Source organism: Anomaloglossus baeobatrachus, chromosome 1 (assembly GCF_048569485.1).
Source record: "Anomaloglossus baeobatrachus isolate aAnoBae1 chromosome 1, aAnoBae1.hap1, whole genome shotgun sequence".
In the NCBI taxonomy this organism is placed as follows: Eukaryota; Metazoa; Chordata; class Amphibia; order Anura; family Aromobatidae; genus Anomaloglossus; species Anomaloglossus baeobatrachus.
In genome coordinates, this window is record NC_134353.1 from 214955850 (window position 1) to 215244207 (window position 288358).

The 288358-nt window shown below is 45.3% G+C and overlaps 2 protein-coding genes across 4 annotated transcripts; both read right to left on the reverse strand.

Moving 5' to 3' along the window:
• Positions 1 to 78231: 78231 nt before the first annotated feature.
• On the reverse strand, positions 78232 to 221500 carry REELD1 (reeler domain containing 1). The gene is made up of 7 exons (XM_075335680.1): positions 221431 to 221500; positions 124295 to 124514; positions 107772 to 107994; positions 102564 to 102697; positions 100396 to 100690; positions 90436 to 90484; positions 78232 to 79224 (listed from the first exon to the last, which is right to left on the reverse strand). Exons 1-7 carry the CDS (start codon positions 221476 to 221478, stop codon positions 78622 to 78624), a joined length of 1572 nt encoding a protein of 523 aa, XP_075191795.1. The 5' UTR covers positions 221479 to 221500; the 3' UTR covers positions 78232 to 78621.
• Positions 221501 to 227751: 6251 nt separating this feature from the next.
• Positions 227752 to 235286, reverse strand: LSM6 (LSM6 homolog, U6 small nuclear RNA and mRNA degradation associated). Of its 3 annotated transcripts, none has more exons than XM_075335710.1 (4): positions 235183 to 235286; positions 233660 to 233766; positions 232244 to 232357; positions 227752 to 227992 (listed from the first exon to the last, which is right to left on the reverse strand). In XM_075335710.1, exons 2-4 carry the CDS (start codon positions 233751 to 233753, stop codon positions 227958 to 227960), a joined length of 243 nt encoding a protein of 80 aa, XP_075191825.1. In that variant the 5' UTR covers positions 233754 to 233766; positions 235183 to 235286; the 3' UTR covers positions 227752 to 227957. The 3 variants fall into 3 exon arrangements, with proteins under 3 accessions (XP_075191825.1, XP_075191817.1, XP_075191808.1); XM_075335702.1 differs by having other exon boundaries at positions 235145 to 235245; XM_075335693.1 differs by having other exon boundaries at positions 235126 to 235231.
• Positions 235287 to 288358: the final 53072 nt, after the last annotated feature.

Sequence of the window (288358 nt, forward strand, 5' to 3'; positions counted from 1 at the left end):
ACCAACCATGGATAACAGAGATGGGATCAATATCTTTTTCATCTTCTGAGTTTTTTGCTCCCATCACCTCTTCCTCCTCCATTTGTTCCTTGGCTCCTGCACCTTAACTACCAGTTTGTCTGTTATCATGAGCCCACCTCGATCGATTGACTCCACCCTCCAGTGACACCCGCCTGTGTGACGACTGTGCAGACCTTACAGAAAATTGTATCCCTTCATCATCCTCCTCTGCTTCCTCCTCTGCTTCCTCCTCTTCCTCTGGGACCACCACTTCCTCCCGCAGACTATTCAAAGTGTGCTTCAAAATGTAAATGACCGGAATAATGAGGCTGATGACTGCATCGTCAACGCTAAACATCTTTGTAGCCATTTTGAGACTTTGCAGGAGGGTGCAGAAGTCCTTCAACTGTACCCACTCTGCAATCGTGATTTGCCCCACATCCGGGCTGTGGTATCCCAGGCTATGCATCATGACATAGTGCACCAGGGCTCGCTGCTACTGCCACAGTCGCTGCAACATGTGCAGAGTGGAACTCCACATTGCATATCAATCGGTTAACCGGTAGACCAAAAGACCTTTGTAGGGATGCAAGTCAATTAGCCATGGAACTAATTTTCTGAGATAATGATTTTTGGGTTTTTATTGGCTGTAAGCCATAATCCTTAACATTAACAGAAATAAATGCCCCTCCTTATGTATAAGTCTCCATGCTGGGGTATATGTTTCCTGTTCTGCAATAAAAAAAAAAAGAAGAATGAAAAACCTCCTATACTCACCTAATCCTGGATCCAGGGTCCTGATGGCTCCAGCGTGGGCAGATCATAGTGCTGTCATCACACACATCATCGGACATCAGAGTCCCGGAACTGTGCAATGACGTCACTGTGCTGGAACTCCAACATCCTGTGTGTGTGCTGGCTGTTTGGCCACTGCATTTCCTGCTATTCTGTAGACTGCAGGTGACGCACCCCAGGGCTTTGGGGTACTCGGTCCCGAACAGTATATTTACTGGGCCAGTTCACTGGGTAGCTGTTGCCAGGTTCTGTGACCCTGGGGATCGCTTAAAAGGGGAATTTGTAACAAGGGATAAATAAAATAAAAATAGTTTTTCGTGACGCCACTTGCAGTATGCAGCTATATGGGGAAAATCTGCCGCTGCAAAGTCTCTCACTGCTGGGGCTGGTGGTATTGGGCAGCTTAGATGTGATGGCTCTCCACAAATAGAGCTAGGCCCCAGGAATGATGGTGGTTGTAGTCTATGAGTGCAGAGGCGTAGCAAGAATTCAGATAACACAGTGGCTGTGGTTTAACTTGTGCTTTACTCACTGGTTTGGAGTTGCTGCCACCCGGTTTGTGCTGTTCTTTACCAATCTGGTATTCCCTTTGTTCCAGTGCCGGTGTAGTGAACTGGTGAGCCTTGCTTCCATGCACCTGTAGCAGTCGGTGGGTTCCCGTTGCTTGGAGCATTTTGGGGTCCCCTCCTGGTGTCTCCGTCTTGGCCCGATCGGCAGGCAGCTTGAATCTCTCTTGTGTCGGACCTCTGTCCCCGTTCCCAGGTTCCATCTCTGCTGCGGTGCCCCGGACACTAACGTCGGTAAGGTCCTTGATGGTCCCCTTACCGGGCAGATTGTTATCAGGTGAGTCTAAAGTGTCTTCCTGAACTCGGGCTCTGTGGTGGAGGAAGGTTGAACTAGATGGACCTAGGTCTTTTTTCAACCTAAGTAACTATGTAACTATGTAACCCCGTCGGTGCTCAGCCCAGTGAGTACTTCACCGTACTCTCCCATGCAACCGTACTTCTTTTTTACTCAGTCATTTCATACTTCCCTGTCAGCACGTCAACTTCTGACTGACTTGGTGTTTGGTTACTATCCAACTGACAAGATGTCTGTCGTCCGTCCACTTCACTGACTAGCCCCTCCTCCTCCCAGGTTTCTGACTAGTGGATTGGATGCGACCCAGCCTATAGGTGACCACCCATCAAGTCCATCTCTAGTCTAATACCCAGTCTGGGGAAAAGGGAGTGGTTTTGTGTGTGTGTTGTGGTGTTTTACCAGCACTGGTCTTCCAGGAATCCGGGGTTAGATGTAGTACCCTGTGGCACCTGACAGTCAGGGGTGCCACGCAGGCTTAAAGAACCCAGCAGTCTGCAGAACGGAGAGCGGCAGTGCAGGAAGGTTATATCTTGCGGCACTACTGCACAGATAAATATGTCGGCGCCGTGCACACCAATAGAGTTAACAATAACACTAGCTCTGAGTGGGTCCCTGCTGCTATATAGTATGATGGTCCACTTCACAGCCCCTTATACAGTATGATGGTCCACTTCATAACCCTATATAAAAAAGATTGAATAAAGGAGGGTTTTTTTCTGTATTCAAACAATTTATTTTTTTTTCTCAATGGTATTTTTTTGGATTTTTTTTATATTTAAATACGTATAGTGTGAAAATACAGAAACAGATGAGAACATACACATCTAAAAAACATAAGTGAGTGAAAGAATGTGAATAGGGGGTACCAAAGGGTATGGAAAGTTATAATGAGACTCAGCATATTAAGGTGGCTATAAACAGAGAAATTATGACATTTTTTGCTTTTTCCTGCACAGCAATGCATATAACCAAAAATTGCTATGTGCAAACAAGGTAGTAGCAATTCCCAGTGTAAGGTGTCAAAATGCAAACATAGCAGCAATGTTAATAAAGTGTTATGTGCAAACAATGGGTAACATAAGGAAGGCTAATTATGCAAATCACTGGAAATAGTTTCCACATGAAAAGCCATATAAACAGCAGCAGCCTCCCTATGTAAAGTGCTATGGTGCAGCCATAGCAGCATTGAGGAGAGAAAGTGCATGTAATCAATGTATAGATTTCATACCAAAGAAAGGTTAGGTAAAGGCTGACTCAGGACCTTATATGGTATCCCTGGAAGGCAGAAGTTCCCCCTGCACCCACCAACGTACGTTTCACCTAGGGGAGAGGAGTGTCCCCATGTGCAGCTTCTTCAGGGAGAGTGGTGTCTCCCCTTTCCAGCAGCGACTTTAAATCACCGCCATCGTGAATACTTCCACAAACTTCACCACAAGTAGGGCGAATGCGCAGGCCACCAGCCATGACGCAGCGGGCGGACCAACCGTCAGACGCCACAGCGCATGCACGGAAGAAGGGACACGTCATCTGTCTCCCGCGCATACACCGCGGCCACATTGATGGCGGCCAGCACCAAGGTAGATGTCAAATAATATCAGATACCAATCACCGTGTCAAATCTGCTTTTTATCGATATTTCGCAATTTACGCCAGTTGATCGGACCTCCAGTTGGCCTCATTCGATTTAATTATGAGTCTGATAATGATTCTATGTATATTGTTGTTATTATGATATCCCCTGTTTGGAAACATGAAATGACCTATTATATATTTTGAATGAAGTTACCTTCTACTACCCTATATGTTATGATGGACATTTAACTATCGCTTTACCTTACTGTTCTGATTAATGGTTTTGCACCGAGACTTCTATCTTACAGGACCTGCCGCGTTATAGTTACCTGTGACATCTCCCTTGGTGCGCGTGCGCGATCCGCATTGTGTCGCTGCTGTCTGGCCGCCATCAATATGGCCGCGGCACATGCACGGGAGCCGGATAACGCATCCCTGCTCCCGCGCAGGGAAAAAACAAAAATGTCATAATTTCTCTGTATATAGCCACCATAATATGCTGAGTCTCATTATAACTTTCCATACCCTTTGGTACACCTATTCACATTCTTTTACTCACTCATGTTTTTTTAATGTATACCCTGTTTCCCCGAAAATAAGACACTATCATATTTTTTTTTGCTCTGAAAAAAGCACTAGGTCTTTTTTGCAGGGGGTGTCTCGAGGAGACACGGTTGGGAGTACCCCCGCCAAGTTTACCCCCCACAAGAAGCAGACTTCCCCCCCCCCCCCCCTTCCCAGGATCGTCATACTTACCAGCCCCGGGTGTCTGTATGGCTCCCAGATCCCCCTGTGATCTCCCAGCAGGATGCTGCCATGCCTCCCCTGCGTCTGGCTGACACTCGCATAGATCACATCACACACACACACACACACACACACACACACACACACACACACACTACAGATCACATTCCATATAATGTCTCCCTGTGATCTCCCAGCAGCTGTCCTCCCCTGCGTCTGGGCAACATTCACACATCAGAACACAGTCACACATCAGACAACATACATACATACATACGCACACACACACACACAAAAACACACACAGCTTTCACATCATTCCTCCCTGTGCTCTCCGGTGGGCGCTCCCAGCAGCTGTGCTACACGCCGTCCTCCTCTGCCTCCTGCCGACACTCACAGATCCGATCGCATACACTCACACACACTCACACATCAGACAGCATACACGCATACATCCGATCGCATACACTCACACACACTCACAATATTGCACATACCGTTATAATCGCGTGCACACACTCACAACATCCAGAGATACCGATGCTTCTGGCCATATGATCCTCCGGCAGGTCCTGGAAGGTCACTGTACTGCACAGTATTGCCGCCGAGAAGCAAGCGATATCGCTGGTGTGCTGAGTGTGTGGATGCGATCTGTAGTGTGTGTGTGTGTGTGTATATATGATCTGATGTGTGTGCGTGTGTGTTCCGCCGCAGGACATTGATGTGCTCACCTACTCCGGTATCTGATGAGTATGATCGGGGGTCTTCTCGCTTCTTTCTTCTTCTCTTCTTTCTTTAGGGGACACCCGCTGTCTATAATGAAGTGTCCTGCAGGATTCTTTAACTTTTTCACCGCTGCATGACACTTCATTATTGACCGCGGCTAGGTCTTATTTTCAGGGGATGTCTTATATTTAAGCATCCCTGAAAACTCCTGCTAGGTCTTATTTTCGGGGGAGGTCTTATTTTCGGGGAAACACAGTATGTTCTCATCTGTTTCTGTATTTTGTCACTATACGTATTTAAATATAAAAAAAATCCCCCAAAATACCATTGAGAAATGAAAACAATTGTTTGATTGCGCAAAAAAACCCAACAACTCCTCTGTTCTCCTGTTTTTTTCCATTTTCTATGGAGTTTGTGTGGGTAGGGTGATTTACTATCACCCAACCTCTTGACGTATTCTGATATGGTTAGTTGGAAATTTGTGTTGTTAATAGCCCCTAAATAGTATGATGGTCCTCCTGACAGCTCTTATATATTTTGATGGTCCACTGCACTGTCCCTATATACTATGAGGGTCCACCTCACAGTGCTCTTTATAGTATGTTAGTCCACCTCACAGACCCCCTCAAAAAAAAAAATCCTTATACTCATCTAATCCAGACTTCTCGTCTTCCACAGCGTCCATCTCTTATTTTATCAAGTTTCGCAGTGGATGCTGGTGGTGTGATGCAATGACATCATCGCACAGCTGACGTCCCCTGCACGGTGCTGACCTGTAACAGGCTGCAGACAGAAGGGAAGCTAATGGGTCTGCTGGAGTAAGTGGTGGAGCCTGTGGCTCCAAGCTCCATTGCACCTGTTAATCGTATCGGCATCTTGAGGACATCAATACTTTTAACAGCACAGCAGACAAGGAGGCCCACTGTTTGACTGGCTTTTCTGGCATTGGCCAGAATTGCCAAATGGCTAGTCTGGCCCCTACTGACTGGGCTACTGTTGCTGACCCTACGCTGCTACACATCTTGCCTGCCTCTTTTCTCATCCTAATTCTTTACCAGACAGAAATCTCATTGTTGCACAGTGTTTTATAGTAATAGACAAGAGGTTTCAAACTCAGCTGGGTATATGGGCTGCACATAGAGAAAAAATGAGTTGGGGGGCCGCATTCTTTTCAGGACAAAATGACATTTTTATTGCTGCCATAATTTTTTTTTCTATAGACCTTTGGATCACTGTTTTTGATTATTTTTTGCTCATTTATTATAACAAATGTGCACTTTTTCTTTAAATGTACAAAAAAAAATAATTTTTGATGGTAAAAAAAATGCATGCTGAATTTTGATTTTTTTTACATTCTATCCCCTTTTTGTAAGTAATATACTTTTACAATTAGCAGCATATAGTAATTTTTGCCAACATCTTTTAGTAATGTCCCCATTGATTTTTACCTTGTAGTAATGTGAACATCCTTGTCTCCATCCTGTAGTAATGTCCTAATCCTTGTCCTCATTTTGTAGTAATGTGCCCATCCTTGTGCCCATGTTGTAGTAATGTTCCCATCCTATAGTAATGTGCAGATCCCTGTCCCCTTCCTGTAGTTATGTGTCCATTCTTGTCCCTATCCTGTTGTAATATGCCCATCCTTGTCCCCATTCTGTTGTAATATGCCCATCCTTGTCCCCATCCTGTTGTAATATGCCCATCCTTGTCCCTATCCTGTAGTAATATGCCCATCATTGTCCCCATCCTGTAGTAATGTGTCCATCCTATAGTAATGTGCTCATACTTTAATACTTGTCTCCATCCTGTAGTAATGTGCACATCCTGTAGTAATGTGCCCATTCTTGTCCTCATCCTATAGTAATGTGCCCACCCTTGTCCCCATCCTGTAGTTGTGTCCATCCTTTTCCCTGTCCCATAGTAATGTGCCCAACCTTGTGTCCATTCTTTAGTAATGTGCCCAACCTTGTGCCCATTCTTTAGTAATTTGCCCCACCTTGTCTCCATCCTGTAGTAAGGCCGCTGCTGTCAGCGCTTCATCTGAAATTCAGATAAATGTTTTGCTGGCGCTTCACAGAGTCAAGCTCTTTCTGCACAACTATTTCACTGGAAGCCACCGGCCAATCAAGGCAAGCAGCTGCTGGCGGCTGCCATTGGAATAGTTGTCCAGTAAAACATTTATCTGAATTTCAGATGAAGTGCTGACAGCGGTGGCCCCTGTATCGGCTGCGATCATTACCAGGTCCACTTGCCTGCGGGCTGCAAGAAGCAGCCTGAGGGTCCGCATGTTTGAGACCTCTGTGATAAACTGTACTCCTGATGTGAATTGAAATCTCTTGAGAGGACACAAACATTAAAAATCTCATGCTCGTAAAATAGGGATCATTTTTGAAAGGCTTGTTGACAATTAGTAGTTAGTTACTTCTTCACTTTGAAAACAGCTAGCCTGTTCCGGACACCTTAAAATGGGTCAATTTTTGGAAGACTCGGGAAAAAAACTTTTTTTTAACTGTTTACTCATTATGAGAATAGCAAACCTGTTGCATCATTTTTCACTACTAGTTGATAACTCATTGTTTCTTTACTTTCAAAAGTGCTGAGCACACCTGATTTTGCTCCTTGAACAGAGGTATAATTTTGATACAGCTGTGAATTAGCTATCAATTCTTTATTTAGCAAAGAACAAATCTTTTGATATTCCCCAAATCTGGAACATTTTTACATCCTCATTGCCCAACGTTGAAGACAAAGAGCTCAGAAGGGGTTCAATACAACATGAGACTCCCAAGTTAAACACCTTTTTTCAGTGAAATTAGCGGTTTTCTAGTATTACAATTTTCTTCAAATTTACTCACCGCAAATCACAATTTTTGATTAATTGAATTGCAATTGGCTACAACATCTGTAAGGGAATGTGCTCAGAATAAGGTTTTTAATACATTTTTGATACTGTGAATTTTCTCTGCTTCAAAAATGCAGTGTTTTACAGTTCCAGCAAAGTGGATAGGATTTTTAGAAGTCTCATGTCCACTGTGCTTTTTTTTATGCTGCATAGTAATGACCAGTGGTGCGTTTTTCCAATCTGCAGCTTGTTAATTTATCTTGCGGGTCAGCTGAGTTTTCTGTGCGGAATTTCCTGATAGATTTGCATTAGACGCAGAAAATTCATATAAGTAAAAGACAAATGTGATTTTTTTTTACTGTGTTTCAACTAAATAAATGCATAAGAAATGCATGTAATCCAAACCTCAGAATGTCGATAAGGAAGTTTCAAAAACTAAGAGGCTTTATTTAAAACATGACATACCACCAGAGACAGAAAAAAACTGTAGTGTCAAAAATGCAATAAACTCAGCATGAAAAATGCAATAAAAACGCATGTTAAAAACAAACAAAATGCACAATGAAAAAACACAAGTAAACTAAGGTGCAGAAATTCAACAAATACTGATTGTGGGAATGTAGCCTAATACTGAAACTTTCTGAACTGCAGGTTTCAGGTACTAGCCATGAACAGAAGTGATAAAATCAATCAACCATCAACAAAATACAGGAGCGAATTACATGAAAGTGACAAAAACACTTGCAATAATTCACAACAGCCCCTATCCCACATTTCCAGTCAATTCCTGGATTTTGGTAAGGATTTTGCTCATGGACCATAGCTTTGTATAGCCGTATACCAAGGCTGTATACATTCTTCTCTAGTGTGGAACCCTATGTTTCAAGTATTTATATATGTACAGATACATTTTTCAGTGAAAGCAATGCTTCTGGAAATAAATGTGTGCACAGAGTGTAATTAAGCATGCACCGATATGTTTAGAATGCAACAGGCAAAACTTTGGTTTCCATTTTCAAACTCTGTATTATTATTATATTGCGGGCATATGGAGGTATAGTAGATTAGTCAATATGTTCATGTGCAAAATGGAAATAATTGGGAATTGCTATAAAATGTAGTCACCAACTCTTAAGATTCACTAAAGAAGAACACTAAATAATTTATAAGTTTAACTTAATTACATCAAATTAGACTTTTTCTAGAATAATATTTACCAAACAAAATAATGCATAGATGTGTTTTGGATTTTAGCATCAGGGTGTACTTAAAAAAAAAAAAAAAAAAAAGAAGGAAAACATTAAAATAGGAAAGGTTTAATTTAAAAACTAATATATTTAACAATACTGCCCTCGTGTGGTCAATATGTGGATTTGCATGTGGTTTATTACTTTATTGGATTTATTGACGATTTGAAAGAGAAGAGTAAACTGCAGACAATGAAAGTGAAAATCTTATATCCTGAAATTTATATAGCAGTTTTTTTTATTATTCAGACATAAAAAAAATATTGGTGTTTTAAAACTAAAAAAAATGTCAGTAATGCTTTGACTAGGTAATGTTCATATACATTATACTTAAGGACAAATAATATTAAGGACAAACAATACATAAAAGGTTGTGTTTTTATTCTCCTTTACAGTTAATTGCTTGTAAAGTATTAACATTTATTGATAAAAATAAGGCGAACCAAAGCCTCATGATGTCAGATGAAGCAGAATTTAGTGAATGTTATTCTTAGATATTAGACTCCCAATGTTTCATATGCCTAACAGAGGTATTAAAAGCTTTTTAGAAATTTGACGTCTTGTATGGCCAATCTGAATACAAACCTGTTATAGATTCTGCCTGGTGATGTGACCTCAGAAGCTAGATATAGAGTATGGTATCTTATAAGGCAATAATAGAAACATTGACATCAAGATTATCACAATGATGAAATGGGAATTGGGGCAGAAAGGAAAAGTGACATGAATAATTAAAAAGTAACTTTTATAAATGAAAAAAAGTGATATACTGTATATAGTAAAACAAATAACATAATCAGATGTATAGTTTGTGATACATAAAGTTACTCCTTATACCACTATGGTCAAAAAATTGCACATATTAAGAATTTGCTGATATTGTACGATGATATTAAATTGCCCAAATCCTTGATGTGGCAGTGAGATATGCTGCAAAGAAGTCTAAATTGTTAGCTAATATTCTTTCCTCTAGTATGTATTCCAACATAGCTCTTTCTAAGTATACGCAGCAATCCATCATTGGTTGCTTTAAATGTGGTATGGCACGGTGTGGGTTATGTAAATATGTGCATAAATCTACTAGCTTTATATCCATTGTAACTGTTAGTTTTACAGATCACATTCAGGTGAAGTGTATTGTGTTTCAGAGATTTACTAAAATCAGGGGACATTATAATAGGAATGGGTCCAGGAGAGGGGACATTTCTTACAGGATGGGTCCAGGATGGAGACATAAATATAGGAAAGGGCTGATGATGGAAGACATTTCTTACAGATGCTAGCCAGAGTGGGGGCATTATTATAGAAAGGGGCCCTGGATGGGGGGCAGCATTATTATAGGAAGGGAACCAGAATGGAAGGAAATTCTTACAGGATAGAGGCCAGGACGGAGAACATTAGTACAAGAAGGAGTCTATGATAGGGGACATGATTACAAGAAGGAGCCAGGAGGGAGGTCATTATGCCAGGATGGGGCTAATTATGGGTGATATGATTACAGGAAGGGGCCAGGACAGAGGACATTATTGTTACATCTGTCTGAGGCCACAGGCTCAAAAAAGGTTACCGTGGATAGATTTGGCACGCGCCACTCTGGCAGATTCCAGAGAAACTCCAACTCCCTTTAACTCCTATACTGGGAACTTTCTTTTTACAAAGGGGTTCAGTGGATTACTACCACAGAAGAGCTACAATTCGGAAATACAAACCAGAGGCAGGAATGGTCACCAAGCAGGGTCAAAGCCGAGAAGTCGAATAAAAGACAAAATCAGGAGGCAAGCGAGAAGTCAGAATTCAAGCTGGAGTCAGAACACCGGAAAAACAAAACAGACCACAAGAGCTAAGTCAAAGTGAGGGCAAGGAGCCTAGTATAAGCTTAAACTCACTAAGAAGTGGCAGCTAGAGTCAGCCTGCTGGGGTTTATATAGAAAGAAGCCAAGAGCTAATTACCTGTGAGCTCTGAGGAGCAAAATACAAGTGATTATCAAGGGGGAAAGTGGTCTTAGCAATCTCACACTGCCACCATCCACCAGTAACTGTAGTGTTACTGCGGTACCTCCTAATGACCAGGGCAGGGGTTATAACCACCACACATATGGAAAGACAGGCAGTTGCGCTGTAGTGCTTCCCTATGTACACAAGTGCTGCTATTTAATCCAGAAAGTAATCTGACATTTGTTTTGAGGACACATTTGAGATAAAATATGTCAGATAAACAATGTAAGAGACTGATAAAGGAGCATCTGTTAGGAGACTGCTGTGGTTAAAAAATAAAAGTATCGTCATATTAAATTTTGGAGTTCAAAGAAGGTTCATTTACCCTGTAGATTTATTCTAGAAAACCTTGTTTCCTGATAATCGTGCAGTATAAACAGGCTGTAATAACACAATGAATAGCAAAATGCTCATACGTTGGGTGAAATGATCTTTTCATTTGCCCCCCCCAAAATATCATCATTCTGAGCAGTACATCGACATGAATAAACAGGACCTGCGCTGCCGAGAACACTGGCCGATGTATGGCAGAGCTACTACTGGGCATTCTGTGCGCTTAGTGAATGCAGTCGGCCTGGGTACACAGGCTAATAAATGACTGCCGAACAGAAGACAAGTAGCTGAATGGTGATTGTTTATGCCTGCAAGTTGGGTGGTATAAACACACCTTTACCCTTACAAGTCTGTTTTATATACTTCTATACCCACCTACTAATTCACAATATCTGATAATCTAATATCTATTAATGTACCTCCCACGAATATCAGACTCTCCCCAGCTTTCAAACCCTTAAATGTATTTTGAAAACTCCCCTCTTCAATTTAGCCCACAATCTACAAAAATTCAGCTACCACCACCCTGTCATATGAGCAGCTTCTACTCTCACCTTTTGTCTCCCTACCCTGTAGATTGTAAGCCTCTCCCCATATGTGCTAGTCTGTCACCGATTTACTTATATGTACTGTACTTGTTTTGTTTTTTGAACCTTTCGGTACATGTGGTGATACTTATGTGCCTTAAATCCTGTGGGCACCTGTGTAGAATGAAAGGGATTATCGTGGAATATTTATTGTTTTTATAAGCCTAAGAACTTACAGGCAGGTAGGTGCTAACTATCTTTCCTCATAGACTGTAAGCTTACGAGCAGGGCCCTCACTCCTCCTGGTATCTTAATTTTTTTATTTTGTATTGTCTCATATTGTCTGTACATGTCCCCTCTGAATTGTAAAGCGCTGCGAAATATGTTGGCGCTATAGAAATAAAAATTATTATTATTATTAACTGTTCTGCTCAGCTACAATGTCTGCGATTCTGCGACTTCCGCTGGCATCATATTGACAGAGTAGCTTCTAATCCACTCTGCTCTGTGGACGGGGCATTAGTGTTAATGTTAGGCAGCGGGCATCTGACAGTCAATCGACTAACTGTCGAGAGCCAACTGTCAATCAACCTGATGTTGGCAGTCACGCCCTGTCAACAGAGCAGAAGAGCAAGAACGTCTCTATTGATGTTACATCAAATGAGTCATAGTGGGCAGAACAGGTAGGTAGTTAGCAACTACCTGCCTATCAGTTCTTAGCCCTGGATAATCACTATAAATACTGAATCAATTCTTGTAACAATTTCAAGATGCTAGAATTTAAATATTACTTTTATTACTCTTATTATTTTATTATTATTATTACTACTAGCTGTAGTACCCAGCATTACCCACAATAGTAACTAACTAGTCTTAACTATAACAAAATAAAATGAGTTAACAAAAGATTATTTTGCAGATAAAAGTCACAAACTAAACAGACAAAAATGTTATTAATAAAACTAAAAAAAGTTAAGTAATAGAAGTATTTCACATCATATATTCATCAACACAGATATGCAACACAAAAAAACTAAATGATTACCAAAGTAAAGTACTTTATCTTGAACTCCTTATTCGAGAGCCTTTGATAAATAACATTCTTTGTTTTTCCTTCCGGTGCAAAGATGAACAAAATATTTGGCAGTTCCAACTCTTGAACAGGCCACATAAAGTTGAGCATGAGAAAAGCATGGAGATTGATTCCTGCTACTTTTCATGACTGTCCTTGAGCCTTGTTAATGGACAGTGCAAATGCCAGTCGAACAGGACACTGGAAGCGTTTAAAATCAAAAGGCAAATCAAATGGAATAGTGTTGGAATGAAAACGTCCTCTCCTTTGGCGCATCCTGTCAAAATGGTTGCTTCAATTACATGTGGAAACAGGTTTTTAATCAAGAGTCTTGCCATTACACTGCTTTGGTGGATCTAAATTTCTCAACAGCAGAATAGGTTCTCCAGGTTTAAGAAAGAGGTTAAGCGGAGGAAGTCCTCGTGGTTCCAAGGAGTTGAGGAACTCTGTTGGATAAAATAATGCTTGAGCAGGGTCTGTCACTGTATCCACTGACTTGCAGGTCCTGCACACACCTGGAAGGAGATTTAGAATTTGAAGATTGATCTTGTTGACGCTATCATTCTTGGGAGCTGGAATGGCCCTTTCACACAGCCAGCCAGACTTTCTGAAGTTGCATTAAATGTTTGGAAAAACGTTTGCTTTTAGCTCCTCAATGGATGTCACGATGTTGCAAAAGTTGCTTGGAAACATGATCTGTCCAGTGGTTGAGTTTACTGGTGCCTTGCCATATCCAATAGTCAGCAGCTGGCTCAAGAACAGTCCAGCAGAATCATTGGCTGTTTTTTGAACTCTCATGTTTGTGTGTAGGGACATTTTCTTCACATGTCTGCAAAGGTATGATGCTTTGAGTCAGTCGTTGAGTTCATCTGCATGCGTTGACCTTGGAATAACAGGTAGTGTTTGACAAAAGTCACCAGCCAAAAGAACAACTACACATCCCAAGATAGAATTGTTTCCACGCAAGCATTGGAGCAGTCTGTCCACTGCTTCCAGAGCCCTCTTGTGTGACATGGTGCATTCATCCCAAATGATGGCACTGCACTTTTGAAACAGTTTGGCCTGTCCTGAACCCTTAGCAATGTTACACACTGGGCTGTCACTGTGAGACAGGTTAAGTGGTAGCTTGAAAGTCAAATGTGCTGTCCTACCACCAGTTAAAAGTGTAGCTGCAATTCCAGAAGAAGCAAGTTGATTAAAAATGGTCTTTCCTGTTCCTCCTGGAGCATCTAGGAAGACAATCCCTTTTTTGTTGGTTACCATAAATCTTAAAATTTGATTGTAGGCGTTCTTTTTGGTCTGGAACCAATAGTGGTTCTTTGTAACAGACAAATGCTGTGAGTTTATCAGTGTTGTAGTTTGTATCTATGAAAATCTCCCTGCACATTTGGTTAACTTCCTGATTTCTTATTAGAGTAGGCAAGCCAAGAGCTGTAATGCTTTTCCATACATTGCAATCCTCTGGTTTTAAAGGAAAATTAAGGCTTTGTTGAAAATGTCTTAAGTAAAGTTAAGTTGAAAATTTCCTGAGGATTTTCCTTTTAACCTGCAGGAGGATTTCCTCACTGAGTTCATTTTTGTACTTTGTCCAGATCTGAAGGGGATTTGAAATGTTGAGATGTATTAATCGATTTGGGGTTTGTGTGGCTTGTTACTTCATTGAGAGTCATGTCCCAGTGTCCATCATTTTCCAGAGTCCATGTCTTTGGCAAGCTTCCCTAAATGTTTCACAGTCATGGCCTCCGACAGTCATCAGGTCAGAAAATGATGTTGGATCCTTGACATGAAGTAATATATGCCAGTAAAAGCACTCTGCATTTGGTGGATGAACATTGTAGACGCAACCAAGAATATCATTTGCTTTGATGCCTGGATGGCCTTCAACATCAAGCCCCTGTTTCCTCCGTTCCAGTGTTCTTCTGGATGCGTTCCAAGTGTAGTACTTCGGTACATCACAGTAGAGAATTGTTTTTGCAAATGGATCTTCTTGACACAGTTCAAAAAATGCCAAGAGGGTGGTTTTACGTGTAGTTAGAAGCTGCTGGCGCAGTTTGCTTGGTCAAAGTAAATTCTCTGACCATTTTCCAAGTGAACACTGAGATGCACAACTGGTGGGTAGCGCCAGAACCCTAGTATTCACAAACAGCTTCATTGCTGCTGATGTATCTGCCCATCTGGAATGCCTACACTTCATCAATAATAGGTCCATTTTTCTGGAGTTCAAAAACTGCTTGATCACAACCTTTGTGGACATATTTACTTACGTACTTGATTGATTTCACGGAGTGGCAAGATTCAGCGTTGATGTGGGCCTGAAAAATTTTACAGAGCAGAGGGTTGTAAGGCACCACGCACTTTCTATCTCTTAGAGTGATATTCTAACCCGCATTTTGAGCTTTGCTGTGAAACCACCATCTCTTGGTTTTCGTCTTCGGTAAACTTGATATCCATCTTGTCCTGTTTGTGTTTCTTGGATAAGGTTTCATGGGTAATTCTTTGAACACCTGCCATCAACCATGCAGGGACAATTTTTGTTGAGGTTCCCACAGGGACCATGGATCATGTTCTTTGCAATGGTGTCAAACAGTAATGGGTCATTCTTAGGGTCTGGCAATTCTGCACTGATTATATTGTCAATTTTGGTGGGCTGTATTTTTAGTTTCAGCCAGACCAAGATATGGGCATGAGGAAGGCCTCTTTTTTTTGCCATTCGATTGAATATATCAAGCACTGTGTCTCACTATAAATGTGTGCTTTTGTGATGAAATGAATCAATTTTGCAACTTTTCTTTTGAAAACTCGAGCAATGATGTCATGGCGATTCATAGTTTTCTGACCTGGTAACAGGTACCCTCTGATTTCCTCCTAATCAGGATTGCAAGTGAAGGTATCTCTAAGGTGAATGTGTTCCTCTGAGGTTCTTTTGATTTAGTTGGATATACAGATGACGTTCACTCGCGATCTTTGCATACATGTCAACGATGAATTGGGGGAAGAGCTGTCTGCATTTGAGGATGTCATTTTCCTCAGCAACCCTTGTCATGATAGGCATAGAAGACCATGGCTGACACATTTTTCCCTGAAGGGTTGCCTGTTGCAGGATCTGCAGCATCTGAAGTATTTCAAAGTTATAGCCATCCTGTCCCTGCCAAAAGATAATTTGATATTGCAGTGCATCATAGGACCTGTGAGTTTCTGCCACCCATTGCAAATTGTTGTTCCTTTTTTGAAGCACAATGTCACGGCTTTGAAACTCATTTCCCACATTCAAGATAGCTACCTCATCAAATGTGGAGGCATTGAAACATCGCTGATGCTCACCTTGTGGTGTTTTGTCAGCTCTAACTAGAACTTTATAATCGTCACTTGGTATGCATTCAAGTGCACTTTTGAAAAGTTGAACATATGGATCATTTAAGTGACAGAACTGCTGCAAGTTAGTGACAATATGAAGTCGAGTCTTTGGAATTGAAAATTAAAAACATCCGCCAAGAGATCAGCTCCCAGCCACCAAGCCCTGTGAATCCCATCCCTCCCCATATCCCATCCAGCTCACTTTCCACATTTGACCCAGTCACAGAGGAGGAAGTCTCCAGGCTCCTATCCTCCTCTCGTCCTACCACTTGCCCTACTGATCCCTTCCCCACACCTCTACTCCAGTCCCTCTCTCCGGTTGTCGCCACTCACCTAACTAAAATCTTCAATCTCTCTCTCTCTTCTGGTATCTTCCCTTCCTCCCTCAAACACTCTATCATTACTCCATTATTAAAAAAACCTTCTCTCGATCCGTCCTGCACAAGCAACTACAGACCAGTCTCTAATCTCCCCTTCATCTCCAAACTCTTGGAGCGCCTGGTCTACTCTCGTCTCACCCGCTACCTCTCCACTCACTCTCTTCTAGATCCTTTACAGTCTGGCTTCCGCCCTTTACACTCAACAGAAACTGCCCTTGTCAAAGTGACCAATGACCTATTGACAGCAAAACGTAATGGTGACCACTCTCTGCTTATTCTTCTTGACCTTTCTGCTGCCTTTGACACTGTTGACCACCATCTCCTTCTCTCTATGCTCCATTCTATCGGCCTAAAGGACACTGTTCTTTCCTGGTTCTAATCCTATCTTTCTGGACGCTCATTCAGTGTATCATTTGCTGGCTCCACATCTTCTCCTCTTCCTCTCACTGTTGGGGTCCCTCAAGGTTCAGTCCTTGGCCCTCTTCTTTTCTCCCTCTACACTGCCCCAATTGGTCAGACCATCAGCAGATTTGGCTTTCAGTACCATCTTTATGCTGATGACACACAGCTATACACCTCCTCCCCTGAGCTCACCCCCGCTGTACTACAGAACACCAGTGACTGCCTGACTGCAGTTTGCAATGTCATGTCTGCTCTCTATCTGAAACTTAACCTTTCCAAAACTGAACTTCTTCTTTTCCCTCCATCTTCCAACTTTCCTCAACCTGACATCTCCCTCTCTGTGTGTGGCACAACGATAAGTCCTAGGCCGCAAGCCCGCTGCCTGGGGGTTATACTTGACACTGATCTCTCCTTCACCTCCCACATACAATCTCTTGCCCGCACCTGCCGCTTGCACCTCAAGAACATCTCTAGAATCCGCCCCTTTCTCACTATGGAAACGACAAAAACCCTCACCGTGGCCCTGATCCACTCTCGCTTGGACTACTGTAACTCTCTATTAATTGCTCTCCCCCTAACTAGACTCTCTCCTCTACAGTCTATCCTTAATGCAGCAGCCAGGGTCACCTATCTGGCTAACCGCTACTCGGATGCCTCTGCTCTGTGCCAGTCATTGCACTGGCTGCCCATATATCATAGGATCCAATTCAAACTGCTTGTTCTCACCCACAAATCTCTCCACAGTGCAGCACCCCCCTACATCTCCACCCTCCTCTCTGTCTATCAGTCCACCCGTTCTCTACGCTCTGCAAGCGACTTTCGACTAACATCCACACTAATTCGAACCTCCCACTCCCGGATCCAAGACTTCTTCCGAGCTGCACCAACCCTCTGGAACGCTCTACCCCAAGACGTTAGGACAAATCACAACTTACTCAGCTTCAGACGCACCCTAAAGACGCATCTTTTTAGGGCGGCCTATCACACTCCCTAATCAGATTCGATTCACATAGTCCCTCTACAACCTCTCACAACATAGCTCCACATCAAACTCCATGGCACCCAAAGGCATCTCAAGGCTCGGGCCCACTGGTCCAGGAAACCATTATCCAGCCCCATTTCCGTGAGGTGGTTGGATTGTCATTGTAAATAAGCACTTGAACCTTGCCTCTCCCCCCATCTCATTGTAGATTGTAAGCTCTCACGAGCAGGGTTGTATTTTTTTTCCCTCTAAATATTGTATTTCTATAACTGTTACTTGTTTGTATATGATCCTCCTGAATTGTAAAGCGCTACGGAATATGTTGGCGCTATAGAAATAAAGATTATTATTATTATTATTATTATTATTTGGAATTAAAGAGCATCTCTGCTGAGCCTCTGCTTCTACATTTCCCATGAAGTAAAGTTGAAGAAATTTCTTTTCCTTGTATTGGAAGCAATGAGCCAATTGAGTGGTAAATTGGTCCTTGAACTTTGAACGTGGCCATAAAAACTTCTTTTGTTGCACCAAATGAAGTCATTTGGAAGCAGGAGTTGTATTTCCTAATGTTGTCCAAGAAATGTTTTGATGTTGCAGTGGTGCCTGTCATCAGAAACTTAAGGGGATCAGGTGGTGACAGGAGAGGTGGAGGTTTACCTTGCCATTTGCACAGCATAAACCATGTGGTTCATCTTTCCACCTCAGGGCATTGCAGTAGATATAGAGCACATCCATTTTTCCTATATTGACTATTGGATTATCCTGATAGTTGATGTCTGGGTGGTAACAAAAGGCAGAGTGTTTCTAATTTCCAACCTTTTCCTGTGTCCTAGTGGAAGCAATTCCGATTCTCATACTGGTAAGTCGTTCTTCTCTCTGCTGAGATGTTTCAGTGGCCCTTTAGGAAGCAGCTCTTGTTCTCATGTCTGTCAGCCTTGCTTCCCTTTCTTCAGGTTGGTCATTGAGCCATAATACACCTTTTCTTTTAGCATCTGACGGCAATTGTCCAATCAATTTTCTTTTCGTACGGGGCATTATTGTCTGTAATTGACAGTATATAAAACCTCACACAATTAGTATACAGGTATGGTCATGTGACTTACATCAGCCTCTACAAAAACATTACCTAACGTCCCCACAGAAATCATATTACCTCACACATAAGCTGTCTACTAAAAATTTCCTTCATTGCCTATAACTACCAATGAGAGCTCCTATTAACGACCTGTCGCAAAATAGAAGCAGAGCTGTGATTGGTTGCTGTAGGCCATTTGATACATATAAAGGCTAACTTTCAAAACATCCAATATATTACCTCACACATACAAATAATTTCTAAGCATTTTTTTGGGCAAATTACTGTAAAGCGCCGGGAGAAAATTTCCCCTCAAAACTTAGTGATGTCTGTCAACATTGCTTCCCTTCCTTTAGATTGGTCATTAAACCATAATACAGCTTGTCTCTTAGGGGTACTTTGCACACTACGACATCGCAGCTGCGATGTCGGTGGGGTCAAATCAAAAGTGACGCACATCCGGCGTCGCTGTTGACATTGGAGTGTGTAAATCGTTTTTGATACGATTAACGAGCGCCAAAGCGTCGAAATCGTATCATCAGTGTAGTGTCGGTCATTTCCATAATGTCGCGGTAGCGACAGGTACGATGTTCCTCGTTCCTGCGGCAGCACACATCGCTGTGTATGAAGCCGCAGGAGCGACGAACATCTCCTTACCTGCTTCCCACGGCTCACGCCAGCTATGCTGAAGGACGGAGGTGGGCGGGATGTTTATGTCCCGCTCATCTCCACCCCTCTGCTTCTATTGGCCGCATGCTGTGTGACGTCACTGTGACGCCGCATGACCCCCTTAGGAACAAGGCAGTTTGCCGGCCAGAGCGACGTCGCAGGGCAGGTAAGTGCATGGGAAGCTGCTGTAGCAATAATGTTCGCTGCGGCAGCTATCACAAGATATCGCAGCTGTGACGGGGGTGGGGACTATCGCGCTCGTCATCACTACCATCGGCTTGCGATGTCGTAGTGTGCAAATTACCCCTAAGGCGGGCTTTGCACGTTGCAACATCGGTAACAATGTGTTACCGATGCTGCAGCGATAGTCCCGCCCCCGTCGCACGTTCGATATATAGTGAAAGCTGCCGTAGCGATTATTATCGCTACGGCAGCTTTACACGCACATACCTGCCGTGCGACGTCCCTCTGGCCGGCGACCCGCCTCCTTCCTTAGGGGGCGGGTCGTGCGGCGTCACAGTGACGTCACACGGCAGGCGGCCAATTGAAGTGGAGGGGCGGAGATGAGCAGGATGTAAACATCCCGCCCACCTCCGTCCTTCTCATTGCAGCCGGGAGGCAGGTAAGGTGAAGTTCCTCGCTCCTGCGGCTTCACACACAGCGATGTGTGCTGCCGCAGGAGCGAGGAACTACATCGTACCTGTCGCTCCCCCGGCATTATGGAAATGTCGGAGGCTGCAGCGATGATACGATGACGACGATTTTGCGCTCGTTCATCGTATCATCTAGGATTTACACACTACGACATCGCAAGTGACGCCGGATGTGCGTCACTTTCGATTTGACCCCACCGACATCGCACCTGCGATGTCGTAGTGTGCAAAGCCCGCCTTAGTGTCTGATAAGAATTGTCCAATCAAATTGTATATAAAACCCATCACAATTAGTATACAGGAAAGGTCATGTGACTTACATCAGCCTGGTCATAATAGGAGTCTATAATAACAGAACTGTTCCCAGCTCCATTGACTTTAATGTAAGCATGTTTTTTGCCAAATAGCTGTAAAGCGCGGCGTTAAAATTTCCCCTCAAAACATAGTTTATGACGCATCCCTAAAGCCTGCTTTACACGAGACGATAGATCGTACCCGCCCCCGTCGTTTTTGCATCACGGGCAATTAGTTGCCCATGGCGCACAAACTCGTTTACCCCCCCGTCACACATACTTACCTTCCGGACGACATCGCTATGGGCGACGAACGTCCACTTCCTGGAGTGGGCGGGACGTTCGGCGTCACAGCGACGTCACACGGCAGGCGGCCAATAGAAGCGGAGGGGCGGAGATGAGCGGGATGTAAACATCCCGCCCACCTCCTTCCTTCTATTAAGCCGTCGGGTGCCGCGGAAGGCAGGTAAAGCTGCTGTTCATCGTTCCTGTGGTGACACACGGAGCAACGTGTGATGCCACGTCAACGATGAACAACCTCCGCCATTTTAATTAAACAATTTTATGAAACCTAGCGACGAGTACAAAACTCACGATTTGTGAGCGTTACTGCGTTGCTAGGAGGTGTCACACGAGACGACGTCGTGCGGTATGCCGGATGTGCGTCACGAAAACCGTGACCCCGACGACATATCGCACAATCTATCACCTCGTGTAAAGCCCGCTTAAGTCAAATGCGGTGTCTGTGCAAAAGTTCGTGTTCGTAAATGCAACGGTGCGGATTCCTTTAGCGGATATACATACACACACACAGATACACATACACATACAGACATACACTCAGCTTTATATATTAGATTACTATTATTTGCTCTAAGAATTTACTATAAATTCATACAGTTTGTAATGCTTTTTCTTTAGGTTTTTTAGGCATACATTGACTCTTTACCTGGATTATTTTTCTTTGGCACATTGTCCTGGTTTTTTCTCTTTATTGCTTTGGTTACTGACTTTTTAAGCCCCACTAAACAGCTTTTTACCAGCAGCAGTAGCTGGTCAAGATCTCTGACATTGTAATGTTTGTTTGTATTATAGGTAATTGCACATTAAAAATTGGAGGTGTACCCTGTACAAGGCAGCACAATTTACAACTGCACGCAGGCACTTGTGACCTCTCCGCCCTGTAGAACAATCTGGGGTCGCTGCTTACCAACCCTGTGATTAGAGGCACATCACCTTAAGATGTTCTAATGAATCATGGCTGACATCCTCATTTGTTTCTGCACAGCAGTAAAAGAGTCCTGTCTGCTGCATCAGAGTATTAGGACATTACAGGGACTTGTAAGCAATCTATCAAGCTGTCTATAGGGGAACACTAGTATAATTCATTACGCTATGAATGATTATTCTTTCTCAGCAGTTGCAGAATATTTTGTAGCTGAGAAGTCTCTGCCATCCTGTGATCAGACAGCTAATGAGAACTATACGAGCCTGGCTGACAGCCTAGGGCAGAGATCAAACAAGTACGATGAAGGGTTAAATCAGGTGATGGGACATCAGTGTATATTGGCTTCTCTGGGTGGACTACAATAGCAAATGGCTAAAGTTTACAGTGTCTGAAAGTAATTCTACCCTGAGATATTAGCATACAATCAGCATCCCAGTAAAAAAGTTCAAAGGAGAGAGACTCACTTCAATATAATACCATACAATACAATATAACCATTCTATATGGTACCGTGGTCTTTATGTGGAACTGCTACCCCCGAAGTAAAATATGTGAAAAGATCCAAAAATGGAAAGAGGTATGAGGAAACCACTTGTATAAAATGTAAATCTTTTATTGGAGAAACGTTAAAAGCTGCCTGACCAACACGTGAATTCCATCTCTACGCGTTATTAGCGCCTCTTGCCCCCTTAGTCCTAGATATGCCCTTAGTCATAGTATCTATGACTAGGGGGGCAAGAGGTGCCGGAAATGCGTTTCTCCCTAGAAGCAATATCTTTAGACTAATATATTTGTAATATGTTACCATATCACATGTATGATCTGTACACATGGGAATGATGATTTACTGTGATTATGAGTCCAGTGGGCGGAGAAACTGAATAACTGACTACCTGCGATGAATGAGTATACAGAGTCTGAGACAATTACTAAGTAGGAACGCCCACTGGACTGACAAACCCAGTGGCAATTTATTTCTAATTTGTCAATTAAATTAATTCATTTATTCTTCAAGCCACACATCCAAGCCCTCTTCCCCTCCTGCCAACTACAACTCGAAAATATCTCCTGGATTCGTGCATTCCTTAACTAAGAATCATCATCTCCCGCCTCGACTACTGCAATCTCCTGCTCTGTGGCCTCCCTTCCAACACTCTTGCACCCCTCAAATCTATCCTAAATTCTGTGACCGAATTTGGCCACCTCCCCCTTGCTATTCCCTTGCCTCACCACTCTGCTAATCCCTTCACTGGCTTCCCATTGCCCAAAGATTCCAGTTCAAAACCCTAACCATGACCTACAAAGCCATCCACAACTGGTCTCCCCCATACATCTGTGACCTAGTCTCCCAGTACCTACTTGGACGCAACCTCAGCTCCTCACAAGACCTCCTGCTCTACTCCTCTCTTATTTCCTTTTCCACCAATCGCATACAAGATTTCTCCCGCACCTCCGCCATGCTCTGGAATGCTCTACCCCAGCTTATCAGACTCTCACCTACCATGGAAAGCTTGAAAAAGAACCTGAAGAGCCACCTTTTCTGACAAGCCTACAATAACCGTCAGACCAGTACACCACTGCACAATCAGCTCTGTCTTCATCTTCTGTACCCTCCCATCCCCTGTAGACTGTGAGCCCTCATGGGCAGGGTCCTTTCTCCTCCTGTACCAGTCTGTTTTGCAATGTTCATGATTGTTGCTCTTGTTTTTAATGTATACCCTTTTCACTTGTAAAGTGCCATGGAGTAAATGGCGCTATAAAAGTAAATTATAATAATGATAAAAATAATTAATTACAATTACACGGAGGCTACTTTCTGACCATATAGAACCTTATTTAAAATTTTACCAAATCATCAGACTCACCCAATGTTGATATGTCTATGATCTAGTTAGTCTCAAGTACTAAAAGCGAAACTGTCACTAAGTTTTTCCTATGTAATCTGAGCGCAGCATAATGTAGGACACAGACCCTGATTCCAGCTATGTGTCACAAACTGAGCTGCTTGGTGTATTTTTTTTTTTTTAAGAAATCACTGTTCTCTCTGCTGCAGATCTAGCAGGTGTCAGAATGCTAAGCTCTGTATAGCCTCACCCACACCACAGCTTGGCAGCGTTCTGTGTATATTGGAAGAAAGCAGCTAATCAGTGGTGGGTTAGACAGAGCAGGAGGACTAGTGTGCCGCCCCCATGCCAGCAGCCGAGCTGCTCGGATTCGGGTTATTAGTGGCTCGAGGGTCTCCGGACCCGGGGGTCATGCGGCCACTCAAATAAAGGGGGGTATTTACAAGGGATTTTTTAGAGTTTGTGATGCCACCTGTGGTATGTGGTAATTAGGAGTACCACCGTTGCATTTGGGATTACCCGGGGATGATGGAATGGGGCAGCCAGGTGTTAGAACCCTCCATGGGTAGGGGAAATACCCCGGGTCTCAATGAGGGGATGCAGGGGGTCACCTTGGTACTCACTCAGTCCATTATGCAGACACCGACAACAGGTAAAACAAGTCTCTGGACACCGCTGCCGCTGATGGGTGCTAGTTCAGGTCCCGTCCCCAGTGGTGCTGCCTGGTGATCCGTGACCTGCCTCCTGGCACTAAATTTACTTCTTTGGTGGTCCCGGTAGTGTGAAACTTGCTGGGTCCCACTCCCCACTATGGCTAAGTGTGGAAGCTTGATCTCAGGGCTCACGCTTGGGATTTTCTGGACCATTTTGGATTGGAAAGTCCTATCCCCCTAGTTGCGCTAGTGCCCAAATTTTGGAGCCGATGGAGGGCGAATCTTGAAGGCTCCGTTCTCCGTGGGTAAATTATCGGGTTGCCTGAAGCAACTCCCTGACCTAGGGTCCACGTACCCCGTCGTGCCTTGGTCCCAGCCCGGTGATGGTGCAAGGCTGCTGGCTGTCCTCCTCAACAGATCCGTGCCCCTTTGCCATGATCCCCTGTGACTGAGAGTCCAACTCCTCTAGGCCCAGACCACCGTCTGCCACCTAGATGGTTTCCCAGGAGCCCCGCTCCCGACCTCCTCTCACTTTCACTACTAGACTTCTCTTGACACTCCTCATCTCCCCTCTCCAACCCCCCAGGTGGGCAACTCTATTCCACTCAAGCCGTCCACTGGTGTGTTTGGTGGCTGTGGTGCAGGGTGTATCTAGGATTTGATTAGCTGATGTAGGCAACACCATATGGTTAGGGACCCAAAACCAAGAAGGAGGTGGATACTGCACGGGAGGGCAGATTGTGCAATACCCTGTGATGACTCGATAGTCCAGGGGCGTCACATTCCCCCTTGGTTAAACGTAGCTCGTCCTCAAGCTACAGGACATCACAGGTTTATTTATTTATTTTTTTTTAAAACTGCAAAATAGAAAAAGAAGAAGATTTTTATTTACAGGTTTCATCCCACATTAGGGAGGCTTCTCACTTAAACGTTACGGTAACTTTTGAGTTCATCATATCAACAATGGAATGCTACCGGTTATGTTAGTAGCGGAGGCTCAACCTGCTCCGTTGCAGCATCTTCCTACGACAGTCCGGTCCCAACTTCCCGGATCCCATCAACCCGCCACCCAAATAACCTGACCCGCTGCATACCTATTTGTGGGTCCGTGACCAGGTTAAGGTCCCGGGTGTTGCAAAAGACGACTCTAGTAGGCAGAGGTGCAACTATTTACAATAACACAAGTCTGTGTTGGTCACAACCAGTCCCGTGACCATGGTCCATTTTTTTTTACTGCTAAACACAGGTGCAAAATACGAATAAAAGGGTCCATTCACCTGGTATACACACCATATTAACTTTTCTTAATCAGGTGACTTTCTCTATTGATTAAAACCTGGTTGATTAAAATTCTTCTTTTTATGACTTTACTTTATATGAAAAATAATTAACTTAGTAAATCCGTGTTTTTTTTATTGTTTTTCAAACAGTTGATACGTCTACATTGCATAATACTACTCACTTGGAGGCTGGTAATGAACGGTGGCAGCTGGTAGAACCTGCTCGCTAACCATAGCGAGCCTCTTCACATACATACAGGGCATACCAACCCCGCTCACTCCAATGCCGAGTATAGGTGACCACCTCTCCCGGCTCCAGGTTACGGCCCGGGTTTGCCCTCGGGAGATGTTGCTCTATATCTCTCCGGGCAACAAACACTTCTTCCGGAAGGCTCGCTTGCCACAGGAACTCCCATCCTTTGTCAGGGTCAAAATGCCTCACACGGCCCTTGGACCGTGGCCTTCTGACACGGAAGGTGGCCTTCCTCAAATGCAATCTCCCGTTGTCGCTGGCCTTGGGTTGTCATCTCTGGTTGCAGCTTTTGCTGGTGTCATTCCCAGTAGGGGGCGTCAGCGTCTGCTTCGGCTCCCTAGCTGGCATAGGTTTTAGCTGTGCTTTCGCGGCCCCAACAGCCATTGGGATGCCGCGCGGTGGCGGAACCGGCAGCTCTTCAGGTTCCACCTCCGTCATTGTGGGCAAAGAAACCGACTGCTCCGCAGCCGAGGTTGCAGAGTCCGGGTGCTCCGCCTCTAAGGACGGGCCCGGTGATGTGGTAGGGTCTGGTCGGGCCAGTGTCATGGTGACTGCTGTCGTGACCTGGTCGGGTGATGAAACCGGGGGTGCTGCAGCTGATTCTTCACAAACGGGGGCTGAAGGTTCCGCTGCCATGGTGGAGACAGGTAGCTCGGCGTCCGCCGAGGACAGGGTTGGTGGCGGCGAAGTGCTTGCCGGGAGCGGGGGCGGTCCGGATCCCACAGCCGCACTGGCCAGATTAGGATAATCAACTGGGATTGGGTAACCACTTACCCTCTCTTCACGTGGGATTTCGATCTCACGGGCTTGCATCGCCACCGCCAGGCTCCTCATCTCTTCCCTCCAGTGATCTAGGATGAATAGGAACTGCAGCCGCATCCTTCTGCAGAGCTGCTCCATCTCTTCCTCGATCAAGGTCGCGGTCCCGGAAACAGCACGCTCCGGTGACCAGCTCCGTTCAGCCGCCATCATTCCTCTGCGGAGTCCCGGAACGTCATGGCAGAGTCCTGGCGTTCCTGCTTCTCTTCCGCTGCTACATGCCGTCAGGACCCTCGGTTTTTGCCCACCATTCACTTTTGTGCTGTGGCCCTCTGGGAACTTCCAGGCTCAGTTTCAAGACGCAGGGCTTCTGCTTCGCGCGCTTTGGCGGAGAAGATGGCGTTTTGGTGGCGGAAGATTGCGGAAGATGGCGGGAAATGAGACTTTTGACTCACGGTTTTGACTTCTAAGGCGCACGTCACCCAGGTAAGTGGGTCCTGTTCGAATCCTGTTCATGACGCCACGAATTTGAAGGTGTGCCGCCCCGTGCCAGCAGCTGAGCTGCTCGGATCCGGGTTCTTAGTGGCTCAAGGGTCTCCGGACCCGGGGGTCGTGTGGCCACTCAAATAAAGGGGGGTATTTACAAGGAATTTTATAGAGTTCGTGATGCCACCCGTTGTATGTGGTAATTAGGAGTACCACCGCTGCAGTTGGGAGTACCCCGGGGATGATGGAATGGGGCAGCCAGGTGTTAGAACCCTCCATGAGTAGGAGAAATACCGTGGGACTCAATGAGGGGATGCCATGGGATGCAGGGGGTCACAAGTCTCATGACACCGCTGCCGCTGAGGGGAGCTAGTTCGGGTCCCGTCCCCAATGGTGCTGCCTGGTGATCCATGACCTGCTTCCTGGCACTAAGATTACTCCTTTGGTGGTCCTGGTAGTGTGAAGCTTGCCGGGTCCCGCTCCACACTATGGCAAAGTGTGGGAGCTTGCTCTCAGGGCTCACCCTTGGGATTTTCTGGACCGTTTTGCATTGGAAAGCCCTATCCCCCTTGTTGCGCTAGTTCCCTGATTTTGGAGTGGGTGGAGGGCGAATCTTGAAGGCTCCATTCTCTACGGGTAAATTATCGGGTTCCCTGAAGCAACTCCCCGACCTAGGGTCCACGTACCCCGTCGTGCCTTGGTCCCAACCCGGTGATGGTGCAAGGCCGCCGGCTGTTGTCCTCGACAGATCCGTGCCCTTTACCACGATCCCCTGCGACCGAAGATCCAACTCCTCTAGGCCCAGACCACCGTCTGCTACCTAGATGGTTTCCCAGGAGCCCCGCACCTGACCTTCTCTCACTTTCACTACTAGACTTCTCTCGACACTCCTCACCTCCCCTCTCCAAGCCCCCAGGTGGGCGACTCTATTCCACTCAAGCCGTCCACTGGTGTGTTTGGTGGGTGTGGTGCAGGGTGTATCTAGTATTTGATTAGCTGATGTAGGTAACACCATATGGTTAGGGACCCAAAACCAAGAAGGAGGTGAATACTGCATGGGAGGGCAGATTGTGCAATACCCTGTGATGACCCGATAGTCCAGGGGCATCACACTAGTCAATATGAAAAATCTAGACCAATAGTGATAATCTCCTGCTGATACAACACTATCAAAACTACAACACACAGCCCAGTAAGTGATACATTGCTGGAATCAGGGTGTCAGCTCCAAGATTATGCCATTCTCTGATTAGGTGGCAAAAACCTGCTGAAAGATTACATTTAAAGAGCCTTGTGTGAAACTGCAGGTCAAATAAAGTACTTATAGCGATATACAGTACAGATCGATGGCCAGGATCAATGGTGGTCTCAATGATGAGCTATATGTGTACTCCGTACACTCATGTACTATGGGTATGAAAAGTACAACATAGTGTTCCAGCCGAACAACGACCCGAAGCACATATTGAGATAGGTGAAGAAATGGTTCTATAACAATGAAGTAGTAGAGGTATTGGATTGGCCCCCATAGTCCACAGATCTCAACCCAATCGAACATTTGTTAGTATAGTTGAAGAAAATGCTGTATACATATTCACGTGAGTCGACTGGTATGCACCAACATTTGCAATGTGTAGAAGAGAGCTGCGATCAGATTTTGGTCAAGACATGCTTGAATCTGATAGCATGCCTAGAAGGATTGAGACAGTGTTGAAAGCCAAAGGTGGATTTACAAAATAGTACAAAAAAAATAAAAATCTAAATTTAGATTTTAAGGAGCAAAACAGTAACTATGCTAAATAGTCAAATTTATGTATGAGATCACCAAGTTGATTGTCTATAAAATTAGGGTAGTCTCATGCTCAAAACCATAGTGGATGGTAAAATATGGAGCCTGAAATTCAAAAGTTCAAAACTTTGTTACTCTTTTGTTTTTCATTGTATCTGCTACTCCTGGCCTTCTCATGCCATTCTCGCCCCAGCTTTGATAAAGTGGGTTGAGAGTGATGGGGTGTGGTAGCCCCCCCTCGCCAAATTTATGACGAGCAGCGGCGTTAGTTACGCCACAAATCTTTCTCCAGCCGAGGTTGGAGTAAGAATTGTGGCGAGGTACACATAGCAGTGCACGCCATTATGCAACTAGTCTGATTCTTTAAGAGGCGTGTGCCTCTTAATGAATCAGAAGAGTCCGATCCAACGTGCCCCCTTATCAACACGTGTAAGATAATTGCTAGTATTGATGAATCAGTCTCATACAGTGTAAACTTAAGAATCAATATATATATATACACATATATATATATTGTGAGGCAGTGACAGGGGTAATATTTGAAGACCGTTATGTGTCCCCCAGAATGTGTCTGGAAACCCTTTGAGTTTGCTATAGCTATTACTGGGAGTATAGCACAAAGGGTTACAGGGAGACAGATCCCTCCTCCCAGTCCAGGTTTTGTAGCAATCCTCATGTCCGGCATTTTCGTTTAAAATCATGCAGAGCACAGCAGGGTGTGTCTCAGTTGAGAGCCAGGCTTGGTGAAGCTAACACACGCCGTGTGAGCTGGGCTGGCTCTGTGTGGAGTGAACACAGGCCAAGAGTGTGAGCCTAGGAGAACCTTACACAGATCCCTGCAGTTAACGGGGTCCTAAGGTAACAAGACTTTTTGATGCAAAGAATTTGTCTATATGCTCCGGCTGTGATCTGGAAGAGACTTTGACAGTGGGAAATTGGATCTATTTGTGCTGCAACAATAAATAGACTGTTGGTGTGAACACGCTGCTGCCTCACTGCCTCACGTTTTTGCCCAAGCAACGCTGCTACCTCACAATATATACACATACAGTACAGACCTAAAGTTTGGACACACCTTCTCATTCAAAGAGTTTTCTATATATATGTTTCATGACTAATAATTGTAGATTCACATTGAAGGCATCAAAACTATGAATTAAAAACATGTGGAATGAAATTCTTAAAAACGTGTGAAACAACTGAAAATATGTCTTATATTCTAGGTTCTTCAAAGTAGCCACCTTTTGCTTTGATTACTGCTTTGCACACTCTTGGCTTTCTTTTGATGAGCTTCAAGAAGTAGTCATCAGAAATGGTCTTCCAACAGTCTTGAAGGAGTTCCCGAAGATGCTTAGCACTTGTTGGCCCTTTTGCCTTCACTCTGCGGTCCAGCTCACCCCAAACCATCTTGATTGGGTTCAGGTCTGGTGACTGTGGAGACCAGGTCATCTGCCGTAGCACCCCATCACTCTACTTCTTAGTCAAATCGCCCTTACACAGCCTGGAGGTGTGTTTGGGGTCATTGTCTTGTTGAAAAATAAATGATGGTCCAACTAAACGCAAACCGGATGGAATAGCATTCCGCTGCAAGATGCTGTGGTAGCCATGCTGGCTCAGTATGCCTTCAATTTTGAATAAATCCCCAACAGTGTCACCAGCATATATATACAGTATAGATATATATACAGTCATATGAAAAAGTTTGGGCACCTCTATTAATGTTAACCTTTTTTCTTTATAATAATTTGGGTTTTTGCAACAGTTATTTCAGTTTCAGATATCTAATAAATGATGGACTCAGTAATATTTCTGGATTGAAATGAGGTTTATTGTACTAACAGAAAATGTGCAATCCGCATTTAAACAAAATTTGACCGGTGCAAAAGTATGGGCACCTCAACATAAAAGTGACATTAATATTTTGTAGATCCTCCTTTTGCAAAAATAACAGCCTCTAGTCGCTTCCTGTAGCTTATAATGAGTTCCTGGATCCTGGATGAAGGTATATTTGACCATTCCTGTTTACAAAACAATTCCAGTTCAGTTAAGTTTGATGGTCGCCGAGCATGGACAGCACGCTTCAAATCATCCCACAGATTTTCATTGATATTCAGGTCTGGGGACTGGGATGGCCATTCCAGAACATTGTAATTGTTCCTCTGCATTAATGCCTGAGTAGATTTGGAGCGGTGTTTTGGATCATTGTCTTGCTGAAATATCCATCCCCTGCGTAACTTCAACTTTGTCACTGATTCTTGTACATTATTGTCAAGAATCTGCTGATACTGAGTTGAATCCATGCGACCCTCAACTTTAAGAAGATTCCCGGTGCCGGCATTGGCCACACATCCCCAAAGCATGATGGAACCTCCACCAAATTTTACTGTGGGTAGCAAGTGCTTTTCTTGGAATGCCATGTTTTTTTGCCTCCATGCATAACGCCTTTCTGTATGACCAAACAACTCAATGTTTGTTTCATCAGTCCACAGGACCTTCTTCCATAATGTAACTGGCTTGTCCAAATGTGCTTTTGCATACCTCAGGCGACTCTGTTTGTGGCGTGCTTGCAGAAATGGCTTCTTTCACATCAATCTCCCATACAGCTTCTCCTTGTGCAACGTGCGCTGTATTGTTGACCAATGCACATTGACACCATCTGCAGCAAGATGATGCTGCAGGTCTTTGGAGGTGGTCTGTGGATTGTCCTTGACTGTTCTCACCATTCTTCTTTTCTGCCTTTCTGATATTTTTCTTGGCCTGCCACTTCTGGGCTTAACAAGAACTGTACCTGTGTTCTTCCATTTCCTTATTATGTTCCTCACAGTGGAAACTGACAGTTTAAATCTCTGAGACAACTTTTTGTATCCTTCCCCTGAACAACTACGTTGAATAATCTTTGTTTTCAGATCATTTGAGAGTTGTTTTGAGGAGCCCATGATGCCACTCTTCATAGGAGATTCAAATAGGAGAACAACTTGCAAGTGGCCACCTTAAATACCTTTTCTCATGATTGGATACACCTGCCTATGAAGTTCAAAGCTCAATGAGGTTACAAAACCAATTTAGTGCTTTAGTAAGTCAGTAAAAAGTAGTTAGGAGTATTCAAATCAAGAAATTGATAAGGGTGCCCATACTTTTGCACCGGTCAAATTTTGTTTAAATGCAGATTGCACATTTTCTGTTAGTACAATAAACCTCCTTTTCAATCCAGAAACATTACTGAGTCCATCAGTTATTAGATATATGAAACTGAAATAGCTGTGGCAAAAACCCAAATTGTTATAAAGAAAAAAGGTTAACATTAATAGGGGTGCCCAAACTTTTTCATATGACTGTATATATATATATATATATATATATATATATACATACACATATATATATATATACAGTATATAAATGGTATATGTGCCTGTGTGTGTGTGTATATATATATATATATATATATATATATATATATTGTAGCGGTGTGGGTATCCCCCAGGCCGACAAAGAGGCAGTGACCCGAAAAAGTCCGATCCAAAAAGCTTTATTGTCATCGCTGAACAGGTAAATGTCATCCGGGTTTCTCACAGTCCATACGGTTCCCCGTCACACAGGCACTGCTTGCCGTAGGAGACGGTCTTACTATACCCCGTTTTGCTATTCTCGGGGGTCCACACAGGCCTGAACTCTCCTCAGCTTCCTGCTCTGCAGCTTACAAAGCAACTCTGCCACACCCAGGCCTTTACAAAGACCTTTTAAATGAGAACTGTGGCCATGAGCCACCTGCATAACCCGGCCTGGAGATTAGTGGACTGACCACTATGTAGGGCTCTAATATGTTTCTGTACGCATTCTGGGAGATACATACCGTCCGTCACATATGAATGGCCCCACTATCTTACAATATATATATACTCTGTTTCATTTTTTCTAGTGCCCTTAGTCTTGTGCTAGGGAAAAACAATAAATTCAGGGTTAATTATCCTCCTCAGGACCAGCAATTCCTATTTGCTGCTGCTCTGGTCTATGTTTGCAGCCGTGATGTCATGACTAAAACACATGACTGCTGGAGCCAATCACTGAGCTCAGCCATCATGCCAAGGTAGATGGCATCAGATGTGGAGCCCTATGATTAGCTAAAGTGGTCACGTGTGACATTATTACTGCAGCCTGTAAATATAGATAGAGCAGCAGAAGACAGACATCACTGGACCAGGTGAAAATGAGTAACTCTGATTTTATTATTTTTTTTACCTGCATAAGATGATGAGCACAATAAAACTTAAAATGGTAAAATAGAAGACCCCAAGAGGCAGAGGCGGGGTGGGAGGGGTTTGGAGGGGGAGGCATGGTCATTTCTTGCACAGCTGGATGATGTTTTTCTTTTCTTGGAAAATTTTCTTCATGTCTAATCAAATGTATATAGAGAGTCCATCACCAAAGACCATATCTAGCAGCATTCTGTAAATATACCTACGAACCTCTAGTAGGGATATCACCTTACATTGGCACTCACCAAATAACTTTAAAACAACTTCTTTATTTTATCTGTAAAAGAAAGTTAGTGGCGAGGGTGATGCGGGGTATTGTATGGATGGCTGCAGCCGTTTCTTTCATTTCATCTCATCATTTTTTCTGTTGTCTTTGCCTGTCATTTTTTGTATCTTTTCTTTTCTATTGATTTTCTCTTTCTCTCCTTTGTATTGTTACCCTATATCTATATGCATCCTCCTTTGTATCTTAATTCTTTCTTTTGTCTTCTACAGCTGTGCACTTGTTCTTCTTTGTACACTCAATCCTTCCTCTCTTTTTCTCATCTTTTCTCTTTTGTTAGTGTAATGTTTTTTTCTCTTTACTTCTGCATATTTGTCTTATTTTATTATATATGTATTTGTGTTGTTGATACACTAGAGAACAAAACTGCATAATGTGGATGTGGAAGGGAATAGCGATACAGTAAGACTTTATTAATTTATTTTCTATTCATACGCAGCATATTTGTTGAAAAAAAATTCTATGACTGTCCAATATTTATAAATGGAGCTCAGAGAAAATCATTTTTTTTTACTGTGAAGGAAAGTGTAGTAAAATATGCCATCCTATTAAAGGGAACCTGTCACATCCATTTTCGATATCAGAAGAAAAAGGAAAAACCTCAGCACACTAGTCCAAGAAATGAAGAATAGATGCTTTTCTTAATGCTTGGGACTGTTATCGTAGTGAAAATAAATAACCAATCCACATTAGAGGAGTCCAACGTTTTAGCTCAGAATAGAGCCTTCATCAGGGATATTAACGCTATGAGTAATTAATCATAAAAGGACAAAAGTCTATAACAGATACAATAGAATATAGTACCATATTTTCTGGATTATAAGATGCACGGAGGAGGGGGGTGTCACAGCTCTGTTGGTCGACAATACTGTGGGCTTGTGGGGTGTCGCGCCAGTGGGTGCCATTAATCTGCCTTCGAGCTGCTTTGAATTACTGGTGGTTGACGTGATGGACTTCAAGAAAATGGCCACTGATGCCAATCTGTGCACGCACCGTGGCCATTTTCTTGAAGTCCATTGAGTAAACCGCTGGCGAGTCAATAGAGCCCGCAGTCCACCGGCGCAACATCCCAGGAGCCCACAGTATCACTGATCCTCCGTCCATCTACCCTCCTGTGCCGTGACGCCCCTTCCTCCAGGCCCGCAGCATCGCCAACCCAGCCTCCTGTGACCCTCCTCAGCCGCTCCACCACCGCCGCTCCCCCCTGGTGAGCTAATATAAGACGCACTAGGATTATAAGACGGACCCTAATTTTAACAGTAAAAATTATTTGTAGAAAAACACTGGAGACATAATAATGATCTCAAAAATAACAAGGATCGCATACCCCCAAGGATGGTAAGACAGTTTGATATTTTCAACAAAAGGAAAAGCATTGCAATGTGTGCATAATGAAATTAAATAAAAAATAACCACAATGAAACCATGGATAACATGATGATCAGGTAAGTGACAGGTAAGTGGTAATACCTGCTAAAATAGAGAGGGCCATAATGGATGATAGTAATTTAGATATACAGTAGGGCATACCTGTTTATTTTATGTACATGTGAAAAATGCAGCTAACGTTTAGTCAGAATATTGAAAATGGATCGCTGAAGATAAGTGCCACAATATCTGCAGAATGGAAATGAAGTAGAAATAGACCACATTGAAGCCATGGATAACAAGATAGCATGTTCAGTACAGAAAAATAATAGTACATGCTAAAATTGAATGACAGTATATAACAAATTGGTTAAACGGGAAGACAAATCTGTGTATTGTATGTACAGGGGAAAAAATACGGCTGATGTTAGCATGGTGAAAGTAGTTTACCTGAAGACAGGGAGAGATATACAGTGTGATGAAATGAAAGAAGATAGGGAAATATTATATTGTCTGCATTATAAGACCAAAACTGGGGTAAAATGGGGGTGCGTCTTACAATACAGATATAGCTTACCGGGGCAGCGGTGGTGGATCGGGGTCATAGGAGGCAGGGTCGGCAATACTGAGGGCTCAGAGGAGCAGTGGAGTGGCTCAGGAGGGTCACAGGATGGGTTGTTTTGGCGGCGGGTGCATTGATCTGACTGCGGGCTCTATTGCATCGCCTGCGGTTGGACTTTAAGAAAATGGCCACGGAGGCGGCACGTGTGCAGATTGATGCAATGGACTTCTAGAAAATGGCCACAGAGTCCTCGACCACCGCCGCTCCCCCCTTTGAAACATTAGGATTAAGACGCACTAGGACTACTAAGACAGACCCTCATTGTAACATTAAAAATTATTTTTTCCTATTTTCCTCCTTTAAATGTGGCTGCGTCTTATAATCCAGTGTGCCTTATAAAACAAAAAATACGGTGTATATACATTATATACAGTATATATATATATATATATATATATATACTGTATATACACCGTATTTTTTTTTTTATAAGGCGCACTGGATTAAAAGACGCAGCCACATTTAAAGGAGGAAAATAGGAAAAAATTATTTTTAATGTTACAATGAGGGTCTGTCTTAGTAGTCCTAGTGCGTCTTAATCCTAATGTTTCAAAGGGGGGAGCGGCGGTGGTCGAGGACTCTGTGGCCACATTATACAGTATATATACATATATATTATGTTCATTCATTCATTCAGTTTACTTTTGTTTAAAAAAAGCAGATCACAGACATGGCACAAAACTAAAGTACCGTATTTTTTTTCTTTATAAGACGCACTTTTGTTCCCCCAAATTTTGGGGGAAAGTAGGGGGTGAGTCTTATAAACCGAATATACGGGGGGTGTACATATATATATACTGCAGTGTCCGTTCTTGAGCGGTGCTGGGGGCAGGTGACAGCTGCGGGCAGCAGCGTTAGATCTTCTGCTCCCGCTCATATAATATGCACAGCCGCTGTCCAGCAGTGTGGTGCTGAAACTGCATCACGCTGAGGGGCTGGGGCAGCGGGGCATATTATATCTGCCTGTGCCCTCCTTTGATCGCACATGATCCCCCCTGTGTTAGATATGGCCCCCGTGCTGCTGCCCATAGTAAAATAAAAAAAGCTTTACTCACCTCCTCCAGCGCTGATCTCCAGTCTCCTGCTGCTGTTGTCTGTGATAAGGCACGCAGAGATGATATCACTCTGCCGTGCCGATCACATGACCGGCAGCAAGAACCAGGAAGTGGAGGAGGGAGGACTCGGAGCTCAACTGCGAGGAGGGAGACACAGTGATTACAGCGCTGAGAAGGTAAGGAAAGTGTTTTATTTTATTATGGGCAGCAGTATGGGGGCATATCTAACACAGGGGAGATGTGCCATCTATAGTGGCCATGGGCAACACACATGGGGGGCATATCTAACACAGGGGAGATGTGCCATCTATGGTGGCCATGGGCAGCACACATGGGGGCCATATCTAACACAGGGGAGGTGTGACATCTATAGTGGCCATGGGCAGCACACATGGGGGCCATATCAAACACAGGGGAGGTGTGCCATCTATAGGGGCCATGGGCAGCACAGGGGGACGTGTCCCAGCACAAGGGGGCTATATTCAATATAAGGGGGCCATATCCAGATTAAGGGGGGCTAATTTTAGGATGGGGGGGCTACAAGGGACATATACCCTATATGATTTGTTAGACGGACACTGGCATTATAAGATGGACCCCATTTAACATTAAAAAAAAAATTCTCTTTTCCTTCACTAAATTTGGGGGTGCGTCTTATAATCAGGTGCGTCTTATAAAGTGGAAAAATACGGTAATTTCAAATGTCAACTTTCTGGCTTTAAGAAACACTAAAAAAAAATCATGAAAACATAATGTACCAACCAGTAACGGTTAGTTTTCAAGACCAAAAAGGGGAAAAATTATGGAATCACTCAATTATGAGGAAACAATTCTGGAATCACCCTGTAAATTTTCATTCCCAAAACTAACACCTGCATCAAATAAGATCTACTTGTTAGTCTGCATATAAAAAGGAGTGATCACACCTTGGAGAGCTGTTGCACCAAGTGGACTGACATGAATCATGGCTCCAACATGAGAGATGTCAATTGAAACAAAAGGTAGGATTATAAAACTCTTCAAAGAGGGTAAATCATCATGCAATGTTGCAAAAGATGTTGGTTGTTCACAGTCAGCTGTGTCTTAAATCTGGACCAAATACAAGCAACATGGGAAGGTTGTTAAAGGCAAACATACAGGTAGACCAAGGAAGACATCAAAGTGTCAAGACAGGAAACTTAAAGCAATATGTCTCCAAATCAAGAAATGCACAAGAAAACAAATGAGGAACCAATGGGAGGAAACTGGAGTTAATGTCTGTGACCGAACTGTAAGAAATCGACTAAAGGAAATTGAGATTTACATACAGAAAAGCTAGTCAAAAGCTATCATTAACACCTAAACAGAAAAAAACAAGGTTACAATGGACTAAGGAAAAGCAATTGTGGACTATGCATGACTGGATGAAAGTCATATTCAGTGATTAATCGCGAATCTGCATTGGGCAAGGTGATGATGCTGGAACTTTTGTTTGGTGTCGTTCCAATGAGGTTTATAAAGATGACTGCCTGAAGTGAACATGCAAATTTTCACAGTCATTGATGGTATGGGGCTGCATGTCAGGTAAAGGCACTGGGGAGATGACTGTCATTACATCTTCAATAAATGCCCAAGTTTACATTGAAATTTTGGACACTTTTCTTATCCCATCAATTGAAAGGATGTTTGGGGACGATGAAATCATTTATCAAGATGATAGTGCATCCTGCCATAGAGCAAAAACTGGGAAAACATTCCTTGAAAGAAGACACATTAACCCCTTCACCCCCGGCCACTAAAACACCCTAATGACCGGGCCATTTTTTGCAATTCTGACCAGTGTCACTTTGACAGGTTATAACTCTGGAACGCTTCAACGGATCCTGGCGATTCTGAGATTGTTTTTTCGTGACATATTGTACTTCATGTCAGTGGTAAATTTAGGCCAATACTTTTTGCGTTTATTTGTGAAAATGTAGGAAATTTTGCGTAAATTTTGAAAATTTCGCAATTTTCAAACTTTGAAAATTTATGCCCATAAATCTGAGAGATATGTCACACAAAATAGTTACGAAATAACATTTTCCACTTGTCTACTTTACATCAGCGCAATTTTCGAAAGAAATTTTTTTTTCGTTAGGAAGTTAGAAGGGGTCAAAGTTCATCAGCAATTTCTAATTTTTCCAACAAAATTTACAAAATAATTTTTTTAGGGACCACATCACATTTGAAGTGACTTTGAGAGGCCGAGGTGACAGAAAATATCCAAAAGTGACCCCATTCTAAAAACTGCACCCCTCACACTGCTCAAAACCACATCCAAGAAGTTTATTAACCCTTTAGGTGCTTTACAGGAACCAAAGCAATGTGGAAGGAAAAAATAAAAATTTTACTTTTTAACACAAAAATGTTACTTTAGCCATAAAATTTTCATTTTTACAAGGGAGAAAAGAGAAAGTGCACCCTACAATTTATTGTGCATTTTCTCCTGAGTACGCTGATACCCCATATGGGGTAAAAATCAATTGTTTGGGTGCACGGCAGAGGTCGAAAGGCAAGGAGCGCCATTTGAATTTTTGAACGCAAAATTAGCTGCACTCATTAGCGGACGCCATGTCAGGTTTGAAGACCCCCTGAGGTGCCTAAACAATGGAGCTCCCCCACAAGTGACCCCATTTTGGAAACTAGAGCCCTCAAATAATTTTTCTAGATGTTTGGTGAGCACTTTGAACACCTGGGGGCTTCACAGAAGTTTATAACGTTGAGCCGTGAAAAGAAAAAAAGAATTTTTTTACCACAAAACTGTTGCTTCAACTAGGTAGCTTTTTTTTTCACAAGGGTATCGGGAAAAAATGCAACATAAAATGTATTGTCCATTTTCTCCTGAGTACGCAGATACCTAATATGTGGTGGAAATCAAATGTTTGGGCACACGGCAGAGCTCGAAAGGGAAGGAGCGCCATTTGAATTTTTGAACGCAAAATTAGCTGCACTCATTAGCGGACGCCATGTCAGGTTTGAAGACCCCCTGAGGTGCCTAAACAATGGAGCTCCCCCACAAGTGACCCCATTTTGGAAACTAGAGCCCTCAAATAATTTTTCTAGATGTTTGGTGAGCACTTTGAACACCTGGGGGCTTCACAGAAGTTTATAAAGTTGAGCTGTGAAAAGAATTTTTTTTTTTTTACCACAAAACTGTTGCTTCAACTAAGTAGCTTTTTTTTCCACAAGGGTATCAGGAAAAAATACACCATGAAATTTATAGTGCATTTTTTCCTGAGTACGACGATACCTCATATGTGGTGGAAAGTAATTGTTTGGGCGCATGGCGGGGCTCAGAAGAGAAGGAGCACCATTTGACAGCAAAATTTGTTTGAATCATTAGTGGATACCATGTCACGTTTGGAGACCCCCTGAGGTGCCTAAACAGTGGAACTCCCCCACAAGTGACCCCATTTTGGAAACTAGACCCCTCAAGGAGTTTATCTAGATGTTTAGTGAGCCCCATGGGGCTCCACAGAAGTTGATAATGTTGAGCCATGAATACAATTTTCTTTTGTTTTACCACAGAACTGTTATTTGAACCAGGTAGCTTTTTTTTCACAAGGGTATCAGGAAAAAAATGCACCATAAAACGTATTGTGCAATTTCTCCTGAGTACGCAGATACCTCACATGTGGTGGAAAGTAATTGTTGGGCGCATGGCGTGGCTTAGAAGAGAAGGGCACCATTTGACAGCAAAATTGGTTGGAATCATTAGCGGACGCCATGTCACGTTTTTAGACCCCCCCCCTATGGTGCCTAAACAGTGGAGCTCCCCCACAAATTACCCCATTTTGGAACTAGACCCCTCAAGGAATTTATCTAGATGTTTAGTGAGCCCCTTGTACCCCCAGGGGCTCCACTGAAAGTTGATAACGTTGAACCGTGAAAATTATTATTTTTTTTTTATTTTTTTTTTAAATTTTTGCAGCAACAAGGTAGCTTTTTTTTTTTCTTTTTACAACGGTATCAGGAAAAAATGCACCATAAAACGTATTGTGCAATTTTTCCCGAGTACGCAGATACCTCATATGTGGTGTAAATCAATTGTTTGGGCGCATGGCGGGGCTCAGAAGACAAGGAACGCCATTTGACTTTTCAAACGCACAGACGCAGTGCACTGATCGGCCACTGCAGGAGGCACGGTCGGATGAGATACAAAAAGCGCTGGGGATACGGAAAAAAAAAATCACGCCAAAAATTGAGCAGGTATGCTGATCCGCGCTCAGCGGGATGAACGGACAGATGCGATACTTTTTTTTCCGTATCCCCGACGCTTTTTGTATCGCATCAGTCCGTGCGTCCCGCCGAGCGCTGATCAGGGATGCACATAACGGATCGGCATCCCTGCTCAATTTTTGGCGTGACTTTTTTTTTCCGTATCCCCGATGCTTTTTGTCACGCCAAAAATTGAGCAGGGATGCCGATCCGTTATGTGCATCCCTGATCAGCGCTCGGCGGGACGCACGGACTGATGCGATACAAAAAGCGTTGGGGATACGGGAAAAAAAAAGTCCCGCCGAAAACTGACCACGGATGCAGATACGTTATCTGCATCCCTGATCAGCGCTCGGCGGGACGCATGGACGCATGAGGTGTAAAAATGGACAGGGGATAGAGGAAAAAAAAGAAAAAAAAAAAAAAAAGTTATACTCACAGTACCCAGAGGATTAGCAGGAGGAACAGCTTTACAGGAGCAGCAGGCAGGAAGTTGGACAGCTCAGCAGAAGACCCAGGAAGAAGGACCCAGTGATGGAGGCAGATGTGATCAGCCGGTGAAGTCAGGTAAGAGGACGTCGGGGGACAGCAGAGGGGGAGGGGGACAGCAGAGGGGGAGAGCAGAGGAGGAGGGAGATACCGGAGGAGCTGCAGAATAGAGATCACGAGGGAGGCCGGCAGATTGGGATGGCGAGGGGCAGATCGGGATGTCGGGGGGCAGATCGGGATGTCGGGGGGCAGATCGGGATGTCGGGGGGGCAGATCGGGATGTCGGGGGGGCAGATTGGGATGTCGGGGGGCAGATCGCAGGGGGGCACGGGCAGGGGCCATTACGTGAGCGCGCAGGAGCAATCACAGGAGCGCGCAGGGGCTGCAAGGTGAGCACAATACTCACCGCTCCTGCTCCGTGACGTGACAGCAGCGGCAGCAGCAGTGGTGGCGTGGTACCACTAGTACCAGCCAGTGCTGCACGCTGCAGACATGTTGGGGGAGGGTCCCCAGACCAGCACAGGCCTGGGGAGGCGGCCACCAGCAAATCAAACCGCCCCACTGCACACTGATTGGAGCGATTGCGCGTCATAGCACGATCGCTCCAATCAGTGCTGCAGGGGCTGGGGGCGGCATGTTTGAGATCCACCTATGATCTGCTGTACCTGCTACGGCATCGCATAGCCGGATCTCACAGTATCGCACTATTTCCGGCATTATTTTTACCGAAATCAGTGCGAAAGATGTGGTTGGCGGTTCAGATTTGAACAGCCCATCACATCGATCATCGATGGGGGGTGGCGATGCCACCCCCCCTGGGGTGAAGCAAAGGTCCCCTGCTGTAAGAAACAGCAGGGGACATCATTTGAAAGCCGTTGCTATGGCCATGGCAATCAAATGAACTTTAGACAGTAAAATTACGTCACTGGTCGTTAAGTCACGTTAAAATAGGACGTAATTTTACTGCCCGCAGTCGTGAAGGGGTTAATGGCCTGCAAATAGTCCGGATCTCAGTCCAATTAAAAATCTTTGGTGGAAATTGAAGAAAATGGTCCATGACAAGGCTCCAACCTAAAAAGCTGATCTGGCAACAGCAATCAGAGAAAGTTGGAGCCAGATTGATGAAGACTACTGTTTGTCACTCATTAAGTCCATGCCTCAGAGACTGCAAGCTGTTTTAAAAGTTTAATAAAAACAAGTCTTTGGTCACTTTTTAAGGAGGATATTAATATACACCACCTTATAGGTCCCATATACACACACACACACACACACACACACACGCACGCACGCACGCACATATATATCTAATATATAAAGCTGAATGTGTGTATGTGTGTGTGTGTGTGTATGTCCGTGATTGGCATCTACACCGTCGCAGCTACAGCCACAAAATTTTGCACACTCACACTTCTGGACCCCAAGAGCGTCATAGGCTCTGTTTTGAGGGGGAATTTTAACCCCGCTCTTTACAGTTATTCACCAAAAAACCTGCCTCCATTAAAGCGAATGGAGCTGGGAGCCACAGTGCAGCCAGAACTTCAGAAGAATGCGCAGCCACGCCCTTATATGGAATGTTGGTGTGTCACAATGCAGCCAGGGAAAGAGACAGACACAGACAGGGAAAGAGGCAGACACAGACAGGCTAAGAAACAGACACAGACAGGGTAAGAGACAGACACAAAGAGACAGACACAGACAAAGAAACAGACTGACAGGGAAAGAGACAGACAGGGAAAGAGAGGGAAAGAAACAGACAGGGAAAGTGACAGAGATAGATAGACAGACAGGGAAAGAGACAGACAGACAAAGAGATAGAGAAAGAGATAGAGAGATATATACAGAGGGGGAGACAAACAGAGAATGGGAGAGAAACAGAGAGACAGTTACTATCCCGAGCAGCGCTGGGTGCTATGTTGTGAGGCAAAATTTTAACCCCGCGCGTTCCAATTTACCAATCAATTTTGCCCCTATCTACATAATGGGGAAAAAGTGAAACGAAAAGTGTTGGGGGCAAATTGACAGCTGCCAGATGTGAACAAGGAGGACTTAAAGAATGAGAGCGATGGCGCCAAAGAGTATATACCGTACAGTTGCTAAGGTGGGGCCCCAACATGGGATACTCGCCACACTCGGGGATATGAACACACACACAAAATGCGCCACACACTACCACGTACTTGAACACATATACCACCCTCAGCACACATCTCACCACACATACACCAACCTCGCCACATAATCGACCTAAAACACACGCAAGTCTGGTATTATCCTTCAAAAATAAAAATCTGATTAATAAGCAGCCAAACTACAAGAACAACAAATGTACCACATAGGAAATACGGCAGCTGTCAGTCACATGACCTGTCTATTTTGTGTATGTGTGAGCTAATATATACTGTCAGGGGGGAGGGCTTTTTGTTGCCTGGAGATTTATCAGGCTGCCAATAGCAACCAATCACAGCTTAGCTTCTATTTTGCTGCAGTTAATTAATCTGAGCTCTGATTGGTTAATATAGGCAACAATTTAATAACTACATTTCTATCTATTTGTTTTGTTGTTTTTGTGTGCAGAATACATTTTTGTTAATACATTCTATCTTGTTAACAGCAGCTATTAACCCCGGCGAAGCCGGGTAGTACAGCTAATTTTATATATATATATATATATATATATATATATATATACGCACACACACGCACACACACACACTCTAATCACTGGCAGGCAGAAACGTTTTGTATGGTTCACTCTGTGTTTTCCCCAATGTCTTGTTAGTGTTGCAATGTGCATCACTACCATAGTTTTGTCAAATAAAAGTTCTGGGTATTTATTTTTAAGAAACGCTTTTTACGATCAGTTGAATGCATTAAAGACCTATTGTTTTTAGTCTTAGGGGTGGCACTTGCCTTCGGTTTAGTTTGGCAGCAGAGCGCCGGAAGCACAGAGCCATGTTTAGCGTACGCAATCCCAACGAGACGTGATTAAGCCCAGAGCATGTGCACATATGAAATGATTCTGGGGACATATGTGGCGCCCTGGACAAGCCAGGGGCCACAGTTAACTACACCAACACACCCCACACTCCCGGTCAGGCACACCTAAGTCAGACAAAAACCCTTGTTGCCTTCCTCCAGGGGCTGATGTTCACACCAGGGGGTGGGCCAGGTGGTTGGTCCCGCCCACCAAGGAGTTCACAGTCTTGGAGGCGGGAAAAGCAGGCAGATCAGTTTGGAAGTGGAGAAGTGAGGTGGTAAAAGAGCAGCCTGAAGTTGGTCCGGGTGTGTGGCCCGGACGGATCAGCAAGGTTGGCAGACGGTGGTGACCATCTGCAGGAGTGGCCTATTGGAGCTAATCGTAAGGACCGTGGACGGGCGGTGGCCCGGCGGTACCGGACCGGTACGCAAAGAGAAGCCAGCACCATCCGGCAGGGGCTTACGGACACCGGCAAGGCTAGGAGTCGCCGTGAATTTGCCAAATCCGTTAGTGAAGGGAACCTCCTGGGCTTCCCAGCAGTTAAGTCCCGACAGAAGGCAACTGTCCAACCGTTAGAGGGAAACACAGTCACCGCCAAGGCTAAAGTTCCCAGGGCCAGAGCCTGCGGGCAAAATGGGCTCCTTCAGCCCATATCCAAGCTGGGGGAGCGGGTTACCGGTGGGAACCCATTGGAACTGTACACACTTTACACAGGTGCAGGGAAAGGCCGTCACCATCAACCTGCCGGGAGGAGAAACAGCGCAGCCGTCTGTGGGACCCGTCCATCCAGCCGTGTGTTTTACCGAGAACTGTGTCTTCATCATTGGCTGAGTGAGTACCACCGTGCCGTGCGGCACAGCGCTGCCCCCGCGACCCTGCACCTCACCAGGCCCCGTAACCCGACTGCCATCCATCCCTACCCCATCACCGGGCCCCGGGACAACCAACCCTCTACCCACGGAGAGGAGAACTAACATCCAGGCTGCTCCCTGTCATCGCTCCCGGGATCCCCGTCCAGAGCAGCGGTGGTGTCACCAATCTCACCACAACCGTGGGTGGTGTCACGGACAATACCAAATCCCCACAATCAACAATCAACTCCCCCCTTTCACTCACGGGCGAGGAGCGCCGCTCGAGTCCCCGGGATCCGGCCCACCGCTCGAGCCACCACCGAGCAGTAGCAACAGCAGCAGCAGCCGGACCCGAGCAGTGGGAGAGCGCAGCGTCCCCTCCTCCACCCGCGACACATACACCGAGATTCATTGCTCCAGGCTTTAGGCCGGGGCCACACAGGGATCTACTGCGATCCTTGCATGACACTCGACTCACACTTGCAGCACAGCAGGAGACGAGCGTCATGCGAGTGTCACTGTGACTGAGGTCCGATCATGCGATCGGACCTCAGCTGCCGGTGGCGGGCCTGCTCTGAGGAGGGGCGGGCAGGCGCTGCGGAGGGGAGGTATTTATCTCCTTCTCTCCTCCGTTGCCGGATATTGCCATTCTCACCCTGCACTTGCGGTACACCGGTGTACTGCGAGTACAGTGCGATTTTTCTCTTGCCCCATACACTTGAATGGGTGCGAGAGAAACAAGACTCGCATTACAATTTCAGCATGCTGTGATTATTTTCTCGGTCCGATTAGGGCTGAGAAAATAATCGCTCATGGGTGCTGGGACATAGGCTAATATTGGCCTGAGTGAAATGCGATAAAACATCGCATTCCACTCGCTCCGATTTTCATGCCGTGTGGCTTAGGCCTTATCATGTCTCCCTGCGAGTGCGAATGCTAAGCGCGTCTCCGTGCTCCTGCCGATTTGCTGCTGTAGCTGCTGCCAGGAGGAGAAGAAAGAAGAGGGACGTGCACAGCGCATGCCAGGGCAGCTAAGGGAAACTGTGCAAGCACTGGATTTAATAAGAGATTGCTGTGATGTTGGGCCAATCAACCCTATGACTGAAACAGAAGGTTTTTTATGCATTCACCTGGTTATAGAATGGGTTTTTTAAGATAAATATGGGGAGCTTTTGTTTGACAAAACCATGTTAGTGATGCAGATTGCATCACTAACGAGACATTGGGTGCAGTTTAATATCGAAAAATGTCATGACAGGTTCCCTTTAAGTAAAAAATAAAAGTGTAAATACATACTGGCCTAGAAGGAAACTATTTTGGCATATGCTGGGTGCATAGAAACATCAGAAGTATACATCAAGGAATACACCACTCAGTACATAAAATATGACACAAAAGAGAATACACCACTCACATTTTTGTAAATATTTTATTACGGTATATCTTTTCATGGGACAATACTGAAAATACGACACTGATCTATATATATATATATATATATATATCTATATATATAATTGCCTTATTCTGTCTGTCTGTCTGTCTGTCTGTCTGTCTGTCTGTCTGTCATGCTCCAAAATTGTGTCCTTACGGTGACACAAAGCTGATTGGCCGCTGGGCTCGCCATGGCCCCGCCCCCCACACGGATTGGCCGCTCGCCCAGGCTGCGCCCCCACACGGATTGGCCAGCCGCTCGCCCAGGCTCCGCCCCCCCACAGATTGGCCTCTCGCCCCGGCACCCTGCAGGCATTGGCAATTCGGCCACGCCCCGCCCCCCTCACGCAATGCACGCTAGCTCTGGCCCCGCCCCCTCCCTCCCCCCGCGCATTCCCCGAACTGACACGGCTGTCACGGAGGTGAGTACTGTACTCCCCCCCCCCTCCCCCACCCCACCCCCCGCGCATTCCCCGAACTGACACGGCTGTCACGGAGGTGAGTACTGTACTCCCCCCCCACCCCCCCCCCCCGGCCCCCGCTCGCACGGGAGTGGTGTGGATACGTTGGTAACCATGCTCGCATGGTTACAAGCGCATCAAGGTCCTGCTGCGGCGGAAGATCCACACGCACACACATAACAGCACACACACAAACATACACACACATCAGATCACACTCACTCTCACACACACCTCACACACACCTCACATCGCATCCACACACTCACAGCATCCGGCGATATCGCTTGCTTCTCGGCCTCGATACTGTGCTGTTGTGACCTTCCAGGACCTGACGGAGGATCACATGGCCAGAGGCATGTGGTATCTCCGGATGTTGTGAGTGTGAGCGCGTATGTGCGATATCGTCAGTGTCTGTGTGTGTGAGTGTATGCGATCGGGTGTGTGTGAGTGGATGCGATCGGGTGTGTGTGAGTGGATGCGATCGGGTGTGTGTGAGTGGATGCGATCGGGTGTGTGAGTGTCGGCAGAGGAGCACGGCGTGCTGGAGGAGGCTGGGAGCAGAGAGGCTGATCATGGGGAAGGCTGGGAGGGGGAAGCTGATGCTGGGGGAGACTGGGAGGGGGAGGCTGGGAGGAAGGAGGCTGGGAGGAGAGAGGCTGATCCTGGGGAAGGCTGGGAAGGGGAGGCTGATGCTGAGGGAGGCTGGAAGGAGAGAGGCTGATGCTGGGGTAGGCTGAAAGGAGAGAGGCTGAGGCTGGGAGGAGAGAGGCTGATGCTGGGGAAGGCTGATGCTGAGGGAGGCTGGGAGGGGAAAGCTGATGCTGGGGAAGGCTGGGAGGACGGAGGCTGGGAGGAGAGAGGCTGATCCTGGGGAAGGCTGGGAGAGGGAGGCTGATGCTGGGGGAGGCTGGAAGGAGAGAGGCTGATGCTGGGGGAGGCTGGAAGAAGAGAGGCTGATGCTGGGGGAGGCTGATGCTGGGGGAGGCTGGGAGGAGAGAGGCTGATGCTGGGGAAGGCTGGGAGGAGAGAGGCTGATGCTGGGGACAGAGAGGAGAGGCTGATGCTGGGAGGAGAGAGGCTGATGCTGGGATGAGAGAGGCTGATGCTGGGAGGAGAGAGGCTGATGCTGGGGGAGGCTGGGAGGGGGAGGCTGATGCTGGGGGAGGCTGGGATGAGGGAGGCTGATGCTGGTGGAGGCTGATGCTTGGGGAGGCTGATGCTGGGGGAGGCTGGAAGGAGAGAGGCTGATGCTGGTGGAGGCTGATGCTTGGGGAGGCTGATGCTGGGGGAGACTGGGAGGGGAAGGCTGATGCTGAGGGAGGCTGGGAGGGGGAGGCTGGGAGGAAGGAGGCTGGGAGGAGAGAGGCTGATCCTGGGGAAGGCTGGGAACGGGAGGCTGATGCTGAGGGAGGCTGGAAGGAGAGAGGCTGATGCTGGGGGAGGCTGGAAGGAGAGAGGCTGATGCTGGTGGAGGCTGATGCTTGTGGAGGTTGATGCTGGGGGAGACTGGGAGCGGAAGGCTGATGCTGAGGGAGGCTGGGAGGGGGAGGCTGGGAGGAAGGAGGCTGGGAGGAGAGAGGCTGATCCTGGGGAAGGCTGGGAAGGGGAGGCTGATGCTGAGGGAGGCTGGAAGGAGAGAGGCTGATGTTGGGGGAGGCTGGAAGGAGAGAGGCTGAGGCTGGGAGGAGAGAGGCTGATGCTGGGGAAGGCTGATGCTGAGGGAGGCTGGGAGGGGAAAGCTGATGCTGGGGAAGGCTGGGAGGACGGAGGCTGGGAGGAGAGAGGCTGATCCTGGGGAAGGCTGGGAGAGGGAGGCTGATGCTGGAGGAGGCTGGAAGGAGAGAGGCTGATGCTGGCGGAGGCTGATGCTGGGGGAGGCTGGAAGGAGAGAGGCTGATGCTGGTGGAGGCTGATGCTTGGGGAGGCTGGGAGAGGGAGGCTGATGCTGAGGGAGGCTGGGAGGAGGGAGGCTGGGAGAGGTAGACTGAGTGAAGAGAGGCTGATGCTGGGGGAGGCTGATGCTGGGGGAGGCTGGGAGAGGGAGGCTGATGCTGGGGGAGGGTGGGAGGAGGGAGGCTGGGAGGAGAGAGGCTGATGCTGGGGAAGGCTGGGAGGAGAGAGGCTGATGCTGGGGACAGAGAGGAGAGGCTGATGCTGGGAGGAGAGAGGCTGATGCTAGGATGAGAGAGGCTGATGCTGGGAGGAGAGAGGCTGATGCTGGGAGGAGAGAGGCTGATGCTGGGGGCAGAGAAGCTGATGCTGGGGGCAGAGAGGCTGATGCTGGTGCAGCATGGGGGATGGAGCACGATGGGGGGGTGCGCAGCATCGGGGATGGAGCATGATGGGGGGGTGCGCAGCATCGGGGATGGAGCACGATGGGGAGTGCGGAGTATGGCGGATGGAGCACGTTTGGGAGTGCGCAGCATGGCGGATGGAGCACGTTTGGGAGTGCGCAGCATGGCGGATGGAGCACGTTTGGGAGTGCGCAGCATGGGAGATGGAGCACGATGGGGGGTGCGCAGCATAGGGGATGGAGCACGATGGGGAGTGCGCTGCATGGGGGATGGAGCACGATGGGGAGTGCGCTGCATGGGGGATGGAGCACGTTTGGGAGTGCGCACCTCCCCCCAACACACACACACACACACGCGCGCGCGCACTGCACAACACACCACACACACACACACTGGGAACCACAAACAACTGCCCTACACAGACACCCACACACACAGACAACGCTGCACACACACAACACCCAACACACAAACACCGCGGCACACACAAATATACGCACATACCGCACAACACACACATTGCACAAAACATACCTCCCCCCAAAACACACCACACACACACAAACCGCTCAACACACACACAACGCTACAGACACACAGCGCTCCACAAACAACGCAACACACGCAACACACATACAACACCGCTCTCACCCCCCGTCACACCCAGACAACACCCAGAACATGTACAGCCCCTACACAAACACTTGGTAACTACACACAACAACATCTATATATATATATATATATATATATATAACAAAAATCATACATGAACTACACAATACGTAAATTCTAGAATACCCGATGCATAGAATCGGGCCACCTTCTAGTATATATATATAATTGCCCTATTCTGTCTCTCTGTCAGTCTGTGACGCCCTGGACTAGCCAGGTATTCACAGATAGACCTCCGCACTACACCTGTCCCCCAAAAAGGTGTCATCGCCAACCAGTAAACCCTAGTCACCTCCCTCAGTGCTTGATGAACTCACCAGGGGGCGGAGCCAGGTGGTTGGTCACGCCCACCAAGGAGTTCAGAGGGCCTGAGGGAGGAAACACAGATGAGATGAGTTTTAGTGTTGAGCAGTGGAGGAGGTCAGGCCTGTAGGACAGTCTGACAGGTGCCGGGGTTGGAGGCAAACGGTGGCCTTAGCCTGCAGGATCCGGGAAGACAGCTCGGTGGAACCGTCGTGGACCGGGACAGGGTAGTGGCCCGCCGGTACCGACCCGGGGAACCGACTCGTAAACCGGAGCACACAGGGGGATACTTAGACCCTGAAGCGAGGTCCAGAATCCACTGAACTGAGTTAATTAACTGATTGCAGTCCGGACTATAGGTCCTTTCCCACCCAAGTCCTGACTGAAGACAACAGCCCACCGAGGTGGATAGAAAGCCACCGCACAGGCAGAGAGATCCCACAGGCCAGCGTCTGCAGGCAAAAGGGCTCTCCCGACATTCACAAAGCAGGAGAGCGGACTCCTGTCGCTGAAGCGCAGGCAGCCCAAAATACACAACACGGTGCAGGAGAAAGGCCAAGACCACCGAACCAGGTGGGGGACCAGACGCAGCCGGCTGCGGGCACCGACCACCATCAACTTGGTTTACCAGAGACTTGTGTGTGTCAATAACAGTGAGTGCAACAGTGCCATCCAGCCGCGCACCGCCCTGCACTGCCCAGCTACCCCCAACGGGCCCCGGGGCCACCATCCCTGCCCACGGAGGGGTTAACATCTTGCTGCACTACCATTTCCCCTGGGTGCCCCGTAACTGCAGCGGTGGTGTCTACCTTCACCACATCCCGTGGGTGGCGTCACGAACTCAAGCGCGGCTCCGGCCGTGCACCTACCTAACCCCCACCAAAAGCGCCAGCATCCCCTTTCAGAGTGAAGTGACCCCGGAGGCGCTCGAGCCACCCACCAACGAGCCCGGATCTGAACGGCTTGGCTGCAGCCGAGCGCGGGGCGGTACAAGTCCAAGAAATGACATCATACGCTGAAACCGCCTAAACCACGTCCACACAGCTCCAACAGGCCGAACACCCCCCCCATACACCCACCCCTCACTCCACCCTCACCCAATCAGCAGCAGCCCTGCATCACACCCCCGACACACCCACACCTTACTTTACCCACACCCAATCAGCAGCGACGACCGCTCAATTAGGACACGCCCACTCGCTGAAACCCTCACAACGCCATGATGTAGCCGGTGGACAGGTACAAGGGACACTGCCATGGAAGCTCCCTACACCCGATTCGACGGAGCACAGTAAGGGCGCTTTCCCACTTGCGTTGTGCGGCATCCGTCACAATGCGTTGTGGGACACATGTGACGGATGCCTTGCAAATAGTGTGATAATAAAGGCAACGGATTCCTGTGAAATAGCGCGTTGCGTTAAGTTTTCTAGCCGGGAGAGAGAGAGCCCCCATCATCACCGCACATGCAGGCACTACCGCATCATGCTTTTGTTGATGTTACTGGTCCTAAGGAAGAGGTTTCGACATCAAATCACGTAGACCGATGAAATAAAGAAAGATATCATTCATCAACATCTCTAAAATTTCATTTGGCTGATGTGTGGCGTTTAACCCCTTCTCTACTCCATTTTCAATGCTCATCCACGTGGGGCTGAAGCAGATGCCATTATCTTATACTTAGCAGTGGTTGTGACTTTCACAACCAAAATACTGTAGGTGAGTGTATATCTCCTGTATATACTGCACTTATCATCTGGTGTTACACTATCAGCGCTTCTTATTTTAGATGCAACCAATCATAGGCGCTGGTGGGCGGGGGAAGCAGGGAATACAAGATGGAATAATGAGTGGCCGGCATTTTCAAAAGCAGGAGAAGCCGCCAGAGCAGTGTGACAGCTGTGCAGTGCCGCACCCGTGATCGGTGAATATGAGAGAGGGGGAAGAGAGACCAGGAGTGATTTTAAACGATTTAGATCGTTCTGCTGGACATGCTGAGCCTGCACAGTAGAACGTGATGGAATCCGTCAGCGGATTTCGCCGCTTAGTGCATTGCGGCGGAATCCACCCCCATAGACAATCATTAGACACCTTGGCGGATTCTAACGGAATCCATCAAGGTGCGTTATTTTAACGACCCAAAAAATGCTACATGCAGCGTTCCCTCCGCCCAACGCTGCTTCAAAACAACGACTCAACGTCGTTCAGCGGATGGAACGCAGACACTTGCGTTACGGTGCGTTGTCAATACAAGTCTGTGGAGAATAGCACAGTGCGTTAATGGACTGCACTATTCTCCATAGCGGCGGATTGCGCTGAACGCAAGTGTGAAAGTGCCCTAAGCCCCAACCCACAGGAGGCCCCAAAGCGCAGGTCAGTGACCCAACTACGCCATAGAGGGACGGGGACTGGAGGAGACACAGCTGCGGCATCGCAGGGCTTTCCCGCGCCACAGAGACACAGAGGATGGACGGGGACCGGAGGAGACGCAGCTGAGGCATCGCAGGGCTTCCCCACAACACAGAGACACATAGAGGGACGGGGACAGGAGGAGACGTAGCTGCGGCACACTAGGAACCCAGCTCTCCCACTAACCAACGATAAATGCAGGAGAAGCACATGGATACTTAAATATTAACATTGCTGTGAATGTTAAGGAGCCGCTTATTCCTGAGTGGCTACTTAACATTCACTACAGTGTTAATATATTTAAGTAGCCAGCATTCATCGGTGGTTAGTGAGAGACCTGCGTCCCGCAGTGCTCATGAGCCAATCATTACTATTCATGGCCAGCGGGAAATGAAGCCACACACACACACACCACGACTCCCACACAGCCCAACACAAACACACACACACACACACCGACACACACAAACCACCACGCACACACACCGCCGCGCACACACACACACACACACAACAACCCCGCTCATATCAAACACGCCCCCCACACACACACAACAACCCACACACGGGCGCACACACACACACACACACACACACACACACAGCAATACACAAACACCCCCGCGCACTCACATCGCCCCACAATCACATGCCCCCACTCACACACCCCGGCACACAGACAAATACACATACACCGCACAAGACACACACCCCCACAACACACACATCGCCCCACATACGCACTGCAATACACACAACACAATACACACACACACCGTGCAATACAAACACTACCCTACACAGACATCCATATACCAGGATGGGGGCCATACAAGGATGGAGACTATACTAGGATGGGACACAGACCAGGATGCTGCATACACAAGGATCCTACCTATACCACGATGGGGGCACATACCAGGATGGTGACAATCACAACATGGGGGCCACATACCAGGATGGGGCTACATTACAGCATCAGCCCACATACCAGGATGGGACCATACCAGGATGGAGACTACACCAGGATGGGACACAGACCAGGATGCTGCCTGCCTACACCAGATTGCGCACATAGACCAGGATGGGGGCACATGTCAGGATGGTGGCTACACCACGATGGGGGCACATGCCAGCATGGGCCACATCACAGCAGCAGCCCACATACCAGGCCAACCCACACCTCCCAACACCACAGCCTGCAACTCACCGCCGGCCACAGTGGAAAAGCAGAGCGGACGCCGCACAGGAGCGAGCAGCCGGCGGACAGGTACAAGGGATATCTTAGGAAACATTCTGGATGGTGCCTATACCGGGAGGCTGCCTACACCAGATTGTGCACACAGACCAGGATGGTGGCACATGTCAGGATGGTGGCTGCACCTCGATGGGGGCACATACCAGCATGGTGTCACAATAAAGCATCAGCCCACATACAAGGATGAGGGCCATACAAGGATGGAGACTATACCAGGATGGGACACAGACCAGGATGCTGCATACACAAGGATCCTGCCTATACCACGATGAGGGAACATACCAGGATGGCGGCAATCACAGGATGGGGCCACATACTCCGTGACATTGCCCTAACCTGACTTCTTTCCTTGACTCTACTTGATCATTCGCTACCACTGTCTATGTGGGTATCTTTCACAGGTTACGACAAACAACATTTAACCTTTCGGCCTTACAAGGGCTCCTGAAAGAAAAAGCGCAACCCAGCAACACAACAAACCAGCAGCAGGAAGAAGCCAACAACAACGTCACAAGAAGCACAATGCTACAAAGGAAGACCAGACAACCACACGAGCACGAACATCACACACAACCTCAAGAAGAAGCCACACTACAATACAAGAACGCCTTACTAACTACATTCATGGTTCCCTCAATGAGCTGTAGCTTCTCACAGCCGGCAGTACTCGAGCAGCCCCAAACCATCACACTTCCATCACCATGTTTGACTGTAGGTAAGACACACTTGTCTTTGTACTCACTTGGTTACTGCAGACTTGACACCTTATGAACCAAATAGGTTTATCTTGGTCTCTTCAGACAATAATGTATGGTGCCATCAATCCATGTCTTTAGTCTGCTTGTCTTCAGCAAACTGATGTTTTTCTTGTACATTATCTTTAAAAGAGGCTTCCTTCTGGGATGACAGCCGTTTGATGCAGTGTGCGATGTTTTGCCTGAGCACTGACAGACTGACACCCCCCCCCCACTTTAACCTCTGCAGCAATGCTGGCACCACTCATATGTCTATTTTGAAAAGACAACCTCTGGATGACACTGAACACATACTGTATATGCAACGTCTTTGATCAACCATGGTGTGGCCGGTTTTGTGTGGGACCTGTCTTATTAAACCTCTGTATGGTCTTGACTACCATGTTGCAGCTCAGTTTCAGGATGTTGTCAATCTTCTTATAGCATAGGTCATTTTTATGTAGAGCAACAATTTTTTTTTCAGACTCTCAGAGAATTCTTTGCCTAAGGTGCCATGTTCAACTTCCAGTGACCAATGTAAGACAGTGTGTGAGCGATAACACCAAATTTATCGCACCTCCTCCTCATTCACACCTGAGACCCTGTAACAATAATGAGTGAAATGAGGGAAAATGGCAAATTGGGCACAATTTTGATGCTAGCAGTTTAAACATTAATGGCTGTGTGTTGAGATATTTAGAGGGCACACTAAATTTACACTTTTATACAAGTTGAATATTGACTACGTTACATTGCATCAAAGTGTCATATCTTTAGTGTTGTTCTCTGAAAACATATAATAAAATATTTACAAAAAAGTTAGGAGTAATTTCACTTTTGTGATATACTGTATATCTGTGACATGTAGAAAAAGAGATTTATGTTCACAAAAGAAAAATATATTTAAATGACCATCTATATTTTAGCTTAATGACCATATGGTTTATTGAGTTTCAAAAGTTTCAAGTTGAAATACATCAAAAATCCATAGTAGGAAATGTGTGGCGCCCCTGAGGCTTCAGTCGCCACAGAGTATTGAACCCAAATTGGGTGTAATGCTAAACCCAGATGCTGAAGAGGTCAGTCCCGGTTTCACCACATTAGACACTCAAATACACACCAGGTTGCCCTGTTCCCACTGGGGACTGGGCTAGGGTAGGATAATAAAGGGGTCGCCGACAGAGTGGCATTTACAGGATGCCCTCAACAGGGGCCCCACTAGCTTAAGACCTGGGGGGGGTGAGGTGCAGCCAGCGGTGGTCAGGAGCCAACACAATAGTTAAGAGAGTTCTCCAGCAGGAGAGGAAGGGAGCAGTCGCATCTACAGGTGCTCCGGTGGGAAGGAGGAGAAGTTCACACAATTGCCATGGTGGAAGTGAACCTGCTCCCCACGGAATTGACACCACACAGGGCGGCAGGACCCTAGGGAAGATAATAGTTCACGTTGGTTTTCCAGAATCTGCCTGGATGGGGAAAGTTTCAAGCTTTCCTGACCATATAGCACCCAACAGCACAGTGCCAGAGAGGATCCAGGGTCTCGCATCAAGCCGGACCCCATATCGGAACCGCGGCACCTGCATATAGGGACAAGAGTACATCTCGTGAAAACCTGGGTCCCCATGTAGCTTCAAGCCAGAGGATCCACAGACAGGAGTTGCAAGGAGGAAACCCACTGAACACCTAAACCGGACTGATCTCTAATGGGTTTGGGTTCGACAGAGCCCATCATAGCAAATGATTGGTATTACCTGGGTCAGCGGCACAGCACTAAAAGGGAGTAAACAACCTGGAACTGCAGCCGTAGACTCTGACTCTTTATTACCGGTACTGCGGCTCCGCGCCGCCATTACTACTCCCCTCATCATCCTCCCCGGGGACCGCTCCATCTGTGGGGAGTGATACCATCCATAGCTGCTACTACGATCTGCCCCGGAGGACAGTTACAGCAGCGGCGGCAGCCCATTCCCTGGCCGCATACCACAGGTGGCGTCCCGACATTCACCTCCCTACTACCCCCAACATCTTTCCCCTGCCATCTTCTGTACGCCTCGGTGCAACGGAGCCGGGCTAGGCTGCCCGTGACAATGACAATCGATGGCCTGACGACAAGTAGGTTAACCGCCTGCCCCGTGGGGCGCTACAAATGCTTTACGGTAAATGGGGTTTACAGTTATAGGTAAATAAAGTTTAATCACTGTCTAATTATGAATAAATTCCTTAGTATCTTTACAGGTATTGTGCCAAATAGTTATCACCTAAGATAGGGAATAGATTCTCAATTGTTGAGGGTTCGACTGCAGGCTCGTCTCCAGCACTCCCATTAAAAATAAATGGAGCACGTGAGTATAGACTTGACCTCTGCTCCATTCACATGGAGCTCTTAAGAGCTTTGTTCTTGGAACCAAAGGGGGTCCTAGTGGTCCGACTCCTAGCAGTCGCAGATGTCCCCATCCAAATGCTAGTTTGACTAAAAGATAATCTACAGTACAGACCAAAAGTTTGGACATACCTTCTCATCTCTAGAACAACTATTAAGAGGAGACTTTGTGCAGCAGGCCTTCATGGTAAAATAGCTGCTAGGAAACCACTGCTAAGGACAGGCAACAAGCAGAAGAGACTTGTTTGGGCTAAAGAACACAAGGAATGGACATTAGACCAGTGGAAATCTGTGGTTTGGTCTGATGAATCCAAATTTGAGATCTTTGGATCCAACCAACGTGTCTTTGTAGAAAAAGTGAACGGATGGACTCTACATGCTTGGTTCCCACCGTGAAGCATGGAGGAGGAGGTGTGACGGTGTGGGGGTGCTTTGCTGGTGACACTGTTGGGGATTTATTAAAAATTGAAGGTATACTGAACCAGCATGCCTACCACAGCATCTTGCAGTGGCATGCTATTCCATTCGGTTTGCGTTTAGTTGGACCATCATTTATTTTTCAACAGGACATTGACCCCAAACACACCTCCAGGCTGTGTAAGGGCTATTTGACTAAGAAGGAGAGTGATGGGATGCTATGCCAGATGACCTAGCCTCCACAATCACCAGACCTGAACCCAATCGAGATGGTTTGGGGTGAGCTGGACCGCAGAGTAAAGGCAAAAGGGCCAACAAGTGCTAAGCATCTCTGGAAACTCCTTCAAGACTGTTAGAAGACCATTTCTGGTGACTACCTCTTGAAACTCATCAAGAGAATGCCAAGAGTGTGCAAGGCAGTAATCAAAGCAAAAGGTGTCTGCTTTGAAGAACCTAGTATTTCATTCCACATGTTTTCATTCATAGTTTTGATGTCTTCAATGTGAATCTACAATTTTTAGAGTCATGAAAATAAAGAAAACTCTTTGAATGAGAAGGTGTGTCCAAACTTTTGGTCTGTACTGTATATCATATACAGTTAAGGTCTCAAGTTCACAGCAGCCACTCACCATTCAGAAAGACAGGGTGGACAGCATTGTGAATGGCCTCTTCTGACCTTAGCACTCCTAGTATCTCCAATATTAAATCAAATATCAAATATAAATGTTGGACAGCAGTGTGAGCAGTCTCTTCTTTCCTCAACATCCCTGATCTCTCAAGAATTGGATTACAAAAACAGGGTGGACAGCAGTGTGAGCTGCCTCTTCATACCTCAGCATTCCTGGTATCTCAATTATTAGATCATATAGACAGAGCGGAAAGCAATGTGATTAGCCTCTTCTTATGTCAGCAAGCCTGGTATCTCTATTATAAGATCAGAAATACAGGTTGAAAAGCAATGTGGGCTGCTCCTTCTTATCCTAGTATCTCCAGCATTAGAGCAGAAAGACAGGGTTGACAGCAGTGTGATCAGCCTCTTTTTACCTGAGCACTCTTTGTATATCAATTATTAGATCAGATAGATAAGGTGGACAGAAATTTTAGCAGCCTCTTCTTCCTTAAGCACAACTGGTATCTCCAAGTATTAGGTTAGAATGACAAGGAACAGCAGTGTGAACAACCTCCTATTACCTCAACACTCCTTGTATCTCTAGTAATAGATAAGAAATATTTAGTGGACAGCATTGTGAGAAGTCTGTTCTTACCTCAGCACCCCTCTTATCTCCAGTATTGTATCAGATAGATGTGGTGGAAAGCAGTGTGAGCAGCTTCTTACTTCAGCACCCCTGTTATCATCAGTATGAAATCATATAGACATGGTGGACAACAGTGTGAACAGCCTCTTCTTAGCTTCGCACTCCTGGTATCTCCAGTATTGGATTAGATAGGTATGATGGACAGCAGTGTGAGCTGCCCCTTTTAACCTCAACACTCATGCTATTTCCAGATAATTTAAATAAATAATTTAAAAATATGGTGTGGGATCTCCTCCAGTTTTGAGAACCAGCCAAAGCAAAGCAGAAAGCTGAGGGCTGCAGTCCACAGTTATCTGCTTTACCTGCGCTGGTCATCAAAAATTGGGGGGACCCCACCCATTTTTTTATTTTATTTTGTTCACAGGAGCATCCAGGCATTTTCCCCATGCCAAAATGCTTCTTGATTGATTGCGCTATAGCCTTTCAACAAATTTAATTCAACATCCGAACAGCATCCTGTCTCGAACACGGACTTCTGTGAAAAGTTTGAGTTTGAGCCCCCAGACACTAGGTGTCCAGCATGAACCCCAATCTTTACAATTCAGGTTCTCTCATCCCTAGCTACGATCACATGCAGACCTGTCTGTATACTTTTTTTAATTCCTCCCCGGCCCAGGAGATGTGATATGATCAGACATACCCCTGTATGGTCAGACACGGCCATTACACAGTACATAGCAGGGGAACATATATAAGATTATCTCAGCACAGGAACATTTTTTGTAACACATTCAATTGTGGAATTTATTATTATTATAAGATCTAGTCATTAAGATGTACTTTGTTTGTGGGACACCACCTTTAAGTAGGCTAAGTATTTAGAAATATATTTCTCAAGTCATAACTTTTTTATTTTATTTTGTTCTCATTCTGGAGAACCTCTTTAATCATACAGTGTGTCCACCCATATCCTGTCCACCGCCATTAACTTGAGAATGGCGGCAACTATAGGCATAGAAGTGGTGTCTAGGTATAATAAAATATCCATGCGCTACGCAATTAAACCACCTATAGTGCCACCTGGTGGAAAACAACAGCGTTGGCATTTTTATCTCGAAAACGGAACGAGATAGAGAAAAAAAGTGAATTACAAAGTTGTAGGGCATCATCAATTCAATACGAATCGACACCTTGCATACAGAAATGCTATGATTAGAACATGTAAAACTCACAAGGCTGTGGACGTGAAGCGATACCTCATGGAGACCTTTCTACAAGTCATTGGGTATGGTAGCTGCGTGGAGTGGACTCCACGCTCACCTGACCTGACCCCATTGGACTTCTTTCTGTGAGGTCACATCAAACAGCAGGTGTATGCGATCCCTCCACCAACATTGCAGGACCTACGATGACATATTACAGATGCTTGTGCAAATGTGTCACCTACCATATTGCTTAACGTGCAGCAAGATACAGCATGATGTCGAGAGTCCAAATGTGCATTGCAGCTGACGGTGGCCACTTTGAGTATCAAAGTTAAATGAACGCCATATGCGTGACCAGCATTCAATGTTTTGGGGGGGTCATGGATTTCATATCACAGCATTTCTGTATGCAAGGTGTCGATTCATATTGAATTGATAATGCCCTACAACTTTGTAATTCACTGTTTTTCTCTAAGGCTGCTTTCACACTACGTTTTTTTAACATGCGTCATGAACGTTTTTTTGCTGTAAAAGCGGATCCTGCTTTTACAGCAAAAAAACGCATGCAAGCGCATGTGTTATTTTGCAGGATCCTGTCACTTTATGGGCGGGCATTGGAGTCATGTGATCGGGAGTCAGTGGAACTGAACGTGATAGACTGGGAGCCGGCTCGTAACCAGGTAAACATCAGATAACTTGCTTGGATACCCGATATTTATCTTTGTTACGAGCGTCTGCAGATGCTAGGAGCCGGGCTCCCTGCACACGTAACCAACGTAAACATCAGGTAACTAAGAGAAGCGCTTTCCTTGGTTACCCGATATTTATCTTGGTTACGAGTGTCTGCAGCTCTCAGGCGGGGGAGAGGGAGGTGGGGAGAGACAGAGAGGGAGAGAGAGAGAGGGACTGATCACCCGAGGCTGGTTTATGGGCATGCTTAGTAGAGCAAGCAGGATCCTGTCTATCAGAATGCCAGCATTCACATGCGTTTGCGTGCAGTATAGTCAAGATCCAGCAATTTGCAGTATTTGGACGCAGCTCAAAAACGCTACAAGTAGCGTTTTTGAAAAATGTTAAAAAACTGCAAACGCATGTGAACGCATGTTGACGCGAGTCCATTGCAAATGCATTGAAATGAAAACGCATTTGCACTGGATCCGCTTTTGCGTTAAAAAAACGTTCATGACGGATGTTAAAAAAACGTAGTGTGAAAGCAGCCTAACTCGTTCCGTTTTCGAGATAAAAATGCTAACTCCGTTGTTTTCCACCAGGTGGCGCAATAGGTGGTTTCATTGCGTAGCGCAGGGGTCTAAAACACGCGGCCCGCGGGCCGCATGCAGCCCCTCAGGGTAGTTCGTGCGGCCCCCAGGCCCGTGCCCCTGTTCACTATCGCGGCAGGTGCAGGGGCCGCAGCCACTGTCTGCACTTTATGTCAGATGAATGTGTTGCAGGCTCTGCGCTCTCGCGCCGGCAATACAATCATCTCACATAAATCACTGACAGTGACACTGCACCTGCCGCTATAGTGAACAGGGACATGGGCCTGGGGGCTGTACGAAGCAGAGATGAGGCAGCGGAGGGAGCGCGGGACAGGTGAGAAGAATGGTATGTGTGTGTGTGTGTGTATTGGACGGTAACCCCTTAGCGACCTATGACGTACGTTATGGCTCCCTAGTACTTAACCCCTTCACGACCATGGACGGAAAGATCCGTCCTTGTGCCCTGGGCCTTAACGACCAAGGACGGATCTTTCCGTCATGGCGTAATCGCGGCACCGGAGCCTCCGGTGACTGCGAAAAGTTAGGATAAACTGCAGATTCGGGGAGGAGGGGACCTGTACCTGACCTCAGGAGGGGTGGTGCCTCCTCCCCGGACCTACGGAGGCTGTGATTGGCTGACGAACGTCGCTAAACCAATCACAGCCACTGTAATGTTCCAGCCACTTAAAGTGACTGAAACATGGAAATCCAGCCCTGGCCAGTGCAGCTATAGCACTGGCCATTGGCTGGAGCTGGGTGACCTCACTGGATCACCCTCCCCCAGCTCCAGTAGCTCTGATTGGAGAGATCGGCCTTGTGACCGATTTCTCCAATCACAGTGGACCTGTTGCCGGTGACCGCCCCCGTCATCGTCCCTGCAGCACGCCAGCACAGTGAGTGTACACAGTGCAATGGCAGGGCGACAAGCTCCGGTCCCATGCTGTTATGAGACCGGAGCATGGGACCCGGAAGTTGCCGCGCTGCCATTGCACTGCATGAAACCGGCCTCCCGATCCGCCGCCGCGATCTGCCACCCGCACCCCCACCCCTCGTATCTGCTGCCCGCACCCTCACCCCCACACCTCCCGATCCGCCGCCGCTGCTGCCCTCTGCCGCGATCTGCCATCCGCACCCCCACCCCTCGTATCTGCTGCCCGCACACTCACCTCCACACCTCCCGATCCGCCGCCGCTGCCCTCCGCCGCGATCTGACACCCGCACCCCCACCCCTTGTATCTGCTGCCCGCACACTCACCCCCACACCTCCCGATCCGCCACCGCTGCTGCCCTCCGCCACGATCTGCCACCCGCACCCCCACCCCTCGTATCTGCTGCCCGCACACTCACCCCCACACCTCCCGATCCGCCGCCGCCGCTGCCCTCCGCCGCGATCTGCCACCCGCACCCCCACCCCTCGTATCTGCTGCCCGCACACTCACCCCCACACCTCCCGATCCGCCATCGCTGCTGCCCTCCGCCGCGATCTGCCACCCGCACACCCACCCCTCGTATCTGCTGCCCGCACCCTCACCCCCACACCTCCCAATCCGCCGCCCTCCATCTGCCACAGTGCCACCGGTCCCCCCCGATCTGCTGCCCGGCCCCTTTCCCTCGTGATCGGCTGCTCGTCCCCTCACCGCCGTGATGTGCGCTCCCTCCCCTGTCACCGCCGTGATGTGCGCTCCCTCCCCTGTCACCGCCGTGATGTGCGCTCCCTCCCCTGTCACCGCCGTGATGTGCGCTCCCTCCTCTGTCACCGCCGTGATGTGCGCTCCCTCCCCTGTCACCGCCGTGATGTGCGCTCCCTCCCCTGTCACCCCCGTGATCTGCGCTCCCTCCCTTGTCACCCCGTGATCTGTGCTCCCTCACCTGTCACCCCCGTGATCTGCTGTCCGCTCTCCCTCACCTCTCACCCCCGTGATCTGTGCTCTGCTCACCTGTCTCCTCCGTGATCTGCGCTGCGCTCCCTCCCCCACCTCTCACCCTCCCCGATCTGCTGCCTCCTTCATCTCCTGTAATCCAGCTGACTAGATCCATCCTGTAGGGTAACTATCCCCAATCTCACCTCCCACTCCCCTTCCCACCCATCCCCCCCTCCCCCCATCCTCTGCCGCTCCTGCATCCACTGCGCCCTCTCCCATCCACCCCCACCCTATCCCAGCCGCCGTCTCACAATCACAGATGCTCCCTTTATGTGCCGCTGCCCCCCCATCTGCTGCCGCCCCATCTGCCGCCTCCCCATCTGCCGCTGTTTTTTTTTTCTATGCCATGGGGGTCTAGTTTCCAAAATGGGGTCACATGTGGGGGAGCTCCACTGTTTCAGCACCTCAGGGGGTCTCCAAACAGCATGAAATACGCTAATTATCCCAGACAATTTTGCGTTTGAAACGTCAAATGACGCTCCTTGCCTTCCGAGCCCTGCTGTGCGCCCAAACATTTGAGTTCCACCACATATGAGGTATCTGCGTACTCAGGAGAAATTGCACAATACATTTTATAGTGCAATTTTTCCTGATACCCTTGTGAAAAAAAAAAGCTACCTGGTTGAAGTAACAATTTTATGGTAAAAAAAATTTTTTTTATTTTCACGGCTCAACTCTATTAACTTTTGTGAAGCCCCCAGAGGCTCAAAGTGCTCAATAAACATCTAGATAAATTCCATGAGGGGTCTAGTTTCCAAAATGGGGTCACATGTGGGGGAGCTCCACTGTTTCGGCACCTCAGGGGGTCTCCAAACGCAACATGGAATACGCTAATTATCCCAGACAATTTTGCGTTTGAAACGTCAAATGACGCTCCTTGCCTTCCGAGCCCTGCTGTGCGCCCAAACATTTTATTTCCACCACATATGAGGTGTCTGTGTACTCAGGAGAAATTGCACAATACATTTTATGGTGCAATTTTTCCTGATACCCTTGTGAAAAAAAAAGCTACCTGGTTGAAGTAACAATTTTGTGGTAAAAAAATTTTTTTTTATTTTCACAGCTCAACTCTATTAACTTTTGTGAAGCCCCCAGAGGCTCAAAGTGCTCAATAAACATCTAGATAAATTCCATGAGGGGTCTAGTTTCCAAAATGGGGTCATATGTGGGGGAGCTCCACCGTTTCGGCACCTCAGGGGCTCTCCAAACGCAACATGGTGCGGCTAACGATTCCAGCTAATTTTCTGTTCAAAAAAGTCAAATGGCGCTCCTTCCCTTCCGAGTCCTGCTGTGCGCCCAAACAGTGGTTTTTCGCCACAAATGAGGTATCTGCGTGTTCAGTAGAAATTGTCCAACAAATTTTGGGGGTTCATTTAATCCTGCTACCCTTGTGAATATGCAATATTTGAGACTAAATTACCATTTTTGTTGCAAAAAGTAAAATGTTCATTTTTTCCTTCCACATTGCTTTAGTTGCTGTGAAGCACCTGAAGGGTTAATAACCTTCTTGAATGTGGTTTTGAGTAGCCTGAGGGGTGCCGTTTTTGGAATGGTGTCACTTTTGGGTGTTCTGTGTCATGTAGACCTTTCAAAATCGCTTCAAATGTGATGTGGTCCCTAAAAAAAGTGGCTTTGTAAATTTTGTTGTAAAAATGAGAAATTGCTCATAAACTTTGAACCCCTATAACTTCCTTAAATTTTTTTTTTTTTCCCCAAAATTGTTCTGATGTAAAGTAGACATGTGGGAAATGTTATTTATTAATTATTTTGTGTCATATCTCTCGTTGGTTTTAGAGCATAAAAATTCAAAGTTTGAAAATTACAAAATTTTCAAAATTTTCGCGAAATTTCCGTTTTTTTTCACAAAGAAATGCAAAAAATATCGGCCTAAATTTACCACTAACATGAAGCCCAATATGTCACGAAAAAACATTCTCAGAATCACCGGGATCCGCTGAAGCGTTCCAGAGTTATAACCTCATAAAGTGACAATGGTCAGAATTGCAAAAAATGGCCTGGTCTTTAGGGTCAAAATAGGCTTGGGGCTGAAGGGGTTAAGGACCCATGACGTACCCAGTATGTCATAGAGAAATCGCAGCCCCGGTGGCTACGATCGCTGCAAATACCTTAGATTCGGGGAGGAGGGGACCTCAGGAGGGGTGGTGTCTCCTCCCTGGACCTACGGAGGCTGTGATTGGCTGACGAACGCCACTCAGCCAATCAAAGCCACTAATGTTTCAGCCATTGAAAATCGCTGAAACATTGAAATCCAGCCGTGGTCAGTGCAGCTGTAGCCCTGTTCATTAGCTGGAGCTGGGTGACCTCTGTTTCACCCACCCCCAGCTCTGATTGGAGAGACCGGCCTTGTGACCGATCTCTCCAATCACTGTGGATCTGGGGCCGGAGACCGCCCCCTCAGCTTCACTCCGGCGTCTGTGGAAGGTGAGGGCAGCTGCTGACCCATTACTACAGGATGGGGACAAAGTGCGCACATTACTATGAGATGGGGATAAGGCTGGGGACATTACTATAGGATTGGGACATTACAAGGATGGGCACAATACTATTGGATGGGGACGTTATTACTATAGTATGGGGACATTACTATAGGATAGGGACTAGGATGGGCACATGACTATAGAATGGGGACAAGGCTGGGGACATTACTATAGGATGGGGACAAGGTGGGCACAGTACTATAGGATGGGGACAAGGTGGGCACAGTACTATAGGATGGGGACAAAGCTGGGGATATTACTATAGGATGGGGACAAGGTGGGCACAGTACTATAGGATGGGGACTAGGATGGGCACAGTACTATAGGATGGGGACATTACTACAGGATGGGGACAAGGTGGGCACATTACTGTAGGATAGGGACATTACTACAAGGGGACAATGATGGGAAACATTACTATAGAATAGGGATAATGCTGGGGACATTACTATAGGGTGGGGACAAGGTTGGCACATTACTAAAGGATGGGGACATTGCTACAAGGGGACAAGGATGGGGAACATTACTATAAGATGGGGACAAGGATGGACGCATTACTATAGATTGGGGACATTACTATAGGATGGGGACAAGGATGAACACATTACTATAACATGGGGACAAGGATGAACACATTACTACAAAATGGGGACAAGGATGGGGAACATTACTTTAGGATGGAGACAAGGATGAGCACATTACTGTGGGATGGGGACTAGGATGGGGTACAATACTACAAGGGGACAAGGATGGGCACGTTACAAAAAGATGGGGAACATTACTAAAAGATGTTGGTCAAAATTTCTATATAGTGCTAATTGTAAGACTATTAGTTACAAGAAAGGAATAAAATATATATAAAAAAGTTTATATTTAAACAAAGAATGTGCACGTTTGCTATAACGAACAAGTGAAAATGTTCAAAATCAGTGATCCCAAGGTGTGTAAAAAACAATAAAATATATTATATATGGTACCAATAAAAATGTCACTTTGTCCTGCAAAGAATGCGGCCCCCCAAATTATTTTTTTTCCTCTGTGCGGCCCGTACACCCAGCCGAGTTTCAGAACCCTGGCGTCGCGCATGGCTACTTTGCTATACTTAGACACCACTTCTATGCCTATAGCTTCTGTCGTTCTCAAATTAATGGCGGTGGACAGGATATGGGTGGACACAGTGTATATATTTCATCCTTTACTAAAAGAAGAATAATGTACTGGCATGATGGTTTCAACAGCTGACTAGAAATTATGTATTTTTACAAGACAGGGTGAAGACATTCAGAAGCCAAGAACTATGATGAGTCTCACAGTAAAGGGTGAACCTGTCCGTTACGTGAAAAGTGAACAATTTTTGCTCTTATTTCACTCCCGCTTCTTCCCTGAGTATGCCACTTTTTAAATCCAACATAAGGTTTCTGAGATATGGGTCTTTTTATTTAGTGATAATTTTTATGGTCTTTACCAAGAGGGCGTCGCTCACAGGGTTATAATGCAGAGCAGCATGACACGGCCTCTTAGTGAAGACAATAAAAAATATCCATGGAACTGTGTGGTGGATTTGTAAAAAAAAAAGAAAAACAAAAAGGATTATTCAAGGAAGCAACGGGAAAATTAAGAGCAAAGACTGGAAACTTTTGATCTAGTGACAGGTGCTCTTTACATAACTGTTGCCTTAAATGATCATTCCACTTTCTTCCATTGAAAGATAGCGCATTGTAAGAATTCTCCATGTAAAGTGGACTCTTGTAAATACGCACCAACTTTTAAAGAGCAATTTATGTCACATGTAAGAAATTCAAGCAACATCTGAAAAATTTCCAAACGATGTCCTGCTGATCAGTGAGGATATAATCTGAATTCAGGATCTGAAGTGGAATTTAAAATTCTGCTCATATATCTCGTACGTTTACTTGCAACATAATTACATCAAAGTTGAATCTTTAAATGGTTGTCTTTTCTGAGCACCAACTTCTAATCATCTAACTGTTAAACACTGTAAATCCTCATTGGGATAATTTATATTACATGATACTGACTTGTATAAAAGTAAAATATTAGAATAAAGTCGGTAGGGATTAAATGAGAGCATTTTACTAATGCAGTAAATGGCCCTGTATGCTTACACTTTAAATAATGCAAATGAGCTCTCCTACAGAAGGATGAAAAGTGTCTCTCTAGTGCCACCTACAGATAGCTGTCTTATGAGCCAAGGTCTGACCAATAAATGAGCCTTGAAACACATTTAGGAATATCACCGTGCATTTAATCTACTAGAGACCTGACGTTGGTAGAGGAAAACATTTTTTGTCGAATTCTTCACTAATCTGAGACAAAAATCACACTAAATCTAGGGTTTACGCCTAGCACTGTAAAACATATGGCCATGTAAAGCATGTGTGGAATCATCACCCACATTGTCTGCTTCGTTATATTGCTTTCACAGAAGTCATTGTCTACTAAGGTCAGAGTTTCAGTTTTGTGTGCTTATAAAAAAAACAACTTTTTCTACCATTTTAAAGTATTCTGTCACTTCTTTTGCTAACTCTGTATATTATGCACTTAGATTTCTTGCTTTTTGTGACTTTGCATGCCAACATTGGTGATAGGGCATGTGATCACAATCTATTTTATTTAGTCAAGTAATTTTTATTGATAAAAATGTAAACAACAAACAACAAAACCACTTCCCCCTTTAAGTCCTTTCAGTTATCCATTAATATAACTGTTAGAGTAAGGAAAGGGTTAATGTGTTCAGGCCTGCCAAAATCTCATAGGGTGTGGTAGTTCTCACAAGAACTTATTGAAACAAAGACTTGTTGAGGGCTGTGACGAAGCCTGGATGCAGGGAGTGTCTTACTTATTAGGCTACTTTCACACATCAGTTTTTTGCCATCAGGCACAATCCGGTTTGTGCCTGATGCAACGTATGCATCGCAGATTGTGGCAAAACTGATAGGACGGATCCGTTAAAAAAACTGATCCGTTGTAGCAGTGGCCATGGGTAACCTGAATGATGTCACCGTTGACAGCGCAACTCACTTCAGTTGCTCCGTGGAGCTCACAGCGTGCGGTGGTGTTGTACGGCCGCTCCTGTCAGCTTCCGATTTAGCAGAGCTGAAAGCGTCGTGGGACCTCGTGTGGATTATGCCGGACCTGGAGGGGTATTTGGGGATTAATAAAGTGGTGAAAGAGGGTGTTTTTTTCTCTTTTATTTCAAATAAAGGATTATTCGATGTTTGTGTTTATTTACTTTCACTACAGTTTAGTGAAGGGGGGTGTTTTGTCCTCCATTTTCATTGTGTGTGCTGGGGATATATAGATATATTCAGCAACTTTTTTCCCTTCAAGCACCAGTACTAGCAGTGAGCCTGAAATTCCCTTTTTTCTTTAGGCAGTTATGTAGTCTACTATTTGCTATTATGTAAGAAACTCCTAAATTTATGCAAGATACGCCTCCATTTCTGAAGAGTATAATAGATCTGATGTTCATTAAATTCAGTGGAGAGCTTTGGAAATCATATGCCGATGTATTTCTTTAATTCTCACCGAAACTGTAGAATAGGTCCCAAAAACTTTTTTATTGTAGTTAGAACATTATCTCTATAGGTTTATATAAGTTTTCAGAATGCACTATTTTTGAAAAATGCGTTTTGCTACTTGTCAGCATGCCAAGTAGTCCTCCAATGATAATCTACTGCTGATTAAACCGTGATTTTATCAAAACTACACTAAGCAGACCAGTAAGTGACACATCGCTGGAATCAGGGTCTCTGTACCTATGTTATGCTACATAAGGTGGCAAAAACCTGGTGACAGATTCCCTTTAAGAATACCCTATGGCTAATTTGATTAATACTTATCTGCTCCTAATATTCTGTGTCATCTAGGGACTACAGCTCAGGAAGCAATGGAGTATACTACTATATATTTACTGCATGTATTTGGAATTTCCTTTTCTTTACTTCTATTTCTGTCCTGTCTTTCTAAAGGTGTTTGCAGCTGTAGGGAGCTGATTGGCATGAAGGTGATGGCAAGGTGCTGCAAGGACTGAATAGTACTTGATCTGTAGTAGTTTTGTGGAAAAAAGTTCTTTCTGTCTAATGTAGCGCAAAAAGGACACTTGCTGGTATTATTTGTTGTACTTTAATGAGTATATGCTCCTATTAATACAACGCGTTTCAGCAGATATGTTTTCATCAGGTATCATGAAAAATTAATCGGAATGGAAGGTTTCTCCAGACTGATAAGCTTTCACTGGAGTTGTGCGGGGGCGCACAACCTGCAAAGGTGAGCAATTCTAAATATTTAAATACCTAAATTCATCCACGGATGCTTCTCATATTGCGCTTGTCTCCTTATTTATTTATTTATGTAGTACTTTTGTGGCACATACAAAGAAGGCAAAGAGACACTATGTAGCTCTCCTCTAGGTGCAAAGGGGCTGGGCAGTGGCAGTATAGTAAGCACAGGCATCAGTCTCATTATGTGACGCCCTAGACTAGTCAGGTTGTCCCAGGTAGTCCCATGCACACACACCACCTCCCTGAAAAGCTGACAGCAGCCAACCAAGAAACCCTTGTCACCACCCTTCAGGTTTGATGTCCACACCAGGGGGGCGAAGCAAGGCGGTTGGCTCCACCCACCGAGGAGTTCACAGGCCTGTAGGCGGGAAAAGACAGAAATTCTAGAGCAGAGTAGTCTTGACAGTGAAGGAGAGAGGTTGAGTTCAAGGGTAGACCCGTGACCAGGCCTGCCAACAGTCTACTCAGGTGGCTGGGTCTGAACCCAGTAACCTTTGGCAAGGAAGCAGATGGTGGTGGACGCCTGCAGGAGCTGGGATTACAGCCGGTGGAACCGTAGGGACCGGGGTCGGGCAGTGGCCCGCAGGTACCAAACCGGGGAACCGATTGGAAACCAGAGCACCAGGAGGGGTACTCAGACCCAGTACAAAGCCCCGAACCGACAAGGCCGAGTCAAATCAACTGATTGAGGACTGGACTTAAGGACCTATCCCACACAAGACCCGTTAGAAGACAACAGCCCAACCATACAGGGTAAAGCCACCGCCAAAGCATAGAGACCCAAAGGGCCAGCATCTGCGGGCAAACAGGGCTCCTCCGACAGCCAGCAAGCCTGGGAGCGGACTACCGTTGCTTAGGCATAGGAGTCAAACATTCATATAACAGGTGCAGGAGAAAGGCGGAAACCACCAACCCGCTCAGGGAGAAGCTGCAGCCGTCTGCAGCACAGCAGGAGCCGAGGGTCATGCTAGTATCCCTGTGACTGAGGTCTGATTCTGCGAGCGGACCTCAGCTGCAGGGGGCGGTCCGGCTCTGAGGAGGGGAGGGCCGGCGCTGCGGAGGGGCGGGCTGGCATGGAGGAGGAGAGGGAGGGATTTATCTCCCTCTTTCCTCCGTTGCCGGCTATTGCAATTCTCGCTCTGAACGAGCGGTACACCGGTGTACCGCAAAGTGCAGTGCAATTTTTCTCTCGCCCCATTCACTTGAATGGGTGTGAGAGAAAAGAGTCTAGCATTACAATCGCAGCATGCTGCGATTGTTTTCTCGGTCCGATTAGGGCTGAGAAAATAATCGCTCATGTGCGCTGACACACAGGCTAGAAATGGTCCGAGTGGAGTGCGATGTTTTATCGCACTCCACTCACACCGATTTTCTCGCTGTGTGGCTTAGACCTAAGTGAGGTGCTCATTAGTCAGCCTTTCTCCTCCTGTATGGCACATCCTGTTACTGATGAACACAGCTGGCACCATGGCTTGAGCAAATGTATTACATATTGCATTTCAGTGGGCTGTCTGGCCAGAACTAATTTCCGACTAGTCTCCTACAGCAGATAAGCATTTCTTTTAAGCAAATTGCCCACTCCTCTCCGCCATATTTTCCTGGTTCTGGTCTCTCAGGATGTTATAGTAGACCACTACATTTTCACAGTAAAGATCGAATGTTTCCAAGGATATGTTTAGCCCTTTACTTCTAGTTTGCCATATATCAAATAATGCACTAAATTCAGAGCTAAAATGAATATGTCAGCAGGATTTTGCTACATCATCTGAGAGCAGCATGATGTAGGCAAAGAGATCCTGAATCCAGTGACGTTTCACTTAGTATACTGAGTGCAGTCGTTCTGACACTCAGAATATTTCACCTGTAGCAATATGTTATATGCTGTATGGCCTCTAGGGGCCTCTAGGGGTCTCACTACTTGTATGTGTGCACCAAAAGCAAGTGGGAACTCGTTGGTACTGCAGACAGTGTGACGGCAGCAGAGAGAGAGATGTAATGGCGACAACACCACCTAATAAAGATCCTGAAGATCTCCACAGAGTGTGATTCATGAGAGAAACAGCAAACAGAACATCCCCCACCCATACCGGATTCTCTGTATACAGTGAGCTGCTAATCCCAGCACGGCGTTTCCTGGGCTAACTGACTTTTAGCTGACCTAGTCCAACAAATATAATCTCCTGAAACTAAAATAAACATGGCAGGTAAACAAGAGCACACAGTGTGTTAACAATTACAGCATGCTGGCTTCAGATTACATAGCAAAAACCTGCTGACAGATTCCCTTTAATTCTTTACAAAAGGAGCAAAAGGAAAAGGAGGGTGTAGGTAGGAAAAGAGAAGAAAGCATGGCGAACAGAGCTGATCACAGCCAAAGGGGCGCAACGCTCTTCTTGGTGCTTCTGCCTCTTTGTGTCAATGGCCAACATAGGATTCAACACCGGGGCTCCCACAAATCAAAACCTTACTATATCATGTCAAAAGTTTTATAAAATGGCAGACTGTTCTGTGATAAAGGTTGCAAACTACAGAAAAGATAAATCATCCTTTGCATGAATATATTTTGTTTGTACACAAATTGTATATCCCCAAATGGTGCCTTGTGAGGATTCTGCATGGTCTGTAATCATCTTAGAGATCAGTATTGATAGCATTCAGATGCCTCCAGGTTTTATGGACAGTAAATCTAGATTCCTATGCACTGATTAGGGTAAAATTATGATTAGGGAAGTACACTTCCAAAAAACAGTAACATTTTTACCCAAAACATGAAATGCATTTTTCACTTTGATTTTTAAAAGACTCACGGATACAAATACAGTCTTCATTGTTCTCTAGAGCTCAGAAAACATGTGAAAACTGTGACAATGAAAGTATTGAACTGACCTGAGGTAATACTGCAGAGTCTTCTTGCTGTTAGAATTAAACATGTCTCCTTATCAGGTGTGAATGGATGCAAAAAAATCTCTATCCATTTGCACCTGATGAAAAGTCATGTTTGGACCTATAAGCTGACATTTATTTTTTTACTATTTTGGTATGATGTGTTATCTAATGACACTTTCCTTCTGTGATTGTATTATCATTATTGCAATCAATACTTTCATGACACTTCCAATACCCGTGACAAGTGACCTCCGATTTTGTTGTCAACAGTCGCTGAAGGGTAATATTACGTAGGAAGAAAAGAAGTTACATGGTTGGATCGAGCAAAAAAAATGAACCTCTATAGACTCATATAAAGTACATTTATTTTCAATGTAATATTTAAGAACTAAATAGTAATCAGAATGTAATGTTATGTAATAATGTTACACAGTTTCACTTACTCTAGAAAAATAAATAGGACTTACAGGCATACAATACTAAAGCACAATGCATATAATTTAGTATGTGAAGTGTCCACAAATAAAAAGAAAGCTAATTCTACATAAAGTCAAGTAAAATCTGTTATGCATTAGTATTAGTAAAACTTACTATTACACTGCTCTACATCAATTTTGCTGATTACAAGATAACATGGGATCTTTATGAATTTTGGAGTGCTGAATCCAAAAATCACATCTGTTTCCTCCAGTCACGTCCAGTTTTTCAGCAAAATGCTTTTTACGAAGGAACTCTTACAGTAATAACGAAACATTATATAGAATTTTAATTATATTATTTAGATATGCTGAATACACAAAAATAAATGCAATTGGTATAACTAATAGGAAGACTGCTTAATAAGCAGTTAACACTACCAACATCAGAATTTTTTGGCTAAATAAGCAGCATGAAAACCACGTCAGCATTCAGTCAATCAAGAGGCTTACAAGTTGCAGCAATTTTAACTCTGTTAAAAAGGTTTTTGCTTCACCAAGACATAGATTTCAAGGCAGATGTAACATATGGCAGACTACTACTGGTGTTTAACACTAGAAGTCCCAGAAATTTCGAGCTCCCCCCTGAAGTCCCGAAAGAGGGTCAAATGACCCTTAATCCAAACTGAATAGAACTAACTAGAAACTAAATGGCTAAACTCAATGGAAAACAACAACCTCCTGTGGTGCGACAGTAATGGCCTTAATTACAGAACAAAAGATGGTGATTATAGGATGTTAACTAAAATTCTTCAGGTCATTCGACCTGTCTCTGGGTTCCAAAGGTAGAAATATTAAATGACCCCTCTCTGGGACTTCTAGTGTTAAAGTGTGACAACCCTGATCAAACTAATCCAGAGCATTAACAAAAAGAACATTTTTCCCCAACAATTAAAAAATTTACACAACTATTTTTCTCTTGGTTAGACGATAAACTAGTTTTTTGCATGAAATAAACATATCATGTGCTATAATTTCTTCAGAATTTCTTATTACTAATTAGGAAAAAACTCCTTAAAGCCATACAATTCATTTCACCGGGGGTCCACATTTAGTAAAACCCCACAGATAGCACCAACTCCATATAGATTAAACAGTGCAAAGAGACCTGAGTTTTTATAGTGCAACCATTACAAAAAGCATTTTATTAAATAGACATGGGGACATAAAGTATGTGAAAATGTATGCATAAAATCAGGGAACAGTCAGAGATTAAATAACTAATATGGTTATGATTATACCATATAATATGAAGTGTCAAAAATATATTTGTTCTCTAGATAAGCAGTCAGCAAACAACCAGAGTTTTCAAAACAGCATACTCATTGGTTAGTTACAATAGCAGTACATATCTCAATTAGGGTCTGTGGCAGTTATTTAGCTCTGTTTGCTGTAGCTATAGCATATGGACAGCGTGTGGACTAAGCCACACTTACATAGATGACAATCACCTATTCCCGATGTGATAATCTCAGCAAGCCCACGTACGTTTCGCAGATGCGATATTCTTACCTTCGTCAGTGAAAAGAGGCTCTGTCCATTTGATATAGCTACAACAAACAGAGCTAAATAACTGCCACAGACCCTAATTGAGATATTTACTTCTATTGTAACTAACCAATGGGTATGCTGTTTTGAAAACTCTGGTTGTTTGCTGACTGCTTATCTAGTGAACAAATATGTGTTTGACACTTCATATTAAATTGCTATAATCATGTTATTTAATCTCTGACTGTTCCCTGATTTTATGCATACAATTTAACATACTTTATGTCACCATGTCTATTTAATAAAATGCTTTTTGTAATGGTTGCACTATAAAAAGTCAGGTCTGTTTGCATTGTAGAATTTCTTATACCCCTGATATTTGACTTTAAAACCTTATTCAAACTTTTTTTTTAATAATTTGATGTATTGCCAATTTTTTAACTTCATATCTGAAATCAGCAACTTTGATTTGGGTAAAATCAGCAATGACAAAAAAAGACATTTGCCCTGTGAAATGCTAAAGTCTTAAAACCATGAATTTAAGAGTATAGACATACAGTATTGCTAAAGCAAATCTAGGAAAAAAAATTAGATATTTAGAAAATGGCCATTTTCATATCTGCCCAATAGCCACATCAAGGCATACCTCATATACTGGTTGACTACTCTATATTGAAGCTTCGCTCTGGGTTTAAAAAACCTCCAGTGTATAGGCAAGTAAGAACCTGCTATAGAGAATGAAATCACCTGGAGCAGGGCTGCACAGTCAGAAAGCATGACCCTCAATAATCTAGTCAAAAAAGACTGACGGCACTCCCAAAATTGCAATGTGAACCAGTACGTAACTGAACATGACACAAAATGACAAAAAAAGACAGTTGCACTCTGAAATGCTAAAGTATGAAAACCATGAATGTAAGAGTATAGAAATGCATTACTGCTAAAGGAAATCTAGGAAAAAAAATTGAGATATTTAGCATACAACAATGCCAATTTTCATATCTGCCCAGTAGCCACATTAACGTACCCAGTATACCTTGACATGGCTACTGGGCAAATATAAAAATGGCCATTTTTGTATGCTAAATATTACAATTTTTTTCCTAGATTTTCCTTAGCAGTAATGCGTGTCTATACTTATACATTCATGGTTTTCATGCTTTAGCATTTCAGAGTGCAACTATCTTTTTTGTCATGTTCAGTTATACACGTGTTCCATAGCAATTTTAGGAGTGCCGTCAGTCTTTTTTATCTAAAATCAGCAATGAGACATTGGTCAGCAGAATTTTTTTTTTAAAATGTAGAAAGTGTAATACATAATTATATTTGCATAAATCTGTAGCAGACGCGAATACATGTAGTAGGTGTTTACCCTTTCTCTGACAACAATCTTATGTAAATGTTCATAATCCTCCTCAGTCTTCAAAAATTTACCTACTGTAAAACAGTAAAGATTCAACGATCCAATAAAATAGATTTATTTGCAATATAATATTTATAGCTAAATAGCAATCATGTTATAAGGTTAAGGAGGATTGATCAACATACTTTATTGTCAATTGGTGGTTGTGCTATTTTCATTTCCTTTTGCAGGAAACATCTACGTGTGTAAACATTATGGGAATGAATGGTCGTTACTACCATCTTTTGTCCCCATACAGTTGGCATATTCTTACAACTGCTGCTGACAAGGTCCACATCAAATATTAAATCAGCCTGATCGCTTGATTATTTATATTAGGCAATGATCAGAAATAAACCTTTTTATGAACATTTGTTCAGTGGATTATTAACCGATGCAAAATGGCCTTAAATGGAATCTGTCTGCAATATTTTACTATTTAATCAGCAAGCAGTTTAATATAGAGGAAGAGAGCCTGTTTCAAAGGAAGTGTTACATATTAAACTTTGTTTTAGTTTCAACACAATCAGTGTTTTATCAGCAGGAGTTTATCACTGCCGGACTAGATCTCATCTGTAAGACAGCTAAACTAATCTGTGTAATCCCACAACCACCACTGATTGACAGCTTTGTACAGTGTACATAGAAAGCTGCCAATCAGGTGAGTAGGTGGGGTTATACTCATCTCAGCATTCTAACAACTGCTATATGTACAGCAGAAAAAAACACCTCGAGAATTCGGGTCTCCTCCATAACATCATGCTGTTCTCAGATAACATACCAAAAACCTGCTGGCAAATATCCTTTAAACAATAGTCTGGGGGAGCCTGAAGGAGGGGTATGCAGCTGCAGCTGTAAAAGATATACAATATGAAGGGTACACACTACATACTGCCCAAACTACATCTAATATACATTTCAGCTGCCTTTAGGCTTACTGTAATTTTTTTCATAACAATGAGGTTCTCCCATAAATTGTAGGTGATACATGATAAGTATCGGTCGCCCTTTGACTGCTGGATCCAACCCGACTGACTAAATATGTATTACTAGAGTTGGACGAATTTGAGTGGAATTTAATTTTGCTTGAATTTCACAAAAATTTGTATTCTCCAGGATACTATTTTTTTTGTAATTACATCTGCTCAAATTCACCAAAATTGCACTTGATTGGCCACCATTTTGCTGAACTAGAGGGACTCCCAGCCACTTCCACTGCATGCTTTCCCTTTTATGGTTCTTGTCGTTTTTTCTTATTCCTACCATTTGACCATGCACAGAATCCCCAAACCTCTGCATGCTGCATCAACGACCTCAGACATAAAGACTTGCACGTCAACCTACCGACACATAGTGTTAGGGAGGTTTTAGGCAATAATGAGGTTTAGGACCTGCGCATGACGATGCCAAGGGTTTCAGTGTGTGGAACAGCAGAGGTGAGCAGCGAGGTGAGTACTGTTGTATTTTTTTCTACATCTTATATTTATTATGCTCTGAGGTCTCTCTAGACCCCTGGGGGCATAACAAGGGACATTCAATTTGTGGAAAATAAATTCACTTCAAAATGAATTTCAATGTAAAATCTGGTGTATTTGGTGAATTTTAATTTTTATTTACTGTAGTCAGATTTGCTCATTTCTAATTATTACCTGTCCTGTCGATGGGTGATACATTTTGATCACAGGAACCCTCATTAATTTGCCATCACTTTTCACCAGTAGTGTAAGGGGTACTTTACACGCTGCGACATCGCTAGCGATTGCTAGCAATGTCGAGCGCGATAGCACCCGCCCCCGTCGCCCGTGCGGCATTTGGTGATTGCTGCCGTAGCGAACATTATCACTACGGCAGCGTCACACGCACATACCTTGACAGCGACGTCGCTATGACTGACGAACAATCCCTCCTTCAAGGGGGGGGGGGATTCGGCGTCATAGCGACGTCACTGTGGCGTCACTAAGCGGCCGGCCAATAGAAGCGGAGGGGCGGAGATGAGCAGGACGTAACATCCTGCCCACCTACTTCCTTCCGCATTGCCGGTGGACGCAGGTAAGTAGATGTTCGTCGCTCCCACGGTGTCACACATAGCGATGTGTGATGCCGCAGGAACGACGAACAACATCATACCGGTGGCAGCAGCGATATTAAGGAACATGAACGACATGTCAATGATCACCGTTTTGGAATGTTTTTGAGATCGTTGATCGTCGCTCATTAGTGTTACACGCTGCGATGTCGCTACCGGCGCCGGATGTGGGTCACTAACAACATGACCCCGACGATATATCCGCAGCGATGTCGCAGCGCGTACAGTACCCCTTATACTTTAGCTCCTCTACGTATGTACCTGCTATGTCATGACACATTTTCCATGAAAACAGGGCTTTTGCACAAAACATTAGACAATATACATACCAATGTGAACGCTGTGGGCTACATATTTTTTTCCTATGTGTAGATATATATAGACATTACTGTGATTTTCCAGTTAAAAGAAAAAGGTTTTGGTACCATGTTAGCCAGTTGAAAAGTGATTGATTGTTCTCAGTGAAAAAGGTATCACAACTACAAAGTTTTAATTTTGTTTCTCTCACTGAGAGCAATCAATCATGTGATTTTCCAGTAACAGCTGGAGTGATCCAGTTATATTCTGCTTGGACCAGCACAAAACTGTTCTCCCTAAATTTCTTAAAGTGCATCATTTCTCCATTTTCCCTCAGTGTAATAACATTGTTGTCTGGTTCACTAAAGGAAACTTCTGTCCTCTTTTGGCAGTATTGGGCATGAATGCATCGTAGACCAGCCGCAAGGGCCATCCCAAGGACCACAGAGCAACCAAGTAGGATACCTAGCTGAGTCATGGCAAGCTGCATCCCTCTACCATTATTTTCTTTTCCATTAGTTGGGACACGAAACTCGTTGACAGGCCTGGTCACCCACGAAGAAGTACTGATCTCGGTGTTTCGTTCCAGAGCTGGAGATTGCGGCTGATGTAAAAAGTTGGCAGAAAGTTCTTTGGTGGCCTTGAGCTCATTAAATTGTGTGTTAGGAGGAGAGGAAACAAGAATCTGAGAATCCTTGAAGGTCAAGTTTATGGGCTTTTTCATCATTTTTTGAGTTTCTAAAAGCTGAATAGTATACTGAGCCAAGGAAGCAGGAGGAGGGGTTGATACTGATGAAGTCAATTTTCGTCCTTGATAAACCGGCTGTAAATAAAATTTGAAATATTTTCATACAGTGTTCTTGATATTGTTTGGAAGTATAGTGTCTGTAACAATTAATAATATAGATATAACAGTCATGCATTTCTCAATTCATTAATTTTGTCTACAATGCGTTCACAACAGTCATTGGGCTTTCTTTGGTTCTCACCAAAAAAGGCAGAAATACAGCTTGCTATTTTTATTATATTATAGCTATACGTACGGCAAGAAAAACCTCAAATATGTAAATATGTATATATATTTTTTATGTATATTCAGTTAGGACCTACATACACCCTAATGGAAACTAGAGAAGAGCAGTATGTACTGGTTGCTTGTCGGTCCAAACTGCAGGAGGTGATGGCAGGAAATTGTACACGTAGAGTGTGTGGTTTGATTTATGATTAATTTGCAGCCTGAGTGAAAGGTGCAGATTGAATGACTGGAAGTAGATTCACCCCTTACAGTGTTACTCACATTATATGCTGTGAAGGTATGTATATTGTAACCTAAATATAATAGTGCTGCAATGTGGGGAAGTGCTGTAAAAGCGAGGAGCTGAAGAGATCTTTAAGGCAAACTTTAGACAGATGAGTTGTAGCTGCAAAGGGTTATCATGAAGATCTGGTTTGAATCCAGAGAAAAAGTCATTATCAGTTAGGGGTGGACACTGAGAGCAAAGAGCCCCAGTGCATGAATTGTGTATGCCATCACATTCTTAAAGGGGTCTCCCATTTTCATTTTTTGTGCTCATCATTTTGTATTAGGGAAAAAGTAATGAAATATTCACCTGGTCTACTGAGGTCTCCTTGCTATTGCTCTGTCTATGTTTACAGGCTGCAGTGGTAATGTCACACATGACCACTTTATCACAGGTCTCAGCAACTTGTGCCATCTACTTTGGCATGTGGTGAACTCAGTGATTGACTCCAGCCTGAAAACAAAGACCAGAGCCGTACAAAAGAGGAATTGTTGGCCCCGAAGGGAATGAGTAGCTTTGATTTTATTGTTTTTTAGTGGCACAAGCATAACAATATTAAAAGAGGTAAAATGGAGAATTCCTTCAATTAACCTTATTTCATACAACAAAAATATGCTGGACAGAAATCAGAAAATCACACAGCACATGTGTGGCGCCCTGGACAAGCCAGGTCGTCACAGGTACTACACCAACACACCCCACACCCCGGCTAGGCACATCGCAGTCAAACACAAATCCTTGCTGCCTTCCTCCAGGGGCTGATGTCCACACCAGGGGGTGGGCCAGGCGGTTGGTCCCGCCCACCGAGGAGTTCACAGTCCTGGAGGCGGGAAAAGGGATCAGTTTCGAGTGGAGTTTAGAGAGTGAAGTGGTAGGAGAGGAGACTGACCGTGTCCGGGTGTGTGGCCCGGGCACCCAGCAAGGTTGGCAGACGGTGGTGACCGTCTGCAGGAGAGGCTGATTGGAGTGAACCGTACGGACCGGGGACGGGCGGTGGCTCGCCGGTACCGGATCGGGGAGTGAAGAGAAGCCAGCACCATTCGGCAGGGCCTACGGACCCCGACCAGGCTAGGAGTCGCCGTAAAACCGGTCAAATCCGTCAGCGAAGGGAACCTCCGGGGTTTCCCAGCAGCCAAGACCCGATTGAAGGCAACAGCTCACACCGTAGAGGGAAACACAGTCACCGCCAAGGCTACAGTTCCCAGGGCCAGAGCCTGCGGGCAAAAGGGGCTCCCTCAGCATCCATCCAAGCTGGGGAGCGGGTTACCGGTGGGAAGCCATTGGAACCGTAAACACAACACAGGTGCAGGGAAAGGCAGTCACCATCAACCTGCCGGGAGGAAAACAACCACAGCCACCTGTGGGACCCGTCCATCCAGTCGTTTGTTTGACCAGAGACTCTGTGTGGATTACTGGCTGAGTGAGTACCACCGTGCCGTGCGGCACAGCGCTGCCCCCGCGACCCTGCACCTCACCAGGCCCCTTAACCCGCCTGTCATCCCTACCTCCCTCACCGGGCCCCGGGACAACCAATCCCCCTACCCACGGAGGGGAGAACCAACATCCAAGCTGCTCCCTCTCATCGCTCCCGGGATACCCGTTCAGAGCAGCTGTGGTGTCACAACCTCACCAAAACTGTGGGTGGCGTCACGGACAATATCCCCAAACCACACACTAACCTCCCTTTCACTCACGGGCGAGGAACGCCACTCGAGTCCCCGGGATCCGGCCCACCGCTCGAGCCACCACCGAGCAGTAGCAGCAGCAGTAGCCGGACCCGAGCAGTGGGTGAGCGCAGCGTCCCCTCCTCCGCCCACGACAACTTGGCGTCACGAACAGGATCTTACCGCTCTGCCGTCTGGTAGAGGTGCGCCTTGTGACCGCCGGAGGTGTCCGGCTGAAAATTTGGAGAAGCCGCCATTTTGGGCGCGAAAAGTCCCCGCTCGAGCGTCTTAATAATAATAATAATAATAATAATTTTTATTTCTATAGCGCCAACATATTCCGCAGCGCTTTACAATTCAGGAGTAGTGGAGGCCCGAAAACCAAAACCCCGCCCCTGTAGAGGAGGAGCCAGAAAAAGACTAAGGGGGACGGATGGCGTCTGGCCGCATGTAGCCCGAGGCTATAAAAGCGGGGACGCCAGGACCCTGCGGCCATCTTTTTGTTTCTGGAAGAGGCCGCTGCAGCGATGCATCATCCGTCCCGCAGCACCGTAGCCCCGACGCCCGGGACCGCGGCGTGGGTGGAGGTCCGGACCGCCCAGCTACAACAAAGGCTGCAGATCCGCATGCAGCTCCTCCTGGAGGAGTGGGAGGCCGACATGGCGGAGGTGGTGGCGGCTGTAAGGAGACGCGAGGAGGAGGATTTGGAGGAGCGATTAAGAGACCCACGTCCCTGTATTCCGGAAGGATCGGCCACTGCGGCTGAGGGGCCCGGCCCGCGCCCGCTCACCCTGCTGCCTTCCTCGATATCCACGTTAGTCATTACCGCCCCGCCACTAGGCCTGCTACCCGCCCAACCGGTAGCGGTACCCCGCCTGTCCGCCCAAGCGGACCGATCTGCAGCCGAGGCCCGTGACCGTGCAGCACCGCTCCCGTGGAAGACGCCGAAGGCCGAGCCCGTTGGTGAAATTGTACCGGAGGCACCGCTGATCGTGCCTGACCCCGCAAGGGCCCCGGCAGTCCGCCTCGTACAGGAAGAGGCGGAGGTTCAGCAGGAGAGGATCCCTGTGCCCGTTCCCCACACCTTGGCTGAGGTTGCGCCGGGTCGCCGCTGCAAGGCAGCACCTCAGGCCAAGTCACTGCGGGACCTTCCACCCAGATTGCCAGTAGTGGGCAGCGTCCAGGAGGTCTCGCGGGGCCCGACCCGTGTGCAGGGGCTCGCAGCAGCCCCGTATTGGGACAGGGAGCCGACACCGCTGGGCCTGGAGATTGCTGAGAGGGAAAGAAGGAAGGCGGAGCTGTTGGCCCGCACCATTGAAGAAAAGGAGCGCCTCCGAAGAGCCACCTTCCGGGTGCGGGGCCCGAGATACGAGGGACAGGTCCGTCGATTTGATACCCGAAGGGGGTATGGCTTCATTTATGAACCGGGCCTGGAGGCCAAAGTTTTTGTGGCCCGGAGAGATGTGAATGATCACCTACCGGAAGACCATTCCAGCCGCAATCTGCTCCCCGGTGACCTCGTCAATTACACCCGACATTGTGGGGATAGGGGATGGTATGCCCTGGGTGTCCGGCTGAGAGTAGGCCAGGGGCTTCAAGCGCCCGCTCAGCCCTCTACCCCGGTCGGTGAGCTGGATCTGAAGTGAAGTCGGCGGTTCCCCCGCCAAAAAGTTGTCCCCGTTGGGACCATCAGCACCGTTGTTGTTAACAAGTTGAAAGTTTTTGAATGATAAGTGAAGATTAATCAACCGAAGAAGTTTACCTGATTGAACCGTGATTGAACCGGCCGTTGCCAGCAACTGTTGTCCCCGTAGGGACTGTCTGCAACCGTTGCATAAGGAACTGCTTACGGACAAGCCCGAGAACTTGCAGGGCAACCACAAACTTAGTGGAATGTAAATAAAAATGTGTTTTGGCTTGACACCGTTACCGCTTCTGGAGAGGCTGATTTGGGAGGATGGGCCTGGAGGAAAGGGATGGCCCAGGCCCGCCACTACCGTAACCGGTGGCGATCCTCCGGGGGTTCAGGGGTCCCCTTGGACGCGGGTCCCCTGAAAGAGACAGAACCCGCTCGGGCAACTTGGTGCTGGACTGGGGTCAAGGGGTGCTGCCCGCTTCTTAGGGGCAGCATCAGGGCCAGGCTGTTTGGGTGGGAGAAGAGCGGAAGCCGTACCGGTGAAACTGTTTATAATGTTTTTACATGTTTTACCGTTTTTTACTCTTTTTCAGTTGTGAAAATAAAACCGGTGATGGACGGGCAGCCTGCGGACTGTCTGCATTTTACTAAGGGGGAATGTGGCGCCCTGGACAAGCCAGGTCGTCACAGGTACTACACCAACACACCCCACACCCCGGCTAGGCACACCAAAGTCAAACACAAATCCTTGTTGCCTTCTTCCAGGGGCTGTTGTCCACACCAGGGGGTGGGCCAGGCAGTTGGTCCTGCCCACCAAGGAGTTCACAGTCCTGGAGGCGGGAAAAGGGATCAGTTTCGAGTGGAGTTTAGAGAGTGAAGTGGTAGGAGAGGAGACTGACCATGTCCGGGTGTGTGGCCTGGGCACCCAGCAAGGTTGGCAGACGGTGGTGACCGTCTGCAGGAGAGGCTGATTGGAGTGAACTGTACGGACCGGGGATGGGCGGTGGCCCGCCGGTACCGGATCGGGGATTGAAGAGAAGCCAGCACCATTCGGCAGGGCCTACGGACCCCGACCAGGCTAGGAGTCGCTGTAAAACCGGTCAAATCCGTCAGTGAAGGGAATCTCCAGGGTTTCCCAGCAGCCAAGACCCGATTGAAGGCAACAGCTCACACCGTAGAGGGAAACACAGTCACCGCCAAGGCTACAGTTCCCAGGCCCAGAGCCTGCGGGCAAAAGGGGCTCCCTCAGCATCCATCCAAGCTGGGGAGTGGGTTACCGGTGGGAAGCCATTGGAACCGTAAACACAACACAGGTGCAGGGAAAGGCAGTCACCATCAACCTGCCGGGAGGAGAACAACTGCAGCTGCCTGTGGGACCCGTCCATCCAGCCGTTTGTTTGACCAGAGACTCTGTGTGGATTACTGGCTGAGTGAGTACCACCGTGCCGTGCAGCACAGCGCTGCCCCCGCGACCCTGCACCTCACCAGGCCCCGTAACCCGCCTGTCATCCCTACCTCCCTCACCGGGCCCCGGGATAACCAATCCCCCTACCCACGGAGGGGAGAACCAACATCCAAGCTGCTCCCTCTCATCGCTCCCGGGATACCCGTCCAGAGCAGCAGTGGTATCACAACCTCACCACAACCGTGGGTGGCGTCATGGACAATATCCCCAAACCACACACCAACCTCCCTTTCACTCACGGGCGAGGAACGCCGCTCGAGTCCCCGGGATCCGGCCCACCGCTCGAGCCACCACCGAGCAGTAGCAGCAGCAGCCGGACCCAAGCAGTGGGTGAGCGCAGCGTCCCCTCCTCTGCCCGCGACACATGTTCTACAAGTACACAGCACACTACACACACATCAGTATAGCACACACATCAGACACATCACATAAGCACAGCGCACACATTCTACACATCACGTAAGCGCATTGCACATATTTTGCATGTCACACAAGTACAGGGAACACATTTTATGCATCATAGACGCATAGCACACACATTCTACATGTCACACAAGCACAGCTCATACTTTCAACACATCACACAAGCACAGCACAAACGTGATGTCACACAAGCACAGAGTTACAAGTGAAAAGGTTTTGGTACCGTGTTAGCCAGTTGAAAAGTTATTGAATGTTCTCAGTGAGAGGAACAAAATTATAATCTTGTGATACCTTTTAATTGCTAACTAAAATAAAATAAAGTGATGTTACAAAGCAAGCTTTCGCGACATCTCAGGTCCCTTCATCAGGCATGGTATGACAAAATATCTGAAGAAACACAAATATATGCACAAACACACAGCATGTGCCCAATTATTACTGCACAGACTACATTCTAAACACAGATACACGTATACTGTGTATAAATATATATATATATATATATATATATATATATATATATATATATATATATAGACAGGCATATACCAGATATAGAGACATAAACACATACCACATTTTCAGGCACATACCAGATATACAGGCACATACATACCATGTAGTAATACCTTGGCTAACATTTTTAATTTGTTCTGTGACCGAGCTCTTCACTTAATTTGGTCTTGTGTCAAATTAAATTTCCCAATTAAAAATTAAATGAAATGCTATTAATCCATTCCACCCACTACTAATAGCCCCCCATCCTGGCCTATGGCACCCATCCTGGTATTGTATATATGAACTCTCAACCTGGTACATGGTCCCCATCCTAGTATATATGATCCCATCCTGGTATATCGCCCCCATCCTGGCTTATATGATCCCCCATCCCGGTACATAGCCCGCCATCCTGGTACATGAGCCCTCATCTTAGTACATGGTCCCCCATCCTGGTACCCTAGTATATGGCCATCCCATCCTGGTACATATGGTCCCCCATCCTAGTACATGGCTCCATTACATCTCACACTTAAAAAAACCATTATATTCACCCTCCTTCCGATCTCCCGCAGCGCAGCATCCTCATCTCGTCCAGTCAGCTAATCAGTGTGTCAGAGCACAGCACTCACACGCTGATCAGCTGACCGAATGAGATGAAGTCGGCGCTCTGCAGGAAATGGAGGGAAGGTGAGTATAATAATTTTTGTCTGTGGCGTGATGCAGACAGCTGATCAGCTGCCTGCATGAGGACGCCACACTTTGAGAAATTGGAGGGAGGGTAAATATAAGCCGCTTGTACCTTATATTTCTGCTCACATCATGAAGCAAAAAAGATACAGAGCAACGGCTCATACCTTGAAAAATTCATAACTTGGTGCACTTGGTTAATTGAAGGTTTTACTGTACACACATATACAGGCACATACACACATAGCATAAATAAAAGCACAAACATACCAGATATACAGGGAAATGCTTGTGAGCAAGGCCCTCACTCCTCCTTTAACTGTTTAACTGTGTGTTACTTTGCTTTTGTTTTTATTTCCTGGACATGTGCCTGCTTAATTCTAAAGTATTGCGTAATATGTTGGCACTATGTAAATAAAATTAATTATTATATTATTATTATTACAGGCACATACACACATAGTATATACACATATACAAACTAGAGTATACTCCAGTGCCATAACCTAGAAACTGATGGGCTCTAAACCAAAGTTTGGACCTGCCCCCCTCATGTTCATCAGATGTATGGTCCCTTATATCATTCTAAATTCTTTAAAGACAAACGAGTTGCCCTCTCCCCCTTCATTATGGAATAATGTCCCGCAACCTGTAATTATGTCACTTCCTGGGGAGATATGTCCCCCATCCGTGTATATGTCTCCCATCCTGGTATATATGTTCCCTATCCTGGTCTATATGTCGTCTTCCTGGGCCCATCCTGGAATGTATGACCCCCATTCTGGTATGTATGGCGCCCATCGTGATAAATGTGTCCCCCATCCTGGGCCTATCCTCATACATATGTCCTCAACCTTGTATATATATTCCCCTTTAGGTAAATATGTCCCATATCCTGTTATATATGTCTCCCAACCTGGTAAATATGTCCCCCATCCTCGTATATATGTCCCCCATCCTGGGCCACATCCTTGTATTTATCTCCCTCATCCTAGTAAATATGTCCCCCAATCAAGTATATGTCCCCCATCCTGGTATACTGTATATGTCCTCATCCTGTGCCCATCCTGGTATTTATGTCCACTATTCTGCTTTGTATGTCCCCACTTTGATATATATGCCCCCATCCTCATATGCTGTATATGTTCCCCATCCTAGGCTTATCCTGGTATATATGTCCTCATCCTGAGCCCATCCAGGTATGTACAGTGGCATGCAAAGTTTTGGGCACCACTAGTCAAAATTACTATTATTGTAAACAGTTAAGCAAGATGAAATTATATTTAAAAGGCATAAAGTTAAAGATGACATATTTCCTTTGTATTTTAGCCCCCCCAATTGTTTTTTCATATCCTAAGAAAGGTGGATATTCCTCATCTTAGGACATAGATGTGTTTGACTCATGCCTCCTGATGAACCTGAAATGCAGGAGAAATGCATTGAGGCCGCACCATGGAAATTAACTTCTAAAGGGAAGGTCTCCTTTTTGTTATTTGTACTTGCTTGACCTTTATTTCATGTTCATTTGAGCATTGATGTATATTCAATATTATATCCTCACTTTTTGCTCTTTCTGAGCATGCTGCATCTGTAAGTGGATATATGAAATTCCATTATCATTTTGGTTTTCGGTAGTATGGTTATTTAACCTAGTTTTGATCGAGCTTGTGGTTTGTGGATAATTTGGTACATGCAGTTTTGAGCTTATGGACTCTATCAGGGATTCCGAGGGTGTGTCAACGCTGAGCAAGCGCGCTATGTGCATTATTTAGGGTGCCAACCTCCGTGGACAGGCAGAGTCAGCACTTAGAGGCAGCATTAGGGCCTTGTAGGTGCTGTTGACTTAAGGCCGCTTTACACACTGCGACATCGCTAAAGCGATGTCGTTGGGGGTCACGGAATTTGTGACGCACATCCGGCCGCGTTAGCGATGTCGTTGCGTGTGACATCTGCGTGCGATCGAAAATCGTCGCAAACACGTGCAAAATCGCTAATCGTTGACATTCTCCCCTATTCCCAATTATCGTTGCTGCTGCAGGTACGATGTTGTTCGTATTTCCTGCGGCAGCACACATCACTATGTGTGACACCGCAGGAACGAGGAACCTCACCTTACCTGCGGCCACCGGTAATGAGGAGGGAAGGAGGTGGGCGGGATGTTCGTCCCGCTCATATCCGCCCCTCCGCTTCGATTGGGTGGCCGCTTAGTGACGTTGCTGTGTCGCCGAAGAACGAACCGCTCCCTTAGAAAGGAGGCGGTTTGCTGGTCACAGCGACGTCGCTAGGCAGGTAAGTGGTGTGACAGGTCTGCGCGATTTTGTGCGCCACGAGCAGCGATTTGCCCGTGACGCACAAATGATGGGGCGGGTATGCACGCTAGCGATCTCGCTAGCGAGATCACAGCGTGTAAAGCGGCCTTAAGGCTCATAGCGGGCCAATCTATTGATTAACATCTCCTTTTGCTCTCTGCATCAGTACTATTGTGTTTTTTGGAAGGTTATTAAGGTACATCTGCTTATTGTGTTTTAATGCATATCTAAATAATAGCATATTTTAGGAATTTTAATTTGTTAATTTATTCTTTGGGATTCCTCCTGTTGTTGCAATATTGGTTAAGTCATAGTCACCTACAATTTTTAGGACAATCTCAACCTACACAGAAACACATACTGTGCGGTAGACTTTTCTTATTTCAATAGGAACCTATGGGTAACTTATACATATATGGCAGATGGTTAAAGAGGTTTTCCCATGAACAAAGTTAATTTTAATCAATAGATTTTAGTATAATAATAATTTCCAAAGCCGATGTGTTTAAAAAAAAAATGTGTATACAGATGTGACGTCCAGGCAAAACCAGGTAGTCACACAGTACAGGCCCCCGCATAACACCTCTCTCACACAGGGTTAAATCAGCCGACAAAATCCTAGTCACCCCCTCAGAGAAGGACAGGCACACCAGTTGGCGGGACCAAGCGGAAGGAAAACACCCACCTAGGGGTCTGGAGAGCTCGGGGCGGGAAAACAGTCAGAGTCTAGTTTTAAAAGTTGAAGTGAGGAGTTCAAGTTGACAGGCGTCGGGGTTGGAGCCCCGGCATATTGGCTAGATGGCAGACAGTGGTCAGTGCCTGCATTAGACGGGAAGATGGCTGCCGGAGATCCGAGGTGGACCGGGGCAGGGTTGTAGCCCGCCGGTACCGACACCGGAAAACCGACCTGGAAACCGTGCACAAAGGGGGTACTTGGACCCTGAAGCCAGGACCGGCACCAACGGCCTAGCTAATTAACCAATTGAGGGCAGGACTTTAGGTCCTGTCCCAACCTAAGTCCCGAAAAGTAGACAACCACCCACCGAGAGGGATAGGGCATCCGCCAGGGCCTGGTAGATCCCACGGGTCAGCGTCAGACGGGCACGGCTCCCAACCAAAGGATCGGGAGCGGACTCCCGCGTTACACACCGGGAAGTCCATCACAGAAAATACAAAGTGCAGAGGAAAGGGGCATTGACCACCGGCCCGGGTATGGGACTTGTGTGATTTATTCAACCGTGAGTAACATCCCCAGCCTGACCGGGTGCGCCGGCCCCTGCCGTTACCATCCCCTGCACAGAGACATTGGGCTCCGGGGCATCCATCCCTGCCCACGGAGGGGTTAACATCCAGCAGCCAGCCCATCGCCCCCGGGAGTCCCACAACAGCAGCGGTGGTGCTACATCTCACCACACACCGTGGGTGGCGTCACAGACAGTTTTCAACAACCTCCGTACAAATACGTCCCCCTTTTATTCAAAGTGTCCGAGCGACCCCCGGGTCCGGTAGAGACCCTCGAGCCATACCGCAGATCCGGATCCGAGCAGCACGGCTGATGGCACGGGGGCGGCACACAGACATTACAGAATGGGATCACAGCTGATTCTTTTGTGAGGTAAAACATTTCCCTTATTGTTTTTAAAAAATGCTGTAATGTTTGTATATATTTTTACTTCCTCCCCTGCCCAGGAGATGTGGTATGATCAGACCATGTTCCTGTACTGTTACACAGTACATAGCAGGGACACATATATAAGATTATCTCAGCATTGGAACCTTTTTTGTTTAAACACATTCAATTGTGGAAATTATTATTATTCCATCTAGTGAATAAAATTACCTTTGCTTGTGGGAAAACCCCTTTAAGGTATACCTTTGTATATGTTGGAGGTTTACATTCTGCACCTGCCAAATAGCATGAAACCAAGACAGAATCCTGGTAATTATCTGTATCCGTTATTGTGGAAAGCGCTGTTGAACAATTTTGAAACAAGTATTGAGTAAATTACATTCTTTAGTGTAAAAACATTTTTTTACTGGTCACTTACCTTGCTTTCTTGTCCACATTCGCTGCAAGGAGTTGTGAAGTGGTGAGTCCTAAAACAATAAATATAAAATATAACATACAACTTTTGGCTGTACAATGAAAAACTACAACACTTTACCATCAAAAATGAACTTTCTTAGATCATACTGTATATAACAATTTTTCTCAAATTTGTCCTCAAGTACATTAAGTCTTAAAGTGAAAGTGATGCTTTGGTGTGGACAAGAGTATGGAAAATTGGGAGCTATCCCAAAAAACAAAAACTCAAATATGGTATATATTAATTACAAAGAAAAGGATAATCTATAAATATTGTACGCATAAAATGCATAAAACAATTGACATATCAATACAACATGACCGCATGTTCACAACTGTGTGTAAAAGAAGAACTAAATCATGTGTTAGAAATGGATTTTGATTGGTGGAATTCACCAAATGCATTTCAAAATTACAGACTAGAGATGAACAAGCCCAAGGTTCGGGGTTCGTACCAAACACAGACTTTACAAAAAAAAAACCAGAGTTCGGATTCGGAGTTCGGATGTTTTATGTATTTACATATGCAAACGACTCTCACGAGCATCTCTGTGCTCAGGTACACTCAGTGCGAGCCACTTGCAGTGTGTGATTGGCTCACACTGGGGTAAAAACAGAATTATCGGATGTAGTGTGCACCAAACAAAAAGAATAGAAATATCCTGCCCAACCTCCCCTGGAAGTGTTCTGTTCATGGCTTCATGTGGGCTGAGACCCGAACTGCTCAATTAGTGACTTCCACTGAGGTTCAGGTCAAGTCCAGATCCCAAACTGAACTTTATCTAAAGTGTGGATGAACCTGCCGAACTGAACTTCAATGGGTTCACTCATCTCTATTAAAGACTAGAATTCATACTATAAACTGACTTACTGTAAACTTAAAATCCACAGCATAGGACAATATCTACTACATAGTTTCTTGCAGAATGTGGATGAGATTTGGTACTACTGGTACTGTGACATGCTATGGATTTTCTGCCAGCATATCTGCCACATGTGTACTATACCCTATGGTTACTGCAGTAAGAAAGGGGATTATTATCAAACCAGGACAGGACAAACAAAACACAATAGGAACTATCTTGCTCAGCTGTCTGTTGCTTTATATGGAGATCACACTCACACTCTGTCACCTGCTTCAGTTTCCCGACACTTACCATGAGTCGCGCTCTCTAAAGGTGGCTTTACACGCTACGATATTGTTAATGTTTTATCATCGGGGTCACGTTGTTAGTGACGCACATCCGGCGTCATTAACGGTATCGCAGCGTGTGACACTTACCAGCGACCTTAAGCGACCTCAAAAATGGTGAAAATCGTTCACCACTGTGTGTGACACCGCAGGAGCGAGGAGCGTCTCCTTACCTGCCGCAATGCGGAAGGAAGGAGGTGGGCGGGATGTTACGTCCCACTCATCTCAGCCCCTCCACTTTGATTGGCCGGCCGCTTAGTGACGTCATGGTGATGTCGCTGTGATACCAAACGTCCCTCCCCCTTGAGGGAGGGATTGTTCGGCAGTCACAGCGACGCCGCCGACCAGGTAAGTACATGTGACGCTGCTGTAGCGATAATGTTCGCTGCGGCAGCGATCACACGAAATATCATGCACGACGGGGGCGGGTGCTTTTGCGTACGATATCGATAGCAATTGCTAGCAATATTGTGGCACCCCAGGGTTCAGTTGCCACAAATATACCTGTACCTGGGCAGGGAAGGATCTCCACATTAGGTAATCCCACATACAACATTTCCACTTCAAGCCTGGAGGGGGAGCTTTACAAGTCGAGTTCAGGTGAGGTCCCCTTTAAAGCCAGGTTTGGAGGCGGAGTCAGAGAGACAGTTGACAGTTGGAGAAAAGGAGACTGTGCAAGCAGAGAGTGAGGGAAGACATCAAAATGGAGAGGGCAGTGCTTAGCCCGCACAAGTAACTGTGTGATCGCCTGAGGGATCAAGAGTGAGGCAAAAGAGGAGAGACCGGGGAGGTGGAGCCTGACCGGTTCATCCCCAAGGAACAGCGCTGATTATCAGACACCGGCGTCTGAGATTGTGAGGGATCTAATCTGCCCAGCAATAAAGACTGGGGGCCAGGGAGACTGCAGATCGCCAGGGAGACTGCAGATCTCCTGGCCGCAGCAGCACCTGAAGGCAAAGCCGCTACACAGAGCTTAGGGACCGCAGTGAGTACAGCAGTGCCCCTTAGAGAAGCTCCCACCGCCTGCCATACAGGTGAAGACAGTGAGAGAGGGACAAGGTATAGCTACAGGCAGCCTAGTACGAAGGAGAGACACAGCGCAGCAGGGAGGCCACACAACTGACCTGGTGCAGAGATCCTGAACTGTTCCCAGATTACCCAAAAAAAACTGTAACATCAGAAACTGAACCCCTTTTTAACACTTGCAAGTAAAATCTGGTCAGAGTTAATGAATTGATGTGACGCACTTTATTTCTTCATCTGAGGAGCCATAGGCTGCTGCACTGAAGTGACAGTTGAAAAGGCTGTGAGGAAAAACGGCCGCCATATCTGTGTACTACTAAAACTGCCCTGGGGACCCCGCTTCACCTACAGGAAGCGTAAACAACTGGCTGCCTAACCATCACCCCAGAGGTCTGACCTGCAGCCTCAGTAACCATACTGGAACCGTAGGTGGCGTCACGAAATACTTTTATTTATTTATTTATTTATTTTTTTCTTTATTATTTTTTTTATTTTTATTATTTATTGACTTTCAGCGGCCACCAGGGCCACGGAACCGGGCACAGGCCCCCGTGACATAATCCCATTAACCAACACCCGGAACCGAGTACCCCACGGCCCTGGGGCAGGTCAGCTTTTGGCGTCACGAACAGGATCTGGACAAGGCCCAGTAACCCTGGGTAACGTGTGCCTTGAAAACTGTTTAATAATAACTGAACTTTGCCGCCATTTTAGGCATTTGAAAAACTAACTGCGCCACAGTGAGGATGGAGATGCAAGGCGATGCTGATGCCGCTGGAGCAGCTGCAGCACCTGAAGCTGTAGCCCCGATCATGCCGCTTGCTCTGCCATATGTCCCAGGGGCGGCATGGTTACCGCAATATGCTGGGGAGCCCAATACCCTAGCTGAATTTAGAGAAAAGATGTGCAATTTCCTGGATATATACTCTATGACTGACAAGCAAAAAGTGTCTGTTTTGCTGGGGCAACTGACGGGTGCAGCAGAGCGAGAGGTTAAATCCTGGCTGAATACAGATAAAAGGACAATAACCCAGATATTTGCTAATTTAAAAGCTGCTTTTGAAACTCGTACTGTAGCTGAGCTAAGAATGAGGTTTTACAACTGAAAACAAAGACCGCAGGATAGCATACGGGATTATGCATTGAACCTTCAGGAGGCGCTGCAGGCTGTAAAGCAGCTAGACCCTGAAAGTCCACGAGAGGAAGATAAAATGTTAATTGAACAGTTTCTTGAGGGGCTACATTCACCAATTCATCAAACACAGCTGCGCCTATGGGTCATGGAGCATCCGAGTCTAAACTTTGTAACTCTGAAGAACCGGGCCATTAGAGCACTGCGAGTCCCTGTGACTACAGACCCCGCACCTCAACCGCAGCAAGCCATCACCTCTCCCTCAGAGGTGGCGTCCCTTTCCTTAACTCCAGCAGAAATCAATGGACAGACTGTAATACCTGGTGCCTCTGATGGCTTGCGTTCCCAGGTACAGCAGCTGACAAAAGATGTGGCCATGCTCCTAAAGGCCATACAACTCCAGCAGAAACCACAGTCGTCGGAGAGGATCCAGTTGGCTGACAGCCCTGAGGAAATCCCATGGATGCGAGGAAGGAGGAACCCACCGCCCAGAGGAAGACCCAACGACCGCTACGACTCGTCAGGACAAAATATCTGCCGCCGTTGTAACGAGGCGGGCCACTTTGCCAGGTCATATCCTTTAAACCAGCGACTCCTGGGGCAGCGGGCCGGCCACCAGGAATAAAACAACCAGGCCCATCGAACTGGCGCGATAGATATGTGGGAGGACGACCATTCCTATCTATCGTGCTAGATGGCATTCCCACACTTGCTCTATTGGACACTGGCTCACAGGTGACGACGATCCCGCATATCCTTTACAAAAGATTTTGGGCCGATTCTGAGCTCATTCACCCAGACCCAGACCCAGACCTTACTATATATGCTGCTAATGGACAGCCGGTATCACAAGTAGGGTACAAGGAGGTGACGATAAAGGTGGGGAGGGAGGAGCTAAAGGGCCAAGGACTTATTGTGGTGGATACTGATTGTCGTGAAAGAAATCCAACAATGATATTAGGTACTAATGTTGTTGAAAATTGTCTAGGAGAAGTTCTTTTCTTGCTCCAGCAGGTTGCAGAAACTGCCAGCATCGGGCAGCAGAGGGTCCTACAGAAAGAAATCAAAGCCCTTCTGCAGAGACAACAGGTAAAGTTGTCTGGTGGAGAAATCGGCAGTGTACGGGTAAGCGACCCATTCCCCATTGTGTTACCCCCAAGAAGTGAAGTGATGATTTGGTGTCGGGCAGCTATAGGCCTCAGAGGGCGGGATTACCAGGCAATGGTAGAGCCCATGTACTCAGATAGTAGGCCCACAGTCCTGACAGCCAGGGGGATAGTTGATGTACGCAAAGGGAGGGTACCTGTACGAGTTTTAAACTGTGGAGAGGAAGAGGTCAAGCTACCCAGATATGCTACTGTTGCCAAGTTGTTCACTGTCAACAACAACTCAATTCAGGCAGTGGAACCCTTGACCCCGTCCGACCAGGCGGAGGACAACAGCTCCAAGGGACAGCTGGAGGACTGGTGTCAGAAGCTGCATGTCGGCACTGATTCCACCCCTTATTACCAAAGGCACGGAGTTTATCGGGTGGTGAAGGAATATGAACGGGTATTTAGTAAGCATCCATTAGACTTTGGGCGGATAAAAGGGGTACACCATCGCATACCCACGGGAGACCATCCACCTATAAAAGAGAGATACAGGCCTATACCACCAGCTCACTATCAGTGTGCTAAAGATATGTTACGGGAAATGAAGGAAGCTGGGGTTATTAGAGATAGTTGTAGCCCCTGGTCAGCTCCACTTGTCCTGGTAAGAAAGAAAGATGGCACAATGAGGATGTGCGTTGACTATAGGCAGATAAACCGCATAACACACAAGGATGCTTACCCGTTGCCCCGCATTGAGGAATCACTTGCTGCACTGAAACCTGCTAATTTATTTTCCACCTTAGATCTTACCAGTGGGTATTGGCAGGTTTCCATGGCAGAAGAAGATCGAGAGAAGACCGCATTCACGACGCCGATGGGTCTGTGTGAGTTCAACAGCATGCCGTTTGGACTCTGCAATGCACCCGGCACGTTACAAAGGCTGATGGAGTGTTGCCTGGGGCACCGAAACTTCGAGACTGTACTGATATATCTTGATGACGTCATCGTGTATTCCAAGACGTATGAGGAACATCTGGAGCACCTGGCCGAGGTGTTTGAAGCATTGTCAAAGTTTGGTATGAAACTAAAGCCTTCAAAATCCCATTTGCTGAAGCCGAAGGTTCAGTATCTTGGGCATGTGGTCAGTGCGGATGGTGTGGCACCAGACCCTGAAAAGGTCACTGCTATCAGAGACTGGCCAAAGCCAACAACCGTCAAAGAGGTGCGTCAGTTTTTGGGGCTGGTAGGATACTACAAGAGGTTCATAAAGGACTTCACGAAAATAGCGGCGCCTTTGCAAGATCTCCTGGTAGGCCAGACCAAAAAGGGCAAGACTTCCGGTCCTCCATTTGAATGGGGTGAGAAAGAAGAAGACTCCTTCAAGCACATGAAGTGGGCCCTGACCGGTGAGGAAATCCTGGCCTACCCTGATTATAATCTGCCATTCGTGCTGTACACAGATGCCAGTAATGTGGGATTGGGAGCTGTGCTGTCGCAGGTGCAGAATGGCAAAGAACGTGTAATTGCCTTTGCAAGCAGGAAGCTCCGTCCTACTGAGAGAAACCCAGAAAACTACAGTTCGTTCAAGCTGGAATTCCTGGCCTTAGTCTGGGCCATCACTGAACGATTCAAGCACTACCTGGCATCTGCGAAGTTTACCATATTTACGGATAAGAACCCGCTTACTCACTTGGACTCCGCAAAGCTAGGTGCACTAGAGCAGCGATGGATGGCTCGGTTGTCAAAATATGACTTCACCATCAAATATCGGGCAGGCCGTAAAAACGCTAACGCTGATGCATGGTCGAGAATGCCCCATTTACCAGATGGAGGAGAAGACTCGGATGAGCTAGAAGAGATAGAGCTGCCGGCTTTTCACCGCAACAGTGCATCCCAGTGTAACCAAGGTGTTAAAGGCAAACGCCAAGAGGCCACGCTGAACCCGTTACCTTACCACGGGTGGGAGGAAACGCAAGACAGCGATCTGGCTGTTCGCCTAGTTAAAGAGCTAATAATCCAACCAGACTCAAGTCTTAGACCAGATGCCCCACCGGAAGCACAGCAAATGTGGAAGGAAAAGAGCAGATTGTTCATCTACAGGGGTAGGCTATGCAGACATTACATCAACCCCCGAACCTATGAGAGGGTGTGGCAAATAGTGGTACCGAAGAGAGATGTTCAGATGATGCTGGAGGCGTACCATGACGGAGCAGGACACTTCGGGTGGAAGAAGCTTGAGGTACTGTTACGCCACAGATTCTATTGGGTTGGCATGAGAACTACCATTGATAACTGGTGGCGAAACTGTGGCCCATGCAACCTGAGAAGAAAGGATCGTGACAGTCAAAGAGCTCCACTACAACCAATTGTCACCAAGCAGCCGCTGGAACTTGTAGCCTTGGACCATGTGAAATTAACACCCAGTAGATCCGGTTATACGTATGCCCTCACTATGGTGGACCACTATTCCCAGTTCCTGGTGGTAGTACCTGTAAAGGACTTGACAGCAAGAACTGCAGCGAGAACCTTTCAAGCCTACTTCTGCAGACCACATGGCTACCCGGAACAGGTGTTGACGGATCAAGGTTCTGCGTTCGAAGCTGAAGTGTTTCAGGAGTTTTGCAACCTGTATGGATGTAAGAAAATCCGAACCACACTGAATCACCCACAGACAAACGGCATGTGTGAGAAAATGAACCAGGTGGTTATAGTCCTGTTGAAAACCTTGCCCTTGGAAGAAAGAATCATGTGGCCAGAGAAGTTGCCTGATTTAGTGGACATGTACAACAACAGCCCTGTGAGTTCCACCAATTGCACGCCAGCATACTTGATGAGAGCAAGACCCGGGAAGTTACCAGTTGACTTAGAAATGGGAATTGTTGTTCCTGAAACCAGTTCACCTGAAGCTGATTGGGACACTAAGCGCCAAGAGCAGTACAAAAAGGTACAGGAGTGCGTAGAAAGAAGCCTAGACCAAATTAGAGAAAGGCAAGAGAAAGATTATAACAAGAATGCACCAGCTGCTCCTTTAATACCTGGAGAGATGGTTCTAAAAAGAAAAAGAAAGACCCATAAGCTTGATGACCAGTGGGAAGCAGAACCATACACAGTATTGCCCTCTAAATTTGACAAGAAAATCTGCTTAATCAGCAAGGATAAGGGAAAAACGTCAGCGGCAGTTTCTAGAGACCACCTTAAAAAATGTCCTGAACAGTTGAAGCAAAAAGAAGTAATCCCCTGTATACCTCAACCTAAAGAGGAAAAGAAAGAGAAGACGATAAGAACAGTGCTTGGTGATTTTCCTGAAAGTTGGCCTCAGTACAATGGAGCCATAATTATACCATTATTGACTGGCGCTCAACCAGTAGAAGTCCCAGAAAGACTGGAAGAACCGGTCAACGTTTCAGAAGAACTACCTGTCGCAGTAGAACCAGAGAACCCTGCTATTGGGGATCCTGCCAGTCCTATGGTAAGACTAAGACAACATTCACGCATACCAATATTGCGTAGATCCTCATGCAGACTAGTAGATAGTGCACGCATAGCACCAGCACTAGGTACCAGTACACTGCACCGACCAGTTGTGACACAGGCATTACGTAGGTCTAGCCGTAGCAACTTTGGTCAGCCCCCGTCCCGTTATATAGAAGAATATTAAATAGAAAGTGTAGTAGTTAGTAAAATGTAAAAATATTTTATTTATTTGTTTATTGCAACTAAGTAAATCCATAACCGTCAAGCGTGTTGAGCCTGCAGGACTTTTTGCATGAACTTTTGCATCTTCTTGAACTTTTATGGACCAATAGACCACAGAACTGGTAGTGGTCAAAAACTTTCTTAGATTTACCATACTCACATTTTGCAGCGGAAGGACTGCATTTTTCTGTTTTATTGGTTTTTGTAATTTTTATTTTTTAAGACTTTGTACTACTCTTTATTGTTCCTAATGTTTTATAAGTTTGTGTTTCCAGTCCAGGAGTACTGAATTTAACTAAGGGGGAATGTGGCACCCCAGGGTTCAATTGCCACAAATATACCTGTACCTGGGCATCGGAAGGATCTCCACATTAGGTAATCCCACATACAACATTTCCACTTCAAGCCTGGAGGGGGAGCTCTACAAGTCGAGTTCAGGTGAGGTCCCCTTTAAAGCCAGGTTTGGAGGTGGAGTCAGAGAGACAGTTGACAGTTGGAGAAAAGGAGACCAGCGGAGAGTGAGGGAAGACATCAAAATGGAGAGGGCAGTGCTTAGCCCGCACAAGTAACTGTGTGATCGCCTGAGGGATCAAGAGTGAGGCAAAAGAGGAGAGACCGGGGAGGTGGAGCCTGACCGGTTCATCCCCAAGGAACAGCGCTGATTACCGGACACCGGTGTCTGAGATTGTGAGGGATCTAATCTGCCCAGCAATAAAGACCGGGGTCAGGGAGACTGCAGATCTCCTGGCCGCAGCAGCACCTGAAGGCAAAGCCGCTACACAGAGCTTAGGGACCACAGTGAGTACAGCAGTGCCCCTTAGAGAAGCTCCCACCGCCTGCCATACAGGTGAAGACAGTGAGAGAGGGACAAGGTATAGCTATAGGCAGCCTAGTACGAAGGAGAGACACAGCGCAGCAGGGAGGCCACACAACTGACCTGGTGCAGAGATCCTGAACTGTTCCCAGATTACCCAAAAAAACTGTAACATCAGAAACTGAACCCCTTTTTAACACCTGCAAGTAAAATCTGGTCAGAGTTAATGAATTGGTGTGACTCACTTTATTTCTTCATCTGAGGAGCCATAGGCTGCTGCACTAAAGTGACAGTTGAAAAGGCTGTGAGGAAAAACGGCCGCCATATCTGTGTACTACTAAAACTGCCCTGGGGACCCCGCTTCACCTACGGGAAGCGTAAACAACTGGCTGCCTAACCATCACCCCAGAGGTCTGACCTGCAGCCTCAGTAACCATACTGGAACCGTAGGTGGCGTCACGAAATACTTTTATTTATTTATTTATTTATTTTTCTTTATTATTTTTTTTATTTTTATTATTTATTGACTTTCAGCGACCACCAGGGCCACGGAACCGGGCACAGGCCCCCGTGACATAATCCCATTAACCAACACCCGGAACCGAGTACCTCACGGCCCTGGGGCGGGTCAATATCGTAGCGTGTAAAGCCCGCTTTAGAATCAGTACCCTAAGGGCAATGCCTATTCACTTTCTGTTTTGTAGAGACTTGTTCCTCCCTACTCCCTACAGCACTATCCTTAGGCTAGGTCATCACATTCATGTGTATAGGAGCCTGACACCTGGCAACCCCACCGATCAGCTGTTAGCAGCATCGGGGGCGGCCTGATGTAAACAGTCTATAAAGTCAGAACAGCACTGTGTAGTGGTATTTCTAGGGTACTGCAGATCAGCTTCTAATCTAAAAGAGTTAAAGTTATGGGGTCAACTTTTCTTTCTTAAATTGTTAAACAAATATTTCATAAACAATACCTGATATTTATGCCTTGAGATGAGTTTGGATACTGGGATTTGATGTCTTGTAGTGTGACAGATTGGGCAGTTGACTCATGATACTGGAGAGATCGTTCTGTTTCTATGTGACCATGAGCACTGCTGGGACTGATGGTCACATACTGTGGAGACGTTTTCATAGCTGGGACATTAGGAAAGACATGCTTTGTTTCCTCCATAACATTGTCAATGAGAATTTCTGGTGGCTTTGTTCTGGCAAATCTAACTATAGAAGTTCTGTGTGTATCAGCTGAAGTACTGGGGTATTCAGGACCTATTAAAAGAATAAAATATAAAAAAAATTACAGATCCTCAATTGCTGATATCTTAGTAAAATTTTGATGAATGAAGTAGAGCATCTTATTGCATCTATGTGGTAACTGTGTGCTGTATTTACCTTTAAAGTTTAGCCATAAGTTCTCCAGCCTCCCTTAAAAATTAACTAGATTTTTTCATTTATCAGCCAATGCAAAGTTATGTTTTTTTATTTTTTTGCAATATACCTTATTTTGCCATCTACTATCCCAAACACAATTCTGCAATGCTGTTTAAACTGCCTAATTGAAGCTCCCAAAGAATTTGCTTTCAACTTCTTAGCAATAATTCCTACTCTATTTATAAACAATTTGTGTAAGGCTGGTTTCAGACGTCAGTGTTTAATCAGGTACCAGTCACACACATGGTTATGGACATACGTGTGTCACACGTGTGACATCCTTTTTTGCATACGTGTGACAGGTACCGGAGAAAACACGGGTAAATAAAAAGATTTTTCATATTTACCTGCTGTCTTCGGCTCTGCTGCCTCCCGCTCCTGACCGACGCTCATTATATTCATCGATTATTCACCGCACTCAGGACCTGGAAGCCGGAGCATCGCTGGGGTCAGAGCTGGGTGAAGCACCACCGAGGACAGCACCACGGGGACAGGTGGGTATTCTGCAAGCACAGTGACATCCAGTTGGTCATCGGAGTTCCCAATGAACTCTGATGACATCCTGATGACCCCCGCGACACCCGCGCTACAGCTTCACAAGTTCATCAGAGTTCATTGGGAATTAATATGAGTCCCCAATGCTGTCCCTGCGATACTCCGGCTTCCAGGTTCTCACCACACACACACACACACACACGTGTATACACTGAGCACATATACACACATATGTATACACACATAGCTGACACATATGGATACACCGAACACATACACACATATAGCGCACATGCATGTATACACTGAACACACACACATACGTGTATACACTGAGCACATATACACACATATGTATACACACATAGCTGACACATATGGATACACCGAGCACATACACACACACACACAGACACACACTCTGCTGTATACTCACTCAGCGATGTGGTCCCCGGCACTGAAGTCCCCAGCACTGCTCCTGCTTCCAGCTCCTCACTGCAGTGAATATTCATTGAGTATAATAAGTAGGGGTCAGGAGCGGGAGGCAGCAGAGGCGGAGACAGTATCGCTGGATACAGGTAAATATAGAAAATATTTTTTATTAAAAAGACGCATGTTTTCTCCGGTATGTGTCACACTGATGTCACACGGTTCACATCAGTGTGCGATCCGTGTGACACCCGTGCTGCCGGAGAAAAAATGGACATGTCTGCATATGTGCGTGCGGGGTCATGAGAGGTCACATGGTATGTGTGAAAACACGACCGTGTGAGTACAGCGTAGAATAACATGGGTACGTGTAACATCCATTTTAAAAACCAGCCTAAGGGACTTTCCTTCCTGAGTATGCAGTAAGGGAGCAGAGAGGCTCAGACAGGGAAAGTCCCAAACTCTGACTGCAAATAGAGTGTGGGATTCTTGTTCAGCAGCAGCTGAAAGCAGATTTTTAGGAAGCTGGAAGTAGGCAGTTAAAACAGAATTAAAGCATGAAGCTTAGGAGAGAGGAAATCAAAATACGTTAATCAAGCATATTACAAAAACTCTAGATATACAGCGCTAAAGCTCTAGCTCATATGTATCAATCCAACACAAATAGAACCAACATGAAATCTGCAGATTGTTAATGTGAGAGAATTTAAAGGCTAATAACGTCTAAATAATAAATAGAAAATACCGGCTTTATTAGTAAATAATACATCATATGTAATACATGTACTTGTTAAAGACGTTGTCTCCATGTCTGATGCTTTTATTTCTTGGTTCTCTGATGTCCGGTTGTGTATGTTGCTTGAGATCACAGTGGACTCAATTTGTGCCCAATAAACAAAGTATGACTGAACTACAGATACACTGTAAAGAAAAAAAAAAAAAAAAGAAAAAGTTAAAAAAAAATGTCATAATACAGCATAATACTAGGTCTCACTCTGGTCAGCTTATGTGCCTATATGCTTCTTTGAAGTCATAGAGGCAAAGTTGACTTGTATGAAATGAGAAAAGGTGCAGTCACATGATCATAAAGCACATGACAATACTACAGGGTGGACCATAAGTATGGATACACCCTGGGTGGGCCATAAGTATGGATACACCCTGGGTGGGCCATAAGTATGGATACACCCTGATAAAAAAAGAGTAAAGTTGAATTCAAAATAGCGGCTTTGCAGATGGCTACTATGGGCATCACCCGGCCACAAATGTTTTGCCCCTCCCATGTACTAATATTCCACAAACAGTAAGGTGATATCAGCAACCACTTCCATTTTATCAGGGTGTATCCATATTTATGGTCCACCCTGTACATGATATTTTACTGCAAATTCACCACATTTTTTTAATGTGTTTTTTTGTACCAATCAGTTCTGCTACCAGTAGGCATACATTATGTAGATTCTGACAGTAAACATCAGGACTTATTATTATTGGTGATTAATGAATGAATGAACAAACAAAAACAAACGAATGAACAAACGAATGAATGAACTAATTAAATAAATGTATGAACAATAAATATTTTTGGACAATAATTGTGTTGTCCTGTTATTTTCTGCTTTAATTAAGAGTTGAAAAAGGCTTTTAGCTGACCATCATGGACAGGGGAATTAATTTTGCCTTAATGTTTATTGCATGCTTAATAAAAATGCTTGTTAGTTTTCGTAAAATTGTTATTTTTAATCTTTTTGTTGACTGTAAGAGAAGCAATAAAATTAAACCCCAACATTAAGTAATATTGTGTATTCTAAAGTGAGGGTACACAATATACAATATGTGCACGATTATTAGACAATTTGTATTTTTGATGATTAGTTTTATTATTGAACAAGTACACTGCTGTAGGTCAATTGAAAAGGTTAATAAAAAAAGAAACTTGAATATTTAAAAAAGAAAAAGTGAATATTTTCCTCTCTTTGGAGAATATATATGTGTGTTTAAATATTGAACAACAATTAGTGACCAGAATTATTAGGCAAATAACTGGAAAACATAAATTTTCCCATCTCAATTGTTTATTTTTATCTGTTAAAGTGAGATGAGAAGAATAATAACCAAACAACTCAATAGCCCTGATTCATCCAGACTGGCGATTTTCTCACTGGTCTTGATGGGGGAGTTAGCATGGTGGAGTTAGATGCTCCTGATTCTTGAAGAGTTTACACCTATCACTGACTGGTGTAAGATTTCTGGCATAAGTAATGCCACACCTAAGACATCCCCCCACTCTGCCCCAGCTACATCCATCTCCACTTCTGGCATAGTTAGGAGACACAGTCAATTTCTTTTAACAACTCAAATTTTGCGACTTTTCAAATCAATTTATGCCATAATTCTGGTTAAATTGCCTTGATGTACTTGGGCCAGAATGGGCAAAAGTACTTTTCTTACATTTAAAAAAAAATAATCAGTGACCAATGTAGCCCCCCTTCTTTTCAATAGCAATCATAAGTAGCCAAGCCATGGAGATGTGATGTACTGTTTTCCTTCACCGTAATCCTCCCATTTAAGAAGGGCCCACAAATTTTCTATAGCGTTTAGGTCAGGTGAGGAAGGGGCCAGGTCATTATTCTTTCATCTTTATGGCCTCTAGCTAAGCAGTGGAGAACTTTGATATATGTGATGGAGAATTGTCCTACTAAAAAAAAATCATAGTTTTCTTGAAAGATACAGACTTTTTCCTGTACCACTGCTTTAAGAAAGTGTTTCCTAAAAACTGGCAGTCGGTTTGGGAGATGATTTTGATTCCATCTTCAATCCAAAAAGGTCCAATTAGCTCATGTTTAATAATACCAGCCCACAGCAATACCTCAAACCTATACATTACGATAGTTTAATCATTTTATTACCAATTTGCCCTATTAAACGTCTTATAGAATACATGGTGTGTTGTATATACAGTATATATATATATATATATATATATATATATATATATTTGTTTTTAAATTATTACAGTGAATCATGATGGAGGATAATTGCAAGCTTGGAGCTGGATTTCAGCAAATGGAGTTGTCGATTTGGTCAAGATTAATGGTGTTCTCGGTGCTAAGAAACACAAGCATGTACTTATCTATCATGCAATACCATCAAGGAGGCATTTGATTTGCTCCTAATTTTTTTTGCAGTAAGATAATGACTAGGGATGGGTGGAGACAGACTGTAAAAGACCGTCTGACTGCAACCAATCACAAACTGTGTGTAGGTAAGTATCGCAGTGCAAAAATAAATAAAACAATTGGCATAGGGCCCCCCAAATTATGATACCCAGCACAGCTAAAGAATAAGGCTGCAGCCTTCAGCCCTGCGCCTATCTTGACAGTGTATCAAAATAAGAGGAACGGCATGCGTCTTTTTTTTCTAAATATTTAAATAAATGATTTTTAAAAAATGGCATGCGGTCCCCCCCAATTTTGATACCCAGCCATCATAAAGCCCTACAGCTGGGGGCTTGTATTCTCAGCCTGGGGAGTCCCATAATTTTTGGGCCCCCCCAGGCTTAGAATAGCAGCCTACAGCCACCCCGGAATTGTCGCATCCATTAGATGCGACAAGCCTGGCACTCTTCCCGATTGCCCTGGTGCGGTGGCAATCAGAGTAATAGGGGTTAATGACAGTGCACAGCTGTCATCAAGCCCAGAATTAGCAATGGGTAGGGGTCTATGAGACCCCCCCATCACTAATCCTATAAGTAAAAAGAAATAAACACAAACAGAGAAAAATCCTGTATTTGAAATAAAATACATCTCTCTCTTTCCCCTCTCTATAAACACCAAAAAGACCCTTGAAGTTCTGCCGTAATCCACATAACGTCCCACGACGGTCATGGCTCTGCTACATCTGAGCCTGGAGAAACCGAAAACATGTCCAAAATATACAAGCTACGGGAAACACTGACAAGGGGGAACTGGGGGAACAAGGTTGGCAGCAGTGATGTAACTCAGTTCATCACAGGTCATACCCGGGTCCCCACAGTATGACCTCTGGTGACCTGAAGCACTCTGGCTTAAAGTGTGGGGCCATGCCCAACACCCTGCCAGCTCTTTAATAGTGACAGTGCCGGCCTGGGTCAGGGAGTGCGGGGCATCCCATCACCCCCCTGCTGGCACTGTCAATGTTAAAGTGCAGCGCTGTGCCCTGCACCCTTCCAGCCCTTTAACACTAACAGTTCTGGCCAGGGGGGAGGGGAGGGTGGTCACAGGTGGAGGACTCCAGCTGTGACCACGACTAACCTGAGTTATTACAACTAACCTCATTCATTCTCTGGAGCTCACAGCAGGCAATCATGTTTCATGATCGTGCGGTGTGAGGTTCAGATGTAGCAGAGCTGAATTGTCTTGGGATCTCCTATGGATTATGTTGGACCTGCAGGGGTGTTTTGAGGGTTAATAAAGTGGTTACAGAGGGTGTTTTCTGTCTTTTATTTCAAATGAAGGATTTTATCTGTGCTTGTGTTTATTTACTTTCACTTACAGATTAGTGATGGGGGTGTCTCATTGACACCTGCTATTACTAAGCTACAGCTTAGTGACAGCTGTGGGCTGTTATTAACCTCTTATATTACCCTGATTGCCACTGCACCAGGAGGGGAAAGAGGGTGCTGTATTTTATTACAAATAAAGGATTTTTCTCAATGTTTGTGTTTATATCTTTTCACTTATAGGATTAGTGATCACCCCACATCTCATAGACCTCTACCCATCACTAATTCTTGGCTTAGTGACAGCTGTGCGCTGTTATTAACCTCTATTACCCTGATTGCCACTGCACCAGGGAAATTAGGAAGAGTCGGGTAAAGCGCCAGGCTTGTCACATCTAATGGATGCGACAATTCTAGGGTGGCTGCAGGCTGCTATTCTTTGCCTGGGGGTCCTAACCCCCAGCTGTTGGGCTTTATCATAGCTGGGTATCAAAATTGAGAGGGACTGCACTCTGTTTTTTTAAATTTTTTTATCTAAATATTTTTTTTAGCCGCATGCAGTTTGTCTTATTTTGATACATGGCCAAGATAAGCGCAGGGCTGGGGGGTGCAGCCTGTATCCGTGGGCTTTATCTGTGCTGGGTATCATAATATGGGGGCATCTTATGCCAATTGTGTTATTTATTTTTATACCACGATACAGACAGTTGCACTGACTGGTTGCAGTCAGCTAACATGCTGCCACTCAGAGTTGGGACGCGTCTGACTGCAACCAATCACAGGCGCCGGTGGGCAGAGAAAGCAGTGCATATGAAATGAGCCTAATGCGTGGTACCGGAAGTAAATGCGTGGCCTGGGAGCAGCGTACAGCCTTGCTGGTGTCTCGGTAAGTACAGCCCACTTGCTCCCATCACCCTATCCTTTCTACCACCATTCTTAATCGGCAGATTCTAGTCCCCATAGACTTATATGGGGACCGGAATCCAGCCCGGAACTGGATCTTAGAAACCAGATCCCCAGGATCAGCCGGTCCCGCTTATCTCCGAGTCCGCTCATCAATAATAATGACCCCAAACATACAGACAATGTCATTAAGAACCAACCTTCTTTATCATAGAGAATGATAAGACTCCCACAAATCTCTCTGGAATTACATAAATATAAAGTATGATTTCCAGAAACCTATATTCAGAGATGATTTGTAGTCAGTTCCCCAAGATGTTTGAACAACCTCCCTGCTGAGTTCCTTCAAACTGTGTGTAAATTTACTGATTTGATTTTCATTTTTCTTTTGTTTATTGACTTAAGAAAAATTATTAACATTTCTATCTTTGAAAGAATTCTTACTTCATTCATTTTTCCACATCTGCCTAAGACTTTTGCACAGTACTGTATATAAATTCATGCATATTCAAAAATACTGTATATACATCGATCTCCGTGATTGTTCTCTTTAGAGGCTATTTTTGACAAACATGAAGACATTAAAGCTGACTATGTCTAGTACACACTCACAAGAATTTAATATCTCCCACGGGCTGATCTGGTGACTTCCACACAAAGGACAGATTTCTTCTCAAGGACTTATCTGAATGGGTCACAGTGTCTCCATCTTCAAAGCAGCGCAGCAGTTTGGAGCCAGGTGGAATGAGCACAAAAGACCCAGCTACTTGGTCATTTGATACTCTACGAGCTTGAAGGAAAAAACCCATGAAATCTCTTGTACTTCTTAAAGTAACTGTAGGGAAAATGGCAAGGAATTAAATCCCTCAATATTTTAGTTTATAATCCCCAACAATTTCAGAAAACCATGATCCAGTGAACAGTAAATTGGGGGTCACATACTTTCCCATGAATATGTTTTTACTATAAGTCATTTTCGGTATTACTGAAGTCTATGAGATTTCTAGCCAAAAACCTTAAATTTGGTGAAAATAATATTTGGTTATATGTATTCTGTGATTATCTCGCTAACAGCCATTTCTACTTCCTTATGAAATAACAGAATGCCTTTGCTCTTACAATGAAAAACACTCAGAAATTGCTATTATTCTGTTCATGCACTTTTTGAAACATTTTATATTGTTGTCTTAGGCCGGTTTCACACATCCGGCTTTTCTCCACTTTGTCGGATCCGGCGCGCTCCCGTACAGTGCATACAGTACAATGGCCACGCAACAAGCTCCGGTCATGTGCTGTCATGTGACCAGAGCATGTGACCAGGAAGTTGCAGCGCGGCGATTGCAATGAATACACTGTACAGGAGCGCACCGGATCCGACAAAGTGGAGAAAAGCCGGATGTGTGAAACTGGCCTTAGCCTATCAAAATTACAGATCTGCTGCTGCCTGCCCTGTCCACCTACTTTTGGACGGACCACCCCTGTAGTATTCTACACTCTGCCTGTTTGTCATTTAGGTATTCTATACAATGACTAGGAAATGTATGAACATCTGATGTATTTCATACTTTGACGACCCATTTCCAGCATTGTATACATTGCCTAGGTATTCTATAGAATGCCTGTTTTTACACATTGCCGGTAACATATATATCTAATATATAAAGCTGAATGTGTGTGTGTGTATGTGTGTATGTGGGTGTGTATGTCCGGGATTGGCATCCGCACCGTCGCAGCTACAGCCACAAAATTTTGCACACTCACACTTCTGGACCCCGAGAGCGTCATAGGCTATGTTTCGAGGGGAAATTTTAACCCTGCTCTTTACAGTTATTCACCAAAAAACCTGCCTCCATTAAAGGGAATGGAGCTGGGAGCCACAGTGCAGCCAGAACTTCAGAAGAATGTGCAGCCACGCCCTTATATGGAATGTTGGCGTGTCACAATGCAGCCAGCGAAAGAGACAGACACAGGGAAAGAGGAAGACACAGACAGGGTAAGAAACAGACATAGACAGGGTAAGAGACAGCCACAAAGAGACAGACACAGACAAAGAGACAGACTGACAGGGAAAGATACAGACAGGGAAAGAGAGGGAAAGAGACAGACAGGGAAAGTGACAGAGATAGATAGACAGGGAAAGAGATAGATAGACAGACAGGGAAAGAGATTGAGACAGACGGAGAAAGAGACAGACAGGGAAAGAGACAGACAAAGAGATAGAGATAGAGAGACAGAGAGATATATACAGAGGGGGAGACAGAAAGAGAATGGGAGAGAAACCGAGAGACAATTACTATCCCGGGCAGCGCCGGGTGCTATGTTGTGAGGGGAAAATTTAACCCCGCGCGTTCCAATTTACCAATCAATTTTGCCCCTATCTACATAATGGGGAAAAAGTGAAACGAAAAGTGTTGGGGGCAAATTGACAGCTGCCAGATGTGAACAAGGGGGACTTAAAGAATGAGAGCGATGGCGCCAAAGAGTATATACCGTACAGTTGCTAAGGTGGGGCCCCGACATGGGATACTCACCACACTCGGGAATATGAACACACACACAAAATGCGCCACACACTACCACGTGCTTGAACACAAATACCACCCTCAGCACACATCTCACCACACAAACACCAACCTCGCCACATAATCGCCCTAAACACACACAAATCTGGTATTATCCTTGTGTCGCCCGGGGACCAGGGGGTACTCAGATCCGGGCCACAGAGTCACTTCTGTGGGTATCACGGTGGCGTGACCCGGTCTGTGATCCCAGACTCCACAGTAAAAGGGGATTTGGTAAGGGAGATTGTCCGTGACGCCACCCACGGTTGTGGTGAGGTTGGAACACCACCGCTGCTCTGGACGGGGATTCCGGGAACGATGGTATGGAGCAGCTAGATGTTATTTCTCCCCTCCGTGGGTAGGGGGTTGGTTGTCCCGGGGCCCGGTGATGGGGTAAGCAGGGAGCAGGGCGCAGTGCTGCAGTGCGGTGCCCGAGGGCACGGGTGTACTCACAAGTAAGTCACACGGAGTCACTGGTAAACTAGGAATTGCCGGTGTCCGCAGCCTTCGGTACGGGGGTGTTAGTGTCCCACACACGGTGCAGCAGCCCTTGTTGTTCTTTCCCTGCAGCCAGGTGCCTTTCTCTCCACTCTCTTCCTCTTTCTCCTCAGCCGGGAACGGGGAATCCACTCCCCTGTAGTGATCCGGGTACCCAGGTACCGAGGGGCCACCGCCCTGCTCCGGCTACCTCTGGCCCCTTCCTCACTACAGCCTGTCCCGGCCCTCTCGGAGCACGCTTTGCTTTCAGCCTGGGAGCTACAACTCCAGGCTCCTCTTCTGTCTCCTCTCCAAACACTCTCTGCCCAGCCCCTCCCCTCTGCTCTGCTTTTCTCTTACCCTGGGGGAGGTGGTTTGTCTTGCTGCACCGGTGTGAGATCAGATTACCAAGGAGGATTAACTCTTTCTGTGACAACCTGGCTGTGCCAGGGCGTCACATCCTTCACAAATAAAAATCTGATTAATAAGCAGCCAAACTACAAGAACAACAAATGTACCATAAAGGAAATACGGCAGCTGTCAGTCACATGAACTGTCTATATGTGTATGTATGAGCTAATATATACTGTCAGGGGGAGGGCTTTCTGTTGCCTGGAGATTTATCAGGCTGCCAATAGCAACCAATCACAGCTCAGCTTCTATTTTGCTACAGTTAATTAATCTGAGCTCTGATTGGTTAATATAGGCAACAAAGGACATTCTCAGTATGTGTGAGGTCATAGGATGTTAAATCTGTGTGGAATATCTGTGGTGTTGAAATATATGTTGTGAAATGCTTCTATTAGCTTAGTTTTTGCCTTTTAATAATTACATTTCTATCTATTTGTTTTGTGGTTTTTGTGTGCAGAATACATTTTTGTTAATCCATTCTATTTTGTTAACAGCAGTTATTAACCCGGGCGAAGCCGGGTAGTACAGCTAGTATATGTATATATATATATATATATATATATATATATATATATATATATATAAATAATTGGAAGTAAAATGCAGTGCAGTTTGTGCTTTCCCCAAAGGTTTTATTTGTGATCTGTTCTGACAGCTTACCTTTTTTTCTTGTAAATTGATTGAGCTAAATCATCGGCTTGCGATGTCGTAGTGTGCAAAGTACCCCTTAGAGTTGAAAGCAGAAGTTTACATAGACTAAATGGTGCTTTACACGCTGCAACATCTCTAGCGATTGCTAGCAATGTCAAGCGCGATAGCACCCGCCCCAGTCGTTCGTGCGACATTTGGTGCTCGCTGCCGTAGCGAACATTATCGCTACGGCAGTGTCACACGCACATACCTTGTCTGCGACGTCGCTGTGACCGCCGAACAATCCCTCCCTCAAGGGGGAGGTGTGTTCGGCATCATAGCGAGGTCACTGCAGCGTCACTAAGCGGCCGGCCAATAGAAGCGGAGGGGCGGAGATGAGCGGGACGCAACATCCCGCCCACCTCCTTCCTTCCGCATTGCCGGTGGATGCAGGTAAGAAGATGTTCGTTGTTCCTGCGGTGTCACACATAGCGATGTGTGATGCCGCAGGAACAACGAACAACATCGTACCTGTGGCAGCAGTGATATGAAGGAAAGGAGCGACGTGTCAACGATCACCGTTTTTGAACGATTTTACGATCGTTGATCGTCACTCCTTGGTGTCACACTCTGCGATGTTGCTACCGATGCCGGATGTGCGTCACTAATGACGTGACCCCGACGATATATCGGTAGCGATGTCGCAGCGTGTAAAGCACCCTTATCTAAAAAGACACATCTGCATGTTTTTCCTCACTATTTGACATGAAATCATAATAAACCTTATCCATTTTGGGTCAATTAGGAACCAAAATAATTTATATTTGCCAAATGTCAGAATAGAGTGAGAAAGTATGTATTAAGGTATTTTTATTACTTTCTGCAAAGTCAAAAGTTTACATACATTTCATTAGTATTTGGTACCATTGCTCTTTAACTGTATGACGGGTGAAATGCTTTGGATATCCTTCCACAAGTGTCTCACAATAGTTGGTAGAAATTTGGGCAACATAAACAACTGAGATTTCAATGGAACTGCTTTATTAGGTGTGATGGTGTGATATTGTGGGTTATGTACCATTTTGTGTGGATTAATGTTTAGGCATGATTCACTGTCCATTATTTGTATTGCTTGTGTGTACATTGTATTGTTTGCAGGGTTATAACTCCTTGAAGCGCTTCTGTCCCTAAGTGTGGGGGAGGGGACCTACAATCCACCTAACTTCTTTGCTTACCTGGGGGGATGAGGCAGTCTGTTTGAGAACTTGAAGAGAAAAGGATTGATCCTCTGGGAAAAACTGGCTTCTCAGAGAGACCTGGACATTTATCATTTACCGAACTATATTTGTGTTACTGGACTAATTTTACCCTCTGATTTGTGGATTATCTTATGGACCATTTTGATTTGCTTGGAGTAAATGCTCTTTGGATTATACAGCCACCTCTCGCTCTGTTGATTGTGTGATATGGGAGAAGGACCCCATCACCACTGGTTACAGCGGTGCGATCAACAGAGCACAGCCTAATGGAGATCCATCCACAGAGTGAGTACAGAAACTGGACATCCAGTCTACAGGAGAGAACCAGAGATCTGGGCCTGAGCTACCAAGGACTGAGTAAAGAAGCCTTAATTCATCTACTGGTGGGTGCAAGTCAGTCCACCTCCTCCCAGATGTCCGACAGACAAGCACTGGGGTCGGGAATCCCTGCCCCAAAAAGCCAGTGGTTGGTGTGGTTTGAAGAAGAGATGGCAGCTCTTGGCCCCGGTGTATCTCAGTAGTATAAGGAGGAGGCTGCTTGCCGAGCACAGAGAAGAGAAGAAGCAATAGAGTCCGGCATAGGGAGTAATATGTGTTGGAGTGTAAACCCAGCGATCTGTGAGCCTGTACGGATCACCCAGGCAGATTTCAAACCATTTGATGAGGCTTCCGGAGATGTGGAAGGGTTCTTCAAGGACTTTGAGCAGCAGTGTGCGGTGATGGAGGTTCCCTACTCTGGCTGGATGCGTTTGTTAGTGGGACTCCTGAACGGAAGCCTGGCAGGGGCTTATCGCACCATTGACTCATAGCAGAACCGGGATTACAACATTGTAAAGAGGACTATCCTGGATTACCATGCCATCACCCCAGACTCACATAGGGCATAGTTCCAAGACCTCCCAGGCACACAGTGGGATCGTTTAGGATGTATGCCCATAAGATGTCCCAGGCATGTCGGAGATGGCTGGAAGGGGAAGATGCCTTCACTGTGGAAGACGTTATACAAGTATATCTTATAGAACAATTTCTTTACAAGTGTCCCTCAGAAATACGGGAATGGGTCAGAGAGCGCACGTTGCACACCTTGGATAGAGCTGCAGCCCTGCCTGATGAGGCCCTTACTATCCGACCACAATGGAGGGGGCTTCTGGACAATAAGCCACAGCCTGCTCCTGCTCCCCGACCCTCTCCAGTTATATCCGCCCCTCCTCGCAGCTGCAAGCCGATGACATCCACATCTCACAATTCTGGGCCCCAACAGTTACGACCACGCACTGGGGGAATTACAGTGAGGAGATGTTATGGGTGTGGGCAACCTGAGCACCTGCAATCCATTTGTCCCACAAGGACTTGGAGAGAGCCCCACTCACCTCCACCTTGTCCGGTGCAGTTTGTGTACTTCATCCCACCCGAGGAAGAGTTACCACCACCTCCATCAGAGTGTACCACTGACCCCTGCACCATAGATGCCCCTGTTGGAGTGTATGGCCTCCAGCCTTTGTCACAAGATTCTCCTACTGCCTTCTCCAGAATGCACATTGGAAGGAGTACAACACAGCGTAGATGTTATCGATGTGGGCAGCCTGGGCATTTGTAGAACACTTGCCCTGCTGGTTGATTGAGGAATAACATTGCACCAAATCGACCTGTTCATTCTCTACAGCCAAACACAATGGTGGAAGAGTTCTCCCCCCTTCAAGTTGACTTGCCTAATGACGCAGACACTCGTGGTCGACCACTTACCATCAAAGTAAGCATTTACAGGAGGTTGTGCTGGATGGACAGAGAGTTATTGGATTTTGTGACTCCGGGGCATTTCTCACAATAGCTGATCCCCGAGTGGTTCAGCCAGAGGCACTACATCATGGACCATGGATTGTTATTGAATTAGCTGGAGGACAAAGGAGGAATATCCCAAAGGCGACTGTAGATCTCGACTTTGACTTTGGGGTCAAGCAATGTCTGATTGGGGGGATGAGCAGCCTGCCGGCAGATATTCTCCTAGGAAATGATGTGGGAGATCTACAATGTCGATTTGTGAGTGCAGAAAGCACAGTGTGAGTGAAGGAGGACACAAAGGGAAGCTTGTCCTTCCAACCCTACCACTGTACAAGGGACTATCTACAGCTTCTCCATCCAATACAAGCGTGGAAGCCAACACCAGAATGCTGATGGACTGTCCTGGCAAGAAGAACCTTAGACTATACACAGCTGAGCATCATGGACTTAAGTGAGATGGCCAGAGGTCTGTGTAGACCTCATGGCTTACTCACTTATTCAGAAGGAGGGAGAGGTTGTGATGGTGTGATATTGTGGGTTATGTACCATTTTGTGTGGGTTAATGTTTAGGCATGGTTCACTGTCCATTATTTGTATTGCTTGTGTGTACATTGTATTGTCTGCAGGGTTATAACTCCTTAAAGCGCTTCTGACCCTAAAGGCTGCTTTACATGGTACGACCGATTGTGCGATTTCCCAATCGATCATACCCGCCCCCGTCCTTTTTGCGTCACGGGCAAATCGCTGCCGTTGGCGCACAAAGTCGGTAACCCCCGTCACACATACTTACCTCTTGTGTCACCACGCTGTGGGCGGCGAACGTCCACTTCCTGGAGTGGGAGGGACGTTCGGCGTCACAGCGACGTCACATGGCCGCCGGCCAATAGAAGCGGAGGGGCGGAGATGAGCAGGATGTAAACATCCCGCCCATCTCCTTCCTTCCACATAGAGCCGGCGGCTGACGCGGGAGGCAGGTACGCGATGTTCATTGCTCCCGTGGTGTCACACGGAGCGACGTGTGATGCCACGGGAACGATGAACAACCGGCGCACGATTTCAGAACTGATATTATGGAACCTAGCGACCAGTACACGACTCACGATTTGTGAGCGATACTGCGTCGCTAGGAGGTGTCACACAGGCCGGCATCGTCAGCGATGCCGGATGTGCGTCACAAAAACCGTGACCCCGACGATCTATCGCACGATAGATTGTCTGGTGTAAAGCAGCCTTAAGTGTGGGGGAGTGGGCCTACAATCCACCTAACTTCTTTGCTTACCTGGGGGGATGACGCAGTCTGTTTGAGAACTTGAAGAGAAAAGGATTGATCCTCTGGGAGAAACTGGCTTCTCAGAGAGACCTGGACATATATCGCTTACCGGACTATATTTGTGTAACTGGACTAATTTTACCCTCTGATTTGTGGATTATGTTATGGACCGTTTTGATTTGCTTGGAATAAATGCTCTTTGGATTGTACAGCCATCTCTCGCTCTGTTGATTGTGTGATATGGGAGAAGGACCCCGTCACACTAGGGCACAAGTTTATAAAATATAGTTATTTTCTTCATTGAAGGTGTGTTTTAGTGGATATAAAGTCCGCTTAAAAGTTACAGATCTATGATGATAATGTCTCTGGTTTTATAATTTCTCTTCACCTTTATTTGTTTTACTTTATATTACCAACTCTCTTGTCAATACTGAACCAAAATAACATTAAAATTCTTGAAATTAAAACTCAATGCTCTTATTAAATTGGTGTAATATAACTAGCTATAGGCTGTGCTGCAATTTGTAGAGTGGTCACTGGCCAAGTTTAAGTGTTGCCTAGTCTTTAGTGCTATCTGAGTTTATGACCTGTCACTGACACAAGGATAATTTATTGATTTGGGACATTCAGAACAATGATGTGTCATCTATTTATTTAACAGAATAAATAGGAAAGGTTATTTTTGCCAACGCGAACTGAGAAAATACTGTCAGATGTTAATTAGCAGTTGGCAGCAATGCTGAGTGAGGAGGTGCAGGACATCGTCCATCATTGTAAAGGATGCCAACAATGTAAGCTCGTTCAACAACAGAGTACACAACTTTGTGATGAGCAGCAATCCTCCCAATATATACATGGCATCGGGAAAGTAAGGTTAACATTTCTTTAGGTGGTCAAAAGCATCTTCCAAACAGTAGTGGTTTAGTATTATAAGCTAACATTAAATGCATTTCAACAATCATGTACTATTACCCTACTACAATGGCTCCCTGAGTTAGGAGTGGCATTATTCTAGGTACATCAGATTCAGAACAATCACAATGATATTCTTTGCTTGGTTTTGGCAGCAAGATGAATACAATGCACAGACAATAATCTAGTGTGACAACTTCAAGAGCCAAGTTTTCCGACCCAGCCAATCATCTTTTCAACGAATATGGTAAATTTTTCTATTTTATCAACAAAATGAAATCCATGTTGTCTCACTGTTGTGTTGCTATGGCAAAGGCTAGTAAACATTTAGACAAAACATAAAAGCATGTTTCTAATTCTTTGAGATTTTTTTCTCTTACTATTGTGTATGTACAGTATATAGCCTCACTTTTTCGCTATGTTGGATGTGCTGCCTCCTTTTTTGTATTTTTATATCTATGATAGGGAGCTATCCATTTAGGCAGTGCTGCTGTAATATATATATAATTGCCTTATTCTGTCTGTTTGTCTTGCTCCAAAATGACATCATTACAATGACAACCGTCGCATTGACCGCTCTGCTCGGCCCCGAACCCCGCACGCATTGGCCGCTCAGCTCGGCCCGCCCCGCCCCCCACACGCATTGGCCGCTCGGCTCAGCCCGGCCCCGCCCCCCGCACACATTGGCCTCTCGGCCCCGCCCCCCGCACACGTTGGCCGCTCAGCCCCACCCCCCGCACACATTGCCTGCTCGGCCCCTCCCCCGCACACATTGGGCACCTATACACCTTCCCCCAGGACTACTCCACCTATTAGACACCTCCCCCAGAACTAATCCACTTATTAGACACCTCCCCCAGGACTACTCCACCTATTAAACACCTCCCCCCAGGACTACTACACCTATTAGACACCTCCCCCAGGACTACTCCACCTATTAGACACCTCCCCCAGGACTACTCCATCTATTAGACACCTCCCCCCAGGACTACTCCTCCTATTAGACACCTTCCCCCAGGACTACTCCTCCGGTTATCCTCCTCACCCCCCAGGACTACTCCTCCTATTATACTCCTCTCTCCCCAGGACTACTCCTCCTATTATACTCCTCTATCCCTCCCCAGGACTACTCCTCCTATTATACTTCTCTTTCCCTAGGACTACTCCACCTATTATACTCCTCACCTCCAGGACTACTCCTCCTATTATACTCCCTACCTCCAGGACTACTCCTCCTATTATACCCCTCATCTCCAGGACTACTCCTCCTATTATACTCCGCTCTCCCTCACCAGGACTACTCCTCCTATTATACTCCTCTCCTCCAGGAATACTCCTCCTATTATACTCCTCTTTCCCCAGGACTACTCCTCCGATTATACTCCTCACCTCCAGGACTGCTCCTCCTATTATACTCCTCTCCCCCCATGAATACTCCTCCTATTATACTCCCCTCCCCCAGGACTACTCCTCCTATTATACTCCTTTCTCCCCAGCACTACTCCTCCTATTATAGTCCTCCTATTATAGTCCTCCTATTATACTCCTCTCTGAGGGGTGTGCAGCATGGGGAATGGAGCACGATGGGGGGTGTGCAGCATGAGGGGATGAAGCACGATGGGGGGTGCGCAGCATGGGGGGGATGAAGCACGATGGGGGTGCGCAGCATAGGGGGATGAAGCATGATGGGGGCTGCACATCATGGGGGGGATGAAGCATAATGGGGGTGTGCAGCATGGGGGATGGAGCATGATGGGGGTGCGCAGCATGGAGGATGGAGCACGATGGGGGTTTGCAGCATGGGGGGTGGAGCATGATGGGGGTGCGCAGCATGAGGGATGGAGCACGATGGGGGTGTGCAGCATGGGGGATGGAGCACGATGGGGGGTGCACAGCATGGGGGATGGAGCACAATGGGGGTGTGCAGCATGGGGGATAGAGCACGATGGGGGTGCACACCTCCCCCCAAAACACACACCACCACACATGCACCGCACAACACACCACACACACACTGGGAACCACAAACACCACCCCACACAGATACCCACACACACAGACAACGCCGCACATACACAACACCCAATACACAAACATCGCGGCACACACAAATATACGCACACACTGCGCAACACACACACACACTACACAAAACATACCTCCCCCAAAACGCACACCCGCACCCCACACACACACACCCACACAAACCGCGCAACACACAGCACCACACATACAGAACGCTGCAGACACACAGCGCTCCACAAACAACGCTACACGCACACAATGCAACACACACAACGCAACACACAAACAACACCGCTCTCACCCACCCCCACACCCAGACAACACCCAGAACATTTACAGCGCCCTACACAAACACTTGGCAACTACACACAACATCATCTATATATATAACAAAAATCATACATTAACTACACATTAAATTCTAGAATACCCGATGCGTTAGAATCGGGCCACCTTCTAGTATATATATTAATATACCGTATTTTTCGGACTATAAGACGCACCGGACCATAAGATGCACCCTGGTTTTAGAGGAGGAAAATAGGAAAATAAAATTTTAAGCAAAAAATGTGGTCATGACACAAAGTTATGGGGCGAGGATCTGCTGCTGACACTGTTATGGGGGTAATGTCCCCAAATTCTCTGCTAAGGTATCCCATCCTGGTATATGCTCTCATCCTGCTATATATCCACATCCTGCTATATACTGCCATCCTGGAATATGCCCTCATCCTGCTATATACCCCCATCCTGCTATATACTGCCATCCTGGAATATGCCCTCATCCTGCTATATACTCCCACCTTGCTATATACTGCCATCCTGCTATATTGCCCCATCCTCCTATATACCCCCATGCTGCTATATACCCTCATCCTGCTGTATGGCCCCATCCTGCTATATACCCCCATCCTGCTATATACTGCCATCCTGGAATATGCCCTCATCCTGCTATATACCCCCATCCTGCTATATACTGCCATCCTGCTATATTGCCCCATTCTGCTATATACAACCATGCTGCTATATACCCTCATCCTGCTATATGGCCCCATCCTGCTATATAACCCTATCGTGCTATATGGCCCCATGCTGATAGTTACCCTCATCCTGCTATATGGCATGTATCCTGTATCACACAAAAAACAATAAAAGTTTATACTCACCTTTCCTCGCTCCATGCAGCATCGCTCCTGCACCTGTCTGTGGCGACAGCAGCGCCGCTGATCTGTGTGGAGCCGTCACTGGTCACTGCTCTGCAGCATCGCGATGTCCTCCTGTCTGCCGGTCAGCTGACTTGCGTCATCATCGCTGTGCTCACCGCTCTCTACACCGATCAGCTGACCGGCAGACTGGAGGAGATCGCGATGCTGCACGGAAGTGGCCAGTGAGTGTACCGTACTTATTCACTGCCCCCCGCGCTGATAATGATGCACGGGGGCAGTGAATACAGCAGCACATGATCACTCCAGGCTGTAGTTGCCAGGGGTGATCACGGCCGGCTGTTAATTATACGCGCACCCCCCACCCATCATCCCGCCCACCTGTCAGCGCCGGCTTCAGCCCTGAGGGATGATGGGCAGAAGGATGGGCATGCATATGTAATGAGCGGGCCCACATTGTCACGGCAGGAGCTGCTACAGCCTGCTTGTGCCCCCGATGGCCCGCTCCACCGCAGCACCCTCATTCCCGGCCGCAGCCCTATATTCAGACCATAAGACACACCCCTAACTTTCCCCCAACATTTGGGGGGAAAAAAGTGCGTCTTATAGTCCGAAAAATACGGTACTGTATATATAATGTGTGTGTGTGTATCTCTATACATACAGTGGGGAAAATAAGTATTTAATACACTGCCTGTTTTGCAAGTTTTTGACACTTACAAAGAATGGAGAGGTCTGTAATTTTCTTCAACTGTGACTTACTGAGTCCCCACAAAAGTTCAGAAAATTACATTGTATGATTTCTAATAATTAATTAGCATTTTATTGCATGGAATAAGTATTTGATCCCCTACCAACCAGTGAGAATTCTAGCTCTCACAGACGTGTTATTTTTTCTTTAAGAAGCCCTCCTACTCTGCACTCATTACCTGTATTAATTGCACCTGTTTGAACTTGTTACCTGTATAAAAGACACCTGTCCACACACTCAATCACACTCCAACCTCTCCACCATGGCCAAGACCAAAGAGCTGTCTAAGGACACCAGGACAAAATTGTAGACCTGCACAAGGCTGGGATGGGCTATAGCACAATAGGCAAGCAGCTTGGTGAGAAGGCAACAACTGTTGGTGCAATTATTAGAAAATGGAAGAAATACAAGATGACTGTGAAAATTATTAAGCCTGGGGCTGCATGCATAATCTTGCCTCCTAGGGAAAGGATGATTCTGAGAATGGTCAGGATTCAGCCAAGAACTACATGAGAGAATCTGATCAATGACCTGAAGATAGTTGGGACCTCAGTCTCAAAGACAGTTAAGGCCCCGTTACACGCAGCGACGTATCTAACTCCGGGGTCACGGATTCCGTGACACACATCCGGCATCGTTAGCGACGTCGTTGCGTGTGACACCAACGAGCGGCTGTTAATAATGGAAAATACTCACCAAATCGTCCATCATTGACACGTCGTTCATTTTCAAAAAATTGTTGATTGTTGAGGACGCAGGTTGTTTGTCGTTCCCGAGGCAGCACACATTGCTATGTGTGACACCTCGGGAACGACGAACTACAGCTTACCTGTGGCTGCCGGCAATGAGGAAGGAAGGAGGTGGGCAGGATGTTACGGCCGCTTATCACTGCCTCTCCGCTTCTATTGGGCGTTTAGTGATGCTGCTGTGAGGCCGCACAAACCGTCCCTTTAGAAAGGAGGAGGTTCGCTGTCCACAGCGACGTCGCTAGGCAGGTATGTCCGTGTGACGGCTCCTAATGATATTGTGCGCCACAGGCAGCGATTTGCCCGTGACGCACAAACGACGGGGGCGGGTACGCTCGCTAGCGATATCACTGCGTGTAAAGCCCCCTTTAGGAACACACTACGTCTTAATGGATTAAAATCCTGCAAGGCACGCAAGGTCCCTCTGCTCATGCCAGCACATGTCCAGACCTGTTTGAAGTTCACCAATAACCATCTGGATGATCCAAAAGAGGCATAAAAGAAAGTCAGATGAGACCAATATAGAACTTTTTCTATCAACTCCACTCGCTGTATTTGGAGAAAGGAGACGGATGAGTACAACCTCAAGAACACCGTCCAAACCATGAAGCATGGAGATGGAAACATCATACTTTGGGGGTGCTTACAGGATCATGTATTGTGAGATTTTAGCCAACAACCTCCTTCCTTCAGTAGGAGCATTGAAAATTGGTCAACAAAGGAGTGGCTCCGTAAGAAGCATTGCAGGGTCCTGGTGTGGCCTAGCCAGTCTCTAGACTCAGTGTTGCCTAGCAACAGCCCCAAAACCTGAAAGATCTGGAGAATATCTATATTGAGGAGTGGGCTAAAATCCCTGCTGCAGGGTGTGCAAACTTGGTCAAGAACTACAGGAAATGTCTGATCTCTGTAATTGTAAACAAAGGTTTCTGTAACAAATATTAAGTTCTGTTTTTCTATTGTACCAAATACTTATTTCATGCAAAAAATACAAATTTATTATTTAAAGATCATAAAATGTGATTTTGTGGATTTTTGGGGGGATTTTGTCTGTCACAGTTGAAGTGTACCTATGATAAAAATTAAAGACCTCTTTACTCTTTGTAGGTGAAAAAACGTACAAAATTGGCAGTGTATCAAATACTTATGTTCTCCACTGTATATATATATATAGGAAAAATTGTGACGTTACAGAAATTGATGGACATGTTTATGATTTCCAAATGATGAAAAAGTGCAAACAAAATTTTCAAATCATCTCGATTTATTCAGGATTGGCTATGTGTGCCACATCCAGAAATATCCACACTTATAAACTTTGGCATTTTATCAATGAGGCTCTCAATGGCTGATTAAGGAATTATCTGCCATATTGAATGCACTTGGACATGCAAATCCTCAATATGTGCTGCTGACAGCTGCCATTGCAATTGGCCACCAATGACTTCCTGGATGGGAGACAAGACCGGAGATGACACAGGCCATGGAGACAAATGTGGAGACTATTTAGGATATGGTAGCACATTTAGACCATGTACTATGCTCGCAGTAGCATGCGCAAAATGCATTCTGTTCCTGCTGTGTTAAAAAATGGCTCCTAGAACACGTTCAAATTCCCTCATGAAGGTCTATTTTTGGTGTTGCCCATGTCAGCCATATCAGGCTATCACTGTGTCCAATACAAAAGGTGGACTCATCACTGAAGAGAACAGATCTTCATTTCAAACCCAATTGCTGTCTTGCTCTGCATCATGATAGTCATTGAGAGTGATGGAAAGAGGTCAATGGAATGCCTGAAGCTGGGCATCTGGCTCATAGCTCTTATCATCCAAATGCTATCTGATGGTTTGTGTAGAGATTGTTTGATACCTAAAGGGTACTTTACATGCTGCGACATTGCTAGCGATCTCATTAGCGATGTGACACGCCAGAACGCAGATGCGATCTGCCGAGATCGCACATAGGTTGTTTTTATAGTGCCGGTCACATGTGCGATCTCGGCAGATTGCATCTGCGTTCTGGCGTGTCACATCGCTAACGAGATCGCTAGCAATGTCGTAGAGTGTAAACCACCTTTAAGGCTTGGTATGTGCTGTTTAACTTCCCTTGTAATACTAAGTGAGCTATGCTTCAATTCTGAAAAGACAACATGAGCAATGATATAAAGTGGCCTTCCCAAAGGAACGTTAAACTGGTCCTACTCCAGGCATTATGGAACTAGGCGGCATAATTTATGTAGCCAGATCTCTTAAGTTTTCATATTAGGTACACTGACAGCTCATCTTTAAATTGATTTGGTCGTATAACCAGTGGTGTGGCCATTTCCCCAAAGTATCCCAGGAGACATTTTTCAACATGACAATGCTAGGCCGCATGTTAGTCATGATACTGTCAGCAGCCAAAAGGTGCTACCATGACAAATGCAAAGGGATATTGCAGCAGAGAATTCTCATGATTTGTGTGACAAGTAAATTCAGTAGGGCAAAACATCTTCAGCCAACCATTAATACCTCATTGATTGCATGCCAAGACGTGTAAGTGCATGTATTCTGCGCATGACGCTTATACTCAATACTGAATAAATCAAGATGTGTTGAAGATGTAATTCCCATTTTTTTCAGTATTTGCATATCATTAACATGTCTTTTGATGTTGTAATCTCTATGACTCCATGACTTTTCCTTCTTCGTGTTGCAATTTCATATTTGAGGAAAAATGTATAATTTGATTAAAATAACCTTAACATTGCAGTTGAAAAAAAATATTCATTTGCAGGATATGTAGAAAACACTGTTTAATTCTTGGGGCCCAACTGCTGGATCTCTACCAATCACAATATTGCAGTGAAGAAACGTGTCAATGGTGCTCCAGCTGACTATGTACAATGCCATTCTGTTAAATGTCTATGTGGCTGATAGAAATATTCAACTACAGAGCTCAGCTGTTTAAGTCTGGCCACTAGACACTAAATGGAGCAGTATGATGCACGCTTAACCATGTCTGATACCGACAGCTCCGAAAACATTAAATGAATCAGCAGGGTGCATGTCCAACTGCCACATCATCAAATTTTTCTGTGGATAGGTGATAAACATTTATTGTAACCCAACCATTTTATTTATAAGAAAAATCAACTGCGCCATTGACTAGTTACCAGGGACTTTTTCTCCCGGCATGTAAAAAGACCGGTTGGTATGTATGCTGACAAAATTCTTCTTGGGGTTCTGTGGCAGGGCTCGAATGTGTTTTGGCTTCATGTCTAAGCAGGCAGCAAGGCTTCCACCATGAGAGAATGCTGAAGAGTATGTATTAAAACCAAGGCTGATGTAGATCCACACGAGTCCCCACAATGTACACTTCGTGAAATCTTTCACCTTGAAAAAGCAGAGAACATTCATTATTATATCAAAAATTATGGTTTTGTTTATTGAATATGATCAATATAGGCTACTTGACTATCATCCAGCAACATATTTCAAACTATAAGAACATAAGAACACATTTACTTTACAATTGAAGTTTAACCACCCAATTTTCATTTTTTGCATTTACATTTATTCCTCACTTTTTTCAAAGAGTCATTATTTTTTTATGCTTCTGTTGACATGCCCAAATGAGGCTTTGTTCTTTCCGAGACAAGTCATAGCTTTCATAGACACCATTAACTTTAAAATACAGTATACAAAAAAATGGAGTTAATTTTATGTTAACTTTAACCTGGTAAAATGATTTTCCAGGTCAGTATGATTATGGTGATACCAAACATGCATAGTTTTTTTTTACTATTACAGATGCATAAAATAAATTTTCAACTTTGTAAAAAAATAGAAAGTTTTACATTTTTTGGTCAATTCAGCTACAGTATATGAGGACTTGTATTTTGGTTACCGTGCTGTAGCAGCAATGATACCATATTGCGGTACATACTATATTTTGATTACTATTTTGGTCAGTGCTACAGTGACCAAAAGCAACAATTTTTGCATTTCAGTTTTTCTTCTCTACGTTGTTTAGCGGAGAGGATAAACAATTTTATACATGGTATTTAACATAAAAAAAAAAAATTCTTACCCAAAATAATAAAGGGACTTTCCCCTTAATAGACTAGGTCCACACAAAAAAATCATGAGAGATAACAAAAAAAGAAGATAAACCATTCAAATATTTATTATAAGCATATTAAAGGAATTGTATTAAAATACTAGGAAGTGCACAAACATCAAGTATGAAATAACAAAAGTAAATCTGGATTAGGGTATAGTGTTGCAAATTATGTCAGATATATAAATAATGGTGCCATAACATTTTAATATCAAATTAATAAAATATATACTAGCCAAATACAATAATAAATAGGATTCAGATCATAAAAACGTATCACATACCATATAAAGCAAAGACTTCTACCAATTGAAAGCCCACAGACCTCCGACGTATGTTTCACACAGAGCTTTTTCACAGGAGTGACTAAGGTATCCAGACAAGAAGAATATAAAGGCTGTCCCAACCAATAGAATTAGATTGATCAAGAAATAAAGTACAGCTGTTATATATTTGATAGATTGAACTTTTAACTACTGCTGTATATAGCCCTATTCACAGTATCCAAAACACAGGCTGGCCTTCACAAGGGTAATAACATGGTACTGTTGCAAGGGTGCCAGGAATGGATGCCTGGTCACGATTTTGCTGCTTACATGCCACTCTAAGTGATTGAAAGATGTATTTAATTGGTTAACAGAGGCAATTAGAGCTAACTCTGATCACTGCTGTTAGAGGCAAATGCCATCACCACACACTCCGACCGGCTCCATGCTGGAAATATTGCTATTGATCATTAAGGGGCTAGTTTCATCATAATTACTCTTTATGAAGTTAAACAAAACTGGACTGCTATTTTAATTGCACCTTTATATCTGCTCATCTAAATTCCATCTTCTATTTGAAGCACAGGTCTACCACATTTAGCCCTGAATTGATAACCATCTTCCATAATTTATTTATGGCATTATGGGTGAAGCCGTCAAGCCTTGTTGTACTAGGTGACTATTTGAATCAATGCTAGTTACCACAATGGTTATGGGGGGGTCCTTTAGTAATCAATATCAGTATAGTAAGGATCTGACACCTAAGAGCTATTCATTTGAATAATAGCTGATGTGCAATGTCTAAGAGAGAACACTGAACAGTCACTGCCAGATCTGGAAACAGCTGAACAATGGGGGTGTCAGACCCCCGCCATTCCGAAGGATAGGTCCTCAATATCTTTGAAGTAGAAATTTCCTCTATATAAGTTAGGAAACAATGAGGCAGGAGATGCTGCTACTTGATTACTAGATATAGACAGAAGACAATCATTTGGATCAGATGGCAGGAAATAACTAATAAAATATAAACTGTTACTTTCCATGTTGTATCATCTAACATAAGTTAAAGTTTTATTACTGAACCCTATTCACTCTTGAACTAATAATTATGTAGATACTAGAAAGAGGCCCGATGCTATCGCATCGGGAGTCCAGTGAAATAAACATCTGTCTATGCTTAGTGGTGCTGACAGGAGCAGTGGTGAGTAGGGCTGCGGGCATACAGATTTGGTGGGGGTCTGTAGGCATACAGATCTGCTGAGGGGGGCTGGAGGCATACAGTTCTGGTGGGAGGTGGGCTGTAGGCATACAGATCTGGTGGGGGGGCTGGGGGCATACAGATCTGGTGGGGGGCTGGGGGCATACAGATCTGGTGGGGGGGCTGGGGGCATACAGATCTGGAGGGGGGCTGGGGGCATACAGATCTGGTGGGGGGCTGGGGACATACAAATCTGGTGGGGGGGCTGGGGGCATACAGAGCTGGTGGGGGGAACTGGGGGTATACAGAGCTGGTGGGGGGGGCTGGGGCATACAGATATGGTGGGGGGGCTGGGGGCATACAGATATGGTGGGGGGGCTGGGGGCATACAGATCTGGTGGGAGGTAGGCTGTAGGCATACAGATCTGGTGGGGGGGCTGGGGACATACAGATCTGGTGGGGGGCTGGGGGCATACAGATCTGGTGGGGAGCTGGGGGCATACAGATCTGGTGGGGGGCTGGGGGCATACAGATCTGGTGGGAGGTGGGCTGTGGGCATACAGATCTGGTGGGGGGCTGGGGGCATACAGATCTGGTGGGGGGGGGGCTGGGGGCATACAGATCTGGTGGGAACTGGGGGCATACAGATCTGGTGGGGGGGCTGGGGGCATACAGATCTGGTGGGGGGGCTGTGGGCATACAGATCTGGTGGGGGGTGGCTGGAGGCATACAGATCTGGTGGGGGGGATGGAGGCATACAGATCTGGTGGGGCGACTGGAGGCATACAGATATGGTGGGGGGGCTGTGAGTATACAGATCTGGTGGGGGGGCTGGAGGCATACAGATCTGGTGGGGGGACTGGAGGCATACAGATCTGGTGGGGGGGCAGGGGGCATACAGATCTGGTGGGGGGGCTGCAGGCATACAGATCTGGTGGGGGGGGGCTGCGGGCATACAGATCTGGTGGTGGGGCTGATGTCCCCTGCAGTAATGAGCCCATTGTTTAGTAATGTGCTCCTGCTGGTTCCCTTCTGTCCCCTATTATGCCATGTCTCACCTGTCCTCCGTGCCCGTGTAGCCTCCAGCAGCAGACTCCACCGTGATAGCGTCCGGTGTACGGAGCGACCGCTGCAGGATGTTGTCATAGCTTTACTGCAGTTGAATACTTTACGGTACCACAAAGCATTCAACTGCAGTAATTTGCTGACAGCAGAAGCGGTGGCGACCCCGGACAGGTGAGTATACAGCAGTGTCTGCGTTTGTGTTCAGTGTATACATGCATGTGCGCTATGTGTGTGTATATGCTTGGTGTAGCCATGTCTGTCTGCTATGTGTGTGTATATGTGCTTATGTGTGTGTGTGTGTGTGCATGCTGTGAGGACCTGGAAGCCGGAGCATCATTCGAACTGCGGCTGCACAATGGACAGTGCTGCGGTGCTTGATGGAATAGGAGAACAGACACAAGTGGAGATTATGTACAGTATGTAGATATAAAATTAAGTATTTATCCCAGAAAATTATTGCAATTCTGCATTATTTGCCACACACATGTTTATTTCCCTTGTGTGCATTGGAACACAAAAAAAACAACAGAGGGAAAAAGGAAAATTGGACATAATTTCACACAAAACTCCAAAAATGGGCTGGACAAAATTGTTTGCACCCTCAACTTAATATTCGGATGCAAGCCCTTTGGAATAAATAACTGAATCGCTTCCTATAATCATCAACAAACATCTTACACCTCTCAACTGGAATCTTGGAGCACTCTTCTTTTGCAAACTGCTCCAGGTCTCTCATATTTGAAGGGTGCTTTCTCATAACAGCAACTGTAAGATCTCTCCACAGGTGATCACTGGGATTTAGATCTGGACTCATTGCTGGTCACTTCAGAACTCTTCATTCCTGGGTGCTTCTTGAAGTATGTATGGGGTCATTGTACTGCTGGAAGACCCATGACCTAGGACAGAAACCCAGCTTTTCGACACTGGCCACTACATTGCCATCCAAAATCCTTTGGTAATCTTCAGATTTCATGATACTTTACACCCAGTCAAATGAAGAGAAATACAGAGTGCACAGGGTTGATTCTTCGAAGTAGTAGTGTAATGAGAGTGGGTTCCCCAGTCACGAGAGTAGATATGCACTGCACACTCTTTTTATCCAAGTACCATACTCACATTGGTTAATGTCTTCCAACCAACAATTTTATTTATATACATGTGTATATATACTGTATATTATATGTATTTTATATAGTTATACTCTCATGAATATCATCCTTGTTGTGCACCTTACATTTATTATGTTACCTCCCCCCTAAACTGTGCATATGCTTATGATGATATATATTAATTATAACTTTATATCTCTTGTAGATGTGTACGTATCTATTTCATTTTTGATATTTTACAGCGACTGTTTGAAAAAGACTCAGTTGAGTTGAAACATTTCACGTTGTAATGATTGAGGGGCACCTTACTGTATTTACTTACATGTTCTTGCCACTTCAATAAAAGCCTTTCACTTTGCATCTAAAGAGTGTACAGTGTATATCTACTCTCTTGCACACAGTCAAGGTACCCAGTGCAAGAGGCAGCAGAATAACCCCAAAACATCTTTGAACCACTACCAGATTTAACTGTAGGTACTGTATTCTTTTCTTTGTAGGTCTCATTCCATTTTTGGTAAACAGTAGAATGATGTGCTTTAACAAAAAGCTCTATCTTGGTCTCATCTGTCGTTAAGACGCTTTCTCAGGAGGATTGGCTTACTTTTGTACATTTTGGCAATCTGCAGTCTAGCTTTTTTAAGTCTCTGTGTCAGCAGTGGGGTCCTGCTGGGTCTCCTGCCATAGCAATTCATTTCAATCAAATGTCAACGGATAGTTTGCGAAACAACAGCTTTAGAATGCACAGCCAAGGAATTCAGATAATGACCATGAAATGGGGGTGCACACGTCAAGCAAAACACATTTTGGACAGGAGAAACAAGAAGCTTGACCATAAAGGCACTCACTCCACAAGGTATATAAAGGGTTAAAAAACAATTTTATTTGTGTACAAAATATTAAAACCAACAATAACAAACATGATAAAGCGCACAAAGTGTGATAAAGCACCAAAGACAACAAGCAATACCCAGTTGGTCTTCCTATAAAATTATTTATAATTAATTTTCCATAAGGTTCAAAGGGATTGGATCTATATAAAAATTTGAATATCAAGCCGTTTACTTCAAATCAAAAAGCACTGGAATTCAAACAATACAGTACAGACTTAATAACCTAATCATCAGAGGATAATATAATACACCGATACTAGTACCTATAAGTCCTTGACTGGACCCCAGTTTGAGGCAGCAGAAAAAAAAAAAAAAGAAAAAAAAAAAATCCTGACCCAGTAGTCAAAAGATCCAGATCCACTGATCTAAATATACACAATCCCTGTAATGATAAATACTTAGCTTATAATAAGGAAGACCTGGCCCAACGCGTGTCGCTTAGAGCAGCTTCATCAGGGGCAAGGAGTGTCCATGCCCCTGATGAAGCTGCTCTAAGCGACACGCGTTGGGCCAGGTCTTCCTTATTATAAGCTAAGTATTTATCATTACAGGGATTGTGTATATTTAGATCAGTGGATCTGGATCTTTTGACTACTGGGTCAGGATTTTTTTTTTTCTTTTTTTTTTTTTCTGCTGCCTCAAACTGGGGTCCAGTCAAGGACTTATAGGTACTAGTATCGGTGTATTATATTATCCTCTGATGATTAGGTTATTAAGTCTGTACTGTATTGTTTGAATTCCAGTGCTTTTTGATTTGAAGTAAACGGCTTGATATTCAAATTTTTATATAGATCCAATCCCTTTGAACCTTATGGAAAATTCATTATAAATAATTTTATAGGAAGACCAACTGGGTATTGCTTGTTGTCTTTGGTGCTTTATCACACTTTGTGCGCTTTATCATGTTTGTTATTGTTGGTTTTAATATTTTGTACACAAATAAAATTGTTTTTTAACCCTTTATATACCTTGTGGAGTGAGTGCCTTTATGGTCAAGCTTCTTGTTTCTCCTGTCCGGATAGTTTGCGCTGACACTGATGCACCTTGAGCCTGCAGGACAGATTGAATCTTTTTGGAACTTGAAGGGGGCTGCTTATCCACCATCCGGACTAGTCTGCTTTGCAATTTTTCATCAATTATTCTCTTCCATCCATTTCCAGGGATATTAGCTACAGTGCCATGGGTTGTAAACTTCTTAATTATGTTGCACACCATGGACAAAGGAACCTCAAATCTCTTGAGTTGGACTTGTTACACTCAGATTGTTGATATTTTTCAACTATTTTGGTTCTTAAGTCCTCAAACACAGACACACAATACATAGATTGAGTCAACTTCTCCCTTTTTATTTGGTTTCAGGTGTGATTTTCATATTGACCATACCTGTTACTTGCCAAGCCAAGTAACAGGCAAGAAGATTTCCAATGAAACGAGAAGCAGCATCATCCAGCTCATTGATAGCGGTCTCTCGGCGAAGCAAAATTCCAAACTGCATTGTATGAGTGCTGTGACTGTTGGAAGAATATAAAATGAAGTCCATCCATTCAAAATCGAAGAGGTGGTTGTCCAGGAAAACTGTCGGAGTCAACAAATTGGCTCATAACATGCTCTATCAGTTCTGGCATGTCAAACACAGCAGTGGAGGCAGCTCGTATGCTTCATAGTAGTGAGATCACAGATGTGCATGCAAGCACCGTGTGATACAAGTCTGGAATGGTGGTCCAAAATAGGGGAAGACACCTCAACTTCAATATAATCATGAGAAGTGTCAACTCAAGTTTGCAAAAAGGTAAGAAAAGTGGACAGTAGAACATTAGAGATGGGTGATTTGGAGCAATGAGACAAAAATCAGTAGACAGACTCTGGTGCAAATGGGCCTGGAATAAACAAGGGAAAAGGGGTCAAATTAATTAGGAAATTAAAGGAACTGTCAAGTTTGGTGGAGGAAGCCTGATGATATGTGGTGATTTCAAAGCCAAAGGTGTTGGATATTTTAAAAGGATCTATGGTGGTCTCAATGCTGAGCTATATATGGGTCTCCTACAAAACAAGTTATTTCTTACATCATTACATCTAGTACCATGGGTATGAAAAGGATGACTCCGTGTTCTAGCAGGACAACGACCTGAAGCATACGTCGAGATTGGTGAAGAAAAAGTTCAATTACAATGAAGTAGAGGTGCAGGATTGGCCTCCACAGTCCCCAGATCTCAACTCTATTGAACCCTTGTGGATAGAGTTAAAGAAAAAACTGTATACATACCCAAGTGAGTCGACCAGTATGCACCAACATTGGGAACGTACAGAACTGGCCTAAGATCAGATTTGGGTCAAGACATGCTTGAATCTGATTGAGAGCATGTCCACAAGGATTCAGGCAGTGTTAAAAGCCAAAGGTGGATACACAAAATACGTACAAAATAATAAAAATTAATGTTTAGATTGTTAGGAGTAAAGCAGTTATAATGCAGTGACATGACAAGAATCTGCATAACTAGTCATATGCTAAATAGTTGCAAGTCAAATTTATGTATGAGATAGCCAAGATGATGGTCTATAAAATTATGGTAGTTTCATGTTTCACATTTGAAGCTGTAGTAAATGTTGAGGTGTGGAGCCTGAAAGTGAACATAGTTAACCTTTTGCTCATCAATGTGTGTGTATATATATATATATACAGTATATATATATATATATTATACATATTTTATACATATATTGTTGTTAGAGTGTTTTTCCCTCCCCACTAAATCAGTGTATGTGCATGTAGCGTCACGTGTGTGTTAATGTACTCAACTACTGCTGCTTTCTTTGGAGCATCTGAGCGAGTGCTCTATAGACTTATTTTATTTTAAAAGAGACTTTCCTCTCACACATAGAGCATAGAGTGAGCCAGATAGTCTGAAGAGTGGTGACACCATCCAGAAAAGGAGTAGAGTAATGCTGGATTCCAGAGCATGTAGCAGTAAAAAACCTAATGGGAGTGCCTCTTTAAAATGAATCTCTGGGGAAACAAGTTATCATCTATCAACAGAATAGTTGATAACTTAAATAGGTATAACATAATAAGATATTGGATTGTAAAAAAAAAATACATTCTTTAATGGGCGCTTTAATGCACATTAAGTTGATACTTCTTTGAAAAAATGCATTTTGTTATCCTTTAGAAGGAACCTTTGAAACATTATGCTAATGAGGTGCAAGTGCATAGGGGCTGCACTTTGCACTGGACCTTATCCTCCCTGTCTGTGATAGCTCAGCCCCTATGTTTGCCTCTGGTCTTTGCTTCACAGGTCATTGCTTTTTCAGTGACCTACATCCTCTGGTCAAAATCTCACACAGAGGCCATCATTGCAGGGAGAAGTACATGGGCAGTAACTTTCAAATGTCGTAATTGAGATGAAAAATCAATTTGCATATGTGCAACCTCCTGCAGTGACATCGCCTATGTGAGAAATTGCTCGGAAGAATCAGGTCACTGGAAAACTTGTGGCTTGTCAACCAAAGACCGGAGGCAAACGGAAGGGCCGGCTATACTCAGACAGGTAGGATAAGGGCGGGGCCACATGGGGTACTAAAGTGATCCTCGCATGACACTCAGCCCACGGTGGCAGCAAAGAGGGAGCCGAGTATTATGCGAGTGTCACTGCAACTGAGCGATCAGACCACAGCTGCAGGGGGCGGGCTGGCACTGAGGAGGGGAGGGGGGGTTTTATCTCCCTCTCTCCTCCGTAGCCGACTATTGCCATTCTCACCTTGCACTCGCGTACACCGGTGTACCGCGAGTGCCGTGCGTTTTTTTCTCTCCCCATAGACTTGAATGGGTGCGAAAAAATCTAGGATCGCATTTGTCATGAACAGCCGGGGGGGTCACTCAGATATCCCACCGCTGCCACCAATTTGTCAAGAACACGACTACTCTCTAGCGCCCCCTTAGTGTCAGGTCAATTTTGGAACTGCCGGACAATAAGTAAATGAGGCTGCTGAGCTAATAATGCCAAATATTGGAGGTCTCAGAGCAAGGGTAAATGTATATATCACCGATTCCCGCTAATGGAATATATATATACCTCGGTACCCTTAATGATAGCACCCCAATAATTCTACACCACAATAATTCTGCTGCCACCACCGAAACTTGGTACAGGAAGTTTGGACACCCGTTACAGATAGCATAAGGCCCTTCGGGTTTTGGATTCATAAATATAGACCATGAGGAAAGAAACTATTACATTTTATATATTTAATCCGAAAATAGGCAGTGTTTATAAAAATATACAAGAATTTACAAGAGGGAACAATACAAGTACAGTATACAATTACATAAAAATAAAAGGGAACAAAAATGAAAGATTACTACACCTGGTCACGGATTATGGCTCAGCTATAGGGGGAGAGGCATCCCCTTGGAAATGGACAATCCTATACACAGAATGAATATCCTCTGGCATTGACACAGTGTGTACTAAGACACTGGCTTTTATTACCCTCTCTCCAACCCGCAGCCCCCACCTCCGCTGACATCATGTAAGGGAGAGGGTTTTCCCCTCTTCCAAAATTATGGAATCCTCATGGTCCTTATATCTCCGTGTGGGAGCATCCCACGCGGACGATATTACCGTCGTATTTTATTTTAGGATTTTAGCAGAAGGTGGATACCACACAAGGGGGATCTGGCCTGTTCTGGGGGGCAGATATTAATTTGTGGCTCTTCCGTATGTCCTACGATTAAGCTTAAATATGTGAGATGTGCGTTATGGAGTTTCGAGATCAGCGGTATGCCTGCCATATCTGGGGACATATGTATCTCGCAATATTAATACTTCCCCAACAGAGACAATACGGCTGCCCTAGCCTTTTGATCAGCAAAGCTATATTCCTGCAGGAAACTTGTACTCCGCCCCTGTGTATACAGATTGTAGTCGGAGCGTCTCTGGCTACGCAGGGGATCTTTGAAGAGCTGGGGAGGGGTGTTGTAAGATAATTGAAAGGTACGTGTTAAATACCCTAGCAAGGAAATCTTTTCCTGGCTGTTAATTTGGCAGGGCTCTGGCGGGAGTGGGGGGAATCACCCCTGATCCAGAGACCATGAAAACATATCTGCTTATTATATTTTCATGACAGCATTACAGTCGCAGCATGCTGCGATTGTTTTCTCGGTCCGATTAGGGCTGAGAAAATAATCGCACATGTGTGCTGACACAGGCTAATATTGTCCGAGTGAAATGCGATGTTTTATGGCATTTCAATCTCTCTGATTTTCATGCTGTGTGTCTTAGGCCTAACACCATGTGTAGAGTCCATTCCTGCTGCACTTGAACTTCATTAGTATTTAACTTTAACAGGTGTTTAATGAAAAATGACAAATCTCATTTTTTCAAAAAAAGGTTCTGCTGATTAGTGCACATTCCAGTAGTCAAACACCACTGATCAATAATTTATCACCTATACCGTGGAAGCCAAACTTCTTTTATTTAAGCCAATGTGTAAAGGTGTTAAAAATATTTAGTAACTGTTATAGAAATAGTGATTTCTGCTTTTCATTACCACTTGTGACCAAAAGATGGCAATGTTAAGCCCAAGTACTGAGGTCCCGTGTGGCGTACTTCTTATACATGCTGCATTGTCTGTCTGTAATCTTTTATTAACACTCAAGTCTAAAAATAAATAAAGTCTAACTATGTGAACAAAAAATGACAGATACAAAGCCCCAAATGTAGTTATGAGATCTGCAGGAAGATTTCAGATACAAACAATAAAACACATAATAAACTAACATTTCAGGTTTAATTAATCCAATCTGAGAGTTGTCATATACCTGAAAAATACTGAAGAACCCCCAACATTTTATAGCATGGGCTGCTATCACAGTATTTTTTTCATCCACACTGCAGTCACACAGCGCCCACCCAAAAAAAGGCCAAATATCTATTAATCATAAGTTAACTGGCAGAACAAAAGAAATGTTCCAAGTATGTCTGGATTGCAGGGCCAGTCATCTATAGAGCGTTAATCAATCAAGTCTTCTAGGCATTTACCTGTCACTGAACAGTGATGGATCAGCGGTGCCAACTGTACATCAGCCTGGCACACGGCTATGGCTTGTTAGGGTGTTTGCCAGAAACTGAGCTGGGATCACTCTGCTAATCTTGGAAAGTTGAGAGGCAATTACAAAGTATCCAAAGCGACAATGTAGTTTCTAGCCTGGAACAACTATTAACCCTTTGATGTATACAGAATACTAGCAATGTGTTTATATCCCCCATAGCAAGTATAGCAAAACTTGATTACATGATGAATCTGGGCATTTTAAACAGGAGCAAGATTTCCCTAGATTTTTTTTAAATTTAAACTGAGTACACCCTTCCAATTATCCTACTTATTGTGGAACAGTTTTTTTCCTGTGCTTGCCATACTAACGTTATGCTCACCGATCACAAAGATACAAATTTTCCCAACCAACTAGATGATTATCACATCCAATCAAAACATGAGCACACCCACAGAAGAGTTTTGTGGTATACGCTTGTTAAAGGGGTTATCCACTTCTAGGACAAACCCTTCTTATTCCCCATGCTTAGACACATTAAAATTCAAAAAGTTTATACTCACCTCCCGTTCCAGCGGTGGTGGTGCTTGCATTCCCGGAGCTCACGTGAGGTTAATTATTTATTCTTATGCATTTCTTTATAAAGTGCCAACAAATTCCACAGTGCTTTGCAGAGATTGTCATCACTGCCTCTACTGGGGCTCCCAATCTAAATCCCCTATCAGTATGTCTTTAGAGTGGGGGAGGAAAGTGGAAAGCCCAGAAGAAACCCACGCAAATACAGAGAGAATAATCAAACTCCTTACAAATGTTATGCTAGATGGTATTTTAACCCAGGACCTTAGCACTGCAAAGCAGCAGTGCTAACCACTGAGACACCATGTTGCCCTGTTGTCATGCGAGCCCCATGCCCAATCACGGCCGGCTTCTCACTCCCTGCTTTTGGATATATGATTAATTAACCTGAAGTGAGCTCCTATTGATTACTCATATGTCCGAAGCCAGGCAGAGAGAAGCCGAAGATGATTGGACATGGTGCTTGCATACGTTACAACCTCATGGGAGCCCCATAAATGCGAGGGCCAACACCACTGAAACAGCACAGGCATGAGAGGTGTGTGTATAAGCTTTTTTATTTTAATGGGGCTAAACATTGGGAATCTGAAAGGGTTGTCCAAGTAGTGGACAACCCATTTAAAAAAAAAAAAAAAGGACACCTTTATTACCGGGGGTAACATAATATTGGAACAGAGGAGCACAGAAGAGAAAACTGTTCCACAATCATTGGAGTATCACCAATTGGAGAAGGTGCAAAGTTTAAATTTAAAAAAATCCAGTTAAAAGAACTATTTAGGCGAAGTCTTTCCTTTATAGTTTGTTTTATATTTTGTAACAGTTTTTAAATGTTTAACCTCTTCATGACATGATGTACATTTTCATCATATGTTGTGTCCCTGACTTTGCGTGTGAGCCTGCATCTTCCCTGGTAGATGAAGGCGTTCATAGGAGACAGTGATTTTTTTCTATACATGGCAGTACCGATGCACTGCTATGTTATAGTACAAGTGATCAAATAATCGCAGCTTCTAGTCTCCTTAGGGGAGTAAACAAATATACACCGTGTGCAGAATTATTAGGCAAGATGTATTTTAGAGGATTTTTTTATTGTTGATCAACAACTATGCTCTTAATCAACCCAAAAGACTCATAAATATCAAAGCTTAATATTTTTGGAAGTTGGAGTGGTTTTTTTTTTAGATTTGGCTATCTTAGGAGGATATCGGTTTGTGCAGGTAACTTTTACTGTGCAGAATTATTAGGCAACTTAATAAAAAACAAATATATTCCCATCTCACTTGTTTATTTTCACCAGGTACACCAATATAACTGCACAAAATTTAGAAATAAACATTTCTAACATGCAAAAACAAACCCCCAAAAAATTAGTGACCAATATAGCCACCTTTCTTTCTGATGACACTCAACAGCCGACCATCCATAGATTCTGTCAGTTGCTTGATCTGTTTACAATCAACATTGCATGCAGCAGTCACCACAGCCTCCCAGACACTGTTCTGAGAGATGTACTGTTTTCTCTCCCTGTAGATCTCATATTTTATGAGGGACCACAGGTTCTCTATGGGGTTCAGACCAGGTGAACAAGGGGGCCATGTCATTATTTTTTCATCTTTCAGACCTTTACTGGGCAGCCACGCTGTGGAGTAGTTGGATGCATGTGATGGAGCATTGTTCTGCATGAAAATCATGTTTTTCTTGAACGATACCGACTTCTTCCTGTACCACTGCTTGAAGAAGTTGTCTTCCAGAAACTGGCAGTAGGTCTGGAAGTTGAGCTTCACTCCATCCTCAACCCGAAAAGGTCCCACAAGTTCATCTTTGATGATACCAGCCCATACCAGTATCCCACATCCACCTTGCTGGCGTCTGAGTCGGAGTGGAGCTCTCTACCCCTTACTTATACAGCCTCTGGCCCATCCATCTAGTCCATCAAGAGTCCCTCTCATTTGATCAGTCCATAAAACCTTTTAAAAATCAGTCTTAAGATATTTCTTGGCCCAGTCTTGACGTTTTATCTTATGTTTCTTGTTCAAAGGTAGTCGTTTTACAGCCTTCTTTACCTTGGCCATGTCCCTGAGTATGGCACACCTTGTGCTTTTTGATACTTAGTAACGTTGCAGCTCTGAAATATGGTCAAACTGGTAGAAAATGGCATCTTGGCAGCTTCACGCTTGATTTTCCTCAGTTCATGGGCAGTTTTTTGCCCAACATGCTTCTTGCGACCCTGTTGGCTATTTACCATGAAACGCTTGATTGTTCGGTGATCACACTTCAAAAGTTTGGCAGTTTCAAGACTGCTGCATCCCTCTGCAAGATATTTCACAATTTTGGACTTTTCAGAGCCCGTCAAATCTCTCTTCTGACCCATTTTACCAAAGGAAAGGAAGTTGCCTAATAATTGAGCACACCTTATATAGGGTGTTGATGTCATTACACCACACCCCTCCTCATTACAGAGATGCACATCACCTGATTTACTTAATTGGTAGTTGGCTCTCAAGCCTATACAGCTTGGAGTAGGATAACATGTATAAAAAGTATCATGTGATCAAAATACTCATTTGCCTAATAATTCTGCACACAGTGTAGTAAACAAAATATGAAAAAAACATAAAAGTTCAAATCAACCCCCTTTTGCCTCAATAAAAATAAAACAATTTGAAAAATAATAAATACACATATTTGGTATTGCTGTGTTCGATCAACATATAAAACACATCCAATCAGTAAATGGCATAAAGAGATACAAATAGAAAGGCAGAATAATACTATTACCAAGAACAGTTCTGTAGCTTCCCAAAGATAACAATTTAAAAAAATTGCCCCGTAAATACATATACGTTAGCAATATGTTAATTTTCTAAACACTTACTGGGCATTGCTAAGAGGTTCCCTTTAAGGAAGCACACAGCTGTAATGGAATTTTTACCTTCCCTTACATGAACTAAAGTAAAAATATAATTGCATGTTTTATTGTATATTAATATGATGTAGTAATGCTTTAAAACTGTATTCATTTGTTATGCAATTGTGCGTTTTATACTAAATGTGCAGTGTAATATTCTTCTTTGTAGTTTTAGTCTTTGCAATGCAAACTAGGGGAAATTGCTACTAATGTCTGTTCTCCAGAAGAGTATGGTCAGTGTGACCTGGATGACGGTCATGTAACAATTTAACACTTAGTGATTCTGTCTATGTCAAGCAATCTTAAGTTAAAATGTTCCGCTCAATAACGGGAATACAACAAATGCCATCTACTATGTATTTACTAAACCTTTCCTTTACCCAAACTCATCATTTTGTTGATTGTTTCAACTTTTAAGATTTTTAATTGAAACTCTGATTTTATCTACAGTAGTAATTGGATGTAGCTTCCACAGCTAAAATTTGTCTAAAGTAAATGCAATATTTATTTTTGTACTGAATATTTTTTATTGTTCACTTGCTTCCGAAATGCAAATCATTATTTATTTGGCTGCCCATTTAACTGATAGCAGATCGGTGGTGGTCTTGGTCCTGAGACACCCACCAATCACTCAAAAAGGCCCCTGAGAGGTGTGCAGATCTGCTGACAGGCACACATAGCTCCTGGCTGAGCCCATACACAAAGTGCAGTACAGATTCAATAGCAAAAGCTTAAAAGGAACCTGTCACCAGATTTGGCTCCAATAAGCTGCGGCCATCACCAGTGAACCCTTATATACAGTATTCCAGAATACTATATTTAAGAGCCTGGGCCGCGATGTAGAATGTAAAAATTACTTTTATAATACTCACCTAGGGGGTGGTCTGGTCTGATGAGTGTTGCTGCACTCTGATCCTTTGCCTCCTCTCTACGGAGATCGCTGTCCTCCTTCTACCAAGCCGAGTATGGATTATGTGTCCTACGTCATCCACACAGGCCGGCATTGCGGTCCTGCCCATGTGCACTTTAATCTGCCCTGCTCAGGGCACATCAAAGTACTGTAATGCGCAGGCGCAAGGAAAGGTTAAAGACCGCCCTCACATGCGCACTATAATATTTTTCAAGGGCTTACAGCAACACAAAGGGGCAACGTACAGGAATAAACCACAATTATCATGAAAGGGCTGCCCAAGCCCAATTTCAGGGTACTGTTAAGTGTGGTACACAAAAATGATCTGACAGATTCCTTTTAATTGCAGAGCTCTTAACCTTCAGTAGCATTAACATCAACACAAAAGCTGTGCAACAGGAGTTTTTGGTATGGATGCACACCTTACATCCCCAAGCACAATGCAAATCATTGGATGGAGTGAGGTAAAGCATATCACTAGTGGTCTCTGGAGCTGATAAAATGTGTTCTATGGAATGACAAATCACAGTTCTTTATCTGACACTTTGATGGACAAGTCTGGGCTTGGTAAATGCCTGTAGACCCTATCCTGCACTACTATACCCCGGTACACAAAGCAAATTCTATAAAAGCATGGTTAGATGTCTCTAGTGTGGAAGAAATTGATTGGTCCCCACAGAGCCCAGATCCCAACCTTATTGAACACTCTTGGGATGAACTTGAATGGAGACTTTGAGCAAGGCCCTCTCATCCCACATTAGTGTCTGACCTTACAAATACTCATAAGCCACCAAGGACACCATCTGCAAGGATTTGTATGTTCTCCCCGTGTTTGCGTGGGTTTCCTCTGGGTACTCCGGTTTCCTCTCACACACCAAAGACAGACTGATAGGGACTCTAGATTGTAAGCCCCAATGGGGACAGTGTTGCCAATGTATGTAAAGCGCTGTGGAATTAATAGAGCTATATAAATGAATAAATATTATTATTATTATTATTTTTATTATTATAGGCCCAAGATAATATGGTAAATACCAAATGAGATACATTTTGTGATTTATTTTTTTATGGCAAAAAATGAACTTACAGGAAATGAAAAATTCCCCTTATGTTATTTTTTTCTATTTTCCATAAACTTACCTTGGTTTCTCTGCCATCTCCTTGTTCTAATCTGCAACTTTTGAATGAACTATTTTCCATGCGTCTTCCAGGTTTTCCTATGGTCCCTATTTACTTTTCACAAGTTATTCTCTATTATCTTTACCTTTATTGTCACTAGGTCTATCCACACATCTTTTGTTATAATGGAAATCTAATATCATCCATCTGCTAATATCCTTTGTAACAAAAAGGAATGATAACTGCTAAAGGTAACATAGTCATTATCAATTATTTTTATGATTATTCAAGTGCTTTGGAGATGTTACGTGTATCTAAAGATACAATTGGTGTTATATTGGTGCATTTCACAAAGCAGAAAAATACTCTAAAAGGCTTCTCTTTCCTGTCTAAATTTCTAAAATGCATACCTTTGTGCTTTGCTTTAAAGGTCCTGTTTCCTATGGATCAGTCATGCAAACACTTGACATGCAGCCTCCATGTCATAGCACTCAGAATGGCGTCAGTCAGTGTCATCTTTAATGCAGAAGCTGGATATTTCATCACATGTGCACTTGCAGGAAATTTTGCTGCCTTTATAGGCAGAAGCTTAATATTTTCTGGGTATTTTAGAAATTTGAAAAGAAAATGGCAACTCCTATACACAGATAGCAGTGGGCCATATATATTTGGTGAACAGCTATCTCCGCTCCGTAGATGTTTGTCTCATACAGGAGAGCAGGACAAGAGGTGGGCAGACATTTTTGACAATGGATTATCTTGTAACAGAACAAAAGAAATCAGTGTATGGTAATTCTACAAGCACGATTCTCATCCACACTGACAGCAGTTGTCAGGGGACAGTCAGAAAGCCCTCATAAGCATTAGATGGATGTTAGGATCTACGAACATAAATCTATTTTGAGTAACTACTTCTCTAGTGGAGGCAGAAGTAATACTCAATGCTCAAACCTGCACCCTCTGCCACAAAAAGAGGTCAGAAATACTATAAATGGCACATGACAATTAAGACCAATCTTTATGCACACTCCTTCCAAAGCACTACCCTTCTGCATATTGCCAAGGGATGATTCAAGTGAAATAGGCTAGGCTACATGCAGTAGTGACAACCCGTCACACACTAAAACAGTAGAATCTGAAGGGTTGAGGTTACAGTTCTCTGTAAGCAGAGGTGGGATTAACATTTTTAACAACAGATCCCTGGTTAGTGTTAGGAAACCATGCCCATTTTAAAAAGCAACACCCATTGACTAGCACACCCATTGTGATAGCCACACGCATTTTTACTCACCTCCCTCAACCACAACATACAAGTAACAGTTATTAGAAGTAAAGAGAACTTTTCCCTTCTTACCCTGACGCGCCCATAGGGCCTGGGGGTTAGTCGTCACTGGGCCGGTGTAATGGGTGGGATGTCACAGCAGCTAAGCCTAGTTCCGTGACCCCAGCAGTGTCAATAAATGGGGGGATAATGATGCGGATAGTAGTTATTCGTGACACCACCTGTGGTGTGCGGCTAAAATAGGAGCCACCGCTGCAATAGGTTTCCTCTGAGTGCAGATAGTAGTGCAGCTAGGTTGGTACATCTCTCCACAGGCAGAGCTAAGGCCCACAGGGAGGTTGGGAGTAGTAGTAATCTTTCAGCGGAGCGCAGGGTTGAAGGCGGTGAAGAAAGGGAGCGACACAGGGGTTGCAATCAAAGTTCTTTACTCACTGAGATGTCACCGCCTTTGGACTGCCGAACTCCACTGTCATGGGCTCCAGCCGATCCCGGATAGTTCGGAGGCCAGAAGCGGTGTTTCTTTCTGTGAGTCCTTCCTACTTGCGCTGTGTTGTGTGAGTCCCTGCGGCTTGACGCTATGCTGGACCCGAGTCCTTGTGTTGGTTCTATTCCTGTCCCGTATGGCAGGCAGCATGAGTCCGTTACTGGTGCCGCTCTTTTGTCACGACTCCTGGCTCTATATGCTGCTGTGCCCCGGGCACTTTGTGTGGGCAAGAAGACTTGAAATCCTCTGCCTGGCAAATTCTGCTGGTGGGATGTGAAGTGCCCACCAGCCTAGGGTTCTGCACCCTGCTTTCTGTACGCTCGGTCTTGAGGGAGCTATGGCGCAGCTCTCTCCTCAGCGACCGTGTTCTCCCCATGTCTCACTTTTTCCTTGTCTGTGCAAGACTGTCTGTGTGTCTGTGTCGCCTTCCTTCCCTGTCTGTACTTATTCCTGGTCCTGGGACAAATTCCATCAGCCTCCCGTCCCCAGGAGCTCTCTCCTGCAGCTCTGCTTTTTTCTCCCTCCTCAGACTGTCTGTCGTGAAACTGCTGACTCACTACTTCCCTCTCTCTCTGTGCTGCTTGTTCCACCCACCAACTTAATTAACCAGCTCACCTCCAAGTCGGCAGTGTGTTGTGTGGATTGTGGTGGTTACCGGCAATGACCTCTTCCGTACCCGGGATGAATACTGCACCTCAAGGTGCAGTACCCTGTGGCGACTGAAGCCTCAGGAGTGCCACAACCCTATCTTTAGTTACAAGTGAAAAGGTTTTGGTACCGTGTTAGCCAGTTGAAAAATTATTGAATGTTCTCAGTGAGAGGAACAAAATTATAATCTTGTGATACCTTTTAATGGCTAACTAAAATAAAATAAAGTGATGTTACAAAGCAAGCTTTCGAGACATCTCAGATCCCTTCATTAGGCATGGTATGACAAAATATCTGAAGAAACACAAATATATGCACAAACAGAGCAGAGGGATGGCATAATAAAAGACATTTAAATAAACAAACACAGCTTAGAAAGTGAATCCTTAATTAGCTTTGATTAGTGGTGTGAAAGGTTTATTGTCCCAATATCCATGTAGGATCAGAGGTCTGGTGAGTCTCTGGAATAGAGTCCTCAGATTTTGTAATGGGCCATAAATCCTTCTGACAGGTTGAGTCCTGTGTCCACAGAGTTAAACATTTGAATGAATTTGTATTCCCAGACCCTGCGATGGCTCTGTGATCTGAAGTTGCCTTTTAATATGACAACTTTCATATGGTTTATGTTGTGTTCTGAAGCACAGAAATGTTTGGCCACAGGTAAATGGATCTTTTTGTCTATAATTGTGTGGTGGTGAGATCTCATCCTTGCTCTCAGTCTCTCTCCTGTTTCACCAATATAGAGGCCACAAATAGGACATATAGTGCACAGGATTAAGTACCCCACGTTGGAAGAGGAACATGTGAATGTCCCAGGAATTTTGTAGTCCTTCTGTGTGTTAGGGATCTGTATCCGGTCTTTGGTCTCTACATGAGTGCAGGTTTTGCAGCTCTATACATTGCAAGGATAAATTCCTCTTAGTGTGTCTAAGGGCATAAAACTTTGGATCATGATTAGAGTTGAGCGCAGTTCTAGGTTCGTGGTTCTCCAGTTCGAGGTTCGAGTGATTTTGGGGGCTGTTCTAGATCGAACTAGAACTCGAGCTTTTTGCTAAAAGCTCGATAGTTCTAGATACGTTCGAGAACGGTTCTAGCAGCAAAAAGCAGGGCTTTTTACAGCTACAGTGTGCAGGAGCCATCGCTGGCAGCCTGCCACAAGCTGGTAGCCAAGATAAACATCGGGTATCCAAGCAAAGCGCTTTGGTTAGTAACCCGATGTTTATCCTAGTTACGTGCAGGAAGCCCACACTTCCCCGCTCAGCTCGCTCCGCCCTCTCCTGCCCGCGGCATGTACACATACATACATACACACACACACACACACACACTCTGCACACATGGTCCCGCTCGGCTTACCTGCGGTGATGAAGTCCCGCCATCCCGACCTCAGCGCTGTCACTGTCCTCCATGGCCGCCGCTTGTCACATCACCTCTCGCTTCCGACCCGAGACTGACTACTGGTGACGTCACGGGCCTCTCGCGATATTTGGCTGTGAAGGCGGCGGTCATTGAACTCAGTGACAGGTGCTGTCGGCAGTGCTGGAGATCAGCGCAGGTAATGTACCTCACTGACAGCAGCACTTGTCATCCCCTGCAGTGACCTGGGCTGACCCATTGATGTTAGCTCAGGTCACTGCATTGCTCTCCCAGCCAATGGGGAACATTCTGCTCTTCATTGACTGGGACAGTGTGGATCGTCATGGCAACCCCTTGGATTACACCAGACCTGGATTTGTTTTTCTTTGTAATAAATTGGTTAAAGAGGGAATGTTTTGGGGAGTGTTTTTTCAAATAAAAATGTGTTTGTCGTCTATTTTTTTTTATTACTGACTGGGTTGGTGATGTCGGGTATCTGATAGACGCCTGACCTCACCAACCCCAGGGCTTGATGCCAGGTGACATTACACATCTGGTATTAACCCCATATATTACCCCGTTTGCCACCGCACCAGGGCGCGGGATGAGCTGGGGCGAAGCACCAGGATTGGCGCATCTAATGGATGCGCCACTTCTGGGGCGGCTGCGGCCTGATATTTTTAGGCTGGGGAGAGTCCAATAACCATGGACCTCCCTAGTCTGAGAATATCAGACCCCAGCTGTCTGCTTTACCTTGGCTGGTGATCCAATTTTGGGGGGACCCCTACGTGTTTTTTTTTTTAATTATTTATTTAATTTAAAATAACAGCGTGGGGTGCCCTCAGTTTTGGATTACCAGCCAAGGTGAGGTTGCCAGCTGTGGTCTGCAGGCTGCAGCCGTCTGCTTTACCCTAGCTGGCTACAAAACTAGGGGGAACCCTACGTCATTTTTTTTTTAAATTTTTTTGGCTAAATACAAAGCTAAGCACCCCTTAGTGCCACATGAAAGGCACCAAAGGGTGCAAAATTACAAAATGCAGGAGAGTGGGACATTATGTGTCTTTCTGCCATTATAATGACAGAAAAGACTGATATGAAGTGCACAAGCACAAGAAAATCACCAGAGCGCTCTACGCTGTGAAAAGCAGTAGAAAATGGCACTGGAGTGAACATGTGACCGCCTCATGTAGGATGAAGCTATGGATCCTGGGTAAATTTATGCATTTACCCTCCTTCAGTTTTTTTGCAGTACACAAAAAAAACGGAAGGCACACGGATGACAAACAGATGACATATGGACCGTCTACGGAACGGAAACGGATGCCACACGGATGCACCCGTGAAAAAAAACGGACTGTTTTTTGCAGACCGCAAAAATGGATCGGTCGTGTTAATGTAGCCTTATTCTGATCTGCCGTTTATAAACAGCAGGCAGAAATAAGTGAATAACGCCCCCCGGCGTCAGAAAATCTCCGGGTTTCAGGGCTAGCTGAGACCCTGGAGATCATGATTCAGGACGGTTTTTCCGGTCCCCGCTCACGTGATCACAGGTATACACCGTACACCGATGATCACGTTACAGTAAATGACAGCGCCGGTAAAAAATTATTTATCTCCCATCTGGCATGAACAAACACTTCTTCTCCACTTCTCCACTTCTTCTCCACTTTTTTTCCATTTTTTCCTCCTCTTTTTCTCCACTTTTTCTCCACTTTTTCTCCATTTTTTTCTCCACTTTTTCTCCATTTTTTCTCCACTTTTTCTCCACTTTTTCTCCACTTTTTCTACATTTTTTCTCCACTTTTTCTCCCCTTTTTCTCCATTTTTTCTCCACTTTTTCTCCACTTTTTCTCCACTTTTTCTCCATTCTTTTTCTATGGTTGGTCTACCCATTAGCTCTGCCATGCATAGTGTAGCTCTACACCTACTGCACATGTTACTTTATGACTGACATCTCTTTCGTACCAGAGCTGTCTAAGCCTACTCTGACCCCATATTTGTCATTACTATATTGTCCTTGTACTGTATTATGACATTTGTATCATGTGTTTCATTTCTTGCTGTGTTGCAATTTTTTTGCTGCATCCCAATTGTACCTCTACATTGTTCGAGTTTATGTTATTGTTCTCTCACTCTTATGTGATACTGATTATTGTCATTTTTCAGGATTACATGCAGATAAGTCCAATCTGACGAAGGCTCAGGCCGAAACGTCATTTGTAACTTGTTTTGGACAAAAACATATATGCTTATGAAAATTTTTTTTTCTTAATATGGACCAATAAAGAGTGATTTTGCATTACTATCCGTTGTGACTTACTGACTTAGTCTGGGAGATTTAGAGTGCCGAGGTTACTCACTAATTTTATCTATTATTACCTCTGAGCACCTATATACCAGTGAGCAGAGCTTCCTCTACAGTAGTTCTCCTGATTAGGCATGCCTTTACCTCATGAGCAGGGCATTGCAGCTTTGGTAGCAACCATTACGACATGGACTCTGCTGCTGTGGACCCGGGGAGAGTGAGTGCAGATTCATTGCACCCACACTCCTCACATGAAGGGTCCGCACTCCTAGAAAATGGGGGATACGTTCCCTGAGTGTCTCCCCCCCATATTCTAGACGGTCCAGAGTCGTCGTGGGACCCCTTTATTTTTTTTCTTACAATAAATTGGTGAAAGAGGAAATGTTTTGGGGACTGTTTTTTCAAATAAATTTCTTTTGTCGATTTTTTTTTTTTTTTAGTACTGACAGTTTATGATGTTGGGTATCTAATAGACGCCATGACATCACAAACTGCTGGGCTTGATCTCAGGTGACTTTACAGCTAGTATCAACCCGATTTATTACCCCGTTTGCCACTGCACCAGGGCACGGGATGAGCTGGGGTGAAGCGCCAGGATTGGCGCATCTAGTGGATGAGCCACGTCTGGGGTGCCTGCGGCCTGCTATTTTTAGGCTGTGAAGGCCCAATAACTATGGACCTTCCCACCCTGAGAATACCAGACCACAGCTGTCCGCTTTACCTTGGCTGGTGATCCAATTTGGGGGGGAACCCTACTCTTTTGTGTAATTATTAATATTTATAAAATAATTATAAAAAAAGAGCCTGGGGGGACCTCCACATTGGATCCCCAACCACGGTAAAGCAGCCAGCTGTGGTTTTCAGGCTACAGCCGTCTGCTTTACCCTAGCTGGCTATCAAAAATGGGGGGACCCAACGTCATTTTTTTTTTAACTATTTTTTAAATAGAAAAAATTAATGGGCTTCCCTGTATTTTGATTTCCAACCAAGGTAACGGCAGGCAGATGGGGGTGGCAACCCATAGCTGTCTGCTTTATCTGCGCTGAGAATCAAAAATACCGCGGAGCGCTACGTCATTTTTTTTAAAGATTTATTTTTATAGCACTGTGATGTCCAGCAATCAAAATACAGGGAAGCCCATTTTGTTTTTAGTTATTTAAATAAATAATTAAAAAAAATATATGGGTTCCCGCTGCATTTTTTGTATTGCTAGCTAAGGGTAATCCAAGCAGCTACTGGCTGCTAACCCCCACTGCTTGGTGTTACCTTCACTGGCAATGGAAAATCCAGGGAAGCATTTTTTATTTTTTTTGCCAAAAAACTACAAAAAAAGGACGTGAGCTTCGCCATATTTTTGTATGCTAGCCAGGTATAGCAGGCAGGTGCTGGAAGAGTTGGATACAGCGCCAGAAGATGGCGCTTCTATGAAAATGCCATTTTCTGAGGCGGGTGCAGACTGCAATTCGCAGCAGTGGGGCCCAGAAAGCTCAGGCCAACCTGTGCTGCGGATTCCAATCCTCAGCTGCCTAGTTGTACCTGGCTGGACACAAAAATGGGGCGAAGCCTACGTCATTTGTTTTCTAATTATTTCATGAAATTCATGAAATAATAAAAAAAGGGCTTCCCTTTATTTTTGGTTCCCAGCCGGGTACAAATAGGCAACTGGGGGTTGGGGGCAGCCGTACCTGCCTACTGTACCTGGCTAGCATACAAAAATATGGCGAAGCCCACATAATTTTTTCAGGGGGCAAAAAACTTCTACATACAGTCCTGGATGGAGTATGCTGAGCCTTGTAGTTCTGCAGCTGCTGTCTGCTCTTCTCCATACAGACAGACAGCAGCTGCAGAACTACAAGGCTCAGCATACTCCATCCAGGACTGTATGCAGGAGATTTTTGCCCCCCAAAAAAATGACGTGGGCTTCGCTATATTTTTGTATGCTAGCCAGGTACAGCAGGCAGCCACGGGCTGCCTCCAACCCCCAGTTGCCTATTTGTACCCGGCTGGGAACCAAAAATATAGGGAAGCCCGTTTTTTTTAATTATTTCACTTATTTCATGAAATATTTAAAAAACAAATGACGTGGGCTTCGCCCCATTTTTGTGTCCAGCCAGGTACAACTAGGCAGCTGGGGATTGGAATCCGCAGCACAGGTTAGCCCGAGGTTTCTGGGTGCCTCTGCTGCGAATTTCAGTCCGCAGCCGTCCCAGAAAATGGCGCTCTCATAGAAGCGCCATCATCTGGCGCTGTATCCAACTCTTCCAACAGCCCTGGAGCCGGGTGGCTTCTTGGGTAATCATGAGTTAATACTGGCTTTGTTTTACTAGCCAGTATTAAGCCAGAGATTCTTAATGTCAGGCACGTTTGACCCGGCCATTAAGAATCTCCAATAAAGGGTTAAAAAAAAGACACCACACAGAGAAAAAATACTTTAATAGAAATAAATACACAGACACATTAGAGACGCCATCTTTATTACCCCTGTCAGCCCAATAAATCCCCAATAAACCAGTGCTGATAAGAGGTTTTTAATAGAGGCTTAAATTATAAGCAGCAATTTCAGCGTTCCAAGTGCCTTTAAATGAATTTGAAGAAACTGCACTTCAGGATTGTAGTGAGGATTGTAGTGAGGATGAGGTGCCCCAGCCCATCACTTGATGAGCTGGGGCACCTCATCCTCACTACAATCCTCACTAGTGTAGTAGTAGTGATGATTGTAGTGAGGATGAGGTGCCCCAGCCCATCACTTGATGGGCTGGGGCACCTCATCCTCACTACAATCCTCACTAGTGTAGTAGTAGTGACGATTGTAGTGAGGATGAGGTGCCCCAGCCCATCACTTGATGGGCTGGGGCACCTCATCCTCACTACAATCCTCACTACAATCGGGAAGCAGCGTGCAGCCTTCACTCCGTGAGTGATCAGTGCTGCTAGCAGTAACAGCGGTAACGCTGATAGACGCGTTACCATAGCAACGGTGCTCCCGGAGCCGCGGTTAGCGGTGACGTCACTGCTAACTGCGTTGCTATGGCAACGGTGATCTCCGTTAATGACCGGCTGTGTCAGCCGGTCCCTAACGGAACGGGGAGTCGACCATGTGCTAGAGCATATCGCCGGTACACGGCGATACACAAATGTGCACCGTGTACCGGAGAGATGCACTCGCAGGTCCTACATGACGCGTCATAGTCATGTGACCAGTCTGTAGCCAATGAGATAATAGCCACGTGACTGGTCACATGGCTATTTTGACGTTACGATAGGTCCTGCTTCTCTGCTGGCAGTGCCGGTCACCGGGAGGATTCAGCGATCATCGGATGGAATAGCGGCAGGAGACAGAGTGCAGGAGGGATCGCGGGGACTGGTAAGTGTTATGGCAATGTTTATTTACTGTATGTGTACATTTATAATGCATTTTTATGTGTTTGTGATTGCCTCCCATTATAGCCTATTGGTTCGAGTTCGGTTCGTCGAACGTTCGACGAACTGAACTCGAACGAGACCTCCGTTCGGCGAACCACCTCGAGCCGAACCGCGACCGGTTCGCTCATCTCTAATCATGATGCTCCTTAAATTAGGAGGTTGCCTGTAGCACAGCAATGGAGGATCTTTGAACATTGTTTTTAACCGGTTATCCTTGTGTAGAATGTGGTGAAGTTTCTTGGCCGTTCTTCTCAGTACCTCAAGCTGTGGGTTGTATGTCACCACCAGAGGTACTCGACTATTTTCCTCTTTTTGTTTGTATTGAAGCAGTTCACTTCTAGGGGTCCTTGTTGCTCTAATGATCTGATCATCTATGGAGTTGAGGTGGTAGCCTTGGTTTAGAAATGTCTTTTTAAGATGGGTTAAGTGTTCATCCCTGTCTGCAGGGCTGGAACAGATACGATTATATCTGAGGGCCTGGCTGTAGACAATGGACTTTTTAATGTGTTTGGGGTGAAAGCTGTCCCATCTGAGGTATATGGGACGGTCAATAGGTTTCCGATACACCGATGTCTGGATTGAACCATTTTGAATTTTTATGGTTATATCCAGGAAGTTGGTTTCTGTTTTTGAGTGTTCCAATGTGAAGTTTATGGTAGGATGAAATGCATTTAATTTTTCATGAAATTTTAGAAGCTCTTGTTCAGATTCGGTCCAGATTATTAAGATGTCATCTATGAAACGGAAATAGGCCAATGGTTTGAGGTTGCAGGATGCTAAAAAGTCATTTTCCAGTTTAGCCATGAAAAGGTTGGCATACTGTGGTGCCATTTTGCTTCCCATAGCAGTTCCTGTGCGTTGTAAGTATAGCTCCTCGCCAAAAGAGAACAAGTTGTGTGTGAGGATGAATTTGGTGAGTCTTAATACAGACTCAAGAGGGATCCCATTAGCTACAAGAAACATTTGGCAGGTAGTTAGTCCATCTTCATGTGGGATGTTAGAGTATAAGGATTCCACATCCATGGTAGCTAAGATGGTACTCTCGGGTAGGGGACCTATTGTAGATAGCTTTTTCAATAGGTCAGTGGTGTCCTGTATAAATCTCTATTCCAGAGACTCACCATACCTCTGATCCTACATGGATATTGGGACAATAAACCTTTCACATTAAGGATTCACTTTTTAAGCTCAGTGTTTATTTAAATGTCTTTTATTATGCCATCCCTCTGCTCTGTTTGTGCATATATTTGTGTTTCTTCAGATATTTTGTCATACCATGCCTGATGAAGGGACCTGAGATGTTTCGAAGGCTTGCTTTGTAACATCACTTTATTTTATTTTAGTTAGCCATTAAAAGATATCACAAGATTATAATTTTGTTCCTCTCACTGAGAACATTCAATAACAACCCTATCTATAACTTCATTTATAGCTTCATTACCTCCTGCCAGCACATGCTATTCCAGTCACTGTCAGTTATTTCTTAGTATGGTTAAAAGTATGTAAGGGTTTTTCTAAAAATGTTGCATAATAATAATACTAAATACTAAAATTAATACTAAAGGAACCCAGCTCAAATTGTAAAGGATGAATTCCTGTCCATCTGTCACCTCAACTGTCTGCTGCTCCTAATCTCTGGCCTCAGCAGTCACAAACTAAATATACACAAAATGCCACCACACTGTAACCAGACCACATATTACCACTACATAGTGACAGAGTACTGCCAGAGACAAGGAGGAAATACCACCACACCATGACTAGACCATAGTGATTGCATAATACCACATATAAAGGACAAATACCACCACATAATGACCAGATCATATATCACCATTACATAGTGACCAGATACTACAATACTTGTCATTAATAAAAACCACAATATTAATAACACCAACATCATCATCAGTGATATTATACACTTGAGCTCTGTAGATAGTGTCAGTGTACAGATAATATAGTGATCACTGGTGACATTATACATAGGAGATCTGTATATAGTATATTGTGTACAAATAATAGTGTTCATCAGCAACATTATACACAGGAGATCTGTATATAGTGTACAGGTAATATAGTGATTACCAGTGACATTATACACAGGAGCTCTGTATATAGTATATAGTGCATAGCATAAGTGTATTGGAACAGTTGTATTGGAAGAGAGAACTAAGATAGACCCTTCTCTTAGTTTATTTTTTTTTGTTTTTATTAATATTTAAAAAAATACATAATAATATCTTACTGACTTAACAGTGACATCTCCAGGTGAAGTAATTAATTTTTGCTTTCTTTCTTCATCTGGCACAAACTGCTATGAATTCTCCCAGCCAGGACTCCTCTCTACAAAGAGTAACACACAGTCATCTATTGATGATCACTTTTAGTGCACATTCCTACTTTTTCCCCAACTTCTATACTGTGCCAAATGAAGGAAAAAAACAACATTGTGCTGCCCCACAAATAAACAGGATTTCCATTTATTTCCTTCTATGGAAAATAGTAAGCTCAAAAGTAAAATAAATTAAATCAGTAATAATGTCCTCTTGCCCTACACAGTAACTATGTCACTCTTCCTGACCCCCTTTCTGTAATAATGCCTTTCATCCTGGCCCCTTTCTGTTATAATGTCCCCCATATTGGCTCTTCTTGTAATAATGTCCTTTATCCTGGGCCCCATCCTGGTATAATGCCCCTAGTCCTACGTCCCCTTCCTGTAATAATGTTGTCCTTCCTGGCCCCCTTTCTGCAATAATGTCCCCTATCCCAGGCCCTTCCTGTAATAATGTCCTCTATCCTGTGCCCCTTCCTGGTATAATGCCCCCCATCCTGGGCCCCTTCCAGTAAATATGTTCCCAGTTTTGCTTCTTTTCTCCAACACTTTAAAAAGACAAAACAATTCTTCTTTCCTGCCCCTGCTCTCATGATACGCAACCACGCAACATCCTCATCCACAGCCTGCACAGAAACTAGCAACTGACATCAGCATACTCATCTCAATGGTGCTTGACGTGACTACCATGCACTTGTGACAGGCATGCTGATATCAGGTGTCGGCCTCAGATTGGCCAGCAGTGTTAATTGCAGTACAGGGACCTGGCATGTCTCTGCGCAACAATACATTTCAGCTGAATATGTGTTCTCAGATACATCTCCAGTTGAAGTATGTGCTGATCGCTGCTGGTAAGCGCATAATACACAGCTAAGGTGCAGCGCTAACCCTAGCAGCCCTAATCAGCTGCATGAAGTCCAGTCTACCCCTGGGTGAGGGGCACCTGGATGGTGGAAAAGGAATATCAGAGACACTGCTTGATGGGTGGATAGTGGATGGAGAGAAGAGCACATTATTGAAGCCTGGTAGACAGTACCTACATTGCTAGTGGAAACTATGTGTATAAGAAACCTGTAATACATCAGATAGTGGGGTATACAGTGAGCCTAGGGAGAGCTGTTTTGGGCATACACTAACAACTTTTACAGGGGACATTTTGCTCATTTTCTTTTGGTATACAGCCCTAGAGCCTTCAAAATGGCTGATAGTGTGTCGCCCACCGCACCCCAGGACATCTATCCACTTGCAGGGACGCCACGGGGACCCACCTTGTTGGTACTTCTGGCCACAGGTCAGTCAGGTCTTCTTTATATCTAGTCGTGACGCAACTCTTGGTAATTGCGGTCAGGGTGAGGGGTGACTGCCACTGCAGTTTAACGAGCGTCTGGGGTTGATGGTAATTGCAGTCTGGTGTTATAGCCTCCCGAGAGTGAGACTAGCCCTAGGGGCTCAGGTGTAGGTGCGTGTAGAACCACAGGTCGCAGAAGAACTCACACACAGTCCAGAAATGTCTTTCAGGGTTTTTACTCACTTTTGCTGGTAGAGTGAGGCAACCCGGGTGATGCTATGATGAACCAGGTGGAACCAGGTATCCCTCAGGCTGATATAGGGGTGACTGCTGACTCGCCTTCCTGCACCTTTGTTTCAGATCACCCCTGACTTGAAATATATTATGGGGTGCGTCCAGGGACGTCGCTACTGCCTTTCTCCCCTTTCTGACCCGTTTGCTGACAGTGTGGACCAAGGATAAGATGGCTCCAGGCTCGATCCTCCTTATGGGCCCCCTCGTTGCTGTTGATGCTGCGGGTTCTGTGTTGGTTGGCATGGTACCTCTAGTCCCCACCGCCTGCAGGATTTAGCAGCTCCAGTAAATAGATTTCTACTCTTGGGACCTGTTTCCCCGTGTGTGCATTCATTACCAGGAGTCCTCGTACTCAACTCCTTATTGCTCTCTCTCTCTTCGGGTGTCTTTCAGTCTGACTTGGTGGTAATGTTCTCCCCCGTCAGCAGCCACTACAGGTGCTGGGTCTGACAGGGTCCTGCTCCTCAGCTCTACCCTTCAGACACGGCTGCTCCACTTCTACTCCTTTGACTGTTACTGCACAACTCCCCATCTCCAGTCCCACTACCCACCACTAGCTGGGATGCGAGGGCTACGCCCCCTTCCTGGGTCTGCCCAGGGGTCCCCTCTAAGCTGTGTGTGTGTTCCTGGATACTTTGTGTCTGTGTGTACACACCCTACTCAGCCTTTGAGATTACCTGTTTGTACTGACCCAGCATGGATGCAGTACTCAGTGGTGCCTGACCAAGTCAGGGCCGCCACATTCCTCCTTAGTTATCAACAGCACATCCTCAAGCTGCAAAGAGAAGAAAGGTTTAAAGTGCAAACTTGTAAAACATTTAAAACAGTATAAAACATCATAAAACATGTAAAACATACCAGGTACCATTTTTCACCACCCTCCAACCACAAGTCCATTACCCATCCAAAACCCTCTCATCTTTTTCTCCTGAGGTTGGTGGTAAAAGGTAGGCCCCATAAACAGGCGTACCTGCTTCTGAATGGTGGAGAGCCAGGCCGATAAACAGGCGTGCTCTTGGCTTCTGGACAGCAAGCGCCATCACAGGCATGCTTCCTGGTGGTGCAGAGCCAGGCCCCATAAACAGGCGTGGTCTGTGTTGGTACAGCTGGGGTAACTACATACACTGCGAGAGTTTGTGGCTATAGCCAGTTCATGGCCTTATGGTCCATATTTTTCAAGTGCACAAAACCAGGTGCTTAGACAGGTGGATTCTCACAACAGTACTTGTGGGCACATTATCTTGAGCTTCAAACGTTGCTTATCTGGTAACACACATTTTTACTTTCTTTCTATTGCAGGACTCAGATGGACTTTCTCCTCTCGCTGGCGCTTGGCACTGCATTTGTGCTGTCATCTGGAACTGTAGTGTCATCTGATGCTTCACCTTGATCTGTATCTGTATCTGTAGCTGTATCTAGTGCTGTAGCTGTATCTGTAGCTGTATCTTCACCTTGAGCTTCATCTTGAGCGTCCTCTGGTGACGATGACTGTGGGGACCTGGTGGAAGCTGCTGGGCTGTAGCTGGAGCTCTTTGGGCACGGTACTATGTCCAATACATACCAGCCTCTCTCACCCTGGTGTCTGGTGTATTCTACTAGGTCTCCCATAAATAGGTCGCGACCAGGATGTCTTCTGGGCAGGTGGGACCGGACATCTCTTCTGGATACGAATATGCCCTCTTTGATGCCAGCCTCCACTATAAAACCGTAGCCGGTCCGCAGGTTGAATTCCTCAACCACTCCGCGGTGGAGAGGACCTCTAACCTGGTGCTTAGCTCGACGTAGAGACTGCTTTTCCTCTAAGTCTCGGGCCGTCACCAGCTCCTTCTCAGGGGATGTTATACTGGAGGTTGTCTCGCTCTGACGCGGCGCCGTCCTCTGCTGGCTGGCCTCCGCATCACCATCACTTTACTAGATAAGCGAACCGGTCGTGGTTCGGCTCGAGTTCGGTTCGTCGAACGGAGGTCTCGTTCGAGTTCAGTTCGGCGAACTCGAACCGCATAGGAAATAATGGCAGGCAATCACAAACACAGAAAAACACCTAGAAAACACCCACAAAGGTGTCCAAAAGGTGACAAACAACTCACAACACAACACAAACACATGGGAAAGTGACAAGGACATATACTCATGCGAAAACAAAAGAGCTGGACAAGGAAAAAGAGGAGGAGACACAGATATATGAGTATATGCAAGGAAACATCGATGCCATTACTGTGCAACTTGAGCCCTGCTCATTTTAGGCTTCCAATCTGGATAAATTGCCTGATCTTGCCATGTACGCCTTGGGGATCTTGTCATGTCCTGCAGCCAGCGTTCTCTCGGAACCTTTCTTCAGTGCTGCTGGGGTCTGCTGGCAGATAAGCACACGCGTCTATCCACTGACAATGTGGACATGGCTCTCAGAGGACTTTTCCACCCCTAGGTCAGCCAGGGGACGCGAAAGGCACACGTATTTTTGAGAGTGCTTCATGAAAAGCATCTTTTTCATTTTGAAAAGGGGGATCAACTGATGCCAGTCAAGTGGGGTGTGTGTGGCCCAATTAGTGGCAACGAGGGAGACTGTGGTTGGAGTCCCCTCGCTTTGTTTCTAAAAGAACCAAGATGAACAAGTCATGGCTCTCAGAGGACTTTTCTTCCCCTGGGTCAGCCAGGGGACGCGAAAGGCACACGTATTTTTGAGAGTGCTTCATGCAAAGCATCTTTTTCATTTTGAAAAGGGGGGTCAACTGATGCCAGTCAAGTGGGGTGTGTGTGGCCCAATTAGTGGAAACGAGGGAGACTGTGGTTGGAGTCCCCTCGCTGTGTTTGTAAAAGAACCAAGATGAACAAGTCATGGCTCTCAGAGGACTTTTCTTCCCCTGGGTCATCCAGGGGAGGTGAAAGGCATGCGTATTTTCGAGAGTGCTTCATGCAAAGCATCTTTTTCATTTTGAAAAGGGGGGTCAATTGATGCCAGTCAAGTGGGGTGTGTGTGGCCCAATTAGTGGCAACGAGGGAGACTGTGGTTGGAGTCCCCTCTCTGTGTTTCTAAAAGAACCAAGATGAACAAGTCATGACTCTCAGAGGACTTTTCCACCCCTAGGTCAGCCAGGGGACGCGAAAGGCACACGTATTTTTGAGAGTGCTTCATGAAAAGCATCTTTTTCATTTTGAAAAGGGGGATCAACTGATGCCAGTCAAGTGGGGTGTGTGTGGCCCAATTAGTGGCAACGAGGGAGACTGTGGTTGGAGTCCCCTCGCTGTGTTTGTAAAAGAACCAAGATGAACAAGTCATGGCTCTCAGAGGACTTTTCTTCCCCTGGGTCATCCAGGGGAGGTGAAAGGCATGCGTATTTTTGAGAGTGCTTCATGCAAAGCATCTTTTTCATTTTGAAAAGGGGGGTCAACTGATGCCAGTCAAGTGGGGTGTGTGTGGCCCAATTAGTGGCAACGAGGGAGACTGTGGTTGGAGTCCCCTCGCTGTGTTTTACATGATTTTCGAAGGGCATAACATGCCTAAGAGGTTGAGTTTCAGCATCTGCAACTTGTTGGCTACAGAAAGGCTGCCTTTACACCCTTTTGAGACCGAGTATTTTCGAGACCTTATGCCCATTGCAGTGCCCCAAGAGCCGATGGCCAGTTGCCACTCCTTCTCCAAGAAAGGCGTGCCCGCGCTACCACAGCAGGTCGCACACAACATCACCGATTCCTTGAGAAACTCTGTGTGTGACAGGGTGCATTTCACCACAGATACTTAGACCAGTAAGCATGGACAGGGGAGTTACATGTTGCTGACTGGGCACTGGGTAACTATGGTGAGAGATGGAGAAGGGTTTGCTGTAAAAGTCTTGCCGTCCCCACGAGTTGTGTGTCAATCCTTCCTCTGTATGTACAAGTTCCTCCACTGCTTCTGCCTCCTCAACTTCGTGTGGGTCCTCCACCTCGGCCCAAACCCTGTGTGGTCAGGCCACCCTTCCTTGTAACTGCGCCCAAGGAATCCCACACACCTTCTTACTATGCTGGCAGCAGAGCTCAACAGCATGATGCGGTCGACTCTTTACTTAGAAATGTCTGGGAAATGTGAGTCACACCGCTGATGAGTTGTGGACGGTAAGCTCTGGAGAGTGAGACTGAGTTTCATCAATGGTTGTCTCCACTCAACCAGCAGCCAGGGAAGGCCGGGTGCGACAATGATGCAAACCAGTCTGCGACCCTTCTTCAGGGCAATGTGACACACGTGCCTTGTATGGCTCACGTGTTGAACCTGGTTGTCCAGCAATTTTTAAAACACTATCCCGGCCTACATGGCCTTCTGCAGAGGGCACAGTGTAACGCCTGCCTGGATCGACACACTCAGATGGGCTGTAAAGGATAGGCTAGAGGGAAGCCACTCACCAAGCTGGACCCCCAGAACCCTGAAACCCTTTAACCCCTATACAGTGATTTGGAATTACACAGGGCCCAAGTTGATCAATACCTGTGGAAGGCTGCAGTTCCAGAGAATAGTAGTCATGCAGGGTCAAAACATTAATTGAGGAAGAGGAACAGAATGGGATGGCCAGGACTTAATCAGAAAACAAGCAGAGGTGAAATGCGGATCGGCCAACGAGGTATAAACAGCAAGCAGGAAAAGTAGTCAGGTAACAAGCACACAAACTCATAAAACTGAACTGGGGGTAACAGTAACAAAAGGTTCATAGCTTTGTCTGGCAGTGGTCTGCAGACAGGAGGGGCCTAAAAAAGGGTGTGGTGTATTCCCATTGGTTGTAGCTGAATGATAGTACTTCATCTGTGAGATACCCACCACCTACATTCAGCCTGTGGTTCTGCATCTGTCAAGGTAACGCAGCCCAGTGGGTGAGCATAACCTGCGTCCACCTGCGCCGCTGGCATCGACTCCTTTCCCATCATCAGCACTATGCACGAAAGGAACACGTTGTCACCTGGCAACCGGAGTACAAATTGATTTTGTGGACTACGTTGGTGACTTAACAGCCGTGTGCGGCAATAATGCAAACCTGTCTGCGGCCCTTCGTGAGGGCAATGTGACACACGTGCCTGGTATGGCTCAAGTGTTGAATCTGATTCTCCAGCAATTTTTAAAATACCATCCCGGCCTACATGGCCTTGTGCAGCAGGCACGCTGCTATGTGCTCACTTTCATCCTTCACACCCAGCAGCTCAACAACTTTCATCGCTCCGGAAGTCTTAGGGTCTGGCGGTTAAACGCCTGAAATGCGATGTTACGACACGCAGGAATTGGAATCTGCACATGTTGCAGCGTCTGTGGCAGCACCGCAGAGCCCTGCTGAAATACGGTATGACGTATACCCTGGGCTAACTTGATCCAGAGGTGGTGCAGATCACGCTGCTGGAGTGGTGTCAGATCAAGGACCTATGCACCCTTCTACACAGTTTACAAATGTCGACGAAGATGTTTAGCACTGGCGATGCCATTCTCAGTGTGACAATTCTGGTCATCTACAAGATGGAGCACACTGTAAGCATTATTCGGAGTCAGGTGTTGGTCCAAGAGGAAGGGGAGGAAGTACAGGAGGAGTCATATGCAGAAGGGATAATAAGATCTACAAGGTCCAGACGGTGAGTGGCACCTAGGCGGAAGTCAAGGGATGGTGGGGGAGAGGGATTAACAAGGGCACATAGTATCAGCAAAAATTGTTGAGGAAGGTCAGGAGCCCATGAAGAAATGGAGGACGAACTGGCGATGGGCATGGATGACTCAGCAGATGAGTGAGAGCTTGCTCACATTTCGGTTGTGCGAGGTTGGGGGGAGAGGGCAGAGGAAGGAGGCACGATTCTCACCTCTCTGCCACCAACACACCAAGGACTTGGTCCTCCTGGATGCACAAGACACATGAGCGCCTTCTTGCTGCACTACCTACAACATGACCCTCGGATTGTACGAATTCGAAGTAATGCTAACTACTGGGTTGCCACACTGTTAGATCCCCGGTACAAGACAAAATTTGGCGAAATAATTCCTGCCATAAAAAGGGACGCACGTATACAGGAGTATCTGCAGAAGGTGGTACGCAATCTTAGATCTGCTTTTCCACTAAACACCAGTGCTGCACAGAGTGAATCTCAACGCTTTGTCATGGATAGGAGGAAATGGTCTTTTACTTGTCCACATCTGAGGGACCGAGGGCTGGCTGCTGTGCTGAGATGGCATTGAGTACGGTGTCCCTGCAGAGTTGCACTTTTGGTCATATACAAAATGAGCTGAAAAAGGACAGATGCTGGTGGAAAGGGGAACAGGTGTGTTGGAAAGGGGAAAAATGTTTTTGTCCGTGGGTTTGGTGGTTAAGCAAAAGTAACATTTGCTGAAGAAACACCATCTGTTACGGTGGGACTGGCAGATTTGGATAAGGTGGTAGATACTATGTTACCGCTATATAACGAAAATTAATAAGAAAATAAAGAGAAAGGTATATATCCCCATCAGCAGTCAGTGTCCACCGTGCTCCCAGATGGAAAAGGAGAGGTTGGCAACTGGAAGGTTAGGTGGAGGATACAGAGCTGTGCGGCTATGAAACTAATAGTAGCCTGAACCGAGTTAGACGCCACTCGGATCTGGAGACTGGGAGCCCTGTTAGCGTCACAGGGTCAACACGCCCACCCAGCCCAGGAACTCCCTGTTAACATCACAGGGGTCATTGAGTACGCTGACCATGTGCATTGGGGCCACACCTGTGGACAGCAGGCGCATCAGCAGCAGCAGGCCTGTTAATGCCACTGGGCTGCACAAGCAGGACTGGTAGGACAGGAGCTGGTCTTAACCGTTCTGCGTTACCAACTGTGGTGGCGGCCTGCATCGACGCCCTATCCCTGCCTACCTCTGGCCTAAAGCCGCAATGGGTTCAACGTATGGAGGTGTGCTCTTTCGGAGCATAATAGAAGACTGCGCACCTCCTTGTTGGCTCCAGCCCGTTTTATAACCTGGGTCCGCCCCAAACCAGGGTGGACCACAATGCACCTCCTGAAGACAAAAGCAGAGTGACACGTCATGAGTGGCATAACTAGCGTCCTATTTGGAACCGTAACTTCAATAATGACCTCATGGCTGCCACGACACAAACACCTCACCAGTCATCGTCTGACCATCAATAATGAGGTGACAAGTCATAGGGGCGGGCCTCTGCAAGCCATTTGGGAGTGGCCTGGCCACATCGTCAGGACACCTGATGCCCTGTGGTGTATATGTGCCCCCCACATCAGGGGCAGGGCCAAAGAGTTCATTACCGGACCTAGTCTCTGATGCAGTAAGTGTCTGAGCATGCTCAGTAGCATGAAATACAGTCTCTGAAAAAAGACTATCAGCTTTAGCATGGTGTCTAGGCACAAAACAGGACTTAGACCCGGCACGGAGTGCAAGTGCCTGTGCAAAGAGGCTTTTCGCACTAAGTGTGGGAGCATGCGCTGTATCCCGAAATGAAGACTTAGCCTCAGGAATGGCACAGTCAGGCTGAGCATACTCACTAGGCGAAACACTGTAGTTGGGCTGCGGCTGGGTTAAATCGGCACACGCAAGCGCACTAGCTGCCTCTCCATACTTAGACGTGGAGGAGAAATTGCTCTTCGGGTGTGGACTTGGAGATGCTGTCTATGAACAGAAGGAAAAGCTAAAGGTGTGTGTTACAGCAAGGAGCCACCGTGGAAACACTTCGTTCAATTGTGAGGGGAGTCATTTTGGAGTTTGGTGAGGAGTACCGTAACGCCAGTGAGCAGCATCCTGTGCCACAGACCAACATTCTTACGGTGCTGTCTATACTGCTTACCGTGAGAGGAGCGTAAAGTCTGTATTTCTGGCAACTGGACATCACAGTACCCGGGTACGGTAGGCTGTGCCCAGACAATAATGCGGGCACGCAACACTTTGTTTTTTTAGCAAAACACATATCTGTTCTGGGTAGGCTGAGTATTTATAGACAATAAGACTTGCTGCCTCTGCACTGTCAAATTGTCACGTACACTTTAAATCATAGAGGGACAGCGACACATGTTTGCATTGACTGTTGATTTTCAAGATTTCCATGACTGTGTTGCAGAGCTGTGTGGTTTGCATTCACACTGTTATCATCTGCCTTATCTGTGAGGCTTTAGCTAACAAGGGTATTCAGGGGGGGTAATGTGTTTTGTCTATGTTTACGTAGATAACTGGGAAGCTCTTGTGATGTGCCACTGGTAAGTCGTGTTCGCACACACACACACACACACACGCACACGCACAAACACACAATTACTGCTACGCAGAGGGATTAGCAGGTGGTAGGCAACAGAATAGATTGTTCAGTTATTTAAATTGTATGCATGGTTCTTATTGTTTGTTTTGGTAAAGTTAAACAATCATTTATCAACCCAACTGACTAGAGTCCTTTTCCTGTTGCCTGGTTTTGCTGCATACTGGGGAGCCCACCCTGTATACGACTTAAAATGAAGCATAAGTCACAATGTGAATTTCACTGTGCTACAATGCGGCCTAGCGTGCCTGTGCAACCACCGCCTGCCCCATCAAGTGTATCTGCGTGCTCTTCATCCTCTGTGACTCGGGACAGCAGTCTCACATGGTTTTTCACACTGAACTTCCACCCCTTTACACGCAACAGGGAGTGTGATTGGCAGGTCATCACTTGTTTTGGAAGTGGAAACAGATGGTATTGTTGAGCTGTCAGACATCGAGAAAACCAACATTGGATGCAGGCTACATTATATCCACACCTGCACCTTTGTCACAGATTGGCTGGACTACCTGCATTTAATAATTGCATTCCAGAAAATGGAAATGAGTGTAGAATGCACATGTGTTGTACCTTGCTTGGCAGCAAAGGAACACTAACTTAGTATTACAGACAATTTTAGGAAGGCAGAAAAAGAGTCAGCTCTTTGGGCAAATTAAATAGCGTGGCAAAAGTGGACAGGTGGGTACTGTGGCTGTGTTCTGTGGGTACCAGGACAGTAAAGGAAGCCTCACTTTCTATCCCTCCGAATGATCAAATGCAGCAAGGAATTCCCTGAGTTTGCTATAAAATTAGCATAGCAAAATGTGCATGAGGGTGTCATGCAGAGGTGCTGCAAATAGATTTGCACCAGTGGGACACTAATGAAATACAACAGCCAGTTCTTGTATGCCACTAAATGGCAGCATTTTTTGCTATCATTATAGCTTATTAAAAACAGAGCAGGAGGGTGTCATGCAGAAGTGCTGCACATAGATTTGCACCAGTGGGGCACTAATGGAGTACAACAGCCAGTTCTTGTATGCCACTAAATGGCAGCATTTTTTGCTATTATTATAGCTTATTAAAAACAGAGCAGGAGGGTGTCATGCAGAGGTGCTAGAAATAGCTTGGCACCAGTAGGACAATAATGAAATACAACAGCCAGTTCTTGTATGTCACTAAATGGCAGCTTTTTTTGCTATCATTACAGCTTATTAAAAACAGAGCAGGAGGGTGTCATGCAGAGGTGCTGCACATAGATTTGCACCAGTGGGGCACTAATGGAGTACAACAGCCAGTTCTCGTATGCCACTAAATGGCAGCATTTTTTGCTATCATTTTAGCTTATTAAAAACAGAGCAGATAAAATGCCAGTTGCTGTACCCAGCTATATTGAAAGTTAGAAATCCCAATGGCTCGTTTGCATATTATAAAGACTATAAGGAAGCTGAAAACATCCTCATGTCAGAACAAGATAAGAGTCTGATGGAAAGACAAGAGAGAGGACCTAGTTGAGGAGACACCGGTGGAAGAGGATCCCCTACAGGCCTGGGGAGAGATGCAGGACAATACAAGGGGCGAACATCAGAGGAGGCCAGAGGTGACAGGTGTCGGAGTCCAGTTCAGCGGCACAGCCCCAGGACAGGCCACGGGGACTAGCACTCTGAGAGGACAGAAGGCTTTTGACTTTTGAGCTGATCTGTTTTGGTGTTCCTGGTGTGTTTTTTTTTTTCTTTTTTTTCTCTACTTCTCTTATTTGTTTTCTCCCAGGAATAACCGTCGGATACAGGCCCAGCGGATCTGATTTACTCGGAGTGAGGGTCCCTCAATATCAGGACTAAATCGGATGCTTGGCTATCAGTAAGGTTCTAGCATATCTAAAGTTTGTGACATATTGTACTAAGTCTGGTATAATGCTCAAGGATGTTTCATGTTCTTCGGGGGACAGATTAGAATATATACTGTATGGGGGGGAGACCAGGGAGCTCAATGTTTTGGCTAGGAAAAGGGGAAGTCACCAACATGGCGGTAAGCGCCGGAAAGTCTTTGACAGGGAAGACATGTTCTATTGTTATATGTTTTTTGTTTTTTGCTATGCTGTTCTATGTTACATTCACAAAAGGGAGGAAGGGAATGTCATTCTAATGGAATTATGCGTGAACGTAGGATAGGTCGTCTGGTTTCCCCCAATGGTGGGGCTCTAAGGGGTGGACATGGCAAGACCAGGTCATTTAGGCAATCATGGTACAATTAATAACATGGAACGTTAAAGGCTTGAGATCACCCAACAAAAGGGCGATGATACTAAGACACCTGAAGCGGTTAAAAACAGATATTGCCCTACTGCAAGAAACACACTTGGGGAGGGAGGACTTTTTCCGCATAAAGAAACACTGGGTGGGCTCAGTCTATGGGGCAGCAGCGCAAGGCAGGAAAGCGGGCACCATGATTTTAATAAATAAGCAACTAAGTCATGAAGTAGTGGCACATGAGGAGGATGATCAGGGGAGGTGGCAGCACTTAACAATTATTAGCCCAGCTGGCAGACTCAGTATCTATAATGTGTATGGACCGAACTCGCAACAGATCGCGTTCCATGATAATATAAAGACCATCATATTATCTGATGAGGAGCCCAACATAATAGTGGCGGGAGACTTCAACACAGTTCCAGACTCAGCTGAAGACAGAGGGAGGAGGGAGGGGGAGACTAGTGCAGGGGACAGGAGTTCAGTTAACAGGGATGTGATATTGGAGGATGTAGGTCTGAAAGATATATGGAGACTAACTCATCCGCACGACAGAGAGTTCACACACTTCTCCCATCCGCATGATAGCTGGTCACGCATAGATCAGATATGGATGTCTCGGGATCTTGTGAATGGAGTGCAAAAGTGTATGATTGAAAACATGGTGATCTCTGACCATAGCCCGGTGAGAGTGGACATCAGAGAAAAGTTTAGGAGAGGGTCAGACATTATCTGGCGATTCCCGTCGTTCCTCCTCAGACAAGATAATTTTCATAAGATACTAAAAGAGTGGTGGGAGGAATTCGCAGAAGATAACAAGGAACACAGGGTGACCCCAGTGCTATACTGGGAAACGGCAAAAGCGGTCCTGCGGGGACGCTTGGTGGGGTATGCGGCAATGATTAAAAGGAAGACCAACGAGAATTACAACTATCACAGCGAGGTAGTGCGGATAGCGTATTCAAAGTACTTGGCAGATAGGTCTAGCACGCTAAAAGACAAATGGTTGGAGGCAAAGAGAGGCTTTGATGAGTGGGCCAAAAAAAAGGAACAATTATACTGGTCACACAAGGAAGCTGATCTTCATAGATTCGGTAATAAGGCGGGAAGGATGCTGGCAAATCTGGCAAGAGGTAGTAGAAAAGTAACGGTGATCTCTAAACTGAAAACAAAGGAGGGAGAAGTAACCACAGACCCTAAGGTTATCAACAAGTTGCTGGGGGACTACTATAGCAAGTTATACGGGTCAGGAAATAATCACACACCTAATGAGGAAGAATGGTTAAGACAAGCCCAAATGCCTAGCTTGACAGAGGAAGACAGGGGAGCCTTAAATGAAGACATAACAGTGGAGGAGGTGACAAGAGCAATCAGGAAGCTCAACGTCAATAAGGCACCAGGACCCGACGGTTTTAATAGCGAATTTTATAAGGTATTGAAGGAGCAGATCTCACCGGATCTAACTGCAGTTTTTAACGCAATCCTGGGAGGAGCAGAAATTCCTAGAAATGCCAACATAGCGTATATCAAATTACTCCCTAAGGGAACCAAAGATCTCGATGACCCCTCCAGTTACAGACCCATATCGCTCATCAATCAAGATCTGAAACTAATGTCTAAAATCATGGCTGACAGACTGGCCATTATTTTACCCAGGATAATATCAGACCAACAGGTAGGGTTTATCAAAGGGAGAAATGCAGTAACTAACATTAGAAAGACGATCCTAGTGGTAGACGCGGTTAGATTGGGGCGCACGGAGGGAGGGAAGCAAACCTGCCAAACGGCAAAGTGATATAGCCTAAATCCTGAATATAATATTGGTAAAGCAAGGATTTAAAATATAACTTTTAATAAATATAATATAAAATCATAGTAGATCAATGTGCAATGTGAAATATAAAAAGGAAGGATCTCACCCAGTTCTTCTCCTGAGAGATCCACACCACTGTACAATCCAAGGCGGGCGGGCACCAGACAAATGACGTAATGTGGGGGGTGATGAGAGATACAATTACATTACCCCTGTCGTGCCCATGCAATAGCTTCCGCCCTTACAAGGGCAGCACCCAAGTCAGGATAACTACCCCACAATATACACAATACCCCTCCCAACGCGTTTCCCTCTCCGTGTAACCGGAGAGTTCTTCAGGGGAGAAATGAAAAGTAGAGCCTGCAGTGGCAGGTCAATACAACACACTGCTTGCTTTCTGTCAGTGTATTCACATACTACTTAGTTTTCAGAATATGTGCTAATGGCCAGTGGGACGCTGTATACTGCCAAAGCCCTACCTTATATATCCCTCGGTATTCATATGCCACCTGCAATCCATAGGAGCACATGTCTCAGCAGCCTTACCAATCGATCACCGATTACGTGCAGGCAGCCCTTAGTAGAACTGCCAGAATCCTTATTAGGCAGAGCAAGTACAGTCAGCCTTATGTTTATGAGAGGTGGATCATATTCATTTTGCCCAACTCCTCGGTTAACTTACAATTCACCATATGTGCTATAGTGGCTGCATCAGTGCAATCCGTTATCAATCTATCGGGTCTAGGTTGCCCGGGCGGTCATTAGTGCGCACGCGCGGATAGCTCAGAGCTTTTCCGCGTTTCAGCGTGAGGCGCACACATTGCGCATGCGCGGGTCACGTTCATGGTGCTTCCGCGTCTCAATCTGGAACGCACCTAACGCGCATGCGCTATGCATGAGTGAACATCCAATGGGAGCAGCGAAAAACCGGCAAAAATATTTATCAACATGATATTTCAGATAAAATCGGCTATTCACTACTGCCACCACTGATAAAGCCCAGTATATAGGGTTATAGTGAGAACATCAGTGGCACCCATAGAGTTCAACAACATGGCATCTTCAATAGCCTATTAGTTAATACCATAAATAAGTTATTTTATGACATGCATACTGCCGCCAAGCAACCTCCACATTATAATATGAAAACCTAAAAGAGGGAAAGGAAAGGGTCGGCATGAATTAAATAAACAATGCACATTTAATGGGGGAGAATATAGATGATGGAAAAACCCATTCATAAATGTATCAAAAACTAGACGATCTGTAAAGTGCATATTCGCTGCCTCCCAGACCGTCCATAATAACTCCCATAGGCCTAATATTTCAAAACCTCGGTCCGGTATAGGCCACCAAATGGGCTCGAATATACCTGATCAAATGACTCAGTTAAATGAACGAATACCACCCTCAACCACCACAGCGCTCACCTCAACCAAAGCCTTAAATAAAACAACCATAGTTAATCTGGTCATTTAAACCCTCGGGACGACAAGTCCGCAATCTGAAAATCATCCTTGCCTCCTTTTGTAGGAGCAGTCTATCTAGATTCCCCCCTCTTGGGGATGAATTCACTCTCAGAATCCCCATGAAGGCGATTGCCTCTCTGTTACCGGGGTGTTGTGTATTCATGTGCCTGGAAATAGGAGTTTCGCGTTCATTCCTTATATCACCAAGGTGTTCACCCACCCGTCGGCGAAACTCCCTGATGGTCTTTCCAACATACTGCTTACCGCAATGACACGTAGCTAAATATACAACACCTTTCGTCCTGCAATTTACAAATTCCTTCAATTTAAGACATTCACCCGTGACCGTACTCGTGTAGGTTTTGCCTGTCTGAATGTTACTACAGGCCACACACGACCCACATCTAAAGCACCCAATAGGTTTATTTGGGAGCCACGTTGCTGGTTTATCTGGGGCCACAAAGTGACTGTGCGTCAGACGGTCTCGTAAAGAGCGATTCTTTCGAAATGTTATAGACGGTTGTGTATCAATTGCATCCGCAATATCACCATCCATCTTCAGGATCCCCCAATGTTGTTCCAGTATCCTTCTCACTTGGCTTGACCCCTTTGTAAAGGTCGTGATAAATCTCACCAGGTCACCATTTCCCTCCTTTTTGGGTTTAGGAACAAGGAGTCGGTTCCGATCTTGGCTCAAAGAGTGGTGGTAGGCGTCCCTAAGGATATACCTCGGATAGCCCTTATCAAGGAAACGCTCCCTCAGGTCTTTTGCCTTCTCCACAAATTCTTCCCTGGTGGAACAATTTCGTCTCAGACGCAGGTATTGACCTTTCGGAATACCGCGTCTTAGCGGAAATGGATGATGACTTCTCCAATTAAGGAGAGAGTTGGTTGCAGTAGGTTTCCTGAAAATGGTAGTTTGTAGGCCCCCCTGAGAGTCTATCGAAACCAATAGGTCCAGGAAAGATAATTCACTGGGGTGAATAACGAACGTAAAATTTAGACCTATCGAATTACAATTCAAATCTTTCACAAATTGAGTAAACTCATCCCGGGGCCCCTTCCAAAGTACAAAAACATCGTCTATAAATCGAGTCCAGATTTCAATCATAGACGTATATCTGGACATTCTTTCAGAGAACACACACGTGTCCTCCCACCAGCCCAGGTATAGGTTTGCGTAACAGGGAGCACAAGGGCTCCCCATCGCAGTACCCCTGAGCTGGTGGTATACCGAACCGTCAAACATAAAGAAGTTGTTATACAGGACAAAGTGCAACAGGGACAAAACAAACTGGTTATGAACCTCAAACTGCTGACCCCTTGTGGACAAAAAGTACTCCACAGCCCTTATTCCTTGTTCATGGGGTATTGAAGAGTACAAACTCTCCACATCAATACTCGCCAGGAAAGTCTCTGAGTCCACCGTGATACCCTCTATCCTCTTCATGAAGTCCATACTATCACGGATATAGGAGGGTAGTGATGTCACAAATGGACTAAGGATTTCATCCAGGTAGATGCCCACGTTCTGTCCTATACTGCCAACGCCAGAAACTATGGGTCGACCTCTTAGGGGTGTAGTCCCCTTATGAATTTTAGGCAGAACGTAGAACGTGGGCATCACCGGAAAGTCAGAGAGTAGGAAAGAAAATTCATCAGCACCAATTAACCCATCTGTCTTTGCTTCACCAAGCAAGTCTCTTAATGTTTTTTTAGAGAGTTCTAGCGGGTTACCCGTGACTCTTTTATATGTAGCCATATCCTTTAGACCATCCAAACAGATTTTACGATAGTCTTGAGAGTCCAAAACAACCACATTGCCCCCCTTATCGGAGGGCTTTATAGTAATTGTCTTGTCACTCTCCAAGGTACAAAGAGCCTTCATCTCCAATTTAGTTAGGTTGTTACTTTGTGTTATAATATTGCTGGCTCTAGATTTAGACATAGATGCCGGTTGATCTGGAGGGCTTCCAAACGATTCACACACATCACGAGTCACCAAATTTAAAAAGATGTCTATGGCTGAAACATCAGTAGCATTTGGAGGCATTTTGGTACTCGGATTCTTAAGCTTGGTAAAAGGACCTATTCCAGTGTTAGTAACAATAGGCATATCTAGATCAGCCAGCAATCTAACATCACCCAACATATCAGAGGGTATATTCAATTCCTCACATAATCGATTATCCTTAAGTTTGAAGAACTTTCTCCAACGGAGTTTTCTGATAAACAAGTTTAGGTCAACAATGAAGTCAAATACGGACATGTCGCTGGTGGGCACAAACGATAGTCCCTTACTCAGGACTGACATTTCCGAGCTGGTAAGAGGTCGCTTAGACAAATTAATAATTTGGGAATCTATTCTTTGCCTTTCGTTTTGTGGCTCCTGAGAAAATGTTGTCTCTCTAAAAAAGACCCGTTATTTGGGCCAGTAGTATATTGGCGATTCCCTCTAAAATTACCTTTATAGAACTTTCTCCCTCTCTGTTGATTGAATGAATTGGGATGTTTACTCTCCGAGTCAGAGGCCTCTGTCTCAGTTGAGGAAAGGTCCGATTCCCGCTCCCTTGGGGTCGTCCCCTCAGCTGGGATAAACTGATAGACCTTATTTTCTTTGAAATCCTGGAGATCACGCACAAATTGCTTGTGCTTCCTCTCCTTAATTCGATATTGGTACTTCTCAACTGTGCTCTGTAGAAGATTCTCTTTGGCTACAAAGTCAGCCTCTCCCTGAAAGGTCTTAATAAATTCAATTTGTTCCTTCAATTTATTATCAAGAGCCTCAAGACAAACCTTCTCCTCTGTCAGCAGAATTTTCATCAGCCTCAAGGAGCTAGCAGTTGCTTCCTTTTCCCATGCACTAACTAGCTGAGGGGTACGACACCTAGGTGCTGGCAGTAGAGAAATACGTAGGCCCCTTGGCACTATTCCGTTTTTTAGATAATTGTCTAAGCTCTGTACCTCCCACCAGCTCGTTATTTGTTCTTTATAAGTCTTAGTGATCTCTTTAAATGCTGTCGTGTATGATGGCAAAAACTTCTTCTGAGCAAATTCTTTCTCAGAGAAGATGTCTCTGGCCTCAGTAAGCCACGAGGTAGTATCCGGCGCAGACGCCAAGAAACCAGCCATGCCAAGTATTCAAATACAATAAGAAAAGCAAACCTGCCAAACGGCAAAGTGATATAGCCTAAATCCTGAATATAATATTGGTAAAGCAAGGATTTAATGTCTAAAATCATGGCTGACAGACTGGCCATTATTTTACCCAGGATAATATCAGACCAACAGGTAGGGTTTATCAAAGGGAGAAATGCAGTAACTAACATTAGAAAGACGATCCTAGTGGTAGACGCGGTTAGATTGGGGCGCACGGAGGGAGGGGCAAGACCTGCTCTAGTCACACTCGATGCTGAGAAAGCATTCGACAATGTCAATTGGAGATGGCTGGACAAGGTGATGGAGGCCACAGGGATTGAAGGCAGAATGAGACTCTACATCAGGGGCTTATACGCCAATTCGGGAGCTAGGGTCCATACCCCAGGCTTCCTGTCGGATGTGTTCCCCCTGATGAGGGGGACGAGACAGGGTTGCCCGTTATCACTTCTGTTATTTAATTTGGCAATCGAGCCACTATCAAGAGTACTACAAGGACAAAACAGTTTCAAAGGGATTAGGATAAGAGGAACATAAATAAAAACAGCACTTTTTGCTGATGATGTGATATTATATATGGGGGATCCTAACGCGGATTTGCCACAGACTCTTGCCATGATTGAAAAATTTGGTTCACTCTCAGGCTTTAAGTTAAACAAAAAAAAGCGTGAGATCTTGTTTTTAAGGGGATCTCAAGGGATAAAAGGTAGAAGCTTGAGAGATGGTTGTTTATGTGGGATACCTATTGCACAGACATCAATCAAGTACTTGGGAGTGCATATAGGAAGATCGGTGGAAGCTATTTATAAATTGAACTATAACCCGCTGATTAAAAAAATCATAACCCAACTAAGGGGGTGGAGGGGTCTGCCCTTACCACTTCTGGCAAGATGCCACCTAGTAAAAATGATGAGCTTTCCTAGGTTGTTGTATCCCTTCCAGACGATTCCACTATTGTTGAAACTAAAAGAAGTCAACAGACTCAACTCAGCGTATGCAGATTTTGTATGGAGGGGGAAGAAACCTAGAATAAAGCTACGTACGCTGATGAAGTCAGTGGAGGAGGGAGGACTCAGTTTCCCAGATGTTAGGGGTTACAACCTCGTGTGCATTATGAGACATGTGATTGATTGGGTAAGAAGAACAAGTAGACACTCAGATTATGGTTTGGAAAATAAATACGCAGCACCATGGGATCTCACGTCTATTCTCCACTCCTCATTGTCTGGGGTTGAAGGCCATATAAAAAATTCAATGATATTTCGGGATACCATGTTGACCTGGAAACTAGTAAGAAGGAAGTTGGGACTTGCGTGGAAGGTGTCTAAATATTTTAATCCCTGGGCAGCCCCAAGCTTCCCCCAGGGGCGAGATAACAAGCTATTTATTAGTTGGAAAGAGAAGGGTATCCAGAGTATGAAGGATGTTATGAATGTGGAAGAGAGAAGGTGGATGACAGGTCGAGAAGTACTCAACAAATACGTCCTCAATAACTTTCATATCATTCAGTACGAGCAATTAAAGTATGGAGTGATTGGGGATCCTGGAGAGGTTGGAAGAGAATTGAACAAAAGCCTGATTGATGAGCTCCTGGAATGTGATGCAACAAATGTAAATGTCTCCCAAATTTATCGAACATTTAGGGGAGTGCTCATATCTCGGGAGGATAGTCGCACCCTTACAGCGTGGGGAAAACAACTGAAAGGACAAGAAGTGACAGGAAGCATATTGAAAGGATGGGTTCAAATGTGAAAGCACGTCATCAACAAGGGATGGAGAGACACTCAGTTCAGGATATTACATAGGGCCATTGTGGCCCATAACATTCCGGGAAGAGAGGCGCGGTGTCCCAAATGTCAAAAAGAGAAAACAGACATGTTACATGGGTTATGGGAATGTAAGGTAATTCAAAAGTTCTGGAATCAAGTCAGAATTTTGGCCCAATCAACATGGGGAATATTTTGCAAATTAGAGGTGATGGTGTGGATTTTCCATGTCTTTGAAGGAGGAGTTAGAGGGGGGCCAAATATCCAGGACAAAAGGACATTTGCAATCATTCATGACCTAGCCATGATAGCTAAACGGTGCATCTTAAGACATTGGATACATATGGAGGCTCCATCTACAAAGGAGGTTATCGACGACTTACACAACCTTCTGAGATTGGAGAAACTAGAGGCAGAAAGGGATAAGGACAAGAAGACAGACAATTTTTTTGGGAGGTGGACAATCTTTATAGAAATCCATTTCACGCGGGGAGAAATAAATACTTTGGTGACACCTTTCATGCAAACCGAGTGGTACCTTCTGAATGAAATCCAGGATAGCTTGGGGATATTGAGGTTCACCTAGTGGAGACCCAGGAGGGAGGGGGAGATGAGACGTTAAGGAAGACTTAAGATACGACATTGGCACTCAAAATACTAAAGAATGACAAAGGGTTTTAAGGTTTTGTGTTACAAGTGTTTTAGGTAGAATCTTTTGCTCTAATTTGCTATGCATTATTTTCAACTGAAGAACTTTAGGGACTCCCAAGCTGGAATATTACTCTTTTCTATGTCCTAACTTGTCAGTTGAATGAACCCATTTTGTAATCATAATTATTTTGTAACGGTTTTATATAATTGAAAATCAATAAAAAAAGGTTTGGAAAAAAAAACAGAGCAGGAGGGTGTCATGCAGAGGTGCTGCACATAGATTTGCACCAGTGGGGCACTAATGGAGTACAACAGCCAGTTCTTGTATGCCACTAAATGGCAGCATTTTTTGCTATCATTATAGCTTATTAAAAACAGAGCAGGAGGGTGTCATGCAGAGGTGCTGCACATAGATTTGCACCAGTGGGGCACTAATGGAGTACAACAGCCAGTTCTTGTATGCCACTAAATGGCAGCATTTTTTGCTATCATTATAGCTTATTAAAAACAGAGCAGGAGGGTGTCATGCAGAGGTGCTGCACATAGATTTGCACCAGTGGGGCACTAATGGAGTACAACAGCCAGTTCTTGTATGCCACTAAGTTTACTCATTTTTTGGTATTATAATGGCTTAGTAACAATGAGTTTGAGTGTGCAATGCAGGCAGAGGTGCTGCACATAGATTTGCACCAGTGGGGCACTAATGGAGTACAACAGCCAGTTCTTGTATGCCACTAAATGGCAGCATTTTTTGCTATTATTATAGCTTATTAAAAACAGAGCAGGAGGGTGTCATGCAGAGGTGCTAGAAATAGCTTGGTACCCGTGGGACAATAATGAAATACAACAGCCAGTTCTTGTATGCCACTAAATGGCAGCTTTTTTGCTATCATTACAGCTTATTAAAAACAGAGCAGGAGGGTGTCATGCAGAGGTGCTAGAAATAGCTTGGCACCAGTGGGGCACTAATGGAGTACAACAGCCAGTTCTTGTATGCCACTAAATGGCAGCATTTTTTGCTATCATTATAGCTTATTAAAAACAGAGCAGGAGGGTGTCATGCAGATGTGCTGCACATAGATTTGCACCAGTGGGGCACTAATGGAGTACAACAGCCACTTTTAGGATGCCACTAAGTTCACTCAGTGTTTGCTAGTATAATGGCTTAGTAACAATGAGTTTGAGTATGCAATGCAGGCAGACGTGCTGCAAATATCTTTGCACTAGTGGGACAATACAGAAGTCCAACAGCCACGTTTAGGATGCCACTAAGTTTACTCAGTATTTGCTAGTATAATGGCTTAGTAACAATGAGTTTGAGTGTGCAATGCAGGCAGACATGCTGAAAATATCTTTGCACTAGTGGGACAATACAGAAGTCCAACAGCCACGTTTAGGATGCCACTAAGTTCACTCAGTGCTTGCAAGTATAATGGCTTAGTAACAATGAGTTTGAGTGTGCAATGCAGGCAGACGTGCTGCAAATATCTTTGCACTAGTGGGACAATACAGAAGTCCAACAGCCACTTTTAGGATGCCACTAAGTTCACTCAGTGTTTGCTAGTATAATGGCTTAGTAACAATGAGTTTGAGTGTGCAATGCAGGCAGACGTGCTGCAAATATCTTTGCACTAGTGAGACAATACAGAAATTCAACAGCCACGTTTAGGATGCCACTAAGTTCACTCAGTGTTTGCTAGTATAATGGCTTAGTAACAATGAGTTTGAGTGTGCAATGCAGGCAGACGTGCTGCAAATATCTTTGCACTAGTGGGACAATACAGAAGTCCAACAGCCACTTTTAGGATGCCACTAAGTTCACTCAGTGTTTGCTAGTATAATGGCTTAGTAACAATGAGTTTGAGTGTGCAATGCAGGCAGACGTGCTGCAAATATCTTTGCACTAGTGGGACAATACACAAGTCCAACAGCCACGTTTAGGATGCCACTAAGTTCACTCAGTGTTTGCTAGTATAATGGCTTAGTAACAATGAGTTTGAATGTGCAAAGGGCAGGAGGGTACAGTGGCAGGGTTGTGGGTCTCTGGGTAGAGGAAAGGAAGCCTGCCTTTCTATCCCTCCTAATGGGGAAATGCAGCGAGGAAATCCCTTACCTTAGCTACACAGACGCTGTCATCTTGTGTAGCTGTTAAACTCTGTTTTCACGGCCCTGACTGTCACCTATGGCTCTGACCCTGCCGGTAATAGCCCTTAAAAGGACTGATAGAAACTTCTATCCCTATTCTGTACAGCGCAGTGTATAGAGCGTACACAGCAGTATCGGAGATAGGAGCTGCGCCAGCGGTGACTGACACCAAGGACGCAGAAGGCAGATAATGGCGTGCTGGAGGAAAATGTCCGTTTTTATAATGCAGGGACATGTGACATGGACATCCTATCACACATGCCGTTGCTTCTCTGGCTAAAAGTCCACTTAGCTGTGTGTGTGTCTGGGATTGGCTGACATGCTGGCCCGCCCCACTACACGCGCGCGCTTAGGGAAGGAAGACAAGGGAAAAAAAAAAAATTATCCATTATCCATACAGCAGTGATCTGAATGCGCTGTTCCCGCACACTATACACTGAAATTTCATAATAGTGTGAGTCACAGAGTGACTTACACTATTACAGCGGAAAGCCAGCTAGTAATTAGCTGGTCTTTTTGCTGCTAGAACCGTTCTCGAACGTATCTAGAACTATCGAGCTTTAGCAAAAAGCTCAAGTTCTAGTTCGATCTAGAACAGCCCCCAAAATCACTCGAGCCACGAACTGGAGAACCTCGAACCGCGAACCGCGCTCAACTCTACACTTTACTGTCTGCGAGCTCCCAGGTCACATGCAGACTGAGCATGAAGACATCCAATGTTTCCTCTGCAGCAAGGGGTGTCACAACCTCTTCCCAGCAGCGGGGGGACGACAGCGCGACCTTCAGGCCTCCCTTACATTCAAAGGGTGCTGCGTCTTCCTCCGACTGTTCTGGCAGCAGCCCCGAGGATGGGTTTTCATCAGATGGCCAGGGTGGTGGACCGCTCTCTGACCCGAAGGGTGCTAACACTGCTACGGTGGGTCTGGATGGCAGCCTGGGGACCAGGTACATGTCCACCAGGTGCGCCGGGAACCGTGTCTTTAGATTTTCCTTCAGTCGAGCCGCCTCTTCGGCCACTTCTGGCAGGAACCAATGGGCGGCATCCCCAGTCTGTGACTGGGGCGCTGTGACCACTTCTCGTCCAGGGGTAGAAGTCAAAGGCGTAGCAGCCTGGTCTGGTCTGGCCGGGCACGGCGTTGCTGCGGCCTGGTCTGGTCTGGCCGGACGGGACGCTGCTGTGGCCTGGTCTGGTCTGGCCGGACGGGACGCTGCTGTGGCCTGGTCTGGTCTGGCCGGACAGAACGTTGCTGCACCGGACGTCACAGAAGGGTCAAAGCGGGAACAGCGGCAGGGATCACCTCTGGTAGCAGTGCCGGCAGGGTCAGCACACTTGATCGGACAGGGGCAGCGTGGGACTCATCCAAAGGCATCAGCAAAGGGGTCTGGGTGGTCACTTCCCGGCACGGCACTTGTCGCGCGGTCGACCTCTCGTAGGCCCGAACCGCCGCAGCCGTCTCCCGTAGCTCACAGAACTGGGCGAACTCCCAGTCCCACCAGGAGGCAGTGCCTGGTTCTGGCTCGCTGCTTACAGACGCCATCCTCTCTTCGTCGCTGCTCACCAGGTTCTGGTCACGCTGCAGCCTGAGTTTCTTTTTCTGCACTTGACTAGAACATTCTTGGCATTCAGGGTCAGATCCGCCCTCATCTTCTCTATGCACTCCGCCTGAGCGCTTCAAGAGTTCTGTCCCAGATAGCCATGCCTCTTCGTGGGCAGTTACTTCTTTTTTGCGCGGGCTGCTGTTGTTTCTTGGCGCGCTTTCTGCAGTGGCAATATGGTGGCGTTTCAAATTTTTCAAGCGGACCGCCAAGGCGCACGGTCACCTGTCTTAACAGATCTAGTACTTATTCTGTTCGTGACGCCAGAAATGATGTGTCGCCCACCGCTCCCCAGGACATCTATCCACTTGCAGGGACGCCGCGGGGACCCACCTTGTTGGTACTTCTGGCCACAGGTCAGTCAGTCTTCTTTATATCAAGTCATGACACCACTCTCGGGAATTGCGGTCAGGGTGAGCGGTGACCGCAACTGCAGTTTAACGAGCGTCTGGGGTTGATGGTAATTGCAGTCTGGTTTTATAGCCTCCTGAGAGTGAGGCTGGCCCCAGGGGCTCGGGTATAAATGCGTGTAGAACCACAGGTCACAGAAGAACTCACACACAGTCCAGAAATGTCTTTCAGGGTTTTTACTCACTTTTTCTGGTAGAGTGAGGCAACCTGGGCGATGCTATGATGAACCAGGTGGAACCAGGTATCCCTCAGGCTGATATAGGGGTGACTGCTGACTCGCCTTCCTGCACCTTTGTTTCGGATCACCCCTGACTTGAAGTATATCGTGGAGTGCGTCCAGGGAAGTCGCTACTGCCTTTCTCCCCTTTCTGACCCGTTTGCTGACAGCGTGGACCAAGGATAAGATGGCTCCAGGCTCGATCCTCCTTATAAGCCCCCTCGTTGCTGTTGATGCTGCGGGTTCTGTGTTGGTTGGCGTGGTACCTCTAGTGCCCACCGCCTGCAGGATTTAGCAGCTCCAGTAAATAGATTTCTGCTCTGGGGACCTGTTTCCCCGTGTGTGCATTCATTACCAGGAGTCCTCGTACTCAACTCCTTACTGATCTCTCTCTCTTCGGGTTTCTTTCAGTCTGACTTGGTGGTAATGTTCTCCCCTGTCAGCAGCCACTACAGGTGCAGGGTCTGACAGGGTCCTGCTCCTCAGCTCTACCCTTCAGACACGGCTGCTCCACTTCTACTCCTTTGAGTGCCACTGCACAAATCCCCGTCTCCAGTCCCACTACCCACCACTAGCTGGAATGCGAGGGCTACGCCCCCTTCCTGGGTCTGCCCAGGGGTCCCCTCTAAGCTGTGTGTGTGTTCCTGGATACTTCGTGTCTGTGTGTACACACCCTACTCAGCCTTTGAGATTACCTGTTTGTACTGACCCAGCATGGGTGCAGTACTCAGTGATGCCTGACTAAGTGAGGGGCGCCACAATAGAATCAAACCTCCCTCCACCCCTTCATATATACAGTTAGGTCCAGAAATATTTGGACAGTGACACAAGTTTTGTTATTTTAGCTGTTTACAAAAACATGTTCAGAAATACAATTATATATATAATATGGGCTGAAAGTGCACACTCCCAGCTGCAATATGAGAGTTTTCACATCCAAATCGGAGAAAGGGTTTAGGAATCATAGATCTGTAATGCATACCCTCCTCTTTTTCAAGGGACCAAAAGTAATTGGACAAGGGACTCTAAGGGCTGCAATTAACTCTGAAGGCATCTCCCTCGTTAACCTGTAATCAATGAAGTAGTTAAAAGGTCTGGGGTTGATTACAGGTATGTGGTTTTGCATTTGGAAGCTGTTGCTGTGACCAGACAACATACGGTCTAAGGAACTCTCAATTGAGGTGAAGCAGAACATCCTGATGCTGAAAAAAAGAAAAAATCCATCAGAGAGATAGCAGACATGCTTGGAGTAGCAAAATCAACAGTCGGGTACATTCTGAGAAAAAAGGAATTGACTGGTGAGCTTGGGAACTCAAAAAGGCCTGGGCGTCCACGGATGACAACAGTGGTGGATGATCACCGCATACTTTTTTTGGTGAAGAAAAACCCGTTCACAACATCAACTGAAGTCCAGAACACTCTCAGTGAAGTAGGTGTATCTGTCTCTAAGTCAACTGTAAAGAGAAGACTCCATGAAAGTAAATACAAAGGGTTCACATCTAGATGCAAACCATTCATCAGTTCCAAAAATAGACAGGCCAGAGTTAAATTTGCTGAAAAACACCTCATGAAGCCAGCTCAGTTCTGGAAAAGTATTCTATGGACAGATGAGACAAAGATCAACCTGTACCAGAATGATGGGAAGAAAAAAGTTTGGAGAAGAAAGGGAACGGCACATGATCCAAGGCACACCACATCCTCTGTAAAACATGGTGGAGGCAACGTGATGGCATGGGCATGCATGGCTTTCAATGGCACTGGGTCACTTGTGTTTATTGATGACATAACAGCAGACAAGAGTAGCCGGATGAATTCTGAAGTGTACCGGGATATACTTTCAGCCCAGATTCAGCCAAATGCCGCAAAGTTGATCGGACGGCGCTTCATAGTACAGATGGACAATGACCCCAAGCATACAGCCAAAGCTACCCAGGAGTTCATGAGTGCAAAAAAGTGGAACATTCTGCAATGGCCAAGTCAATCACCAGATCTTAACCCAATTGAGCATGCATTTCACTTGCTCAAATCCAGACTTAAGACGGAAAGACCCACAAACAAGCAAGACCTGAAGGCTGCGGCTGTAAAGGCCTGGCAAAGCATTAAGAAGGAGGAAACCCAGCGTTTGGTGATGTCCATGGGTTCCAGACTTAAGGCAGTGATTGCCTCCAAAGGATTCGCAACAAAATATTGAAAATAAAAATATTTTGTTTGGGTTTGGTTTATTTGTCCAATTACTTTTGACCTCCTAAAATGTGGAGTGTTTGTAAAGAAATGTGTACAATTCCTATCAGATATTTTTGTTCAAACCTTCAAATTAAACGTTACAATCTGCACTTGAATTCTGTTGTAGAGGTTTCATTTCAAATCCAATGTGGTGGCATGCAGAGCCCAACTCGCGAAAATTGTGTCACTGTCCAAATATTTCTGGACCTAACTGTAGTTACATAGTTACTTAGGTTGAAAAAAGACCTAGGTCCATCTAGTTCAACCTTCCTCCACCAGTTCTACATGTGGTCACTAATGCGGGCGTCACACGGTACGATATATCAGGCGATATGTCGTCGGGGTCATGTCGATAGTGACGCACATCCGGCATCGTCTGATATATCGTAGCGTGTGACAGCTACGTGCGACAGTGAACGAGCAGAAATACTCACCTACTCGTTCATCGTTGACACGTCGCTCAGTTTCAAAAAATCGTTCCTCCTTCTGCGCGCCGGTTGTTCATCATTCCCGGGGCAGCACACGTCGCTCCGTGTGACACCCCGGGAACGAAGAACACAGCTTACCTGCGCCCTGCTGGCAATGCGGAAGGAAGGAGGTGGGCGGGATGTTTACGTCCCGCTCATCTCCGCCCCTCAGCTTCTATTGGCCGGCTGCCGTGTGACGTAGCTGTGACGCCGAACGTCCCTCCCCCTTCAGGAAGTGGATGTTCGCCACCCACAGCGACGTCACCCGGGAGGTATGTACATGTGACGGGGGGGTTAACGGCTTTTTGCGCCATGGGCAACTAATTGCCCATGACGCACAAACGACGGGGGTGGGTACGATCGATCGTGCAATCGCACGATAGATCGTCTCGTGTGAAGCCTGCATAAGTCATTTATAACCAACAATGTTTTGTGTACTGAAGAAATCATGCAGCCCTTTTTTAAAAGCTGACAGGAGCGTGTATGTTTCTGTCTACATGCACGCTCTCCATTTGACCCGCAAACACTTGCACTGCTTTTAAGCGCTGTAAGCCAACTACTTTTCAGAGCTGTGTGCCTCCCGCTTTCCAGCGCTGTGTGCCATCCGCTTTTCAGAGCTGTGTGCCTTCTGTATTCTTGCGCTGTGTGCTGCCCTCTTTTCAGAGCTGTGTGCCTCCCGCTTTCCAGCGCTGTGTGCTGACCGCTTTCCAGTGCTGTGTGCCTCCCGCTTTTCAGTGCTGTGTACCGCCCACTTTCCAGTGCTGTGTGCTGCCCGCTTTCCAGCGCTGTGTGCCGCCCACTTTCCAGCGCTGTGTGCCGCCTGCTTTCCAGCGCTGTGTGCCGCCCGCTTTCCAGCGATGTGTGCTGCCCACTTTCCAGTGCTGTGTTCCGCCCGCTTTTCAACACTGTGTGCCACCCGCTTTCCAGCCCTGTGTGCCTCCCGCTTTTCAGCGCTGTGTTCCTCTCACTTTTCAGCGCTATGTGCCGCCTGCTTTCCAGCGCTGTGTACCAACCGCTTTTCAGTGGTGTGCCGCCCCCTTTTCAGAGCTGTGTGCCACCTGCTTTCCAGCGCTGTGTGCCGCCTGCTTTCCAGCGCTGTGTGCCGCCTGCTTTCCAGCGCTGTGTACCGCCTGATTTTCAGCGCTGTGTGCCGCCTGCTTTCCAGCACTGTGTGCCACCCGCTTTCCAATGCTGTCCGTGCACTCTGCCCTTTGTCCGGTGCAGCGTGCTCCCTCCAGTGCTTTGTGCAGCCCCCAATGCGGTGTACCACCCCCAGTGCTGTGTACCCCTCTTAGTGATGTCTGTGCTCTGCAAGTGCTGCCCATGCCCGCCAGTCTCCTCCTAGTGATGTCTGTGCCCCCCTCAGTGATGTCTGTGCCCCCCCTCAGTAATCTCTGTGCCTCCCAGTGATGCCTGTGCCCCCTAGTGATGTCTGTGCCCCCCAAATGATGCCTGAGGCTGCCCAGTACTGTCTGTTCCTCCTAGTGATGTTTGTGCCCCCTAGTGTTGTCTGTGCCTTCCTAGTGATGTCTGTGCCCCCCCAGTGATGTCTGTGCCCCCCTACTGATGCCTGTGGCTGCCCAATACTTTATGCTACCCCTAGTGATGCCTGTGGCTGCCCACTACTGTCTGTGCCCCCCTAATGATGTGTGTGCCCCCCAAGTGATGTCTGTGCCCACCTAGTGATGTCTGTGCTCCCTGTGCCACCCTTCAATGCTTATGCCTCCCAGTGACCTAGTAATGTTTGTTCCCTAGCCCTTCCTGTCATGTATATGCCTCCAGCATTTCCTGACAGGTGTATGCTCCCAGCCCCTTCTGTCATGTATATGCCCCAGCGTCTCATGTTATGTGTATTCCCCAACCCCTCCAGGGTTGGACTGGGGTGTCCTCGGCCCACCAGGGGAATTGACTCTAGGGGCCCACCCTACAGCTACATACAAATACCTATTAGCCGCTATCCCCGTTATAGTGAAGAACTGACTGTAAAGCACAGGCGGCTCCTGCACATCTCCTGTGCACATACAATAACTGATTTATAATTACAGTACATTGCATTAGAGGGTCTTTGGTGACAAGTTATCACCAATCCACAGGTTCGGTAGCTGATAACTTATTGATCTGTGGTACCAAACCAGTGGAAACCGCACCAATCTGAAGAATGAGGAACTTTTATCCCGGACAGAAAACGTTTATCACAGTTATACAATGCAGTGGCGGCAAGTGGGATGTGTGACTGCAGTTCCATTCATCCTCTTTGGGTTTGTCAGATAAAATCAAGTGCAGCGCTCACAGCCACTGAGGGAATGAATGGGTCAGGGGTCGAGTCGGATATGAGCTCCCTGTGTAATGGGGATAAAAGTTGCACATTTTGCAGATCAGTGCGGGTCCCAGCAATCGGACCCAATGATGAATAAGTTATCACTCATCCTTAGGCCATGTTCACACGTTCAGTATTTGGTCAATAAGTTACCTCAGTATTTGTAGCCAAAATCAGGAGTGGGTGAAAAATGCAGACATGGTGCCCGTGTTTCTATTCTACTTTTCCTCTGATTTTACCGCTCCTGGTTTTGGCTTCAAATACTGAGGTAAAAAACTCACCAAATACTGTGTGCACATGGCTTTAGAAGAGGTGATTACTTGTTTTCACTGGAGAACCTCTGTAAGTGCATATTTGCTGCTGTGGAATAATCACAGGACAGGGAGAGGTTAAACATTCAAATATTTAAACTATTGGAAATAAAGAATCTTCCCCATATTGATATCAGAGCGAAAAAGTGACCTCCATGCACAACACAATCCACTATACCAAGACCAAGGGTAAGTAATGGCATATAAATCTGCATATCAATATAAGTGATGATTATATATCTATCATATATTTACGCAGAGAGAAGGACTATAATATAACAACCAAATCGCTAGAAGTTGAACAAACTACATACAAAGAGAGAGGCGATTACCGTATTTTTCGGACCATAAGACGCACTTTTTTTCCCCCAAATGTTGGGGGAAAGTTGGGGGTGCATCTTATGGTCTGACTATAGGGCTGCGGCTGGGAATGAGGGTGCTGCGGGTCATCGGGGGCACGAGCAGGCAGCAGCAGCGCCTGCTCGTGACCACGTGGGCCCGCTCATTACATATGCACGCCCATCCTCCCGCCCATCTCTCAGCGCTGAAGCCGGCACTGACAGGTGGGCGGGAGGATGAGCGGGGACGCGCGCATAGTAAAGAGCCGGCATGATCACCCCTGGCAATTACAGCCTGGAGTGATCATGTGCGGCTGTATTCACTGCTCCCCGCACGTCATTACCAGCGCGGGGTGCAGTGAATCAGTACACTCACCCGTCCCCGTGTGTGGAGCCGCCCCCCTGCTGCACGCGATGACTTCCTGTCTGTGCCGGTCAGCTGATCTGTGCCGGTCAGCTGATCTGTGCCGGTCAGCTGGTCAGTTGATCGGCACAGACAGGAAGACATCGCGATGTTGCAGGGGAACGGCTCCACACACACAGATCAGCGTGCCAGAGAGGAAGATGTGATCGGTGCTGCAGGGAGTGAGGAAAAGGTGAGTATAAACGTTTATTTTTTTCTCTGTGCTATAGGATACAGGCCATATACCAGGATGGTATATGAGCACGATGGGAGTATATGAGCAGGCAGGATGGGAGTATATGAGCAGGCAGGATGGGAGGGCATGTGAACAGGCTGGATGGGGGGGCATGTGAACAGGCTGGATGGGGGGGCATGTGAACAGGCTGGATGGGGGGGCATGTGAACAGGCTGGATGGGGGGGCATGTGAACAGGCTGGGTGGGGGGGCATGTGAACAGGCTGGATGGGGGGGCATGTGAACAGGCTGGATGGGGGGGGGGCATGTGAACAGGCTGGATGGGGGGGGGGCATGTGAACAGGCTGGATGGGGGTTTATAGCAGGATCATATACAAGGCAGGAGGATCATTACCAGGATGGGGTACCTTAGTAGAGAATTTGGGGACATTACCCCCATAACAGTGTCAGCAGCAGATCCTCGCCCTATAACAGTGTGTCAGGACCACATTTTTTGCTTAAAGTTTTATTTTCCCATTTTCCTCCTCTAAAACCAGGGTGCGTCTTATAGTCCGGTGCGTCTTATAGTCCGAAAAATACGGTATATGGTTTAAACATGTTTTTATTTTAATTTTATAATGCAATAAGGTGAAAGGGGTAGGGAAACGGATTACATCACCGCAGTCATAGTAATTGTAGATACAAAAAATTGATTAGTTTATCAAATCAAAGCATTGCAGGCAGTAGCCCAACGTACCCAATTTATATAGAATAATATACTCAAATATGATATACAGCAGTACCTCTGAAAAGTATATATTTCTCCCACGTGTATATCAAGGGAGAGGCAGACAATATATACATATAAATCAATGGTCCAAAAAGTAAATGGTAAATAATCCACCCCCTCCTGAGCTGAAAATCATAGGAATTATTAAATGTGATACATGTCCATGAAGGTGTGTCGCCCTGGGCAAGCCAGGGGACACAGGTAACAACACACACACACCCCACATTCCCTGCAGGTACACCAGCTAACCCACAAATCCTTGTTGCCTTCCTCCAGAGGCTGATGATGCACACCAGGGGGTGGAGCCAGGCGGTTGGTGTCCGCCCACCAAGGAGTTCACAGCTCTGGAGGCAGGAAGGACCAGGCAGAAAGCTCAGGGAGGAGCAGGAGTGAGGAGTAAAGGAGTAGGAGGTGAACAGAGTGTAGCTCAGGAGGGAGCTAGAGTGAAGTGAAACAGCAGTGAAAGTGACAGAAAGCCTGAAGCTGGTCTGTGGCTGTGTGCCCAGACGGAGTCAGCAAGGTCAGCAGACAGTGGTGAAGGTCTGCAGTGGGACTGTCTGGAGGTTGCTGGAAGGACCACGGAGGCTGTGTGTATCCGAGGGTCTGGAGCAGTATACGAAGGGCAGTCAGCACCAAGGCAGGGGCTTTTCGGATCCCGGCAAGGCTTGGAGTCGCTGCAAATTGCTAAATCCGTTAGTGAAGGGGACGCAGATCTCCCAACAAGCAAGTCCTGATTGACGGCAAAGGTCCAACCACAACGGGGAAACACCGCCACCGCCAAGGCACCAGTTTCCCAGGGCCGGCGCCTGCGGGCAAAGTGTGGAGCTCCTCCGGCACAGATTGTAGTCGGGGAGCGGGTAACCGGTGGGAATCCACCGCTACCAAACAGACATTTCAAAGGTGCAGGGAAGAGACCGTCACCGCTAACTGCAGGGAACCGCAGCACCGTGAACCGTCCGAGGGACCCGTCCAACCAGCCGTTTGTTTACCGAGAACTGTGTCGTGTTTACTGGCTGAGTGAGTACCTCAGTGCCGCAAGGCACAGCGCTGCCCCTGCGCCCCTGCACCCCACTGGGCCCCGGGATCACCAACCCCTACCCACGGAGGGGCAACCCAACAACTGGCTGCTCCGCATCACCATCCCCGGGATCCCCATATTGAGCAGCGGTGGTGAAATCACCACAACCGTGGGTGGCGTCACGGACAATAAACAATCTCCCAACCAATCATCCCCCTTTTCACTCACGGGCGAGGAGTGTCGCTCGAGAAACCCCGGGATCCGGCCCACAGCTCGAGCCACCACTGAGCAGCTGCCGGACCCAAGCAGAAGGGGTGAGCGCAGTGTGCCGACACCCTCCTCCCCGCCCGCGACAAAGGCAGTGGAAATCAGAGCGTATACGAAAAATTCTAGACCTCTATATAAGATAAACCTCAAATCGGGTCATAACATGCTCCAGCAGCAGCAATGAGGCCCAGTGCTGACAGGAACAAAGCACATGAGAATTGCTTGGAGGGATGGACACTATGGACATAATATGTAAGACTACCATATAAAAACGGAGAGGCACTGAATCATACAAAAACCAAAGGTGCCATGCACTGTTAAGAATGAAATTTACAATTTGCACATTACCTAGATGTAACGCTGCGGAGGGAATGCGCCCGATGCGCATTTTGGAGTGTTCTTATAGACCCCAATAAGATGTAATGCCCCCATCCCTGTGCCGTGTAGCAACAGGCTCCCCCATCCTTGTGCCATGTAGCAATGGGCCCCCCATCCTTGTGCCGTGTAGCAACAGGCCCCTCCATCCCTGTGCCGTGTAGCAACAGGCCCCGCCATCCTTGTGCCGTGTAGCAATGGGCCCCTCCATTCCTGTGCCGTGTAGCAACGGGCCCCCCCATCCTTGTGCCGTGTAGCAACGGGCCCCCCATCCTTGTGCCATGTAGCAACGGGCCCCATCCTTTTGCAGTGTAGCAATGGGCCCCCCCATACTTGTGCCGTGTAGCAATGGGCCCCCCATCCCTGTGCCGTGTAGCAACGGGCCCCCCCATCCTTGTGCCATGTAGCAATGGGCCCCCCATCCTTGTGCCGTGTAGCAACAGGCCCCTCCATCCCTGTGCCGTGTAGCAACAGGCCCCGCCATCCTTGTGCCGTGTAGCAATGGGCCCCTCCATTCCTGTGCCGTGTAGCAACAGGCCCCGCCATCCTTGTGCCATGTAGCAACGGGCCCCCCCATCCTTGTGCCCTGTAGCAACGGGCCCCCCATCCTTGTGCCATGTAGCAATGGGCCTCATCCTTTTGCAGTGTAGCAATGGGCCCCCCCATACTTGTGCCGTGTAGCAATGGGCCCCCCATCCTTGTGCCGTGTAGCAATGGGCCCCCCCATCCCTGTGCCGTGTAGCAACGGGCTCCCCCATCCTTGTGCCGTGTAGCGACGGCCCCCCATCCTTGTGCCGTGTAGCAACGGGCCCCCCATCCTTGTGCCATGTAGCAACGGGCCCCATCCTTTTGCAGTGTAGCAATGGGCCCCCCCATACTTGTGCAGTGTAGCAATGGGACCCCATACTTTAGTAATGTCCTCATTCCAGTCCCCTTCTTGTCCCCTATTATGCCGTTGTTTACACACACACACACACACACACACACACACACACAAAAGTTATTCTCACCTGTCCACCATTTCTGTGGTGTCCTTACCTCGCCAGTCCGCCGGCTCATAGACCCCTCCATGATCTCGTCTGGTGCATGGAACCACTGCCGCAGGATGCCATCATGGCTTTACTGCAGTTAAATGCTTTGCAGCGCCGTAAAGCATTTAACTGCAGTAAAGCCATGACGTCAGCCTGCAGCGATGGCTCCATGCATCGGATGGGATCACCGAGGGGTCTATGTGTCTTGCGGTCTGCAAGAAGCAGCTGGAGGCACCGTGGGAATGGAGGAGAGGTGAGAATATTTATTTAATTTTTTTTCTTCGGCTCTTCCTGAGCGCTTACCTCATCTCTTCAGCCCCGGCAGTAGTGTGATGACGGCCGCTGTGGAGCTGTGGAGCTGAGGAGCTCCTCTGCCTCAGTCCTGTCACCAGCCTCACTGTTTAAATGTATGCGCGTCTGAAAGGTGTGCATACATTTGAATAGCGGCGCGGTTTCCAGGACCTGTACACCGGATATGTACAGGCCTGGGACTTCCGCAGTGCAGGACCTTTGGTGAATCACATGACTGTGATGTCACCACAGGTCCTTCTGCAACCGTGCAAACTACAGCGATAGTACAGGACTTGTGCTATCGCTGCAGTTTGTGATTGAAAGTCTGGGGGGCCCTCAAAGCATGGGGGCCCTGTCCAGTCTGCCCGCTCATAACGCTGACCCTGAGAACCAGGTGACCCCGCGGCGCTGCCACGCACTATATAAGGCACAGAGGTCCACTGAGGGCTTCCCCACTACCCCGGCTGGCCAGTCCGACCCTGTATATACAGCAGTCCCAGCATCTCCTATGTGATGTATATACAGCAGTTCCAGCGTCTCCTATATGATGTATATACCAACAGCCCCTTCAGTCATGTATGTGTCTCCTGTAATTTATATACACCATTCCCTGCGTCTGTTTTGTGATGTATATGATCTATTAATCTCATTATGACAAAGAGTTGACTGCGCTCCAGATCGAGAAAAATCTGGAAAAGTAGTTGTGAGAAGCAGCATAAGTATCGCCGAACATCACAGCCGCACCAAAAAGAAGCAGCTCCAACCACCACAATAGGGGTGAGTTAATTAATTGTTTGACCAAATATAGCCGGTTCATTTTCCCATGTGCCCCCGAAGGTTGGCAGAAATTTCCAAATGGCCCCTGTGGAGACACGGGGGTCAGTGGGTGCTCTCGTCCGCTGGCCCGGCCTCCTTTAGAAAGACAGCATGGCCCAGGGCTCATCCCAACTGAACGCCCGACCTCCTTAACCGTGGGCGGAACACTACTCAGACAACACAGGGTGAGGGAATCACAATATTAAGACTTTATTGGATCAACCAAACAATTAACAGCACATAGCACATAACCAGCAAAACACACAAATGTAACAGGCAACAGAGTCTCACCCTTCCGTTGGCTCACCAGGGATTAGATTGTTCGTGCATTAGGGTTATCAGGGCCAGCTACTCCGAGAAAAGAATAGTGTCAAGCGTAGGAATCTTGCCGAGCACAGCAAAGTCTGTAGCCAGGTGACCAAATTGTCCCAACCTGGGTTTCTTCCTTAAGTAGTCTCTGGTATGATGATGATATAATCCTGGCAGCCGGAGTCGAAATCCCTAGACTGCGGTTATGGTCTCCAAACGGAATCGGAGCCCCTAGATTGAAGCCATGTAGCCAAGTGATCCTCTAGTCGGAGCCAAAGTCCCTAGACCGAGTCCACAAGGCATCCTGGTTCTGATCCCCTAGCCAGCTCCTAAGAGCTTAGACTGGATCATGCAACATCCATCAACCCTGGTGACTCCAAGAAGTCCCCTTTCATAGCCAGAGCCAGGATATATTGTGCCCTCATCGGATTGGTTGTACAAGGTCGCTTCTCTTATTGGATGAATTTCAAGTCGCATGGATAATGTTCATTTAAATGATGTGGACAGAAAGACTGAGGATATTTACATGTAGTCTGCAATCCACAAAACTAGACAATGGCCACTGAGGTAATTTACATTAGAATAGCAATACACAACTACATTACAATGGACACTCAGAGGGGTCTGGCAGAAACAATAGTTTAGCAAGTATGAGTTAACACACAGAAGAACAATACGTCTGGCTAATGTAAGAAATTTAACCCACGACACACATTGAAAAAGTCTGTGTCGTCACATTCCTCCCCCTTCTTAATTAGCCAGATGGGAAAACGGCTGAATCTTGATGAGGTTTGTTGTTGATGGGACGGCCAGACGTGGTAGGCCTCTGATCACCCTTCTCCTCTTGACGCCATTGTCCTTTTTAATGGTGAGGTCAGCAACAGAGGCTCACATCTATACACCTCCCCCTGATTACCTCCCCCAGGTTAAGCAGCCATATTGCGGACAAGCACTAAGGTGGGGTCCATGAGTTGGGCTTGCATACATTTCTTACTATCAATCTTCCCCCAATCAAAAGCCACAGTCTGGTTAGGCTTACTCATGGTTGTTGGCTCAGAAGTGGATGATGGAGACTGGGATAGTGAATTATCCTTGGAAAAGATGTTAGAAAGATCCACATCAGGGTCCTGCTTGGCTTGGAAGTGGGTGATGGCTGCTACAAACTGGCTGGATAGTCCTTGTCCTAGGTAATACTCCAAAATAACTGGTGTGAGCAGGTAATCCACAAGCCACGCTTATACTTCCCTCTGGGTGGTATCTGAAACAACAGGCTTGTGGGGCCATCCATGAACCCCACTTCAATTTCCTCCTGGTTAGTCCCCGAAATAACAGAAGTGGGGAGACCATCCATGAGCCCTACATCAACTTCCTCCTGGTTAGTCCCCGAAATAACAGGTGTGGGGAGGCTGTCCATAAGCTCCGTGGGGACCTTTCCCTGGTCAGACCCCAAAATAACAGGTGTGGGGATGCTGTTCATAAGCTCCACATCAGCCTTGCTCTGGTCAGTCTCCACAATGACAGGTATGGGGAGGCTGCTCACAAGTCCCACATCAACCTCTCCCTGGTCATTTCCCAAAATAACTGGTGTGGGGACGCTGTCCATAAGCTCCACCTCGACCTCTCTCGTCGGTCCTTAGGTCCAACTGCACACATGCAAGAGGGATGTCCGAGCGCTGGCCCTCAGCCAGGGAGATGGATAATTGGGAATCTGGTAAATGGTCTTCTGGGGAAACAATAACTGGGCTTACCAGGGTAATGGAGGAACCAGTGTCTCGTAGTCCCTGGCTCTTTATGTCACAGACCTTGACCAGCTGAGCTGGCAGATGGGCTCCAAGCATGGGGCCTCGGTTTTGGAGACAATCTTTATCCATATGTCCAAGGCGCTCACATGTATAACAGCGCAGTAGATTGGGCAAGTCACAGGCCCTGTTTGTAGAGCTTTGTTTTGGTGCAGCTTCTGCTGGGTAGCGGGACCATCCTTCTCGAGTGGCTGGTGTTAGCAGTACGGCAGCTTGAACCCCATAAACAAATTCCAGAACACAAGCCCTCTCTTCTCTTGAGGATTTAGGCCCCAATGCGGCCAACAACTCTGTGGCTCGGGCTATTTGGGACCAAGTTGATTCCCGATTGTCACTAGATCCATGATGTGGCACATAGTTTAAATCCTCTGGGTCAATATCGGCAGGATCCTCATCGTCCTCTGCATCATTCTGGGTATCCCAATGGACTAATTTCCGGATCAAGTCTGACAGAGTGTCAGCGTTCCTGCAGTCAATCTTTTGCATCTGGCACAGAACCTGTAGCATCAATTTACTGCTGCGGTTGTAACTCCTCTCCGGTCCTTGTCCCATGGCTGAGCTGGTGGGGTTGGACATGGCATCGTCCGAAACCTGAATTCCCCTCTATGGCCTGCTGGGTAAGCTTATGTGCCTCCCTGGTTGTTGAGCCCTGGAAGGTGTCCGCGAACACCAGTCCTCTGCAGCTCCCCTGGATAACTGAGGCTGAGTAGTATCCCACTGCTGCCACCAATTGTGGAGACACGGGGGTCAGTGGGTGCTCTTGTCCGCTGGCCCGGCCGCCTTTAGAAAGACAGCATGGCCCAGGGCTGATCCCAACTGAATGCCCGACCTCCTTAACCGTGGGCGGAACACTACTCTGACAACACAGGATGAGGGAATCACAATATTAAGATTTTATTGTATCCCCAAACAATTAACGGCACATAACATATAACCAGCAAAACACACACATGTAACAGGCAACAGAGTCTCACCCTTCCGCTGGCTCACCAGGGATTTAGAATGTCCGTGCCTCAGAGCTTCCAGGGCTACTTACTCCAATCCAGCAGCACCCCGCTTTCGGCGGGCACCCACCGAGAATGGAATAATGCCAGATTTAGGAAGCTGGCTGAGGACTGCAAAGTCTGTAGTCAGATGACTGGATTGTCCCAAGCTGGATTCCTTCCTTAGGTACTCCTTGATAGCTCAGCCGAATCCTTGTATTCGATGCTGAAGTCCATATAGTGTTATAATCCAGGTTTGGTTATGGCTTGCCAATCGGATCCGCAGGTCCTAGATTGGTAGCATGTAGCAAGAGTCTCTCTGGGCAATGGACAGTCCTCCTTCTTATACCCCTGAGCTCTCCATTCAGACCATTGGGGTCTTCACGATTGGTGGATAAAACTGGGCTCTTATTGGCCAGATTTCAAGCTGTATACAGATTATCCAGAGACGAGGGAGAGACAGCTCACATCTAGCAATTCACATTGTAATACAATGGGAGGTTCGCATAATTGATTTATCTGGGTGTCTGGCCTTCATTGGCCAAGGCAATTACATGAGTCAACAAGAACTGTAACATTAAGGCCCCGTCACACTAAGCAACATCGCTAGCAACATCGCTGCTAACGAACAACTTTTGTGACGTTGCTAGCGATGTTGCTGTGTGTGACATCCAGCAACAACCTGGCCCCTGCTGTGAGGTCGTCGGTTGTTGCTGAATGTCCTGGGCCATTTTTTAGTTGTTGCTGTCCCGCTGTGAAGCACAGATCGCTGTGTGTGACAGCGAGACAGCAACAACTAAATGTGCAGGCAGCAGGAGCCGGCTTCTGTGGAGGCTGGTAACCAATGTAAACATCGGGTAACCAAGAAGCCCTGTCCTTGGTTACCCGATATTTACCTTTGTTACCAGCCTCCGCCGCTCTCACTGTCAGTGCCGGCTCCTGCTCTGTGCACATGTAGCTGCAGGACACATCGGGTTAATTAACCCGATGTGTGCTGTAGCTAGGAGAGCAGGAGCCGGCACTAAGCATTGTGCGCTGCTCCCTGCTCTGTGCACATTTAGCTGCAGCACACATCGGGTAATTAACCCAATGTGTGCTGTAACTAGGAGAGCAGGGAGCCAGCGCTCAGTGTGCGCTGCTCCCTGCTCTCTGCACGTGTAGCTGCGTGCGCTGGTAACCAAGGTAAATATCGGGTTGGTTACCCGATATTTACCTTAGTTACCAAGCGCAGCATCTTCCACGCGGCGCTGGGGGCTGGTCACTGGTTGCTGGTGAGCTCACCAGCAACTCGTGCAGCGACGCTCCAGCGATCCCTGCCAGGTCAGGTTGCTGGTGGGATCGCTGGAGCGTCGCAGTGTGACATCTCACCAGCAACCTCCTAGCAACTTACCAGCGATCCCTATCGTTGTTGGGATCGCTGGTAAGTTGCTTAGTGTGACTGGACCTTTAGACTCTTAAGAGTCTTGTAGAAACAATGAGGGCTTATCCCTTGACTATAAACAAACTACCTTCATGTCTGTCTGAATGTTAAGAAACTATAACCCTTGCTAGGCAGTGACAAAGTCCATGTCGTCACAGCCCCCAGCAGAAAAAAGGTTCCCCGCCCCTGCCCTAGGAGGTGGAGGAAGGGGTAGATCTAGAAGTTTGCCCTGAAAGCCTTGGGGATTTCAACACTTGGAAAGCAGTCCCGTTCCCGCCTGCCCCACAGCCACCACAGTAACCCAGTGCCCAGTCAGCGAGATGTAGGCCCACTGGCCATGCTTGCTCGTTCAGGTATCAGTGGTGAAATTCACCCTGGGAGACACAGAGTTTTTCAATGAGAATGTAATCTTGGCTGCAACATTATGGTGTAGCGCAGGCACAGCTTTCTTAGAGAAATAATGGAGACTGGGCAACTGGTACTGGGGGACTGCGACGGCCATCAGGTTTTGGAAAACCTCTATATCTACCAGGCAGTAAAGACAGCCCTTCCGTGGTCAACAGTTTCAATATGAAGTTAAAGCACTTAGCTTTGCATGTGTGGGAGGAAATGATCTTTTACGTGATTAAAACTGCGGGACAGAGGGCTGGCTGCTGTGCTGAGAGAGGGTGGAGTAAGGTGTACATTACGAAGTGGTGGACTGGGAAGGAGGTGTAGTGGGAGATGTAAAGCTGGATTGAGAAACATGTGGTGTGTTTGGTGTCTCACATACATCAAAAACACCAGGGACGGTCACTTCCGTAACACCTGACGTGCCCTCACTCACCCCCTCTGTAGCGGGTACACAAGACGAGGTTCTGTGGTTGGAGACCTGTGTTAGAATAGTTTTGCTGGTGACGGAGGAGGAGGAAGAAGCAGAAGACGATGTTGATTTGGCGGCTGATAGTAGGCCCGTTAGTACGCATTTTAGCGCAGTGAGATTTCCACAGTAATGCATGTTGGTTGTGCTTGTTCCTGTTCATGCATGTAGTAGCCACATTATTTTAATTTTTGCCTCTGCTCACAAAATGGAGCCAGGACACGGGAGTGCCAACGTGTGGTCTGTCTAAGAAATATATGAAGGTGAAGCCCTCCCTACACTGAACCAGCAATGACAGCGACTCTGCGAACAAGGTCGCCTTGGCCGAAAAGTTTTGTTTGGTCGCATAGCCCACTGTTGGGGTTCTATATTCTACCTTCAACGTATAATATTCCTTTCAAGTATATTTAAGAAATATTTTTTTTTTCACTTTTACATCAAAAATATGATTGTGCAGTGTTTTCTCCTACTGTTGTTTACAACACTGTCAGATAACGGAAGTTGGGTCATCTTTTGCGGTCTCAAAAAAGGCCCAAGCTAGGCAACCCTTCCTGTGAACTGCAGACCCAAAACCACCGCTAGCCACAGCCAGAGTTGTTGCTGAGGATGTATTGCTTCTCTTGGTTGCATCACTAAGTATTTGTGTGGGAATCACCACTGTAACATGCTCGCCTTCCTCCTCCTCATCATCTGCTATTCAGCTGCGTGCCTCTGGTTTCACACCAAGTGGGATCTACAACTTCATCGTCATGCTCTATGTTGTCTCCTTCCTCCTCTTCCTGACCTGACATCACAGCACAGTACACGTGCACTTCAGGTATCTGAGTCTCATCATCATCACCTCTATCCCCAAGGGTTAATGTCAGTTGATGAGGGTCGGAATCCTGCTGGGACCCTACTTTGTCCATGCCAGGATCCAACTCACAAAGACTTTGGGCATCGGTGCAGATGCTTTCCTCCTCTCGAGTCTTGGAATCTGTGGAGCAGACCTCTGATGTCCATGGGATAGAATGTGTGAACAGCTCTGCAGACTCGCCCTTGTGTGGTACCCCACAGTCTGCCGGTTGGAGATTTGTGACACGTGTGCAAACAAGTGTATTTGGGTGGAAACTCTGGGGAATGAACTGTGTGATGTTGAGGTGGAGGTGCTTGCGTAATTTTCAACAGGCAACTAAAGTTGGCAAGAACCACTTTTTACATACTTCCCTAACAACTTTTTAGGCCACACACAGCTAACTAACAATGTCTATAAATGTGTTTGCATTCTTTTGAGCAAGCAGTAATATGTAGCAATACCTATTTATATGCTGCACTGGCAACTCTTTAACAGGCACTACAAGTACCAATCCCTATTTCGATCATGAAAAGTGCCGATTTGTGGCACACAGCTTTCCCTACACTGCACATCCCTATTCTAAACTACCGCTTTCCTATCTATCTCAACTACTTAGCATTAAACCCCTAACTAAATTCACTGTCTAGCAGCCTCGGTAGCAGCACCTTCTCTAATGCTTGACATTCACAAAATGGCGCCGATGCAACATGTCTGCAATTTATATGCACACGGACAGGTGATTTAGGCAGCCAATCACAGAAGCCCTTCTGTCTGAATGTTGTGGATGTTTGCTGCGCCGTGATTGGCTGCAGCAACATCCACAAATAAAGTTAAGAAAAAAGAAATGACACCACGTGCCAAAAGCCTTCTCCCGGTCTAGAGTCCCCGCCTCCTCCACTGATTTTACACATACCACATCAGACAGCACCAAAATCCTATACAAATGCAGAAAATGCTAATAAAAAAGCATTTTTGGAAACGTGGCCAGTGTTTGGGGGCAGAAAACGAAAAAAAACCAACATTACTAACAATGCTGATGTGGATTTATTTGACACTATCTGGGTCCCAAGGTCCTATTTTTCGGCTTAATATAGTAATTAGTCCCGCTATTACCCTTTCTCCCTTCCTCCTTCCTTATGTGTCTTAGTCCTTTGTCCAGTTTGGCACATTTTTTGTCTTCATTTGGTAAGGTGATCTAAGTCATGTATGGGACATTTTTCATTTTAATTTTCTTAGGTAAACTCTTCCGGCCATTATTGGGTCCTTCATTGCGTTCTTCTATAGTCTGTTTGAAAAATTAATCATGGGCCTTGCAGACTTTTAGTTTAGTCATTTGTCTAAATCTACTGTATGTTATACTGAATTCTGCCTTACCAATTCTATGTGAATGTTCTCATTATGTGAATGTTTTTATTATATGATGTTTGTTATTCATTTATAAATCTTAATAAAAACAAAAAAACAAAAAAACAAAACCACTTCTGAACTGACGATGAAATTATTTATCCAACTCATTATTCTTCTTCACAAAAAAAAAATATTTTTATGCCTTCTTCTATGGTTATGGATCCTTTATGAAATTTTTGAGTAAAAATGTAATTTATATTACACATCAAATAAAATAATGCCGCACTGCAAAGACGATGCTACACATTTATCATATTCTCATCTCCACTTGTAACATCATTCATATTCACATCATATATCGTCCTAGTGAACACACAGCCACATGCCTTAGTTCAGTCCATTACTTATGCTTTTTATTCCTGGGTTCAGGCACAAATCAAAGATATGATTTGTTCCCCAGGATACTTCAGTGAGTTACCTGACTGAACTCGTGGAGTGGCAAGGAGTTCTCAAGGTTATCTTTTTCTCACCAGCATGAATTTTCTACATTTCTAAGACTGTTCTCCAACCTCTCTAACAAAAAAAGACACTTGTAGAGTTATAAAGTTTTCACTGTCTTACTTCCTAAGATTACACATGAATATCTATGATCTTTTCCAATAAGCCAGTCACAAAAAGCAGCAAGGAACCAGAAAAATAGATGTCCTTCAAGGCTCAGCAAGACATTAAACACGTAGATACACAAGTTTAGTATTGCGTTCAGATACCATGCAGATCTCATCTGAGGTATGGAACCACAGCACCGCACAGCAAGCAAGAATATTAAATTATACTCAATACTTTCTCTGTATAAAAATGGCATCCCTTTGTAAAGAGCACACTTATACATTTAGTATCACATTATTTTACAGTTATTCTTGTATAAAAGATTGTGAATAATTTGTAAATAGAAAATAAATATTTCAAGGTTATCAAGTACACATCAATAAGTCAGAAATGAGCCTTTTACCAAATAAATCTTTATATGTAAGAGTGTAGTTTACTGGTGTAGTTTTTGCGCTCTTCCATATTACCAAAATATGTATACCAAGGTAAACAATCCCGTGTGAGCAACAGGACAGTTATGGCTTCTGTTGGTACAAGTGCATCTCAATAAATTAGAATATCATCAAAAAGTTAATTTACTTAAGTAATTCAATACAAAAAGGGAAATACATCTATAGAGTCATTACAAACAGAGTGATCTATTTCAAGTGTTTATTTCTGTTAATGTTGATGATTATGGCTTACAGTCAATGAAAACCCAAAATTCATTATCTCAGAAAATTAGAATAACTACCACAAAACACATGTAAGAGCTTCCTAAGAGTTTAAAATGGTCCCTAGTCTGGTTCAGTAGGCTACACAATCATGGGGAAGACTTGACAGATGTCCAGAAGGCAGTTATTAACAGTCCACAAGGAGGGTAAGTCACAAAAGATCATTGCTAAAGAAGCTGGCTATTCATAAAATGTGGTATTCAAGCATATTAATGAAAAGTTGAGTGGAAGGAAAAGGTGTGGTAGAAAAAGGTGCACTAGCAATTGGGATAGCTGCAGTCTTGAAAGGATTGTTAAGAAAAGGCCATTCAAACAATTGGGGAAAATTCACTGCTGTTGGAACCATTGCTTTAGGAGCCACCACACACAGATGTATCCAGGACATGGGTTACAACTCTCGCATTACTTGTGTTAAGCCACTCATCACTAATAGACAATTCCAGAAGCGTCTTACCTGGACCAAGGAGAAAAAGAACTGGACTGTTGCTCAGTGGTCCAAGGTGTTGTTTTCAGATGGAAGTAAATTTTGCATTCCATTTGGAAATCAAGGTACCAGAGTCTGAAGGCAGAGTGGAGAGGCCACAATCCAAGCTGCTTGAGGTCTAGTGTAAAGTTTCCACAATCAGTGATGGTTTCGGGAGCTATGTCATCTGCTGATGTAGGTCCACTGTGTTTTATCAAGACCAAAGTCAGTACGGACATCTACCAAGAAATTTTAGAGCACTTCATGCTTCCCTCTGCCAACAAGCTTTTTGGAGATGGAAATTTCATTTTCCAGCAGGACTTGGCACCTGTCCACACTGCTAAATGTGGCAATACCTTGTTTAATAACCACAGTATCACTTTGCTTGATTGGCCGGCAAACTCGCCTGACCTAAACACCATAGAGAATCTATGGGGTATTGTCAAGAGGAAGGTGAGAGGCACCAGATCCAGCAATGCAGACGAGCTGAAGGCTGCTGTCAAAGCAACCTGGGCTTCCTCAGCAGTGCCACAGGCTGATCGCCTCCAAGCCACACCACATTGATGCAGTAATTCATGCAAAAAGAGCCCCGACCAAGTATTGAGTGCATTTACTGTACAGACTTTTCAATAGACCAACATTTATCAGTTTAATATAATTTTTTCAGTTGATCTTATGTAATATTCTAATTTTCTGAGATAATGACTTTTGAGTTTTTATTGGCTGTAAGCCATAATCATCACCACTAACAGAAATAAACACTTGAAATAGATCATTCTGTTTGTAATGACCCTATATAATATATGTGTTTCCCTTTTTGTATTGAATTACTGAAATAAAATAACTTTCTGATCATATTCTAATTTATTGAGATTCACTTGTATATAGGGATAGGGTACTTGTCAAAGTAGTTGCATGTCTAAATTCTGCAATCTCTACTTAAATTATTTATGTGCTTAAAAAGTTTGTTACTGTGCTTTTCAATAAATAAAATGACCATACCAAATAATAATAACATTAAGAAGGTTTATTATTATTATTATTATTAACAAGGAGAGCAAGCAAAATTATGTTGATCTTTCAGCAGACTACCAAACACACTGTAAAAAAAACCCCCACAGTTTGTACTGTGGTAGTAACATGTGACATTAACTGCTTCTGGACTGCCCATAGATTTTTAACTTCCGAACAGTCCATACTTTACTCTGCAATGATGTTTTAAAATGTCAATGCAAAGTAGCATTTTGCAGAAGATTGTGCAGCTCTGGGAGTGCGGAACTGGCTATCAGACACAGCCAGATTCCCAATAGAGGATGCGGATATGATTTATATTCATATTTGCCTCCCTGATTACTGTTCACACAATGCCAAACAAATGTGTACAGTATAGGAAGCACTGTCAGTGCTTCCTCCTCTGGAACCAGTGATCATATGATAGCTGGGTCCTAGGAGACTTAGTCACTTCTGCTATACATACATGAGGCTGTTTCAATATATTCAAATACTCCCCAAAGGTCCGTTAAGACCTTTTAAGACCTTATGGGGGCACAGTGTGCAAAATTAGTGAAAAATAAAAAAAACAACTCCAGTCCAAATAGCTGTTTATAGCCTCAACCTATCCAAGAAATGTCCAATGTAGAGAAATAATTTCTACAAAAAGGTGAACACAATATAATTTTGTTTTTAGCATTCATTTGTGGTTTTGTGGTTATAAAAAAAGTAAAAAAAAAAGTGAAAAGTAGACATTTTTTTTGTATTTTTCTTTTCACTTTCCCCCATTTTCAGGAAAAAAAGGAATATAAAAATGGCAAACTAGTTAGGCCCTATGTATTTAAAAAAAAAAAATTAGAGTCGGTAAAAGAGTATTGCAGATACCACTCCATGTGCCTGGTCAGGAACTTGGAAAATAAGAGAAAGAGGAGGCCTGGCTCGACTGTAGGTGGTGCTCTGGAGAAAAATAGCAAACTCCAAGAAAATATAACTCCGGCACTCAATAAGAAAAAAATGGGAGAAGTCCAGAATGCAAATATGCTTAACAGAATAATTTTATTGAGAAAAATTGATGCAAGGAAATGGACAGTCAGATGGTGACATTTCGGCTATGGTAGCCTTTGTCAAACATACTGTCAGCAGGGGGCTTATTGAAACGAAACCTTGTAAATGATAGATCTTGACTGTAAATCGATCATATGTATAAGAGACCGTATATCCAAGAATCGATGTGCTCGATTTAACAAAAACTGGTCCTAAATAGATACCTGTCCTAGAATACTGTGTTTCTGCACAGCACTTATACGAGGGAAAGTAAGCTGTAAACCACAGTGGTGGGGAGCAAGTCTGCCAGTATGAGAGTCAGACAAGTAGAATCCTTATGGTTTTACACAGCAACCTCATTAATCCTGTAAAGGGACCTCGCACTGAATAATCACCACAGGGGTAACCAATTCTTACATTTATAGTTGACCAGAGTCAGGAATATAGGCCTGAAGACTGCTGAACAGGCCAGTAAATAGTTAAAGTTGTGTCAGATGCAGACTGTACTCCTGGGCAAAAATGTGCAAAACAGCCTAGAAGAGAGGGAATGGATCCTCAAAAATCCCAAGGGGGTCACAGGAAAAAGCAAAAGCTTATATGGAAACGAATTACCTGGCAAGAGCCCTGCAGTGTGCTATAAGGAACTAGGGGTACAAGCTAAATGCACTGGGTATCAAAAGCACTAGAGTCTGGCACATGGAAGCACAGGAAGATCAGGGGTATCAGGTGTGATCCTCCTGTGCTTCCATGTGCCACTGTTCAGCAGTCTTCAGGCCCATATTCCTGACTCTGGTCAACTATAATTGTAAGAATTGGTTACCCCTGTGGTGATTATTCAGTGCGAGGTCCCTTTACAGGATTAATGAGGTTGCTGTGTAAAACCATAAGGATTCTACTTGTCTGACTCTCATACTGGCAGACTTGCTCCCCACCACTGTGGTTTACAGCTTACTTTCCCTCGTATAAGTGCTGTGCAGACACACAGTATTCTAGGACACGTATCTATTTAGGACCAGTTTTTGTTAAATCGAGCACATCGATTCTTGGATATACGGTCTCTTATACATATGATCGATTTACAGTCAAGATCTATCATTTACAAGGTTTCGTTTCAAAAAGCCCCCTGCTGACAGTATGTTTGACAAAGGCTACCATAGCCGAAACATCACAATCTGACTGTCCATTTCCTTGCATCAATTTTTCTCAATAAGATTATTCTGTTAAGCATATTTGCATTCTGGACTTCTCCCATTTTTTTCTTATTGAGTGCCGGAGTTATATTTTCTAGGAACTTGGAAAATGGCCCCGGCCTGAAATTGTTTTTCCCTTCTGTTAAGTAATATTTAACAACAAAGGCAGACAGAAAGAAGAGTGCCCCTATGTAAGACCAGTATATGGACTCTGCAGTCCAACAGTTCATTAGAAAACACCCTTTTCTGTGTCTGTCAGAAGCTGCTGGCAGCTTTGGAGGCGGAAGTAAGCCCCTTAGCTCTTGGGTCACTGCTTTGCTAAACAGGTTACCCTAATGGTATATCCACCCCTGTTCATCAACCTATATCAAGTTCTGTTGATCCTGTAAGGGGATGCAGGAGTTAAGAAATACATTAAATAGTACTTGAACTGTGTCTGCAAGTAAAAGTTGCCATCTGCTGACCAATGTTGGTAAGATTTGGGAAGGTGGAGAGAATGACAACAATTGGAACTGAAGAACAAAGTTTATGTCCCTACTGGAGTAGATAAGAAGGAACACAACGTCAGGTGATATTTGTGGTGCAGTTACTACAGCTAAAAGACTTTGCAGGGGTGAAAAAGGGGTGGAGATGGCACCTGAATCTGGAGCAGAATGGTCATGTGGAAAGGAGAGCAAGCTTTTAGGCAAAGGACTGTTACCAGTGCTTGAGGAATGATCATTACCAGTGCCTGAGAAAGGACCATTACCAGTGCCAAAGGAAGAATCGTTTATCAATGCCTGATGAAGGTTCATTATCAGTGCATGAGGAACGATTATGACCAGTGCCTAAGCAGGACCATGACCAGCTCTCAAGGAAGATTCAGGACCTGATCCAAGAGACGTTCCAGATGTAGTGGAGGACTATATTTGTGAGTTATTGCTTCCTGTGTGGACATATCATCTTAAGTGGACACTGCGGATATATTTCAGAGAACGGAGGTGCGCTGTGTGCTGTGTAAGGGAAACTACCCACTAAAGTAGATTTGCAGCCTAGCGGGAAGTGCTATAAACCCCGTTAAGGCCTGTGTGCTGTTTTGTGTAATTTAGATAGTTAACAACAGTGACTAGTGGAGAAGCTATATTGATGCTTCCTTAGTTGCGAGATTAGGAATCACATATTATTGACGGTGATCATTATTTAATGATAGAAGTAAAATAATATTGTGTAAATAGTATTGTGTCTATATCTCGTATATCTGTATTGTTATTTTTCCTATAGTAACATAATCTATTTTATTGCCGCTATTTGTGCTATTCCTTGACATCGTGCTTGAGGCACCATTTTTCTAATGTGCATAAAGTAAATAATCCGCTGTTGGTTCAATTACCACTGTCTCCTCATTGTCTGAGCTGTTGCATCCTTGCACCTATTGACACTCCCATCACTGTTTATATGCCTTTTAACACAGACCTTATGAACTTATGCCTATTTTTTATACCCTGTTAAGCAACCTGTATCTATTTCTTTCCTTTCCATCAATGTTTATTTGCCTTTTTGCAGGACCCATATTAATTTATACTCAACTTTTTGAGGCAAACAAATGCTTTCTGTGCCACACTGATTTACATTCAGTCAATAGTGCCAACATTTTTTACAATGCTTGTGATAACCTATTTAGGAGCAGAAATGTCACTATGACTATGTTTTATAACAGTGCAATCCTGGAATGTATAATATTTAGTGATTGTAAGACTACATTGAGACTAATTAAAGTAGATTTAGTCCAATATTAAAATGAAGAAAAGGACGCCCACCACTGCAGATACTGTATGTGTTCATATGCCGTGGAATCTAGGGTCGGTGCCACAGTCCGTCCAAGGGCTGACCCAGTAAGTCAACTTGAGGTAGATAGAAAGACTGCGTAGGCACCTCTATTCCCAAGAATTAAGGTAAAATCTCCTTTATTCAAACCATGTTAAAAGCAGCATTTACCACTGCGCAGAAACTGATGATGCGTTTCTGGTGTCGACAGTCAAAGAAAGTGACTAAGGTTGTGGATTGAATGTGCTGAGAGTCTACCGAAAGTAAATTAAGTAGTCTTATAAGTTGTATTAAGAGTAGTTAAAAATACCTTCCAATAAATCTTTCAATAAAACAGAAAGGGAACTAGAGCCAGAACGTGTAGCTAGATAAGTGTGTAGATGTAGATGTATATAGCTGTTCTGCTCTGACCCAAAGTCAGATTACAGGATCACCAGTGAGGTCCAAATTGAATTATTTATAAATAGATTGGTAAAGTGAAGATGTCTATTTTAACATTGATGTGTTGAATGATTATTTCAGTTATTAATCAATTAATCCCCACAATATAAAATTATAATAACCATTTAAGATGAATTACAAAGATATAAAGAATTGTAAATGACACCTCAACAGCAGTAATGACTTTTTTAACTTAGTACTAAACAAATACAAATCCTCCTAGCTGATCAATAACTATTATTAAGATCAATCTAGTGTTTCAGAGACAACCAAAATCCCTCAAGATGCTCAATTAAGCATAAAACACCAATAATAGCAGTCAGTCTACTTACCACGAGAAGCATGTTTAATCAGGATGCTTGCCCAAATCACACAAGTAGTAATATGTGCCTTAGACCCACCGGGAAGCATTCTTTAGAGAATAGCTCAGACCAATTTCTCTAATAGTGTGTGCAACAGCTGTCACAGATAATGTAGTGCCTGTGGAGTCCTTACCCCTTTAGTGTTGATAGACAGCTCTAATTTGATTACTTTCTTCCCTTATACCTGATTTGGAAAGTCTCCTCAAGGATGACAGGAACACAACAAGGAAGACAAAAAACACAATATCTATGTATCAAGGATCAGCCTGCACATCCTTTAACTCCCAGTTGGGAAATGTTATTGTCCCTCCTGTCAGCCCAGCAGGATGGGATTTGGTTACAACAAAAGGATTCAACAACTCACAATACTCCGTCTCCCGGAGGAGATACACAAATACAGAGAAGTGTCACAACTCTTTCCAGCCCTTATAGAAATTCTCATTGTCCAAGTATATGATACACATAATACTTTTTTTTTGCTTTTGAAAAAACAGTATTCTATTGCAACATGGTATAGATTATGAATTGTTAAATTATGGTAGAATAGTCTCCAATAATATACATTCAGTGCCTTAAAAAAGTATTCATACTCCGTGAACTTTTCCACATTTTAAGTTATACTCAAAAATTTAAATTAATTTTATCGGGATTTTATTTGATTATACCAACACAATGTGGCAAGTATTTGTGAAGTGTACAAGAAATGATACATTATTTTCTAAATATTTTAAAAATATAAATCTGAGAATTGCTACTTGCATTTGTATTCAGCCCCCTGTAGTCTGATACACCAAAATAAAATTCTGAGTGACCAATTGCCTCCAGAAGTCTCTAAGTCCACTTGTGTGTAATTTATTCACGGCATAACTACAGCTGGACGAGTGGCAAGAAGAAAGACATTTTTTGAAAGTTGATACTTTTCTACAGCAGGGAAAGAAAGTTTTGATGAGAAAATGGACCTAAATACAAGGCAATCCTTGTGAGAAATCTGTTAAAGGATGCAAAAGGCTTGAGACTGGGGCATAGGTTCACCTTTCAGCAGTACAATGACCCTAAACACGCTGCCAAAGATACAATGGAATGGTTTAGATCAAAGGATACTCATGTGTTTGAATGGTCCTGTCAAAGTCCAGACCTAAATCCCATTAAGAATCTGAGACAAGACTTGAAAATTGCTGTTCACAGATGCTATTCATCCAATCTCACTGATGTAGGACTATTTTGCAAAGAAGAGTGGGCAAAACTTCATGATGTGCAAAGCTGATAGAGACATTCTTCTAAAGACTTGCAGCAGTAATTGCAGCAAAAGGTGGTTCTACATAGTATTGACCCAAAGGGGTTGAAAAAAAATGCATATTAGAATTTGCAGATTAATATTTTAAAACCATGCATCATATCCTTTATACGTCAAAAAAATGTCCTACTTTTTGTTGTTACTAATGATGGACAGACCCGGACTGTAAAAGTCTGGATTCGTGTGGGTTCAAAAGTAGGGAACTTTGAGTAAAGGTCTGGATCCGGCAACTTGTTTATTTAAAAAATAAAGGAAAGATAAAGGGAAAAAAAGGGGGAAAGCAGGCACACTATACTTATCGAGTCTCCCACTGCTTCAGGACCACTCATACTACTTTGAGGGCCACTCATTATCCTTCATGCATTTGCACAGCTTCCCCGGCCCACTGGCAGTCCCCGTCTCTCTGACTGGTTGCAGTGAGACCATGCCCCTACCCTGTGTGACGTGTCTAACTGCTTACAATCACAGATGCTTTGTGTGTGTCTCTATTGGTGTAAAAATAAGAAAATTAATTAAAATATTGGCAAATGGTCCCACACTATTATGATAGCCATCACAGATAAAGCATAAGGCTACAGGCTGCAGCCCCCAGCTATGTGCTTATCTTGGCTGTGTTTCAAAAGGAGAGGGACCACATGCTTTTTTTTTTAATATATAAATTAATAATTTATAAAAATAGCATGTGGTCCCCCCAATTTTGATAACCAGCCATCATAAAGCCGACAGCTGTGGGCTGGTATTCTAAGGCTGGGGAGATCCATAGTTATGAAAATAGCAGCCTGCAGCAACTCAGGATTGTCACATCCATTAGATGCAACAATCCCGGAACTTTACCTGGTTCATTCCATTTCCCTGTGTGTTGAGTTACTTAGAGTGCACACCAAATTTACAAGGTTATACAAGCTGTGCAATGACTACTTTACATTAAAATATATTTACAAAAATGTGAGGTGTATAATCACTTTTGTGATATACTTTATATAAACATATAGTATTTTTCTGACTATAAGATGTTCTTTTTATTAAGATGATGGTTGCAGTTACACTAGCTGTTTGGTCCCTGAAGTTAAGTGTAAAATTAAATAAATTATTGGAAAACATGGCGCAGGGTCCCCTGTATTTTGATATTCAGGCAGATAAAGCAGATGGCTATGTGTCGCCCAGTGTATAACTGGGGAAATGTCAATTGGTGGCCGTTGCTCAGTTCCGTGCCCTGGGTGCTTTTTTAAAAGGGGTATATTTACAGGGGAATTAAATGAAAGTTTATCATGTGACGCCACTTGTGGGTTGCGGCTATGTAGATGGAGCCGCTGCTGATTTCTCACTACTGGGGCTGGTGTTAGTGTCAGCCTGGATGTTAGACCCTCCGCAAGCAGGGCCAGGACCCAGAGCATAGGAGGATAGGTGATGTAGATGGGTGTTAAAAGAAGGTAGGCCACACAAGGGTTGCAGTGTAACTGGTTCCTTTACTCACGGCAAGATGTAAACTGGTCACCCGAGGAAGGCTGATGTTGACCACAGGTCCCCTTAGTCCCAGTGTTGGTTTAGTAACCTGGTGGCTTCTTTCCCCTTCCCCTCTATTTGGTTGGTGGGTCCCCGTGGCTTGGAGCGGCTGGGGGTCTCCTCCTGGTAGTCTCTTAACGGTAGTCCTTATGACGGTAGCGTGAACCCTGTAGGGTCGGAGTCTTTGGTCCTGTTCCCCGGTTCTCCCATTGCTACTGTGTAAAAAACTTCAAGGTCAGTGAGGTCCTTGATGGTCCCCTCACTGTGCAGATTTTATCAGGTCTGCCTGGAGCGTTTGCCTGACCTAGGATTCTGTACCCCGCCGGTGCTGTGGTTTCGGGAGTACTCCACCGTACTCCACCGGCAACCAACCGCCTGGTCCCTCAGGTCACTGTCACACTCCTGTCAGTGCGTCTGCTCACTTCCTCTCTCTGTCACCGACTCCTGCAGACTGATTGTCTGACTGTCCACTGTCTGCCCCTCCCACCTAGTCATCTAGTGGACTGGATCGCCTCAACGTCTAAGTGGCCATCTTTAGGTCCAACCCTAGTCTGGTACCAATCTATGGGGGATATTTTGGGAAAAACAGGGATTAACGGGAATGTTTTAGTTGTCACCGGCACTGGTCTTCTGGGTCCCTGGGGGGTAGGTCCTGCATCCTGGTGGGGATGCAGTACCTTGTAGCTCCCTGATGGCTTCAGGGGCGCTAGAGCTACAGGCAGCAGCCCTCAGCTGTATGCATCAACTTGGCTCTGAATCAAAATACGAGGAACCCCATGTGTTTCTTTTTTAATTATTTAAATAAAATATTTTTTAAAAAGTTGTGAGTTCCCCCACATTTTTGATTCCCTGCCAAGATAAAGTGGACAGCTAAGGGCTGGTTTTCTCAGGCTGGGGAGGCCCATGGTTATATGGTTATTTGGCCCTCTCCAGCCTAAAATTAGCAGCCTGCAGTCACCCAAAATTGGTGAATCTATTAGATGCGCCAATCCAGCATTTTACCCTGCTCATCCTGATTGCCCTGATGTGGTAGCAATCGTAGTAATATAAGGGGTTAACGACAGCTGGGATTTGTCAAACAATCACAGCTGTTATCAAACCCGAGGTTGGTAATCTGAAGGGTCTATGAGACTCCCCCTTTACTAACACTATAAGTGAAAAGAAATAAACAAAAAATAAAAAAATCCTTTATTTAAAAAACAAAAACAAAACACCCTCTTTCTCCAATTTATTAACCCCAAAAACATCCCTGCAGATCCGACATAATCCACAGACACGACATCCCACGACAATCCCTGCCAGATCTGCTTCATCTGTGGTTGCAGTATGCGGTCACATTAGGATACATGACCGCTTACTGTGGCATCAGGAACACACTGATGGAACCACAGCTGTGAGAGCGGTGATGTCAGTGAGTTCACCTGACATCACTGCTGAGGTTCCCACAGTATCCCAGCTGTGACTTCAGGTGAACTGACCTGAGGTGAACTCATTGAACTCAGTGGTGGTGACCGCATGCCATTTTTTTTAAAAATGATTTATTTATTGTATTTTAATACACAGCCAAGATAATGCACACAACCTGTAGCTGTCTGCTTTATCTGAACTGGGTTTCAAAATATTGGGGACCCTGCACCATTTGTTATTTATTCATTTTTACACTCCACTCCGGGGACCCAGACCCAGGTATGAGGGCAACCAATCACAGACGATGGCATAGAGGGTAGGCGGGGAGAAGCAGGACTGCAATCAATCACAGAACTGTTACAGAGCGTGGGCGAGGTGTCACGGGTCTGTTACGGGTAACAGACCGTCATGTGGTTTCTGGCAATACAAGGTCACAAAATACTCCCTTTCTGTTGTTCCTGCTGTTAGTATTCATTGTACTAGGTACCGTTCCTGCTGGGTTTTCATCTTTTCCCCTTTAGGACCCAGGGGAGCTCTCCTTCCATCCAGCTGCTGATTATCAGTATTCCCATTGTGCTTAAATACTCCCATCTTTCCTGGACTTGTGCGAGTGATATTATTCAGTTAATTCAAGCTCTGGTTGCAAGCAGGTGGCTTCTACACATATGTAGTATTGTGGCTGAAACTTTGCTGAACTTCTACCTGAATCATCTGTGGATAAGTTGTTCACACATTTTCCCCATTTTCCTTGTGTCTTCTTTAGTGTTTAGTGGGGTTGACGAAGAGCTCATCCCACCCATTCCCTATTTAGGATCCAGCACTAGGGATAACTAGGATCAGGTATCCTGCTCGGCACATAGTGCGGAACCTATCTAAGGTGGTTAGGGAACCCAAGGACCAGCGTTAGGTTTGGTCAGGGATCACCATCTCCCACTTCCCTAGACACAGGGTTTCCCTTCCCTTTCGCTGTTCACTTGGTACTTCCCTGTACGCAGTGAGACAGGGGGAAGCAGTGCATATTCATGAACATTAATGATCGGACCAGGAAGCAGTGTGACAGCCATTGGGAAACTCAGAAATTATAATTCTCCTGCTTTAATGACCGCACGTAATTTTTTTTCACTGCGCCTCCCAATCACCGTAATGCCAGTAACAAAGATTGCTATGGCATTGCTGTGATTGGCAGGCAATCCCCACATGCTTACAGGCTGAAAATTAGGTGGCAAACATGCTGGGCGGGGACTCAAATAACAAAATACTTGTCAAGCAACAAATATCGCAAATACCTTAATATTCGTGTGAGTAACAAATAGTGCAGAATATACTCGTTCATCACTAGTGTATATATCTGAAGAAGTGCTCAGCATAAATGAGTAGAGCAGGCAGCAGCACCAAGACTTCTAGGCGTAGAATCAATTTGGTGACAAATTGCAACATGTATCTTTTTCCGTTCTTCAAGAACAATCTTTTTTAGAGTATGAATGCTGGGTGGACAGCGATGCTCATCTTGTTTCTTTAGAATTTCCCATAGGTGTTTGGCTGGGTTTAGATCAGGAGACATACTTGGCTACTTAACCGCTGTCACCCTGTTCTTCTTCAGAATTGCAACAGATGTGTTTTTGGATCATTGTCATGTTGGAAAAGTGCACGTCTACCAAGGGCATGGAGGGATGGGAGCATCTTCTTTGCTGGCTCATAGTCGACGTTCACAGGAAGATTGTCATGTGTCATGACAGCCCATCAGCACCCCAGTGTGCTGATGGGAGCGGGAAATGATGTGCCCTGCTAGTGCACGTTAAATCCCGCTGTTAGAGATTGACAGTGGGCTCTAACTGTTTAACAGATGTGGGTGGATCTCTAATCCACCCGTGGCTGTTAGAGGCACAAGACGGCTGATTAAATCAGCTGTCATATGCAAGGAGAGATAACGCTTGGTGCACGAGCCCACATCAACGACATGGACACGACAAATTACACAAATATAAAAGTTGTAAAGGGGTTAAGATGTCTTTCATGTATGCGGTTTCACTCTCTGTCTAAGAAAGGCGACAGAGCACCATAACATGTAGTTTTCACAATCAGCCATTTATGTAGTCAACCCTGAATTGCTTGTGTACAAGCCTGTCTTTGAATTCAGGAATAAAGTTATTTTTTTTTATCATATCCTATGGATTCGCAGCTAGACTATTTTCTTCTTTTTGTCTGGTCGATTCTGTGCAGTTTGCTTTCGAGAGTCCCTGCTTGGATCCTGGATGTCTAATTGGGAGGTATATCCTGGCAACCTTCAGAATGATGAGCGGATCCTAAATTTATCTTGTATTTTTGTCTGAATTTTAGTTACATTTTTCATGAAAAAAGCTTCTTGAATAAAATTTTAATTTTCTATGGTGCTGAATTACATTATTTGTTATGTCGCGGGCGGAGGAGGGGACGCTGCGCTCTCCCACTGCTCGGGTCCGGCTGCCGCTGCTGCTGCAGCCTCTGCTGCTCGGTGGCTCGAGCGATGGGCCGGATCCCGGGGACTCGAGCGGCGCTCCTTGCCCGTGAGTGAAAAGGGGGATTGGTTTTGGGGATTTATTGTCCGTGACGCCACCCATGGTTGTGGTGATTGTGTGGACACCACCGCTGCTCTGTATGGGGATCCCGGGAGCGGTGACAGGGAGCAGCTTTGTTGTTACATCTCCCCTCCGTGGGTAGGGGGTTGGTTGTCCCGGGGCCCGGTGATGGGGTAGGGGTGGATGGCAGGCCGGGTGCGGGGCTGGTGAGGTGCAGGGTCGCAGGGGCAACGCTGTGCTGCACGGCACGGTGGTACTCACTCAGCCTGAGACGGTGACACAGTTCTCGGTAAAACACACGGCTGGAAAGACGGTTCCCACGGACGGCTGCTGTTGCTTTTCCCCGGTAGTTAACGGTGATTGTCTCTTTCCCTGCACCTTGTGTAATGTTGGTAGCGATGGATTCCCACCGGTAACCCGCTCCCCGACTTGGATATGGGCCGGAGGAGCCCCTCTTTGCCCGCAGGCGCTGGCCCTAAGAAACTGGTGCCTTGGCGGTGGCGGTGTCTCTCCTTCACGGTTGGACTGTTGCCTTCAATCGGGACTTAGTTGTTTGGAGACCCGGAGGTCCCCTTCACTGACGGATTTGGCAAATTCACGGCGACTCCTAGCCTTGCCGGGATCCGAAAGGCCCCTGCCAATGGTGCTGGTTTCTCCTTGTGTACCGGTCCAGTACCGCCGGGCCACCACCCGTCCACGGTCCTTACGGCAACTCCGATCAGCCTCCACTGCAGACGGTCACCGCCGTCTGCTAACCTTGCTGTCTCGGTCCGGGGCACACACCCGGACCAACTTCAGGCTTTCAAACTGTCACTTTTCCTCTTTCACTACTCTCCCTCCTTCTACTTCAAACTCCAAACCTAATCTTCCAGTTTTCCCTCCTCCAGGACTGTGAACTCCTTGGTGGGTGGAGACCAACCGCCTGGCTCCACCCCCTGGTGTGGACATCAGCCCCTGGGGAAGGCAACAAGGATTTCTGGTCTAGCTTAGGTGTACCTAACCGGGGTGTAGGGTGTGGTGATGTCATTACCTGTGACCCCTGGCTGGTCCAGGGCGTCACATTCCCCCTTAGCAAAATGCAGACCGTCCGCGGGCTGCCCGTCCAACACCGGTTTTATTTTTCTGAAAAAGATAAAAAATGGTAACACATACAAGTAGAAGAACATCATCCCACAACGGGAGGCACTTTTCTTAAACGTTGCAAATGGTTTTAAACGGTTACGGCTTCCGCTCTCACCCACCCAAGTAACCTGGCCCTGATGCTGCCCCTAAGAAACAGGCAGCACCCCTTGACCCCAGTCCTGCACCAAGTTACCCGAGCGGGATCTGTCCTTTCCAGGGGACCCACGTCCATGGGGAGCCCCTGGACCCCCAGAGGGTAGCCACCGGTTTCGGTGGTGGCTGGGCCCCAGCCTGCTCCACTGCGGGCCCTCCCTCCAATCTGCCTCTCCGGAGGCGGCAACGGTGGAAGCTGCAACAACAACATTTTTATTTACATTCCACAAGTTTGTGGTTGCCCTGCAAGTTCTCGGGCCTGTTCATAAAGAGTTCTTTATGCAACTTTAAACGGTCCCCACGGGGACAACGGTGCCGGCAACGACCGGTTCAATCAAGCAGGCTAATCAGGTTAACTTCGGATAATCATTTTCATTTTCAAAAACTCTCAAAACTTTAAACACACATGGATGGTCCCAACGGGGACGGTGCAACGGTGCTCCGCTGCCCTTACTGTGCACTTTCGTCCTCCCCACCCGGCTCTGGGTGGAAGAACACGGGCACCAGCCCCTCCAGCGCATAGCAAGCGCGGCGAGGAAGGGCCGCCCGATACCCATTATTTCCACTCCGGGGGATGTATGTGGCCTCCATGCCATGCAGAGCGACGACTCTTTCATCTTCTTCCGAAACGGGCTCGGTGTCAGGCCCGGAATCACTATCGTCCGTCCCTGCGCCAGGCGGGTTGCCGCCAGCTGCCGCAGCTTCCAGGCTCGCCACTCTCTCGGCCACTGTTACGAAGGGGTGTACACTCGACGAGCCAGGCGCAGTGCGGTGCACGGGCAAGGAGGACGGAGGCAGCATGGGGGCCAGGGGTAGACCGGGTCCCTCAGCCGCAACGGCCGGTCCCTCGGGGACACAGGGGCGTTGGTCACTCACCAGCTCTTCCATCATGGCCTCCATTCCATACACCTGTGCAACTACAGCTACTTCCTCCACCTCCGCGGTCCACTGCTCCATCAGCCTACAGATCTGGCCCGTTCGGGCCCTCAGCCATGCCGCTGTCCCGGGCACCGGCTCTGTAGCCTCCGCATAGCTTGGTGGAGCGGACATTCTTTGCAGGGGTCGGCGGATCATGGGGTCTCGGCGTCCCTATCTGTATAGCCGCAGCTACATGCGACCAGTCGCCATTTCGTCCCCCTTAGCCTCTCTCCAGCCCCTCCTCTATCGGGGCGGGATTTTGGCCTTCGCGCCTCCACTACTCGAGGAGACGCTCGAGCGGGAACTTTTCGCGCCAAAGATGGCGGCTTCTGAAATTTTCTGGCCAGACACCTCCGGCGGTACCAAGGCGCACCTCTACCCAACGGCAGAGCGGTAAGATCCTGTTCGTGACGCCAAGTTGTCGCGGGCGGAGGAGGGGACGCTGCGCTCTCCCACTGCTTGGGTCCGGCTGCCGCTGCTGCTGCGGCCTCTGCTGCTCGGTGGCTCGAGCGATGGGCCGGATCCCGGGGACTCGAGCGGCGCTCCTCGCCCGTGAGTGAAAAGGGGGATTGGTTTTGGGGATTTATTGTCCGTGACGCCACCCACGGTTGTGGTGATTGTGTGGACACCACCGCTGCTCTGTATGGGGATCCCGGGAGCGGTGACAGGGAGCAGCTTTGTTGTTATTTCTCCCCTCCGTGGGTAGGGGGTTGGTTGTCCCGGGGCCCGGTGATGGGGTAGGGGTGGATGGCAGGCCGGGTGCGGGGCCTGGTGAGGTGCAGGTCGCAGGGGCAGTGCCGCACGGCACGGTGGTACTCACCGTATCTGAGAATGTGAATAAATGAATTCAGATAGGGGGAGAGGTTATAAGGTTAGACCGGAAACAGAGGTCGGTGGGGTGAGATTTAGTGTATATCTATCTTTGTGGGTGGCTGTGGAGAACCATAGAGTTAGATCAAAGGATGAAGTGCGTGAAAAAGAGCTTGGAGATAGCTGATATCAATGGGGATGTTGAAATCACCCATAATGATATTGAGTATTTCAGCAGATAAATTGTAGGAGCCATATGATGAAGTTGTCAATAAAGGCTGTGATTGTGACAAGCCCTACCATTTTTAAAATACCTTCAACGAGTTTTCACATCAGGCACATATATTTTCCCATTTTTCTTGTTTTGAACTTATCAAAGTTAAGGACTCTGTTCATTGCTCCTTCATTTAAACCACCTTTTGATCGGTATCGTTGTCACAGGATAATCAACTTTACCTTTCAGTAGATATAATGTCATGCTTGATCAGTGTAAAGTTTGTTGGAATCTCAATTTTCAGCTCCTTATATTATGTGCTGTACCAGTACTGTAATAATGAATGACTACTATTACATAATAACCCACTAAATACTTTACTTTCTTGGTTATAAATGTCATGCATTTAACTCAAGATTAGAGAAGGGAGCGTGCTATACTTACCAAGTCTATGACGTGTCTGTAACTGCTCCCACAGCCGCTCATTGGGCTCATGCATATTCACTGCTTCCCCAGCCCACTGGCATCTGTGATGGATTGCAGACAGCACCCCATGTGTGACAGCCTGTCTGATGCTTTCAATCACAGACCCAGTCTGCAAGTCTAGAGCGTACAGTAACAAGAAATGAATAAAAAAAATTGGTATAGGGTCCCCCCCCCCCCCCATATTATGATACCCAGCACAGATAAAGCCACGGCTACAGGCTGAAGCTCCCAGTTGTGCACTCCCATGCTGAATGACAGCCTGACGCTTTCAATCAGAGACCCGGTCTGTGGGACTCGTACAGTAAAAATAACTGCATGCAATTTTTTCTAATTATTTAAAAATATTTTTAAAAATGGCATGCGGTCCCCCTCCCCATTTTGATACCCAGTCAAGATAAAGCCAAACAGCTGGGGAGACCGATGCTTATTGCACCCCCCCCAGCATAAATATATCAGCCTGCAGCTGCCCAGGATTATCGCATCCATTAGATGCGACAAGCCCAGCACTTTACCCGGCTCTTCCCGATTGCCCTGGTGCGGTGGCAATCGGGGTAATAAGGGGTTAATGTGAGCTCATAGCTAACACTAAGCCATAGTTTAGTGAAAACAGGCGTCTATGAGACCCCTCCATTACTAATCTGTAAGTGAAAAAAATAAACACAAACTCCAAAAAAAATTTTTTTTTGAAATAAAATACAAAAAACACCGTCTTTCACCACTTTATTAATCCCCAAAACACCCCTGCAGGTCTGACATCATCCACACGAGGTTCCAAGGCGATTCCAGCTCTGCTACATCTGAATCACAGTGCGCAATCATACTACATGACCGCACGCTGTAAATTCAGGCAGAGACTGAGCAGCGATCAGCAGTGACATCACTCAGGTTAGCCTCGGCCACAGCTGGGAGTTCCCACGGTCCTCCACCTGTGATCGCAGGTATCCTTACCTCAGGTGACTTCAGTGACCTCACCTGAGTTCATTGAGGTTCCCTTGCATCTGGTTATCTGCAATCACAGGTGGAGTACAATGAGAACTCCCAGATGTGACCGCAACTAACCTGAGTGACGTTACCGCTCATCACTGCTCAGTCTGTGCCTGAATTTACAGCGTGCGGTCATGTACCATGATCGAACACTGTGATTCAGATGTAGCAGAGGTGAAATAGTCGTGGGACCGTGTGTGGATTACGTCAGACATGTAGGGGTGTTTTAGAGGTTAATAAAGTGGTAAAAGAGGGTGTTTTTTTTAATTTTATTTCAAATAAAGGATTTGTTGTGTTTATTTTCACTTACAGATTAGTAAATAGGGATCTCATAGATGCCTCCCATTACTAATCTACGGTGTTAGCTGTGAGCTGTCATTAACCCCTTATTATCCAGATTGATACTGCACCAGGGCAATCGGGAAGAGCCAGGTAAAGTGCTGGGATTGTCGCATCTAATAGATGCGACAATTCTGGGAGGCGGCAGGCTGCTACTTTTAGGGTGGGTACCCAATAAGCATGGGTCTCCCGACCCCTGAAAATACCAACCCCCAGCTGTCTGGTTTTATATTGGCTGGCTATACTACGGTTTTTAAAATTATTTAAATAATTATAATAAAAAAAAAAAGTGACGTATGCGGTTCCTCCTATTTTGATAAAAGGCCAAGAAAGTGCACGGAATGGGTTACTGCAGCCTGTAGCCATGGCTTTATCTGTGCTGAGAATCATAATATGGGGGGGACCCATGACAATTTCTTAATTATTTACCTTTACTGTATGACTCCCACAGACCAGGTCTGATTGAAAGCATCAGACAGGCTGTCATTCAGCAGTGGGGGCACGTCTGACTGCAACCAATCACAGACGCCGGTGGGCAGGAGAAGCAGTGAGTCGGTGGGGGCTTGATTTGAGAGTCCTCCCATCGCTAATAAGAAATGCAGGAACAAAATGCAAAAAAGATAGAACATGTTGCAGTTTGTCAGAAGTTTGTGACAAATAAACTGCAGACAAAATAACTGCAACATGCGTACAGCCAATCTGAATTCTCATAGATTTTGCTGGGAAGTCAAAAGTGAGAACTTTCTGACAAAAAAACTGCACCAAGAAAAATGCGGAAAAAAACACAGTATACGCATGAAGCCTAATAAAGGCAGGGTTCATTTCAGAGAAGAGGGCAAAGTACATCAGTTTGTGGTAAAGCGATAGGCATCTGTTTCTTGAAATTCAATCCAGTCTCTCCATGTGGCAGTGTTTATTCACTTAGGAGGGGGATATCGCTATAAAAGTCTTCCATCATATTCAGAAGGGATATTTCGGAAAACCATTCCTTCAAGATGGGAGGGGATTTCATTTGCCAATGTCAGGGAATGGCATTTTTAGCTGCTTGTACGAGGGGCTGCTGATAAGTCTTTGTGAGTTTTTTTTCTTTCTATGGTAACGCATGTTACATCACTTGAAAGCCTTGCTGATAAGAATTTGTGATCATTTTTTGCTTTTATGGTAACGAATGTTACATCACATGAAAGCCTTATGTATCTAATATGCTTTCAAATTTTTGTTTTTGTTGCTTATGGCAACAAAAACAAAAATTTGAAAACATATACACACAGAAAAATGAAATAGCAGAGTATAATGCAATATTCACAGCAACTGAGAGCAGAGGGGTGATAAAATTCTTGTTTCTGCAAGAAAAGTCCACGAAGGATATTCATGTTGATAGGTCGCAGAAATTGGGGGATCAATGCCCTTCATATTCCACAGTTAAGAACTGGGTTGCCAAATTTAAAACGGGCCACTTCAGCACCAATGTTGAGGAACGTCATGGACGACCGAGGGTGGTTGTTGTTCCAGAGATCGTCGAGGCTGTGCACACCCTCATACTGGAGAATTGACGAATTTCAGCTTAAGCGGGCTTTACACACTGCGATATCGCCCGAATTTTGTCGTTGGGGTCACGGTTTTGGTGACGCACTTCCGCAATCGTTAGCGATATAGCTTTGTGTAACAGCGTTCAGCGATGTAAAATCGTCGCAAAAGCGTGATTTATCGCTAATCAGCTACACGGGTCCTAATTCCCAAAAATCGTTACTTCAGCAGTAACGAGGTTGTTCCTCGTTCCTGCGGCATCACACATCGCTGCGTGTGACGCCGCAGGAGCGAGGAACGTCTCCCTACCTGCCTCCCGGCCGCTATGCGGAAGGAAGGAGGTGGGCGGGATGTTACGTCCCGCTCATCTCCGCCCCTCCGCTGCGATTGGGCGGCGGTTCAGTGACGTCGCTGTGACGCCGCACGGACCGCCCCCTTAGAAAGGAGGCGGTTCGCCGGTCACAGCGACGTCGCCGGACAGGTAAGTATGTGTGACGGCTCTGGGCGATGTTGTGCGGCACGGGCAGCGATATGCCCATGTCGCGCAACAGATGGGGGCGGGTACGCACACTAGCGATATCGGGACCGATATCGCAGTGTGTAAAGTAGCCTTAAAGCAGTAGCAGACATTGTGGGGATTTGCCATGAATGTGTTTATGTCATTATCCATGAACATTTAGATAAGAGGAAGCTATCTGCAAAGTGTGTCCCCAAATGTTTGGCAACAGATCAGAGAAGCACGTGAGTAAAAACTTCCCGGTCCATTTGTCAGTGTTTCCAGACTGATAAGAACTTCCTGCATTGACTGGTCACTATGGATGAGACCTGTATTTATTTGTGTGACCCTGAAAACAAGGAGCAGTCAAAAGAGCGGAGGCACAGTGGTTCTCCTCGTTCAAAGAAGTTCAGGGTGCAAAAATCAGCCCTTAAGGTGTTGGCATCTGTATTCTGGGATAAGGAGGGCATGCTGTTAGTGAACTACCTTCAAAAGAGTTCTACCATCAATGGAACGTATTACATTGAATTTTTGGACCAATTGAAGGTAGCTCTGAAGGCCAAAAGGCGCGGCAAGCTGTTCAAAGGAATCTTGTTCCTGTAAGACAACGCCTCCACTCATACTGCACAAGCGACCATGGCAAAACTGGCAGACCTGGGCTTCCAGCTGGTTGACTACCTACCTTATTCACAAGATCTAGCTTCCTCTGACTATCAGCTGTTTCCAAACCTGAAGCAACACCTCAAGGGTACCAAAAGTCATACCATTTCTGATGCTATGGCTGCTACGGATGCCTGGTTTGAGGCACAATCGAAATCCTTCTTTTTGCTAGGCTTACAGAACTTGGAATACCGATGTAAGAAGTGTGTTGACATCAGTGGAGAGTATGTGGAATAAATGTAGTTTCATGATCCCATCTCGTTTCTTTCTGGGTAAAGCCAAAGACTAAAGGGTACTTTACATGCTGCGACATCGCTAGCGATCTCGTTAGCGATGTGAAATTCTAGATCGCAAGTGCGATCTTTCGAGATCGCACATAGGCCATTTGACACATGTGCGATCTCGAAAGATCGCACTTGCGATCTAGAATTTCACATCGCTAACGAGATCACTAGCGATGTCGCAGCATGTAAAGTACCCTTTATACGAGGGACTACTGATAAGATAGCTTATTAAAGATTTTTTTATAATGGTTGAGATTTGTGGGCAGAATAAAGAGCAAGAGAGCTTCGGGAGTATTTGGGACACTTGAGCTGGTTATCTTTTTAGAATAGGACCACCCGAGACCAAATTATTTTTATAAATGGGCAGCCCCCACCATATGTGTGTCATCGTCCTATCCCCCAATCCCCCACCCCACACCTCCCAACATCTATTGGACACCGCTGGGTACCATCTGACAGTAGGACTGGCACAAGGTACCATCTGGAAATGATCTTAAAATAGGTCTTATGCCTTGGTTGCTATTTTCCAAGTTATTTTTTCCGACGCAGAGCAACACGGTGGCTCAGTGGTTAGCACTGCAGTCTTACAGTCCCGAGTTCGAATCCCACCAAGGACAACATCTGCAAGGAGTTTGTATGTTCTCCCCGTGTTTGCGTGGGTTTCCTCCGGGTACTCCGGTTTCTTCCCACACTCCAAAGTCATACAGAAAGGGAATTTAGATTGTGAGCCCCAATGGGGACAGCGTTCCTGATATATGTGAAGCGCTGTGGAATATGTTAGTGCTATATAAAAATTAAGATTGATTGATTGAACATGGTAGCCTAGCCCCAGATGCTCTGGCCACTAGGTAACCATAAAGCAAGGAGATGGAGTGAGGGAGGGGCGATGGTGGGACAGTTTCTCGAACTCGGTGAGCTCGCTGTGGTTGTGGGAATTTTTCTTTGTTATGGAGTAAAAGTGTTGCAATTGTGCATAATCGTAATTAGCTCTCATAGGGATTGGAACATCCTGAAACAGTTCACTAAATTGTTTTAGGCTATGTGCGCACGCTGCGGATTTACCGCGGATTTTCTGCAGTCATTCCCCTGTAAAACCTATGGGCATAAAAAAAATTCTGTGCGCACACTGCGTTTTTTTTTATACCTGCAGATTTATCTGCAGAATTAATGTGCATGTCCCTTCTTTTCTGCAGGTAGCTGCGATTTTTGCCATAGTGGTAAGAAACCGCAGGGACCAACCGCAGCAAAAAAGCGGGTGCGGTTTTACCGCAGTTTTTGCCACGGCTGCGGTATTCTGCCAGAGGGTGCGGATTTTTCTTAAGAAAAATCCATTTTCTAGTGCGCACACACAGCCTAAAGGTGGCTTTACACGCTACGAGATCACTAAAGCGATCTCGTTGGGGTCACGGAATTTGTGATGCACATCCGGCCGCGTTAGCGATGTCGTTGCATGTGACACCTATTAGCGATTTTGAATCGTTGCAAAAACTTTCAAAATCGCTAATCGGTGACATGCCCCCCTCTTCCCAAATATCGTTGCTGCTGCAGTAACGATGTTGTTCCTCGTTTCTGCGGCAGCACACATCGCTATGTGTGACACCGCAGGAACGAGGAACCTCTCCTTACCTGCGTCCCGCCAGCAATGAGAAAGGAAGAAGGTGGGCGGGATGTTCGTCCCGCTCATCTCCGCCCCTCAGCTTTGACTGGGCAGCCGCTTAGTGACGTCGCTGTGACGCTGAACGAACCACCTCCTTAGAAAGGAGGCGGTTCGCCGGTCACAGAGCAGGTATGTGCGTGTGACACTGCCGTAGCGATAATGTTCGCTACGGCAGTGATCACCACATATTGGCCGTACGATGGGGGGCGGGTGCTATCACGCTCGACATCGCTAGCATCGGCTAGTGATGTCGCAGCGTGTAAAGCGGTCTTTAGGGAGATTTTTGTTAGGACATGGATAAAATGAAGAGGATGGAATTTATTTCTTCCCAGAAATCAGTTGGAAGAAGATCCCAGTAACAATGCTGGGTTGTCTTTGATTCTACAGGGCCAATGTTGCCAATCCATCAGAAAGTATAAAAGCAGGTATAATTTTTATAGTAGTACAGCCCTACTGCCTTTTCAGCTGTAAATGACAGGTTTCCTTTAAAATATAGGACAACAAAATTTGAGCACTATATGAGCCATTTGTAGCTCAAGGGTTTTTCATAATGCACAATTCCACCTGCTTTGGAGGTAGAAATGGGCCCCTTTACCTCTTGGGCTCCTGTGCGACTGCACCAATACCATGTCCACCCATGCATTGTAGTAAATCACCGTCAATGCAGTCACCCTGAAAAAAAGTGGACACAACAGATAAACAGGCGAAACAGTTTCCTGGTGTTCTAGCAATTTGTGAAGAAACAAAAGTTTCAGGTGGCACACAATCCAAGGTGCACATGTCAGAGGAAGATATCCACAATATAGCTTGAACGAAGGACCGGCACTCCAAATCTTCTGGAATGTATAAGAATTTCATACAAGCAAACAAGCGTAAGTTACGCGTTTCGGCTAATAGTGAGCCTTTTTGGCTATTAGCCGAAACGTGTAATTTACACCTGTTTGCTTATATGGAATAAATTCCTGAAGATTTGGAGTACCAGTCCTTTGTGCTAGCAATATGTGAAAGTTTAGCGTAAACTATCAAATGTCATAAGAAATACTGTCCTACTGGCCAACACAGTACATAGATATATTTTATCTAAGAAATATCAAGAGCTGTGGAAAAAAAAAAAAAGCATAACAGGGTCTTACCCCAATAATAGAAAGGGTAAAGATGTAAATCAAACTCATCAATAGCAGTTGTGCCAGTCACAACCACTATGCGAGCATGTATGAATCAGGGTCCAGGCAGCAGTCCCAAGTAATGGCTGATAGAGAGTAGACGAAGAAAGGGTTCTTAATTCCGCACCAAGCACTCAATGGATTCAGAAGGAGATTAATACTTCTTTTAATAACATGCACAGGTCAACGCGTTTCAGGAGTCACAGCTCCCTTCATCAGGACAACAGGCAAGGAACATCAAATCCCTTTGATGAATCCCATCTTAATCCATTGAGTCCTTAGCGCGGAATTAAGTTCCCTTTCGTCGTCTACTCTCTGTTATCATCTAAGAAATATCGGAAGACTTTAAACATATCAGTATCAAAATAACCGTGAGCCCAAATTGCATAGTACATTTTATAGATCAAAGTGGAGAAGGAGACGGGGTTAAACCCGCGCAATCCGCCAGATAAATTCAGAGGAGATGTTGATAATTCAGAACATTCTTTTATTCCATGGGTCTACGCGTTTCAAGGTCTATGACCTCTTCTTCAGGACCAGTAAATCAACCAGTACATTTTATGGAAGCCATGCACACCACTGTATTAATTTTTTTTTCCTGCGTATAAATGTGATGCTTGGAGCTTCCATAAAATTTCTCATGGTTTGAGTTGCACATGTCTCTTCTTGAGACAAAGTCAACTTGCAGAAGCGTTTTGTCCTTTTCGCCTTTGAATAAATGTCACTATAAGACATACCAAAACCTTTAACCTTGTGATGTTTAAATAACACTTTAATCCCTTCCTCAAATATCTAGAGAAACGTATTTCTAAAGCATTAGCTAAGCACAGTTGAGAGACGTTTTAATATTTAAATCCAAACAAAAGGCAGAGACAGCAATGGATACTGTAACTCGGATGAATGCACCTGTAGATGCGCGAGTGTGTAAAGATTCTGAAATAAAAGTTTTAACCCCTTCAGCCCCAAGCCTATTTTGACCCTAAAGACCAGGCCATTTTTTGCAATTCTGACCAGTGTCACTTTATGAGGTTATAACTCTGGAACGCTTCAGCGGATCCCGGTGATTCGTGACATATTGGGCTTCATGTTAGTGGTAAATTTAGGCCGATATTTTTTGCATTTCTTTGTGAAAAAAACGGAAATTTCGCGAAAATTTTGAACATTTTTTAATTTTCAAACTTTGAATTTTTATGCTCTAAAACCAATGAGACATGACACAAAATAATTAATAAATAACATTTCCCACATGTCTACTTTACATCAGAACAATTTTGGGAAAAAAAAAATTTAAGGAAGTTATAGGGGTTCAAAGTTTGAGCAATTTCTCATTTTTACAACAAAATTTACAAAGCCACTTTTTTTAGGGACCACATCACATTTGAAGCGATTTTGAAAGGTCTACATGACACAGAACACCCAAAAGTGACACCATTCCAAAAACGGCACCCCTCAGGCTACTCAAAACCACATTCAAGAAGGTTATTAACCCTTCAGGTGCTTCACAGTAACTAAAGCAATGTGGTAGGAAAAAATGAACATTTTACTTTTTGCAACAAAAATGTTAATTTAGCCTCAAATATTGCATATTCACAAGGGTAGCAGGATTAAATGAACCCCCAAAATTTGTTGGGCAATTTCTACTGAACACGCAGATACCTCATATGTAGCAAAAACCACTGTTTGGGCGCACGGCAGGACTCGGAAGGGAAGGAGCGCTATTTGACTTTTTTGAACAGAAAATTAGCTGGAATCGTTAGCCGCACCATGTTGCGTTTGGAGAGCCCCTGAGGTGCCGAAACAGTGGAGCTCCCCCACATGTGACCCCATTTTGGAAACTAGACCCCTCATGGAATTTATCTAGATGTTGAGCACTTTGAGCCTCTGGGGGCTTTACAAAAGTTAATAGAGTTGAGCTGTGAAAATAAAAAAAAATTTTTTTTACCACAAAATTGTTACTTCAACCAGTACCAGGGTATCAGGAAAAATTGCACCATAAAATGTATTGTGCAATTTCTCCTGAGTACACAGACACCTCATATGTGGTGGAAATAAAATGCTTGGGCGCACAGCAGGGCTCGGAAGGCAAGGAACGTCATTTGACGTTTCAAACGCAAAATAGTCTGGGATAATTAGGGTATTCCATGCTGTTTGGAGACCCCCTGAGGTGCCAAAACAGTGGAGCTCCCTCACATGTGACCCCATTTTGGAAACTAGACCCCCATGGCATAGAAAAAAAACAAAACAGCGGCAGATGGGGGGGCAGCGGCATATAAAGGGAGCATCTGTGATTGTGAGACGGCGGCTGGGATAGGGTGGGGGCGGATGGGATAGGGCGCAGTGGATGCAGGAGCGGCAGAGGATGGGGGGGGGGGGGGGAGTGGGAAGGGGAGTGGGAGGTGAGATTGGGGATAGTTACCCTACAGGATGGATCTAGGCAGCTGGATCACGGGGGTGACAGGGGAGGGAGCGCAGATCGGGGAGGGTGAGAGGTGGGGGAGGGAGCGCAGCGCAGATCACGGGGGTGACAGGGGAGGGAGCGCAGATCACGGGGGTGACAGGGGAGGGAGCGCAGATCACGGGGGTGACAGGGGAGGGAGCGCAGATCACGGGGGTGACAGGGGAGGGAGCGCAGATCACGGGGGTGACAGGGGAGGGAGCGCAGATCACGGGGGTGACAGGGGAGGGAGCGCACATCACGGGGGTGACAGGGGAGGGAGCGCACATCACGGGGGTGACAGGGGAGGGAGCACACATCACGGGGGTGACAGGGGAGGGAGCACACATCACGGGGGTGACAGGGGAGGGAGCACACATCACGGGGGTGACAGGGGAGGGAGCACACATCACGGGGGTGACAGGGGAGGGAGCACACATCACGGCGTTGACAGGGGAGGGGGGCGGGTAGCTGACCACGGGGGTGAGAGGTGGGGGAGCGTGCAGCACATCACGTAGGGGAGGGGGCGAGCAGCACATCACGGAGGGGAGGGGGCGAGCAGCACATCACGGAGGGGAGGGGGCGAGCAGCACATCACGGAGGGGAGGGGGCGAGCAGCACATCACGGAGGGGAGGGGGCGAGCAGCACATCACGGAGGGGAGGGGGCGAGTAGCACATCACGGAGGGGAGGGGGCGAGCAGCACATCACGGAGGGGAGGGGGCGAGCAGCACATCACGGAGGGGAGGGGGCGAGCAGCACATCACGGAGGGGAGGGGGCGAGCAGCACATCACGGAGGGGAGGGGGCGGGCTCCGATCACGAGGGGGAGGGGCCGGGCAGCAGATCGGAGGGAGCGGTGGCACTATGACAGATGGAGGAGGACAGGGATCGTGCAGCACATCACGGAGGTGAGGGGCCGGGCAACGATCACGAGGGGTGAGGGGCCGGGCAGCAGATTGGGGAGAAGCGGTGGCACTGTGGCAGATGGAGGGCGGCGGCGGATCGGGAGGTGTGGGGGTGAGGGTGCGGGCAGGAGATCGGGGAGACAGGTGGCAGATCGCGGAGGGCAGCGGCGGCGGATCGGGACGCTTTTCGCCGGTTTCATACAGTGCAATGGCAGCGCGGCAACTTCCGGGTCCCATGCTCCGGTATCATAACAGCATGGGACCGGAGCTTGTCGCCCTGCCATTGCACTGTGTACATTCACTGTGCTCCGCGTGCTGGCGTGCTGCAGGGACGACAAGTGAAGCTGATGGGGGCGGTCACCGGTAACAGGTACACTGTAATTGGAGAAATCGGTCACAAGGCCGATCTCTCCAATCAGAGCTACTGGAGCTGGGGGAGGGTGATCCAGTGAGGTCACCCAGCTCCAGCCAATGGCCAGTGCTACAGCTGCACTGGCCAGGGCTGGATTTCAATGTTTCAGTCATTTTAAATGGCTGGAACATTACAGTGGCTGTGATTGGTTGAGCGGCGTTCGTCAGCCAATCACAGCCTCCGTAGGTCCGGGGAGGAGGCACCACCCCTCCTAAGGTCAGGAACAGGTCCCCTCCTCCCCGAATCTGCGGTTTATGTTAACATATTGCAGTCACCGGAGGCTCCGGTGCCGCGATTCCGCCATGACTGAAAGATCCGTCCTTGGTCGTTAAGGCCCAGGGCACAAGGACGGATCTTTCCGTCCATGGTCGTGAAGGGGTTAATAAACTTATATCTATTTCCAGGAACACCATCAACCATATCCATTCTTGAATGCAACTACGCAGGCATAACTACCCAAGTATAGTTAAACGCTCGGTTTGGTACCTGGACATGACTCTGGACCCTATATAAGTCAATCGGAACCCAAACTCTGGTGCTGTTAAAATGGTAGTAGCAAGGGCTAGGGGATTGCAAAAAGGAAGCAAAATGGGCGTAAGAGCAGGACATTTACCCTGCAAACAAATGTGGATAGGGAATTAAAAAAAAAAAAATTAATAAAATTATGATGTGGGATCCTCCCTATTTTTGATAACCAGCCAAGGTAAAGCATGTCTTCTATATGCAGAGCCTTCTCTCTTCTTCTAGCCAAAGTGAAGCAGACAGTTGTGGGCTTCAGCCCTCAGCCATCTACTTTACCTTGGCTAGTTATCAAAAATAGAGGAGACCCCATGCCATTTTTGTTTTTATTTATAAATAATTTTCAAAAAACGGGGTAGTCTTTATTCACCACTGGATTACGTTGGAACTTTGAGGATTTTTATAAAAATGAGTACATTGGTGAACAAGGGAGTGTAGGGAATTTTTTTTTTTTTTTTAAAATAAACTTTTTCGGTGTGTGTGACAATCCTGGGTGAATGCAGGCTGATATTTTTAGACTGGGGGGGGGGCTTCCAATAAAGTCAGCCTGAGATTACCAGCCTCCAGCTGTCTGGCTTTATTTTGGATGGTTATCAAAATGGGGGGGGGGGAACTAAACGCCGCTTTTTTTTTTTTTTTTTTTTTTATTAAATTGTATTTATTCTTACTGTATGCTATAGACCGCAGACCGGGTCTGTGATTGGAAGCGTCAGACAGGCTGTCATACAGGCTGGGGGCGCTGTCTGACTGCAACCAATCACAGAAGCCAGTGAGCGGGGGAAGCAGTGAATATGTATGAGCCTAATGAGCGGCCCCGAAAGAAGAATGAGAGACAGTGGGAGCAGTAAACAGTCGCCCCGATAACCTGTGAGTATGAAGCACTTGCTCCTATGGCCAGATACCAGCGATCATTCCCCCGCCGACTCGGGGTCTGAGCAAATCCTCCCATTGCTAGTAAGAAACGCAGGGGAGGCGGAGGGGACGGGGGAAAAAAAAAAACGCAAAAAGATAGAACATGTGCATTTTTTGTCAGACATTTGTGACAAACTGCAGACAATAAAACTGCAATGTACGCACAGCAAATCTAGATTCTCATACACTTTGCTGGGAAGTGAAAAGTCAGAACTTTCTGACAACAAAACTGCACCAAAAAAAGGCAACAAAAACGTAACAAAAAATGCAGCAAGCGCATATAGCCTTACTCCACTTTTTGCCTGCACTGTATACACAAGTATAACTCTAAATATATGCCGACTTAGGCAAGCAAAGGTTAGTACTAGTGCACTCCACAGATTCTGCTATTGAAATGCATCTCCTAGTAAGTTTAAGGAAAAAAACCTTGGATCACTCTTCATTGCATACGAAAGTAATGCAATCCTCCAATTCCAAAATAATGGGAGGTTTCTATATAAATGCACAATTTTAAAATGGCATGAATATTTCATACAGCGAACATGATAGAACAAAAAAAAAAAAAATACAGACTTCTCATAACTGGTTTATTTCACTGTGTAATGATCGGCATAAAAAAAATGTTCGTTAATAAGAAAAACAATGTTTCTTCCACATTTAAACAGTCATTTCTGAGATAAAATATTTAGGTACTTTATCTTCCAAAATAGGAAATGGGCTCTCCATACAAAACTAAAACAAAACAAAAAAAAAAAAAAAAAAAAAACACAACGAATTCACATTCTTCTCTTCTGCGTACTTATGTACAACACTAAAAAGAAGAAAAAACAAAAATCACCACATTAGTATTAGCATGATACATAACATGGAATCATACAAATGACCCCAAAAATAATTGTATTTCATATGAGAAAAGTTTATGGTTTGGCTCTAGCAGTTTGGATATAAGTATATTGTAAGATTTCACATTTGGTAAAAATCTGAAAATAGGACATGCTAAGACTTTTCAGGAAGCCCACATTTCTGGGAATATTACTGATAACAAATCACTAATATTACTCCAATCACATCGGCTTTTAGAAGCAAAGTCACCTGTAGAGCTCCCCCTCCCATTTAGCCATATGATGAATAGAATGAGTATTTTTTTATTGCCATCATTGTAGAGGGTATAATTTACAATTAGTATCCAATAGTGACTGTCGGCCATATCCCTTGTGCACTTGAATTTCTCCAGAATCTCTGAATCTTTTGAGGATGATATGTGCTGTAGATATTGAGATATTCAAATATGTTGGGGGAACATTTTTCTGAAATTGTTCCACAACTTTTAGATACATTTGTTCATAGATTGAGAAGCAAAGATGGTTAGGGGTTCACCAAAGACTCTGCCTCTCTGATATGCTCTTTTTATACACAGTTATGTTACTGCCATCAATTTCTAAACACGTCAATCTTTTCAAATGAAATGGAAAAAAATGTGTAACTTTCACCTAATTTGTGTTCTATGATCTGCTGTGAATAAAATATGGCTATAAAATTTCTTTATCATTGCATTTTTGTTTTCTTTACATTTTACATAACGGTCCAACTTTTCATGGGAATTGGGGTTGTCTATATTTTTGTGTTGCCATACTAAAAAGACCCATGGTATTATTATTATTATATTATTATTATGGCAACAGAGCCATAAGGGCTTATTTTTTTGTAGTATGAATACTACTGTATTTTTCGGACTATAAGACGCACCGGACCATAAGACGCATCCTGGTTTTAGAGGAGGAAAATAGGAAAATAAAATTTTAAGCAAAAAATGTGGTCATGACACTTATGGGGCGAGGATCTGCTGCTGACACTGTTATGAGGTAATGTCCTGCTCATATACTCCCCAGCCTGCTCATATACCCCCATCATCCTGGTGTATGGCCGCATCCTGTGGCACATATAAAAAAACAAAAAAAAACAAACAAGAAAAAAAAAAAAAAAAAAAAAAACACGTTCATGCTCACCTCACTCCCTGCAGCATCGCTGCTCCTCCTCCGTCTATGTCAGCGGCAGCACCGCTGAGTGGAGCCGTCCCCGTTCCCCTGCAGCATCTCGATCTCCTCCTGTCTGACGGCGGCTGCGTGTGGACACGTGCGCACAGCGATGACGTTATCGCTGTGCGCGCTGCTAGTCTCCGGCACAGACAGGAGGAGATCGTGATGCTGCAGGGGAACGGTGAGTAATGTGTACTGATTCACTGCCCCCCGCACTGATGATGATGTTCGGGGGGCAGTGAATATCCGGCTGTTTATCCCTCGCCCATAACCCCGCCCACCTGTCAGCTCCGGCTTCAGCACTGAGAGATGATGGGTGGGAGGATGGGCGTGCATATTAAATGAGCAGGTCCACGTGGTCACGGCAGGCTGCTACAGCCTGCTCGTGCCCCCAATGACCCGCTCCACCGCAGCACCCTCATTCCCCGCAGCTCTACATTCAGACCATAAGATGCAACCCCCACTTTCCCCCAACATTTGGGGGAAAAAAAGTGCATCTTATGGTCCGAAAAATACGGTAATTAGTACCACTTTTACTTTTTGTTAATTTCTTTGGTAGGATGTACATAAAAAAACAGCAATTCAGACACTGTTTTTACGAGATTTTGGCCATCTAAACTAAAAATAGCACCTTAAAAGGGAACCTGTCACCAGTTTTTTGCCCTACGCGCTGCGGCCACCATCACTGGGATCTTATATACAGCATTCTAACATGCTGTATATAAGAGCCCAGGCCGCTAGGTATAAGATAACAAACTTTATAATACTCACCCAGAAGGTCGCTCCGGTGCACAACGGTCGGATGGGAGGCGCCGTTCTCCGGGACTGGCGCCTCCCCTTTCGGACATCTTGGTCTTCCTTATTCTGAAGCCGCGGTGCATGACGCGTCTACGTCCTGCTCAGGTCAGATCAAAGTGCGCCTGCGCAGGACCTCAATGCTGGCGCGTGTATATGACGTAGACAAGTCATGCACTGCGGCTTCAAAATAAGGAAGACCAAGGTGGCCGAAAGGGGAGGCGCCGGTCTGGGGAACAAGAAGGAACACAAATTCTTTTCACAACTTCAGAAAAACTATTTCCTTATGGAGACCAAGTAAATCCTGTGAAATAACCACTTAAATGTTTACCTAGGGTTATCTAATCAAGGTGTTAAACGTATGATTCAACGTGTTCACCTCCATGATCATAAATTTACCACCTAATAAATGTAGATGAGAAATACAGGTTGTGGGATAACCCTTATCGCCGAAGCCTGTTTTCACCTTCCTGGCCAAGACAAATTTTATACTTCTAACAGGTGTCACTTTATGTGCTAATTACTCCGGAAACCTTCAAGAATTTATTTTTTGTGACACATTGTACTTCATCTTAATGACAAATTTAAGTTGAAATATTTTTGGGGCTTTTTTAATTTTTTTTGTGAAAATATCGGATTTTGGTGAAAATTTTGTAATTTTCAAACAATTTTTATACCCTTAAACTAGAGTTATGTCACACAAAATAGTTAAAGAGACCCTGTCAGGTCCCCAGTGCACCCAGAACCTTGAGCAGTTCTGGATGCATATCTAGAATCCTGCCTAACTGTCCCTGCATTTACTAGCATACTTTCTCTAAAGATTTCTTTATGTATTTCTAAAGATTGTTTATAAGATGCTAATAAGGGCTACGACTAGTCGCAGGGGTGTTAATTCCCTCGCTAGTCAGCCCATTTAACACGTTGCCACACCCAGAGTCATGGCAACACGATACAAAGACGTGCATGCACACGACTTTGCACCCATTAGCATTGAGCTCCTTTGACACCGGGTGTATGCACCCTGGCTTAAAAGACGCTCACTGACCATGATCGGAAATTGTCCGCACTTCCTGTCATGCGCACTACTCAGCAGCTGGGTGTATGTGTCTCGCCTTCAGAGAGGAGAAGTGCGCATTACCGGAAGTACAGACAACTTCCGATCACGATCAGTGAGCGTATTTTAAGCCAGGGTGCATACACCCGGTGTCAAAGGAGCTCAATGCTAATGGTACAATGCGCATACGTGGCTTTGTATCGCGTTGCCATGACGTGGCATGATGGGCATTGCATAGCATGTTAGCACGCCCACAGGGTAGTGCTAACATGTTAAATGAGCCGACTAACTAGGGAACTAACACACCTAAAGGCCCAGTCACACACAATGACTTATTTGCGATCCCGAAAATGATGCGACCTGATAGGGATCGCAGGTAAGTCGCTAGGAGGTCACTGGTGAGATGTCACACAGTCAGATCTTACCAGCGATGCAGGAACGATACAGCACGCAGTAGTGACCTGTATAACGATCTCAGCAGTCACTGTGACCCTGTCACACAGTGTCAAACACAACAATGTGTCCTGCCCAGCAGGACGTCGCCATTGAAGAAAATGGCCTGGACCATTCTGCAACGACTAGAGATCTCACAGCAGGGGCCTGATCGCTGGTAGGTGTCACACATAACAAGATCGCTAACGGGATCGCTACTGCGTCATAGAAACCGTGACTCAGCTGCGATCTCGCTAGCGATCTTGTTATGTGTGACGGTACTTTAAGACTAGTCCCCGCGCTCATTAGCATATCAAACGATCTTTGCAAATACTTTTTCTAAAGATCTCTATCTATGCTACTATAGGCTTGGACAGTTAGGCAAGATTCTAGATATGCACCCAGAACTGCTTGTGGTTCTGGGTACACTTGGGACCCGATCAGTTCCCTTTAAAGAATAACATTTCCCACATGTCTACTTTAGATCAGCAACATTTTTTAAACAAATTTTGCTTTGTTAGGAAGTTAGAAGGGTTCAAAGTTTATCAGCAATTTCTCATTTTTCCAACAAAACGTAAACAAAAAAAACCCCAAAACTCTTTTTAATGACCACATCACATTTTGAGTGCTTCTGTGCCCGCAAAATTTGCCAAGACGTATAGGTGGGTCAGGTTTTGCTATCTATTCCTGCCCGTCTGCTGCCTGCCCTTGGTAGATGCTTAAAAATAACTGAGGTATCACTTACCATTATTTCCTCGGATAAAGGCATCTCCGTATTTGTTCTTGAGCTGGCCATTAACATACTCTTCTGTCTGTTCTAAAGCAATGTTCATGTATCCATCCAAACATGCCAAGACGCCTGGAAACCGTACAGACAGTTCTATAAGTATATGTGCCGATTGCCTAACCAACCAATTGCCCTTTACAAAATCATAAGTCAAAGGGCCACATCAGTCATAAAAATAATTTTTCCTGGTCACCTATATGCAACAAATCTTTTTTGAAGCATGGAAAAAAAAAAAAAAAAAAAAAAAAAAAAAGAAAGAAAAAACACGATACCAAGAAACTGCACATGGGTAGCGAAATAAAAGGAATTGGTCAGTAGCATTTACTACTATAATGTACCACCAGCCGTGTATCTGACTCCTAAGGCCTAAGCCATAAAACATCGCATTCCCCTCGGACCAATCCTAGCCTGTGTGTCAGCACACATGAGCGATTATTTTCTCAGCCCTAATTGGACCGAGAAAAGAAATCGCAGCATGCTGCGATTGTAAGGCGAGTCTCTTTTCTCTCGCACCCATTCAAGTGAATGGGGCGAGAGAAAAATTGCACTGCACTCGCGGTACACCGGTGTACCGCGTGTGTAGAGCAAGAATCGCAATAGCCGGCTACGGAGGAGAGAGGGCGAGAAATCCCTCCCTCCCCTCCTCCGTGCCAGCCGCCCCTCTTGAGAGCCGGCCCGCCCCCCGCAGCTGAGGTCCGCACGCACAGTCGGACCTCAGTTGCAAGGATACTAGCATGACACTCGGCTCCTGCTGTGTTGCCAGCGTGAGCCGAGTGTCATGCAAGCATCACATTAGTGCCCCGTGTGTCCCCGGCCTAATAGGGATACCCAGTATCCCATAAGTAAGGGAAACTGACCCAAAAATGTGTCAAACTCCACAATTTTCGCAGCAGTCATATTTAAATTAAATAAATTAGGGAAGCAGCCGATTACACAAACAGTAAATCAGAATCCAATGCTACGACAGAGGAGTAACTGACATCCCACAAGATGGCTGCTGATGGAGGAACACGTGACCAAACCAGTCCACCAGTTTCCTCCAATTAAGAAAAGCAGTAGACAGCTTTTCTTTACTTGGACAGGTCTGGTCACAGGCTCCTCCATCTGCAGCCATTTTATGGACAGTAAGACCTGTGCAGTCTGTGAGAAAGCTGCGCTAACAAGTACAAAAAGTGAACCTGTGAGATTTGTTACAAAATCACATACTGATCACATTTATAACAAAAAAAAAAAATGGAAAACCCTTTTAAATATCCATCCATCTACTACATGGACATAGCAGTGCCACCACAGCGAGGCTCGCTGCTTCTTAGTGGCGCTCCACTGTGCCTCATACAGTTAATGGGATCATCATTATGACCATCATATTGTTACCTCGATAGTCCACTCCGGAGTTCAGCTTCACGACTACTGGTCGTCCAATAATTTGCTTCAAAAAGTCACTTGGAGTTTGTTTTCGCAAACTCATTCTGATTTCTTTTCTAAAAAGACAAAAATACAATCATGGTTTTGTTTTTCCGCAGTGCTGGGGATAGATAGAGGGGAGGAACAGTGCAGCACTGAACCCCATCGGCACAGCAACGGGGGGCCGCAAACACCCCCTGCCACAGCACACCGCGGAGCTCTGTGCCGCAGCAACGGTGCACACCGCGGAGCTCTGTGCCGCAGCAACGGTGCACACTGCGGAGCTCTGTGCCGCAGCAACGGTGCACACTGCGGAGCTCTGTGCCGCAGCAACGGTGCACACTGCGGAGCTCTGTGCCGCAGCAACGGTGCACACTGCGGAGCTCTGTGCCGCAGCAACGGTGCACACTGCGGAGCTCTGTGCCGCAGCAACGGTGCACACTGCGGAGCTCTGTGCCGCAGCAACGGTGCACACTGCGGAGCTCTGTGCCGCAGCAACGGTGCACACCGCGGAGCTCTGTGCCGCAGCAACGGTGCACACCGCGGAGCTCTGTGCCGCAGCAACGGTGCACACCGCGGAGCTCTGTGCCGCAGCAACGGTGCACACCGCGGAGCTCTGTGCTGCAGCAACGGTGCACCGAGGAGCTCTGTGCCGCAGCAATGGTACACACCGAGCTCTGTGCCGCAGCAACAGTGCACACCGCGGAGCTCTGTGCCGCAGCAACGGTGCACACCGCGGAGCTCTGTGCTGCAGCAACGGTGCACACCGCGGAGCTCTGTGCCGCAGCAACGGTGCACACCGCGGAGCTCTGTGCCGCAGCAACGGTGCACACCGCGGAGCTCTGTGCCGCAGCAACGGTGCACACCGCGGAGCTCTGTGCTGCAGCAACGGTGCACACCGCGGAGCTCTGTGCCGCAGCAATGGTACACACCGAGCTCTGTGCCGCAGCAACAGTGTGTAAAGCCCAGATTTGTGTACAAAACAACCTAGAATGGTGAGGTGTTCACTACATGTTCAGTTTTATAAGCAGTTTGGAGCTGACTCCATAGCTTACAATGGGCGGCAATAGTCACACTGTCTGCATTGACAGTACGGTGAACTCACTACGTCAAACATTGAGCCTCAGGTAACAAATCACAGCTCAGCTTTCATTTCCAGAACTGCTCTGGAGTAATAAGCGCTGACCTCTGATTGGTTGTTAACGTTGTTGGGCACAATGACAGTTTTAATGAGGCCCATTATTGCATTTACACATTAGGACACAGATGGAGACAAAAACCGACGGGGAAATTTCCAGCATTCACACGTGAGAAGCAGAGATCACTCCGCAGAGACAGGACAGCGGCTGTACACTGACTGCACGCGTCTGCTGAGTACTGTCCACAGCACAACTATTCCACGCATCCCCACACAAGCACACGAGTTCTCCACGCACAGAGGAAGTGGTACTGTACCCGGGATCCTCCGCTCCGACCAGTAAGCGCGAACCCACCTCCTGCTTCTCTAGCTCCTCCCTCACTACGGGTCGCCGATTCTAACAATCTTGACGAAGCCGCGAAGGTGTTTCCCATACGGCACAGGGAGGGGTGTGAGCAGGTGGAGCCGCGTCTACAATGGAGCGGCTCTTACGTCACTTCGGCGGTCACGTGATCCGTGCGTATTTCCCGCCTGTGTGTGCTGAGCTCGGCCTGCAGGAAGCAGCCGTGTGTCGTGTTTGGGGAGATGGTGACGTGCTCCTGTCACAGGGGGAGGAGGGTGGCAGATTACATTTTGTATTGTCCTTTTACTTCCCTGGGCTACCGTACTGAGTGATATTAGGGTTCACTGACATCTGTGTATATATTACTCAAAATATTGCATCGCACTTGCTCCAATGTTATTCTATGAGAAGTCAGTGCTGACCTGCGATTTTTTTTCCTCAGCTATATTTGGCCTGAGGAAAAAAAAATAAAAAATCGCTGCTTGTAGTAAAACGTCCCAGATTCGACAATGCAAATTTATGGGTGTAAGGCTAAGCACACACGGGCATTTAGCATCCGATGTGAGGGCATTGGATGCAATATGCTAATGACCCCAGCCTCCAGCTCTGCTGCGAGCGTGAGGTGTGTCATTATACTGTGCTCTGATCCTGTGATCGGAGCACAGCTGCGGATGAGAGGGAGGGACTAATCTTCCCATCTGATGCGTATATCGCACTGCACTCCGTTGTCATCCAAGTGCAGTGCAATGTCTCTCTCGCACCCATAGACTTGTATGGGTGCGAGAGAAAAATCGGATACCACCTGCAGCATGCTGCGATTATTTTTTCTGTCTGATTAGGGCTGATAAAAAAATTGCAGATATGAGCTGCCCCATAGAGTAACATGGGTCTGCATGTAATGTGATTTTCGCATTCCAATTACTCCATTTAACCAGCCGTGTGTGCTCAGCCTCCGAAAAAAACAGACGAAACAGGGATTATCCATATGCCATCCTTTGTTACGCATACATTACCATTCTGTAGCATTGCACATTGTAAATGGACCTGGAAGGGATTGTAGAATAATAGTTGACGAAAAAAAGCTCATTGCATACGGACAGTTGGAGAGAAGAAATCACACTCGAATGACATAGAATACCAAACGGATTTCACTCGTCTAACTTTTCTTGATGAAGATCGGACCAATTCATTATACGTGGATGTGAGCAAACTCTTACTGCCAGGCCTCCTCCTCACATGGGGCAGATGTACTGTGCAGCTGGAGCCAGATTTAGGCTGCGCTCACACTAATGTATACTGTCTCCCGATTACAGTAACGACACTCAGCTCAAGCTCTGATCAGTGTGAGCCGAGTGTCCGTTTACTGTGATCACATTCTCTTGCATGCGAGAAACAGAGCACAGGTGAGGAGAAACCTAATTTGTCTATTGTCTACGTCGAGTAAATCAGATGTCATCTGAGTGCAGTCCGATATTTTACACACACCCATAGACTTGTATTGGGGTGCAATGTCCAATATTCTCTACCGATTTCTTTCTCATGCCAAATCAGCATGAGAAATAAAAATGCTGATTGGCACTGCTCCGTAGTATAGACAGAGGGCTATCTAATAAAATAGCACTCATCCGTGTTATGTGTTCGTGTGGGAGAGGACTTATACAGAGCCCTAGAAAGTCTTCATACATTCCTGACAATTACTAAATTGGAAAAGGGATCTGGATTTGCCTAAAATTGTGTGTCACCGGGCTGGAGAGGTGATCCAGGCTGGGGCTTACACATTCCATACTACTATCTCCATTCTTGGAAAGTACTTGGGGTTCTGACGAGCATAGCAGGGTTTTACATGCCCTCAATAAAGGGTGTAGCTTAGGCTACTTTCACACATCCGGCTTGAGCCCTGCGGCTCAATCCGGCTGTGCAAGCTATGCAACGGATGCGGTGAAAACACCGCATCCTTTGCATAAGTTTTTCCCATGCGGCCCGCCCGGTTTTTGCCGCTTGCGGCATGCTACTGAGCATGCGCAGTGGCAAAAACTGCATGCGGCGGCCGGATGCGGTATTTGCCGCATCGCGCCGCATCCGGCCGCCATAGGCATGCATTGAGAGATGCGCCGCATCGGCCGAATGCGGCGCGATGCGGTTTTTTTTGCCGCACGAAAAAACGTGCCAGGCAACGTTCCATCCGGCCGCCGCATCGGCTAAATCTGCCGCATGCGGCAAAAACCGGATGGAACGCAAGGCCATGCGGCACAATGCGGCACTAATTAAAGTCTATGCAGGAAAATCGCAACCGGCAGCAAAAAATACCGGTTGCGATTTTCCTGCAAAGTGCCGGATTGTGCCGCAGAAGAAAAACCGGAGGTGTGAAAGTACCCTTAGCTGCAAATGGGCAGGGCTTAAAGGGGCCTATCCATTAGATGAAATCAATATTGGCTCTGACACCCAGCAATCTCTGCAGGCCCTAACAGTACAGTTTATACAACACCACAGCTTGGTGCAGGTAAGGGCTGTCTTCAGGTATTACAACTCAGATTTCACTCTCTTCAATAGGATGTGTGCTGCAGTACCAAACAATAATGACTATAAAGTTTTTCACCTCCTTACACTGCTGCAGGATCCTGAAACCTATTAGTGTCACCGGTGACAGTCATTTAGTTTCTGGCAGTAGAAGGTCACAGTGTTTGGTTGCGCAAAATGCTCCCTGACTTTCTATTGTCCCTGCTGTTAGTATTCATTGTACTAGGTAGCTTTCCTGCTGGGTTTTCATCTGTTTCTCTTTAGGACCCAGCATAGCACTCCTTCTGTCCAGCTGCCGATTATCAGTATTCCCCTTGTGCTTAAATACTCCCATCTTCCCTGGACTTGTGCTGGTGATATTATTCAGTTCTTTCAAGCTGTGGTTGCAAGCAGGAGGCTTGTACTCATCTGTGGTATCATTGCTGAAACTTTCCTGAACTTCTACCTCAGTCATTTGTGGATAAGTAGTTCATGCATTTTCCCCGTGTGTCCTCCTGTTGTTTTCTCTAGTATCTGTGGGGTTGACAAAGAGCTCATCCCACCCGTGCCGTATTTAGGGTCCAGCACTAGGGATACCTAGGATCAGGTATCCTGCTTGTCACATAGGTGCGGAACCTATCTAGGGTGGTGATTGTGAGAGAATAAGAGCTATTTTATATTCTATAGAAACCATCTTGTCTTATAACTGAATGATGTCATGAGGTTCAGCTTACACTGATGGGCAGGGAAGTTTCACATTTCTGCACACACCCCTTGTGGCTCTAATTGGTGCTTGGTAATTTCGTTGTGTGATGTATTATGTAAACTTGTCACATGATGTAATAAAACAAAAACCTTCAGTACATCACATTTGGCTGTGCTGCATTGATTTCTGCAAGCGCTTGTAAAACAAATCTTATTAATTTGGAGTTCCAATGGCATAGAAGTAGAGTATTTCTCTCACATGAGGGACCCCAGCCACCAGCGGTAAGTTTGGTCAAGAGTCACCATTTCCTCCTTCCCTAGACGTAGAGTTCCCCTTCCCTTTCGCTGTTTGTTTAGTATGCCCCTGTATCTAGCGTGACAATTAGGCTCTTGGGTTTCCTAAGGATAGATCATTAATATCTTATAAACAAAAGAATACTGCGCTAATCTCTAAGCACTCATATGTCTGCAAACATTGAATAAATCTTCAAAGCAGGAGAGAAGGGGTTAAACGCCGCGCAGTAGCCAAAAAGAATGTAAAATTGTTGATTAATAATTATTTTATTCCATAGGTCTACGCGTTTCGAGGTATAGGTCCTCTTCCTCAGGACCAAAAAATCATCAATACATGAAACAGAACAGGATGATACACTCACATACTGTACATATGGTACATAAAGAAGACCGCTTACTGACAGTTTGAAAAAAATCGGCGCGCAAACACATCTGCTTCCATGACAAAACATTTTTTAGTAAATTAAATCAAATTATTTCGTATTGTTAACAATAAAGATTGTATATATAATTAGAGCTGAAAAACATTCTTAAAAAAATGAAAAAGAAAAAAAGAAAAGGAAAAATATATATCAGTAAATAAAAAAAGTGCAGAACTATTACTGAAGGGGCTAGAACCCCAATCGTTAATATATATCAGAGAGCAGCACCATACCTATGATCGACAGAACTTGTAGAAGTGCAGGTGAATATAGTGCAACATGTGCATAAATAAATAATATATATTACATGGTGTGAAAAAGTGTCTTTTTTTGTGTATAACGAAGAGAGGGTATATATATATATATATATATATATATATATATATATATACAGTGGAACCTTGCTTAACGAGAACAATCCGTTCTGGGACTGTGCTTGTTAACCAAGTTACTCGTTCAGCAGAGCAAGATTTCCCATAGGAAATCATTGCAATGCTGACAATTCGTTCCACAACTAGTTAAATGTCCCATCCTGGTCCCCTATTCTATCATTCCACACACACACACACACACACACACACATACAAACACACACAAACACACAAGCATGCACGCAAACGCACACATTATATGCTCCCCTTACCTTCCGTTCCATCGCCGGTCTCCTGGGACTTGCTGTTCTCCGGTGCGGGCCGTGTATAGGGTTACCATAACGACAAGGGAGGAACTTCCTGCCAGAGCGCTGACGTCAAAGGCAGAGCCGCTTGCCTTTGATTGGCCAGCGCGCTGCCTTTGAGTAGTGGTGACAGGAACCAGGAAGTTCCTGCTTCGTCGCTATGGATGCAGATGCCTGGAGTGGAGCGGAGCGGAGCGGCGCACTACAGGACCCAGGAGACCGGCGATGAAACGGAAGGTACACATATTATATGCTCACCTTACCTTCCGTTCCATCGCCGGCCTCATGGTACTTGTAGTTCGCCGCGAGCACGTCGCAATGTACCCGGGAACTACGAGAACCATGAGACCGGTGGTGGAACGGAAGGTAAGGTGAGCATAATACTGTATGCGTGTGCGTGCGTGTGTGTTTGTGTGTGTTTGTGCGTGCATGTTTGTGTTTGTGTGGACTGCAAGTGCGGGTTAGAGCGTGGTGGATGTATGGAACCGGAAGTGTGTGAGGTGAGGATTTTGCTCGCACAGCAAAGCTTTCTCGTAAAGCGGGTTACAAATTTACAGAAAACTTTGCTTGTTAAGCAAAATTCTCATTAAGTGGGTTACTCGTTAAGCGAGGTACCACTGTATATATATCAGGAGACTGCAAAAATTATATATACTAGTTTAAAACATTTTTTAAAAAACATGAATAAATTAATTTTATTTTTATATATATATATATATATATATATATATATATATATATATGCTAAGTGGACCAGGAATATGAACTTTGGAGATGTAGAAATACTAAGCGAACCAGGAATAAAAAATTGGGTAATACAATAATAAAAAATAAAATCTTAATTTAATGCAAATTAATTAAAAAGTTATATATTTATACATAATAAAAAAATGTGTTTGGTAGATATACAGGAAAAACAGATGGGCACACTTATGATCCTTCTTATTGCTATAGCAGGGAGACGAAAGGGTACTTTACACGCTGCGATATCGTTATCGCTAGCGAGCGTACCCGCCCCCGTCGGTTGTGCGTCACGGGCAAATCGCTGCCTGTGTCGCACAACATCGCTTACACCCATCACACATACCTGCCTAGCGACGTCGCTGTGACCGGCGAACCGCCTCGTTTCTAAGGGGGCGGTTTGTTCGGCGTCATAGCGATGTCACTAACCGGCCGCTGAATAGCAGAGGAGGGGCGGAGATGAGCGGGCCGAACATCCCGCCCACCTCCTTCCTTCCTCATTTCCGGCGGGACGCTGGTACGGTGAGTTTCCTCGTTCCTGCGGTCTCACACACAACGATGTGTGCTGCCGCAGGAACGACAAACAACCTCACTACTCACTAGACAACGATATTTAGTGTTTGGAAGACCTCTCCAAAACCAATGATTTTTACCACTTTTGCGATCGTTGAAGGTCGCTCGTACGTGTTACACGCTGCGATGTCGCTAACGACGTCGGATGTGCGTCACAAACACTGTGACCCCGACGATAAATTGTTAGCAATATCGCAGCATGTAAAGCACCCTTAAGGCGTGCGGTAATATCCAGGTTACAGGAGTGCTAAAGCGTGGGAAAAAACACATCTGCGCTTGTTCGAAAGTTTATAAGAGTTCAGATAGTAAAAGGGGCATAGAGCGCAGGCGAAAGGAGGTTATGAAGGTTCAGAGCATGGGAAAAAAAGAAATGTGAATGCGCCACAGGGTGACAAAAGTTCAAATAGTCGTATAGTAGGTTCAATTTACTTTGCGCTCTAACCAAAGTTTCCTATGAGTACACGGGCATTGGAGCAAAACCAAGAGAAATAAATATAAGATATTAACCATGACATTTTACACCTGAAAAGTTGAAAGAGCCGTATAGTGGGTTCAATTTGCCTTGCATTATAACCATAGCTACCTAAGAGTACACGGGCATAGTAGCAGAAACAAGCGAAATAGATATATGTCAGGTATAAAATGTCATGGTTAATATCTTATATTTACATATTTATATTTACATTTTTGCACCAGGAATGGCATAAGGTCACCCAAGAGCAATGTGAAAGACTTGTGGAAAGCATGCCAAGACACATGAAATCTGTGATTAAAAATCATGGTTATTGTGCAAAATATTGATTTCTGAACTTCTTTCTGAGTTAAAACATTAGTATTGTTTGTAAATGATTCTGAACTTGTTTTCTTTGCATTATTTTAGGTCTGAAAGCAATGCATTATTTTTTGTTATTTTGACCATTTCTCATTTTCAGAAAATAAATACAAAATTTATTGCTTGGAAATTCGGAGACATGTTGTCAATAGTTTATAGAATAAAAGAACAATTTGCATTTTACTCAAAAATATACCTATAAAGAGAAAAATCTGAAAAACTGAAAATTTTGCAGTGGTCTCTCTTAATTTTTGCCAGAGCTATATGTCCCCCAGCCTGGTATATATGTCCCACATACTGCAATAATTTATAAAAAAAAAAAAAAAAAAAAGACCCCCATCATATATTCACCTAAGCCAGGGTCCTGATTGGTGCAGCGCGGGCAGATCATCACACTTACAAGACATCAGAGTCCCAGTGTTTTACGATAAAGTCAACACGCTAGGACTCTGATGTCCTGCGTGTGCGCTGTCATTAGCGGTAGTGCATTGATAGACAGAGATTCTATTGAATATACTATATCCATTAATAGCTACTATCTATTGGATACTGTAATTTATACTGCATATGCCTATCAAGGTGTCCCTCTGTCTGTTAATTCACAGTGTGCGATTTTATAGCTGAGTAGATATACATTTATGCCTAATATCATTATTGTTGGTTAACATCTCTGGGGTGTTTGATATAAACCTTTTATAATATTGTAGGTCACATATACCCATTATCCCCCCAGCTATTGATATTGGATGTAATATTTATATATAGGGCACTTCACCCTTTTGTTCACCTGTGTTATATCATATGGGTGAATAAAATATTCACCCGCTTGATTGAAAGTGATGGCGCTATAATCCTTGATTGGCCTCATCATTTTCAGGTTTTAAATTGGTGTGTGGATCACTGTTTTCACTTATTTATTTCATTTTATATAACCCAATTAAAAGTTACGTTTTAAATGTCACATGTTGCTATATTCACATTAGCGGTAGTGCATGGAGATTGTGTCTTCCGGCACTACTGTAGAGAGGTTAACTATACTGGTGCGCTGCACACACCGATGTAGTTAACAGTAGCGTAGCTCTGGGTGGATCCCTGATGAGCGAGGGGCCTGGAGCGACTGCACCCTCTGCCCCCCCTTTAGCTACGCTACTGGTCCCATCATTTTAGCTATCTTTTTAGCTCAAAAATGGGGATGAACACAGTTCTGTGCACGCCTTAAAAGATGGACACCAGCGAAACTGTGGTTCCACAGTTCCACAGTTCCATCAGGGGTTTATGCTGAATCACAGTTTTGAGGTATTTACAAGGAAACCCCAACATAAGTGATCAGCACAGAACACAAGAATGTGATTTCAACCTTATACTGAAAGCGATCAAAAAATGTTCTGAACCACAAAATGTTACCAATTAAAGGCCTCCCTTATCTTTCAATGAAAATATCGAGGGTCCCAAGTTACTGGTAGAACAAAAACTCTGGGAAAAGCGATAAGGTTCTCACGCTCCAAATAAAATCCAGTGACGTCTGCACTCCCAAATCTAAATGCCCCCTCCTTCTGAGTCCCCCCCCCATGCCAAAACCAAAGTAAGCAGCTGTGTGTGGAATTATTGTAGGTGGGAGAGCGCACTTAACAATTTTCACTGTGCATGTCTTCAAAAGCAGAAGCTGAGCACAATGTACGGGGACGCTACAATATATGTGAGCACAATGTATGGGCACTAAACTGGCATATTTGTAATTCTCCAGAAAAAGAGCGTGTCATGGATGCTACCAAATAGTTCACTGCAGCCATAAATAAATTATTTCAAATATGCAATTTCTTCAGTGAGGTCTCTTTTGGAGTTTTTCTACTGTTCTGGCACCTGTACTCCAAAGACCAAATAGCGCTTCTTCATGCTAAGCCCTGCTGTGTGACCACACAGTAGTCTCTGATTACATATAGGGCATCAGTGAGTTTAGGAGAAACTGCACAATAAATTGTGGGATCCATTTTTACATTTTAACCCTTGTGTGACTGACACATTTGCAGCTAATAAAAAAATTAAATTTTTACCACTAAAATGTTATATCTCCACGTCCCAATGTTAAAAAATTCTGCGAGGCACTAGTTGGTTGAAAATACTCACTTCACCCCTAGATGAATTCCTTATGCACTGACGTTTGCAATATAGGGTCACTTGTGGGTTTTCTGCTGATCTGACACAATTTATTCAAATCTGCGTTCTAAATACCAAGTTGCACTCCTTCTCATCTGATCTTTGCTGTATACTCAAATAGTAGTGTACAACCACTTATGGGGCACTACTATATTCAGCAAAAATTGCATAACAAATTGTCTTGTCCATTTTCTCCTGTTACCCTTTGTGTGAATTAAAATTTTGAGCCTAAAGTAAAATTGCAGCTGAAAAATCCTATGATTTTCATTGACAGTCCAATCTAAAAAAATCCTGTATAATTTGTGTTTAAAAATATTCACCACACCAATAGATGAATTCATTATAGGGTTTAGTTTGCCAAATGGTGTCACATGTGGGTGTTTATACATTTTTGGCACCTTAGGGGCTCTGCAAATACAACACGTCCAAATTTGCGTGTTCAGGAGAAATTGTGTACCAAATTTTGGAGTCTGTTTTCTCCTATTATCCATTGTCAATATTACAAATCTTGAGCTAAAATGTCATTTTAGCTGAAAAAAGTAACCATTTTCATATCCACATTTTAAAAAGTTCTGTGCAGCACCCTTTGGGTTCAAAATGCTCAACACACCTTTACATAAATTCTTTGATAGGTCGTTTCCAAAATGGGGTCACTTGTGGGGGGTTTCTGATGTTTTGGTACCTTAGTGGTCCTGCAAATGTGACATGATGCCCGTAATCTATTTCAAACAAATTTGCTTTCCAAAATTCCAAATGAGCCCTCCCGTTTGGGGTCCATTTTGTTGTGCTAGTTCTTGTAAAAGTAAATAAATTGGGAATAAAGCAACATTTTTAGGTAAAATGAAATGTATCCTTTTTCATTCCACTTTGCATTCATTCCTGTGAAGTACCTGAAGGGTTAATTCATTTCTTGGAAGTGGTTTTGAGTACTTTAAGGAGTGCAATTTTTAGAATGATATCACTTTTGGTTATTTTCTGTTACATATACCTCTCAAAGTCACTTCAAATGTGATGTGGCCCCTAAAAAGATGATTTTGTAAATTTTGTTGTAAAAATGAGAAATTGCTGTTATACTTTTAACCCTTCTAATTTTCTAACAAAAGAAATCTGTTTCAAAAATTGTACTGATGTAAAGCAACCGTGTAGTAAATGGTATTTCTAAACTATTTTGTGTGACAGAACTCTCCTCTGGTTTAAGGGCATAAAAATTAAAAATGTAAAAATTGCAACATTTTCAAAATTTTCACCAAATTTCTGTTTTTTTCACAAATAAACGCAAAAAATATCATCATAAATTCAACACTATCATGAAGTACAATATGTCATGGGAAAAGATTTTCAGAATTACTGGGATCCATTGAAGTGTTCCAGAGTTATTACATCATAAAGTGACACTGGTCAAATTTCCAAAATTTGGCCCAGTTATTAAGGGCAACACTGGCTGTGTCATTAAGGGGTTAAAACCTCCTGGGATCCTTCCGCAGTACATTTTAGGACATTGTCCATCTGTGCTGTGAAGCGCAGTCCAATCAACCTTGCTAGATTTAGTTGAATCTGAGCAGAAAGTATAGCCCTGTACATTTTAGAATTCACCCAGCTGCTACTGTCTTCAGTCACATCATCAAGAAACACTACTGACTTAGTGGCATTGGAAGCCATGCATGCCAATGCCAAGACACTGCCTCTACCATGTTTCACAGAAGATGTTGTGTGCTTTGGATAATGAGCCACTCCAAGCATTCTCCATACTTTTTTATTCCCATATTTCTAGTACAAGTTGATATGTGTTTCATCTGTTCAAATAATGCTTTTTCAAAACTTGGCTGACTTCTTTAGATATTTTATTTTGGCAAAGTCTAATCTGGCCTTTTTATTTTCAAAGCTCGTCAATTCTATGCATCTTCTGGGAACCCTCTGTATTTGCTCTAATAAAGTCTTCTCTTTATGGTAGACTTAAAAACTGAAACATCTATTACATGGAGAGTGTTCTTCACTCTGGTGGATGTTGCAAAGGGGTTTTTCATCACCATGGAAACGATTTTGCAATCATCCACCACTGGGGTTTTCTGTGGATTTTCAAACCTTTTTGAATTCCCAAAACTCACCGGTGCACGCCTTTATTGCAGTAAGTACTAAACTGTTTATTTGCCACTCCTAACATTTCTTTTCTGATGGATTTCTTTTTTACAGCCTAATTATGGTCTGTTTCTTTTTCATTGATAGTTCCTTTGAACCTTTTGTTGTGGGTTCAAAGCAATGGCTTTCAAATGCAAGTTCCACAGCTGAAATCAGCTCCAGACCTTTTACCTGTATAATTAATGATGGATTAATGAGGGAATAGCTCATGCTGCCCATTAAATAGCTTTTGATATAATTGTCCAACTATCTTTGGTCCCTTGAAAAAGATGCAGCTACATGATAAATAGCTTTAAATTAGAATGTGAAAACCTTCAAATTAAAGCTGATTCTGCACTTTAAGCCTATATCTAATATATAAAGCTCAGTGTATGTATGTATGTATGGGTATATGTATGTGTGTATGTCCGCTAAAGGAATCTGCACCGTCGCATTTACAATCACGAAATTTTGCACAGACACTCCATGTGACTCAGGGAATGTCATAGACTATGTTTTGATGGGAAAATTTAACCCCGCGCTTTACAGTTGCTCTACAAAATCCTGCCTCCATTAAACTGAATAGAGGTGGGAGCTGCAAGCTATTAAGAGGAACTGTCAGTGGTTGCTATAGGAACAAAATAAACTGTTAGTATAAGAAGCTTATGTGTGAGGTAATAAGATGTCAGTGGGAAGACGGATAGAGAGAGACAGAAAAAGACAGACAGAGACAGACGGGGAAAGAGATAGACATGGAAAGAGACAGACAAGCAAAGAGACAGACCTGGAAAGAGACAGACAGGCAAAGAGACAGATGGAGAAAGAGACAGACGGGCAAAGAGACAGACAAGCAAAGAGACAGCCCTTGAAAGAGACAGACGGGCAAAGAGACAGACGGCAAAGAGACAGACAGGTAAAGAGACAGCCAGGCAAAGAGACAGCCCTGGAAAGAGACAGCCCTACAAAGAGACAGCCCTGGAAAGAGACAGACGGGCAAAGAGACAGACCTGGAAAGAGACAGACAGGCAAAGAGACAGACGGAAAAAGAGACAGCCAGGCAAAGAGACAGCCCTGGAAAGAGACAGACGGGCAAAGAGACAGCCCTGGAAAGAGACAGCCCTGGAAAGCGATAGATGGGCAAAGAGACAGACGAGCAAAGAGACAGCCCTGGAAAGAGACAGCCCTGGAAAGAGACAGACTGGCAAAGAGACAGACGGGCAAAGAGACAAACGGGCAAAGAGACAGATGGGCAAAGAGACAGACTGGCAAAGAGACAGACCTAGAAACAGACAGCCCTGGAAAGAGACAGCCCGAGCAAAGGAAAAACACGGGGAAAGAGACAGCCCTGGAAACAGACAGCCCTGGAAAGTTACAGCCGGGCAAAAAGACAACCGGGCAAAGAGACAGACGGGCAAAGAGACAGCCCTGGAAAGAGACAGCCCTGGAAAGAGACAGCCCTGGAAAGAGACAGCCATGGAAAGAGACAGACGGGCAAAGAGACAGACGGACAAAGAGATAGACTGGGCAAAGAGACAGACTGGGAAAGAGACAGACTAGGAAAGAGACAGACTGGGGAAGAGACAGACTGGGAAAGAGACAGACGTGGAAAGAGACAGACAGGGAAAGAGACAGACGGGGAAAGAGACAGACGGGGAAAGAGACAGACCTGGAAATAGACAGATGGGGAAAGAGACAGACGGGGAAAGATACAGACAAAGACAGACGGGGAAAGAGAGACAGACAGACAGACACACACATACAGACAGACATAGAGAGAGACAGACAGACACAGAGATGGACACAGATAGACTGATACAAATACAGACAGAGATAGAAACAGACAGACAGAGACATAGACACAGACAGACAAAGAAAGACACAGAGAGACAGACAGACACTGACACACAGACAGAGACTGGGAGAGAGACAGAGAGACAGTTACTATCCCTGGCAACGCCCGGGTACTACAGCTAGTTTATTATATAACTGAACCTTGAATATGTTTTGGTAAACAGCTACAATGCCAAAACTTGTGTCACTTTCCAAATATTTCAGGACCTAACTGTATCTCTCTCAATCTTTTCTGTCTATTTCTCTCTCTTTCTTATTTGTAAAATACAGGGTGGTCCAAAAGTAGGTGGACAGTATGTGTAATAGAGTTATGAAGGGGGAGATTTATCAAACATGATGTAAAGTGAAACTGACTCAGTTGCCCTTAGCAACCAATCAGATTCCACTTTTCATTCTTCACAGACTCTTTGGAAAATGAAAGGTGGAATCTGATTGGTTGCTAAGGGCAACTGAGTCAGTTTCACAGATCCAGTTTTCACAGATAAATCTCCCCCAAATCTGTTTTCTTTTCAGATAATTCAGATAACTCATAATGGCAAATAATTTAAATACAGATCAAAGAAAATTGATTTTAAAAGAGTATTGGAAATCTCAAAATGCTGAAACCATTATAGAGCAAATTGGTTTGAAACATTTGGTTTCAAACTCAAGCCCCAAAGAGACAAACCATTTACCGCATTCGTTTCAAATTTGATGCCACTGGCTCAATCCTTAATGCTCCAAAAACTTGTCGACCCAAAACAGCCTGTACAGAAAATAATAAACAACTTGTTGCTGAAACATTTGTTCAGAGTCCAAAAAAGTCCAGCCGAAGAGTCTCTTTAGAATTGGGAATTTCACAAGCTTCTATCATGCGAATCCTGAAATCTATTGGGTGGAAAGCTTATCATCCATGTCTAATTCATAGTTTATTGGAGGATGATCCAGACAGGCAGCTACAATTTAGTGAGAATATGCTTAATGAAATTGAAGAAAATCCAGTAATTTTAGATAACATTATGTGGAGTGATCAAGCTTCTTTTAAATCATCCGGCCATATTAACAGACATAATCATATTTACTGGTATAATGAGAACATGCATTTAACATTAGAGCAACAACTAAATGAGCCTGGTGTCAATGTTTGGGGTGGTATTTTAAGTTTTGGTGTTTTAGGACCAATATTTTTTGATGGAACAGTCACAGGAGATAAGTATCTCGAAATTCTAATGAATCAAGTTGTTCCCCAGTTACAGCAACAGCCTAATTCAAATGACCTTAATTTCCAACAAGATGGGGCCACATTACTCAAGAGTAGTCCGCAAGTATTTTGATGAAACATTTCCTAATAAATGGATTGGCCGAAGAGACCCACTTGATTGGCCAGCACGTTCACCAGACTTGACCCCAATGGATTTTTTCTTTTATAAAATTTAAGGGAATTTGTATTATTGTTCAGAATAAAATGTAATAGTCAGTTATGCTTGTGTTAGTAAATATAATTTTATATATAAATCAAAATAAATATTATTTTCTGTCCACCTACTTTTGAACCACCCTGTATATACTGTACTTTTTTTTAAGATACTGTATTAACTTTAAGACCCTCAGTATTTTATGACACTTGGAGCCCATCTGTGCCTAGCGATGAACTTCTCTGAAACATGACAAAGATGGCACAACTATGTATGAGACACATATGAGAGGTTGATGTGCTAGACACTCTGTTACCCTTTCACGACCGGCCGATTTTTCGCTTTCCGTTTTTTTTTTCGCCATTCTTTTTCTGAAAGACGTAACTTTTTTATTTTTCAGTCAATATGGTCATGTGAGGGCTCATTTTTTGCGGAACGAGCTGTACTTTTAAATGAAACCATCAGTTTTACCATATTGTGTACTAGAAAATGGCAAAAAAATTCCAAATGCTGAAAAATTGCAAAAAAAGTGCGATAGCACTATGGTTTTTGAGATATTTTATTCACTGTGTTCACTATATGGTAAAACTGATGTGTGGGTGTGATGCCTCAGGTCAGTGCGAGTTCGTAGACACCAAACATGTATAGGTTTACTTTTATATAAGGGGTTAAAAAAAAATCGGAAGTTTGTCCGAAAAAAGTGGCGCACGTTTTACGCCATATTCCGTGACCCGTAGCGTTCTCATTTTTCGGGATCTTAGGCTCAATGACGGCTTATTTTTTGCGTCTCGAGCTGACGTTTTTAACGGTACCATTTTTGCGCAGATGCTACGTTTTGATCGCCTCTTATTGCATTTTGCGCAAAAGTTGTGGCGACAAAAAAACGTCGTTTTGGCGTTTGGAATTTTTTTGCCGCTACGCCGTTTACTGATCAGATTAATTGATTTTATATTTTGATAGATCGGGCGTTTCTGAACGCGGCGATACCAAATGTGTGTATATTTTTTATTTTTTTAACCCTTTAATTTTCAATGGGGCGAATGGGGGGTGATTTGAACTTTTAGGTTTTTTTGTTTTTTTTTTAATTTTTTAAAACTTATTTTTTTACTTTTTTTTTTTATTTTACTAGTCCCCCTAGGGGGCTATTGCGATCAGCATTCCGATCGCTCTGCAGTATCTGCTGATCACAGCTGGAAGGCTGTAAACAGCAGATACGCTGTCTTTCTCTTTTGCTGTGCCCCGGGCACAGCGAAAGTGAAACCAATTCATGTGTAGTACAGGAGTCATCACATGACCCTGTACTACCATGACAACTATCGGGAGTCACGTGATCGCGTCACGTGACTTCCGGTTTCGGCGGTAAGTAAAACTTTACCGCGATTGCGCTTATAATGGCGCTGTCATGTATTGACAGCGCCATTATAAGGGGTTAATCGGCACGAGCAGATAACGATTCTGCTCGTGCCTAGCAGGCACACATCTCAGCTGTGAAAATCAGCTGAGATGTGTGCCGATCGCGGCATGCTGCCGCCGGAGGACCGCGGGCAGTAAGATTATGTCATTTAGGACGTAATTTTACGGCCCGCGGTCGTTAAGGGGTTAATGTCCTCTGCATTCTTTAAGTACTTCTTACACAGCGGGGTGCAATAATCTTTTTTCATCTTTATAGATCAGCAGTGATATGAGTAGGAAGCTGCCCTTGTGTTATAATCAAGATGAACTTGCAAGGTGAACATTTTAAGTAATAGAAATTATTTATAATTTAGTAATAAAAGTTTATGTCTGAAGCACTTCAGATTCCCCACATCTGCTGTGTGCCTGGCCTTGAGATGCCAGACAATCGCGGTTGCCTTTAAATGAAAGGTCATAAAGTGGAATGATAGAGTTCATATCTCTTTCTAACTCACACAATCTCCACACTAATATCTTTTCCTCCAACATTAAAGATCATACACATGGCCTTTGTCAAATCTCTTATAAATATTGCACAAGTAAGGGGCAATTGCTTTCTTTTTCAGGCGGTAACATTAATGTCATTCAAAACCCTCAATGAATGGGTAAATAAAACTTTATGATTAAGTTTAAAATCCAAGGTAATATTTATAGCCTTTGTTAAGAGCCCAAGCGTGAATCACATAGAAGTGAAGACACTTTCAGAGACTTTAATGGGCTAATGTTATAACTCTGCAGATTTATTTTAGATAAGTTAATTTGCAAGATACTTTACTTTTGATGGACCATTTTAAAGTTGTATTATGATGTTATGTTTTACATAATTTATGTTTCTTTTTTTGACAATCACCTTATTAAACTGCTCTGCTTTACATTGCAATCTTAGATCCTGCTGACTTATAAGAACCTGCAGTAGTATTACTATAGTTAGGAGGGATTTACTAAAATGTTAAATTTTGTAGATATAATAAAGTTCTCTATAATAAATTATGCTAAAAGAATTAAAATAGTGTGGTGTCAGATATTCTATAGTCTAAAGGATTATAGAATATTTTTTTACAGTATCATGTTTTTTAGGTTCTGTTCTATTTTTTACAAGATACATGACGTATACTTTGGATCTACATTTTCAGTTGACTACCCACTAAAATAGTCTATAGAAACACTAATTTGAAATGGTGTATGATTACATTTTTTCCTTATTCCCTCATGTAGTTTCATCATGGTCTTTCCACCACCCCTCTTTGACTCCTCACAACTTTTTTTTATCTACACATGTCAATTGGAGAAAAAAAAAATCTCTATTCGTTAGTACTACACTACTTATGAATTTCACTTTCATTGTTCTATTCTTCATCACTTTTTATTGAGCTCTATCACACACAAAACGTCTTGGAATCAAAATTCACTTTTTTAGTTTATCACAGTCTTACACCTTACTTTAAAACCTAAAACTTTTTTCTACTTACCCCACCTTGGAAAAAAAAATCTTTATTTGTTAGTTTTTCACTTCTTTTTGCTAATTTCACCTTAATTTTATTTTCCACCACTTTTAATTGTGCTATTTCACACACAAGATATCTTCTCACATCAAAATTTACTTTTTTCCACTTCTTTTTTTACTCAGCAACTCTTTCTTTTTTTCTTTATCTTTGTCTCATAAATACCGTTCTTTTTTTATTTTTATTTCTTCTATATATACAGTCATGCCTGAAAGTGTTGGCACCCTTAAGTATTTCTCCCAGAAAATTATTGCAAATGCACGTTTTGTCCAGTAATGGGTGAACTCCCCAAACGTTTTGTAAAGTTCAAGTTTGGGATCTGAGATAACGCTAACTTGCATTCAAACACCGAGCTTGGACTTTACAGTTATGAGATGGGACGGGGGCGTGTAAAATAAAGAATATAGTTAATAATAAACATTGTCATTATACTTACAGGTTCTGCGACGTGTCCTGCAGACTCGGTCTCCCGGACGCTTCTGCTTCCGGGTCCGATCATTGCTGTGCCCCCGGGCTACCACCACTGACTTACAGGACCTTCTATGATGTCATAGCCATGTGGCCAGTCTGATGTGAATATTGTACAGACTGTCACAGTTTCACCTCCCCATCCACATGGCTAGGGGGCGAAGCCTTCTCCTGGGCCTCACTTCCAGAGTTTGGATGCTTTAAATACTGTCATCTCTGGTGAACCAGCGCTGGCTATAAGCTTAGCGCTGCTTTGCCTGTGATTGCTGGTCCCTGTAAGTGTGATCCTGATCCGTCCCCTCTCTGTGCCCTCGGTCTCTGTCTGTGTTCCGTCCCCTAGTCATTCTGCCATTCCTCTGTCCCACCTCCTTCCTTCCCACAATAGCCCTGGTTGTTTCCCCCTCTTCTACCTCCCCACTCAGTTGCTTCCTCTGATACTGACCTCGGCCTGACCTCGACCCCGCCTCTGCTCATTCCTCCGGTCTTTCTGCTCCCCGTACTGTGTATGACCCGACCTGCCTTACCATCCACCGCACGCCCCGCGGCTTGCACTGACCAGCATACACTGTGTGTGCACCTCCTTGCTTATTCAGCTGCGTGTGGTGTCTTTCCATGCAGGACTCCAGCTCCTCCTAGTGGCAGCCTGACACAGACATTGGGTTACAGACTGGTCACCACGAGGTAACAACTTTCCCACCAGACTGGTCACATGGTTGAGTCTAGAATGTGGGCGTGACTGGGATGGCTGGTGGGCATGGCCAGTTTGGTTAAGGGCGTGACGATGTTTCTTCATGTCCACTATAATCATGCAAGGGGGCTTTGTCCCCCCTGCACCCTCTCCATCTGGGGGTCTTACCCCCAAGTCCACTGCTTTTAATATAATCAACTCTATGCCCACATGGACTGAGAGAAAGAATGTTTATTCCCTCTGGAAACGTCAGGCGGGAAACATCAGGCTGCATTTTGAACACGGCCCATCACATGACAAGTTACGTCATACCGGGCAGGAGCTCGTACACTCTAGCATCTAGCATGGTCATATGGTCACATGGCTATGACATCATGGAAGGTCCTGTAAGTCAGATGTAGCAGAGTTGAAGATGCTCGCTTGCCTTTGAACTATGTCAGAGCGTTTTCTTTTGAGTAATAAAGATGGAGTCCTAAATGTCTTCTGTTTTATTTCTAATAAAACATTTTCTCTCTGTGTTATTTTATTTTACTGCTAAAATAACAGCCAATCGAGACGCTGTCACAGAGTGGGCGTCTGGGATTGGATACTGGAGTAACCTGAAATCAGCCCATACATTCTAGCAACTAGAATGTATGGGCATATTCCAGGCTACTTCAACAGCCAATCACAGATGCCCATTCTGCGTGACAGCGTCTGTGATTGGCTGTTGGGTCCCTCACACATATAGTACTGTAAAAATAAATAAGTAATTTTAAAAAATGACATAGTGCTCCGCAGTATTGATTCTCAGCGCAGATAACGCAGACGGCTACAGGCTCCCACCCCAATCTGCCTGGCTTTACCTTGGCTGGCAATCAAAATACAGGAAGCCCATTAACAACCAAGCTTGCCCTTTATGCCTTGGAGGTGCTGGCCTGCCCTGCGGCAAGTGTTATATCCGAACGTGTGTTCAGCACAGCAGGGGGGTCATAACAGACAAGCACACATGTCTGTCCATGGCCAACGTGGTAACAATGACTTTTCTTAAAATGAACCAGGCATGGATCGCACAGGACTTTTCTCTACCTTTGGCTGACTGGAGAACTATAACAGTCACACACAGCCTAGGTTAAACTTTAGTTCATATTACTGGTATTTTGCTGTGTCCCCAAATTTGAGCCAGCCCCCCACCGCCCCCCAAAAACCTGTTCTGTTTCTCCCGCCGCAATTTGATCGCCAGTCAAGTAAAACCAGGTAGTTGGGGGCTGGAATTCTCAGCGTGGTAAGGCCCAAGCGTTCTGAGCCCCTCACGCTAAAAACCGCAGCCCACAGCTATCCCTGGAAATGGCGCATTGTTTCTTAGCGCCATTTCCAGGCGCTTTACCCGACTTGTCCAGTGGCCCTGATTACGGTAGCACACTGGGTAATAAAGGGGTTAATATTCCCGTGGGCGGCATGGTGGCTCAGTGGTTAGTACTGCAGTCTTGCAGCACTGGGGTCCTGGGTTCGAATTCCACCAAGGACAACATCTGAAAGGAGTTTGTATGTTCTCCCCGTGTTTGCGTGGGTTTCGTCCGGGTACTCTGATTTCCTCAAACACTCCAAAGACCCACAAATAGGGAATTTAGGTTGTGAGCCCCAGTGGGGACAGTGTTCCTGATGTATGTAAAGCGCTGCGGAATATGTTAGCGCTATAAAAATAAAGATTTATTTTATTTTTATATCAGCTTTGTATTCATAGCTGGTACTAAGCCCAAAATTCATGGTGTCACGCCAAATTAGACATGGCCAGCATGAATTTCTAGTAAACAGTAAAAAAAAACACAACACATAGAAACATTTTTTATTAGAACATTATTAAAACAAAAAAAATCTAGAGACTCCATCTATATTATAAAAAATCTTTAGTCCGACGTAGTCCACAGGTAGTGCAATGTCAGCTCTGTTTCTTCGCTCTGTATAGACAAGTGTCTCTGCAGTGTGAGAAGGAGAGATAGCAATGTCAGCTCTGCTTCATCACTCTGTACAGACAAACGTCTCTACAGAGTGAAAAGCAGGTAGAGCAATGTCAGATCTGCTTCATCACTCTGTACAGACAAGTGTCTCTACAGAGCGAGAAGCAGGGAGAGCATTGTCAGCTCTGCTTCATCGCTCTGTAAAGACAAGCGTTTCTACAGAGAGAGAAGCAGGCTGACACTAAGGGTATGATTCCACTTGCGTATGACTCGTGCGAGTCTTGCATTGCATTACCTCACATGACCTGACACTCTCCTGACAGGAGCGCCTCAGCTGCATGGAAATACATGCAGCCGACCTGCTCTTGTCGGGAGAGTGTGCGTCATGCCAGGTGATGTGATACTATACTCGCACAGTGACCAGTGACAGTCAAAGTTCATCGAGTCCATGAGCCATGGACATGGATGAACCCTGACATCACCGCGAACACAGCCGAAAACAGCCGAAGACTGCTGAGTGACGAACAGTGCAGTGAATACCCCCGGAAGTTAACAGGACCTTCCATGACATCATAGCCATGTGACCAGTCTGTAAGTCAATGTCTGTACAACATTCACACCAAACTGATCACATGGCTATGACATCATGGAAGGTCCTGTAATCAGTGGTGGTTACCCAGGGGCACAGCAATGATCGGACGCGGAAGCAGAAGCGGCCGGGAGACAGAGACCTGTAAGTATAATCATAATGTTTTTTAATAATATAAGAATAGGAGGACTAGAGTCAAAAAGTGCCAATCACAAATGGCCAGTTGGAGTAATACAAATCATGCAATGGGGCATTGTTAGAGCAGGCATAAACAATAAGATATGCAGATAATGCCCCATTGCATGATTTGTATTACTCCAACTGGCCATTTGTGATTACTGTTCATTTCTTTGATCCTGATTATGCACTTCACACCCCTATGTGTTTTTATCCTCTTTTTTGCTGTTTGCACATCTTTTTATTGTATTTAATAAAATATATTCACTTTATTGGCACTTTTTGACTCTAGTCCTCCTATTCTTATATTGGTTATTTGAGTCTGTGCAATGGTCATACTGACCAAATTGGGCTATACAATGTCTAGCATGACTTTTCATACTGCTGTATGGGGGTCCCTATATTTAACCTGTTTTTTAATAATGTACTTTTTTTTACAGCCCCTGGACCTGAACTGTAACACGAGCTTCCTAGAAAAGACCCATGCATGGAAGACCCATGCAAAACCAGCTTTCTGACACTTGGCACTACATTGTGAACCAAAATCCCTTGATAATCTTCAGTTTTCATGATGCCTTGCACACAGTCAAGCAGTCAAGCTGTGTGAATACACGGTCTTGTGGAGCGCTAAGAAGGAGATGGAGGGTTTCTTGCTTGAATTTCTTTATTTTCTTAATACCACAATGCGTTTCTATATATAGTAGTATATCTTCATCAGTTCCATAAGTTAAGGAAAAACTGATACGTAGGTGCAATCAAAACTGACTGAAATTGGCGTCCAAGAGTGATTGTTGTCCACAGGATTAATCCATAATTTTCAGGTGAGTATTTTGAACTTGGTGCTTTATTAGGATAAAACAGCAATATTTTAAAAAAAATACATCAATTTAACTCTAAATATAAACAGATGTGAAGTAGCCGGGAAAAAAATGGAAGAGGTACGGTAATTAAATGGTACAATACAGTTAAAAAAAAATATATTAAAAATTAATCTGCATTCTATTCAGGATAACTTACCAACTACTCTGTAGAGCATGTTTTGGTGTGTTTTCTCCCCCTTTAGTGCATAATAAGAGGTCTGATTTGACTAGAAAGGCATTTTCAGGGCATAAGGTTTTTATAATCTTAGGGGCACTTTGCACACAACGACATCGCAAGCCGATGCTTGCGATGCCGAGCACGATAGTCCCCGCCCCCGTCGCAGCAGCGATATCTTGTGATAGCAGGCGTAGCGAACATTTTCGCTACGGCAGCTTCACATGGACTCACCTGCATTGCGACGTCGATCTGGCCGGCGACCCGCCTCTTTATTAAGGGGACGGGTCGTGCGGCGTCATAGCGATGTCACACGGCAGGCGGCCAATAGAAGCGGAGGGGCGGAGATGAGCGGGACGTAAACATCCCGCCCACCTCTGTCCTTCCGCATAGCCGGCGTGAGCTGCAGGACGCAGGTAGGAGATGTTCCTCGCTCCTGCGGCTTCACACACAGCGATGTGTGCTGCCGCAGGAACGAGGAACAACATCGTACCTGTCGCAGTTGCGTAATTATGGAATTCCTAGACACTACACCGATGATACGATTACGACGATTTTGCGCTCGTTAATCGTATCATCTAGGATTTACACACTACGATGTCGATTGCGACGCCGGAAGTGCGTCACTTTCGACATGACCCCTCCGACATCGCACCTGCGATGTCGTAGTGTGCAAAGTGCCCCTTACTGTAGATTGGTGCTTTTGCTGTAAATTGTCAAAATTACAATGAGTAATGTAATTATCTAAAATCCTATAAGCGAAAATACAAGTAAAGCAAAAGTGGCAACATGTTCACTCATAAGAGCTCCAGTATCGTTTTCCATCAGATCATCCTGTGGTTTAGAATCAATGATCTGGTGACTGGTAATATAATGTCCACATAAATGGATATCCTAGTAATCTCTCATTGAAACCATCATGCAGGTGTATAATCCTGGTGACTTTGTGCCACTACTTCTGTTGATGTGGATAGGGTGTGACATAGTTGTTATGCATCAATCCACAGAACTACAAGCCATGAAAACATTCATCAGCTTATCATCATGAACTTGTTGCATGTTGCTTCCTGTTCATGGGCTAAACTCTGCCAAGGTCCACACAGTATTTGTAAGAACAGATCAGCTGTCCCTTTGAAATGTTAGCTTTCAAGAGTGTATCCATGTGTTAATGTATGCAATAGGAGTGCAGTACAGTATATGGAAAATGGGATGTAGCACAGGTTAACATTTAAAGCAGTATTCTCATCTCCAAAATCCTGGAGACTATAAAATGTTTCTTTTTAAGCTACATCTGAGCTTGAAGTGATTGGAAACTCTAAAGGGCACTTTACACTTAGCGATCTCGCTAGCAAGATCACCAGCGAGTGTATCCACCCCCGTCGGTTGTGCGTCACGGGCAAATTGCTGCCCGTAGCGCACAACATCGCTTATACCCGTCACACGGACTTACCTTCCCTGCAACGTCGCTCTGGCCGGCGAACCACCTCCTTTCTAAAGGGGCGGTTCGTTCGGCATCACAGCGACGTCACACGGCAGCTGTCCAATAGAAGCGGAGGGGCGGAGATGAGCGGGCGGAATATCCTGCCCACCTCCTTCCTTCCTCATTGCCGGTGAACAGTGGTAAGGAGATGATCGTCGTTCCTGCGGTGTCACACACAGCGATGTGTGATACCAAGTGAATGACGAACAACCAGCGGCATGCACCAGCAGCAACGATATTATGAAAAGGAGCAACGTGTCAATGATCAACGATTTTTGAAGTTTTTGCGATCGTTGATCATTGCTCCTAGGTGTCACACGCTGCAATGTCGCTAACGACGCGGGATGTGCGTCACTAACGACGTGACCCCGACGATATATCGTTAGCAATGTTGCAGCATGTAAAGCACCCTTAAAGTGTGGACTGCTCAGATGTTTGTATTCTTTCAGCAGTCCAGAAGTAGTTCAATTGCTTTAGCTAGACAGCATGAAAATAAGCACATTTACAAATGACTTGCTTTTACTATCTGCGCTCATTCTTCTACTGTGACACCTTTTATTTTACATACTGTGCCTCTTGTTTTCAAGGAGATCGACCATCAAAGTCTGGGAGAGTGTGTTCAGTAGTACAATTCTAGGAAAAGATTCTCCTGTTTATTGATTTCTATACAGCTGTTAACTGCTCACCTTCCTCCCCTCCCTCTCAGCTTCCAAGCTGCTCTTATCAGTCTTGCAAAATTTCCAGCCCTAGTATTTAGTCAGCCCTATGAAGACTTACAGAAAACGTTTGACCTGTGTCATTGCCAACAAAGGATATATAGCAAAATATTAAGATAGACTTTTGTTATTGACCAAATACTTATTTTCCACCATAATTTTCAAAAAAAATCTTGCCAAGGCAGACAAGGTGATTTTCTTTATTTATTTTTTTTTTTTTTTTTCATTTTGTCTCTTATAGTTGTGGTCTACCTATGATGTCAATTACAGGCCTCTCTCATCTATTTAAGTGGGAGAACTTGCACAATTGGTGGCTGACTAAATACTTTTTTCCCCACTGTATTACCATCTTCATTACTTATCATAAGTCTAGCAGTTCCATAGAAAATGAATGGCGCAGTTCTCGTGCATAGGCAATACTATTCCATTCTAAATAGGATAAAAATGCCCCTTTAGAAATAAAAGTGCCTCATTATGAAGATCAGTGCGGGTAGAAGAGGTCAGACTCTCTCCAATAAGTTATCACCTATCCTGCATATAAGTAATAATAATAATAATATTATATTTATTCACTTACGTAGCACCATTAATTCCATAGCGCTTTACATGCAGCAATACTGTCCCCATTATGGCTCACAATCTAAATTGCCTATGTCTTTGGCGTGTGGGAGGAAACCCACGCAAAAACAAGGAGAACATACAAACTGCTTGCAGATGTTGTTCTTGGTGGGATTTGAACCCAGGACCCCAGCGCTGCAAGACTGTACTGCTAACCACTGAGCCACCGTGCTGCCCATGGTAGATTGTTTTCACCAGAGAACCTCTGTAAGACTATAAACTAGTCCACTGCTATTGGGCGGCCGTTTTGTGACGTCGCTGTGATGCCGAACATACCTCCCCCTTGAAGGAGAGATTGTTCGGCGGTCATAGCGACGTCGCTGAACAGATATGTGCGTGTTACGCTGCCGTAGCGATATTGTTCGCTAGGGCAGCGATCACCAAATGTCGCACGAACGACGGGGGCGGGTGCTATCGCTAGCAATTGCTAGCGATGTCGCAGCGTGTAAAGCACCCTTAACTCTGATCTAACATTTTAAAACATCATTGCAGTGTAAGCAGCTTGCACAAGATTTTCGTTGTCGGTAGCTGGCAGTCAGTCATGGTCAGACTCCCCACTGAGAAGATAAATATGCTTGATTACCATGTTTACCTTTTCATTTTTTCTATACACAGCCATGACCCAGCTTTGTGTATACAAACTAAGAAGCTCTGACAATGGTTTCTCATTCAGACCCAGCAGTCATGATCACTGGGTGTATGGTGGGAGTAGGAGCTGTTGTGTCCTGGAAAATGCAGCCAGCTCTGCTATGCAGTCAGGAAACTAAATTTACCATAGAGGCTAAAATAACAGCCCTAGTTACAGGGGTAATCACTAATTAAAAAAGAAATGTTAAAAAGGACCTGAAAGTTATTTAACCCCTAGTACGTTATATGTCATGTCCCTTCCTTTGATGTGCGCTCGCATGCTGAAACTGTCTCTTTCCCTGCACATGATTTAATTAGCCCTCATGTGCCTCTAATAGCCACAGGTGGATCGGAGACCTGCCCACAGCTGTTCCACAGTTAAACCCGAAGACCATCACATCTTCAAATCACCTAAGGGGACTAGTAAATACAATAAAAAGTGTGAAAATATTTTTAAAAATATGAAAAAAATTAAAAGATCATCCCTTTTGCCCCCTGAAAATAAAACAATAAAAAAAAATATTCATATTGAATTGATGATGCCCTACAACTTTGTAATTCACTTTTTTTCTCTATCTCGTTCCGTTTTCAAGATAAAAAAGCTAACTCCGTTGTTTTCCACCAGGTGGCGCTATAGGTGGTTTCATTGCGTAGCGCATAGCTACTTTACTATACCTAGACACCACTTCTATGCCTATAGCTGCCGCCGTTCTCAAGCTAATGGAGCTGGACAGGATATGGGTGGACACACTGTATACTGTTCAAAGTATTTTATATAGTATGTAATATGTATTTTTTCTGCACAATCTATACACTGTTTTAAGTGTTGAAAAGCTGACAATACCTTTCAGCACAGTCAATTCTGAGGTCTGCCTGTTGAAGCTAATTACACAGACCACAAAAACATAAAATTTGCTTTTCTGTTGCTTTTATACAGTGAGCTTTATTTTTTCTGTATCCAGTTCAGGTACACGGACACAGCATTGCTCCCTTTATACTCCTACATATTGCTCAAGGTCTTTATAACAGAAAAGGGAAATCTTTTTTGCTTTTTACTCCTGAAACAGTTGCTGACGGGAAAAAAACCCAAAACATACTGAAATGTATCCAGCAGCTAGCTGGTTAATACAGTATGATGTCACCCTTAACAAGGTAGCAGCGTAGATTATAGAAGTGTAATCATCACAGCAAGGCGAGCTTTGCAGCTACATCAGTTCATTTTTTAACCCAGTGAATTGCTAGAAATAATGAAAGAAAGGACTCCCCGCTTAGTCAGGGGGCCTGGCGCATTTTGAGGTCATGCACCTATTGTGTGAATGTGTGTTAGCTGCAGGAAGTTGAAGCTGCTGAAGAGTCTAGACAGAGCTGACCTTGGAAGCTTAAAAGGCAAGACTTGAAACAGAAAAGATAATGAAATTTCTCCTGGGAGAGCGAAGCTAAAAGCCAGATTGCATGTTGACCATCATTTTCCAATACTCTTCCTCCCACTGTGAATAATATCTGGAAAGTGAAGTGATATTGCTCACTATATTTCCGTCAAATATTTCAAGATTATGTTTGGTTGAGGAGCACATGCCATAAAGGAAACAATGATTGAAATTTAATTTTAGAAAATAGTGCATGAAGCTGTACAAGTAGAAAGATTTGTAGTTGGTTTAACTTACTGTTTGATCTTATAACAATATATAATATAGCATGATTTTAAAAAAAGGAAACAAAAGAACATAACCTCAGCTGTTTTTTACACTGTGACCCCAATTTGTCAAAGCAATTTTGAAAGAATTTTTGTTGCTTTGAAAATGTGCAAAATTTTGGGGCAACTCAGATTGTGCAAAAATTTTGCAACTCTCTGCATTGTCATGCCGGTTTCTCCTGACTTCTCCAAAATTGTCGGAGCTGGGTGGAGCTGGGACTAACACCACGGCTCATCTGATTCATGATGATCTGTGACATTATTTATGTTAGAAATCTTCCACCAGTGAAGGACCAGTGTAAAATTCCTAGCGTGGTTCACAGAGCCATACACTGCTCATCAGACAGTCCTGATTCATGATGTGGCATGTACCTGTTCATGATTCAGGAGTGTCTGACTCCACGTGCCCCCTCATCAAGACTGGTAAGAAAATCACTGGTCTTGAAGAATTGAGGATCTTGTCTTTTATTTATTTTTATCGTATGAGCCGGGATAGCTCCCATCACAGCCTTGTGCAGGTCTACAATTTTGTCCTGGTGTCCTTAGACACAGCTCTTTGGTCTTGGACATGGTGGAGAGGTTGGAGTGTGATTGAGTGTGTGAACAAGTGTCTTTTATACAGGTAATGAGTTCAAACAGGTGCAATTAATACAGGTAATGAGTGCAGAGTAGCAGGGCTTCTTAAAGAAAAAATAACAGGCCTGTGAGAGCCAGACTTCTTGCTGGTTAGTAGATTATCAAATACCTATTTCATGCAATAAAATGCAAATTATTTATTTAAAAATCATATAATGTGAGTTTCTGGATTTTTTGGGATTCTGTCTCTCACAGTTGCAGTGTACCTACGATAGAAATTACAGACCTCTCCATTCTTTGTAGGTGGGAAAACTTGCAAAATCGGCAGTGTGTATATATGCTGTATAACTACGAAACATACACTGTGTGCAGAATCATTAGGCAAATGAGTATTTTGATCACATGATAATTTTTATACATGTTGTCCTACTCCAAGCTGCATAGGCTTGAGAGAAGAGGGCAACCAGTACATATAAAATATATATGAGGTATTAGTTAGTAAATTGGCCAATGTACGTAAGCTCGCAATCCTCATCACGGATCCTCACGCTTGCGGGTCCCTACACTGATAAATATCAAAAATAGCAACAAAAAGAGGAGATAAAAACTCCCCCAAAAATGTATTATAAAATATACTCAGCAGAAAAGAGGGCAACCAGTCCAGTCAGCCCAGGCCAACACATCTAATGCACAAACAGGATGCAGACAAACCTCTCAACGTGATGGACACTTCACAGGTGCAAGGTAAAATGAGGATTGCGGGCTTACGTACATTGGCCAATTTACTAACTAATACCTCATATATATTTTATATGTATTTTTTGCACGTTTTTATACGAGGTGCAGCCGGGCCTCTTAATACGGCCGTGCATAGTGGAATTTCTGTCCCTTGTGTGCTGCAGTGAGTAGTGTCCGAGTAACCGCCTAATCTAATAGTAAGGGCGTGGTAATAGGTTGCTGGCTGGACACCATGCGCATACAAGTGTGAACAGCGCCCTATGCACACCACTAGTGTGCAATTTACCTTGCACCTGTGAAGTGTCCATCATGTTGAGAGGTTTGTCTGCATCCTGTTTGTGCATTAGATGTGTTGGCCTGGGCTGACTGGACTTGTTGCCCTCTTTTCTGCTGTGAGTATATTTTATAATACATTTTTGGGGGAGTTTTTATCTCCTCTTTTTGTTGCTAATTTTTGATAGGCTTGAGAGCCAACTACCAATTAAGTAAATCAGGTGATGAGCATTTCTGTAATGAGGAGGGGTGTGGTGTAATGACATCAACACCCTAGTTAACGTGTGCTTAATTATTAGGCAATAAAACAGTTTGCACTCTGATAATGCTAAAGTATGGAAACCATGAATATGTGAACATGGACCTGCATTACTGCTAAGGAAAATCTGAGAAAAATGAGATATTTAGCATATATAAATGGCCATTTGTATATCTGCCCAGTTGCCCCTTCACGGCATATCTCGTAACTGGGTCCCTGACGCTACGCTGAAGCCTCTCTCTAGGTTAAAAACCTCCTGTGTATGGGCAAGTAGGAACCTGCTCTATAGGATAAGATTACCTGTGGCAACTGGGGGAAGGGTGCACGGTCAGAAGGTATGACCCTCTTCATATAGACAAAAAAGACTGACTGCACTCCTCAACCTGACGTGTGAACAGGTGCATAACCGAACATGACATAAAATACAAAAAAACAGTTTGCACTCTGATAATGCTAAAGTATGGAAACCATGAATATGTGAACATGGACCTGCATTACTGCTAAGGAAAATCTGAGAAAAATGAGATATTTAGCATATATAAATGGCCATTTGTATATCTGCCCAGTTGCCCCTTCACGGCATATCTCGTAACTGGGTCCCTGACGCTACGCTGAAGCCTCTCTCTAGGTTAAAAACCTCCTGTGTATGGGCAAGTAGGAACCTGCTCTATAGGATAAGATTACCTGTGGCAACTGGGGGAAGGGTGCACGGTCAGAAGGTATGACCCTCTTCATATAGACAAAAAAGACTGACTGCACTCCTCAACCTGACGTGTGAACAGGTGCATAACCGAACATGACATAAAATACAAAAAAACAGTTTGCACTCTGATAATGCTAAAGTATGGAAACCATGAATATGTGAACATGGACCTGCATTACTGCTAAGGAAAATCTGAGAAAAATGAGATATTTAGCATATATAAATGGCCATTTGTATATCTGCCCAGTTGCCCCTTCACGGCATATCTCGTAACTGGGTCCCTGACGCTACGCTGAAGCCTCTCTCTAGGTTAAAAACCTCCTGTGTATGGGCAAGTAGGAACCTGCTCTATAGGATAAGATTACCTGTGGCAACTGGGGGAAGGGTGCACGGTCAGAAGGTATGACCCTCTTCATATAGACAAAAAAGACTGACTGCACTCCTCAACCTGACGTGTGAACAGGTGCATAACCGAACATGACATAAAATACAAAAAAACAGTTTGCACTCTGATAATGCTAAAGTATGGAAACCATGAATATGTGAACATGGACCTGCATTACTGCTAAGGAAAATCTGAGAAAAATGAGATATTTAGCATATATAAATGGCCATTTGTATATCTGCCCAGTTGCCCCTTCACGGCATATCTCGTAACTGGGTCCCTGACGCTACGCTGAAGCCTCTCTCTAGGTTAAAAACCTCCTGTGTATGGGCAAGTAGGAACCTGCTCTATAGGATAAGATTACCTGTGGCAACTGGGGGAAGGGTGCACGGTCAGAAGGTATGACCCTCTTCATATAGACAAAAAAGACTGACTGCACTCCTCAACCTGACGTGTGAACAGGTGCATAACCGAACATGACATAAAATACAAAAAAACAGTTTGCACTCTGATAATGCTAAAGTATGGAAACCATGAATATGTGAACATGGACCTGCATTACTGCTAAGGAAAATCTGAGAAAAATGAGATATTTAGCATATATAAATGGCCATTTGTATATCTGCCCAGTTGCCCCTTCACGGCATATCTCGTAACTGGGTCCCTGACGCTACGCTGAAGCCTCTCTCTAGGTTAAAAACCTCCTGTGTATGGGCAAGTAGGAACCTGCTCTATAGGATAAGATTACCTGTGGCAACTGGGGGAAGGGTGCACGGTCAGAAGGTATGACCCTCTTCATATAGACAAAAAAGACTGACTGCACTCCTCAACCTGACGTGTGAACAGGTGCATAACCGAACATGACATAAAATACAAAAAAACAGTTTGCACTCTGATAATGCTAAAGTATGGAAACCATTAACCTAGAGAGAGGCTTCAGCGTAGCGTCAGGGACCCAGTTACGAGATATGCCGTGAAGGGGCAACTGGGCAGATATACAAATGGCCATTTATATATGCTAAATATCTCATTTTTCTCAGATTTTCCTTAGCAGTAATGCAGGTCCATGTTCACATATTCATGGTTTCCATACTTTAGCATTATCAGAGTGCAAACTGTTTTTTTGTATTTTATGTCATGTTCGGTTATGCACCTGTTCACACGTCAGGTTGAGGAGTGCAGTCAGTCTTTTTTGTCTATATGAAGAGGGTCATACCTTCTGACCGTGCACCCTTCCCCCAGTTGCCACAGGTAATCTTATCCTATAGAGCAGGTTCCTACTTGCCCATACACAGGAGGTTTTTAACCTAGAGAGAGGCTTCAGCGTAGCGTCAGGGACCCAGTTACGAGATATGCCGTGAAGGGGCAACTGGGCAGATATACAAATGGCCATTTATATATGCTAAATATCTCATTTTTCTCAGATTTTCCTTAGCAGTAATGCAGGTCCATGTTCACATATTCATGGTTTCCATACTTTAGCATTATCAGAGTGCAAACTGTTTTTTTGTATTTTATGTCATGTTCGGTTATGCACCTGTTCACACGTCAGGTTGAGGAGTGCAGTCAGTCTTTTTTGTCTATATGAAGAGGGTCATACCTTCTGACCGTGCACCCTTCCCCCAGTTGCCACAGGTAATCTTATCCTATAGAGCAGGTTCCTACTTGCCCATACACAGGAGGTTTTTAACCTAGAGAGAGGCTTCAGCGTAGCGTCAGGGACCCAGTTACGAGATATGCCGTGAAGGGGCAACTGGGCAGATATACAAATGGCCATTTATATATGCTAAATATCTCATTTTTCTCAGATTTTCCTTAGCAGTAATGCAGGTCCATGTTCACATATTCATGGTTTCCATACTTTAGCATTATCAGAGTGCAAACTGTTTTTTTGTATTTTATGTCATGTTCGGTTATGCACCTGTTCACACGTCAGGTTGAGGAGTGCAGTCAGTCTTTTTTGTCTATATGAAGAGGGTCATACCTTCTGACCGTGCACCCTTCCCCCAGTTGCCACAGGTAATCTTATCCTATAGAGCAGGTTCCTACTTGCCCATACACAGGAGGTTTTTAACCTAGAGAGAGGCTTCAGCGTAGCGTCAGGGACCCAGTTACGAGATATGCCGTGAAGGGGCAACTGGGCAGATATACAAATGACCATTTATATATGCTAAATATCTCATTTTTCTCAGATTTTCCTTAGCAGTAATGCAGGTCCATGTTCACATATTCATGGTTTCCATACTTTAGCATTATCAGAGTGCAAACTGTTTTTTTGTATTTTATGTCATGTTCGGTTATGCACCTGTTCACACGTCAGGTTGAGGAGTGCAGTCAGTCTTTTTTGTCTATATGAAGAGGGTCATACCTTCTGACCGTGCACCCTTCCCCCAGTTGCCACAGGTAATCTTATCCTATAGAGCAGGTTCCTACTTGCCCATACACAGGAGGTTTTTAACCTAGAGAGAGGCTTCAGCGTAGCGTCAGGGACCCAGTTACGAGATATGCCGTGAAGGGGCAACTGGGCAGATATACAAATGACCATTTATATATGCTAAATATCTCATTTTTCTCAGATTTTCCTTAGCAGTAATGCAGGTCCATGTTCACATATTCATGGTTTCCATACTTTAGCATTATCAGAGTGCAAACTGTTTTTTTGTATTTTATGTCATGTTCGGTTATGCACCTGTTCACACGTCAGGTTGAGGAGTGCAGTCAGTCTTTTTTGTCTTAATTATTAGGCAACTTCCTTTCCTTTGGAAAAATGAGTCAAAAGAGAGATTTGATGGGCTCTGAAAAGTCCAAAATTGTGAGATGTCTTGCAGAGGGATGCAGCAGTCTTGAAACTACCAAACTTTTGAAGCGTGATCAGCGAACAATCAAGCGTTTCATGTCAAATAGCCAACAGTGTCGCAAGAAGCGTCTGTTTGCAAAAAAGGCGCAAAATAACTGCCCATGACTTGAGGAAAATCAAGCGTGAAGCTGCCAAGATGCTATTTGCCACCAGTTTGGCCATATTTCAGAGCTGCAACGTTACTGGAGTATCAAAAAGCACAAGGTGTGCAACACTCAGGGACATGGCCAAGGTAAGGAAGGCTGAAAAATGACCACCTTTGAGCAAGAAACATAAGATAAAATGTCAACACTGGGTCAAGAAATATCTTAAAACTGATTTTTCAAAGGTTTTATGGACTGATGAAATGAGAGGGATTCTTGATGGGCCAGATGGATGGGCCAGAGACTGGATTAGTAAAGGGCAGAGAGCTCCACTCCGACTTAGACGTCAGCAAGGTGGAGGTGGGGTACTGGTATGTGCTGGTATCATCAAAGATGAACTTGTTGGACCTTTTCGGGTTGAGGATGGCGTGAAGCTAAACTCCCAGACCTGCTGCCAGTTTCTGGAAGACAACTTCTTCAAGCAGTGGTACAGGAAGAAGTTGGTATCGTTCAAGAAAAACAGATTTTCATGCAGGACAATGCTCCATCAGATGCATCCAACTAGTCCACAGCGTGGCTGGCCAGTAAAGGTCTAAAAGATGAAAAAATAATGACATGTCCCCCTTGTTCACCTGATCTGAACCCATAAAGAACCTGTGGTCCCTCATAAAATGTGAGATCTACAGGGAGGGAAAACAGTACACCTATCGTAATAGTGTCTGGTAGGCTGTGGTGGCTGCTGCACGCAATGTTGATCGTAAACAGATCAAGCAACTGACAGAATCTATGGATGGTAGGCTGTTGAGTATCATCATAAAGAAAGGTGGCTATATTAGTCACTCATTTTTTGGGGTTTGTTTTTTGCATGTCAGAAATGTTTATTTCTAAATTTTCTGCAGTTATATTGGTTTACCTGTTGAAAATAAACAAATGAGATTGGAATATATTTGGTTTTTATTAAGTTTCCTAATACTTCTGCACAGTAATAGTTACCTGTACAAACAGATATCTTCCTAAGATAGCCAAATCTAAAGAAACCCCACTCAAACTTCCAAAAATATTAAGCTTTGATATTTATGAGTCTTTTGGGTTGATTGAGAACATAGTTGTTGATCAATAATAAAAAAAATCCTATAAAATACAACTTGCCTAATAATTCTTCACACGGTGTATACAGCTGCATACTAAAATGAAATGAAATGAAAAAGTGAACTCTGGCATTGAATTACTGCTATAGGAATTGAAAAAAGAGATATTTAGCTTATGTATTGGCTAATGCATGTGAACCCGATACCAACGGCAAGGTAATCTCTGTATATCGGCAACCTAAAAGCCCAGTCACACACAACAACTTACCAGCAATCCCGAAAACGATGCGACCTGATAGGGATCGCTGGTAAGTCCTTGGGAGGTCGCTGGTGAGATGTCACACAGTCAGACCTTACCAACAATGCAGGAATGATACAGGTCGCAGTAGCGACCTGTTTAACGATCTCAGCAGTCACTGTGACCCTGTCACACAGTGTCAAACACAGCGATGTGTCCTGCCCAGCAGGACATCGCCTTTGAAGAAAATGGCCTGGACCATTCTGCAACGACCGGCGACCTCACAGCAGGGGCCTGATCGCTGGTAGATGTCACACATAATGAGATCGTTAACGGGATCGCTACTGCGTCACAGAAACCGTGACTCAGCAGCGATCTCGCTAGCAATCTCGTTATGTGTGACGGTACCTTAACTTGAAATGCTGTATCTGGGTAGAAAACCTCAATGTCTGGGCAAAATGCCGTTATCTGGGTTAAAACCTCCTTGTCTGGGCAGCTAGACTCCTGCTATAAAGGGGAGTGAACACACCCTGGTTATAGGGCAGAGTGCTCAATCAGAAAGAAATGCACTACAATTATACAAAAAGACTGACCCACACATCCAATAGGTGTGAATAGGTGCTAGCTTAAAAACACATAACTACGAAACATATACAGCTGCACACTAAAATGCTAACAATGAAAAGTGAACACTGTTATTGCATTACTGCTATAGGAATATTTGAAAAAAGAGATATTTAGCTTACGTAATGGCAAATGCATGTGAGCCCGATAACCAACGGCAAGGTTATCTCTGTATATCGGGAACCTAACTTGAAATGCCACTATCTGGGTAGAAACCTTTAGATAGTGGCTGTGTTCACTCCCCTTTATAGCAGGAGAGGGGAGCCAGCACATCTGAGAGTGGCATGCATCAAATAAAAGTGTAAATTCACAGATTTATTCCAACTGTACTATAATACAAAATGAGATTATTAGCAAACAATTGATCAATTTTTTGAGCCACCCCTGCCACGTCACGGCAAATCTCAATAGGGGGGTCCTACTCTATATTTTATATTTCATTGTGCCATGCGGCTTCCAAGATAAAATAAAAGCATAACCTTATTAGAGCAACACATACATGTGACCTTTATATAACTGCTTCCATGTCGCAAAAAGAGGCAACTGCAGATAAAAGGCAGTCCAGGTCCCAGCATGTGCAGCAGATGCCACACACACCAAGACAATGTCAGAACTGACCTTCACAGTACCAGACCAGCAACCATACAAAAAGGCGGACCAGACCCAAGTATGGTGTTTAATTAGCAATGCCTGTGAAAAAGGGTGTGAACAACAGGAGGAATATTTGCAAGCCAACATCAGGCTTTGGTTTTCAGCTGTTTTCAGCTAGCACCTGTTCACACCTATTGGATGTGCGGGTTAGTCTTTAAATATACATACATATATATGAATGCAGTTGTAACCAGACGTTTACATACACTTTCTAAAAAGACACATAAGCAAGTTTTTCTCACTCTCTGACAAAAATCAGAATAAATCTTCACTGTTTTTAGTCAATTAGGATTACTAAAATTATTTATATTTCCCAAATGCCATAATGAAAGAGAGAATGAATGTTTTATGACATTTTTATTACTTTTTGCAAAGTCAAAAGTTTACATACACTAAAGCGGGCTTTACACGCTGCAATCTTGCTAGCGAGATCGGAAGCGATCGTACCCGCCCCCGTCGGTTGTGCGACACGGGCAAATCGCTGCCCATGCCACACAACCTCGCTTAACCCCATCACACGCACTTACCTGCCCTGCGACATCGCTCTGGCCAGCGAACCGCTTCGTTTCTAAGGGGGCGGTTCGTGCGGCGTCACAGCGACGTCACTTGGCAGGCGTCCAATAGAAGCGGAGGGACGGAGATGAGCGGGCGGAATATCCCTCTCATCTCCTTCCTTCCGCATTGCCAGTGGACGCAGGTAAGGAGATGTTCGTCGCTCCTGCGGTGTCACACACATCGATGTGTGGTGCCGCAGGAACGAGGAACAACATTGCTAATAAGCAGAAAAGGATTTTTTGTTTTAGGACGACCTCTCTGCGTCAAACGATTTTGACCGCTTTTGCGATCATTTAACCCCTTCACAACCGCGGGCAGTAAAATTACATCCTATTTTAACGTGACTTAACGACCAGGGACGTAATTTCACGGCCTAAACTTCATTTGATTGCCGTGGCCATAGCAACGGCTTTCAAATGATGTCCCCTGCTGTTTCTTACAGCAGGGGACCTTTGCTTGACCACAGGGGGGGTGGCATTGCCAACCCCCATCGACGATCGATGTGATTGGCTGTTCAAATCTGTACCGCCAACCACATCATTCGCACTGATTTCGACAAAAATAATGCCCGAATTAGTGCGATACTATGAGATCCTGCTATGAGATGCCGTAGAAGGTACAGCAGATCATAGGTGGATCTCAAACATGTTGCCCCCAGCCCCTGCAGCACTGATTGGAGCGATCGTGCTATGACGCGCAATCGCTCCAATCAGTGTGCAGTGGGGCGGTCTGATCTGCGGGTGGCCGCCCTCCCCAGGCCAATGCTGGTCTGGGGACCCTCCCCCAACATGTCTGCAGCGTGGAGTGGCTGGTACTTGTGGTACCACGCCACCGCTGCCGCCGCTGATGTCATCGCTTCTGCGCCTGCTCCACGTTAGTATTCCACTCCCCTTGCAGCCCGTGCGCGCTCCCGTTATGGCCCCTGCGTGCTCCCATGATGGCCCCTGGCCGTGCCCTCCGCGGTCTGCCCCCCCACGCCCCGATCTGCCCCCTGACATCCCGATCTGCTCCCCCTGCGATCTGCCTGCCTCTTCTGTCATCTCTATTCTGCTTCCTTCCTTCCTTCTTTGCTTCTCCGGTATCCCCCTCTGCTCTCCTGCGCCCCCCCTCTGCTCTCCCCCTCCCCTCTCCCCTTGACGTCCTCTTACCTGCCTTCACCGGGTCGTCCGATTTCTTCACTGGCCCGATCACATCTGCCTCCATCTCTGGGTCCTTCTTCCTGGGTCTTCTGCTGATCTGTCCAACGTCCTGCCTGCTGCTCCTGTACAGATGTCTATCTCGCTTGCCTTCTGTTCCTCCTGCTACTCCTCTGGGTACTGTGAGTATAACTTTTTTTTTTTCCCTGTATCCTGTCCATTTTTACACCTCATCTGTCCGTGCGTCCCGCCGAGCACTGATCACGGATGCAGATAACGGATCTGCATCCGTGGTCAATTGTTGGCGTGACTTTTTTTTTTCCGTATCCCCAACGCGTTTTGTATCGCATCTGTCCGTGCGTCCCGCCAATCGCTGATCAGGGATGCAGATAACGGATCTGCATCCCTGCTCAATTTTTGGCGGAACTTTTTTCCGTATCCCCGACGCTTTTTGTATCACATCTTTCCGTGCGTCCCGCCGAGCGCTGATCAGGGATGCAGATAACGGATCTGCATCCCTGTTCAATTTTTGGCGTGACTCTTTTCCATATCCACGACGCTTTTTGTATCGCATCTGTCCGTGCGTCCGGCCGAGCGCTGATCAGGGATGCAGATAACGGATCTGCATCCCTGCTCAATTTTTGGCGCGACTTTTTTCCGTATCCGCAACGCTTTTTGTATCGCATCCGTCCGTGCGTCCCGCCGAGTGCTGATCAGGGATGCAGATAACGGATCTGCATCCCTGTTCAATTTTTGGCGTGACTCTTTCCCGTATCCACGATGCTTTTTGTATCGCATCTGTCCATGCGTCCCGCCGAGCGCTGATCAGGGATGCAGATAACGGATCTGCATCCCTGCTCAATTTTTGGCGCGACTTTTTTCCGTATCCGCAACGCTTTTTGTATCGCATCCGTCCGTGCGTCCCGCCGAGTGCTGATCAGGGATGCAGATAACGGATCTGCATCCCTGTTCAATTTTTGGCGTGACTCTTTCCCGTATCCACGACGCTTTTTGTATCGCATCTGTCCGTGCGTCCCGCCGAGCGCTGATCAGGGATGCAGATAACGGATCTGCATCCCTGTTCAATTTTTGGTGTGACTCTTTCCCGTATCCACGACGCTTTTTGTATCGCATCTGTCCGTGCGTCCCGCCGAGCGCTGATCAGGGATGCAGATAACGGATCTGCATCCCTGTTCAATTTTTGGCGTGACTCTTTTCCGTATCCACGACGCTTTTTGTATCGCATCTGTCCGTGCATCCCGCCGAGCGCTGATCAGGGATGCAGATAACGGATCTGCATCCCTGCTCAATTTTTGTCGCGACTTTTTTCCGTATCCGTGACGCTTTTTGTATCGCATCTGTCCATGCGTCCCGCCGAGCGCTGATCAGGGATGCAGATAACGGATCTGCATCCCTGTTCAATTTTTGCCGTGACTCTTTCCTGTATCCACGACGCTTTTTGTATCGCATCTGTCCGTGCGTCCCGCCGAGCGCTGATCAGGGACGCAGATAACGGATCTGCATCCCTGCTCAATTTTTGGCGGAACTTTTTTCCGTATCCCCGACGCTTTTTGTATCACATCTTTCCGTGCGTCCCACCGAGCGCTGATCAGGCATGCAGATAACGGATCTGCATCCCTGTTCAATTTTTGGCGTGACTCTTTTCCATATCCACAACGCTTTTTGTATCGCATCTGTCCGTGCGTCCCGCCGAGCGCTGATCAGGGATGCAGATAACGGATCTGCATCCCTGCTCAATTTTTGGCGCGACTTTTTTCCGTATCCGCAACGCTTTTTGTATCGCATCCGTCCGTGCGTCCCGCCGAGCGCTGATCAGGGATGCAGATAACGGATCTGCATCCCTGTTCAATTTTTGGCGTGACTCTTTCCCGTATCCACGACGCTTTTTGTATCGCATCTGTCCGTGCGTCCCGCCGAGAACGGATCTGCATCCCTGTTCAATTTTTGGTGTGACTCTTTCCCGTATCCACGACGCTTTTTGTATCGCATCTGTCCGTGCGTCCCGCCGAGCGCTGATCAGGGATGCAGATAACGGATCTGCATCCCTGTTCAATTTTTGGCGTGACTCTTTTCCGTATCCACGACGCTTTTTGTATCGCATCTGTCCGTGCATGCCGCCGAGCGCTGATCAGGGATGCAGATAATGGATCTGCATCCCTGCTCAATTTTTGGCGCGACTTTTTTCCGTATCCGTGACGCTTTTTGTATCGCATCTGTCCATGCGTCCCGCCGAGCGCTGATCAGGGATGCAGATAACGGATCTGCATCCCTGTTCAATTTTTGCCGTGACTCTTTCCTGTATCCACGACGCTTTTTGTATCGCATCTGTCCGTGCGTCCCGCCGAGCGCTGATCAGGGACGCAGATAACGGATCTGCATCCCTGCTCAATTTTTGGCGCGACTTTTTTCCGTATCCGCGACGCTTTTTGTATCACATCCGTCCGTGCGTTTCCGCCGAGCACTGATCAGGGATGCAGATAACGGATCTGCATCCCTGCTCAATTTTTGGCGTGACTTTTTCTTTTTTTCCGTATCACCGACGCTTTTTGTATCTCATCCGAATGTGTGTCCTGCAGCGGCCGATCAGTGCACGGCGTCTGTGCGTTTGAAAAGTCAAATGGCATTCCTTCTCTTCTGAGCCCCACCATGCGCCCAAACAAATTATTTCCACCACATATGAGGTATCTGCGTACTCAGGAAAAATTGCACAATACGATTTATGGTGCAGTTTTTCCTGATACCGTTGTAAAAAAAAAAAAGCTACCTGGTTGATGCAAAAATTTTGTGGTAAAAAAAAAAAAAAATGTCACGGTTCAATGTTATCAACTTCTGTGGAGCCCCTGGGGGTGCAAGGGCCTCACCAAACATCTAGATAATTTCCTTGAGGGGATGGAGTAACTTGTGAGGGAGCTCCACTGTTTAGGCACCATAGGGGGTCTCCAAACATGACATGGCGTCCGCTAATGATTCCAACCAATTTTGCTGTCAAATGGTGCGCTCTCTCTTCTGAGCCCTGCCATGCGCCCAAACAATTACTTTCCACCACATATGAGGTATCGTCGTACTCAGGAGAAATTGCACAATACGTTTTATGGTACATTTTTTCCTGATAACCTTGTGAAAAAAAAGCTACGTGGTTCAAGTAACAGTTTTGTGGTGAAAAAAAAAATTGTATTCATGGCTCAACATTATGAACTTGTGTGGAGCCCCTTGGGGCTCGCTAAACATCTAGATAAATTCCTTGAGGGGTCTAGTTTCCAAAATGGGGTCACTTGTGGGGGAGCTCCATTGTTTAGGCACCTCAGGGGGTCTCCAAATGCAACATTACGTCAGTTAATGATTCCAACCAATTTTGCTGTCAAATGGTGCTCTTTCTCTTCTGAGCCCCGCCATGCGCCCAAACAATTACTTTCTACCACATATGAGGTATCGTCGTACTCAGGAAAAAATGCACTATAAATTTCATGAAGCCTTTTTTCCTGATACCCTTGTGAAAAAAAAGCAACAGTTTAGTGTTAAAAATTTTATTTTTTTCTTTTCACGGCTCAACGTTATAAACTTCTGTGAAGCCCCCAGGTGTTCAAAGTGCACACCAAACATCTAGAAAAATTATTTGAGGGCTCTAGTTTCCTAAATGAGGTCACTTTTGGAGCTCCATTGTTTAGGTACCTCATGGGGTCTTCAAACCCGACATGGCGTCCGCTAATGAGTGCAGCTTATTTTGCACTCAAAAATTCAAATAGCGCTTTTTGCCTTCTGAGTCCTCCCGTGTGCCCAAACATTTGATTTCCACCACATATGAGGTATCTGCGTACTCAGGAGAAAATGCACAATACATTTTATGGTGCATTTTTTCCTGATACCCTTGTGAAAAAAAAGCTACCTAGTTGAAGCAACAGTTTTGTGGTAAAAATTTAGGCACCTCAGGGGGTCTTCAAACCTGACATGGCGTCTGCTAATGAGTGCAGCTAATTTTGTGTTCAAAAATTCAAATGGCGCTCCTTCCCTTTCGAACTCAGCGTACTCAGGAGAAAATGCACAATAAATTGTAGGGTGCACTTTCTCTTTTCTCCCTTGTGAAAATTAAAATTTTATGGCTAAAGTAACATTTTTGTGTTTGTATTGCTGTGAAGCACCTAAAGGGTTAATAAACTTCTTGGATGTGGTTTTGAGCAGAGTGAGGGGTGCAGATTTTAGAATGGGGTCACTTTTGGGTATTTTCTGTCACCTCGGCCTCTCAAAGTCACCTCAAATGTGATGTGGTCCCTAAAAAAAATTTGTTTGTAAATTTTGTTGGAAAAATGAGAAATTGCTGATGAACTTTGACCCCTTCTAACGAAAAAAAATTTTGTTTCGAAAATTGCGCTGATGTAAAGCAGACATGTGGGAAATGTTATTTAGTAACAATTTTGTGTGACATATTTCTCAGATTTATAGGCATAAATTTTCAAAGTTTGAAAATTGCAAAATTTTAAAATTTTTGCAAAATTTAAAATTTTCACAAATAAACGCAAAAAATATCAGCCTAAATTTACCACTGACATGAAGTACAATATGTCATGAAAAAACATTCTCAGAATCACCAGGATCCGTTGAAGCGTTCCAGAGTTATAACCTGTCAAAGTGACACTGGTCAGAATTACAAAAAATGGCCCGGTCATTTGGATGTTTTAGTGGCCGGGGGAGAAGGGGTTAAGGTCGCTCATAAGTGTCACACACTGCGATATCGTTAATGACGCCGGATGTGCGTCACAAACACCGTGACCCCGACGATAATTCATTAACAATATCGTAGCGTGTAAAGCCTGCTTTAGAGTACTATTCCATTAAACGATATGGGACAGCCCATATGATGATGTCATGCCTTTGGAAGCATCTGATAGGTTTCTTGGCAACATCTGAGGTAATTAGAGACACACCTGTGGATGTATCTTAAATCACACCTGATACACACTGCTTCTTTGTGTAGTATTATGGGAAAGTCAAAAGAAATCAGCCAAGATCTCAGGAAGAGAGTTGTAAACTTGCACAAGTTTGGTTCATCCTTTGTATGATGTGACAAAACATGAAAGACATTAGATTTAGGATACACAATAGTATCACTCAAGTTTTATTGTATTTGAAAAATATGGAAGTTTGGGTTTTTATAGTGACTCATTTAATACAGTATAATTATGTACACTTTTTACTCATGATTTATATACATATGCACATTTAATTAATAATTTTGCATGTAATAGACTGGTCATGATTTACATTTATTAATACTTTGATTATATGGATTTGAGTGTATGTACAGTGGGGGAAATAAGATCCTTTGCTGATTTTGTAAGTTTGCCCACTGACAAAAAGATGAACAGTCTAAAATTTTAAGGGAAGGTTAATTTTAACAGTGAGAGAGAGAATATCCAAAATAAAAAAATCACATTGTATAAATTATATAAATTTATTTGCATTTTGCAGAGAGAAATAAGTATTTCATCCCTCTGGCACACAAGACCTAATACTTAGTGGAAAACCGTTGTTGGCAAGCACAGCAGTTTGATGTTTTTTATTGTTCATGATGAGGTTTGCACACATGTCAGGAGGAATTTTGGTCCACTCCTCTTTGCAGATCATCTCTAAATCATTAAGATTTTGAGGCTGTTCCTTGGCAACTCGGAGCTTCAGCTCCCTCCATAAGTTTTCTATGGGATTAAGGTCTGGAGACTGGCTAGCCCACTCCATGACCTTAATGTGATTCTTTTGAGCCACTCCTTTGTTGCCTTGGCTGTATGTTTTGGGTCATTGTCATGCTGGAAGACCCAGCCACGACCCATTTTTAATGTCCTGGCGGAGGTAAGGAGGTTCTCACTCAAGAGTTAACGGTATATGGCTCCATCCATTGTCCATATGATGCAGGGAAGTAGTTCTGTGCCTTTAGCAGAGAAACACCCCCAAAATATAATGTTTCCACCTCCCTTCGTGATAGTGAGGACGGTGTTCTTTGGGTCATAGACAGCATTTCTCTTACTGCACACACGGCAAGTTGAATTAATGCCAAAGAGCTCAATTTTTGTTTCATCTGACCACAGCACCTTCTCCAAATTACACTCAGAATCGTCCAGGTGTTCATTGGCAACCTTCAGAAGGGTCTGCACATGCCTTCTTGAGCAGTGGGACTTTGCGGGCACTGCAGGATTTTAATCCATTACGGCGTAATGTGTTACCAATGGTTTTCTTTGTGATAATGCTCCCAGTTGCCTTGAAATCATTAACAAGTATCCCCCAGTTTTAGGCTGATCTTTCAGCTTCCTCATGATCTTGGATACCCCACCGGGGGAGATTTTGCATGGTGCCCCAAATCGATGTCGATTGACACTCATTTTATATTACTTCTATTTTCTTACTATTGCACCCACAGTTGTCTCCTCACCTAACATCTTGCTTATGCCTTTGTAACCTATTCCAGCCTTGTGCAGATATATGATCTTGTCCCTGACAGCCTAAAGGTGGCTTTACATGCTACGAGATCGCTAAAGCGATCTTGTTGGGGGTCACGGAATTTGTGATGCACATCCGGCCACGTTAGCGATGTTGTTGCATGTGACACCTATTAGCGATTTTGAATCGTCGCAAAAACGTTCAAAATCGCTAATCGGTGACATGCCCCCCTCTTCCCAATTATCGTTGCTGCTGCAGTAGCGATGTTGTTCCTCGTTCCTGCGGCAGCACACATCACTACGTGTGATGCCGCAGGAACGAGGAACCTCTCCTTACCTGCATCCCGCCAGCAATGAGGAAGGAAGGAGGTGGGCGGGGTTCGTCCCGCTCATCTCCGCCCCTCCACTTTGATTGGGCGGTCACTTAGTGACGTCGCTGTGATGCTGAACGAACTGTCCCCTTAGAAAGGAGGCGGTTCCCCAGTCACAGCGACGTCGCAGAGCAGGTATGTGCATGTGACGCTGCCGTAGTGATAATGTTCGCTACGGCAGCGATCACCACATACTGGCCGTACGATGGGGGCAGATGCTGTCACGCTCAACATCGCTAGCATCGGCTAGCGATGTCACAGTGTGTAAAGCCTGCTTTAGACATCTCTTTGGTCTTGCCCTTGTTGTAGAGGTTAGAGCCTAACTGATTATTGATTCTGTGGACAGGAGTCTTTTATACAGGTGACAATTTAAGACAGTTGTCTTTAATGCAAGTAACAAGTTGATTAGGAGTGTCTAAGTGGTCTGTAGGAACCAGAACTCTTAACGGTTGGTAGGGGATCAGATACTTTTTTCTCTCTTTATATCCACTGTAGAGTGGATTGCTCTCCCTATTCTATTAATATACAGTCATGGCCGAAAGTCTTGGAAACCATGAAATTGTTCTAGAAATTGAAGTATTTCTCCCATATAATTATTTCAATTACACCTGTTTAGTTATACACAAGTTTATTTCCTTTATTTGTATTGGAAAAACACAAAAAAACTGAGGGAAAAAAGGCAAATTGGACATTATTTCACATAAAACTCCAAATATGTTATCTGGTTGTTGCTGGCCAGTAATTTAGTAAGAATGTATTCTTCCGTATTTTTACTTTTCATGCAACCCTTTGATGGATTCCTTTATGTAATTCTTCCGATTCTTCTTATTATTCAAAAATACAGATGAGTTTTTTTGCTTTATTATATAAGGTGGCATCCAGTAAACTGCTCAGAATGCGTTCCTCTTACAATGGATTTGCATGGGTGACAAGCGCCACATCATCTGCCATGTAAGTAATTTTAATTTAGTTTGCTCTGTTTTTATAGCTGCATATTTTTTTTTATTTCTTTCCTGTACTTTTTCCAAACACTGCACAGCGGGGTGTCTATGCTTTGGAACAGAAAAGTGTGAATACACTAATATATTGTTCAGGAGGAGATGGACTATAGCTTCCTCATGCCTCGAGATAAAGGAGTGGCGAAGGAGTAAAAGCCCTTACACACATTAGATAGATTAATCGGCTGACTGATAACTCTTCCAACTCCCCCATGCCCAGGATCGCTTGAGTCGGCTTGTGTTCTCCGTAAGAGATCCGCTGCCAGACTTCTCTTTGCAAAGACGCGACTGCCCACCAGTGGATCCTCCATCATTATTTGGCAGACCTACAAAAAATATATTTTTTTGAAAAAGTCAACTTATTTCTCAAAAGATATTGCTCCGTTGGAGGAAAACTATACAGATCTCAGAATATGAGATACTATGATGCAAAAAAACAAATTATGTTTTGTATAATATTGTTTTTAATGTGCAATAGAAGCACATAGACTGCCCCTATAAAACTTAAATACTTTATTAAATCACTTAAAACCACACCGTGATTACTAAAAGTGCACAGGATAGATTGCTAGCCCTCAATAGCTGCACCTATCTGTGCACTGCCTAACAGCGGGGGTTGGCACTCTAAAAATGCGATATGGGGCCCCCACTCCGTGACGACTTTCCCTGCTGCCTCTGAAGTCCCTGCCGGAAAAAAGGTGCAGTGCCTAAGATAAGTGCAACAAACACATTGGTGTAGCAGGTGGACAGTAGGGAAGAAAATTCAAAAACGTATCTCATTGATGTGAACAGAATGGTAATTTCAAGGCTCAACGCGTTTCTCCCAGAAGTGGGTTGCTCAGGAGGCCAATAGTAAACTACAATGGTGGTTCAGGAAACCCTCTGTAGCCTAATGGCTGATTCAAAGAGAGGATCCTACAGAAATAACAAGATACGTATAATACATATCAGATATGGTCTAATTGACCAGCAATGGAATCAGAGCCAAACAAGCATAAAAAGTTGTAGAAGCACATACCTGTTGATAAATAGCACACTGCAGACCCAAATAGTGCTGGTGTCCAAGGGAAAACACCCTATTCAATGTCTGTACAGAGCGATGAAGCAGAGCTGACATTGCTCTACCTGTGGACTACGTGGGACTAAGGATTTTTTTTATAATAAAGATGGAGTCTCTAAATTTTTTTTGTTTTATTTCTAATAATAAAAAAATTTCTATGTGTTGTGTTTTTTTTACTGGTGTGACACCATGAATTTTGGGCTTAGTATGAGCTAAGAATACAAAGCTGGTATTAACCCCTTAATTATCCAGCATGCCACTGCCAACAAGGCCGCTGGACGAGCCAGGAAAAGCGCATGGAAATGGCACCAAAACACAATGCGACATTTCCAGGGGTGGCTGCGGGCTGCGGTTTTTAGCATGGGGGGGCCAGAACGCTTGGGCCTTACCATGCTGAGAATTCCAGCCCCCAGCTGCCTGGCTTTACCTGACTGGCAATCAAAATATGGCGGGAGCCCACTTTTTTTTTATTAATTATTTTTTTAAATAATTAAAAAAAAATTAATGGGCTTCCTGTATTTTGATTGCCAGCCAAGGTAAAGCCAGGCAGATGGGGGGGCAGCCCGTAGCCGTCTACTGTATCTGCGCTAAGAATCAAAAATACTGCGGAGTGCTACATAATTTTTTTAAATTATTTATTTATTTATTTATTTTTACACTACTATATGTGTGAGGGACCCAACAGCCAAACACAGACGCTGTCATGCAGAATGGGTGGCTGTGATTGGCTGTTGGAGTACCCTGGAATCTGCCCATACATTGTAGATGCTAGAATGTATGGGCTGGTTTCAGGTTACTCCAGCATCCAATCACAGACGCCCACTCTGTGACAGCGTCTGTGATTGTCTGTTATTTTAACAGTAAAATAAAACAACAACAGAGAAAAAATATTTTATTAGAAATAAAACAGAAGACATTTAGGATTCCATCTTTATTACTCAAAAAAACCCAACGTAGTCCAAAGGCAGGCGAGCATCTTCAGCTCTGCTACATCTGACTTACAGGACCTTCCATTACGTCATAGTCATGGGACCAGTCTGGTGTGAATGTTGTTACCTTGTAGGTTACAGGACCTTCTGTGATGTCATAGCCATGTGACCAGTCTGTAACCCAATGTCTGTACAACATTCACATCAGACTGGTCACATGGCTATGACCTCAAGGAAAGTCCTGTAAGTCAGTGTTAGTTACCCAAGGGCACAGAAATGATCGGACCCGGAAGCAGAAGCAGTTAGGAGACAGTGGCTGAGGGGGTCTGCAGCACGCGTCGCGGGACCTGTAAGTATAATTACAATGTTTATTATTAACTTTAGTTTTTATTTTACAGCCCCCCGCCCCATCCCACACATTGGTTGCTGGATACTTACCTGTCACCGGTGATGCGGCGATGCTGTCCCTGGCGCTGGAGACAGTAGAGCCGAAGAAAACAGCGCTGGATACAGGTGAATATAGAAAATCTTTATATTTCAAAGGCCCATGTTTTCTTCGATACATGTCACACTGATGTCACACGGATCACATCAGTGTGCAATCTGTATGACACTCGTGCTGCCGTAGAAAAAAACGGACATGTCTGCGTGTGTGCGTGTGGGGCCATGAGGGGTTACGGCCGTGTAAAAACACGGCCGTGTAAGTAACACCATAGAATAACATGGGTACGCGTGGCATCCGTGTTAAAAATGGATGTCACACGTACCTGAAACAGGAACATCTGGAAGGGGTTTTCCTTTGAGCACTTATGGGTTAACTTCTTCTCTGGTGCAGCAGCAGACTTACTCAACTGTCGGCAGTTGATGATTTCCGTCTTGCATATAATTCCTCTGCCTCCTGGAGAAGTTGCTGGATATTCAACTCGGTTGGAGCTAGCCCAGGAACAGAGAGGATGTGTCTGTTTCTAGCTGCTGTGATTATAGTAAGTTGTTTCTTCCACCTCCTTTTTGTTATACCCTTACCCTTACTCTGTGGTATTCCCTGGTGCATTTTATTGGTCTGTATAGGTTTTTGTTTACCCCTATCTGTTTCTGTGTTGGTGGGTTGTTGGGCTTCGTCTGGGTCAATCCCCTGGGTGGTGGGGACTTAGTTGTTAGGGTCTGGATAGGAGATGTGTTGGTGGCTTGACCCTGACTACCTCTAATGTGGGCGTCACACGAGATGATCTATCGTGCGATATGTCATCAGGGTCACGGTTTTCATGACACACATCCGGCATCGTTCACGACGTCGTCTCGTGTGACACCTAAGAGCGACTCTTAATTGGTTGTAAATCGTGTATCGTGTACACGTAGCTCAGTTTTAAAAAATCGTTTAATCTTAGTTGCGCAGATTGTTCTTCATACCCAGGGCAGCACACATCGCTCCGTGTGACACCCCGGGAACGATGAACACAGCTTACCTACGTCCCACGGCTCCCGCCGGCTATGCAGAAGGAAGGAGGTGGGCGGGATGTTTACGTCCCGCTCATCTCCGCCCCGCCGCTTCTATTGGGCGGCTACTGTGTGACGTCGCAGTGACGCCGAACAACCCACCCCCTTCAGGAACTGGATGTTCGCCGCCCACAGCGACATCGCTCAGCAGGTAAGTACGTGTGATGGGGGTTTAACGACTTTGTGCCACACGGGCAGCGATTTGACTGTGACGCACAAACGACGAGGGCAGATACGATCGCTCGTGCGATCGCACGATAGATCGTATCGTATGATGCCCACATAAGTCTACCGTCGGGATAAGGGACAGCGTAGGGTCCCCAGACTTAGGTTCAGCCTTGTAGTTCCATCTATACTATCCCGTAACACAATGTAGCATGTATTTATTGGCTCAGGTTGCGCCTAAATAGAACAAAGATACATGATGCACAAACAGCATGATTTACATTTATGGACACCTTAAATACTTCATGATCTTATTGCTTTTTTTCATGCCTTCACATGTGTCTGGTGCAAATACTTCAAAAGATCCAAACATGTTTACTACTATGGTGTACGCAGCATTTTTACTCGTCTACCTTATCATAGTGTTTTGTTTCAGAATGTTAAATTGCAATTTCTTCAGCGCTCTATTGGGAGACCCAGACGATTAGTTTTAGTTTTAGTTTTAGTTTTAGTTTTAGTTTTAGTTTTATTGGGGGTATAGCTACTGCCCTCTGGAGGCCACACAAAGCACTACATTAAAAGTGCAAGGCCCCTCCCCCTCTGGCTATACCCCCCCGTGGTATCACGGGTTCTCCAGTTTTAGCTTTGTGTGCGAAGGAGGTCAGACATTCCATGCATAGCTCCACAGATTTTAGTCAGCAGTAGCTGCTGACGGTTTCGGATGGAAGAAAAGAGGACACATATAGTGTCCCCAGCATGCTCCCTTCTCACCCCTGGATGGTGTTGTAAGGTTGAGGTACCTATTGCTGGTACAGGGCTGGAGCCTGACATGCTGTTTTCCTTCCACATCCCCTGGTAGGGCTCTGTGGAAGTGGGATCCTGCCGGCCTCTCAGCTCTGATGCCGGGCTCCATCCACAGACCCATTAGAACCTGATGGATTCGGAGCAGGAGTACGATCAGGGACAGGGCCCTGCATCTTACAGGTACTCTGTGTCCCCGGCAGGCACAGACACACTCCGGGCTGGCTGGGTGTTGTAGTGCGCCGGGGACCGCAATGTTGGAGTTAGTGTCCCTACAGATTACTGGGGGATGTTTTGTGTATGGGAACGCAGCGCCGACCCCCTCTGGACCGGGCGGCGCTGCTGTGACTTGTGGTGCGCCGGGGATCCGCCGTCCGCGCTTTTACGGCGGCGGCGGTTATAAATTGAGTCCCCGGCTTTTTGGGCCTAGGACGCCGGCAGCTCCGTTTCGTTCCCGCCCCCACCCTGTCATTCAGGGTAGGGGAGAGACGCTGTTCGCTAGCAGCGACGAGGGCTGGAGCCTGATTTACATGCTCCAGCCCTCACACTATGCACAGAGGGAAGCAGGCTTCCCGCTCTTGGCCAGGAACGCCCAGGGCCCGCCCCCCTTCCTCTCTAGAGACGCCGGCAGCCATTACATGCATGCCTGGCTGGAGGAAGGACGCAAGGCTCTGGGAGACCTGGACTAGGGGCTATCTGGCGACCACACACCCGCTTTTTAAGCGGGCGGTAAGCGATTTTTCTGTGCTGGTCCCTCTAGTGCCTCACTGTGTGTCAGTGTACTGGGTACATATATATAGGATCAGGAATCCACTCCTGGAACCCCTCTCAACCTGGATACCCCGGATGGGGATGCCATGGTAGACGACCTTATCTCAGCCATCAATAGGCTGTTGGATATTTCTCCCCCAGCCCCTTCAGCAGAAGAGGCGGCTGCGGAGCAGGAAAAGTTTCGTTTCCTTTATCCCAAGCGTAAATTGAGTGCTTTGTTAGATCACTCTGACTTCAGAGAATCAATTCAGAAGCACGACGCTCACCCGGAAAGGCGTTTCTCTAAACAATCTAAAGATACGCGTTTCCCTTTCCCCCCTGAGGTGGTCAAGCGCTGGACACAGTGTCCAAAGGTGGACCCCCCGATTTCCAAACTTGCAGCTAGATCCATAGTTGCAGTGGAGGATGGCGCTTCACTTAAAGATGCCAATGACAGACAGATGGACCTTTGGTTAAAATCTGTCTATGAAGCTATAGGCGCGTCGTTTGCTCCGGCATTCGCAGCCGTCTGGGCACTCCAGGCTATTTCAGCTGGCTTAGCAAAGGTGGATGCTATCATGCATCCAGCAGTGCCGCAAGTGGCGCACCTTACCACGCAGATGTCGGCGTTTGCGTCTTACGCTATCAATGCGATCCTAGAATCTACCAGTCGCACCTCAATGGCGTCCGCCAATTCGGTAGTTTTGCGCAGAGCCTTGTGGTTAAAGGACTGGAAAGCGGATGCTGGTTCCAAAAAATGTTTAACCAGTTTGCCTTTGTCTAGAGAGAGACTGTTTGGCGAGCCATTGGCTGACATCATTAAGCAGTCCAAGGGTAAAGACTCCTCTTTACCACAACCCAGAACACCCAAACCTCAGCAGAAAAAGTGGCAGCAGAGGTTTCAGTCCTTTCGAGGTTCGGGCAAGACACCATTTACCTCGTCCAAAGGGACTCAGAGGACGCAAAGAAACTCAGATTCGTGGCGGACTCACACACGCCCCAAGAAAGCAAATGGAGGTACCGCTTCCAAAGCGGCTACCTCATGACTTCCAGCCCCCCCCCTCCGCATCGCCGGTCGGGGGCAGGCTCTCCCGCTTTTCCGGCATTTGGATGTCACAGGTCAAAGACCGGTGGGTGACGGACATTTTGTCTCGCGGGTACAGAATCGAGTTCAATTCTCGTCCTCCAGCTCGGTTCTTCAGAACCTCCCCACGGCCAGACCGAGCAGATGCTCTGCTGCAGGCGGTGGATTCCCTAAAAGCGGAAGGAGTGGTTATCCCAGTCCCTCCTCAGGAACAAGGGCAAGGGTTTTACTCCAATCTCTTTGTGGTTCCAAAAAAGGACGGCTCGTTCCGTCCTGTTCTGGACCTAAAACGGCTCAACAAGCATGTGCACGCCAGGAGGTTCCGGATGGAAACCCTCCGCTCTGTCATTGCCTCAATGTCCAGAGGAGACTTCCTTGCCTCAATAGACATCAGAGATGCTTATCTCCACGTGCCAATTGCTACAGAACATCAACGTTTTCTACGTTTTGTGATAGGAGACGACCATTTTCAGTTCGTAGCTCTTCCATTTGGTCTGGCGACAGCCCCACGGGTCTTCACCAAGGTCATGGCGGCGGTGGTAGCAGTCTTGCACTCTCAGGGACACTCGGTGATCCCTTACCTAGACGATTTATTGGTCAAAGCTCCCTCTCAGGAGGCATGCCAACTCAGCCTGAATGCTACGCTGGAGACTCTACAGTCTTTCGGATGGATCATCAACTTTCCAAAGTCGATCCTATCACCGACTCAGTCACTAACGTATCTTGGCATGGAGTTTCATACTCTAGCAGCGATAGTGAAGCTTCCGCTGGACAAGCAGCGGTCACTACAGACAGGGGTGCAATCTCTCCTGCAGGGCCAGTTGCATCCCTTGCGGCGCCTCATGCATTTCCTAGGGAAGATGGTGGCAGCCATGGAAGCAGTTCCCTTTGCGCAGTTTCATCTGCGCCCACTTCAATGGGACATTCTCCGCCAATGGGACGGGAAGTCAACGTCCCTGGACAGGAAAGTCTCGCTTTCCCAGACGGCCAAAGACTCTCTACAATGGTGGCTCCTTCCCACATCATTGTCTCAGGGAAGATCCTTCCTGCCCCCATCCTGGGCAGTAGTCACGACAGATGCGAGTCTGTCAGGGTGGGGAGCAGTATTTCTCCACCACAGGGCTCAGGGGACGTGGACTCCGCAGGAGTCCACCCTTCAGATCAATGTTCTGGAGATCAGAGCAGTGTATCTTGCTCTACTGGCCTTCCAACAGTGGCTGGAAGGAAAGCAGATCCGAATCCAATCGGACAACTCCACAGCGGTGGCATACATCAACCACCAAGGAGGGACGCGCAGTCGGCAAGCCTTCCAAGAAGTCCGGCGCATTCTAATGTGGGTGGAGGACAGAGCATCCACCATATCCGCGGTTCACATCCCAGGCGTAGAAAACTGGGAAGCAGACTTCCTCAGTCGCCAGGGCATGGACGCAGGGGAATGGTCCCTTCACCCGGACGTGTTTCAGGAAATCTGTCGCCGCTGGGGAGTGCCGGACGTCGACCTAATGGCGTCCCGGCACAACAACAAGGTCCCGGCATTCATGGCGAGGTCGCGCGATCAAAGAGCTCTGGCGGCAGACGCCTTGGTTCAAGATTGGTCGCAGTTTCAGCTCCCATACGTGTTTCCACCTCTGGCGCTCTTGCCCAGAGTGCTACGCAAGATCAGATCCGAGTGCAGCCGCGTCATACTCGTCG

Coding starts and splice junctions, on each gene's coding strand:
- LSM6 (XM_075335710.1), bottom strand. CDS start 233,753: ATGAGTTTGCGAAAACAAACTCCAAGTGACTTTTTGAAGCAAATTATT. Junction 232,358..233,659: donor CTCCGGAGTGGACTATCGAG/GTAACAATATGA, acceptor TACGGTTTCCAG/GCGTCTTGGCATGTTTGGAT. Junction 227,993..232,243: donor CTTTATCCGAGGAAATAATG/GTAAGTGATACC, acceptor TCTTCTTTTTAG/TGTTGTACATAAGTACGCAG.
- REELD1 (XM_075335680.1), bottom strand. CDS start 221,478: ATGCATGGGTGGACATGGTATTGGTGCAGTCGCACAGGAGCCCAAGAG. Junction 102,698..107,771: donor GTGGGAGATATTAAATTCTT/GTGAGTGTGTAC, acceptor TTTTCTTTACAG/TGTATCTGTAGTTCAGTCAT. Junction 90,485..100,395: donor TCTCAAGGCATAAATATCAG/GTATTGTTTATG, acceptor TTATTGTTTTAG/GACTCACCACTTCACAACTC.